The sequence below is a fragment of the Abramis brama genome (genome assembly GCF_963993115.1).
Source record: "Abramis brama genome assembly, chromosome: 19".
NCBI classification, from domain to species: Eukaryota; Metazoa; Chordata; class Actinopteri; order Cypriniformes; family Leuciscidae; genus Abramis; species Abramis brama.
This window is the reverse complement of record NC_139981.1, coordinates 3353790-3602430: the sequence shown is the minus strand read 5'-3', so window position 1 is coordinate 3602430 and position 248641 is coordinate 3353790. Positions and strand designations below refer to the sequence as shown.

The window sequence follows — 248641 nt, the reverse complement described above, 5'->3', positions numbered from 1 at the left end:
AAACAAGTTGATGTTCATTCTCAAAGCACTTTAAATGCATTCTGTCTTGTTTACGTCTGTAGGTTGGGTCCTGTGTCAGAAGAATTTGTATGTTTAAAATAGAACTGGCAAGTGTTTTGTATTCTTTTGGGCTGCCGCTTGAATATAACCATGAGGTTAGACTCTGTTTGCACTTAAAGTCCGACCACTTCCACCTACACCCTGTCTAGTCTAAAACCAGCCGTGGTTTGAGTGAGACAGTCCCTCCATGGATATGAGGTTTAACAAGTAAACATCCAGAGAAAGTGAGAGGAGACAAAAACAAGCACTTCTTGGGTAATAAAACTCAGAAGGACAACTGTTTGATACCATCGGCTTTAAAATGAGTGCAACAAACTTGTCGCATTTAGACTGACGGCTTCACCGCTATACACTGCCTCCATTCAGTCATAACCCGGACAGCAACAACACATGTGTAGGCCCAGATCCGGCCCACATCTGGTGCGTGTGGAATCCACGTGTACCAGGTCAAGTCACACCGATCCAGGAGATGAAGGGTGAATGAAATGACTCAGTGATTGTGCCGTTCACTGGGGTCGTAAGCTCTGTTTGCTCCAGGATGAGTGTTAGGGAAATTCAAATAAAAGTCACTTTGGATGGAAAGAATCTGTTAAAAAAACAAGCATTTGATATGAAAGAAAAAAATAATGTTTTAAGGGTAAATGTGAGTCATCATCTTCATGAAGTAAAATTACTGACACTATTTTTCTAAGGTCAGTTGATCTGGAAAGAGGGGTGCTGGAAAAAGAAAGCTGAATTCAATCAGTAAAAAGTATATATATCATGATAAAGAATCACCCACCTTTAAAATAATCATGTTTTGTTGCTTTGCAGCCTGAAATGAAGATGCAGACGGACACACTTTTTGTTTTATCCAGCTGTATTTACTCAACTTATAACATCCAAGTGAAAGATGTCACCAACATGAAAAAAAACAAAAAAAACAGAATCACTGAGTTAGAAAAAGTCCACAAACGGTCACCATCAAATTTAACTGAACTTGAGCCGTTCTGTGAAGAAGAGAGTCTAGATGTGCAAAGTTAGTAGAGACATATCCCAACAGATTAAAGGCTGTAATTAAAGCAAAAAGTGGTTCAACAAAATACTGACACAATGGGATAATCCTTTTTCCAACTTAATGATTCTGTTTTTATATTTTATTAAAAAATCTGGCATGTTGGTGTTAAATCTTTCACTTTTATGTTATAATTTGCACTGAGTGAATACAGCTAGATAAAAAAAAAAACTGTGTCCGTCTTCATTTCAGGCTTCAAAGCAACACAATTAGATTATTTTAATGGGGGGGGGGTGATTCTTTTCTATACCCACTGTGTGTGTGTATATATATATACAGTACTGTGCAAAAGTCTATAGACATGTTAATACCCCCCCCCCCCCCCCCTAAAAAAATAAAAGTTATTTATATCTTTTGCTGTAGTGTGTCAGTAGGAAATGTCAGTTTACATTTCCAAACATTGTTTTTGCCATTAATTGTAATAATCCAGTGAGATTTGTGTATGCACAAGGAGTCTGACAACAGCCGGTATGATCTGATCTCACCATCATTGAGTCCGTCTGTGATTACATGAAGAAACAGAAAAAACTGAGACAAACTAAATCCAGAAGAACTGCGGGAACGTCTCCGAGACGCTTGAAGAAACCTTCCTGCAAAGCTACAGTACTGTGAAAAGCACTGGCACTTGTGTTAAAATGCTGTAAAGTGAGAATGCTTTCAAAAATAAAATAACAAATTGAATTTATTTCTGATTTAACTTCTATTAACTGATTCAAATCAATATATGGTGTAACGACCCTTTGTGTTTAAAAACGGCTTTTGTCCAGGTACACTTGCGCATAGTTTTTCAGGAAGCTTTGCAGGAAGGTTTCTTCAAGCGTCTCGGAGACGTTCCCGCAGTTCTTCTGGATTTAGTCTGTCTCAGTTTTTTCTGTTTCTTCATGTAATCACAGACGGACTCGATGATGGTGAGATCAGATCATACCGGCTGTTGTCAGACTCCTTGTGCATACACAAATCTCACTGGATTATTACAATTAATGGCAAAAAGAATGTTTGGAAATGTAAACTGATATTTCCTACTGACACACTACAGCAAATTGTGGCAAAAAAGATTTAAAACCTTTTTTTTTGGGGGGGGGGGGGGGGGGGGTATTAACATGCCTAAGACTTTTGCACAGTACATATAGTCATTCACCCCAAAATTGCATCTTTTGAATATCTGTGGCATGCATGGAGCTTTGTTTAGGAGTTGTAAATGAATTTCTGACTTTGGATGTGGAGCTCTTACGTGCCCGAAGGCACATTGAATCGTGACGTACCTGGCAGGACAGAGCAACAGGAGCTGAGCACATGACAGGGCAGCAATCTCTGTGTCATGTGAAATGAAATCAGAGCCGCTCGGTCACCCCTCGCCCTGTGTCTACTTAGAGGACATATTAAAAACCAGAACACACTACGCCTGAATGACAATGCGTTCAAATGCCTTAGCAACTCTAAAAAGATCTTGGCAACACCCCGAACATCTTACAAACTTTAGGAAATGCATATCAACACCTGCCAACCTAACTGACCACAATACCACTCACATTTTCATGAGAAAATGTAAAAAAACATTCATATTGTGGCACTGCTGTTTACCCAGCATGCTTTGTGGATGTGCTCATATAAAAAGGAATTTGAGCTGATTGCTTGCTAGGAATATAAAGGTGTGTAAAACAGGTTTAGGTGGTTAGTTGATTGTATTTGCAGACTATGCTGTAAATTTGCATGTTATAATGTTACCATTTTCAAGATTTATAGTTCAGATATAAATGAAATGACATTGCAGCTCGTCATAAATCCAGCAGGTGCCTAGGAATAAATAAACAAATAATATAGATGAATCCAGCACACTGCTATAGCTTACAAGTTTCAGTCATGAGACATTGTTTTCCTACATTTATAGCCTAAATGTGTAGTGCCTGCTTGCTGACCATGTTATTCCTACTTGTATTATGCTGTTACTTCAGAGTTACTTCATGTTGTAGCACAAAATCATTAATACAATTCTAAATGATCAGATAGAATTTGTGGTGCAATTATTAAATTCTCTATTAAAATTTGCATTCATTTGAATTGAATTGCATTGAAATGTAATTGATTAATAGTTCTGGACAGGTATTTGTAAAATCTGATTAAATCCAGAATGTCAACAGAAATGAACGAACTGGAACGAAAGCATTATCATTGTCAGATAAAGATGTTTACTCAGACAAGATTAGTAAAACTAGCAGATCTCACGGATCTCGCATTAGAAGAAAGCACGCAAGCATGGAGCGGACCGTTCCTACATCTCTGATTGTTATCTCCAAGCATGACCAGGGTCTTCCTGCTGAACCTTCTGAGGGAGGAGTATCCTGACATCCACTCAAAACACACCATGCTCCATTGTCCTCATCCCACTATCACCTGAGGCACAGCAGCCAAAGACAACAAGAGGAAACTTGGTGCAACAACCCACTGACCCATGATGCATGGGACTCTGAGACAGAAAAAAGAGACATCAAATCAGACATCAAATCGTTTAGAAAAGAATCAGCACTCCTCTTTCGCACCATGGGCCCTATCATGCGACCGGTGTAATGCAGCGCCATGCGCGACTCAAGAGTTTTTTGCTAGTTTCAGCCCGACGCAGTTATCATTTTCACGTCCTGCGTCACGTTGTTTAAATAGCAAATGCATTTGCGCCCATTTGTGCGCCCATGGGCTGCTGGTCTGAGAACGAGGTGTGTTCTGGCGCATTGTTGGCGTGTTGCTATTTTGAAACCAACTGAAATCTGTTCTAAAGTCAATGGCGCAGTATTTCTTTTGTTATTTAAAGAGCGCCTATAGGCGGGTCCACAACGTGCGTACACTCGCTTATTACACACACAGGGACGCGCAGCAGCACACAGACTAGCCAAATATTAAAAATAAAAGGATAACAATGAAAAAGATTAATATTGTGTACATCAAGAAATGGTGGAATCCGGCTTATCCCGTAGATGGTCTGCTTGCGCTCTTTAACCTCGCGCATGAGTTTCCTCTCTGGAGACGCATTTACTCTTTCCGCTTGCAAATTCCACCATGTAAATAGCGAATCCCCCATGGCGCGAGCGCAATTGGCTTTTAAAGGGAATGTGAGATGAGACTCTGATTGGTTTATTGCACGTTACGGCCTATTTTTTACAGTCTATGGTTATGGCCCAAAACACACCCATTACTCATTAAGACAATAGGGACAACCCTTTTAAACCATGCGCCGGGAGCACCAACCATTTTTCCCGTCGTTAAACCAGCAAAAGTGGATTCGGACACGGCCTAAGTGCACTTGCGTCGTGAGCTTTAGACCAGAAACACAAACAACTCATGTCCATTCACATTCAGTTCTCTCTACAAAACAAATATTTTCCTCCTCAGTATTTTTATCTTGTTTTCCAATGCAAATATCTAAACATTCTTAAATCAAAACAAAGACTTTAACATGAAAAGCAAAATATTTTGTTTTGTTTCACACGTTTACTTGAAAAGCAAAATAACATAAAATATCAAGGCTGCATCCGAAATCACATATTTCCCTACTATATAGTAGGCAAAAAAAAACTTCCAAATTCACAGTAGGCTACTCATAAAAGAGTATACAAAATTAAGCGTGTTTATGCCTTGAACATTGGTGGGATAAGGTTCTTTTTTTGGGGGTGGATTAAAAGAATAAAAAAGGATTTAAGGGAATAAAGAAGAAGAAACGGATGAGTTATAGGTCTAATAGTATAGGTGTGAACTAATCAATTTAAACTATTTGCAAATAATATTTTATCGTAAAATATGCACACATGCAATCTTATACGTATGTCTAATATGTCAAAAACACAAAACGTTTCTGGTCTCGTTAGATTCAGTCATGTATATGATACCATATTTTCACTTTAAAATGGCAACATTTGATAAAGTTCTATAGTTTTCATCACTGGATATTACTGCGGGTCGTTTAACATTTCTATCGTAAAACGGCTGGCAAATATTAAATGTTATCTTACCATGCACACTTTCACCATTAAAAATAAAGCATCACATCTGACTTCGCATTTATCTACAGTAAAGCCCGCTTTCTTTGATTTGATTGGCCATCTCGATCATTTTGACAGCGACGAGCACTGTTAGATCGGCTGAGACAGAGCAGCCTAAAATATAACTTTTAAAACTTTTTGTCATAAAAAAAATTAAAAAAATTTGCAGCAATACTTCTGCTAACCTCCATTCCTTGATTAGTGTCGATATTAGAAAGACTATAGCTTCATATCTGCTTTCCTCTATGCAGCTTATAAGAAAAGATGATGGGAAAGGAAGATTTGATTTGAGTTCTGACGTAGCACAGACTAGACAAGGCAAAATGGGGAGATAAAGTGGTAGAAATAAGGTCTCAGCAGTAAAATCACATGCAGAACCAAGTTGCAAATTAGGCATGATAAACACACAACATCAATAACTTTAAGTCTAAAGTCAATACATCACATGACTTTTGCCCTTTAGGCCAATTCACCAGAGAAACACAATAGCCTGACTCTTATAAGATTAGTCTTATGACCTTCCATTTAAACCACCCATGTCAGAAATGATTAAACATTCTTCATGCAACATCCGTATTGACATAGTGAAGATGCCTTTAAAGTTGCATCCACTGCAGATTGAGGGGGTGTTGTACAATAATATGAGCCAGTGTCTGGAGTCAGAACCTAACTATGGTTTTCTCTGATTCTCCTCTGAACTCTGGCAACAACAAGGCATTTTCACCCACAAAACTTGATATTTGCCCTTTTTCGGAACATTAAACAGATAGTTGTGTGTGAAAATCCGTAGATCAGCCGTTCCTGAAACACTGATCTCACTGATCACTGATCCGTCTGGCAACAACAACCACACACTCTCATGCTCAGTTTGAACACATTCTGGATTATTATTTTTTTTTATTTGAGCCCCATTGATATTCCTAAAGAAAATCTTGTTACAACCATTAGGGTCCAATGAAACTAAAAATCCAACTTAAGCAAAAAAGCCTTTAAGTGTATTATGAATAAAAGACGCATTAGAGAACAATATGTGATATTTACATTTATGCATTTGACAGAAGCGACTTGCATTGCATTTCAAGGTTATCAGTTCTATATTTAAAGGCATGATACATTTTAGAAAATGTAAAATATTTGGGGGTTTATATTATAGAGCTGGGGAAAAGCACGTATTTTGCAGTTGGTGGTTGAATGCGTTAAAAATAATGCAGCATCCATTTTTCACTTCTTGAGGCTATGATTATATTTTTCCCCACTTTCTGCAGCTAGTGTTATATTTTATTTTATATTATGGGTGTACTGTGTACTTTATACACACACACACAAACACACACACATATATATATATATCTCCCATTCCAGCAGATCCCCCCCAAAAAAGTGGTACGGTACGGTTCGGAATTCAGACTATCATTCACAACGTCTGACAATGGAAACAGCAAAAATTGCGTAATACACTGAACAAAACTACTATACTAACAATACACAGTGCCATACCCTTCGGTGGAAACGAGGCATTAGTAGCTTTTAATGTTTAGCTATGTTAATTTAGAAGAGTTTCTAAATTAACATAGTGTGATGGCCCAAACCACACAGGATGAATAACCGGCAAGGCAGGATAACAGCCAGCAATGGTAATACCGCATACAAGCCTACCAGCACACAAGCCATGTTTTAGGTACACAGGTGAAGTTATTTTTGCAGTTAGCCACACCCCAAACAATTCATCCCATACACAAAAGAAATATATTTGAAATATATTTTCAGAATATATTTTGGAATATATGCAAATATTTGAAATTGGCCCAATAAATGTATTTCACACTTAACATCATATATTTTTGTTATATTTCAGAATATATTTCAATGTATTTTTTTCTGTATGGGTCCCCAAAAGTGTCAAAAATATATGTGGCATATATTCCAAATACATTGAAATATATTCTGAAATATAACAAAAATATATGATGTTAAGTGTGAAATATATTTATTGGGCCAATTTCAAATATTTGCATATATTCCAAAATATATTCTGAAAATATATTTCAAATTATGTCATCAAATTAGCTAGTTTAAGATAGCCAAGTTTCCAGTTCCACTCCTGAAAAATATTTTAGTTGGAATTACATGATAATTTTAGGTTAAATGTACAAATAAGCTTACTCAAATATTTCAAGTTAAGAGCAATTAAAATGTATGAGTACAAAATAAAACTCTTCCGACAGTTCCGCTTACCTAGACTTTGAATTTCTTAAACATTTTGATGTAACCGATTAGTCTTTTTTTTTTTTTTTGAGTTTTGCCAACTTGTTCAGGTTTACATGAGGGAAAATACATTTTAGGTCCCATTTAATCCTATTTCTGCCTTCATCAGTTCATTTTAAATTGTCCTGCGGTGTGACAAATTAACTTTTCCATATAGTCTTTCAATTAATATATAGTCTTTCTTTCAGTTCTTAAAAGATGCATGCATAATAATTAGCAAAATGCTTCTTAAAATAGTTTTGCACGGAGACAGAGCAGCCTAAAATATAACTTTTAAAACTTTTTGTCATAAAAAAAAAATTAAAAAAATTTGCAGCAATACTTCTGCTAACCTCTATTCCTTGATTAGTGTCGATATTAGAAAGACTATAGCTTCATATCTGCTTTCCTCTATGCAGCTTATAAGAAAAGATGATGGGAAAGGAAGATTTGATTTTAGTTCTGACGTAGCACAGACTAGACAAGGCAAAATGGGGAGATAAAGTGGTAGAAATAAGGTCTCAGCAGTAAAATCACATGCAGAACCAAGTTGCAAATTAGGCATGATAAACACACAACATCAGTAACTTTAAGTCTAAAGTCAATACATCACATGACTTTTGCCCTTTAGGCCAATTCACCAGAGAAACACAATAGCCTGACTCTTATAAGATTAGTCTTATGACCTTCCATTTAAACCACCCATGTCAGAAATTATTAAACATTCTTCATGCAACATCCGTATTGACATAGTGAAGATGCCTTTAAAGTTGCATCCACTGCAGATTGAGGGGGTGTTGTACAATAATATGAGCCAGTGTCTGGAGTCAGAACCTAACTATGGTTTTCTCTGATTCTCCTCTGAACTCTGGCAACAACAAGGCATTTTCACCCACAAAACTTGATATTTGCCCTTTTTCGGAACATTAAACAGATAGTTGCGTGTGAAAATCCCAGTAGATCAGCCGTTCCTGAAACACTGATCTCACTGATCACTGATCCGTCTAGCAACAACAACCACACACTCTCATGCTCAGTTTGAACACATTCTGGATGCTCATGAGTTTCTTCAGACGGCTCTCCTGATGCAGCTCACTCTTTCTCACACAGTTAAGCATAAACTATGTTGCTTCGTTGCAAATGAGTTTGAAAGGTGATTAAATACCTAAAACCCTTAGTTTGAATGAAATGCAATGTCTCAAATCATATTTTCATGGATTTTGTCAGTAAGAGGGATCAGCATCAGTCTTGACTGACATTGAGATTATATGAGATTATTAGAAGAAAACAAAACACGCTTTGTAATGAAACATCAGATAAACCTTGTTCGAAAGCACATGCTGGTTTTGTAGTGCAGTTTGCTTGAAACATCCATGTTTAATATTATTATAATTTAAAAAAATTGTACACTAATGAAAATTTGATGCAAATGTGTGTGACTTATATCGTCATCCTCAAACTGCTTTTATTAGTCTGGACTAGTTGCCCTGTCCGCACTGTTGGCAGTCCAGATGACCTAAGAAACAAGGCCTACACAAACTTTGGAAACTTTTACAGACCTTTATTCAGAAGCGTGCTCTTTGCCCCATGACTGGACACAGTGTGCCGGCTGTTCTGAAACTCATTAGAAACGACACTTTGGAAAATCTTGCAGAGATGTACTCAGGTACAACTTAATTAGTTGTGGGATGGTATGAATTACTGACCTAGAAAAGCCCCCACTTTGGGTCAAATTTGAGCCCCATTGATGTTCCTAAAGAAAATCTTGTTACAACCATTAGGGTCCAATGAAACTAAAAATCCAACTTAAGCAAAAAAGCCTTTAAGTGTATTATGAATAAAAGACGCATTAGAGAACAATGGGCCCTATTTTAACGGTCTGAAACGCAAGTAACTTTGAGGGCGGGTCTTGGGCGCTGTTGCTATTATACCAGCGGGATAAATCAGGGGGCAGGGTTTTATATTATTTTGAAGTTTCCCCGGGCGCCGCCATTGGCTAGCGGACCCCCACCTGCTGTTAGCATCCCATTGACTCCCATTCATTTTGGCATCACTTTGAGAGCGAATAACTTTACATCTGAGGCGTTTAAAGACTCCATTTGTCCATTATTTATTTCTAAAGAAACACGAAAATGTATAAAAGGCTCCATTACCTTGTAGCTTACGTTATGGCCCCGTAGAAGCAATTTTTGTAAAAATAGGCTAATGATTGCGTCATAACCACGCGACTCTCTGTCGCACAGTAGAGAGATTACCGTATGGACAGGAGGAGAAGCTCGCGGGAAATCGGGGGGACGTGGAGGCAAAATGACAAAATAATTAATCAGAATACCTAGCAAAAGTTGCTCCTGCTCCTAGCTCATGGACACCTCCTACTCACGATCTCCGTCTCTGCAAGTTTCGGAAGGGAATGATTCAGATTTCTCTTGGCACAGCTACTAGAAGACAGACGGGTTGCTCACGTCACATCCACGTCGTCAAGCTCAGTTTGAGTCTGCGCAGGTCGCTCGACCCCCAGGAAGTGAGAGCTTCTAATTGACTTCACTTGTCTCCGTTAAATCCAATGGGGTCGCTGTGTCCAGTTTATATACTGTCTATGGGATAAATGACTCTTGTGCCCGACGCAAATCTAAAATGGGTTGGTCTGAAGTAGCTTCATTATTTATAGGTGTGGTTTGGGCGTAACGTGAAATAAACCAATCAGAGCGTCATCTCACATTACCTTTAAGAGCAGGCACGCTTGTTCTAAAGCGGATTGCTATTATAATGGCGGATTTGCCAGACGCGCGCCAGGAGCGGTTCACAGCCGAGGAGACCGACGTTCTCGTCAGGGCCGTAAAACACAGAGAAGTGACATTGGGGATGGAGAAACACACCCAAATTAGCTTCGGTTAAACAGGCGTATGATAATTTGGGCAAATGTATAAGCTAGATGTATGCTTTTAAACTGTCTATCTATCTATCTATCTATCTATCTATCTATCTATCTATCTATCTATCTATCGTAATAATGTATGATTTGCAAAAATGAAAACTGCTGCTTCTGTGTAGATGAGAGAATCAAAGTGTATGTGCGTTGTGCACACGCTACATTGATTATGGCCAAGCATGCGCCCTTAAAATAGCATATGAATAACATGACTTTAAACTAGTTTTTTCGGTTAGTGGCGGAATTGTTTTCTAAACCTGCAAAATAGCATGAGGGAACGTTTGCGCCGGAACACGCCTCCTCTTTGCGCTGAACCGCCCCGGGAGCGCAAGTGTATTTCTTAGTTAACCGACATGCATCTGTGGAGGGAAAAGTCCGCTGTGCGCGGGTGCAAAATAGGAATGATACATGCGTCGGTGTACAAAGTCAATTGCGCTGCAGTGCAAGATAGGGCCCAATATGTGATATTTACATTTATGCATTTGGCAGAAGCGACTTACATTGCATTTCAAGGTACACATTTACTTTCTTATCAGTTCTATATTTAAAGGCATGATACATTTTAGAAAATGTAAAATATTTGGGGGTTTATATACAGATGGTGCCCAACCAGAATGCCTATTACCGCCGCGCCAGCCGCCGCGGCGAAATCACCGCGGCGAAAATAAACCAGCCGCATTTCAAAGTCGTTCCCGAAATGACCGCCAGGTGGCGCAAAGGGACATTGTGCAAATCAGCAGCAATTGCCGTATTTTAAAATGTAAGTGGGTTGAATATAAAACCCTAAGCCTAATAGGCATATTTTTCATATATATAAATAGGCCTATAAGGCTACAACAGAATAGAACCAAAGATAGAATCAATTTTAGAACTGAAAAAATAGAATCAAAAGTTAAAAATAGAGACGATATTAGGAGCAATGACGCTGAATATTTTTACTATTCTATTGAGGAATTAGATAAATGAAGAGCTCTCGTGAGCGATACAATCGGATAGTAATTTATAGTGATTTCAAAAGCAGTCCTTAAAAAAAAAAAATACATGGAGTAGTGTGGCATAATACGCGGAACGCGTTTTAGTTAAGATCCTGGTTTCAATGCCCTTAATCTATATTGGCTAGGCTACTGCTTGAGATTGTTTTGAATTAAACATTGAAGTTTAAAATGTAGTGTTTTGGCACACCAGGCCGAGTGGCGTTACACATTGTTCAAAAATCAGGTTTTATTCTGGCATGTTGAATTGGCGTTAGATTTTTTTTTTAGATTTATTAGATTTAGATTTTAGATTTCGTTAGATTTATTTTTCTCATAACAGCTAAAATAACTTAATATATGCCTTGTCTTAATATATGACCTACTTAATATAGGCAATAGGCATATAATAGCCTATATAATAAATTAGCAAAACTTGGCCACTAAATATTTAATTTTCAATTATTTTAATTATCACAATTAAAGTTTTAATTTTATTAAATTGAACAAGCGCAACCATCAGCATTTAATCAAATATTCTAAAAGATGTATTATTAATAATAATGTTATTTCAACATAATATTTCGTTTTTTCGACATAATATGTGTGCGTGCAACAAGCAAGATGTGTATTTGTAAATCCGGTGATGCGTGCATTGATTTTTATCAATAAACTAGTGTTTTCTGACAGTGTCGACTGCAAAGATGAAGTTGACGATCGCCATATTTGTAGTGAACGCACCTAGAGAGAAATGCACATAAAGACATAATCAGAGAGTAGCCTTTTTATTTTCGTTTTGAATTATTTCGTTTGAAGACATTTCAAGCTTTGTGTATTTGATGTATTTCTCATGTCTGTGTGAGGCATAGGCTGAGTTTCGTTAAGTTAGGAGGATGAGATGCGCTCCAGCTGACATGCAATGCAAGTGACCGCGCGGGCGCCTCCATGATTAGTGTCTGTTATATTTGCTTCTCTTACTTATTAAATACAGGCAATTGGTTGATGAAAAATTGATTAAAATTAAGATACAATTTATAGAAAACGAAATTCACTTTAAAGAAAGGTTTTCTACTAAACAAAACTTAATGAAGTGGTCAAAATCATGTCTGACCCACTCCATATCCATCTCTCGATATAATGCATCCTATCTTACTCGTGCTGTTCACTTTTCATATTCAACATAGATGGAACAAAATAACATTATAATATTTTAACAAATATGATACTTAATGAGATTATTTAATGGCTACAACAGTATAGTAGGCCTATAGACTCTATTTGTACAAATTGCTGCACATTAATTTAATTAAATGAAACCTTGTAACGAATTCACACTGTATAGGGTAGACTGTGTACAGTTGAGACACCTTATGTCTCACGCTATGCATTGTTCTAAAGCCAGGTTTTATTCTGGCATGTTGATAGTGTTCGACAAACGCGGCGGCGCGTTCATTTGAATGAAGAGCGCTTCTCGCTCGTGTGAGCGAACACACACTGGAACGTTAGGCCATGTCGCAACGAGTGAATCGTGGCCGAGTGGTTGAACTTACGTTACGATCATTTAGATGACACGGGTTCGAATCCCGAACTAACTTGGACTACTGATATTTTTATATTAGCCTATTAATGCATTTTATAGTCTATTGTTGATGCAGAGAGATTTGTCTAGTTCTAAAACATAGTTTTTTGCTTATAGCCTATTTACAAAATAAAATCACCATGCATTTCCATTTTACACTAAGGAACAAATATTATACAATGACTTTACTTCTGTAGCCTATAAAAATTCCAATCGTAATTTCAAAAGCAGTTCTGTTAAAATATATGTATGACGTTTTGTAACGACAAACAATAATATCAGAACCAGTATTTGCGTTCATGGTTCCAGTGGCAGTAATGCATCTGCGGCTTTTCAAAATGTCACAAAGCGTTTTGAGATTGTTTTGAATGAAATATTGAAGTTTATAATGAAGTGTTTTGGCACACCACGACGAGTGGCAAACTCTTTGTTTTGTTTTGCAAACTCAGCTAGCCTGTGGGGGGTTTGGAGAAGGCAATAGTTGCTTTATCGTGGGGGTGCAGGACAGAGGTGTTAATGTTCCGTCTTTCATATGGAGAGTGTCGGAGCCAGCCTGATGAGCAGGCAAAGGCAAAGTTCTTTTAAGGATTAATCTCAAAATCTCCAAAAGTCCATAGTCTATGTACAGTAGGCCCTATATTTTATTAAATTATATATTGTAGTTTTATTGATTGTATTTAAAGGTTTTCCACACACAATTTCAATTTAGCAGATACAGAGCTCTTTAATTCGCGACCCACCTCGTTTTATTTTAAGGTGAATTCAGCAAGGCATGTTGTATCTTTGAAGGAACAAAAGCTATTTGTTACAGTTTTTTCTTTCGTGATTTGTGTGGATGACACACAGCGACATATACAGTATTATCAGCTGTATGGTGTTTTTTTACGCTGAAATGCTTAATTTCGAGAAAGACCCGCCGCGCCCAGTGAGGGAGACCAAACTTACTAAAAAAATATCCAGCGCGAGAGAGAGAGACAAAGAAAAACGCCTGTTCTTAATTTATGTTGCTTTGAACTTTTTTCGTTTTGTACCGTTTTAATTTTTTAATTTAGCTGCAATTTCTTTGACAATAGAAATTTAAAATGTTGCAAGAATAAGATTGTGTTTCTTATTTTGCATCACAAAGGGAATAAACTCTATCGATGCAACCCTGTTTAAATAAATAAACTGTTCCGACACTTTATTCATACCTTGAAATGTGCGATGGGTTTTCAAACTTAATTAATTTTCTTTTTCTTTTACATTTTCATTGTTTATTTTTTAATTGAAAGCAATACTGTATTGAAAGTATTTTTCTGATTTGTTCGATCTGTTTTGAAAAATGTCTTCCGTTGCTATGGCCGGGTATCACTGTCAGTCATCTCAATCTCGTGAATGATTCACACACACAAAAAAATAATTTAGCAGATTAAAGAGTGCTTCATCATCTTAATTTTCTGGTGCAATCGGCTGACAGTCTTCCTTCATCAGATGTGTCGTCTTTGCAGCGGCTCAACTGGAATGTAGCAAATTTATGTTGTAAATTGATAATTAAACAAGATGATTGACTTTAATAAACAGATGCATATTTAAGCATCAAGAATGGAAAAACATAAACACTGTTGGCTACACTGAGATTCGATCTCAGATCGTTTGAAGCTCTGAGAGGCTATTGTTAATGCATTGACCACAGAGCTATCGTCTGAATAGCCTAGGTCTACTATTTTCTCTGTTTTAAAAGTTTGTTATATTCTTTTTTTATTTGCTTATGTTTTTTAACATTGGCAATTTACTGTCTCGAAATTATGTGTCGAAAAAATTATTAAAAAAAGTGTTTTTACAAGACCTTGTGCTGTTTATTTATTTATTTATTTATTTATTTATTATTATTATGCAGATGTTCATGCACAATTCAGCCATTCTGTTGGATAAAAATTGTCCCTAATGTAAAATGGAAATGAATGGTAATTTTATTTTATAAATATAAAATATTTAATATAGGCTATAGGAGAAAAAAACAATATGGTGTAGCAATATTTTAGAACTATCAAATCTCTCTGCATTAATAATAAAAAAGTAGCCCATGTTTGTTCGGGATTAGAACCCGTGTCATCTGAATTATTGAAACGTAAGTTATAGCCTACCACTCGGCCACGAATTTGTTTTGTTTTAGTTTGTTTGAAATGTATTTTTACATATTTTGCTTTCGTTAATGTTAACCAATTCTGTTGTAGCATAATAGGCCTATATTTTTTCCCTAAAAGTTTGTTTTATTCTCTGCTTTGTTTGTTTATATTTTTACATATTCAATCAGTCTCATTTTTGTTCAAATAATGAAAAACGGTTGTTGTTTTTTTACAAGATCTTGCGTCATGTTTTTTTAATTATTTTTTTTTTAAATAAACATATAGGAAACTTACCTTTTAAAATGCTGCAGTTGCTGCTGTTTTGCCCTGTCACTTGTGCCACCCGGTATAGCCTAGTCATTTCGCGAACGACTTTGAAATTCGACTGGTTTATTTTTGCTGCGGCAGTAATAGGCACTGTGGTTGATTATTTATTAAAGAATTCAATTGATAATCATAACAACATGTAAGCCCATTTAATTCTGAATATAACAAAGAATGCTTAAACCGACTAACATCGGTTAGTAACTGCAAGTCCTGAAAATGTTTTAATTTTACGGTAAATTATTTTAATTTATTTCACTGTTATGTTTCAGTTAATAAATCTACAAACACATTAAAATAACACGAAGTAAATGACAAGTAACCTATTGACATAGCCTTTCTAAATTATAGAAAAACTGGGCACACAATGTTAACGTGTGTCTACTTTGTTTAAATTTAATGAATTTGAATTCGTTTAACCACAATATTTATCTTGAATTTATCTGTGACCTCAGCTCAGATTACTGCCGCGGCAGATTACGTCATAAAGAGAATAAACTGACACTTTTCAAAGTCTGTGATTACAGCGCCACTCAGCGGTAAAAGGCAGCAAATACACATCCCAATTTTACCGCCGCGGGAACGGCGGCGGTAAAAGTCTCATTCTGGTTGGGCACCATCTGTATAGGCCTATATATATCTCCTGTTCCAGCAGATCCCCCAAAAAAAAAGTGGTACGGTACGGTTCGGAATTAGGGTACCCTTCACAACGTCTGACAATGGAAACAGCAAAAATTGTGTAATAATGTTTAGCTATGTTAATTTAGAAGAGTTTCTGTTATGTTGGGTTTTGGGGGGGGGTTATCATCAAATTAGCTAGTATAAGCTAGCCAAGTTTCCAGTTCCACTACTAAAAATATTTTAGTTGGAATTACATGATAATTTTAGGTTAAATGTACAAATAAGCTTACTCAAATATTTCAAGTTAAGAGCAATTAAAATGTGTGAGTACAAAATAAAACTCTTCCGACAGTTCCGCTTACCTAGACTTTGAATTTCTTAAACATTTTGATATAACAGATTACCTCATTTTTTTGGAGTTTTGCCAACTTGTTCAGGTTTACATGAGGGAAAATACATTTTAGGTCCCATTTAATCCTATTTCTGCCTTCATCAGTTCATTTTAAATTGTCCTGTGGTGTGGCAAATTAACTTTTCCATTTAATGAGTTCATAAAAGATGCATGCATAATAATTAGCAAAATGCTTCTTAAAATAGTTTTGCACGGATTTGAATGACACACACACACACACACACCACAGGACATATCAACATTGCAAACATATTTCATGTCAAACAACATTTTTATCCATATCCATATTTGACAGTTGTCCGCCACTGTCTTCTCTAACATTGGTAGTTGCATAAAGTTAAACACTGTGATCGCCACTTTTATTATGTGTACAAGTTACTTTTATTGTGCGTCTTTATCTCATTTAAAAGTGTTTTTTATTTGTGTAGTTGGATGCTGCAGAGACTTTTTTTTTTTTTTTGGCAAGTAATTTTGTATAACACTCTTGCATCTCTGAGTGCTGTCACACATACTTCCCTACTATATAGTAGGCAAAAAAAAACGTCCAAATTCACAGTAGGCTACTCATAAAAGAGTATACAAAATTAAGCGTGTTTATGTCTTGAACATTGGTGGGATAAGGTTCTTTTTTGGGGGTGGATTAAAAGAATAAAAAAGGATTTAAGGGAATAAAGAAGAAGAAATGGATGAGTTATAGGTCTAATAGTATAGGTGTGAACTAATCAATTTAAACTATTTGCAAATAATATTTTATCTTAAAATATGCACACATGCAATCTTATACGTATGTCTAATATGTAAAAAACACAAAACGTTTCTGGTCTCGTTAGATTCAGTCATGTATATGATACCATATTTTGTTTTGTAAATCGTTCTTTCGCAATAGTGGTTTGTAATATTCAGTTCTTGTGAAAAATTGTGAAATGCTGTTCCAAGGTGAAGTTACACAACAATATGCTGATTGAATACATAACAATATTTGGATGTAATATTCAGTTCCAGTGAAAATCTGTTCCAGTTAATGGAGTATACACAGGTGATATTCAATATTCAATACCAGTAAACTCCACCCGCTGGAACAGTTTCTTACAGTAACTGAATATTACACAACATCACCTGTTCAGTTTTGAAAACTGTAGCCTACTCACCGATTTGTGGCCTATAGGCCTACCTTATTTTAGAAATCTGTTTTTCTGTATATTGATTTGTTGTGTATTGTTAAGATGAATACAACTGTCTTAACTGAATTTTTCTATGATTTGGCGATGGGGTGTGTAATGTATAGATGACATGAAACCGAATGTGATTGAACTGAAACCCCCCCCAGGTCTCCCGTATTTTGGTACCCAAATGTTGACAGGTATGGTCTGGAGTCAGAACCTAACTATGGTTTTCTCTGATTCTCCTCTGAACTCTGGCAACAACAAGGCATTTTCACCCACAGAACTTGATATTTGCCCTTTTTCGGAACATTAAACAGATAGTTGCGTGTGAAAATCCCAGTAGATCAGCCGTTCCTGAAACACTGATCTCACTGATCACTGATCCGTCTAGCAACAACAACCATGACACTCTCATGCTCAGTGTGAACACATTCTGGATGCTCATGAGTTTCTTCAGACGGCTCTCCTGATGCAGCTCACTCTTTCTCACACAGTTAAGCATAAACTATGTTGCTTCGTTGCAAATGAGTTTGAAAGGTGATTAAATACCTAAAACCCTTAGTTTGAATGAAATGCAATGTCTCAAATCATATTTTCATGGATTTTGTCAGTAAGAGGGATCAGCATCAGTCTTGACTGACATTGAGATTATATGAGATTATTAGAAGAAAACAAAACACGCTTTGTAATAAAACCTCAGATAAACCTTGTTTGAAAGCACATGCTGGTTTTGTAGTGCAGTTTGCTTGAAACATCAATGTTTAATATTATTATAATTTAAAAAAATTGTACACTAATGAAAATTTGATGCAAATGTGTGTGACTTATATCGTCATCCTCAAACTGCTTTTATTAGTCTGGACTAGTTGCCCTGTCCGCACTGTTGGCAGTCCAGATGACCTAAGAAACAAGGCCTACACAAACTTTGGAAACTTTTACAGACCTTTATTCAGAAGCGTGCTCTTTGCCCCATGACTGGACACAGTGTGCCGGCTGTTCTGAAACTCATTAGAAACGACACTTTGGAAAATCTTGCAGAGATGTACTCAGGTACAACTTAATTAGTTGTGGGATGGTATGAATTACTGACCTAGAAAAGCCCCCACTTTGGGTCAAATTTGAGCCCCATTGATGTTCCTAAAGAAAATCTTGTTACAACCATTAGGGTCCAATGAAACTAAAAATCCAACTTAAGCAAAAAAGCCTTTAAGTATATTATGAATAAAAGACGCATTAGAGAAAATATTTGGGGGTTTATATTATAGAGCTGGGGAAAAGTAGCTTGTATTCTGCAGTTGGTGGTTGAATGCGTTAAAAATAATGCAGCATCCATTTTTCACTTGTGAACATTTTTCACTATGATTATATTTTTCCCCACTTTCTGCAGCTAGTGTTATATTATATTTTATATTATGGGTGTACTGTGTACTTTATACACACACACACATATATATATATATATAGGCCCATTCCTCCCATTCCAGCAGATCCCAAAAAAAAAAGTGGTACGGTACGGATCGGAATTAGGGTACCCTTCACAATGTCTGACAATGGAAACAGCAAAAATTTTGTAATAATGTTTAGCTATGTTAATTTAGAAGAGTTTCTGTTATGTTGGGTTTTTGGGGGGGGTATCATCAATTTAGCTAGTTTAAGATAGCCAAGTTTCCAGTTCCACTACTAAAAATATTTTAGTTGGAATTACATGATAATTTTAGGTTAAATGTACAAATAAGCTTACTCAAATATTTCAAGTTAAGAGCAATTAAAATGTATGAGTACAAAATAAAACTCTTCTGACAGTTCCGCTTACCTAGACTTTAAATTTCTTAAACATTTTGATGTAACCGATTACCTCATTTTTTTGGAGTTTTGACAACTTGTTCAGGTTTACATGAGGGAAAATACATTTTAGGTCCCATTTAATCCTATTTCTGCCTTCATCAGTTCATTTTAAATTGTCCTGCGGTGTGGCAAATTAACTTTTCCATATAGTCTTTCAATTAATGAGTTCTTAAAAGATGCATGCATAATAATTAGCAAAATGCTTCTTAAAATAGTTTTGCACGGATTTGAATGACACACACACACACACACACACCACAGGACATATCAACATTGCAAACATATTTCATGTCAAACAACATTTTTATCCATATCCATATTTGACAGTTGTCCGCCACTGTCTTCTCTAACATTGGAAGTTGCATAAAGTTAAACACTGTGATCGCCACTTTTATTATGTGTTCAAGTTACTTTCATTGTGCATCTTTATCTCATTTAAAAGTGTTTTTTATTCGTGTGGTTGGATGCTGCAGAGACATTTTTTTTTTTTTTTTGGCAAGTCATTTTGTGTAACACTTTTTAACCTCTGGCGGTGTTCTGTATGCTGATCTTTGGCTTGAGAGCTTGACATCATTCTTAGCTAAAGGACATGAATACACATGAAATCTGAGCAGGTATATATATATATCCATCATTCAGTGGAATATATACACGTATCCACCTCGACACGACAGTCAGTGAAGGAGACGCCCTGATAGAGTTTCTTCTTCCAGATGTTACTGTGTTACATGATGTCGTGCGTCTCTGCGCTGGTTTAGTGGCCCAGGGAATATCTGTTGCTGCTTATTTTGGCATTGTCACTGACATTGCTTCACCCTTTTGTCTGTTATTGTGTAGGGATTCATCCCATGATGCATCTCTGAGTGCTGTCACACTGTGGTGTGGCAGAGAGAGAAATATAATGTGTATACTGTATGTGTGCACTACATGCCTTAATTCTCTGTGGGTGGCATAGATTCAACAAGGTGCTGGAAACATTGATAGATTTTGGTCTATATTGACATGAAAGCATCACACAGTTGCTGCAGATTTATCGGCTGCACATCCATGATGTGAATCTCCCGTTCCAGCAAATCCCAAATCTGCTCTACTGGACTGAGATCTGGTGACTGTGGAGACGTTTGAGTTTAGTGACTCGCTGTCATGATCAAGAAACCAGTCTGAGATGAGTTGAGCTTTGTGACGGCATGTTATCCTGCTGGAAGGATCCATCAGAAGATGATACACTGTGGTCATAAAGAGATGGACATGGTCAGCAACAATACTCAGGTAGACTGTGGCGTTTAAATGATGCTCAGTTGCTCATAAGAGTGTGCCAAGAAAATATCCTGCACACTATTACACCTCCAGCAGCCTGAACTGCTGATATAAGGCAGGATGGATCCATGCTTTCATGTTGTTTACGCCAAATTCTGACCCGACCATCTGAATGTTGAAGCAAAAACCGAGACTCATCAAACCAGGCAACGTTTTCCCGATCTTCTATTGTCCAGTTCTGGTGAGTCCGTGTGAATTGTAGCCTCAGTTTACTGTTGTTATCTGATAGAAGTGTCAGTGTGTGTCTTCTTCTGCTGTAGCTCTTCTGCTTCAATGTTGGACATGTTGAGCGTTCAGAGACGCTCTTCTGCAGACCTTGGTTGTATCGAGTGCTTATTTGAGTTACTGTTGCCATCAGCCGAACCAGTCTGGTCATTCTCCTCTGACCTTCGGCATCAACAAGGCATTTTCTCCCACAGAACTGCCGCTCACTGGATATTTCCCTTTTTCAGACCATCCTCTGTAAACAAATAGTTGTGTGTAAATCCCAGTAGATCAGCAGTTTCTGAAACACTCAGAACAGCCCATCTGGCAACAACAACCATGACATGCTCCAAGTCCCTTAAATCATCTTTCTTCCTCATTCTGATGCTCAGTTTCAACTTCAGCACATCGTCTTGACCATGTCTACATGCCTAAATGCATTGATCTGCTGCCATGTGATTTGCTAATAAGATATTTGTATATAAATATATATAATGTATATACACACACACTTGTGAAAATGGGTAAAACACTAACTCTTACTCAAGGGTTAAACATCACAGCTCTACATCATGAGACTCAACATCATGAGTTTCACATAAAGGGCCTCTTTAACCGTTTTCACAAACTATCTATTCTTCAAAATCTATATATTTTTGTTCAATCAAGTGACTCTATAAACAGGTACATGAGTTTCTTCAGGCGGCTCTCCTGATGCAGCTCATTCTTTCTCACACGAGCATGAACTATGTTGCTTTGTTGTCTGATTCTTCTGGTGTTTTGACTGTTTGTGTCCATATGTTTAAAGTGAACTAAAGTGTTTTGTTTATTTAACATTGTCTGGTGATTTCCTGATGCTATGGTTAAAAGGAATGACAATGTTTTTCCATCTGTTCTTCCGTTCCTCTGCTCACGGGTCTCTGCAGCTTTTCAGCGCTTCCTTCACATGCTCGCCTTCCTCGGCCCTGAACTCTCAGTCGCTCTGTAGTTTTCACTCTGTCACGTAATGTTTTCATAACCCCCAGCTTATGTCCCAGTGAAGCGATGGGAATCAAAACAGTAGGTACCGCTCTATGTGAGACGGTTTTCTATAAACACGGATGTTCAGAATACTGTGGAACCCAAACAGGCCATTTTTTATCTTGCGAAGGAAATGTATCTACATAAATGCACTTCATGGGTTTTGACTTATGTTCAGGGTCTAAAATTAACACACTAAGTGCCAAATGTGGATTAAATCAAGCAATGTTGAATGTTTATGAATTAACTGAATTAAATAGCCTAATAATTGCAATTCCAATTTGAATGAAAGGAGGTGTAAATTAAATGAAAAGACATTCAGGATTGATGGATTTGCACATCTCTGCTATGCATTTACATGCAAAAAACAACAGCGATGTTTGCCTTGGTAAAACCAATAACTATTCACTGTTTCTTCTCTGACTGAAACCTGAGCACTGAACTTTCCCACAGCAAACTTTCTGAGATGAAGTTTATTTGAACCTCGTATTCCACAGGCCTCATTTATCTATCAAAACATACCCCTGCTTATTATTCTAGAGAGAGTGAAAAACGAATTGCATAGCCGTCATTCGTCAAATATTTGCAGGCTTTATCCTTGTTTTCACAGCAATGGAAAGGCCCGTTCCTTAAGACGATTAATTCCTCTCATCCCTCCAATACTGAACAGCCAGGCAATGGGGTCTCCTGGCTCGTTCCCAGAGAAAAGACACGGGTCATGTGTGTCTTCTCAACACTTGAAGAACAAAGTGCATTGGGTGGAGTGGGATAACTGAGGTCAGAAGAGGTTAAGAATGTCTAGCTAAATCATTTTAGGCTATGGGCAGTGGAAGGTTATCGCTGCACCATGCATCATTACATTACATGCCTTAACCTCGTGGGCGAAGGCAGGATTTACTGTTTGGGTGGGCTTCCACTAATATTGGTGAGCAAATTTAAAGGTGAAGCGTAAAATCTATACAGCACTTATGCAAACAATAACAAACAGGTCTCTAATCATGAGCCACAGCAAACAATGCCCATGCTTGATTGACAGTTTAAGGTCAATATTAGTGTAACCAAACCCGCAATGAACGTGATTGAGAACAGATGCTTTAAAGTCACCATAGCTGTGTTTAAAATCGCCTCTTTTACCCTCATTCACTATTCCCTACATTACTCCACTAATATCGTTCACTTGAAGGAGTGAATGAAAACGACACTAGTGCCGCTTATGCATAGTTTGAGCTTGCATTTTAATAATCATTTGAAATTTATAGCAAACTGGCAGCTCCAGTAGTAATGAAAAGATTTATCTTTAACTTTGTCAGAAATTAGCATGCAAAACTTAATTAAACAATTAAATAATCAATTAAAAAGGATTTTATACCTGATGATATTACGCTGTAGCCACATTGGACCAGCGGTTTGTGAAAATGAATTCATTCTGCATGACCCTCACAGTGCATTATGGGTATTCTCTAGGCGGTGAGCATACATCGGTTGTACACTCGTTATCGCGATGCATTGTGGGATTGAATGAGTGCACTCGATAACGTCCGGTTTCGTACACCACAACAAATGGCTTTCCCTTCAAATAATCCCCTATTTAAGAGTATAGGGGGCAATTTTGGACACAGCCCGTGATTTTTTTTTATTATGGAATATTGCACTATTTATAATATAAATGATTTATTCATGCATATCATTCTTTTTTAATGCATGTGCTCTCTCTAATCTTCACTTAAAATAACTTCCCCTCCCTCTTGCAGTGACATCTCTTCTCTGTTTACTGGCATGAGGACAGGGCAACCTGTCACTCACATGAGATTGACCAATAGCAAACCACAACCATCCAATCAATTCCTCAAGGACAAAATCAAGTCCCGCCCTTCATTTATTCTTGTTTGAGAAGACAATATGGAAGAATAGACTATCGCAACTTCTGTTGCATGCCGGCTTTAACACTTGAAAAAATGAAAACAGCAAAAGCACCATAAGTATCATAAATGTGTGCAGTATATTCCACATCATCTTCTAACCCAGGCTCTGCTTGTGAATACAGATGGCTGAGTCTGACAGAAGACGTGCTGGTATTTAAGAAGTTGGCTTCATTCAGAACTCTGGTTTTGGCATTGATAGCCTAACCACTGGGACATCTGAGGTCACGTTCTCTGGCACCAGTGAAACACTGCTATTTCGTTTCTTTGCATTTCAATACACTGCATCGAATGAAGCTTCTTAACAACACATTCATGAGAATCTGACAGCCAGATATTTTGGGGATTTTCTCTCGGGATCGCCTGACCTGAATCAGCATGTGTTCTGCGTACAAATCCTCCCACATTCAACTGACAACAAGAGTTCTTATTCGGTCGCTTAATTTATTCAAAATCTGACAAAGCACTACTGCAACTACTTATCGTTAGTCTTTTCTTAATTGTATTTATTATAATTAGCATAAATGTATTTAAATGTATTATTATTTTAATTTAACGCATTATTGTACAAAAAAAAATTCAAATGTACAAAAATGTTTAGTACTATATATATATATATACAGTATGCAGAAATCTAATTAGAAGTATGACAGTGTTCGTTTTCAAACAGTCCATGTCGTGACGCAGACAGTGTTCCTGCGCGTGCACAGCTGGTTTATAGGCCTACTGTCATTGTCATTGACGAGCGTTTTCTACAGTGCTGCAGTGTTATTACTTACATGGTTCTTCGCGTTTTCCTGAAACGTCCTGCATGTCATCGCGCAGAGTTTGCAGAATGTGCTCTGTGATTGTTGTCACAGCTCTGAATGTGATGACTGCGTCAGTGTGAAGTTGCTCCAAATTCCTCTCTGAATGTCAGTGGAGTTCAGCCTGGTTAAGCGCTGCATGCTTTACATCATTATACGTTTGGATTAAAAATAGTCAGAAACACGTCATTACAACTGATACATTTTAGACAAGTAACAAATTACAACGCAACAGTGCAAGAGGTTGCAACAATCTGTGCGAGTGCATGAAAAAATAACATGGATATAGGCCTATATATTTTTTTTAATTAAATTTATATAAATTAACAAGCGTGCTGTGATTGTGAAATAATTCAGTATTTCAATCTGAGCTCATTAAACTGGCTTTGCTATGCAAAATAAAAATGCCTTTCCAGCTCACGTTCTCAGAACTTTCTGACAAGCTTCAGAAAGTTATACGTTCATTCAGTAGGCTAATGCTGGTTTTAGAAATGTTCTTAAAATGTTGGCAGAAAAACATTATTTATACTTTGTTCATTAAACGTTTTCCTGAAAACCCTCTATGTTTCTTTTCTTTTCTCTTTTTAAATGTTACTACTATGTAACATAATGTTCCAAATGTAACATTCCCAAAATTATAGAATAGAATGTTCCCTTAAAGGGACAGTTCACCCAAAAATGAACATTCTGTCATCATTTACTCACCCTCATGTTGTTCCAAACCTGTATGAGTTTCTTAGTTCTGTTGACCCTATTGACTTCCATATACAGTGCTATGCATAAGTTTAGACACCCATGCTAAAGTTGACTAAAAAGAAGTCCATATTTAGTTAGTAAAGTTATTATTTATAGTTATTTTTAAAGGCCAGTTACTGCATGGATCCAGGATACTATGCATCCTGATAAAGTTCCCTTGGCCTTTGGAATTAAAATAGCCCCACATCATCACATAGCCTTCACCATACCTAGAGATTGGCATGGAGTACTTTCCATAAGATCATCTCTCAATGCAAATCAAACTAGCTATTAGGCTAACTGAAATAAAACCATGCCAATCTCTAGGTATGGTGAAGGCTATGTGATGATGTGGGGCTATTTTAATTCCAAAGGCCAAGGGAACTTTATCAGGATGCATAGTATGTCACGATCCACACAAGAACAGAGGAAAAGTAGATCCAAGTGCAGTATGTAAATTTATTAAGGGAAATCCGTTACTCAAATCCAGTCCAGGCAGGGGTCAAAACCAAAATAGCAATCCAACATAAACAGGCACAAGACAAACGGGCAAGAACAGAACTAGGAAGTGGCGTGATAATACAAAACAAGAAGCAAACGTAAACAGAACTCCAAAGTGCAGGGTGAAATTATACAAGGACTCCATGACAATGACTAAACAGACAGGGTATATATACACAAAGATACTAACAAGGTGACGGGAAACAGCTGAGTGCAATGATCAATGAGTGACAGAACAGGATGATGGGAAATGTAGTTATGAGTGAAAGACACCGTGGGGGAAGAGGACCTCTAGTGGTTACCCAGGGAAACACAAACCAGACACTGTGACATAGTATCCTGGATCCATGAAGTAACTGGCCTTTAAAAATAAAAATCTGCCTGCCTCTATGGGAATTTAACATAGGGGTGTCCAGACTTATGCACCCTGTATTTTAAGGAAGAACATTTATTTATTTACGATACATTATTCATTCACAAAGAAAATTGGTGTCCTTAAAGGTTGGATTTTTCCTAATTTTTTTAATTAAGGCATTAAGTTCAATTTCCAAAAGATGATTTTTTATTCCTCTTTTTAGTCAACTTTAGCATGGGTGTCTAAACTTATGCATAGCACCGTAGGAGAAGAAATACTATGGAATCAATGGCTATACCATCAACTTGTTATATTTCTTCAAAATATCTTCTTTTGTGTTCAACAGAAGAAAGAAACTCATACAGGTTTGGAACACCATGAGGGTGAGTAAATTATGACAGAATTTTAATTTATGGGTGAAATATCCCTTTAATGGCCAAAACAAAAATCAAACTTTAAAAAGCTAGACATTTTGAACATTCAGGGAAAATTCAGAAATAAGGTTTTCATAACTTAATGGGAACGTTAGCAAACGTTCTTATTCATTGCTAGCTGGGTTATATTGAAATTTATAAATATTATGCGTGTTATTCTAGCCTAAATAGTGTGGATGCTCTATAACATAATTATTATAGGCTATATTCTGTATAAATTAGAGCGTTCTTGAGAAACTTTTTTGAAAAACAATTAAAATGTGTTTCTCGTCACTTATAAATCTTTGGGGTCTCAGAGGTTGTCTGAAGTTTGAGGGTGTGTGTTATGTGCATACACAAAGGAATTATGAATCTGAACTAATCAGAGAATAATGTAGCCGAAGACAATATGAGTGCTTGTCTATAATGAATGGATATTGTTATTATCCGTTATAGTAATCTTCTTAACATATAAAGACAAACTTCATTGGCGGGGGTTTCCAGCTGCTCAGAGTGTTTTGTTCACTTCTCCTATTCAGGGGCATACAAGGATATTTGTCATCTGCAGACAGATTGGAGTCATAACTACAATAACAAAGAGCTCTTGAATTCTTATAATGCACCACTAAAAGGAAGTATTGATTAGGATGTGAAATTGTGGTTAGAAATGACATATATTCATTGTCCCCCTGCACCCAATCTTTGATCTGTGAAGTTTGATGAATGACCCATTTACGTAGATCAAATCCATGTAATTCCTCTATAATCAGCATGACTTTGCAGAGGATTAAACTTTTTATAACCCTTTTCTCTTTCTCTGGGCCACATAATGTCAAATCTCGGCCCCCAGTGAGAATTACACAATCCACATGGCTCTGTTTTATTAGTCCATGTTCACATACTTTTAAAGAATGCAAAGATTAGATCTAACAGAACATTAATATTAGAGACAACATTTGCAGCCACATGTACTAGCTTGACATTTCTAAACAGCTCTGGAATTTGTGTTGGACTGTTGTTGTAGAATTTCTTCGGGTAAAGCATCAATTTAGACCCGTTTAATGAGGTGCAAAATGTTGTAAAAATGTTTGGAAATATATCTGTGTAAAAAAAATTAAATCTCTGCAATAAATGGCAAATGTGTGTATATGTTCAAACTGAATTTGTGAAAGAATGAATCACTTGAGTGAATATTGTGGTCTAATAAAAAATTATATCAGTCATTATATATTGTCTGACTAAATTATGCATTATACATGTAACATAGTATAGACTAAACTAAACATCAACTAAACAGAAACAAAACGTAAAACAACACAATTGTGCAAATTTAAAATTAAATAAAACTTGATTATCTACATTTATAAATGTTATGTATAAGTAACTTTGCTAATACTGCCATCTATTGGTTATTGGTTATACTGTCGTTGGTTCCTCTAAATTTTGTCTGGATTTTGAACTGTGTGTGTGTGTGTGTGTGTGTGTGTGTGTGTGTGTGTGTGTGTGTGTGTGTGTGTGTGTGTGTGTGTGTGTGTGTGTGTGTGTGCATAATATTATTAATAACCCTGGCAATACTACCATCTCCTGGTTTTATGTGGTACTGTTTTTACACGATTTGGAATTTATTGTAGTATTTCTACATTATCTAATAAATTATTAAGAATAATTATCTTATTTTATTATCTTATTTTATAAATAGTAGATCGTCTTGATTTTAAAATATTATATTAATAAAATGCTTATACAAAACGCGTTAATGTAAAAATAATATAGATTAAATGTAATGTGATGGTTACCTAAAATAAACAACGCTAGCAATGCTGCCTAAATAAAAAGCCTTTATAAACAACATTCATTTTAATTAATAGTTTTTTTAATTAAAAATATATAGACATGTTTCTTATATAATAGTAATTAAAAAATGATTAAAATAAATAAATAATAAATAAATTGTAATGTGCTCTAGATTCCAATAAACACAGATGTTTCGTGTTGACGAACTATCGTGATGAACTTTAATTTTAATTTTAAAAAAATTAAAATGTGAGTACATTTATTTTTACATAATGTTACTAAATATTGTTTAATACATAAATGTCAGAACGTCTTGAATCTATATTTCCAGTAAGTTTGTAATGTTACGGACTTTTATTTTGAAAAATGAAAAATCACCCGGAAAAAGAAGCTTCGTACAGTACATGTGAATGTTGTGGTTCATAGATGTCAACTGAAGGCTGTAATAAAGTTGTGTTTGGAAAACTATTTGAATGGTAAATGCTTTTATCCTCCTTTAAATACGGCACTTGAGTGGAGATGACAGTCGTTTGCCTTAGTAAGAGCCTTCAGCTGCTGAATGTGACACTGTTCAGGAGTGCAGGAGTCATTAGAAGAGCAGTATGCAGATGTCCAGCCATTCACAGGACTGTTAACAGCACAATACCACACACTCAAAGAGCCTTTCATACATCCCAGTCTGTGCTGGTCACTAAGATACAGTCTGTGGATGAGATCTTCAACAAGAAGTCTTTACATGACTATCTGAGGAAGAAGGAAATGGAGTATAACACATGGTTGGACTCCATCAGTACTGAAAACCAACCACTGGATGATGATGATATGAAAATTAAAAGGACTAATCTCTCTGCACTAGGACCTTTGGTACAAAAAATCAAGGAATTGGAGGAAAAACAGAAGGAGTTGAAGGAAACACAGGACTTGCTGAAAGGTAGTGAACTGTGAAAGATGTACTTAAATTGAAGAGCTTTCTAGAGTGCCATTTCATTTGCATCTGCATCTCATTTCAGACAATGACCCAGAATTACATGAGCTTGCAGAGTCTGAGAAGGAAACCTGTCTGGCAGCCATTCAAGATCTCAAACAAAAGGTGAGGTGTGAAATCCTCTCATTAACATGTCAGTCTCCTTTATTAAATAAATTACCCTTATTGATTGTCATACAGTCTTTGCAATCACAGATCTTTTAAATACTAAGGAATGAGATGGAGGACATGTAAACACTTACAGACCTTATAGGTCTCACATATCCAAGTTTTATGATTTATAAAAAAATATATATATATATATATTTAATAAAATAAAACGAAACATCTGTGTTTATTGGAATCTAGAGCACATTACAATTTATTTATTTATTTTTTATTTATTTATTTTAATCATTTTTTAATTACTATTATATAAGAAACATGTCTATATATTTTTAATTAAAAAAATATTAATTAAAATTAATGTTGTTTATAAAGGCTTTATATATATATTCAATAAAAAGATTAACCCTGCTTCATTATGTTATTATTACAATATTATTATAAATTATCAGTAAATGTATATGAACTAGAAATTAATATATATAACTACTTTAATATTTAATTGAAAATATAATATACTGTATGTATGTATATATATATAGACTGTTTATATATATTTTTTTTAATATAAATAATCATTATAAATGTATAAGTAAATGTACAAGTTAATAATTTATGCATTTTCAAACAATACAGTTAATGTATCCAGTAAACGAATTAGAATTAATATATAAATATATACAATTGATTTTATATATATAGGTTTCAAATTAATTAATTTACTTGATACATTCACTGTATTGTTTAAAAATTAATTAATTAATGAATAATATCCAGTTATAATACAGCCAGTGAATATACAATATAAATAACATTAATAGCATGACTTGATAATGATTATTTATTTATATATGTGTTACTCTTATTGAATTATTATTTTAAGGCAGTACAAAAAGTAGTAAAAAAAATTGTAAGTCAAACCAAGTAAAAATGCTGTGAAAACAATGTTTAAACATAATGTAAACAGACACTCAATACTTAATGTTCTGTGTTCCAGATTTTATCTCTGCTGATCCCAGAAGAGGACTCAGACATGAGTGACCTGGTCCTAGAGGTCACTATGGGGGTCGGGGGTCAAGAAGCTATGCTCTTTACAGCAGAGATCTTCGATATGTATCAGTCTTTCGCTGCTTTCCATGGCTGGGACTTTGGAATCCTGGAGGTCATGTCTAGTGAACTAGGTTGACACATTCGTCTACTTCTATCCTGTCATAGGCATAGACTCTATAAACTCTTAATAATTTGTGTTTTTGTTATCATGTGCCCTGAACGCTCATGTCCAGTGGTGTTTTTGGCTTGTTTAGGGGGCATCAGACATGCAGCAGCCAGTATCAGTGGTCCACTCAGCTATAAAAAGTTAAAGTTTGAAGCTGGTGTCCATCGTGTCCAGAGGGTCCCGAAAACAGAAAGTAAAGGTCGCATACACACCAGCACGATGACCGTGGCCATACTTCCTCAACCCACTGAGGTACACACAAAACGTCAACTCTAATGGCAATTCATATGTGTAAATCAGTTGTACAAAGCAACTGTACGAAGCTTCTTTTTCCGGGTGATTTTTCTTTTTTCAAAATAAAAGTCCGTAACGTTACAAATAAATTAACATCTGATTACACATCAGATGTGTTACTTCGTACACATGCACAAAGTAAGTGCTTTTTATTGTTATTATTAAAAATAGAATCTGTATTTAATGAGAAAGCCTTGTTCTTTGAGCAGTACTCAGCTATAAGTGGTTATTCATCTTATTGCATTGTTGACTTTCTCTTTACCCTCACAGATCTCATTTACCATCAACCCCAAAGATCTGAGGATAGAGACGAAGAGAGCCAGTGGAGCAGGAGGACAGCACGTCAACACCACCGACAGCGCTGTGAGGATCGTCCATCTACCCACAGGTCAGCAGGATGGAGATTAGGGTGTAGAGTTTAGTTGGGATGCTAGGGACATGTCCCTACCAATATACAGCCACTACTGAATTGTCCCTAGCAATAAGTTTGATCAAACAATTAAAAAAAAAATTTATATGTAACCACTGTTGTTGTAATTTTGGCCACATCTGAGAAGTCAGAGTAAATACGCTTGAAAACTGTTTTATTTTAGGGACTTATATATTTAGTAAGTATGTGCACAGTTCAGTTGAATGGTAAAGTTTACCCTCTTTAACTTAATGTTGTTAAACTGAATGTGTAAAGCTAAAATTTCCACATTAGTTAAAAACAACAGTAAAATAAGAGCGTGCAGTTAATGAGATGCATGTAGAAGTTGTGTGTTTCTACAGCGACAGTGCACTCTCAGTCGCGTTTTCTTTCAGAATCATTGGTTTAGTTCATTTGTGATATTAAAATAAAGTGATGCACAGTGTCATCAAGAAACAAAAAAGTAAGTGCTCTATATACATTATGCAATATTTACTGATTATGTTAATGTATGAGAGATGTTGACGACTGCATTATGGACAGAGTCAAGTTAAAGTCTCCTTGTCATCATTACCTTTAACTTATAACATTACATACATAATTGAAGTCAATACAGATTAAAAACATTAATGTCAATCCCTAAATAATGTTTTTTGCTGATATTAATGTATGCTTGTTTAAATATTCTATCATAAAGTACGGAAAGCTAAATTGTAATGTTGTTGGTTTACATAATCAAAATTATGTTATGAGTGGGTTGACTACCATATCTATAAATTAAGGCTTTAGATGACATGAAATTGCAGTCAAAAGTGCTTTTATGTCCCCACCAATGTCAAAATCAAACCTACACCATAAATATGTTGTTATTATATATTTACTGTTGTGTGTATATTAACAGTAATATTGTGAAATATTTTTTAAAAATGTCTATTTGAATGTATTTTAAAATGTAATTTATTCCTGTGACACAAAGCTAAATTTTCAGCATCATTACTCCAGTCTTCAGTGTCACATGATAATAATAAATGTCATAATAACCATAATAAATATCATAAATATCAAGAATAGGTATAACGGTTTCCACAAAAGTAATAAGCATCATGTGACACTGAAGACTGGAGTAATGATGCTGAAAATTCAGCTTTGCATCACAGGAATAAATAGCATTTCAACAGTTCTTTTAGATTGTAATACTTTCACAATATACAGTATATGACTTATTCATAATTTGTCCTAATTTCAGGCACAGTGGCTGAGTGCCAGCAGGAGCGCTCCCAGATCAAGAACAAAGAGACGGCGATGACCCTCCTGCGAGCCAAACTCTACAGCGCCCGGCTGGAGGACGAGACCAGCAAGAGATACCAGGCTCGCAAACTCCAGGTACATGAAAACATGACAGTCATTCATCAGTGCATGTTATTCAAAAGAAGAAGAAAAAAATCTTCATAATCTTGCTGTTTTAGCCACATCATTTTGGTATTCTGGCATGTAACTCACACATTTCATGATCCAATAAATTCCCGCCCTACATTTAGTTTCTCTGAATATCCTGTTTTACCTGGAAGTACATTGCATTAACAGTTGCAAACATCAATTCATATTGAATTTAACTTTATTAATGCACAGAATAAGGCTACTGTAGAATTGTCAATGTTGATGTATAAGTGATCTAATATCAGATATGATTGGTTTAGTTGATTTTAAATAAACTACATTTTACTTCTCTTATTACAGATCGGCACCAAAGGCAGATCAGAGAAAATCAGGACGTATAACTTCTCACAGGACCGGATCACTGATCACAGGATCGGAAAAACCATTCATGACGTGCGTGGATTTTTACAAGGAGAGGAACTGCTAGAGGAGATGATTGTGTTTTTGCAACAGTTTTCTGAACAGGAATCCCTCATGGACATTCTCGAGGACAGTGATCAGAATCAGTAGTTATTTGTGGCAATAAAGATAATGTGTAAAAGTTTGGCTTCATGGGTGTCAGATTGAATTGTGAGCAGAGCCGTCTGGTCTAAGGAAAAGAGCACAGTATATCTCACCGTCACTCTGAGGAGCTTCACACACACTCTGTGCTTTCTCTTGAAGTTCACACAGCACTGTGAAATGCTTTGGTGAGCTGACTAATTATAGCCAGTTTGACTTTTACAGTTGTTTGAGATTTTTTAAAATCATTTTGTAGAGATTTAACTCACAAAGAGCCATTTCTAGCACATAAAATAATATGTAGAGCTGAGTATAACATACATTTACACATAATTTCTTTTCTTTTTTTTTACTACCAGGATTTTAAATCACAGCTGTATTTTATATAAAAGCTGTTGTAATATAGTTTAAAAATGTAATTTATTCCTGTGATACAAAGCTGAATTTTCAGCTTCATTACTCCAGTCTTCAGTGTCACATGATCTTTCAGAAATTATTTGGAAATCATAATACACTGCCATTTAAAAGTTTGGGGTAAGTAAGATTTAAAAAAGAAAATGAAATGAGTACTTTTATTAAGCCAAGGCACATTAAAATGATAAAAAGACATTTATGAAATTAATAAATATTACAAAAAAGGTCTATTTTTAATAAATGCTGTTCTATTGAACTTTCTATCCATCAAAGAATCCTTAAAAAAAATCTGTTTCCACTAAAAAAATACTAAGCAGCACAACTGTGTTTAACATGAATAATAATAATAAATGTTTCTTGAGCAGCAAATCATCATATTAGAATGATTTCTGAAGGATCGTTCATGTGACATTTAATGCTGGAGCAATGATGCTGAAAATTCAGCCTTGATCACAGAAACCAGTTAATTTAAATTATAATCATATTTCTCAATATTACTGTTTTTCCTGTATTTTTAATAAAATAAATGCAGCCTTGGTTAGATTAAGAGACTAATTTTAAAAACATTAAAAAACCTTAATGTTTCCAAACGTTTGCCCGGTATAATCTCTGTTAAACCAACAATAATATAAAAAAAAAACTTTTTAAAAGTCCACTTTATTGATTTATTTTTTAAAAAGCGCTTTTTTCCTCAGGCGAGCCTTTGATTGGGTGGCGCTCTTTATGCATGTTGGCGTTCAGGATCTATCTGCGTCATGACATCACTCCAGTCTTATTGTTGTTTCAAGTTATATTTACCAAATGTGAAGATGTGTATAAGATTTGTAACAAAAACTTGATATCAAACTCTGTAATTTTGAAAATGCAATAAAAAAATAAAACAAATAAAACAAATCACTCCAGTCTTCCGCCGAGCTCTTTCATTGGCTGCGGGTCATTTAAAGGTATTCCACTGCGCTCTGATTGGCCAGAAGGTTTTTTCGCCAAATTTCAAATGCATTTGCAAGTGGCGCTTTTTCCTGAAACTCACTAACCATTGTGTTGCCGCTTAAATGCTTGTACTGCCACTGCAATAGCGACCAGGACGTGTTTGTAACGACATATGAGGACTATACAAACGTGATTTTATCTTTTAGAGGTAAGAGACGACTACTTTAATGTTATATTTTTGTAGTTTCGTGAAAATATAAGCCTTTAAATAGGATTTTGAACAAATTGTTGCTAGTTGTCCGGCCATTTTTGCGGTCCCTCAATGTGATGGTCTCAGATTTGAGTTTAGTATTGTATCTTTGTAAAATGCAATTTATCTATTTGTATTATAGAGGCCGTTCAAAGTAACTTTATGAGCATTTTCGCGTAAGAACATCGATTGTTAGTTGTCCTAAAGCTAGTATGTGGCCTCAGTAGTGTGCATCATGAGGAGCCACGTCAGGGATGCATGCACTTAGGCGCGCAAAATTAAAAGTACAAATAAACGCATCCACTGTATAACATCTGAACACATTAAATATCAGGCAACCAAAGTGATGTAACGTTGTTTTAACATGCATTATCAATGTGTTTTAATATTAAGGCTGTAATGTTTAAGACGTGAGAGCAGGCTAACGTTAATGTGCTTCCATTTGAGCCTAAAAAAGGAGGGACCTTGTGTTTTGTGTTTCTATATAAGTTTATGTAACTCTTTATATAAAAGTATTCGACATATAACACATCAAGATGATCTGCATTTAGTTAATGCAGTTTCAGTAAAGGACTACTTTGTAAAAAATGACTTCCATATTAGGTATTTGTACATCTAAGCTTCTTAAGTAAGTGTTAATGTGATACTAAGTCATGTTTTCTGGGAATATTTTTTTAAATGAAGTTAGTTTTTGCCGAAGACAAGTAAAATCTGCCATTGGGGTAAAAAATTATAAATTAATTCAAATGGAAAAATAAGTTTTTTTTATTATTATTTTTACCTCATTGTCAGTTATTCTTTCTTGTTTTTAGCAAAAAGTAGGATAAAAGGCTTCATACCTTAATAAGTCGTTTAGCATCTCAAATAAATGTATCTTGATTTAAGAGTGTTAGAGCGGTCAGAAGTGTTTAAAACTTTATATTGGACAATAAGAGGGGGAATTTTTTTTCCCTGTGTATACTTATTACTTATATTTACTTTTACTGTATGTAAATATCAAACTAGTAGTTTGGCTAATGTGGATTTATAAAACTTTCACATTATTGGGTTAGTAATGACATATAACAATTTGTCCAACATACTTTAACGTGTCTTATTTCTCATTTCCTCTAGTTTGCGGTCTGAATCGGCCTCAGTATGAAGTGTCCAAGCTACAGTGACGATTGTACTGTTGTATGCCACATGGAGAAAGCTAAATCGGACCTCGTTGAGATGAAGCGCCACACCGTTTCTCCACGGAAAACATCTGCCCCAAGCTCACCGGTGAAGGCCATCATCTCCACCCCAATAGAGGCCAGAAGCAAAGGCCCGCACAATAAAGAAAACTACCAGAATAAGCGTCATTCTCTGGAGGTGGCGTCCGACGACGAGGTGATTCTCAGCGGTTGTGGCCTAACTGAGGACAGTGGCTACCTTTCCCTCCAAAACAGCCGGTCGGATCACGGGGACGTGGCTGGCGTGGACTCATTGGAGAGAAGCAAACTGGAAAATGTGTCCTCTCAATCCCTGGACGCTGAGTGTCATTCTGCAACCTGTCTGCCCGTGCTGAATTTCCAGGAGGAGGTGTGCAGAGAACTGGTCAAAAGCTATAAAAAGAGCAGAAGTTACGACTGGACCGTCGTCAATAAGGTTGCTGTGAATTTCGGGCTGCATAATGTGATCGGTGGGAAGATGGGACTTCAGTTTGTGGACATCCTTTGTGACCTGTTGAAGAAAGACATGAGGCACATTCTCGCCAGGATCTTGGGTCTGCTGGGAGATTGTGACTTAGTAAGGTAAAGTCCTGTTTAGTTTAGTTATTTTTCCTGTGGCTTGATCCGACACTGATGTGGATCTGATTGACTGACTGTCTGTTTGGTCTGTTGCAGCTGTAAAAAAGTGAGCCGGACGTGGCGGAAAATCATCTCCCAGGATCATGTGGCCCTTCAGCGCTGCAAAAAAGCTGAAAGAACGCAAAGGGTAAGAGACATTCAGATGATGACTGGACTTAACTTCTATATAATGCTAAGTTCACATTGTAATGGTTTAGTTTAAGCTAAATTAATTGGTTAATTCAGGCGCCAAACAGAATTAAGTTCGTCAAATAACTACCTCAAGACAGCTCAAAGGAAAAACCACCAGTTACAAAAAGTAAAAGCTTTTTTTCTTTCCACATTGCTTTGATTTGAATGTTAGGGTTTTCTTTTACTAAAGAGTCACAACAAGAGTTTAGTTTCAATCTTGTATTCACACACACACACACTAAAACCATCAATACTCAAACCAAATTTCAAGTTTGGAAGTTGTTTTGAGACAAACGGCAGTTTCACTTAAAGTGTGAATTTGTGGTTCGAACATGATTAGAGCTTTCATAATTGTTGTTTTGCTATCTTTCAGTCCTAATTGTTTGTTTTTTGATTCCAGGACTCGGGCCGCCCCATGGGATCATTATCACGAGACTTCACCTTGAGCAGGGTGGTGTTCTCCTGCATGCAGACCGTCGCCTCGACGCCCGTTCACAAGGCTGTTAAGAAGTCGCAGTGTCAGACGGGTGGAGCACAAAACTCTTCCAAATCAAGTCGCTTCCAACAGTTTCAAGAGGTAAAAAGAAATCCCCCATAACACTAAATTATGGATCCTTGTCACACACTGTGATGTGTTTTCACAGTAAACATCGTAAATCTAGCTTTCTTTCTTTTTTAAAGTGTACTTTTATAATACTATAATACTTTGTTTACTTTGGCATGAAACAACAGAACATATCAATACTATTGCGTGATTGGCTGAGGGAGGGATGACCAACACACTGTCTCAAATTTTTCCTCTTATGGTACATTTTCATGGCAAAGATGTACTAAAACAAACATTTTTCCTTGGCGTTTTTCACATGCAGACGACAACGTTGTCAAAACGATCCCGTTCACATTGATTCATGAAATGATTAAAAGCGTTGTATTCTGCTGACAGGCAAGTAGTTGGCGATGTGACTTTGTAAAGAAACACCAATCGCTAATTTACTAACCGCTTGCGCCAGTGCAGACCCTCTTTTGGTGTTAAACTCAGGCTTTCCTAAAGACATGCACTAATAATTTAGCACTGAAAAGGCGTGGACAGAAATTTATTGCATGCGCACTTGTAGGAGTTTCCCTTTCAGATGTAAAATTTATTGGAGAAGAGTATTTAAATTAATCACACAAGGTGATTTACTAAGGTTTGCGCCATTATTTACCGCCCCAAAAAAACACTTCTTGAAACCAAACACTAACTGGTAGATTGTGTTGGTCATTTTGGAAATGATCCGGCTGCGTCTGTTCTTTAATTTGCGTGTCGTCAGTAAATCACATTGGTGCTTTTTTGGAATTTCGCTCTCGCTAATTTGCCCTGTTTAGTAAATCTGGCCCTAAGTCTAATACACCTGCGCATGATGTCACAGTTTTCACTTCTTTTTTTATTTGCAGACTAATGGTATTGGTTTCAAAAACGGCCAAAATGCATGTTTTTTTCTTCGCGTGTCATGTAAACCTATTAAAACACAAATTATTTGTAGTTTCTGTTCACCACTATAGAGGTTTACCCAAATATAATGACTTCAGCTTCTGAGAACCTAGGAAATGAGAAAAGGTTAATTTGTCTCTTCTGATACATGCATGAGTTTAGTTGTGTGTTTGGCAGCTGATGTGAATGTGGTTTTCTTCTTCCAGGCGGCCAGATCCCTCAAGCAGCACGAGTCTCTGCGACCGTGTGTTCTCTGTGGCTCTCCGGCACGCTTCGACTCCGAGATGCAGCAGGCCGTGTGCACGCGCATCAGCTGCGCTTTTAAGTCTTGCACACTGTGCCAGTCGGCGTTCCACAACTCTGACCCGTGCCGAAAATCAGTCCGAGCCTTCACCCCTTCCCAGAAGACGCTCGTCGCCGGCTCCGCTCGAAGCAAAAGAAACGTCCGTCGCCTCTGAGCACCACAAGGGAAAATGTTACAAGAACTTTTAACAAAAAATGCCTTTGGGTTCTTAACTGTTTTGAAAGACTTTTTAAAATGTTTTATCTTCCTAAAATGTGAAGTGAATTGTGCACAAAGAGGAATACCTACAATCATCCCTTGCCAAAAAGATTCAACAAGGAGGTTAAACAGCCTCTTCTGTTTTGTAAATGTTGTTTTATAAGATTTTATAAAAAATTATGAATGTTTTATGATGAAATGAACCATTCTTGTCTGTCTTTTCACAGATTTTCACACACAAATGTACATATTTAAATGGTTAAATAAAAGCCTGTATATTTTTACATTTTGGTGCTTTATTGACTGGCAATTTAATTGAGCTCCCAAATATGTAGGAGTTGTGTTTTAGAGTTTAATTGCTTGACTATTGAGATTCCTTATTGGCTATTAGAACCAAAGTTGCTTATTGCATACTTTTGCAGTGTGCTTCATTTGTCACATGACTTCTCCAATTGCCCCTTGACTTTGTGTATGCTAACTTTATAGGCGTTTATATAACTGTATCTGCTCTCGCTGTACTCTGATGAACCGCTTCAAATCGAGCAAACCCTGGGTATTGGAAATAGTCATACCAGGGTTTCTGAGGGACATTAAAAAGCATTAAATGAATTTTGTGAAAATTAAGGCCTTAAATGGCATTAAAAGCATTAGATTTTAATCCTACAGTCATTAAAAATTTTGATAGTTTTGAAGAATTTATCAATTTATTTGAATATAGCCTTCATAATATTTTAATTTGCTGTCACAAAATATGTACGTTCGTGTGATAAACATGCAGAACCAGTTTTGTAATTGCAATTTTGCAATATAGTTGCATCGTTGTCAAACTGAATGGTTTCAATTCAGAATTTGCGACATGTCTATTTTTTTTTAAAACAATTATATATTTATAATTTCCATGGTTAGTCATGGGTCATGTACAGCATACATTTGTTTTTTAAATGCCTTTAAAAAAAGGCATTAAAAAGCATTAAATTTAATTTGAAGATACCTGCAGAAACCCTGCATACTTGAGATGAGTTAACTTCAGGTTGAGCACATTGCATTATGGGATCCAATTCCCAGTACACGTTTTATGAAATGTCCGCTGCTTCTGAAATCGCACGCTTCTATAGTAGGTGAAAAACAGCATGTAACAAAAGTATGTACTAATTCACAGTACTCATAAAAGAGTAGTCAAACAGTCTCCGGATGAACTACTGCTTCCACTGAGATTCTGAAGTGTGCAGATGATGGACACTTTACTATCCCATGAGGCCACAGGAGAGGATTTATGAATGGCAGCGAATTGATGCTTGTAGGTCATGATAATGACAACATGACAAATGTAGTACGTCCAGATTACATTCATACTACACACACTATATATACCATATAGAACATACTTCTTTTTTTTTTTTTGCAGTTGTGAAGTAATTACTCATTCAAAATAAGTACCTACGCAAGAGAGTATGAGATTTTGGACGCAGCCGAACACCAAGGCTGCATTTATTTGATCAAAAATACAGCAAAAACTATGATATTGTCAAATATTATTACAATTTAAAATAACTGTTTTCAATTTTAATACATTATCAAATGTAATGTATTACTGTGATCAAAGCTGAATTTTCAGCATCATTACTCCAGTCTTCAGTGTCACATGATCCTTCAGAAATCATTCTAATATGATGATTTGCTGCTCAAGAAACATTTTTAATCAGTGTTGAAAAAGTAATATTTTTGTGGAAACCTTGATAATTGTTTCCAAGAATCTTTGATGAATATAAATTTTAAAAGGACAGCATTTATTTGAAATAGAAATCTTTTGTAACATTATAAATGTCTTTACTGTCACTTTTGATCAATTTAATGCATCCTTGCTGAAAAAATATTAATATGAAATCTTTAAAACTGACCCCAAGCTTTAGAATGATAGTCCACACTGAGCACAATAAACATGCTATGGTCTGCTCCGTATAGTATGGCAGTATATTAACCATTTTGACATTATTTTGATTTCTTCATAACATCTATATTGCTCTCATGAACTCATAAAGACATCATGACTCATATCAGCTGTTTGAGCTTGTGTACAACTGGTCAATCAGAAGGTTTCCTGTTAGTAGTGTGGTCTGATGAAGACGCAAAATGGAGACCAGAAACTTCTGAAGCGTTTTTGTTTTTAGCTAGATGGCACCAGAGAGCTTCTATATTGACACCTATTCCTTCTGTGCTGTTTAATCTACAGTTTCACCACCTAAAATTCATGTATTTTATTCTGTGAAAGACTCAGTTATGTGTTTTTTTGTGTGTGCTTTACAGTATCAAGCACAATAGTGTTTCTTAAGGAGCAGCGGATGAAGATCTCAGACGGAAGGGTTTCCACTGAACTACACTGAGGGTCTACCAATCATTCATTGTCTAATGTGATTCACAGACAGAAAACAGAGCTAAACCTGAAATACAATTATCTCACTACTTGCTGGAATCTGAATTAGTGTCTCCCCAGAGAAAATATCTCATTTATAGCAGAACATATAAATTATGTGGCCACTTTTCTCATTTCCATTACGTTTCAACCATGTCTGGACTCAGGTGTGTATTTTCAGAATACAAAACACTGATTGCAATAATAGGCTATGAGTTTCTTTTCCCAAATGTTTTGTACTCCTTAGCAGCTAAGTAATTTTTTTCTTGATAGATGTGAATAACGAAATTATGATTATCTGTGATGCAATAATGCTGCTTCCTCACATGCCATTTAACAAATTTAAACCATATAACATCCATATAAACTGTGATTGATTACTGTGAAGTCTGAATATTGTTTAAGATGCTGTGAGAGGATATTGTAGACAAGTAAAAACCATGTCAATGTTTGATTGAAATATTATAAGTATAGGTTTCACTGCATGCTTGAAGCCAGTTTTAACCTAGAGTTAAAAATATAATTGATTTTTGGATTTCCTTCCACATCTCTGACATAAACCTTTTGTATACGATGATAGACATTTATTTTCTCTTACCCATGAAAATCATAAGCATGACTTTATAAAAAAAGTCACAACTTAAACTTGAAATATATTTGAAATAGTTTTATTACAATTTTTTTCTTGAAACAAAATAAACTTTATCTGGAAAAAAAATTATAAAACATTTAATGTATTTTATTTCAGCTAGTAGCCAAGAAAACATTTCACATTTTCATTGTACTAAAATAACTAAAACTGAAATAAAAATTCATCAAAGCTGTAAAAAAAAAAAAAAAAACTGTTAATGATGAAACACGCAACAAAATTACTAAAACTTTTATCTAAAATGAAAATAAAAACAAAGTATAAAAATTCTACTAAAATAATACCACGGTACAGTGAATGATGTTAGACTATGGTCATTTTGATATACAGTTCTGGTACCATGTCAAAAAACATGGTAATACTTTTGGTTAATGTGACAGATTTAACACACTAAATATACTTTTCAAAACTCACAAAAACTAACAACCGCAAAAGAAAAGCATTAAAGTTTTTGAGCATTTACAATTTTAAATGCTTTAATGTTTTATTGATCCTTTCTCAGCATTCAACTAATTCATAACCATCAAATTTAATTTCCTCTCTTCTGCTGTTTCGTTTAGAAGTTTTCCTGATTTACTCTTGGAATGCACTATGGCTCCATTGCTAATATTTTTAGCTTACGATATAAATTGCTTGCTTTTGCTCATTTGTACGTCGCTGTGGATAAAAGCATGTGCTAAATGAATAAAAGCAAATGTAAATCTTGACAAAGAACCACCAGACAAGACGGGACCTGTCTGTCTGTTCACTCTAAAGGCTGAAACATCAGTGTGATGACGCTGTCACTGTCCCACAGACTCTTGTGACGAGCGGCCGTTCCCCAAGGCTGAATGTGGCTCTTAAACCTCGCTTTCCTCATTACATTTATTCCTTCATCTGTAAACACACACACACTGGGGTTGCAGTCGCTGCATGCACAAAGACAAAAAATAGGAGCATGCATGTGCAATTGTAAAAAGGACAGATCTGGAGTGAATTATTGGGATCGTAAAAGCAAGGTTGTGTCATATAGAGAAATATTCCATAATTAAATGGATAATTCACCCAAAAATGAGAATTCTGTCAATTATTACAAGTTTAGAACAACTTGAAGACATTTTGAAGACTTTTGGCAACCAAACTTTTCCCCATTGCGAATGTATATGGAAGTCAGTGGGGTCCAGCAACTGTTTGGTTGCCAATATTTTTCAAAATATCTTCTTTAGTGTTCAACTGAACAAAGAATCTCATAAGTTTAGAAAAACTTGAGGGTAAGTTAAATGATGACAAAATTTTCATTTTTTGGGGGTGAACTGTCCCTTTAAGGTCTTCCTCTCAGTATAATTAATCTCAGAGCTGACCTTTCTGGACGAGAAAACCTCTGCGCGCGCGTGTATTATTGTATTTCCATTTGATTTATTAAACCACAGCCTGTACAAATGAAGCTCCAAATCATCGGAGGATACGGAGAGCAAAACAGGTGTTTACACTGAAACACACATGCACACACACACAAAACATATTGCTTATTATGAGTCATTCTGTTTGGGAATACAAATCTAATTTTTCTGTTGGAAGCTTTCTGCTGTGATTAACCTTTCAGACTAGATGCAAAGCGCTCTGAGTATGTGGGTGGGTGATGTTTTAACATTATTTTAGTCACATCTGGGTTTAAATTTGAATTAAGGGCATGTGGGTTCGTTGGAAATGTGGACTGTAGATTATTGGCACTAAAGGAATGCATTATTATGAAATCTGTCTTATAAAACAGATAGTTCTGACTCACTGTCAAATGCACGCACACTTGCTTTTTAACCATAAATGTCTTACTTTTAGGCCAAACTCAAAAAATATATATTTAGGCCTAAATTTAAGATTTATGTTTTTGAATTGCCTATAAAAAGTCCATCAATTTGGATTACACAGTTTAAACATAAACACACTTATAAACTTACTCTGTTGTATATTTGTCAGTCAAACTAAAAAAAACAAACAAGGCATATGTTTATCAGTGACTATTTGCATCTATTAGGTTTAAAAATAATGTATAATGCATTCAAATTGCTTAGAATCATAAATCTGTTAGTTCACCCAGAAATGAGAATTCTGTCATTAATTACTCACCCTCATGTCGTTTAGTCCACACTTTCTGAAGAGACTCGATCGCTTTATATGATGAACAGATTGAATTTAGACTTTTATTCACATAAACATTCATCAGCTCACACATCAGTTATGATAAACGGAAGCTCATGCATGTTCGCTTGACGTGTGAAAACCAATGAGGTTCATTCTCGTGTTACGCAGCACGTTTGAGCTTCTGCAAGAACCAATGAGGTTCATTCTCGTGTTACGCATCACGATCGATTTTCAGCAAGAGGTTTGTTCTCATGCGTCAAGCAAGTTTGGTTGAGCTTCTGTTTATGTTCTCTGATCAATGTTTATATGTGAATAAAAGCCTAAATTCAATCTGTTCATCATATAAAGTGATCGAGACTCTTCAGAAAATTTAGAATAAACCGCCTGATTCATATGGATTAGTTTTGAGATCTCTTTATGAACTTTTTGAAGTGTCAAAGTGTCAGTAGCGTAGCTGTCAATGGAGGGACAAAAAACTCTCAGATTTCATCAAAAAAATCTTAATTTGTGTTCCGAAGATGAACGAAAGTCTTCCGGTTTTGGAACAACATGAGGGTGAAATTACAGCATTTTCATTTTTGAGTGAACTAACCCTATTATTCAAATCTTACCTTTCATGCAGTGTGTAATAAAGCTGTTTGTGAATGTAAAAGGTCTGCAAAGTTTTAGAGATCAAAGTGTGTGTGTGTATACTATTACTTAGCCAGTTTCTGGTACTCCTCACAAATTCTATATTAGTCATTTTCGAAACCATTGCAAAACGTTTGATTGAAAATACTGCACTTTCATTTGCAACCTAATGCACATTAATACTTGACAGAAGAATGTTTATTCTGATTATTAAGTTGACCTATTTTTGAATCATTGCTGTCTTGTATTATATCACCCTTTTTCTCTACACTGAAAGAAATAACCTAAAAATGGTAACATCTAACTCTTAGGCTATAGGTTAAATCCGGTAGAAATAGCTATTTATGGTAACAATGGCAGGTTGCCACTTTTTACAGTGTACGTCTATAAGATTTTCTGCCCTTCAGTTTTCTTAAATGTGTCATGTGTCCTATTGGAGCTGTTCCCTGTGAAGTGAGGGGCACGTGTGATGTTTATTATGAATGACTGGCATCTGTCATATGCCTACATCAGGTCTCTAAAGGTCGACTCCTGTCACTGCGGTGGTCTTCAACTCGCACTGCCACCGGCCCCAAGGACAGCAGATCCGCTCTGATGCTCACACTCACTCATCCAGAAGAGTGTGAGACTGAGAGATTCATTCTGCAGAAGAGGTCAGGAGCATGCAGGACAGATGTTGAAGTGGGAAATGAGTCATTTCCATATGAAATGCCGATTGTCCTTCATTGTTGTGATCCACTAGCGTAAATTTCATCACTACAGTCCTTTTCCTCCCGCAATTAGCATAACATGATTTGCGTAACATGTAGGGATTAATAGATTGACGGTCTTGCATGGCTGGATGATTCTGTTGAGATTTATTTTTGTGCATGATAACTAAAAAATTAAACCTCTCATTTTTTTCTAAAGATGCAGCGCTCTGTTCTCATCAAAATGGAGAAACACAAATCATGCTTTTTCCAAAATTTGGTTAGTATTGTTGTTTGGGATCAATAAAATTGTTATATTTGTGAAAGAAAATAATAATTTAATAGATCAAGGGTGCAATTAAATTTATCAGAAAAGATTTTTATTTCAAATAAATGCTGTTTTTTGAACATTTTATCCATCAAAGAATCACGTGTGTGTGTGTGTGTGTATACATACAGTATATATTTATATAGCATGGTTTCCCCAAAAATATGAAGCAGCACAACTGTTTTCAACATTGATAATAATCATAAATGTTTCTTGAGCAGCAAATCAGCATATTATAATGATTTCTGAAGGATCATGTGACACTGAAGACTGGAGTAATGATGCTGAAAATTCAGCTTTGATCATTTTAAAATATATTCAATTAGAAAATCTTTTTTTTTTTTTTTTTACAATATTCAGAGTTTATATTTCAGATCAAATCAATGCAGCCTAGGTGAACATAAGAGACTTCTTTCAAAAACATCACCAACCCCAAACTTTTGAACGGGAATGTAATTCCTTTATGTCCTGAGGAAGCAGATCATCCTTACCTGCTAACAACAAGTATGAGCAAGTACCATGTTTTAGACATGGTAATGTCTTGTGTTTTTGGACATGTCCTAGAACCTTGGAGTAACATAATATCTAAATATTGTAAAAATTCTGTAACACTGTATATGGTATTATCTGAATTCTTAGAGCAACAAAACTGCCTACAAATGTGCACAGGACTAATGTGGCATGTGGGAAAAGTGCAATGCACAAACAGACACGCTCACTAATGCTCAAAACAAGTGGTTCCTGGCCAGCCATTTCTATGTTGAATCATTTTAAGTGGTAATGCACCCATTATCAGAGTGGAGCTGGTCAGTGTAGAGTCTATCCATCTATTTTTACTTGCTGTGGTCAGCAGGCCCATTTAGCCATCCGGTAATGAGAGCTAATGAGCTGGCCCTCTCCACACAGTGCTGGGCAAATCACATAGCATCTGATTTGCACCACAACAATTCAATAGCCAAAGATTAAAGCCTGGTCACCGGAGTCTCAGGGGCCATTTACAATACACCGTTTTCAACTTTTTAATGCGTTTTGGCCGTTCATTTACAAGACAACAATGTTTTGGGGGCCTAAAAACTTTGCAAGCCTTTGAATACAGGTTTCAAAGTAAAAAAAATGTTTTAAATGATACCGTGAAAATCAACAAAAACATGGATTTGTGAAAGCGGTGACGTCATGCGCATGCGTAATCGCGTGTTCAATCTATTGGCATGTATGGTGTTTCTTTACAAAGTAACATCGCCAACTACTGGCCTAGCAGCAGAATACAGTGTTTTTAGTCGTTTTTGCGGGGACCATTTTGCAAACGTTGTCGTCTGTGCGCGAAAAAAACACAAAGGAAAAATGTTTCCGTTTTTTAGTAGGGTACGTTGTTGTCTTGTAAACATGCCCTGAATATTCACATCATACCCGTTGAGCTGTGGAATCAGATCGAGAAATGAATATTTTGCATTTAGGAAAATCTGTAGGCCTATTGGGATTTAGGAAAAGAGCAACAAGTCTGTTCTACTGACCATCGTATTTAGCAGAATTAACCTATATATGGTTAGGGTATACTGTTACACTCTCAGAAAAAGGTACAAAAGCTGACACTGGGGCGTGTCGGAACAAAGGCACTTTGTACCTTAAATGGTTAGTTCACCCAAAAATGAAAAGTCTGTGATTAATTACTCTCCCTCATGTTGTTCCAACCCCGTAAGACTTTCGTTCATCTTCGGAACACAAATTAAGATATTTTTGATGAAATCTGAGAGCTGTCTCACTCCTCCATAGGCTTCTATGAGATCGAAACTTGCCGGCCCAGAAAGTTAGTCAACCTCAAGTTTATCAAGCGGCGAGAATACTTTTTGTGCGCAAAACCCCCCCCAAAATAACGACTTTATTCAACTATTCATTTTCTTCTGTGTGGGCCCCTGACGTGAGTTCACGTAGTGTAACAGTGCAGCGCAACATCAGGACGAAGGCTCACTATTGGCCGACGCTGGTCATGTGTGTGATGCTGGCCAATAGTGAGCCTACATTCTGACATACAACCCAGAAGCGCTGCGCTGTGCTGTAACACTACGTGAACTCACTCAGAGGTTTTTTTGTTTTTTTTGCACACAAAAAGTATTCTCGTCGCTTGATAAACTTATGGTTGAGCCACTATAGTCACTTGGACTATTTTAAACATTGTCTTTACTAACTTTCTGGGCCGGCAAGTTTCAATAACATAGAAGCCTATGGAGGAGTGAGCCAGCTCTCAGATTTAATCAAAAATATCTTAATTTGTGTTCTGAAGATGAACGAAAGTCTTACGGGAGTTGGAACAACATGAGGGAGAGTAATTACTGACAGAATTTTCATTTTTGGGTGAACTAACCTTTTAAGGGTACACATTGGTAACTTAAAGGTACATATTAGTACCTTAAAGGAACAAAAGTGTACTTTTGAAAAGGTACTGCCCCAGTGTCAGCTTTTGTACCTTTTTTGAGTGTGTGTAAAGCCTACTGTTGTCATGGACTTGAGCCTTGATTTGAAAATCCAGAGTCAAGATGCTTGATGCAGATGAGCGGTGAAATCACATTTAACACAAGGAACAATTACGGGAGCCACCAGCACTAAATGTAACACCAGACTCTGAACAGAGGATGACTGATATACACTGAATAACAGGGGGATAATGATAGACAGGTGCAGGTGATTAGTTGACATGGAGATTAACCAGGGTTAATGTCTGCGTCTGAAAACATAGCTGACTTGTTGCCTGAAGGGACTTCATGAAACTGATTTCAGACAGACTTCTGAGGAAGCGTAACGGTTTAATGATCTACAGCAAAATAGAGAAGAGCTTTGTTGAAAACTAAGTGAATATTTAATGACTATAATTGTAATTTCTCATTATATAACATCAGAAGTGGAAAACGTTGGACAAAAACGTACATTTACACACAAACTGACCAGCAACCGCAACTTTCAGACGCCTTCTTTATTTCTGTCACAGAATGGAACGCACAGGATTGTGGGATAGGATTGTGGGATATCAAAGGCAGCGAAGGACACATCCAAGTTGAAGCTAACTTTGGATTCGGACGTGCCTTGATGCCTTCCTACCTCTGAAAGCAGCATTTTTAAGTTTTCAGACGCAGAAAACTAATAAGACAGCAATGGAGACCAAGGAAACAGCAACTAAATACACAGGAACGGAAGATATAGGCACAAGACAAAAGAAATTAGTTGATGAAAACAAGGTAATCTTGACAACTGTATAATATTTGATATGCAAATTTCTAAGGCCTCTAAATGATCAAATCATTGCTGAAAAACCTGTTGTGCACAATCTACATGCCTTCTGTCATCTGATCGAAAGTTGACCTTTTTTTGCAAGTAAAAGGCCTTTTTAGTATTGTAAAATGTCCACCTTCAGGTCTTGGATCACGTGTCTATTTGCTGTGAAATCTTCACTTATTTCTATAAAGAAAACACAAGAATAGCTTTTAGTACTATTTTAAGATGAACACTTACTGGACTGAAGCAAATTATATTTGTATGCATTTTATGTCAGTAGTCACTGATATAAAGATCTCATTGATTAAATTACAAGCTATCAGAAGTCCATACTTTCTGGCCATAAATATCAGCATATTATGCACAAAATTGCAGATATTTGCTCAGTTTGGGCCTCTGAATAAAATTGAGGTATTTTTTCCCCTCCATATTCTCCATACTATATGGAACTTACTGTACTGTAAAAGCCTGATGCCTTCCACATCAAATAATAAGACACACTACAGTACATGTGTCAAACTCCAGTCCTGGAGGGCCACTGTCCTGCAGAGTTTATCTCCAACCAGCTCCAAAAACACCTGCCTGGAAGTTTCTAGTAATCCTGAAGACCTTGATTAGCTGGATCAGGTGTGTTTAATTAGGGTTGAAGCTAAACTCTGCAGGGTTGTGGCCCTCCAGGAACTGAGTTTGACACCCCTGCACAGTATAGACACCACTCAAATGTGTATCAAATATGAAACAAAACATAAAACACATAACATAAACTGTCCCACTTCAAAATAATAATAATAATAATAAAGTGTGTATGTGAAGTTTTAGCTCAAAATACCCCACAGATATTTTTATATAGCATGTTAAAATTGTCAATTTTTGAGGGTGAGCAAAAACGTTTTTGTGTCTGTTCCTTTAAATGTAAATGAGCTGCTGCTCCCGGCACAGTGGGCGGAGCTTCAAGAGCTTGTGTCCTTTTACCTCACACAGACATGCACTGAAAATGTCAAAAACTTTTAGCCTTTTATGTTCAAACCGAAGTCAGAAAGATGGAGAGTTTGAAAGACTCAAGAAGAAGTGATAACATGTAGACAACCTTTCTGAATGGTTAGTTGGTGAATTTATGTAGCTTATGTGTAGTTATCTTCTAGTCATTGATTAGCACATTCTGTCTTGATAATCTATAAATCACGTTCCCGGGGGCGGGGTTTATGTACATTTTAGGGACGGGAGGAATGTCGTGTAGTCTCTACCAGCCGTTTGTTGTCATCCTTAAAAAGCAATTTCTTTAAAAGCAAATATCTCCCTTTGCTTAACTTTGCAGATGTTGTTTATGCTCAAACAGCAACATTACACACTAACTAAAGTTAGAAAAGTGAACTCCTATTCAACCACCCCTTTAATAGAATTAGAAAAATCATAATGTTTCTTAATGGAGTTAACGTGGATAAATGAATATTTATTGTTAGCAATGGGCTATATACAGCCCATTGCTAACAATAAATGTTCATATATAAATAGAGCATATTACGCAAATAAAAGTTTTGGTGCATGAGTAATTTTCAATTAGTCATCTCCATTTTTACATTTCCTCCTACTTAGTGCAGTAATGATATAAATCCAATGTGACAAATTAAGACCAAACACATAATATTTAGTGCATGTTTTTTTTCTGATTGTTTGTTATTGTTCCATTCAGTTTGATTTCTGGCATTTCCAGGAAGATGGGATGTACAACTGCCACAAGGAATACAAATGACAGGCTAAAATGACACATGCATTAAGAGAAGCACGGCCACAGAAGAACACTAACAGCCTCTTCACTTACTTAAGCCAAGTAGAGCACTTCAACAATAACAACCTGGCCGACCAATCAAAAGAATAGGGCACTCATTGACAATAACCTTCTTGACTAAGCTTTAACCACGCTGTTAAGGTTACCTTAACTTTAACCCTGACTTTAACCCTAACTCCATTTGTATTTCCAACAGAAAAACACAAACATAACTATAATAAATATATATATATATATATATATACTGTATATATATACTATTAATCTATTATATACATATCAAACATTCATCTTAGCTATAAATGGCTTGCAATGCATAAAAACACATGCACATGAAAAACAAATGTAATATTTCGTGACAACGCATTGTTGACTAATCTGCTGGCTCAAACACTCTCACACTGGCACTGGACCATCCTTATTTTTGAGCTCTGACCACTTAGCTGTCTCTTTCAGATATTTATATCAGTTATAGTTTAATTGGTACAAACCAAACCATTTTTCCAGGCCAAAGGACAACTCAAAATAAATCTAATTTGACAGACAAGCCTAATTTTGGCAAGCAGAGTCCCATCTTACAGTGCATGTCATCTTATATAACGGCTTCTTGGCATTCCTTATCCTCTGACATTTATGATTCAAATGTCCAGAGCTGCCTTTAATGCGTTGTAGACGCTTAGTCACAGGCCGGCTAATACTAATGACTGTTTCCTTTCGGAAGTTCTCAAAATAAGACTCACAAAATGAGACCTTTCTCTGGAATTACAAGAATGAATGATCGCACACCTTTTGCTGTTTGATTTGGTGGAAGAATGGAGAGCGGACAAACCCTTCTGAATATATCCGTCTTCAGACTGCATCATAATCGCATCATCCTATGACACTCATACATCATTACTCCAGCTGTCTGTTTATTTACCATATTTTTCTAAAAAAGTGAGTGCTATGCAATATTTAACATTTTTGTCTTGCTCTGCACCTGTGCTCCTTAAGTCCAATGTATCTGTATTTTCAGGGATGAAAACATATGGCAGTCATAAGTCACAGAAATATAATTGAGACAGTTTGAACATTCTTCAACGTAATGGCCCATTATTCTGAATGGCTGTCGGTGGATCCAAACATAACCATGAATCAATTGTAGTTCATGGTTAAAGTTTGTTTCACGCTTGTGGCCGGACCAAGAGCAACATTGAAATTGAGCGCACTCAAGAATTGTATGGCTCTTCAACCTTTTATTATACTTTGAATGGCAAAAATAAAGATTTCCAGTGCCTGACCCTCCCAAACCCAAATGATCCTTCTAGAGTTAGAATTCACACAGAAGCAACATCAATATTATTTTACAAAATAATTCAATTTACAAAATGCACGGAGATACATCATCATTCGAGATATTTCACGGGTCCAATCAGCAGTCTTCAGGTCCAAATATGTAGTTCTCTTATTGTACCAGTCCGGGGCTTGTTTCAATGCATTTATTGATCTACAATTTACAGGAAACATGTCAAAGCAAACGTGTCGGTTCCAAGGCCAAAGCACACTATGTACATCTTAAAGCTAACATCTCTCATCAAAGTTTAATTTCTATGTACAGTGCAAACATTTACGTTTTCTTTTTCTTCAACACGTTGTTTTTAGTAGTATGCTGATGTCCTATACTAGACTGTGTAAATGGAAAACCTATGATGGTCAAGGAGAGTTGTTTTCTTGCCTTCAAACCCACCTCAGAGCGGCTAGAAGAGAAAAGATCAGTGTTTAAATGTGCTTGAAAACCAGACTGTTGTTAATACACAAAGCCATGCATGTCTCCATCTAACTTACCAACGGTATATGATTCAGAAGTCGGTCTACAGTGACGTCATCGTAGCTCTCCCGATACGAGGTCTCTCCACCAGCCGATTCCTCCTGCATGCTGGGTGGGTCTTCTTGACTAGAGAAAGGAAAAAACACACCAGTAAAATACCCTTTTCATTGTTTAACACCACAAAACATGTTCTTTGGTTCAGAGTATTAGCATGACCGTCATGAAGCAACAACATGCTGGTGCTTTATACCTTCTCTTCCCTGTTAGAACAGAGTTAAGATATTTCTTCACCGCCATCTGCTTGCGAAAGCGGCTGTAGTTGTCTGTGAATATTGCGTCTGAATGACGCTTCATCGGCGCCTGGTCTTCCATCAAATCATCGCTAAAATTGCACAAAGAAACACGTCAGATATGCATTACATTCCTAACAGTTCATTTGACATTTAACATTTACTTTTATTCATTTGGCAGACCAGTCTTACAGGATTATAAGATTATACGGTACATAATCCTATGGACATTTTGAGATTGATCAGAGTCTGCATATGGATAAACAATCCATTAAAGCAGAAAACAACTTTCTTTGCATCTAAAATCTGTGATTATATTGAAGGATTAGCAAAATATAATTCCCGTTACACCAAGTTCAATTGATCTGTCTCCTAATTAGAGGATCTGATTTCTCCTCTCCCCATTAAAACATCTAAAAACTCTCTCTTCTAAAACCAGTCTGAGACAATTGATGGTTTTTTTTCGCCACCAAGTTGATTTCCACTATTCAGGTCTGGTTTAATGGTTTTAGAAGGTTTTGGGACCACCTGGGTGACCAGTGAAAACCATCAAGGCTGGTTCCAGCATGGCTATGGATCATGTTAAGGATTTCACCTCTGCCAGATTGTGAAATGCCACTAAACCCGGATGCATTGGCATAAAAAAAGGGTTCATGTACCTGACTCGCTTTCCGATCAATGACTCCAGGTACCGTCTGGCAGATAACTGTCCGAGAAGTTTACTGTATCCGCTTGTGAAGAGCCCGTCTGCGTGTCTTGTATCTCTGCACAGACACAGAAACCAATCATTTCACAACTGAAATAACCAACTTTACTCTAGAAACCAGTGAATGACATTCTATTTCAGTTGCTCTTATAGCACTGAGTTGTAATAAAAGATGCTTGTTTTAATTATATGAAAGCTTTCCAGCAATGTCTGTCTCAGTTTCCATCAAAATTCCAGTTAAACTAAAAACGTATTAAAATATTCTAAAAGCTTCTTGAATAACTCGTATTAAGATTCTATAAGAATAAGAACTATTTTCCCGGAAACTATGATTAACATGGTACATTTTGCATGTTTGTGTAAGAGCCACTAACGATTTCGAGCATTTGGAGGTGATTAAAATAACTCAATGACAATTAAATGACCATTTTAATTCGGTAGCCTATGAAATTACACAGAAACGGTGTGTAAACTAAATCGTGATTTTCCCTACTTGATTGGTTCATACAGCGTATCAAAATTGTAATCTACCTACTTATATATCCAATAAAACAACAATAAATAAGTTTCTTCTCTTTCTTTCCCCGTGTTTTTATTTTAAATCGTCTTTCTTGTTTTCTTTTCTGGTGCGATTCAGTCACCTGCGCGCGCACTGCTCTGATGGCGCGGACAGCGCGCGCTCGTATTCCGATATATAAAATGCTTTAAAACCTTACAAAAGAGTTAGGAATTTTGTTTAATTCGTGTGCTTTCAAAGAATAAAGCTCTTACCTCATGGAGGCGAAGGGTAAACTTAAGGTCCGGGCATATAAAACACTGGAGAGAGTTATGAAGAGCAAAATCTGAGAGCCGTTCCTCACGAGCATTGCTTTACACCTGTGCATACATGAATACATACTGTGATTTAACATTGCATTAATTAACAATCAAATGTAAATGCTTTTTAAAGCTTGAATGCAATTTTAAAACCTAACTTAAAATGTGCACTCTTTTCGCAAACATCATAATTAAAAGAGGCTTCTTTATACAAGATTTTTCTATTTGATTAATTATAAGATTTTTTGCGTTGCCTAAAACAATTTAAGATTAGTTTGTATAGAAAATACTACTTAAGAAAATATTACTTAAACTGTTTCAGTGGGCATTAATTAATAATGTATATGTCATGCAATTTCTTGAGTTTGTAAAATAAAACTAGTCTAAATGAATGTAACATGCACAGAAGTAAAAAGTGACTATGGTAAATGTTCAAATATTAAAATCAAAGGAACTTACATGTGCTATGGTGATATGATCCGCGCGCTGATCGGGGTCCTGAAATGCCTCCAGTCAAATCTCCCAAAGTGACCAGGTGGTTTTTAAAGTTCCTTTTCGCGGTCTTGTGTCTCTTTGAATAGTCTCACCCCTCGCCCCGTTTTATATGTCTGAATACTTTCCATCAGAGAGGAAGACAATCAGATTTGATTTGTGTTAATACGTCACGAAGAAAGTCCCATTGGGATGGATGTGTTCGTCATTGGTCGGCAGGCACACTTCACACACACACACACACACACACACACACACACACACACACACACTGGTGAATTCAAGTTTGTGATTGCTCAGAATGTTTTGTGTCATTCCTGGTGATTCATTCTTTGGATATTTGTTTGCATGGATGCATTTTTTGGTCAAAGAAGAGATGCGAGCATGAAACATGAAACAATAAACCTAGCAGGACTTCCAAAGTTAAAAAATAATCCCTGCACAAAATTCCTTTTGTCATTTTTTCCCCTAAATTTGGAACTGATCTAAAAAACATTAAAGGGAATATTATATGGATTTCTATATTCTATATTCTATATCTATATTTTTTATAGATAGATAGATAGATAGATAGATGATAGACAGAACAATGGATAGATAGAACGATAGATAGATAGATAGATAGATGCATAGATAGATAGATAGATAGATAGATAGATAGATAGATAGATAGATAGATAGATAGATAGATAGATAGATAGATAGACAGAATTTTTTTGTTATTTTAAACAAACATAAGTGAATGGATATGATTAAGGATATCTTTGCACAGCTGTAGTCTACCCTCATCTTAACCCCGGTTCAATCCCTTTGCTAACAGGATCATTCTCTGCATTAAATACATCACTGCCAAAATAATGAACAAACATGTCCAGTTGTGGAGAGCCGCTATAGTGACATAAACCAGACTCTTTTAAAGCATCAACACAGGAAATGTTTATATGCATAAGTGTCCACTAAGACCCTAGAGATGGTTGTCCTGATCACTCATTACTTTGAAAAGTCGTCATTTATTCTCAGTAATATTATGTTAGCCGTTGGCCTGGCATTAGGACTGTCCTCATAGTTGGAACGACGAGTCCTGGTTTACACATTTCTCTGCAGTAACAGAGACCACTCGACCTGTGACCTGAACAGCATTCTAATGATTTGATCTGGAAGGCTGTTTTCTGGGACTGGATCCTTGTGGATGAAGTGATTAATGAGGGAAGCAGATTGCAGATGTGATGCCAATAAATCAAGTCGACAAAAACAAATTCAGTCTCTGTTCTGTGTTCACTCCGTAGCATCTAGACAGAATCTAAGCGTGAGACTTCCTTTATCTGGATCAATTAGACGGCGGAGTTTATTATAGTGTTAGGGAGTTGTTCAAATCTGAAACACCAAATATGAGCAATAGAAATAAAGATGCTTGACTTAACAAGCTGCACGTTCAAGTCGTTACTTCTCAATAAACTGTCAAAAAATGAATAAAATGTCTTTAAGGAGTTTTAACAAACTGAAAGAGTTTTAAGACATTTATCAATATGTTGATGTTAGTTTTGTAATATTTAGTTTATTCATTTGTCTTGAAATTCATAGTGGAAGTTCTGATCTGTCAATATCTTTATACTGCGCCCAAAAACCCTGTGATGGATCAGTTAGACAAACCCTTAAGTGCACCCAGATTAATCCAGTAAATACATCTGTATATCTGGCCACACGGAGGACATTAGCTTCAATAATGCTATCAGAGCATCATTAGATCTGTAATCAAAGCTAAAGACAACAGCATCATCCTCCCGAGACGTCACTCCACTCGGCCAATCGCATTAGGGGGTTTATTTAGCGTAGTACATCCATTTCAATCTAAATTATATTTATTTTAGAAATGCATTTAAAAAAGAAGTACATCTATCTATCTATCTATCTATCTATCTATCTATCTATCTATCTATCTAGAATTGAAAAATATTGTACACAAACACATTTATATATATATTAACTCAATAATTAATGCTGATTGCCATTCAAGCCTGTGTGTTGTCCTATGACTAATAGTTTCATCTTTGCACACTGACTGTTTTCCGTACGTCATCTCACACACGAGCATCATGCAGTTTCTTCCCATTCCCCATATATGCTCTTGACTCAGACATGGATGTGACACCTCTCAGTCATTGGCGAAATATTTTCTTTGCACAACTCTGTCATATTGTGAAGTTCTGCATTCGATATTGCCAATTTAACTAAAGTAGCTGAAGTTTAGTTGTGCCTGCAGTGGAAAGACTTGGGTTTAGTAATACACAGAAACAATCTGAGGTGATGCTTCCCATATGTGTGAGAGGGAGGAGTTTTATTGAAAAATAATCGAGTGAGATGACAACACACATTCATTCAGGAACACACTATCTAGTGTACATTAACAATCTCTGCAAGTCTATAGAGGAAGCGTGCAACCTTTATTCCGTCTCTATTGAATTCATATTGATCTCAACACATCCATCTCTATTGTGTCAGAGTTTATGGGAAATAAAATGCCTGAAATTCAATACCACCTCAGAACATCTATTGGTTTCACTCAAACAGAATCGATTTCTCTGTTGATTGCAAAACAAATATACATATCAAAATATGAATATATTTTATACAGCATGCATAAAATACAGTACAATGCTTGCATCAAATGCCAAGCAAGTTTTCTAAAATTGATTTTCCAAGCATACATATCTCATTGTCTCAGGGCTCCGGAGTCACTACCTTGTTCTTCTGTGCCATGATAATTCAAATTCAACTTATTAAGACCTGCAGCCTTGGAGAGCTAATAGAAAAGTGTTATTAATAATCTGTGGCTTTAGGTTTTAGTGTGCTTGTTGCTATGCAGTTATTTTGTTCATGATTAAGAAATCACCAATATTCAGAGAATAAATATGGGTGGTATTCAAAATCATAGCTATACAATAAAATATTTATTTATTATTTTATCAACATTACATACAAAATCTTTTGTCATTATTATTTATATGAAGCTGTAAAGCAGATTTGAACATTTGAACATTATGAACATCAGAAAGAAACATTTACTTTAATTCATTTAGCATGCGCTTTTATCCGAATCAACTTACAATTGAAGAATACAACAACATAGTCGATTAATCCTAAGAGGCAGTAACATGAGAAGTGTAATCATCAGTGCATTAAAAATAAATCAATATCTGTGCTGTCCCGTTTTTACATGAATGTCTTTATACAGGCACTCACACAGACGTAGGCTATTATAGGGTAGTAAACTTCCAATGGGGGTTCAAAATGTCTTACAAATGTAAATAAATAAATATTTTTGATTGTGGTGAATAATAAAATTATTATTCACCACAATGAATAACACCATAATGGCTAAGTCTGCTCTAATATATTAGTAATTTTAACTCTTGCGCTGTGTTGAAAACCCTGTAACACCTGTGATGCTCCCTGCAAAAAATGACCAGCCTTTTAAAAAAATTGCTTGACAAACGCTCGTTATGCCATATTATCACCAATTATTGGATTCAATCTTTTTTGTCAACTTGTTTTCTTTCAATTAGCACAGGTTTTGTATTTCTTTTTGGAACTGATTGATTGTAGGCCTCATTGATCTGAGCTTATGCACCTGCAGTTTTTGGGTGAAAAAAAGCATTATTTGTGGACAGTTTTGTCAATATTCAACAAAATAATTTGCGCTGTTTATCTTATAGCTTTAATGTTTAACCAGGAAGTTTATTTTGTACAAAATGGAACAAAGTCCCACTTGTGGATGTTCCTGGTCAAAAATGACCGGCCTACAACAAAGAAGTGTATAAATCTCTTGTTATTGCTATCATCACCAAATATGGGATTCAATCTTTTTGTCAACTTCAATTACGACAGGTTTTGTATTATTGTTATTTTTGAAAAAGATCTATCATAGGACTCATGTAATGGTCATATGTAATGGAATATAGCTATCGAACTAGCATTTAACATCTATTTAAAAAAAGATAGGGGTACTGGCCACCAGGTCCAGGTTTTCCCCTGCTTTCAGTCCACATGCCATACAAAGGATACAAAATAAAATATATGATTTTCAATGTTGACACCTTTCTTTAAGAAAAATACTGCCAAGATACTGGGGTGTTACTGGGTTTTTTTGGACATGCACCACGGAAATATATATATATTTTTTGGCCATATACGTGATAATACTATGGTATTGTGTAAAGTACCATAGTAATCCACGGCATGTATCGAAAAACCATGCTAAAGCCATGATACAGTGAATGATAGCACCAGCACTTCACTGTGGTCCCGACAGATGCGTGCGATTGTGCTTCCAGAACGCAGCTCTCTGATTGGTCAGAAGTTCGGAAGTGCGTCACGGGATAACAACATGTCCGCGTTCATTTGAAACAGTGTAGTGTGCTCTGCTCGATCGGTTTTCACTGCATACTTTGATGTGTTTGTATGTTGGGCTCAACGAGCAGGCGATTGCAGAGGGAGAGGCATCTGTCAAAGGGAAGGACCGCACTCCAGGACAGGAAGATCGACTATTTGTTATTAGCAGGTGAAGATTCGAGCGGATGTTAGCAGTAGCTCGGCTGCTAATGCTGACAGGATGACAGTCTAACTGAAATATAGAAAGTTTCGTGTTTTTTCCCTAAACACTGTTACACGTTACAAGCAAAAACAAAAGATAAAAGGTCATGTGCAGTGTAATTGAGGAATTTACTAAAGGATTTCCCCGGAATTCATTAAGTATTGCATTAATCGCATGCCATAACAAATGTAACTGTCACTGATACATGACACTGGATAAAAACTGCAGTAAATGTTTTATTTTTGTCTGCAGCTCATAAACTTTTGCTTTGTGTGGTGATTTTAGGTGGACAGTTGACAGTGCTTTAAATATACTGATAGATTGACAGATAGATGTTGTATGGAAATAAATATCATGTGTGTTGATAGATAGACAGAACGATTGATGGATAGACAGGCAGAATGATAGATAGATAGATAAAACAATAGATAGACAAATAGAACATTTGATATGCATATGTCTGCTATATAGATAGATAGATTGATAGGTGGATATATGCACAAATGTTTTGTCATATAAACTGAAAGAAAGACATGTATAGACCAACAAACAGATGGGCAGTTATGCTATAATGCTGGCTTATTATTATATTAAGTATAGTACAATTATAATTCAATTTCAAAGATATATATATTATCTAATGTTACAACATATAAGGTCTTGCACGACCATGTTCATTTGTGTTTTGGATGTTTATGCTGTTTTTCATTAAATATGCACATTCACCTATTTTTTTTATGTGCTTTTTATGAGTCATATTTTGTGAAAAACAGCAGCAATGTCAAAATTAACATATGTTCAAAAAGATGCTTTTGAAAAGATGTTTGAGATATGTTGTATAATATGATACAAAAGGTCATCAATAATGCAGACTTAATTTGCTGCCATACTGAAGGTAACATAAATGTCAACCCATTCTGTATTAATAACACCGTTTTTTTTCTATGTCCTTGTGTTTCACAGAAATAATGCTGATATTGGGAACTCATGTCGCACATCTATGAAGAGAGAGCCACAATGATAGCCGCAGGCGAATTGCAGTCGTTTGTCCCATTCGGTCGTGAGCACTGCAAAAATCACCCGAATGCCGTGAATCTCCAGCTGCGGCAGCTCCAGCCGGCCTCTGAGCTCTGGTCCTCCGACGGGGCGGCTGGGCTCGTGGGATCCCTTCAGGAGGTCACTCTACAGGAGCGAGAGAAGGTAGTTTTTCCCCATATGAGGAGATGTTTAGCAGCATGTTTGCACTGCTCTTTTTCCTTAAAGTGAAAGCAAACTTTTGTTAATTAAAATACTAAATGTTTTATAGGGTTAGTTCACCCAAAAATGAAAATTCTGTCATTAATTACTCACTTTCACGTCTTTCCAAACCTGTAAGACTTTTGTTCATCTTTGGAACACAAATAAACATCGTTTTGATGAAATCGGAGAGATTTTTGTCCCTCCTTTGACAGCTACGCTACTGACACTTTGACGCTTCAGAAAGTTCATAAAGAGATCGTAAAACTAATCCATATGAATTGAGCGGTTTAGTCCAAACTATATGTAAAGACAAGATCGAGTTTGGACTAAACCACTCAATTCATATGGATTAGTTTTACGATCTCTTTATGAACTTTTTGAAGCGACAAAGTGTCAGTTGCGTAGACTGTCAATGAAGGGACAGAAATTGCTCAGATTTAAAGGGGTGATGAACTGAGAAATCAAATTTTCCTTGAGCTTTTGACATACTAGAGGTCATCATACTATAAGAATATCCTGTAAGTTTCAGAACTGAAAACTTCCTTGTTTTATTTAATAAAAGCTTTTATTGACACCAGGCACAGCGAACGACAGGTTTTTCAAAGTGGGGATCTATGACATCAAAGGGTATCAAACCCCGCCTCCGCAGAAGAAGATCAACGCCTACTTCAACACTGCCTGTTTAGCCCCGCCCACCGATTCACGCATTACATGAAACTCATTATAATATGCAAAACTGTAATGCAATCATAGCAGTGGGCGTTTACTTCCAAGTCTTCAATGCGGCACGCCGATAAAAACCGAGCGTTTCAGGAGCTAGGCTCAAAACCAGGGTAGAAAATAGCCTATTACTTATTCATTTTGATGTTTTTGAATGTAAAAACCAAGCGAACGTTATAAGTTGACCTCAGACAACAATATAAAAAATATAAAAAACCCAGTTCATGACCCCTTTAATCAAAAAACATCTTCATTTTTGTTCGAACGAAAGTCTTACAGGTTTGGAACGACATGAGGGTGAGTAATTAATGCCAGAATTATCATTTTTTGGTGAACTATCCCTTTAAGTTTGATTATGGTGTGATTGACAGGAGCGCTGGCGGCTGAGGAAGGGAACTGCTCCTGATGAGGTTGAATATGAGGAGGAGCTGTATGTGGCTGGAAACATGGTCATCTGGAGCCGTGGCAGTAAGAATCAAGCCTCATATGTGTACAAGGCCTTCACGGTGGACAGCCCAGTTCAGCAGGTACTATCTAACTTGTGCTAGACCTTTTCTCAGAATAAACTTCACTTTTCCAAGCCATTTCTGGGTAAAGTGAGAAAATATAATAATTACCGTTTGGTATTTTTTAGGTAATACAATCAATTCTATACACTACCATGTTTGTTTATGTTTTTGACCGAAAGTCTCTTCAGCTCAACAAGACTGCATTTATGTGAACCAAAAACAGCTAAAAAAAACCCCAATAATATTGTGAAACATTTTTACAATTTTAAATAAGTGTTTTCTATTGTAATATGTTTTATTCATGTGATCAAATCATTACTCCAGTCTTCAGTGTCACATGATCCTTCAGAAATCATTCTAATATGCTGATTTGCTGCTCAAGAAACATTTCTGATTATTATCAATGTTGAAAACAGTTGTTGTTGCTTCATATTTTTGAGGAAACTGTGACAGATTTTTTGATAAATATAAACAGCATTTATTTGAAATAGAAATCTTTTGTAACCTTATAACTGTCACTTTTGATCAGTTTAATACATCCTTGCTGAATAAAAGTATTGATTTAGTATTAAACCTACTGACCCCAGTGAACGGTAGTGTATTTTTGAAGTGCTCAAATACTTTTTGGGGCTTCTGTATTAAGAATCACTTTTCATACTTTTCATAATTCAGTATAATATAATTTCACTCATTGTTTTATAGGCTCTATGGTGTCATTTCACCGTCCCTCAGTCTAAAAAAGATGGTAAGAATTTTATACATTTTTGTGTTGTTATATTATTGTTGCCACACAAGTTAAATTTTTTTATTTTTTATTTATATATTACTTTATTGCGTTTTAAATGCTTAATTGCTTCAGGAGCAAGTATATGATGCTGGCTCTTTTTAGTTGTTGAGTGATTATTTTTCCTCATAATCTCCAGTAAAGGATGTTGTGGAGCAGACGGTGTGTATTGTCCAGAGTACCTGTGTGAACGTCCACAGCATGAGTGGCAAAGAGTTCATATCTCCACTCCCCTTCCAGGTCAGAATGCTTAATGTCTGTGTCTGTTGGGTTTCTCCACAGTACATCTATGTCTAAAAACAATTGACAGAGGCCTCGTTCACAAATCCGGTTTAAATGGCTGTATCAGCCTTGTGTGTTTGCAGCAGAGCCTTTGTCACGTGCAGAACGTTTGCTAGTGCCATCAGGGATTTAGTCAGCCTGACTGTCTTTTTTAGCTCAGTGACTGATTATGTGTGGTAGTTGTCCATTTCATGAGGCATAATGGGTTATTTGGCACGCAAGCAGGAAAGGGGGGCGGTTTTGGTTTTGGTAACAGTATTTAGACAGCGCAATTTACAGTTTTGACTAATGCTGGCTTTATTTTACACGAGCATATTCTGGCATGTTGCCTCAGATGCTTTTCCTAAACATTTCAGACTTATGCGTTTAAATGGGCGTAAGGCAAATGGGACTGGAACTGGGAGCCTGAAACTTTGGCATTGCACAATACATTTTTTCCATAATAGAATAAAAGTTTGTCTGTTTGTAAAAATGTCTAGAGTACTCTGCTATTGTAAATATAGTATGTGCATAGTAACAATGTCCCTTTTGCTGTCTATAATCCTTGCATAAATACTATTTTCCATCAGCTGAAAAATTGTAATGTTCTGTCTTTCTCTTGACTGTTACTGGGTTTGTTTGTAGGTCTCCGCTCTCTGGTCAACAAAGTTCGGCCTGCTTTTGGAGCGCAAAAATATTACCGTTGACGGCCCCATGAGCCCCATCAGGTATTTATTTATTTATTTCATTTATTTTTCAACATGCAGAATGTTAGTACTGTAAGTGCTTATATTTGAGCGTTGTAAAAGATGCTTGTGTAAGTATGAATATGGTGTTGAATGATTTGAATCTTGTTATCAGGGAACCTCTCCCGACCCTGTTCAGCATGCTGCATCCCTTAGATGAAATCGCTCCTGTCGTTTGTAAGTCCAGCGGTAAGACTTGATAACTTGTACTTTATTAGTGTTATTTTTGTATTATTTGTGACCTATTATATGATTTATTAATATTTTAAATTAGCTTTTAGTCATTTTAGTACTTCAACTTCAAACTTCAACTTATTTTATTTCAGTTAGTTGCCAAAGACAATTTTTATTTTATTTCATCACTGTACCTCAGGAAGGAATGTTTAAGATTTGGCAATCATTTGCATTTTTGTTATGTTTTAAATGTTGGTGCAATTTTTAATTATTTTCCACTATGACACACAAAGTCTTTTGTTTTTGCACTTGTGTTCTCCGTGGACCTCTGTCTTGGAACTTATCCATTTAAGCCATATTTAAGAAATTTCCGTTCATGTCAACAAAAGCAACAGATATGAGCTGCATTTAATTTATTACTACCTAATTTTAAGATCAAAGACTGCAATAAGAGAGAGCGGCATCAGCACTGGTAAGATAATTTAGTCTCATAATAATTTCTAATTTAGTATTTTTAATGAAGATGATTGCGCTGAGATTCAGGATGCGACGCCGAACATTTTCATTTGTGGCAGTCTGCGCGTCTGCTGAGGCTACTCGTCTGTGGCAGGCCATATCTGTGGGATCATATGCTTGTTGCAGTAGCATTGTCATGTCTGGCTATTTTTTTATTTATTTTTTACAATTTTGGGGGAGTAAAATTTATAGATGTGGCTTCAACAACCAGATGCATTTACACTTGTCCAGTTTCACTTCAGAATGCATCTTAAACCACCTCCTAAAGTGGTTTGAGTGATCGGATTTAAATCCGTCTTGAAAGCGTTTCGGAGGGCATTTACACCTGGTCTTTTCATGATCGGATAGCATACATTTGGCACTTGGAAAGTGTTAGTTTTGGACACACCATTTAATTAACTCTATAATAATGACACTGATGTTTTGTCGATCTCTGACTTCAGAATATGTCATATGTTGATGCTCTTGTTGTTCCCACTCACTGGTTCAGGTCTGTTTGAGGCCCGACTCCAGTATGTTTCAGACAGCGCTCAGAGAGTGGTGTTCACGTGCCTCAAGCCCTCCATTATCATGACGTACGACACGCAGCAGTGCACACACACCGTCTGGACCCTACGCAAAGTCACACCTGAGGTATGGTTGCTTCGTGCAGTCGTAATGAAATATCCTGTTTCCATGTTTTTTTTTGTTAATGCTTAGAGGATTACTAGAACTGGTCAGTGTTCTAACGTTTGAGATAAAAAATGTTAAAAAAGGGACCCTATTATGTTTTTTTTTTTAATCTTACCTTTCATGGAGTGTGTAATATTGCTGCTTGAGCATGTAAATGTTCTGCAAAGTTTTAAAGATCAAAGTGCACAACAAATAAAGTTATTGTCTCCTAAAAGAAAGAATTAATTCTAAAACTGCCGAAACGAGTCGTCAGCAATTTCAGTCTCACTTCCTGTTACAAACCTATGTAGGTTTGGGTAACACTTTATTTTACAGTGTCCTTGTTACATATGTTACATGTACTTATCATAGTAATAACAGTAAATTATGCATAATTACTTGCAACTAACCCTCAACAGAATCCTAATCCTACCCTAACCCTATAGTAAATACATATAGTTGCTTAAAATTACTCAGTACTTAAGTATATATTACACTGTAACAATGACACCTTAAAATAAAGTGTAACCTAGGTTTGTAACAATTTGCATAATGCCAGCCTATGGTCTTCATTGGCCGCCTGAAAACAACGTGTACTTTGCCCCACCCTCAAACACTGTAGTTGTTGCTGAGACTGGAAGAGTTTGGTTCGTGTTGTTCATGTCGAGAAGATGCTTTTTTCTTCACCGAGGATCAACTTTGCATGCACTTCCAAAGCCCATTGTTACTGTTCATATCATTCTGTATCAGGTGCTGAGGAAGATTCGGAGCTGAAATTCAGATATGGTTATAGGCGTTTCGTTTCTAACATGCCCTGTAAGCGGTTGACCAGTCACAACAGACTGGGCCATCTGACCAATCAGAGCAGAGTAGAATGAGAAATGAGGTGCAATGTGTTTTTTGACCTTAGATGTATGCACACCTGTTGTAGGAGACCTCCAAAGCAAAATGAGGAACCTTTAAAATAGCATAATAGGGGCACATTAAAGCAACACTAAAGATTATTTTGTACCTTAAAATAATGTTTCCAAAATGGTTTCAGTGGTTCATCAACTCGTAACAGGGTGAACGGCACTTCTGCATTCGCTTTGCGGCCCTCTATCTGCTATAACCGCACTATGCAAATTTGCCAGATCGGGGAGTGGATCTGTAGTTCGAATGAGACATAAGAAACTACAAAATTTGACTTGCTTTACGGGAAGCGTTACTATAGCCGATAGGTGGAGCCTATATAAAAATGCAATACATCACACTTTCATAAAATCATGCAACATACTCTACCTTGTCTGTGGACATCGTTATTTCCAAAGCCGGTGCTGGATAAACAAATAGCGTGCGTGCGACGGTAGGCTGTGGTAGGCTAAATTATTTACAACAGCGGTAATGGACAATTCCGCTTCCAACCTGTAGGGGGACCGAAGAGGAAAAGTGCTTTGGTGTTGCTTTAACCATGTTAAATGTCTTTAATCCAGTTAAACCATTTACCTAATCTTGTCTAAAGACTGGATTGAATAAGATCACCAGCACTGGTGGCTATTTAGATTTTTTACTAAGGGCTAATATAAAGTAAATTAAAGTGAAGTAATTTGGAATCTTTTTATATCAGAATTTGTCATTGAAGCGAAATATCACTAATTAGCAGCAAATCACACCATAATGTTAATGAGAAAACTACCTGAGCACTACTGTGGTACTAATAAAAATAATCTTTAATAGATATTATTTAAAAAAAAATCCGTAAAAGAGGAATTTTGTGCATGAACTTAATGTGCTACACTTAAAAAAAGTGATCAAACATCTGGACCTGTTCTGCATGTCCGTGTGTTTTTTGCAGGAGCAGACCACAGTATTGAAGTGTCCAGACCAGCCCGGGCCGGTTCAAACTCCCAATGCAGCCCCCAGCTTCCTCAGCACCCACCTGAGAAACGTGAACCGGCTGGACTCGCCCGCCTCGCCCCTGCACTGTCCCGCTCTGCACAACCAGAGCCGAATTCCTGCCTCTCCGGCCCTGCACTCTCGGGTTCACTCGCCTAGCATTTCAAACATGGCTGCTCTCAGGTATGTCTACACACTACTCATGCTCTTTCTGTGCTATGTATATTGTACACAGTATATGAAGAGTTCAGATGCAAAAGCCTCTAAGTGCCATCTGAAATTTTCTTCTAGAATGATCATTTTTATCTAGCTCGTATATTTAAGTTCAGTAATTTTACTTAAATGACAATTAATAGGTAATCTTCATTGCCATTTAAGTGAAATTACTGAACTTAAATATACGAGCTTGATAAAAATGATCATTCTAGAAGAAAATTTCAGATGGCACTTAGAGGCTTTTGCATCTGAACTCTTCATATGTAAATTTTATGTAGGTAGTAGAAGATTTTTGTGCAAAAATTATTCATATACACTACTAGGGCGGCAATAATTTATTATTTTGAATTTTTTTGCAGCAAGCATGCATTAAATTGATCAGAAGTGACAGTAAAGACATTTATAATGTTACAAAAGATTTTAATTAAATTTTGTTCTTTTTAACTGTTTATCAAAGAGAAAATGTATCACATTTTTCAGAAAAAGATTAAGCAGCAAAACTGTTTTCTGCATTGACAATAATAAGAAATGTTTCTTGAGCACCAAATCAGCATATTTGAATTATTTTACATTATTGTAACATTTCACAATATTACTGTTTTTACTTAATTTTTTATCAAATAAATATGAGACTTTTTTCAAAAACAAAAAGTCATACCGACCACACATTTTTAAATGGTAGTGTAAATATTAAATAGAGCTTGAGTGATCGAGTGGAATTCAAGCATAGTTCAGGCAGACCACTGATCGCTGAGCAATATCAGCTGACGCTCAGCTGATTGGTTACTCCACCTCCTCTAATCAACTATAGTATTTAAGCTCATTCAACGAATGCTTAACACCCACCTCCACCCCTTCACCTCCTAGCATCTTCATAATAGAGCAGTGGATTCTGTATAGAAACTCTATGTACATAATCATTGTATCTCCTTCTGTAGACATATGCAGATGCATATGCATATAAAAAAATATGTGAAATGGGTAAATGTGCTCATTTGTGTCTAAATGTGCTCTTTTGGTTTCTCTTTAATTAACATCAGTCGGGCTCACTCTCCTGGCATCGCCGTGCCCTCTTTCTCTGGAACTCAGCGTTTCAACATGTCCTGCCACACCCCATCCCCGCGTGGCCACAGCATCCTGGCCTCTCCCAACAGCACCCTGAACGACACGGCCTTGCTGCCCGAGATGGAGCCCATTCTACCAGACCTCTGCATCGAGCAACTGTGGACAGAAACCAGCGCTATCTCCAGGTCCGCTGAGTTTTGTCGTGCCGTGTTTATGAGCCGAGAGCATGAAGTTACTGTTGATGTTTGTCCTGAAATCAGTGTTGTGTCCATGTTACAGGGAGAAAGGCTGCCAGGCCTCTAAAGTCTTCATCACCTCTGATCTGTGTGAGAACAGGTACCTGTGCTTCCTGGTCGAGTCCCACCAGCAGCTCAGGTGAATGTGTGTCTTATTTATTTATTTTGCTTCTACAATAATAGGAAAGACTGATTTGCTTTCTTATTATTTAACTATTTTAAAGCTCTAGTGCTTCTAATCTTAAGTTAACTTATCTGTCTTGTGTGCTATTTGCAGGTGTGTAAAATTTCTTGAGAGCAATGAAACTTCTCAACTGATATTTGCATCGGTAACTGTTATCACCGCAAAAGATGCCGCCCCTCTTGAGGTGAGTATTTTAATTAGAGGACTGGAGTCAAATAGTTGATCTACGAATGGTGTAACCTTGAGTTTTCCTACGGGAACGAACATGTCACAATATTCCTCATTTAAATAATTCCCACTCAAGGCATACACAACAAAAAGGGACGAGGCTGGGTTCAGTTGTGTTAGTGGTGTGTTGAAAATTACAGTTATGGTAAGGGGCGTGACATTTACCAAACACACTCGAAGTGGTTGACGTATCACAATGCGCCGGTCCAATCAGAGCACAAGGAAGGAGGGGCTTCATAGAGACAGGAACTAAACAGAGCGTTACTGACAGACTGGGAAGAGCGGAGCTGCAACAATGTAGGAGTAGTAGTATTTGAGTTTATTGACACATCAGCTTCACAGGCTATATCATTGCAAATGCAGATTATACATTAGAGAGAAAAAAACAATTTGTTTGTTATAAAACAAAATGTTATATATAAGATACGTACAAAAGTTTAAAAGTTTGTCCTGATAATAATCTTTGTCTCATGACATAAAAAATTTGGCAGACCAAAAGCATGTGTTTTATCTACTAGTTGGTGCTACAATATTCATTTTGGTGTTTCTTCACCCTTCAGTAAATATCCATGGGTTAATCTGGTGTGGCCTATTGGACACCTTGTATGCACAACTTGGTCATGCCTGGATTTAAAGGAGTAAATGCATCTTCTTTCCATCACAGGATTTATTTCAAATAGTTTGTTAGTTTGAAATTAATCCCATTCTGCTCTGATTGGTTAATGCCATTTATCCAATATATATTTGTTAATTAGTGGCTCCAAATCAGAAGCTGGGGCTTGCTAATGTAAAATATGTGAAATAAATAAATATATATTAATAATAACATTCAGGTATTAAAACCTATTCTAGTATACCTCAAAAACAAAATCAAATCTTTGAAAAAGGGCTTAATAGGCCCCATGTAATTGATCATTATCATAAATATACTGGTTTATTGCAGAAATAATGTTACCGTTTACTGGACTTTATTTTTTGAGTTATTTACCATATATTATGGCTAATGAATCAGAAATGTCGCACATTCAAAGAAAATAGCTTACTTCCACATTCTAAAATAAGGTGGAAATATGTAAAGCATTTGTCATCTTGGTGTGTCCTTGAAAGTTGCTAACTATTTTCTCTTTTATCTTCACTGTTCAAGTCGCAATGTAGCAAATTTTTCCATCTGTATTGTGATGTACATCTGTGTGAAATGGATTATCAAAAAACAAAAAATGTATGGATGAGACTCTTCTATCCATCGGTTGGGCATTGGATTTTGAGATGTGGGCATTGCATTCAAAAATGGAGGCAGATCCAAATGCGATGTCTCAGTTGATTTCAAGAAAGTTGCAGAAATTAAAATTATGACATTTTAATTTAAATTACGAGGTCACAAAAAAAGTAACAAAACAAATGCATGGATGTATCATTCACAATAAGATTAATAATAAAGCGAACTTGAAATGAACACCGTAACGAGTTTCGTAATACACTTTTCTGCTATTATTGTGCATAATTCATCTGTGCTATTTTTAAGTTAAGTTATTGAAAGTTAATCGTGTTTCATGTTGGTTAATGTTAACTAATAGCCAAATGCCCACTTTTCGCCATCCAATAAATTGGCAAATCAATGTTAAATGGGTTGCAAATGCCGTTTCTGTGTAGAGTCACATTTCGCCTAATTCATTGTGATCAGATCTTGCTTCTTCTCATGATGAATAATTTACAGTTTAAAAAAAAAAACACTGAATGCCTGTAAATCTTGAATGTCAGTTGTAAGTGTCGTTGTCATTTTGCTGTCGTCATCAGGACCTAAATTTCCTCTTGTTCTTCATTTCTTGAAAGGACATTCATGCTATGCTGGTGCTCGAGGCCAATGGAAGTCTGGTGTTGTACACAGGAGTCACACGGGTGAGGCTTGATTGCATCTGCGGTTTTCACCTCTGAAATGACATTATTAGTGGCCTGAATCATTTTTCCACTTTCAGCTCTTTTGTTCTGAGATGTCTGAGTCTGTAATATGCAGTGTCCCCACCATGCATAGTTCTCTTTTTTTATTAAAAAAGCCAAAGGCATCTGTGCATTACAATTTGCACTCAAAGCCTAGTGTTGAGTCTAATACATCATCTCATTCCATCATGTTCCCCACCAATCACCAGAGATTTGAAAATTGGTTTCAGGTGAGTCACTCATATCTAGATGAGAGATTGTCATTAGTGCCGGAGAGAATGCAGTGATTCTTTGCAGAAACACAGGCATGTCTGTTTATACTGTTAGATTCATACAATTTATTAATGTCATTAAATGATGCTTACAGATGTATGCATGATTGATGTATAAAAAGCCTCTTTCTCTCCAGCACTGATGATAATGTGTGTTTCAGATGTGGATGACTCACCTCTAGCCAATTTTCTGGTTCTACTTCTCTAGTGATTGGCTGAAAATATGATTGATCAAGGTGACCTATCCAACTGAATACAAAGGCTGTATCCCAATGTTATTTTTCTTATAGTTATATAGTATGTGATGGTGATTTGTCCTATAATGCATGCACGCACACACACACATTATTTTTTATTATATAGGACAGATCACCATCACATACTATATATTAAGACCAATAACACTGGATAGTGGGATGCAGCTTTTGTATTCTGTTGAATGTCACCTTGATCAATAAAAATTTCAGCCAATCACTAGAGAGCTAGACTTGGAAAATACTAGGTTTCAGGGTCTTTAGAATCTAGAGACACTTTTATCTTGCAGTAGCATGTCATTATACTTTCCATCACATGTGTCAAACACAAGGCCCGTGGGCCAAAACCGACCCGCCAGCTCATTTCATGCGGCCCGGCAAGTTAATTTCTAAAAAAAACACTTGAACGAAATGTCTCAGTTAGTGCTGCCCAGTCAATCAGTTACCGCTTTTATTGTGAGTAATAACCCTTCAAACATATCACACATGTATTCAGAACGTGCAGTGCACGACGTGACGTGACGAACTGCTGAATTCATGACTGCTCTTGCTGAGTAAAGGCCCGTTCAGACTAAGGACAATAACTATAATGATTGTAGAGTGTACACCACAACTATAACGATAATGGCACAAAGTCATTGGAATCAATTTCAGAATGATTTTTTCCAGCCAATCAGAATCCATCCTGCTTTAAAGAACTTGAGAATTTAAAGAGGCAGACCACAAAACTGCAGTGCGCTAATAATAAAAGATATTGTGCGCTGGTATGGATGTTAGCATAGTTATAGTTATCTTTAATAGTTATCTTTCTTGGTGTGAACGGCCTTAAGAGACAGACTTGCTCAACACTTGTCATAAATCACAACTCTTCGTTATATTGAATGACAAATGTACTAGTAAAAACATTCATAGTTCGTAAAATACACAATAATGTCTTTGGAAGCGACAAAAATCGAAAAAATAACCTTTCAAACACCCAGGTCTTTCATAAAAACAAAAGTCTAAAGGGGGTCGCACACCGGACGCGCAGCTCAGCGCCGCGCCGCGCAGCGCCACGTCTTTTAAATTCGAACACATCATTCTCTATGAGAGTACACACACCGGCGGCGCCTTTCGGCGTCTGTCCGCGGCGCCCAGCAATGGCTCAGGACCGTGTTCAAAATCCTGCCGCGCCACAGAGCGCCATTTACATAGTTTTATATTAAATTTACATTTATGTGTCTCAAATCGTAGTTAATGTATATACGGACTTCACCCTGTGCTGCAATATACATTTAGTTTTATATTTATTTACAGAAATCAGAAAATTGCTGATGTTATCGGATTTTCAGGTGCGAGTTGTCCTAGACGTGGCGCGGCGCGGCGCTGAGCTGCGCGTCCGGTGTGCGACCCGCTTAAGAATTACTGTTAGAAAACCAAGGCATACACATATGGACTTTGTTTAATATCTAAAAAAGTTTATATTGCCAATTTTAGCAAGGCCCTGCAGTAAATAAAATGGTTTGAGCACAAACTTAATGTTTGTTACATAATATGTTTAAAGAAAATTGATAAATTGACAAAAATTAGAAGTATAATGTGAAAATGAAATGAAAATGAAATTTGTCCTTAATTTTCAGTCAGCCCTTTTTAAGGTACACATAAGCTGAGTTTGACACCTCTTCTTTATTTACATAAACAGAATTATTATTCTCATTACCTACAAAGTAATTCAGTTTTAAGCCTTTTGTAATACAAAACCGTGCAGTTTTTAAGCTAATAATCATGACTGTTTTACTTCCAGGTCAGCAAAGTGTTTGTCCCTGGCCTTCTGTCTCCTAGCTTCAGTGTGCAGAACCACCAGCCGCAGTTAATCACTCCTCTGGAGAACATCAGCACCCCCGCCAGGGCCACAGTTCAGCATATGAGCCGACTGGAGGAGGTACTGCAGTGTGCTTATTGAGGGAGTGTGTGTGTGTTATATTGTAGCCAATTAGTGACACACTAATTGAGTCATATATGTAAGACAAGACCACATTCTTAGAGAGGAATCTTGATATTATGTCCTAATGCTTAATGGCCTTCCACTTTGTTCTTACAAATGGATCAATATCAGTATTAAATCACAGTAATATGGCCCGCTCCATTATTTTTTGCTCTTAAACAATAAAAACAACTTGGCCCACAACATGAGGCTAGTTTGATAATCTAATTTCGTGAAACAGAGATCAAGTAGCCTATGTGATTGATAGAATGCTTAGTAAATTATTAATCATACCAAATGTAAGTGTATTTAATTATGACTGTTGTTTTAGACCATTTAACGTGAAGTATTACACCATTGATAAAAGCTTCTGCAAATGTCCCCTAAAGCACAAACAGCATTTTATTTTGTTCACTTCAAATCCTAAGAACTACAGATGTACTCAGGGCAGATGATGTACTTGTGTTGACAAACACATTTCATTCACAGTTTGTTCCTTTTTATGATCATGGTAATTTACTACCAATAACGGTCAAGAAAGCAGCCACAAATACCCTTTTTAGTAATATTTCATTTCGTTTCATTTGATAGGCTTTTTTCCAAGCCTTTTTTGATAGGAAAGTGAATGTTAAAGTGCCCCCATTATGTTATTTTAAAGGTTCCTTATTTTGTTTTTGAGGTTTACATGCAGGTAAAAAAACACTTTAATTTTCTCATGATACACATTGCAGCATCACCGCTTTTCTCTCAGTGTCTAAAACAGTTTGATATAGGGATTCAGTCTCTCTAAATCCCTCCCTTTCGAATTCGCAGTCACGTGTACTCTGTGTATTAGGAGTGGTGGTACTGACTCTACATTTTACAAGATAAGATATTTGTCAATGACTCTCTGGATCTGTTGTGCACCAAATCCTCCACCATCATCCTGTCAATCATCTCTCCTTACTAGCTTCACGTGATAAATGAAATCTGATGTATTGTAATGCATCCGATTACCGCAGCAAGCCTAAACATGTCCCTTTAGGGGCACATCCATATCCATTACCGTATCTGAATTTCAGCTCTTATTCAGCACTTGATACGCAGTGATATGAACAGTAGGCGTTGTTTTACTGTATCAATTGTGCATGTCAAGTGGATTCACAGCACAGAAAAAACAGTGTCTTCTTGACATGTCAACAACACGAACCAAATTATTCCAAGCTTCAGCTACAACTACAGGGTTTGAGGGCGGGTCAAAGTAGATGTCGTACGCGGGCAGCCAATGAAAACCATAGACTGCCATTATGCAAATGTGTTAGGTTCGAGCAGGAAGACTGGAATTACTGTATCACACACTGAATTAAAGGTAATATCTGAAAAAGCAGAACAAGGGCACTTCAAATGGAAACAGGTGGCTATAGAAGGCATGGGCATGAACGTGCAACATCACTGTTTAATGGTGTAATGTTTTTGTTTTATAATCCGACTCCTCATCTCCTGCTCTAAGGTTGGCATGCCGTCCCCTGTGTTGGAGGTCCGCAGCACGACGCAGCACCATGAATCATCATGGCTGGAAGACTCTCCTTTCCAGCAGGCTGCACCTCATATCCACACCCTCCGAGACCCCGTCAGCAACAGAGTCACGCTGGTTAGTGCAGCCCGGCACCTCTAACCCCCTCTCTGCATTTGGTTTATTGATATTCCAGAGTCAAACAGAGTCATGCTCTTTTAGAGAGGGCTGTACAATTAGGGTGCGCTGATACTGATGGCTGAATATTTTAAGAATGGGTAATAATTGATATGATGACTGGTATTATTAAGCTATAATCATTTATCTCTTGTTCATGAAGCAATGATTAAAGAAGTCAGTTTTGATATATTTAATATAAAATTAAACATATGCATGAATGAATTGTTAACAATAAGATCTATAAAATGCATTTACAAAATATATAGAGTGAATTTTAATTTCATGCTGACTTTAACACCTTTTAACAGACTGACACTTCAGTACTTTTAAAAACGTGTATAAAAAGACTTTGAAAATCAGTTCCAATGTGATATTATGTGTTTCCAATATCAGCTGATTCCGTCCAATCCTGATAACTAATTAATTAATATATATTAGCCGACACTGATATAATTACCAATATATCTTGGATCTCTAATAAACAGTGCACAATACATTTGTTTAGACACATTGCCGAATTAAAGGGATAGAATTTACACCCACAATTTTGTAAATTCTGTCATTTACTTGCATTCATTTACCCTCAAGTTGTTCCAAACCTATATGAGTTTTCTTGTGTTGAACACAAAATAAGATATTAAAGAATGTTGGTAATGAAACAATTGACGGTAGCCATTGACTTCCATAGTAGGAAAAAAAAATACTATGGAAGTCAATGGCTACCGTCAACTGTCAGGTTACAAACATTCTTTAAAACATCATGTTTTGTGTTCAACAGAAGAAAGATAATTGTACAGGTTTGGAACGTCATGAGGGTGAGTAAATGACTCATTTTTAATTTTTGGGTGAACTGTCCCTTTAATTACAATTTAGCCTATGCATAATAGTGGACAATATATTTTATTCATTGATAACAAATGAGGTATAAAATGAACACTTATTTATTTACACATTATTTACCCCAGATTCCGTATTTGTTGCCCGTATATTTTGGAAGGAACACTCTTCTGTTCTTCAGCAAAGTGGACACGGCTTTTGTCCGATGGCAGTAATCTCAAAATGCCCACATATGCGGTGAATCGACCTGGCTCACTCCATATATCGCTGTCTGTACCATTGACATAAATGTAGGAGCTGCATTCTAAATGCATTTTCAAAATGTCAGAGAGGGTCAAGATGCTTGTGTTTGTGCTGACCACTGCTGCTAAAGGCAGGAGCTGGTAATTGCTTTTGTCGTTCAGTGCCCGGCTGTAATTGAGGGACAGACATGTGCACCAGGAGCCCGTCACTGTTTTGACAAGACTCAATAAAGTCTGGTCCCCTGCAGTCTGCCCCTCTGCGTTGTCATTTCCCACTGAACGGCATGTCCTACTAGAAGAAATCCCCTCGCAGGCCTGTCAAAGCAATCTCGCCACAACCAACTTATGTGGGATGATATGCTTCAGAGAAAGGGGTTTAAAAATAGCCAGTCTAAGGTTTGTTTTCATCCAAGTCATTGTAGAATGCCTGCTGGAATTTTTATGCATGCAATTGTTCTTTTGTTTTCAATTTATTTTAGCAAACGGATCAATAATAGCCTGCTTGCTTTTGAATAAATTCGACCAGATATAAATAGCAACGTGACGCCTTTAGGTTCGGACTCTATTTGATGTTGTCTGCGGTTCAGTATGTGCTGCTAATATCCGCCTCTCACTTTTCTTTTGTTCAGGAATTGAGCTCCGGTTCCATGTTAAGAATCACCATTCCTGAGTTGGCCACTTCAGAGCTGGGTAAGAGAGTACACTCGGATAAAAACTCGTCCAACAGTGTGATGCACTGCTTCAAATGCAGCACAGAGCTGAGTCACAAGCTGTTTGTGAGCTTGAAAAGGCACAACAAACCATCAAAACACTCATTTCAAAAAATATATTATAGCTATATTTGGAATTAATCATTCTAGAATGGGTGGGTGATTTTGTAGGGGAGTGCAGAATAAAAATAATTAAAAAATAATAATAATTAAAATATTTGTACTGTTGCAGACATTTTTTGGTTTGCAAACCATGCATTTAGGGCAGAACGATTTGGGATTTTTTTAATTTAAGTGTTCACACTTGGGTTTACCCTTTACAAAATGATTTTTACTTAAAAAAATATTTCAGTCAGTATTTGGTAACACTTTACATTAAGTTTTAATTTTTTCACATTAGTTAGCTACATTAGTTAATGAATGAACAGTACTTCTTCAGTATTTATGAATCTATAGCATTTATTAATCTTATTTTACACCAAAATTTGTATCTGGTAAGAAAAACATTATTAATCCCATAAGGGAAATTTTGCCAGACCACAAACATACACATAATTATTTCTATAAACCTAAATAAGTATAAATGTCAAGTCAGTAAATTAAATTAATATTATTTAATGCACTATAAACTAACATGACCGATCCATAAACTATTTTATTTATTTTAAGTAACATTAGCAAAGATATTAATAAATGCTTTAAAAAGATATTTCTCATTGTTAGTTCATGTTAGCTAATGCATTAACTAACATTAACAATGAGACCTTATTGTAAAGTGTTATTTTTGTAAAGAATATTTGGTCATGTCATATTCATTAATTTTAGACTATGATTAGATTATTTGAAATAATTATAATTTTTTTCTAGAAAAACTTTGTTAGTACATTAATGCAATTTTATTTTTTTATTTTCATATTTTTGTTAACAGTATAATTTAGTATTAAATTAAATTACCACCATGGTGCACAAAAATTTTGACGAGATCAACACTGCCGTTTTTCCAGCCACACTCCTATGAGACCTATCAGTGTTTTTTGTGGTTATTTTGTAGAACTCAGATCCTGATTTATATGGCATAAATGATGTGCTCAAGGATCTGTCACTAATGAACGCACTTGTGCTTTACTGCGAAGTTAAACTGTGAGTCATTCCTGCCACTTTCTACATTTAGACATGTGACCTTTTCTAATGTGTTTGCTATAATTATTTCAGGAAGTATACATGATACATGCTTAGGGTCTGTTCATGTCATTAGAGCGGTTTGCTATTACTTTTTCTATTGAATTATTACGTTCACCACCTAGAAACCACCCAAAGCATGCTAGCATGACGGCGATGACTTTTAAATGGACAAATAGCGCTTGCACCCCAACTGCGGGTGCAGGTTTCCCGTGGCGGATTCATTTTTGTTTTTTTTCTTGGCCTTTCGTCTTGGACTGATTGCGTGCGACATCTACCCATCTAGCTTTCTTTACAATCTTCTCAATTAATGCCAGCTTCCTGTTAATAAGTGCTTTAGTTTGAAAGTGGTGGGCTTTGTACCACTAATAAAGTGACATTTTATTCAGGTCCATCCTGACCTTTTGGAGTTTGTTTGCTAATTAAGCTTTAGGCAAAGTCACTGAGAGTTTGGTGGTGTGACGCTGAATGATAACAAATAAAATGAAAGTGGAAAATGCCATTTTAGATATCCCTAATTTATGTTTAGTTGGGAACAAAAAAACTACTTTTACTCGTTTTGCTGGAATTGTATTTTAACCAGTGAAGATTTCACTAGCAGAAGCTTGTGGGACAAATTACAAGCTGAATTTAATACTTTTACTTAATACTACTCAGGGGTTTGTTTAAATTGCTAACCCAAATTATGAGAAGTAGTGATAGTCATGCATGTCTTGGCAAAACATGAAATTCTCTCACTTAAATTACATAAGCTCATTTCCACCATGGAATAAAAAATTAAAAGGTAATTGCGACTTTTTATTTCACAACCCTGACTTTGTTCATCATCTTTACAATTTTGAATGATCATCTCTCATTTCTGACTTTTTTTTCTCAGAATTGTTTATAGCACACAATTCTCTTTATTTCTTGCAGTTTTGAGTTTGTCTCGTGCTTCTGACTATTTTTCTCAGAATTAACAGAATATTAATTGAATTAGTGAATGTTTTTGTCCATCAAAATGAACACAAAATGGAATGTACATATTACCAAAACATTTCTTGAATGAAATATGCATTTCGTGACAGTCATTTCGTCCACATAATTAGGTGCACCTTAACAGAGTTAATAACCTGGAGAAAGAAAGTCAGCTACAAACTGGGAATTGCGTGTCAGAATTCTGAGAAAAAAGTCAGAGTTGCGAGATATATACTAGTAATTGCGAGAAATAGAGTCAGAATTGCGATGTACACTCACTGGCCACTTTATTAGGTACACTCGGCTAGTACCGGTTGAACCCCCTTTTGCCTTCAGAACTGCCTTAATTCTTCAAGGCATCGATTTAACAAGGTGCTGGAAACATTCCTCAAAGATTTTGGTCCATATTGACATGATCGTATCATGCAGTTGCTTCAGATTTGTCGGATCTGAACGATCTGAACTGTTGATGTAAGGCAGGATGGATCCATGCTTTCATGTTACGCCAAATTCTGATCTGACCATCTGAATGTTGAAGCAGAAATCGAGACTCATCAAACCAGGCAACGTTTTCCCAATCTTCTATTGTCCAGTTCTGGTGAGTCCATGTGAATTGTAGCCTCAGTTTGCTGTTGTTATCTGACAGGAGTGTCACCGGTGTGTGTCTTCTTCTGCTGTAGCTCTTCTGCTTCAGTGTTTGACATGTTGAGCGTTCAGAGATGCTCTTCTGCAGAGCTCGGTTGTATCGAGTGCTTATTTGAGTTACTGTTGCCTTTCTAACAGCCGAACCAGTCTGATCATTCTCCTCTGACCTCCGGCATCAACAAGGCATTTTCACTCACTGGATATTTCTCTTTTTCAGACCATTCTCTGTAAACCCTAGAGATGGTTGTGTGTGTAAATCCCAGTAGATCAGCAGTTTCTGAAACACTCAGAACAGCCCGTCTGGCACCAACAACCATGACATGCTCCAAGTCCCTTAAATCATCTTTCTTCCTCATTCTGATGCTCAGTTTCAATTTCAGCAGATCGTCTTGACCATGTCTACATGCCTAAATGCATTGAGCAGTTAAACAAACGTACCTAATAAACTGGCCGGTGAGTGTATAAACTCTAAATTGCATGAAATAAAGTCAGAATTCTGAGATACAAAGTTGCAATTGCCTTTTTTATTCAGTGGAAAATGGAAATGGGCTTTCATAGTTAAATATATGTTGAATATTCAAATCAAAAAAGCTATTTCCCATCATTCCATGCCTTTGTGAATTTAACATTTTTAAAATTTCAGATAGTTTCCCCCAAAAATGTAGTATTAAGTATTGGTACATAAGGCTTTTGCTCAGCAAATTATATCAAGGTTCAAAAAATGTCTTGTCTTTCATTTCATTTCATCTTGCTACAGAAATCCGAACCCCATGCATCCCTCCACCCTCAGATCTCTCTGTATCAGGTCTTGTAGCCCCCGTGTCACGCAGTCGAGCACTCTGGCAAACAGTCATCTATAAACCCCCTCAAGTGTAGTGTCCCTTGCTTCGCTCGGTTCCCCTGTGTTCTCCACCCCCTCGCTCAGATGTGTGTTCCAGCTCCGGCTGTGTCCTTTGAAGCGCCGGCCCCCTCCGTGTGCGCCCTTCAATAGAGCAACATTCATCTCCATTATCGTCACCTACACTTATTTTTGATGTATACACATGGGGGTGGGCGATATGACCTAAAAATGATGTTTTAATGTTATTTTTAATGTTAATCTAATATATATGGTATTAATTCATCAGAAGTCTGTGGTGACAGCTGACTAAAAACATGTATTAGGGGTGTTTGCTAAAGCAAGCATCATTTTAACAATTGGTTATTACACTTCTTCTTCGGTAAAACTTTACAATAAGGTTCATTAGTTAACATTAGTTAACCACCTTAGTAGTTTATTTATTAATCTTAGTTGGTATTAATATCAAAGGTTGTATTTGTTAACATTAGTTAATGCACTGTGAAGTTGAACTAACATGAACAAAGATTGATAAATATTGTAACAAATGTATTGCTCATTGTTAGTTCATGTTAATACATACTTGACTAATGAACATTATCGTAAAGTTTTACCACTTCCACATCCTTAAAAGGTTTGCTGTGTTACTTACCAAGTGATTTTTGCCTGATGAATGATGAAATGAGTGAAACAATCATATTGACTCACAAGGGGGTTTAAAAGACACTTAATATTCAGTAATATTATCGATTTGACTACATCGATATTATCGGATGTAAACCAAACTTGAACTGAATTGAGCTGTATGATGATGACACTATATTGTCTTGTGTAGAGCTGCTTTACAGCTGCATCAAATTAATTTCATAATTTATTAACAGGAGGCACTCAAGCCTTATCTGGAGACTAAAATATTACAGAAAGCTTACTTTTGTTATTAACGGCTGATCTTTCTTTCACTCCCAGTCAAACGTTGCCTGCAGGCCGTCAGGTTTATTTTACCCAAGGACACTGCCATGAAAGTGCTGGTCAAGTGGTACAACAGTTACAACGCCCCTGGAGGTCCCAGCATGCACCTGGAGTGGAACCTGTTTGTTACATGCCTAATGACAATGATGGGTTACAACACAGAGCGACTGACGTGGACACGCAACGTGAGTGTGTCTTTGGTCTGACCTCTGTGTCTGTCTTTGCATTTGAGAACCTTGGGGAATTAGGTACCTGTTTTAGCACAAGAATTTAAATAAATGAAAACTTTACACGAGATTTACAATTTACTTATAAGCACAATTTACTTAAACCCTTTTAAATGTTTTTGTGTTTTAAAATGATCATAGTTAAACACTGTTTTTGAATCTGTCAGGTAAGCACAGAAAACAATTTACTATACATTAAATATTATTTTCTACAAATTAAATGGTCATTATTGATATACCCATATATTGCCCAGTACAATCTGAATCTTTAAATATGATCTTTAAATATTTTTTTTTTTTGCATAAATGTTAGGTAAAGTGTTTTGTAGATCTTATTTGCTTGCATGCAGTTCGTATAATTTTGTTTAAATAAATACATAAATCAAATTATTTATCAAAACAAAATATTTATCAAAACAAAACACTATTTATTAATTTATCAAAACAAAATACAAAAAAATAATATAAAATAAAAACTATTTATACTGATTTATATAACATCATTGTATTATAAGATGGCTGATAGTGAAGTTTCCAATTAGTGAATGAACACTTGTCTGTCTTAAATGCTCATTAACACACTTGTCATCTCCACAGCTTCATTTTGAAGTGCCTCTCTCTCCAGTAATAGCCCCTAAGAAGGCCCGTCCTGCTGACACGGGTTCAGATGAGGTGAGTGACCCTAGACATGCCAGAGGCAAAGGTCATCTGGTCATCTGTTCTTTGAATCGGCTTGAACTGCAGGTTGAATGTTGAAATGTTGATTTAGATGTGTTTTTTACAGAAAGGCTTATAAAAATATATACGTTGTCGTTCAAAAGTCTGGGGTCAGTAAGAGAAAGGAAGCAATACTTTCTTTAAAAAGCAAGGATGCATTAAATTGATCAGAAGCAATTTTTTGTTACAAATTATTTATATTTCAAATAAATAGTTTTGAATGCTTCTTGAGCAGCAAATCATCATATTAGAATGATTTCTGAAGGATCATGTGACACTGAAGACTGGAGTAATGATGCTGAAAATTCAGCTTTGTAGCTCAGGTATAAATTACACTTTAAGACATATTCAAAAAGAAAACAGTTAGTTTAAATTGTAATAATATTTCTGTTTTTACTGTATTTTTGTTTAAATGCGGCCTTGGTGAGCATAAGAGGCTTTCAAAAACACCAAAAAATCTTACTGGCTCCAAACTTTTCAACGTCTGTGTGTATAGTGTGTATAACACGTATCAGCCCTCCACTGAGTTCCTGTAGTGAATGTTTTGAAGGTATTTATTTACTCATGGTTTGTTGATATGTCTACATCTGTTCTGGCATCAACAGGATTGGGCATACCTCCGTTGCTCCGACTACCATTGGCAGATTTCCATGTTACCAGCGGTGGCGGTTCAAGGCCTGGAGTTGGTGTCGCCCCCTGGTGGAGTGAATAACCAAGAGTCCGCTGTGGGTTTGGAGTCGTCCGCCCTCCTCTTCCCACATATCCCGGTGCTCTTCTACGTTCTGCACCTGCTCTATGAAGACCTGAAGCTGGATGAGCTACAGCGGAGCGGGGCGAGAGCTCTGGTTGGTCTGCTGCAACAGCTGGCCAAGTAATGTTTTATTTTATTTTATTTTTGTTTGATAGAAATAATAATTAATGAAGTGGGAGAGACCAGAGTGTTTTTATGATTCATGCACACATGCACTAGGCTCCTAACCAAGGAAACTCACCCAACTCCTCAAACCTCCCATTTCACATTGTCAATGCTGCTTTTCTTTGTGGCGTATCCTAATTATAGCTGTAATGTTTTTCATTGTTTATTAAAATGTCAAGTGCATGCTGTCATGTGGACATACAATTAAAAAAACAGCAGTGAGAGTTTAATTGGTTGCCTTTTGATAAACCCATGTGGGCTTGAAATTTAAAAGCATTGAATTATAATGCACAATAAGACCAGATAAGGCTGTAACCATAATCCTCTATTGAGTATTGAATCTTTGGCTCCTGTACATTTTTTGCGCCTGTTGTTTATAGGTCAGCATTAGGGCTGGGCAATATTTATCTCAATATTTTATAAGTAATAATATTATAATATATAATATAATATTATGTAAGTCTTTTGACAATATTGGGTGCATATCTCTATTAAATGCATAATTTCCATAATTTCCCATTGATTCTTGAAACATGGGGCAAGATATGTCCCACAATTTTACCTCCTATTATTTTTTGCTACATTGTCACTTTGAAATTATCCAGAAATTATCACTAGAAACTGTGACAGAATTTAATGTTTTTACTCTTTATTCTATCAATATTATTATATTTCACTCTTTTCACCCCAAATCACCCTTCCTGATGCTATAACTTGTATATTCTACTACTTAATATAATATCACATCATGTATTTTATATATTCTATATCGTCTATATTTCATATAGATTCAAAAACATGTAAAACCATAGAAAAATACAAGTGTAAATGTACTGAGAGAAGGTAATTTTTAATTTATTAAAAAATACACCTCCTTTTTAACACAATTTGCGAAAACACTTAATATCAGTAACATCAATGTCATCCAGCATCCTTTAAGGTCCTTACTCCATATTTTTCTTGTTATACGTTCAACACAGGCTCTGGCTCTGGCTCACACACACACACACACACACACACACACACACACACACACACACACACACCATAGCCTATATATTTAGGATTTTAACAAATCATGCTTTTTTTTTTGTAGCACTCACTTCAGATTTTGTTTGGTAGATGAAACATGAAACCATCCTGTACTCTCAATTTATTCTTAATCAAAAATAGATTGATCAGCTTATTAATTAATGTTTGGCTTGACAGTGCATGTTTTGTTTTTTTTAATGTTGAGTGTATTGACACATTGACTGAGGTAAAACTGGAAGAAACAGGCGTCCGCTCCCAAAGATAGATCCTGTTTAGAACCTGTTTAGATAAATCCAAACGTTTTAGTATTTACTAATAATTGTGATATTCACAATATTGGTGAATACCACGCTAGTCTTGTACAGCGTACAGCGACCAAACCACAGATCTCATTGTTCAGAGGTTTGTTAAACTTTGCCGTGTGAGTCATGCTCTGGTTTGGCTTTAATACCAGTATTAGTGTATATATTGACTGCCTGACGACTCTGTTACCAACTATTCATTTTTTCTCTCATTTCATTAGGGACCTACAGCAGGAGGATTTCATTGATCTGTACTGGCGCGATTACCCCTCATTCATCAAAACGTTCAAGGAGGCCTGCGTGATTGATCAAGGTACGAGTCCGATCAATGCGGTCGGGACTCCTCATTAGCAGCTAAAGGCATTTCTATTCATTTACCAGACAGTGCTGACTTGTTAGGAGTTCGACTAAATGTGTTTCTAGCCACGTTTAGGGTTTGAGTGACAGGCTTTGTTGAATTGAGGATTCTGTTGGTTGTATATGTGGGTAATCGACACATAAAATAGACGTGAAGATTTATTTCTCAACGTCGAGACTTAAGGTTAAAAGTCCCATTAAAAGGTTTGACACATGCATGTTCTCACCCGTGTTGATGCATTTCCATTTGGAATTGGAAGTTAGGCCTGGGAGTATTTAAAGTCTTGTCTTTTTTGTGCATTTTGTGTATGCCCTTGAACAGGAGAGTATTTCATAATTATTTTAATTAGTGTCATAATTATTTTATTCAGAATAGACAAATATCATAGTGTATATATATTCATAATATAATTTATACTAATTATTATATATGTAAAAAAAAAAAATATATATATTATATATTAAAAATGTATACCAATTGTATACCAATTATAAAAATGTATACCAATTATTATGCTAAAAAAATATATTTTTCGGCTCTTTACAAATGTTTAAGTATATAAACATTATATATATATATAATGTATATATATATATATATATATATATATATATATATATATATATATATATATATGTATATATAATGTATATATATATATATATATATATATATATATATATATATATATATATATATATATATATACTTAAACATTTGTAAAAAGCCGAAAAATATATTTTTTTAGCATAATAATTGGTATACATTTTTATTTGTATATATATATATATATATATATATATATATATATATATATATATATATAAATAAATAAAATTTATACTAATTATTACATATTTGTTTAATTTTATTTGGTCAGCTTTTATAAATGTATAAGGAAAAGTGGTTGTTTTTAGATACATAATTCATAATTTCAGTTATTCATCATTTTAATCACCTTTCTGCTGTTTACTTAAAGGTCCTGCCGTGTATATTCCATGTACACTACCATTCAGAAGTTTGGGGTCAATACGTTATTTTTTATTTTTTGAAAGAAATTAATACTTTTATTCAGCAAGGTTGCATTAAATTAATTAAATGTAATTGTTTATTTTAAATAAATGCTGTTCTTTTGAATCAAATTTAATCATCTATTCATCAAAAGTCTTGAAAAACTGCATCATGGTTTCCACAAAAATATGAACTGTTTTCAACATTGATAATAATCAGAAATGTTGTTTGAGCAGCAAATCAGCATATTACAATAATTTCCTGTGACACTGAAAACTGAAGTAATGGTGCTGATAATTCAGCTCTGCATAACAGGAAATAATTACATTTTACAATATATTCACATAGAAAACAGTTATTTTAAATTGTAATATTGTTTCAGTTTTTACTGTTTGTTTAATTAAGTGCAGCCTTGGTAAACAAGAGACTTCTTTCAAAAACATTTAAAAAAAAATGTACTGACCCATAATCATTTTCAAAGAATTATGAACCGCTCTATAGCTTGTCACGCAGCTTTACATGCGATGTCATCATCTGTGTGCAGCTCAGATGGAGCTGATGACTTGGCCGGTGTTCCTGAACGGAGAGGCCCCGTGTGTGTTCAGCTGGTTCAGTCGCTGTCTGAGAGGGCAAGATGTGGCGCCTTTTCCTTATCTGCCCAGCATCTGCGAGAGAACCAAACTACTGGTGCTGGTAAGGACCAAAATGCTACTGAAAGATCTTGAATATGGTCTTTATGCCTGGATTTATAGGTCCTGTCCAGCCACATTCTAAAACCCAATTCACTTCTGACAAATTCAGGTAGTCGTGTCCTTCTCTAGATGTTCTACAGTGTGACCAGTTTAGTCCGATTCACACGTGACTCCTTTGAGCAGTTTTTATATCGATTCATTCAAAAAAGACTCAAACTCAGGAGTTATTAGCTTGAAGCAGACTGACGAATCTTTCACTGAATAAACTCATTGAGTGCGTTTTACATGCATGTTCTTAACCCGATTATGCTTAATAAGTCCGACAATGCACGAGATCACTTAAACACATTAACCTGTTTTCCTTTATCGGAGCAAGGTCATAAATGGCTTAAACCGCATAAACCGATCGGCACAGCGAGATTTTTGCCCCTTACTCTGATTTTGCCCAGCATGCAAACACATTAACCTGATTTCTGTCGGCTTATTGACGTGCGGATATGTGATATGTGACAGGAACGTGTCCTTACTGTGAATTTAAGTGCGTCCAGACAGAGCGAGTGTTTATATGGAAAATATATCGCAAACTCACTCTTTCTTTACCCAAAAAATGATAAATAATGTAACTGCATGGGAGGATAATATATGAGCCGTAAGTTTCCCGTTGACATGTTGCAATACAATTTTTTTATTTTTTTTATTATTTTTTTTTATTATTATTATTATTTTTTTATTTTTTTTATTAAAATAAAGAATTAAAAAAAAAATTAGCAATATTTTTAATATTGCTAATTTTTTTTTTAATTCTTTATTTTACCATCATAACCGACATAACAAATGAAATACTCAGATACTCAAATGATTAAGTTTTGACATCACTACCAGGAAATAACCTGATTTAATAATAAAGTGATAAATAAACGCGGTTTACTTGCGTTGTCAGGTTATTGGTTTGCGTGTAAACCTGGGCAACATGTTATTTCAATAAGCTGAGTTTTGTGAGTTATCAGGGTACCGGTGTTCATGTGAATTCACTGAATCAGTCAGGAGTGTTTATCTGACTCACTTTCTAAACTGCAAGCTGTCATTACTTTCAGTGAAGTCCACCTCGAAATTAAGTTTTGTGCAGCAGTTTGTGAAACTAAAATGACTATCATTACTGACTGGTGACTGATAACATGTGGTTAGAGATTGATTTGATGGTTATTTAGGGGATAGACTCTTGCATTTAAATGTGGTTGTCAGTCCCAAAACATTTTTTTTTTAAATGTTTTTGGAAAAAAGTCTCTTCGGCTATTTATTTGATAAAAAAAATGGCAAAAACAGTAATATTGTGAAATATTGTTACAAAATAACATTCCAATAGGCTGATTTGCTGCTCAAGAAACATTTCAGATTATTATCAAAGTAAAAAAAAAAAAACAGTTAATGTTTTTGTGTAACTAACATAAAAAAAAATTCTTAGGATTCTTTGATGAATAGAAAGCTCGATATAACAGCATTTATTTGAAATGTGAATTTATTTGTAAATTTGAAATTGACTGTCACTTTTGATTAATTTAATGCATCCTTGCTGGTGATGCCCAACAGGGGGCGTTAACAGTGAGCAGAGGAGCTGTGTGTCATGCCCTTAACTCACACACATGTTCTGTGGAAATGTCAAGCAGTTAGATGGCAAAGTGCTGCAAGCTAATCATAATGACATTTTACGAGCAGCGAGTCGTCCCTGGGCGTCCTCCATGTCCTGTGAGCGGGAGTGATGCCCCACCTTAATTAGTCCATGGAAGTGGTTGGCTGAATCACTCGAGAGGGCGATACGAGGGGTCACGGGCGCCATGGTGTGTGTGTGTGTGTTTGTTTTGTACTTCCTTCCATCAGGCAAAGTGAAGTGACGCACAACCCTACTGAGGTACTGACAAATCGTTACTCAATTATGGGCTGTGTTTACCCCACCGTTCCCGTCCCTTAGGTTAGAGTCCAGATAATTAGAGCATCCATTTAATCCCTCTATACTTAAACTACCACCGTATGACTCTCTCTCTGCCTGTCTTTCTCTTCTCTCTCTTTTTCAACCCCTTTCTTTCTCCCCATTACATTTTGTGGTAATTGCTAAGGAAAGCATCAGCATCACTATGGCTCATGCGTAGAGTTGCAGTCGTGTTGTGCAGGTTTTGAGGAGAGGGGTGCTATTACTTTTCTAAGCTATCAGACTTTTTGGATGTTTAAACAGGAGAAATACTCCTTTAGACACTAAAGAGGAGATTTAAGCTCAACCAAAACCATGTTCTTCCTCAAAATACATGCAGTTTCATTTTTTAACCACTAGGGGGCCAAAAGTTCCATTGTGTACCACAACAGACTTTGGGTGTGATACTTGAACATCTGATGCTGTGACTAAATCCAAAACTGTCTTCCTGTTTAAATCCTCAACTGTATTTTGGTAATTTTGTTACGTCATTTTGATTAGTTTTTGTTTATTTATGATAATTTTGTTTTATTTCAGTTTTAAATTTACTTCAGTAATCACCCTAAACATCTTTCAGCTAGTTGCCAAGAAAGGCAACATTTCAGAGTGTTCATTTAGTTTAAGTTTTTTCAAGTAATTATTTTATTTTACATCAGCTTTATTTCAATTAACAGAAAATCTGTTGTAATAGTTTAAGTGGACAATAACAGCACAGGAATTTTCAACTCAATTGCATTTTAGCTATATGATGTCTTTGTCATTTTTATCAGTTTGCTGTTTAAAAATATTTCTAAATAGTTTTAATTCTGATTCCTCATTTGAAATGAAATTGATTGATTTTGAAATTGATGTTCTGAATGAGCGCTGTATTACCTGCGTGCTGTGGTTGTGACGCGTGTGGTTAATGACTGCGCTCCTGCATTACTTCATGATGAGACATGTTCATTCTCCCCTCACATGACCAGACTGAGTGACTGTCATGACAGTAGCAAACCAAAACCACTCAGGTGCTGTCCCACTGCTAATACTCACTCTCTTCCTCTGTCTGTTTCTCAGAGTTATGCCCTGTACGTGATTGGAGATGAGGACGCCACCTCGACAAACATGTTGAAGTACCTCTCCAGGCTGTCAGCAGGTGGGCTCTGCGTGTGTGTGAGATTAGAGGCTATTGAGGGCGTCTTTACCATCAAGCAAGTACACTAGTGAAAAAGAGGATTCATTTATTTATTTATTATATTACACATATGGTTTGGATGCTAAATTTAGGGCTGATCTATACAGAGGAAAGACCATGCCAACAACCTCCAGCGGCTAATAGAGCGTCACAGGGAATCCAACCAACAAACATGAACTATGCTAGCCACTATATTTCTATATTCTATGGTCACCTGCATTGTCACTCATGACAGAAGCATGCCAAACATGGTTTGGATGCACAAATCTAGAAATTTTGACCAATACTGATACCATAAAATCAAAACTGTCACCTACAGATTGTTCACTAAAAATGAACCAGTCGCTCTAATCTTGAGGCTGGACTAAATTAAAAATTTAGTTCTGCTTTTTCAGTGTAAATACATTATTATAAAATATGTATTTTTCTTGGGTTATTTAAGAATAGTGAAATTATTTTCCACATAATGTGCTCTTTCCATGAAGATAGAATTTGTGTAAATCAATTCTTAAATTAAATGCTGCAAATTATGTTTCTAAGTGCACAGAAGTTGGTTTTGTCTGTGTTTCATGATTAGTGGTGCTGTAGTGGCATATATATGCAGCTAAAAAATAAAGAGATTCCCAGAGACATTCACAAGAATCTGATGTAATGGTACCAAGTTATTTAAATGATTAACAAATAAAATTGACCGTAATCAGTTCAAATATTATATTTGTAGATCAAATCTAGTTTATTTTAGACAGACAGGGTGTGGAACAAAATAAACACTGATTATCTGTTTCCGTATCGGCACCTATGCAGACTAATGTTGATTTAAATAATATTTATGAAATAAATATATACTGTACGTGCATCCCAGCCGTGCTTATAAAATGACCAGCATATTTAGCTTTTTTTTTTCTTGAAATCACACTACCATTTAAAAAGTTGGGGTCAGTAAGACTAAATGTTTTTGAAAGAAGGCTCTTATGCTCACCAAGACTGCATTTATTTGATGAAAAATACAGTCAAAACAATAATATTGTGAAATATTATTACAGCTTAAAATAGCAATTTTTTTTATTTGAATATATTTTCAAAAATAACTTATTCCTGTGATCAAAGCTGAATTTTCATTATCATTACTCCAGTCTTCAGTGTCACATGATCCTTCAGAAATCATTCTGATATGATGAAACATTTGTGCTGCTTTCAAAAGAACAGCATTTATTTGAAATATTAATCTTTTGTTGCATTATAAATTTCCTTGCTTTCACTTTTGATCAATTTAAAGCATCTTTGCTGAATAAAGGTGTATTACTGACTGTAATCTTTTCAATGGTATTATTTTTTTTCATTATCATTTTTCATATTCCAGCTTATTCACTGTTATTTATATCATAAACATTCTACAGTAAATAAAAACATCCAATTAGATTTGATAATACAAAAACCAGGGAAAGTTTGTTTTTGACTATGTATATAAATGACTTAAAGTTTTTGTTGGTTCATGTTTTCACAGGGCAAAAGAAGAATATGAGTGATCCTTTTCTGAGAAGGTACCTGTGGTTCAGGAATACTGTCATGTGCCTTATGTTTGTTTTTTCTAGATAAGTCTCGGCTCATCAGTTCTAGTCAGCTGATTTAGTTCCTCCAGTGTGTTTGATTGTCGGGTGTGTTCCACAGGCAGAGCAGCGTGAAGCCCGCACCTTCATCTGGATGCCTGGCGGAGAAGCTGGTGGTGTGGTTGACCTCTGCAGGTCAGAGCCATTCCAGAAACACGGCACAACCTGTTGATCCAAAAACATACTCATCACAAGTACACACTTGCAAATGCATATCCTTGACTGACACATCGCAAACATGTAGTCCCATACTTAACATGCATTGTTGTTTCTCTGGTGGTAACAAACCTCAGTATTCAAGGGGGTGATAGTTTCCTTCAAATGTCATTAATTCAGATGCGTTATTAAGGTATGCTAGCTAAAAACAAGCAAACGGTTCAATTTTAACTTACTTAGCATGAATCTGTTCTCTGCCATGACAGCAGTTCACCTGAAAGAGAAAAACAGACTGTGGACTTCTCAGATCCTGCAGCATTTGTTTACCTTAGTTCATGTTAGCTTAGTTATATTTGAACTTTAAACCAAGCTTGTGTCACGAGGGGCATGTGACTACACTATTTTACGTGCTTGTTTTTTTACCTCAGGATTTACATTGAAGAATCTGGAGTCTGTTCCATTTGGTGTGGCTCTGCCAATCAGAGACGCCATCTACCAGTGCAGAGAACACCCCTGCTCTGATTGGTCTGAGGATGTCTGCGCTCTGATTGGACGACAGGACCTGACCAAGCAAGCTCACAAAGTCACCCTGGCCAATCGTAAATCTGTAAGAAAGTTAATCAAATGTAAAGAAACAAGATCTTGCTTTGCAGTTTGAATGGCATGTTTGGTCAGAGCTGTACATGTATTGCAGCACATTTAGTTCTGAACTCAACTGTTGACCTGTATTTTATGCATTTATTTTAGCATTATTTATATAATATTTTTTATATTCATATAATATTTTTTATATTCATATAATATTTTTTATATTTATATCATATTTTTTATATTTTCAGTCTATATATATATTTTTTATTACTTTTTTTAAGGTCAGATTTTTCATATAATATTGATATTTTATTTTATTTTATTTTATTTTATCTTTATTTCACTTACCTGAAATGATTTAAAAAAAGAAAAGAGTTTTGGCGAACAATAACAACGCTGTTTGTTACTAGATAAAATGTAAACTCTTCTGTATTAAGACACTATCAATAGTAATATACAAAATACACAAAGCTGCCTAACTATCTTTAACTGTTGAAGTTGCCTTCTTTTTGGTTGTGCTTGAAATAAAAAATGAGACTTATATTATTTCTGTATTCATACTTGCACATTCATTATCATGCAAAGTATCAAATGGAAACCCTAGGACACTTTTCAGGGGTCAAAAAAGATTTTTAAAACTATTATTGGCTTTTCCAAAAACAATTTTGAATAGTTGTCTCCTGGGAAAGTAACTACCGTCCCAGTTAAAACAACTACTGTCTGAATTGGGCTGAAGACTTGAATATGGTATTTAAGACTGGTATTTTCTAAGTTTGGAATGTGTAATTACAGTAATTCTGATGTGAAGTGAATGAATTGAACAAGGCACATTCATTGTATATTCAGTGTGTTTGTGTTTGCCCTAGACTGTCGGTCTGAACGTAATGCTCGAGCCGCCAGTGACCAGCGACGCGGATGAGGAGGAGGACGGTATGACAGACCTGCGCCCGGAGGTGACGGGGCTGATCTGGAGTCAGGATCTCAGGGTGCAGGAGGTCCGGCGTCTGCTCCAGAGCTCCAGACCCGTCCGGGTCAATGTGCCCCACCTGCCTGAAGTCAGTGACCATGAGTACATTGAGGAGAAAGAGAACAAGTGAGCAAGCTCAGTCTGATACTCTTAAAAATAAAGTCCTGTACACTCTTACAAATAAAGGTTCTTTATGGCATCTACTGTTCCATGAAGAACCTTTAACATCCATGGAATCTTTCCCATTCCACAAAAGGTTTTTTATAGTGAAGAAAGTTTTTTAAATGTTCTTCACACTAAGAAAGCCATTCACTGAAAGTTTTTTTGGGGAACCAAAAATGGTTCTTATGTGGCATTGCTGTGAAAACCCTCTTGTGGAACCTTTATTTTAAAGAATGTAGGGTTCTGAAAAGATCTGTACAGAACAACCAAGTAAAGAAAGAAAACACAAATGCCTTTAAATGTGCCCTGGAAGTGTATATCATTACCCTGGAAATCCAGAGTTCTCGCGAGAGCACAAATTGAATTTGCTCAGCGAGTTTACTCTGGCGTCGAGTAATGATGCTCATTAAATATGCCTTTGTATCCGAGCTGCACCAATCACATCGGGTTATCTGATATAGGCGGGCCAGAGGCGAGCTAAACACCATTCAAACAAGCATCATTAGTAAACATTGCAAGATGGCTATGGATGAACACCAGTTGTTTGAAACGGCTTTGGCCGCTACAATGAACGAGTTAGACTTGGCTTTTTATCTAAAAGAGGAACAGAAGACGGCGCTCGAATCCTTCCTTTGCAAGAAGGACGTTTTTGCTGTTTTGCCGACCGGATACGGCAAGAGTCTAATCTCCCAGTTAGCTCCGCTGGTAGCTAAGCGTATGGGGCTTGTTGTGATTGGTCGTAGTGTTATCCAATTGCGTGCAGTGAGATTTTCAAATGCATGCTTGGTGCCGCCCCTCGAGCTGGCCGATCTTCATTAGTCGATGCCAGACCATTAATCTTTCAGATTTAGGTCTGGATTTCCAGGCTAGTATATCATCGCTGTCAGGTGGAACCCTTGTATTTTTGTATAACCGTGTATACACGCTACTTTTCAGGAAATGGAAAAAAAAGACTGTTTTTTTTTTTTTTTTTTTATTAAACACGGTTACATTCAAGGTTTTTAGAGTTAAAATTCAAAGTCAGGCACTTGAATGTGCCAATATATTATTAACATTTTACCGAAATCAAGTTCAGATGAAGGTACAAGGTTATAGACCAGCAAATTTCTGACATGTTTTGTCCGTCGTTAGAATGGCAACCACCACTTGCTACCTTCACACCAATCAGTTCAGGTCACCCTCAATGCCTCAATATATATACTAATAGGTGTCCACCTTTGTATGAAAGTGTCCACTTTCAGTTGGAGTTGGGCAGTCATATGTTCCATTCTATATATAGATATAAGTTTTTCTTTCCATTGACTCATTTTTGGTGGGTGTTGTATTGCAATTTAAAACATATCTCAGAAAGCTACAAAATGAGCTCTAAACAAAACAGGATTTATTTAGTAAAATCATACATATTCATTTATCATTGAACAAAAACTTTCAAAGTTAATTGGATAAGCAAATTAACAGATTATTATAAGGCCTCCTACATCCTTTTATCATTTATGTACACTTTCTGGTTCATCTTTATCCACATTGTTTTTCCTCAACATTCCATAATATATCCACCTGACATATGTAAATATTTTTTAAATTGGAAACATTTTATTTGACTCCCTAGACTCTTCCCAGGCCTACCAACCTTAACTACAGAAAGAAGCATTATTCACAAGTTGTTTTTCACAGCATTTGCAGATTAAAACTTGAAACATGAGAGAGAGACAAAAAAGAGATAAAAGGGACAATATATCTGAGTCTTCTACCAAGAGTGCGATGGAAGGAGGGGTCCTGTGCTCGGTAGTTATCTGAGGCCTTGCATTTGAGTGCCTCATATAACTTACAACATCTCCATACTTAACAGTCAAAACCGAACCCTTACATGTATGCCATAACCTCCTTTTGGCAGCGACCTGCTTGAAACCTTCAGTTCATCCTTACATTCTTAAGTTAAAGTCCCCCTGTAGTCAATAATTTTTACCCCTTAAAACTCATCTTTGATCACCAAAATGTAAACGTTTTTTCCTTTAAAAAATTTCTTTATGCCTTAAAATAGCTTGAATGTAACTCTTGCCTCATTTAGTATATGCGGTTCTATGAATATGCAAATTAGCCCCGCCTCCACTCACTCACTCAGCTCAGAGATCCACTCGTTGACGATCACACGTTGATCTGATTAGTTACAAGGTAGTTTGTAACGTCAGAAACACCAGCGATTTCAAACCGCATTTTTAAAACTTTGGTTCACTGCAGTTTTAAGGAGAAAATACTCAACAATGGTGTCAACTTATAAATTTGTACATTCATCAAGCAGGTTTGTCTAAAGCGTATTAAAAACACCACATAGACACATAAACTCAGGGGGACTTTAACATTCTTTAGAAGGAATTACTTTGTCCTCCTCCTCAAATCCCTCAGTCAAAAGCATCATATATTGAGTAACATTAAAGGTGGAGTATCTATTTTTAGTACATGCAATAAAAAAATGTGATTTACGCACACACATATGTATACATGTCCAAAACAAAATGGATTAAAAGTAACTCATGTAAGATTGTACTCATGTAATTGATTGAATACCCATAGGAAAATAATGTGTATCTTACACCATTTAGAACCGTTCTGGCTTTGACTTCCATGTGCACTACTTTGCTCCTCAAATACATGAAACATCAGCCTTTATATAAACTATATACCGTGTTTATTGAGTAAAGAAAATGCTGTACTTATTCAAAGAAACAGTTCTTCATTTATCCTTGCATTACAAACATGCAGGTTTTACGAGGTTGTACAGACAGTTTGAGGATTCAATGGAGTTACGAGGTTTTGCAAAGCCCACAGACAGACTTAAAAGGGTGACCAATGGTAATGATTTATGGAAAAAAGAAAAATGACAAAATATAGAGATACAGGGTTTCTGCCAAACAGTGACGTTATGGAAATCTTAAAAAATTCATCATTGCTCTTATTTTTGTTGCAGACTGCTACAGCTGTGCCAACGCACCATGTCTCTTCCGGTGGGCCGAGGACTCTTCACACTCTTCTCATACCACCCTGTGCCAACCGAACCACTCCCTGTGCCCAAACTCAACCTGACTGGTACTCTCATAAACCACCACTCATGCTTTGAAGTTTTCTAATGAATACTTTTACAGCTCTAGCAAAACAGTTTTTAAGAGCCCTGTTGAATTTCGTTGTCAGTATCTGTGCCCAGAAGATGCAAACATCCGACCCTTCCCACCACAGCGTTATATCTTTCACTCTATCTTCAACGATTTCATGTCAGTTAAAGAGAAAATGTTTTCTCAGGACCCTTAGTGGTATTCTTCATATGTAGATTTTTGGGTAGACTTTTCCAATTTGCACTACCCAGACCTCCAACGCTCTGTTAACCACTCTCAAAAATATATTTAGGCCTAATTTAAGACATATATTTGAATTGCATATCAATTTTTCATCCATTTGGATTTTAACATTAACAAACTGTAAAACTTGAAATGCATATTGGTCAAATCAAACGGGTAAGATTTTTGCAAAAAACTATTTGCATGTATTAGAATTTTTTGTATATAATCATATTTTCAAAATGCATTTATTCAGTTGTGGAGCAAGCAATATTAATTTAGTTAAAATATATGAGACTGAAACAAATTGGATTAATTGATGATATTGATGAGTGCTATAACAGAAATCTTACCCGTTTCATTTATGTATGACTGACACATATGCATCACATTAAGATTATTAGTTTGATTACGTTAAAACTATGTAAAGCAAATGAATGGAAACTGCTTGAGGGTGTCATTTTATAAGAAACCTCTTCCTCTGCAATTTACTAGCTACTTGCTACTCACTTTCCCCCTGTAAAATGCACCATTTTTGATGTGTTATCTTTGTTAAACCCAGGAAGCCATGCAGTGTCTCAGTAACTAAACTCCCCTCTTGTTTGTCTTCTCCACCAGGCCGTGCTCCTCCCAGGAACACCATGGTGGACTTGAACAGCGGTAACATCGATGTGCCACCCAATATGACCAGCTGGCCCAGCTTTCATAATGGAGTGGCGGCTGGTCTTAAGATCGCCCCTGCTTCCCAGGTGGAATCTGCCTGGATTGCCTACAACAAACCCAAAAGTGCTGACCTGGCTAACGAGTACGCTGGCTTCCTCATGGCCCTGGGCCTCAATGGCCACCTCACCAAACTAGCAACACTTAACATCCATGACTACCTCACCAAGGTCAGTTACAGCCTCAGATGGGATAATGATTATATCGTTAATGAAAACGCAATGAGTTGGCGAATGGCGAACTCAGCGAATGGGCAACAGGACCAATGCCACTCTCTAGGGTCAAGCGTTATTTTAGTATTAAACTATTATTGTTTTTATAAATAATAGCTTTATATATATATATATATATATATATATAAGGGCATTTTTTCATCTAATATATATATATATATATATATTTTTATTATTTAATAAATTTAAGATGTCTTTTTGCAGTTTTTGCCTTTTATTAGGATAGGATATTAGCTAGACCAAAAGTGAGGTGGGAGAGAGAGGGGGGACGCGATCGGGAAAGGTCCACGAGTCGGGACTCGAACTCGGGTCGCCTGAAGCACAACAGCGCTACATGTCGGTGCACTTGCCCACGAGGCTATCGGCGCCGTAATATAAAATATAATTTTATTTATTTCAGCTATATTTCAATTAACAAAAATGTAAGCTTTAGTTTAATTTTTCAGTATTTGTAAGGGGTGGTTTAAACCTTTTCTAATCCGCTTGATAGGGCATGTAAACACTTGATCGGATTGAAAACCAAAACTGGAACTTTTTGTGCTCGTCGTCTCCTAATAAGGACCAGAAATAGATGAATATAAAGTCTCCTTTTTAAAACAAAGAAAAAAGCTGTGGTAGAAGATAGGTTAGTATAACATCGGAAAACTCAGTATTTTCGTGCAGTGTGCGCACGTCATTTAAAATCAATTCCGATTTGAAGTTTGTTACATATAACCCAGTCACTTTATTTAGCGTTCATGTAAGCAGTATGTTCGGATTCATCAATCGGAATGATTTCATTCCTGTTGAAACAAAAGGCGTCCATGTAAACTTAGCTATTATCTCGTAATTAATTTGCATCTTAAATAATTTGCATATTGTCCACCCACACATTTCAGATTGGTCCTAAGTTTTTTTTGTAATAAACAACTGCAAATGTAACACAAAATCTACTGAGACCACCTGTAAGACATCCGCAGATGTTCCCCAAAGATAACCCAGATAATGTATCCCGTACAGCATGTGACGAATCCAAACATTCATGTGTAGCTAACAGTATGATTCACCTTAGATTACATGAGTCACCTGTGCTTATCTATAATGGAGATCTATGTGGGAATCAGGAGTTGCGGGCGAAGTTAACTCTAGTGGTTATTCAGAAGAACAAAACCAGACCAATTTAGCATAATGGCTTTCAATTGAATTGAAGAAGTTATTAAAAAAGTTACCTTTTGCTTAATGAGAATTGGACACTCTGTGATGAAGTAGTCTTGAAGTGGGCTGCACTTTATTGAGCTTCTTTTAAAGGCCAAGATGGCATCTCTCCCGATAATGGACCTAAAGATCGTCAAGGCTCTTCCTGAAAACCAAAGATCTCTTCTTCCTCTTCCTCCTCCCCTAATTCTCTTATCTCGCCATTCTTAGCATTGGAGCTGTCAGGTTTGCATGTTTTCTGGGGTTTTTGCTCTCATCCTGTTGTTTTTCTCACATGAAAGTCAAACGTAGAGCTGAGTTTCATTCTGACAGTTCACAGGGCAGTAACGTGTGCTGCTCTCTCATTTCCAGTCAGGCCAGGCTTTGTTGATACTTTCTGTGGTCGCCGAGCATATCTGTAATCTATAAGCTATATCGAGCCTATAGCTAGTTTGGTGTTTTCACTGCCCGCTCTCACACACAGATCTGCGGCCAGGCTTTCTAGACTCTGATAGTACTCCTGCCTATTTTACAAGAATCTGGCAGAAAAACATCCTGTTTTACTTCATGCACATGTAAAAATGAATGAACGAGAGAGATTTTAATGAATGAATAAAGTGTTAATGTCAGTCCCACGATTGCATAGCTCACTGCAAGTTCATTCTTTACTTGATTGGAGAGAGTTGATGGCTTAAAATGGTGCTCTTTCGGTTTTGGAACAAAGTGTTTCCAGATATACATGCATACATCCATACATTCATTTTATTTTATTATATTTATTATATATTAATAATAAATAAAATATATATTATTATAATTTTGGCTATATTATAACATATGAACATATTATGACATGGTTCTATCTTGTCTCCTCTGACTCAGGGTCACGAAATGACAAGTATCGGGCTGTTGCTGGGTGTTTCTGCTGCTAAACTGGGCACCATGGACATGTCCATCACTCGTCTGCTAAGCATCCACATCCCCGCACTGCTGCCGCCCACCTCCACTGAGCTCGACGTGCCTCACAGTGTGCAAGTGGCCGCTGTGGTTGGCATTGGTCTGGTTTATCAGGGCACCGGTCATCGGCACAATGCAGAGGTGTTGCTGGCAGAGATCGGTTAGTATGCGTGTTCAGGGTTTGGCATGAAATAAAATGAGCTGCTGTTCTCATTTGTGCCCATTCAAGATTGAATATAAAGTTAATTGTTTTATATCTGAGACCGTAACAGCTGTGTGTCATTCCCAAGGACGTCCACCTGGTCCTGAGATGGAGTACTGTACGGATAGGGAGTCGTACTCTTTAGCAGCGGGACTGGCGCTTGGTATGGTCTGCCTTGGGGTGAGTGTGTTTCCAAAGCATTTTCTGAATGTTATCTTGTTCCTTGAATGCTCAGCAACAACAGAAACAAAAAAATCCCTGAATTATCCATTTTCCCCAAATAAAATGAACGCAAAGTATCATTATTGTCTTCGATCATGTGCAGTGTGTACATACCAATGTGTGTTTCTGAAAAGTCAAAGTCAAATTTGTTGTAATTTTAAGCGCATTGCATGGCAGTGGATAAAAACAAAACGCAGTTCCTTCAGGAAACAACAGTGACGCATGTAGTAGACAGTTGGTGCGTCCCAATTCATGTACTTGTGCATTATTCTATGCCGTTTTGTAGTATAAATAGTGCAAGTAGTGTGTTAACACTGAAAATTCCAAAAAGAAAACATGCACTTTAAATACCTGGATGATGCACTTTATTAACCCCCCCAAAAAAAACTAATTGTGGAATGTTGGACACTTCATTCACTCAACCGTTGCTGCTTTAATTACGTTACGGAGAGGGAGGAGTTATCAGACTCTGATGTTGAATGAAAAAACAACCTTGTAAAGTTCATACACTACACATGAGTATTGTGTACATAGTGTACAAGTGTATAGTGCGTCATTTGGGACGGAACTAGTCACAAGGACTAAAAAAAGTCAACAGTAAATATTGACAATAAATACAGACAATAGTACAAAGAGTAAAAACAGAATTGACAGTTAAATAAGCAGGTAATATATACATAGTGTAGCAGCAGTGGGATATGTTTGACTTTGTAAGAACTAAGTAAATAATTATATATGTAAGGAATAACGACAGGCCGTTGAATTATTAGAAAAATAATGCACACCCGAGGTGGTAATGCGGTCACGACGCGAAGCGGAGTGGCCGTTACACCTCGGGTGTGCATTATTTTTCTAATAATTCAACGGCCTGAAGTCAATTATTCCGCTTATACTACAGTTACCACACCTCGAAACATTGTTCAGATTATGTATTTCAAGATGTTTGTAAAGTTTTTGTCATTAAAACGCTCTTGTATGTAGGACTAATTTCTTACGCATCTAATCCCATGCCTCCGTTGCTAATTCCAAAACGTCATTTTAGAGTTAGTAACGGAGGTTTGAGCCACTGATAGCAGACTAATGCTGGGCACACACGACTAGCTGACACATTCTCTGACTGTTTTCATCGCAGCATATTTTAAACACCGACTCTGAACACAGACTGAATGCGCTGAACACGCGTTTGGACATGATCAGTCATAAGAATCAAATAACATTCATAACCGGCCTTAAAGTGTGTCCCCGGCTTTATGCAGTTATTAATGCAGTTATTAGAGAGAGATGTGCAATAATGAGACAGAAAAGCATGTGCGCCGTCAATATTATTATTTATTTATTAATTCAATTCGTTTTAATTAATTCGTTCATTCTTTTGTTTCTATTATTGACAGATGACAGTAGACTAGCCAAATAAATGAAACACAAAGCCCTTTTAACAAGTAGGCCTATCAATAATTATTTATTTGTTAAATTATCTGCAATAAAAATCCGTGCTGCAGGACTATCCATTTATTTAGCCTATATTCAGTTTAATTTTCTATTGATTATATAGGACTATATACTTTATTTATTAAAATTAAACTGCATGTTTCCATTGATTGTGAAGCTAGACATTGAAAATTGCAGATCAAGCGCATGGGGCTAAATGTTTTTTCTTGTTATGAATTGTATCCTATTTTCCGTTATTACAGTTGACTACGCGAAGTGATATGGAACTGTAATGCGGTCGAGACCTGCCTGGAACTACTTTAGCCGTGCGTTTCCCTGAAAATAATGCACACCTTAGAACGTTCGTCAACCAATCAGATTCAAGCATTCAACGGCCCTGTAGTATATATATATATATATATATATATATATATATATATATATATATATATATATATATATATATATATATATATATATATATATATATCTCAAGTTATTACTGTTATTAAGTAAATAGAACATATACTGTGCAGTATTGCACATAACTTATGTATTAGAAAAGATGTTATGTTAGAGTGACGTTATTGATGCGCCTTTGTTTGGTAGAACAGCCTTAAGGCTTGTTCACACCAATAACGATAACTATATTAGCGACCACACAAGTGGACAATATCGTTCTGTTTATTTCCACTTTAAGCAGGATAGATTCTGATTGGCTGATCGCTCATCAGCTGGAAAAAAAAAACAGTTCTGAAAGTGATTCCAATGATGTTGTTTCTCTGTGCCGTTATCATTATAGTTGTGGTGTGGACTTTGCTATTCTGTTATATTTAGAACGAGTTTTAAGAACTATATCTGGGAGATGCACCATACTAAATTTCTCTGCCGATACCATTTGATTTTCTTAAGGAAAAAAAATCCCTCCCAACTAATGCTTTAAACTATGTAGTGAACCCTCTCATTTGGTACAATACTTTAATATTAGAGGTTACAATTAACAACAGAGCCCAAACTATTATATTCAAATGTTTATTTTCAGATATTATAATTACACTCATATAAAAACTGAAATATTTGTATACAACTCAGTTGCACATAAGGTAATTTCATAACTTCATAAACACTAGTCTTCATGACAAATGTATTTAAACATACACTAACAGTAAATAATCTCCTCTCTAGTGTTTTTTTATTGCTAACTAACGAACAACTTTCCTGAGGTAAATGCAATGTTGCATATAGTTCACAAGCTGGTTTTTGACGTCTTTCTGCGGTTAAAACACAGATTGAGTGATTACATGAGTTATGATTCATTTTGGTAAGTTGTACACTATATCTTTCAACATACCTTTTAATATTCATGCATGTTTTTTCATGCTCTAACTTGTATTCAAGTGGAAGAAAAGAAAAGACTGCTGCTTGAACTGAGGCGATCTGTCACGTCACATTTAAGAGCGTCAAAACACCATTTATTGTGTGACTTTCGTAATAAAATGGACAGAATTTGAAAGCTGAGATATTGTTTCTTATCAGAAGTAACAAAGCTCTTTGCGATTATTGGATGGGAAGCACTACAAATAATGTTTGGTGTCGGGAAAATCCACGGAGCTGGCGGCTCTGGCTTGAACTACGGGTGATTCATAGGGTCCAACAAAACCTGCTTTTATGTCGCTATTTTTTTACTGTTAATGCGTTGTTGTCATGTTAACTTCGACAGCCTGAAATTCAACACAAGATATTTTCTTCACACACAGTATTTGAGAGTAATACACAGAGTTTCAGTCTGACACATTTTTCAGCCCCCTTTTGATTATCATGATATAATCGGCCCTGATCATTGGCTGTTTTTAAACAAAGGCTGATGGCCGATGGTCAAAATAATTGCTTTTATCAGGTGATACAGATTATTGGCTGATACATCTGTGTAAACCTAATATCTGGTTATAGTTATTGTCCTTGGTGTGTGGAAGTACACTATTAAAGTGATGATGGAGTTAGTATTTATTAGAAAAAGCTTGCTAGCTCATTCAGCAAAAAAGCATGCAATGTGTGCATCTATGAGAGATGGGAAGCGGAGTTATTCCCACGCTCACCCAGTTGTTTGCTCTCTGCTTCCCTGCAGCACGGCAGTAACCTGATCGGGATGACCGACCTGAACGTGCCCGAGCAGCTCTATCAGTATATGGTAGGAGGCCATCGGCGCACTCATGCAGGCATCAACAGAGAGAAACACAAGTCTCCCAGCTATCAGATCAAGGTGGAGTCATGACATTACCATCAAAGAGCATGTATTCATCTGGAGCTTTATATGTGCTGAGAATGATGCCACACCTCTAATGTGGTCATGCTTAACAGTTTATATTATTGTATGAGAAAGGGAGGGAATGTGCTGTCAATACTATATTTATCTGGTGACGTCAAAGTAAACAATATGAATGCATACTTTATATTCATGCATCGTATTTATATATATTTATGCATAGATTATGCATGAAATTTAATTTAAATTGAGAAAACTGACAAAAAAAGGAAAGTAGACTTAAAATTGAATTAGATTAAAATAAATGTATATAAATTATCAAAGCATAGTATTTCATATTATTGGTGTGAATTACCCATAAGTATGTTTTCATGCTCACAAATTATGGGCTATTTCCAGCAAAAAATATTAATAATGTTTGAAATGCCATCTATTTATATTTTGCATGTTTCATTATATTTAATTAATAAATGTAAATTAATTGTGTTGTAGTATGCAGAACATACACTGCGTTATATAATAATATTCAAAAGGCAACACAGATTAAATGTAACTCTTTTCATTAGGAGGGTGACACTATCAATGTGGACGTGACCTGTCCTGGTGCGACTCTTGCTCTAGCCATGATTTACCTGAAGACAAATAATAGGTGAGTTTTATTTTTTTATTCACTTACTTTTGTTCCATTTGACCAAAGAACCACATCCTAAAATTAAGCATTAAGGTGAAATGTGTCATTTTTGTGCCACAAGCACAGTCTTATTTTAGCATTATTTATATACTATTATGATATTTATTAATATTGGCTTTTATTTTTATATTTTAATTTTAATGTTATTATTTTGTAATATCATAATTTAATGTCGTCATATTTATTAGTTTTTACTTTTAAACATATCTATATAGCTTTTTCAGTTTTGTTTTTTGTCTTTTATTATTTCAACTTAAACTTATTTTATTTGTTAATTAGTAACATTTCAAATTTTTCAGTTTTTTTTTTAAATTTCAGTTTTTCATCTAATATTTAAATTTTATTTCATCTTTATTTCAATTACCAAAAGTAATTTTTAGTAGTTTTAGTTAACTAAAAAACCACTCTAGCAGCAGCAAACATATAATGCAAATATATTATGATTTTACTGGCCCTTCTGCCCTCTTTTGTCTTCCATTGTTGAGCAAACAGATAGTCCCGCAGTATTGGTTGATCTAGAAGTTGTTGGGCCCCTCAAACATATAGAGCTAGAGTCACAGTGTTACTCTCTTCAGAAAGTCAACTTTCAAATTATAGTTGTCTCTGTGCAATAAACCAGGATAAAAAGGGTATTTTAAAATCCCCAAAATCACACACCTTGCCTTTAATTAAGTATAAAATGTAATGCTTTGTGTCTTTGTGTAAAAAAAGGCAGACATCTTCCTCGGTTCTTAAGAGCAGTGCAAGATTGAAGCTGGCTTCTTTTAGCTTGTCTTCTCTCTCACATTCACACCTGTCTCTGGACTCCTCCAGGTCTATAGCTGATTGGCTGAAAGCCCCAGACACCATGTTCCTGCTGGACTTCATCAAGCCTGAGTTTTTGCTGCTGAGGGTGAGAGAGCGTTACAGGGCCAACAGCCTCTGGGCTCACGGGGACTTGCACATTAACACCTCACGTTGGGTTCATTCACACTTTTTACCAAGGGTTCTCATGTTTTATGATGGTTTTTTAGGCCACATATGGGCTCATTTTAGCCCGCTGTGCTTGTTAACCGACAGGAATGTCACTTCCTTTCTGGCATTAACTGCTGCGAAACAGGGGAGTCTCAAGAGACGCCAGGTTATCCCAGTATATTTTTCTGTTGATATGAAAAATCGGGTACATTTAGCAATATAGCGGGTGAATTTTATATATGATGTATATTACGATGTTGTGAACTATAGGCCTTTCTCCACTGGCGTCCAAAGCTGTTTAAAGCGTTTCTAAGGATGCTGATTTTTAGAAGGCAGACTGAGATGGCGAATGGGAACATGGTTTGTGTAACATTAGCAATAGCAACACTTTATTAGCTGTTTGATTACGTAGTCAAGCCAAAGGTTAATCATATTAATTACCGTTATGTGTCCGACATTGTAGAGAGCAATACATAAAACGCATTACCTTTCTGATACATTGACTTGTAGACGAGCCTGTATAATTCGCTCTTCCACTTCTTCTGAATCAGTTCCTGGTTCGAACATATATGGCTGAATTAAACCAGTATTTCCACTGTGCAGCGTTACAGTAAAGTTGACCGAGTGGATCTCTGAGCTGGCGTGAGTGAGTGGAGGCAGGGCTAATTTGCATATTCATGGTTCCTCGTATACTGAATGAAGCCAAGGGCGTAGAGTTACATTCAAGCTATTTTAAGGCATGAAGAATTTTATTATTTTATTTCACAGGAAAAAATATTTAAATATGTAATTTTGGTGATCAAAGATGAGTTTTAAGGGATAAAATTATAGGACTTTAATGCTGCCTTCATAGACTTCCAAAAGGTAGTAATTTATGATGTCCTTCTTACCTTATTTTCTTACCGTACATTCTTTACTGAGAAGTCAATCCTATAATGCATTGTGAAAACAGCATCCCAGATGGTCATTTATACTGTAATGGTGTCAATAAAAATGATCTTATTATAAATGATTTGAGAAATGGTTTATCAACCTTATTTTTAACGTAAGAGCTGCTTAGTTATTTGTAACTTTGTGTCTGGCCTCACCCGCTTTCGGTTATTTTTAGCTGTACAAAACAGCTCATTAATGCTGCTTGATATCACAAACTGTTATTTCTTACCACATTGTTAATTATAAACACACGGATTTAGCACAAATAGTTTGACCATTTACTGCACTTTGTTATTATTGTTAATAATAATATAACTGCTAATGAATCGGAACTCTCGCACATTCACAAACATTTTTAAAGCTTGCCTCCACGTTGTAAAATTAGGTGGATACTCTTATTAAAATTCCTGCAAAACTCGCAAATATTTTTTGTTTTATTTTTGCATTGAAATGTGGAAAATATAAGTGAATTTGATTGAAAATATAAAAAAAATCAAGCCCAAAATCAAGTTTGACTTTTGGCCCCTTCATAATTAAAGGTTTGTGCACCTCTGCGCTAGACGGATGTCTTTGACCTTTGCGGTCGCATCTCGTGTCTAAGTTAAAAAAGGTATTTTTTCTTATTCCATTCTCACATTTTTAAATGCAAAACTGCTTTGTGTGATCAGCCCCTTAGAAGACATCTGGCAAGCTAGCTCACTAGGTTTTGAAACAGAGCCATACAGGATTTAACCAATAAACATGAATGCTTCTAAAGAAAGGGATGTACAAATATTTCCTTTTTGACAATTCAGCATAAAATGTTTATCCATTGCAAGCTCTTTGTGTTTAGTAGCTGTGTCTTTGTTCTCTCTACAGACGCTGGCCAGATGTCTTATCATGTGGGACGAGATCGTTCCCAATGCTGATTGGGTGACCAGTAATGTGCCTCAGGTATGTCAGAGCTCTAACAAATCCAACATTTGCGCTCTGTTTCCAACTAGTTTATCAAAAGAGGAAGCACATTTTTGCCTCAGGTCATGGTTTTACTTCCCCATTCCCTGTAAGTTCACAGGTTTGTCAAATATTTAGCAACGCTTGTGTTGTGAAAAGCGGAACTGTTTGGTCACTTCAGCCGTAATGGTGGTGAGCAGGTCATTGAGCAAGAGAGGAGGGAGGAGAGGAAGGTTATTGAGATGTTTCAAAGTGTGTCTTTTAATAATGAGGTACATTCACAGTGCTGCAGGTGTTCCAGTTTATCCAGTTTGTTTAGAATTGTATTCAATCTGCTTTAGGAAATCGACCAGAAGCCCTGCAGCCTGAACTCTGAGAGTGTTTTGTACAAAACTGGCTGTTTCTGTTAATCTAGTTGCTTTTATTTTCTTATTTTTGCATGTGTATGTGAAAAAGAAAATGCCGATCACAATTCAGTATTCAAATATTGATGACATCATCCCTGACGGTTCGTTTTTGGAATGTTGAATGCTGAACATTCTATTAATGCACGTCAATGGAAAATTGTTAACCTTAAATTCCTTAGTTACGTTTTCTTTCTTGAACATTTACGGAAACCACAAATGCATAAAACTTTAAATAAATACAAAACGTCTTCCATTTTACTGTTGCTGGCTTCTAGCATTGAGCTTACACATTATTTGTCATTGTTAGTGAATGGAGATGACGTGATGAGGCGCGTTTCCATTACAGATTTGCGCAAAACTTTTGCGATTTTTTTTCTTTTTCTAAATGTGGCCAAAAAACATTTGCAAAATGACGGCGTTTCCATTAACCGATGTTATGCTAAAACTACATTTTTTCCTCTCGCGATAAGTAAAATCATTCCAAAAACCATGGCAACGGACGTTGGTAGGATTATGTATATCCCAGCCAGTGCACTGGCCATTATTATTAATTGAAGGAGATGTATGCGTGTTTTCCAAGCATCAGTGGTAAGGAACGACCCTTATTATACTTGAGAGTGGCACATATGAGGTGTTTCTGGGTGTTTCTCCCTCATTTCTGCTTCGAGGTCTTGATTGTGGCATTTATTTGAGGTTTAGAATCCATTATTCCTGTAATTCTTTTGTCTTATATGAATTTAATAAAAAACTCGGTCTCGTATTCTGTCCAAACACACCGCATCATCTACGCCAGGTGACCTGTAAATGCGCAAAAACTGTTTCCATTGTAGTTTTGCGAAATATTCCTTTTTCGAATTGCCTGAAAAACCAACTAATGCGAGCGTAAAAACTTTTTTGCGATAAACAGGAGTTTTTGCGAAATTTACGCGTTTCCATTAAGCGTATTTCCAATTCGCAATTTCAATTTGCGCAATTTGAAGGGTAATGGAAATGCGGCTTCTGTCAGGCCCTTTTAAGGCGAGACACTACAGGTGAATAGGGTAATATTTTAAAATAATAGATATCACCATGAAACTTCCTCAGTTGATTACTTAAACAAGTATATATAAAAAATGTATTACAAGTTTTAGAAATTTGTATGTTTAATTATGCAAATTAGGCATTATCTCATTAAATATGCACGATTTTGCATATATTTTCGGTAGATAGATCTGAACATATGATAAAGCCACGTGCAAAATTCTTTTTTCATTTTGTTTACACACAAGATGAAAAAAAAAATTCAAGAGGGATTTCAGGATATATTCTTTCATTACCTAGGAAATCAAAATATACTGCCCATAGCCTTAAAAAATCGATTTTCGACATATTGTTTTGATTAAAATGTCACATAAATCAGGCCAGGAATGATTTATTAACAAATCCCTCTGAAAATATCTTCAGAATACTGCTAAGTGTATAACTGGAGAGTTTGGTGTACACAGGTGCTACATAGGCTGAGATGTTTGTACTGGAGAATGACAAAAAACTCATTTTAAGAAAAAAACAGTTAAAGATTTAAACAGCTCTAAATGAGAAATCGTCGTTAGCTTTAAATCCCCCTTTGGACATTCACGATTGGTTACTGATAGAAAGGAAATGCCCATATTTGGGTTACATAGCGTTGTGCAGGAGACTCTGAGCTTTACAACGATACCGGTCAGACTTCAGTAAACAGACGGATCTCGGCGTGTCGCGTTGGAATGCTAACTTGGTAAATTCGGGAGAAACTTACTGCCGCAAGTAAACAAAATGTAATAAAATAAACATCTTAATGTATATTTTCAACGTTTTCTTTATAGCAGCTTGAAAGAACACATATTGAAGGAGTAAACTAGCCCAAAATCTCAAAACTGACCACTACATGAAAAATCGATGTTTTTGCCTGCCGTGTCTCGCCTTAATACGATTAAAGCTAAAAATATGCATGTTTTCAGATCATCAAGGAAAACATCGGAAACCAGGAGCAGACGTCCGTCTCTGAGGATCTTAACATGGAGACCTTAGTGTGAGTAGCATCCGATTCTGACTGATTTGTTTTTATCGTCTTGTGTGTTTGTAGGAGATCCTTATGCCCACAGACTGTTTCTCATTCAATGTGGAGGTGTTTTCAATAATGTTCCTCATGTCTGACTTGAATTTCCATTTGACAGTCTGAGGGTTTCTTCCTTTGATGAGTGAAATAAAGTTGTCAATGTTTCCACAGTCAAGCTCATGACTATATAATTGCTGGAGGCTGCCTGGCCGTGGGATTCCGGTTTGCTGGGTCTGCAAATTCAGATGCTTTTGACTGCTTAGTAAGAGGACATTTACTTCCTCCTCACAGATTTGTGATTTTTCTGAAAGTTCTCTGAATATCCTAAGCAGTTTCTTTCTCCTTTAGTACAAATTTGCCCGAAACTTCATGCAGTGTCTGACGACCTCTACGGCTACGGTAGTAAGTATTTATTGGCATCAATGGCGTCCGTCCTGATGCCATCAAAACTCTCAAAGTTCACACAACTTTCGGTGTCCTCCAGACAGGGCAGTATAACCTGCAGACGTGCTTGAGCATGGTCCTCTTGGCGGTTTCTATGGTCATGGCCGGTTCAGGGAACTTGAAAGTGTTGCAGCTGTGCCGCTTCCTCCACAAACGCACATTTGGCGAGATGAACTATGGCTTCCACATGGCCCATCACATGGCCCTGGGCCTGCTCTTCCTGGGCGGAGGGAGGTTGGTTGAGTTTGATATGATTGCTCTACCAACATCATTTATCATAACCCTGATATTTTTCATTAGAGCTTATTTATGAGTAATAATCCAAAAGCCAGTGACTGACAAATGTTTTTATTTGTACACGTTTTGTTCATCAACATAATTTTCACAAATGAACACAACTTTTATGAATTTTGAAGCCTAAATATAGTTACCAGAAGTGAAAAGTTTCGAACTGCACCACGTTCACATGACTTCAACATAATCCTCCAACAACTCTTTCAATCTTCATTTAAAATCTACAGCCTGGTTTCACAGACAGGTTTTAGATTAAGCCAGGATTGGGCTTTAGTTCAATTAGGACATTTAAGGTGAGACACTACAGGTGAATAGGGTAACATTTTTAACTAGCAGATATCACCATGAAACTTTCCCAGTTGATTACCTACATTAAGATGAGAAAAAAATGTATTACAAGTTTTCTGTAATTTAATGTTTAAATATGCAAATTAGGCATTATCTAATTAAATATGCACTAATTTGCATATATATATATATATATATATATATATATATATATATATATATATATATATATATATATATATATATATATATATATATATATAATATATTAAAAAAAAAACGAAATCTGAGTATTGGATAAAGCCAGGTTCAAAATTATTTTTTCATTGTGTTCACATATTAGATGGGAAAAAAATTACAGAGGGATTTATGGATATCTAGTTTTATCCTGTAAATCAGAATATACTGTCAGTAGCCTTAAAATGTTTTTTGGAATAAAATGTTATATAAATCAGGCTAGGAATAATATATTTACAAATCCCTCTGTAAATGTCTTCATAATATAACTAGGTACAAGACTGGAAAGTTTGGTGTATATCGGTGCTACTGAAGTGGAGATTTCGGACTTGGAGTATGAGAGAAAAGTCATTTTGAGAAAACGGCTTTAAAGATTTATATCAGCCAATGAGATTGCGCATTTAGAGTTAAATCCCCGCTTTTACTTTCACGATTGGTTGCTGGAAAAGGAAATGACCATATTTGGATCCGACAGCATTGTACAGGAGAGAGAGAGCTTTCTAACGGTGTGTGTGATGACAGGGAGCCGGCAGAGATCGCGGAGCAGCGGGAGGATTTAGAACGCCAACTTTTGTTGAATTTATGAGAAATCTACAGACGCAAACAGACAAAGTGTAGTAAAATAAAGACCTAAATGTGTATTTCTGACTTTTTTTCACCACAAGTCTGAAAGAAGACATGTTATTGAAGACAAATATCCCCAAATCTCAAAATTGAAAAAGTTTTTGCCTGCCGTGTCTCGCCTTAAGTAGTTTTTTTTAAACGTGCCTTAGAAAAAAAACATTACTGGTGTGCATCTCGAGACAAAACAATGGCGCTGACATATTTGAAGATTGCTTGCAGCTCAAACATGCATTTTAGTCTGGGACTAGGCTTGAGCCTTTATCTGTGAAACCGAGGGTAAAAGTTGCAAAGTTTGAATTTGAATAGTTTTCAAGAGCAAGAGTACAAACACAACGAGGCTGTAAAAGTGGAATATTGAATAGATGAGTTTATCTGTTCAGCATAATGGCGTTTAATGTCCCCGACAACATCTGTAGTCCAATTTAGCCTTTCTCAAGAACCCATTAAAAAAAACCCATTCGCTTGATGGAACCGGAAGCTGAAAAATGCATAATGTGTTTCTGGGTTTAAGGGCTCATTCCTCCAGCACTATATTAAACTTTTGGTTGTTCCTCCTCCCACACAGGCATGAATTATTTCTCAGGACAAAGGTTGTTGGTATTTGGCCAAGCAAAGCATGAGAACATGCTATATTTCATGCTATTTATAACCGCAGATAAAACACTATTGTCTTTTTGTCCTCTGACTGTAAAAGTACGATAATAGCTTTTTATCATAATACTTCCTCTGTCACGAAATGGCTTCTTTATGTCCTTTGACCCCACATTTTATTCTTTGCTAAATAATGCATTAAAGGAAGTTTCCAAAAATGGAATTTTGCCATTTACTCATCCTCATGTCATTCACAATTCTACATATTTAGTTACATTCGGTCACACGATGCATGAGGATCATCATTGACGTCAAATTTGCAATGATGCTTCATGCACCAAGTTTAAATGTGGAAGAAACAACATGAGAATGACACATTTTAATAAAAAAATTAAAAATCCTTAATCCAAAAATGTCAGATGTGTCCTTACATTCATGCTGCTGTAGATATGGAAAAAAATGGCATATAACAAATGCATGGAAACGCGTGTGTGTGATGCAGTGAGCAGCAGGTTGTCTGGTTGGCTGGTACACAGGCTCTTGAGCATTTTTAAAGCAAAATAATTTGACCTCTAACCAGGTCAATGAAATGCACAGTAAGAGCCTCTCGTCCTGTCAGAACCTGTTCAAGTGCACTCTTCAACTCGGCCATTATTTTAAGTGAGGCCTTTGAAAGAGCACAAATAGTACCGGTGAACAATGGATGACCAATTTCCCCCTCGCAACACAATTGCGTGTGTCACATGCACTCTGAAATATTGCCTCCTGGCACAATTGAATATGCAGCATGTGCGTCCATTGTTTGTTTTGCGCTAATTTTCCAATGTCAGTTCACATGCATTGTTCGCTGATTTACGTTTCCCTCACTCAGCTGGTAATGTGCTGTCAGTCAAAAACCTAATCAAGATTGAAATTTTTCTGATATACTTTTTTTTCCCACAGGTACACCCTTAGCACCTCCAACTCGGCCATTGCTGCGCTCCTTTGTGCACTTTATCCTCATTTTCCTGCTCACAGCACAGACAACAGGTAGATGCACATCAGTTGCAAACACACACACACACACACACGCGTCACAGTGAGAAAATATGGCTTTATTGTCTTCACTTCTGAGGAAAACCACTTTCGCTTTTACTGTAAATGAGACGTGTTACCTAGAATCGTGAATGTGTTTGTTTTAATTGCCTGTAGCTACATTGTGTCAACGTGTCATTTTATACACTAGGCCCAGAAAGTATTACACTTAAAAATGTGTGAATGTCTTGCATTAGATGACAAAATATCAAAGCAAGTGCCATTTATTTGAATGAAAGAGCACAAGCACACTTTTCTAGCACACATTTTACTAAAAATAATTTTGAGTTTGAAATAAAACGATACGTCTAAGGTGCGTCCGAAATCACATTCTATTTCACGACCGAAAGTATGTGCTATATAGTATAATGCGTGTAGTATGAATGAATGCACTGTATCTGCCATGTTGTTATGTGACCTACAACATCAGATTCGTCACTTCACTAATGCCATTCACAAATCCTTTCAAATGGCATTATGGGATAGTAAAGACACGCACTTCAGAGTCTCACCGGAAGTAGGTGGTCATTCAGATACTTTTTGTCTACTGTTTTATGAATACTATGAATTCGGACATACTACTCAGCTCACATACTTTTTTTCACCTACTATATAGTGTTGAAAAGTATGCATATTCGGATGCAGCAAAAAATGTACACAGATTTTCTGGTTAGAGACTGTATTTCATTTTTGCCACTACCACAAATAATAGAGATGACCATAATCCTTTGACTTGACAGTGATTGAAACGTGTACTCCAGAGTTGCTAACTACAACTGGCTATGTGTCAGGATACCCTGGATGGGTTTGGGATTTGGTTTTAGGTTGGGACCAGGGCTTAACATGAACTTTTTTGCTCACCAGCCACTCTGGCTAGTGGTTTTCCCAAGTTAATAGCCACTCAGCATTTTCACTGGCCACAATTTTGACATCGATACCATGGAGACAAACATATAGATATTTTTAATATGATCTCATAATTTGGCAGCAGGTTTATTAGACTGCTGTCACTTTAAGACCTGACGCATGGATCCATTATACTGTTACACATGCATGCATGTGTTTTCTTTCTCAACTGTTTACCTTCACTTGAAACATAACTGACTGTTTTGAATATTCACATTTTTATATTATTTGTGTGTATTTGACTGTTTACTGAGATGCATCTTAAAATCTGCGGGAATTAGTTAAATTATGTGCAATCCCACGCCGGAATTCAAGCCCTGTAACACCAACAATCCCAGAGCAAATGAAACGAGTGAGTGAGGAGAGGCGGGTTTGTGTGTAACTCAGAGTGATTTATGAGAGAGCAAGAAACCGCAATATCGTGTATCTATTCTGTGGAAAATGAGTATTGGAAGTCTTTCAGATATTTCCGTATCGAAAAATCTATGTTTTTGAAACTCTACATTGCACTTAGTTTATTATTTCAGATGCCTTTTTTATAAGACTACAAGTGAAAAATGTGTATATTAGCCTATATATAAAATGCAACCTGCCAAAGTGGCTAGTAGGAGTGACTGGTTAGAAGTATTAATCAGCTTTTTTTTGTTTCTCCTAAACATATGTTCCTGTTCTTCTTTGAAGGTATCACCTCCAGGCGTTGCGCCACCTGGCTGTTCTCGCAGCAGAGCCTCGTCTGCTGGTGCCTGTAGACGTGGACACTCTCAAACCCTGCTACGCTCTGCTAGATGTCACCTACAAGGTATTTACTGCGCCACTTTATAGTTTATATTATATCATTAAGGATGAATTTGACCATCAGCCTCCATTTCCAGGTCAAAAAGCCTCCTCAAAAGTGCACTGCAAACACACACTCAGATCTGACACGTTTCATGATCCCAATTCTTTATTCAAATCATTTTTTTCTTCAATAAATAAGCTTGAATGCCATGTGTCGTTGAAGACTGCATGATTAGCTCGTTGCTCAACATCTAGCCGCCACAGCTGTTAGGCCACATCAAAGAGATTCTTGGGTGATAAACATGGCGAAGGACTGTTGAAGGTTGACCGTGGCGTCTGACCGTGTCTCTCCTGCTGCTTTGAGAGGACTCATCTTTTCAATTAAATGACGCCAGTCAAAGGAAGGGAACCAGCTGTTCACAGCAATTACAAAGACGTCTTTGCTCACGCAGGCATTGAGTCACGCATAGCAGACGTATACATCGTGGTGCAAGGCGTTGGGTTTCTAATCTGTTTGTGCATGCATGTGGTATATGTTTAATAGGAGACGCAGTGGTACGAAGAGACAACCGTGGAGTTGATGGCTCCCACCATGTTGCCTGAGCTTCACCTTCTAAAACGGGTAACAAATTAAACGTCCTCAGTATAGCTCATATGAACTCCCTAAATCTGACCTTACATTTTTTTTCTCTTTGCATCCAGATTAAGGTGAAAGGTCCAAGATATTGGGAGCTAAACATCGACATCAGTAAAGGAACCCATCATCTGCAGTAAGTCTACATGTAGATTAACAGAGATTGAGTCAAACTAAACAGCTTTAAACTTTGTTCCATAATCTGAGCTGCCTATCTAGACTGTATTTTGAGGCATCGTAGCCAAAGTCCAGATGCGAAGACTTTTCTAAAAGGTGGGCACTGGGCAGCAACTTTTTCTTTAAAATAAAGCAATCCCAGAATGCACTGCGACAAGCTCAATGAAAAAAAAAAAGTTCATCCAAGATGCTGAAATGTTCATATTTATTTTGCTCAGTATGGAAGTATTAATATAAATAGATGAACCAAATTAAAATGTTTTACCCAGAATTTGTGCATCATATATACACACACTATAATTTTAAAATGTCAGTTTAATAGAAATAAAATGTTATTAGAATTTAATTATTTTATTCAGTACGGATGCATTCAATTGATCAAAAGTGACCGTAAAGACATTTATAATGTTACAAAGGTTTTCTATTTCAAATAAATGCTGTTTTTTCATCAAAGAATCTTGAAAAAAATGTATCACGGTTTGCATAAAAATGTGAAGCAGCACAACTGTTTTCACATTGATAATAATCAGAAATGTTTCTTGAGCAGCAAATCAGCATATTCAAATGATTTCTGAAGGATCATGTGACACTGAAGACTGGAGTAATGATGCTGAAAATTCAGCTTTGATCAAAGGAATAAATTGCATTTTACAAAATATTTAAATAGTAAACAGTTCTTTTAAATTGCAATGATATTTAATAATATTACTGTTTTTACTATGTTTTTGATCAGATAAATGCAGCCTTGGTGAGCATTTTGAAATACACTTCCTTCAAAAACATTACAAAATCCCCAAACTTTTGAACGGTAGTGCAGTTTTATGCTTAATGACATGCTGACATCTCAAACTACTCAATATCAGCTCTATTTATCAGGATATTCTTTAATATAACTCTGATTGTGTGTGGCTGAAAGAAGTCATATACATCTAGGATGGCTTGAAGGTGAGTAAATTATGGGATAATTTTCATTTTTGGGTGAATTAACCCTTTAAGTTCCATTTCAGTTAGTATGCTACTTTAGAAGCCAGCTCCCTATGAAGAGAGCAAGCCAGCTCACTAGGTTTTGGAACGGAACTTAAGGTAATTGTGAACAAAAAACAGGGTAGTTTGAGTACATTCTGTTTTCTAGATCCATCTTATCCCGAGACGGCATTCTCTACGTGAAGCTGCGTGCCGGACAGCTCCCGTACAAGGACGACCCTCAAGGCTGGAAGAGTTTACTGGCCCCAAACCTCAACAATAGAAGCGCTGAAGTGCGCACTTTTAAGGTCGGTCTGTGTGCCCGAACAAACTACTGTCCACAAACTGGTTTGGCCAATGTCTGTCAATATTTACCATGTCATATGTCTGTTTGTAAAGCTGTAAAATAATTCAAGCATTAAACCGTTCATGCAAATACAGAGGATGAAGGTATAAAGATATTTCCGGATGTTTGCCGAGGTCTTGTGTTCCTAATTGGATTAATGCAGCATTATGTGTTCTTTCAAACTCGTGCAAAGAATTTTCTTCATGTCAATGAGCTATTTTTCCCTTCCCTCCCACTCTTTTGTCCATCTCCTACGCAGCCCGAGGCCATCTCAACCTTCACCTCAGATGCTGCTTTGGTCTCCTTCGCCGAGTACTTCTGCAGAGCCTCGGAAAACATGAAGCATGTGAGACCATAAACATGTTGTTTTAAGGGAAACTGTTTGGTTCGTGCAGTCGGAAAAAAGTGTTCATGTCCCTACAGAGCTTTTGCATTCGTAAGGAAAGAGATGTGGATACTAAATAGCTGTCAGAGACTAAATTGAGACGACTTGATCTTTTAAAAACTGTTTAGGTAAAGTGAAAGGCCTCAATTTACACATTGCAGGATGCAATTGTGTAGTAATTAATATTTTCTTTTCATGACAGATGATGAGTTTCCACATCAGCGTTTAGAACAACAGCCTTTGGTTTTTATGTTTATGGATTTTTAGAGGATTATTATGGGTCACTTTCATCTTAAAGGAATGTTCTGGGTTCTGTTATATACGTTTTATCATCAGCATCCTTTTCATGTTGTTGAAAAATGATTTAGGCCTCCCTCGGTTTTCATAAATAAGCAAAAATATGTGAAGAGTTATATGGGATGGAAACTTGGATGGATGTTTTGGATCCAAAATAGGTCATTTGTGTGATTTGCAGTTTCTAGTTTCAGGGCTTGAAATGCAGCATTGCATTCTTTTCCACATGAACAGCTCATGATCTGGTGAGCACTGAGTTTAGGTCGCTTACGCCCCAAACCATCTTCCCAAATTGGAATGACATCCAAAATAATACAACCCAAAATTTCCTTCAAAATAAAAGCTCAATGGTTTAATATTTGAAAGCAAATCAATTAAGACGTCCATAAATATCCATGAATTTATCAACTATATGGAGTCTAGGGTAGGTTTTTCCCCTATATTCCCTTATGATAACTTCAACTAGAAATTTACATTTTAAAGCTGCCACCTTTCTTATCCTTTATGAGTTTGCTTTCCCGAGCAATGCACTTAGAATGAAAGTGGCGAAGCATTACACCAGGAGAAACGTTAAAATATAAAAAAATAAAAATGACTGAATATGAGACCAATGTGATAAAATCACTAGTCATGTCATGACCATGTGAAGTCGGTAAACTGGTAACTTTTACACGATACAGTATGTGCAATGATACTTGAAAGGGATTGTATATATGGAGAAAAAACACAGGAATTATGTTGGTAAGGCATACAGTGACTAGTTTCAACTGATTTAGAAAACTTTACGTTTAATAAAACACATTTTTGAACAGGATTAAAAAATAATTATATCAAACGCATGTGTCAAATGCTCTCCATCTGAACCCATGAACATCTGGACACCATCTAGTATGTTGGCAAATACAACATACAATAATGCAACTCGCCCCTTCATTGTGTATAAACAAACGGGAAATGTGTTTATAGTAAATAATGGAAGCTCAGCAGGTGAGCAGGCGATGCCACAAATAAAAACTCTCAGCTTCAAAAGTATAACCGTAATACATCAACGTACGTTTATTGTCATTTCTTTCCCATTGTATGTGAAATGACTTCTGGAGCCTCAGAAATGAGCCGCTGCATCTTACTTAGACATCTAACTTTTAAGACCGCATCCTAACCATCATGTGACTGATTGGATTCGCTCTGCAGTTACGTTTTATTTAGATAGTCCGCTTTAGACATTCTACTAACCTTAAATACCTTTCTAACTACATGTCAACTAGCAGTCATTAGAGTATTAGTAGACTTAATATCTGCTAACACTTTATTCTGATGCTCCTCAACAGACATTCTACTGACTATAAGTGACATTGCAAGTACAATAGTGTCACCCGCTCAAATTAATAGCACTCCACACCACAGACTTAAGGTATTATCAATAGAGTTTGACATTAACTTGTTGCTAAACTAATGGCATGATATTCTAATAACAAAACAATATTCATATCATACAAATTTGGGGTAAAATAACATTTGTTAAATGAGATACTTCTTAATATTAGATGAATAATACGTTTATAATTTACATTTCTTGGATCATTTTATCCATTTAACTTATTGTAGCTCAATGTGAGTTTGCCTTTGTGAAGGATTCATGTGAGCCACTTTTTTTATATCTTATGATGCTGCCTACAGTGCATGTGTCACAGTAGCTATAAATATTAATGAATACAGTAAACATAAGAGTAAATATAACCCACTTTGATGCTTCGCTTCCCTTATGTGGATTACAAATGAACACATGAACTTTATTTTCTGTAGTCATCAGCTTCATGCCACAGATGCACTTCATAGGCATGAGGTTTGTAAATAAGTGAAAGTTCATGTATGGGTTGTGTTGCTGGTTGCTGTAGTTTACACATGCTGTCTTGTTTTCACAGAAGCAGGAGACAGTGGCCTTATTGTCAGCAATTCTGTATGAATGTGTGACGCAGGAAAACCCAGAAATGCTGCCAACACACATCTCTATTGACCAGGTCAGTTCCAGTAAAGATGGCATTAAAAATACATGAAATGTCGACTTTAAAATACCTGAAGTCATTGTTTTTAACCGCTAAAACACGTTCTGTGTGAACTGGTGTGTGTGTGATCATCTCTGTAGGCCGTGCGGACTCTGGAGCAGGGCGATCTGTGTGAGACGTTCAGTCTGTGGCAGATGAAGCTGGTGTTAGAGCTGTGTGAGAGCAGAGTCCTTCAGCAGCGGCTCAGAGACACACACCGTCAGACCCGTGGCCTTCTGCTCAACTCTGAGTTCCTGCCCGTCATGAAGAGCTCAGCGGATCGAGCCCTGGATCACTGGCTTTGTGGTCAGTATCAGCAGCATCATTAACAGTGACTCAGATGTGCTTTCTCAGATTTCTATTTTAGAGATTCTGTGTCAGCTCTAGTCAGCTCTAGTCACTCACTGCATTTTGTTTTGTGTTTTGGTCAACACCTTAAGCTAGTGTGAAAGGCTATAATCACATATACTCTGCAGGGTTGACAACTTAAAGGCTAATAGGGTGCATGTCATGAAACCTCTAAAGAACATTTCTAGATCACATCAGGTTTCTAGATTAGATCAGTCCAAAATCTAAAGGAAAAAAATATATTACATTTTGTGTAAAGTCTAATTTTAGTACCATTCAGTTTTTATTTACTGTTCTCCCCTATTCTCATTACTGTACTATACTGAATAAAAAAAAGAAATATTTAATATATTTATTTATCATTATCAGTGGTTATTGTTCTGGCTGATTTTAATTGAGCAATGGTATTACTTCATTATATTAATGGGAATTGAAGAGTGACTTGAAGAATTGATTTGCTTAATTGTCAATGTTAAAATGCAATGTTAAATGATCAAAAACCACATTTAATTTTCTTTGTACAAAATAAATAAATTATTATTATTAATGTATTTATTTTATATGTATTTTTCATTAATATAAATGTATTAATTTATAATTATATTTGAATAATTTTGTATTAAAATATTTTAAAAATATATTAATATTTATTTAAATATTTAAAAATTATTAAAAAAATTGGTGGGGGTGGGTGATATCTGAATTATGGCCCAGGAATTTCTTAGTCATTAATTTGGGGAGTATAAAGGTGCAGCCACACCTTTATATATTCAAATGCACATATAATAAATTCATGAAGCTTGATTATTTTAAAACTATTAATCCAACAACACTGTTTCTCGTTGCAAACAGATAACAGTCGCGTGCTACAAGCATACTTAAGAAGACAGCCAATGAACAACGACACTGATGTCAACATGCTGGCCTGCTTCCTGGTCTACCATTCCATCCCTAGCCTCAAGAATATGGTGGCGTCTGACCTGGAAGGTAAGGTCACACTCGAACAGGAGCTAAACCTGGTTCTACTTGTTGAACATAGAAGTCTTATTTTAAAGGAAAAGTTGTCTTTTAAGTCTGGCCGGTTTATACAGTCATTTCGATACGTGCAAGCTTGTCTAAGACAAGTTTCTGTGCAAACACTTGCGCTCACAGAAAGGGCCTATCAGTCAGCGTGTGAATGCCGAATTAAGTTCTCTTTCGCGTCTTATTGTGCTTTAACACTTAAATAAACACAAAGTTGTTAAAATGCCCGTCTCAGTGAGTATTCACGTAAACACAGTCAGTTATGTCTTAAGTGAATGTAAACAGTTGGGAAAAAATCGGATGTGTCAGTATATTGGATCCGTGCATTAGATTAAATTGACAGCAGCCTAAAAATATTTTTGATTAATATATCATGTGTCCTTTTGCTTGTAATAGATGGTTAGAACGTTTACCTGTGTTCTGTAAGCTTACTTTAATTAGGCTAGTATTAGTTTTTGCTGTTTTAATGAAATTATTTTTTTTAAACAATGTGGCAGCTTCTAGTTTCAAAGAAAAAGATTGTTTCTAACATATTTGAAGCAGTAATTTACATAGGTTTAGAATTCAAAAACAGCAATAAAAATCCTTGTTTTTTGAAATCTAATTACTATAGCTTTTACTGTATTAAATAAATATGGAAATATACAGTAATTATATGCAGGTGTGGATCATTTTCATCGACTTGAAAACTTCCAGTAATATAATTTGTTAATCGTAAATGCATAAAAAAATGAAACCGTTTTGAGTTGGCCCTGAGTAGGGATGTAAACGGTTAATCGATTATCGATTAATTGTCGACAAGAATTTACTCGATTAAATTAAATTAATTGTCGGCTAATTGAACATTGCGAACGTGACACGAGATTCTCGCGAGCGGCGAGAGTCCCGACACAAACTTGAGGCGGCAAAAAAGAAACCAAACATGAGGCGGTCAAAACGGAGTGGAGTGTGGGAGCATTTCAAATGAATTAATGATGACAAAGACGCCCAATGTAAACCTTGTGGTACTACGATCAAGTACAACAGCTCTACGAGTTCACTAAGATACCACCTTCATAACTTGCATGCAGCCGTGTTGCAGGGAGGAAGTCTACAATCGCTGCTGTGGTGGGAAGGCGAGTATGTGACCACAGAAAAGCTAATTTTACTGCCACCTTCCTCAGGGATGATTTAAGTTGTGTTCAGTTCTATATTTGAAGTTTCCAGGTCTAGTAATCTTACTGTTACCTTTCTCAGACCAAGGGCTGCTGCTAATGTTTCAAGTTGTTCATAAAAGTAGTTTACCAGATAGATTATTATATGTAGGCTTAATATAGTGTAGGCTAAGCCTACCCATATAGATTTTTATTTAAAGTGTATTTTATGTTGCTTAATGTTTCACATGCAACAGGTGAGCCAGTGCACAAAAATTTACTTTTTATGTATTTTAATTTTCTGTGCATAATTTATTTTGTTAAACTACATAAATGCCATTATCTGTACCGTATCCCAACTGTTACAATAAAACATCAATTGAGCAATATAACATGCATTTTTATTCAGTATATAAGCAATATTTTGCTTTTTATGTTAAAGACACTATTGATACAGTGAGAAATTTACATTCTCAGGAAAATAGCCGCTTATCAGTTAATCGTTAATCGATCGATAAGGTCAGTCAACTAATGATTAATGAATTAATCGATAATTTGCATCCCTAGCCCTGAGTTATGGAAATGACATGCAGGACCTTTATACTGTAAACCCGCGCTCAATCGGCCCAATGGAGGCATCCGATCAGCGGGTGAAGGTCTCTGCGCGTTACTGTCTTTTCTCGTGGCAAAGTAACTTGATTAAATGAAATACATTTTCTCATATGTATTTTCTCGTTATTTCATCCGACTCATAAATGAAAAGGTTTTAATATCTGAGCATCATTAAATGTGAGCGAATGTTTGACTGTTCTTTTTAACTCTTTACTGAAAATAATGTCAGAGTCGATTAGAATAAAATCAAATGTTTACAATTTATTATGTCAGGTAAATGTATCATGCCAATCACATAATCAGTTCAAAGATATAATAAAGCTCTGGAATAAAGAGAAGAGATGCGAACCCGACATTAGGAAATACACGATGTCTCTGCAACTCTCAGCATTCACGTGCTGATCTGAGGTACAGAATCGCCCCGATCCTCTCGTTGCATTTCATTAAAACTGTGCATTTCACAGAAACTTCTTTCACATGGAAACATCTGCTAACAATGGGAATTTACATTCAGAGTTGACACCTTTTGGGAGTAGGAGGCCATTTGCTTGGAGACCCACCCTCCTTTGTGTGCCAGTTATCTCTAAACTCTTAAAAACCTTATAACCTTTTGTTTTACTTCTTTGGGAATGAGACCTTTGTACCAGTCGCACTGAGACATTTCAAGTGATACCAAACATGATGATAATTATTCACATTAAACCATATAGATTCTTGGGTGAATTTTGGTGATCTCAGCATGAGGGAGGAGGGATGTGGGAAGAGGGGAAGAAATGTAGATTAGGATTGCTAGAGGTGCTAGTTTCACAAGAGAGAGTTCAAATGTTAATTTCCAGAAAGGTCCTTTGTCTTCTCGAGGAGTGGTCGTTCCTCAACCAGTTCTTCCAGTTTCTCCAGCTTACAATACACAGTGCATGACATTGTAAAAACTGTAGGTCTGTCTCCTCACAGCCTTACTCTGGTTTGTCCCCTCACAGCCATTTTCCATGAAAAATTATGAAAGATCACTTTTGATGACTGACATCTCAGAATTTACCGGTATTTTGGAGCTGATGTGTGAATGGTCTCTTACCGGTAAAAAGCTAGAATGCCACACATGCATACAACAACATATTTGTGTATTTACCAGTCATTCTGGCAATTTTATGGTAATTTACCGGGATTGCTGTGTGAAAGGGGCTATTGACTTAATGAAATACAGTATTGTTTAGTTGGACTCGGACTTGATTTGGACTCGATTGGACCATAGACGCACGCACCTTCACTCTCTTCCATTAGCCCTATTCGGACTGGACTATTTTAACATGGAGAGGTGGGGTAAAGTAATAATTACCAGAGCTTCTCTGTGATTTTTAGTCCCTTCTGAATGTGCCATCTCAGTGATCATTACGGACAATGTCAGTAAAGATTACGGCTACTTTTACCTTTAGTAAAAAGGTCCGGAAAAACGACCTCAGGTAATACTAATCCTGTGCTAATAGACCCGCTGTAAATATGTACGTAAATATTTCGTCTTTTCGTGTTTAAAAGAAGTTTACGCTTGAAAAGTTGCATTCTAGACGCTGGGACGAGTCTGTGGCAAAACTCAAGTGTTTTCCACATACCATTCAGATCAGAAAGAAGATCTAAAGCACTTGTTAGAGGCACGAAACATCTTTTAGCGTTAGGTAAGTGCCTATTACCAACACAATCCAATCTGAAGTTAATTAATACATCGTTCGACCGGACATAACTGTTTTATATATATAAATAAAATATAGGTTAGATGTGTTTGCGCACGTGATCAGGTTTGGTTTGGACGTAACTCAACTAAGGTGGACTTGAACTCAACACTAATTCTTAGTTTGGTGAAACCCAAATTAAAGCTCCAAAAAAGACAAAAAAAAATCACCATAAAACAATATTCTGCTTACATTTCAGTCTGTTCCTGACACAAAGCTTTCATATGGCTTCAGAAGACTTGAAATATAGAGCTAGAGTTGTATGAACTACTCTTAAGGGTCGATATACTTCAGCCGAAATTGAAGAACAAACTTGTGTGACGTCGTTTTGAACAAAATCAGGCTGAAACTAAGTTCGTTTAGACTTTCTCTCGGAAGATTGAAACAGCTTGCAAAAGCAAACTGTCTGTAAATGTTCACTCCAGCTGATAAACACCTTCAAACTACTAATGTTCCATTGTGATTACGTAATAGATAAGTGTGGCCAGAGCCGCCTTAACCTAATGTTAGGCCCCGGGGCTGAGAGGTTTTGTAGGCCACCCAGCCCCTCGATTTATAGAGTCTCATTTAAAAAAAGTGTAATATCTAGGTAATCTACATCACAAAATGCATTAGTTTCTTTCGAGACCTACAACAGTGAGTTTTCCCTCTTTGAGCCAGAAAACACCATAATATTGTTATTAACATATCACTGAGCCCACTTGAGCATAAACACAAGACACTTTATTTAACAACCACACACAGCAACTAAATTTCAACTTTATGCAAATGAGAAGCGATTTTCACGAGCGACAACCAATAGGAAAGAAGCCTTTCAGTGGAGCTCAGCTCTGTCACCGTCTCGAGTGCAGCGCAGGCAAGACAGAAGAGTTCGAGGCCGATTTGACTGTTTTAAATGATTTGACTGTAACTAACCACAAACATGGATATAATAAAATGATGCATGGAAAAGAAACTGTCGACAGTCTCAGTGAGTTTCATACATTTATAGTTCGAGTGTTGTAGTTTTATGTTGCAAGTTTAGCACTGCTGCAGTTCATTTTACAGTTTCCCCTGCATTATGTTCACTATTAGGGACAAGAAAATTGATTATTTGTCAAATTCGGATGACGTTTTAGTAATTTATGACAGTATGAGTGAGTTTAATTTGTAGATTGATCGATTGTTAATCTAGTAAATTATTTAATCCACTGAACACTGCTGTGTGGTAATATAAAAACACTCTCCCAACAGCATACTGTTTCTTTTGAGCCTATTTCCTAGTCAAATTAAAATAATATAGTTGTATCACTTGTGATGGTGTTTTGTATAGATGTGGCAGTCTACCAATAACATTAGAGCGACAGCACTACCAACGCCCACAAGCGACTTCACAGTATAGAGACTAGCGACATACAGCGACAAAATCTGACAAGTTACAAAACAATATGACCTTTTCAGCTCATCATGAACCTGAACATGGGAGGCCTCTGAACTTGGGAGGCCCCTGGGATTCAGCCCAGGTAAGCCCGTGCATTAATGCGGCCTTGAGTGTGGCTCTGGGGCTCCAACTTATTTGACATGGAAATCTTCTCTGGTTCATTTCTACTGTTTATTTTGTTTGAAATGACATCACGCCAGTTTGTTCTTCAATTTCGGCTGAAGTATATCAGAGTCTTTACAGTATACTGCCGCTCTCACATTTTTCAAACTTCTTCTTTTTACCCCTAAGAGTGAAAAAGAACTTTGCCGTATGTATATTGGGGCATTTATGGTGCTTTGTGTGCACTATGACCTCTGGTCACGGCTGCTTCCACATAAGAAATAAAGTCGGAGTGACGAGAGCAACAATAAATGAGACAAAGCGAGTCAGTTTTTCTTTGAAGTACTGGATATCTGATTAATTTGTTCTGAAATGTTTCACTTATGTGCAGCCAGCCTTTCTTAAACTGTTTCTTAACTTTATCGTTGTGGTCTCTCTGTACAGGATGTTCCTGTTTTCCAGAGTTCCTGCTCAAGAGCAGTCAGTTGGGTGTTCCTGTACGTGCCCTGCTGCGTTTGAGTCCTCTGTTTCTTCAGAATCGTGATTCTGGAGTTTAACTGCACTCCTTCAGACCAATTCCTGGAGGTCGACCAACGTTCTCCTGAACCAGGTACAGTGGCAGTGTCTTCACAAGCCAACCAACGACTCACAGGAACTTGCTGCAATACCTTGCGTCAACTTTTAAGGTTTATTGCGTGGACGTTTTTATGACATGATGTCCTTTAAGAGCCAAAGTGATGCACAGAAGCTCTGAAGAAACACTTATTTTGATGTAAATAATTTGTAACTATATTTGTACTTATGATAATTCAGCCAGTAAATATGACTTGAGGACATGCTTTTGATAAAGTATGCCTGCCTTGTATGAAATAAAATAAGTTTTGTTTGTCAGAAACAAAAGAAGCTCTGTTTAGTCAGTTTTGCGGGGGATTTTAGGGGTGTTTGCCCAGGTGAGCATCACTATTAAGGGGTTTTCACACATGCAACATCTACTAAATCGCTGGAGGCTGCCATACAACTCAACTGCATAACTCCCATTGATAGAGTTCATATCATGTCACTGTTCATTTGCATAGAATTTTACTCTGCCAACTGTCTGGAAATCAGTAATTCTTGTTATAAAAAAGAATGACTTCCAGTCACTTTGTTGCTGCAAGTAATTGTATGTGTGAACACCCCTTCACTATTGCTTATACTTAAGGTTAGAGGTTTGTTTAAATCAATAAACCGAAGTATTAAACGTTTCTGCAATAACTTCACCAGGACATCATGTCTTGTTGAGGAGAGGTGTGCTGTCATTTTCAGTGTTCTTATTAACTAAACCTATTAAAAATATTTTTTATTTTAAAAAATTTAATATAAATATTAGATGAAAAACTAAAAATGAAATGTTGCCTTGGCAACTAACTAAAGTTGAAGTACTAAAATTACTGAAGCTAGAACAAAAAAAAGTCTATATAGAAATATATATAAATATATATATAAAGACAAATTGACGAAAGCACACAACAAAATGAAAAATTTTTTTTAACTAAAATGGAAACTGAAAAAAAAAATATTTTAGGGCTGACAAAATTAACGTGTTAATTTTTTTCAGTTTAAAACAAAATTGTCAAAATCCCTGTTTTGTCGAGTATCCTCTGAACGGCAGTGTATATATATATACACATGTGGTTGACAGGTTTTGCATGGGCATCCACTGCTCACATTTCCATCAGGAAATGTAAAAATCTAGTTTGTATACTTCTGCTGGTCTTCCACATTGCTCTGCTATCTTTGCCTTTATTTACTGTGGCTCAGCAAAACAAGTATCGCACAAGCATTCCTGTATAAATGAAAACCACCCCACTGCCAGCAACACATCGCCACACACCCTCTCACATTCCACAGTATTTGAATAGCCACGTTGCTGTTTAAAATAGCTCTGGCTCGACTACTCTTTGAATACTGCTTTCAGTTACTGTGTAACTATTTTACTAAACTAAACCGCACTGAAGTGAAAGTTCTGCTGAAACTCTTGCTGTTTAAAAAACGTGAAGTGATATAAACTTCATGTGAAGTCAGAAGACTTGTGTAGAAGCCACTAGAATATCATTTCATTTTCTCTTTACCCAAAACACTTTTTATCTGATTGTCAAACGGCTTAAGTTATCATGCATCTCGTACTTGAATTTTACACAGCAAGCTGTATATGAAGATTTGAGTTTTTATGAGCATTTATATGAATGTAAAAGGAAAAGTCAAGATGCTGTACCTGTTCACTTTTGGTCTTTTTTTGGTCACCATTTATTTAAATATGACATGAATTTTTCATGGATGAATGTTTCATATACGTAGTCTCTCATTAAGTAAGTCTGCATGCATAATGCTAAAAGAATCAGTTCATAATAAGTTTAGATGGAAAATATAAATACATGTCAACGCTGCATTTCTAAAATTTTGATGCCAGGTCACCAAACCAATGTGGTCATTGTGCCTAATGCGTCATGGAATTATTTAGAAGCACGTTTGATCCAGAAAACTGAAGTCACTTGTTAAAATGTTGACTGAGACTCTCATACTTGAATGTGATGTCAAGTTGGAGTATGCAGAAGTGTGAATGAGATTTGAAAGCTACAACAGAGAGGAAGTTTTTTCTGTGCCACTATCAAGCATAATTGTGAGAATAAAGACTTCTCCTGTCTGCCAATCCCATGCCATTGGCGATTGGAGATTCATTTTGAAACAGCTTTCAATTTGCATTAAATTTCCATTAGTTAGTGTGGAGTGCACCACTTGGACAAAAAGCGTATTCAGAGTTTCGTACACACTCTTTACTTCTCTGTAGCACTTCCTGTGTGGCTGGGCATTGGTATGGCAGTGCCTTGTTCAGGAAACCCATGCTATGTGATTCCACCAATGCTCTTTGATCAGATATACTCGTGTGTATGTGTGTGGTGAGTGTTTAAACGCTTCATTTCTGCTTGATTCCCTCTGGAATGAGTTAAATGATCACTTCCGCCCTGAAGGCTGTGCAACCTTTGCGAGGCCACGTATAAAGTCTGGATGAAGAAATAACCGCCGCTCACGTGTCTGGAAATTCCTGAACAGTGACGTCTGTGATTACTGAACCTTTAATCATGAGATCTGTGCTGAAATCTGAGGGGAAAACGCACTTTTGAAGCTTATTTGCGAGGTTTGGAAGATTCGGTTTATTTGAAAGCATGCATAGCTTTTATTTAACTTGTTTAATTTTGTTATGAGCCAGTTTTTGTCTGTCATTCTGTTCATGTGCATTTCAGGAAGGCAGGCAAACTGTGATACCAGACGTGGGATGTTTGGAATGTGAACAATGATGTTGTGCAATCTTGTGGTTGAAGGGCAGTCCGCCTTTTTGGGATGTTATTGATATTTTTCATGCTTCGAAAACAGTTTCACATTTTAAATATTTGTCTTTGCATGCAGCTTTTTTTGTGGAAAGTCCTCACTGACACAATGAAGCATGCTGTCTGTGCTTAAGCGTGATCGGATACCCCCTGGTCTGCTGCCCCGAGTCTATATTTGGCATGATTAGTCATGTCAGAATGAAGGACTTCCCTTTCTTCTGCTGTGACATCACAATATGTTCAAAGTTACAATGTGGGGAAGTATTGTTTTATATGTAGTGAGTGCATTTGAATGTAGGTGAGCAAGGCCCGGTTTCACAGAGAGTTTTTAGATTAAGCCAGGATTAGGCCTTAGTTCAATTAGGACATTTAAATAGCTTTTATAAACATGAATTAGAAAAAAAACATTACTGGTGTGCATCTTGAGACAAAACAATGGCACTGATATATTTTTAAGATGTGTTGCTTTCGGTTTAAACAGCTCAAACATGCATTTTAGTCTGGGACTAGACTTAAGCCTTGCCTGTGAAACCGGAGGAATGTGTTTTATATTCATTATTGATTATGTCAAGTCAAGTGCCTTGAATTTGACAAGCATTTAAAACATGCATGAGCAGATTTTCAGGCAGTATCGCAGTTTAAATTCCCATACACACCCAAATTCTTTCACATCCCCCCCCCACCCTTTACAATGCTGCCAATGAAAAACTGGGTCTGGTGAGTTGACTAACATGAATTTTGAGTTTATGAATGTTTAAAGAAAAATTTATGTTTTTAGATATTGGGTTTTTATTCATTTTTAATCACCTTTTTTGCAGTTTATCCAAAAAGTCTTGCTGTGTGACTTTTATATATATATATATATATATATATATATATAAAAGTACAAATGTTCCATTAAAAACTGCATGAATAATATGGTAAAATAATCAGTTTAGAATCATTTCAGATGGAATATATTATCATGTCATGGCAGCCACCCACCTGTAGTTAACCAATGCTGTGTGCATTTCCTCTAAAAATGCAAGTCTAAAAGTTGTGCCAGGTCACCAAACCTCACCCATATACACTTTTTTTTTTAAATTTTTGGCACGCATCACAATGAGCTCATTGTGCCCAATGCATCATGGAGTAATAAACTGATTGTTTTACCCTGGAAAATGAAGTCACTGTTGTCAAGGCGTTAACTGAGACTCTATTCATTCACAACCTACAGACAGATTTTGAATCGTTGCGGCAAACTGTGTCGGGTGAAGTGGGCGTCACCAAGAGCGCTCAAGAGAAAGTGTGTGTGTGTGTGTGTGTGTGTGTGTGTATGGACCTGTGACTCTACATGAATGACTCAAGTGAAGAACACGCGTGAAACCACTATTTCAAAGGAAAAAGAAGAGGAAGAGGGGACATCTTGAGCATTCGCAGTGGAACTAGAGTGCGCATCTGCGCAAAGTCTCTCCAAAGTCACTTGGTAACTTTTGCGCAGAAGTGCAGCTCCATTCTCAAGCAGTTTTGTGGTAAGTGTACATTAAACTCACTAACGCACTGACTTAAGTAGGCTATTGATTAATTAGGGGGGAAATAATCATGTTAATGCGTTTTTGTTCTTATTTATTTTGCGTTTTATATGATTCTCTAAACTTTTACTGTTAGATGCACCCCTCTACCCGTATAGTCTAGTCTAGTATAAAAATGAGTCAGAATTTGAGCGTGCACTGGTGTGTTCCTCCCATCACCACGACTGTAGACACTACCAGAACAATATCATAGTTTTTTTTAAACATATATGTGCATAACGTTACTTAGTATGCACTATATTATACTGTCACTTGCAAAGAACGGTTGCAGGCTTTCTTACATAAGACGCAGTGAGTTTTTCGGGTCATTTTATTCTCATTGGGCGCTCGGTGAAGATAAGAGGAAGCCTGCGGTGCAAGCATGAGATAGTGTTTCTAACTTCCTGTTCCTCTTTAGAAAAAGATACTTAATTGGAATATGCATGTCTCCCTATGGCAAGCGCACATATACTGCTGTTTTCGTGTGGAATAACGTAACATGGGTAGTGTATACGTCTCGTAATGACACCTGTAACTGAGCTCCCAATGAAAAAACAATTTCTTGTTAACTTTACGAAGCGTTTGACCCGTTACGCGAAGCCCGTTCTGTGGTTAGTTACTGTGTCGAGTCACGTACTAAGTAGTTCCAGCCACGTCACAGCGAGGGGGCGTGGCCTCGGCTTGTCAATGCGTTTGTATCTGGGTAGAAAAGCGCGCGCGTATTGGTAGTGTCAAACCGTGTCAGTGTGCTCTCTCTGGCTTCCTAGAATCTAGATAACAAAACTAGGGTCCTCATGGCCGATGCCTGATAGTGGACTTCTAAAGAAATGAGTCCCTTTATGAAAATATGTGTGGCTTTATCTTTATCAATCGATAGCTGACATCAACTTATGTGTGTTATTACAGGCATTTTTATAACCGCATCAAAATGTCCTGTAACTTAATTTGTTTTTCTTGATTTGACTGTAATATATCCGTATATGGAAATAAAAACTAGTATTTTTACTTTTAGTCTTTTGTATTTATATTTACACGTCACCGATGACGTCGAATAAACACGACGCGATGTGACTCATGAAAGACGCGGACGGAACGCGCCGCGAAACGTTTATTAAACAAATTGAAATCAACTTTTGATCCCTTTACTGTGAGACAGTCATATAATCCCGCTCTTTTGAGTCTGTTTTCCCTCTTATTCGTATGATGTTTACCAGTCTTCTGGAACTTCCTCTCGTCGCCCATTCATGTGGTTTAGTAGCCACCGCGCGCGCCTGTACTATATACACAATCTGTGATCACAGAGGTGATTTCCAGTGCCCGACATCTTTTAACAAACGTGATGAATATTACAGAATTTACTCAAGATCTAGATCATGAGTGGAACATGCAAATTCAGTACCCTGCTCAACTAATATCTTAAAATATATTTAAAATGGCCCCACAGCCTTGTCTGCCTGACTAGCTTAAACCAGCACACCTTCTTAGGCTAGTTTAAAATATATAACTCAGAAAGCACTATGGTAGATGATCCTAGTCTTCAGACCACTGTAATACCATGCTTTTGGGGAGTACCTTGTAAATACCATGGTATAATATGATAGTCATACCATATGATACAATCACTGTAATGTGATACCGCCTCAGTACTTTTATGTTTTAAATATATGATATGACTGTGCAATACCAATTTACAGTACAATTTTATGATAATTTACATATCTGAAGTGACAGAAGGCCCAGCTATTGAACTGAAAGTAAGCACTCTAAGAAGTCGATTTTGTATTTTTAAGGTCACATTCGTACCCTGTCATTTTACAATGCCTCCTCCACGTCTACTTTTAGTTAGGCAACTTTGGTTTCCAGTAAAACCCGCTTACTGGTGGCCGTAGAGAGGCGGAAGTGGTGGCAATGAAACTTACATTCATAAAAAAAAAAAGTGTCTATTGTTCTGTTTCAGATGTGTTTAGAATGACTGTACGCAGTCTTATACTGTTCAGCAGTAGTTTTAGTGGTTCAGGGGATATAGATCACCTCATATTTCAGAGTCTGATGCAATTCATCTTTGGCTCTGAGGTTGAGTATGCGAGAGGGAAATCTCTGAATCACTGGGCCTGAGTTTAGTCTGATCAGTCAGAATAGAAAAGCAAGTAAAACGGCTTTGATGAATGTGTGTATATCTGCAAAATGCATGTCTGATGATAGATAAAGGGTGATTAGAAAACAAGCCATGTGCTGTTGCTGTGGTGTGAGTGATGGAATTTGAGGGCCTCGTGTTTTCCTAGGTTTCTCTGCCATCTAGTGGACATTTCTCTAAGCTAACTTAAGTAAAAGCATCTAGGCCTGGTTTCACAGACAGGGCTTAGATTAAGTTCAATTAGGGAATTTAAGTAGCTTTTCTAAACATAATTTAGGAAAAAAAAAAAACTTACTGGTGTGCATCTTCAGACAAAACAATGGCACTGATATATTTTAAGATATGTTAGTGTAAGTTGCTTTAAAACAGCTCAAGCATGCATTTTAGTCTGGGACTAGACGTAAGCCTCGTCTGCGAAACCGTGGGTACGAGTACTTAGGGTTAGGTTTGCCTTAGGGTTAGTTGAATGTAATTATGCATAGTTTAAAGTAATTACAATAGAAACTACATGTGTAACAAGGACACTAAAATAAAGTGTTACCAAATAAAAATATTTTATATAAAGATATATATATATATATATATATATATATATATATATATATATATATATATATATTATTTAAAGATTTTCACTTGTGATTTTTAATTATAATAAAAAGCAACTTAAGTATTTTTTTTTTTTAAGTTTATACATAAAAACTGTACAGTAATGGTTTATATCAGCAGTGAAACATGAAGACCTGCGAGTCCACTTCTTCTGTCCACTAGATGGCAGTATTTACAACATTTCTGACACATGACCTTTGGTGCAGATCCTGATTTCACCAAGTACCACAAAGATGTTGATCCTGGAACAACATTCCAATCAACCAATCAGATTTGAGGGACAAGTTTATAGTTCATGCCAAGTTTCAGCGCTTCTACATCAGTGTTATTCACCTATTATTTCCCTCTGATTTTAGGGATAAGTTATGGGTAGGGATTGGGTCAGGGTACATTTTCGGACAGGAATGTTGTTCCTGGATCAACAAAATATGTTTACCCAGGTAAGCGTCTAACTCTGCAAAATCAGGATGTAAAAAACTTTCCATACAGTTAATAATCACTGCAGGGAGTTCAGTGTTAATGTTGTGTTAATCATAAACGAATATAGATTAAGTGGTTTCTGCACGTCCTGCATAGTCATAAATTCTTTGTTAATATGTACAGTACCATGGTATTTTCATAAGTGCACTGGAGTACTGTGCAAACAAAATTATGTGAATGTATCATAGTTTATATCAGTGTATCATTATATTAGTATATCATGCCCTTAACCCTAACAAAAAAGTACTGTGGTATTACACACACACACACACATTTATAGATGATCATATACCACAAAATTATACATGGTACTCCAAGGCACATAAAGGAATGAAAGAATATATATATTTTACATACTTTTAGTATTTTTTTTATGGTATATTAATATTAATTATAATATATATTAATATTGTTATCTATCTATCTATCTATCTACTAACAATAATAATTTATAATATAATTAATATTCATATACCACAAAAAATACTAAAAGTATGTAAAATATATATATTCTTTCATTCCTTTATGTGCCTTGGAGTACCATGTATAATTTTGTGGTATATGATCATCTATATGTGTGTGTGTGTTTGTGTGTAATAATTTTATTATATATTATTATTATTGTTAGTAGATAGATAGATAACAATAATAATATATATTATAATTAATATTCATATACCACAAAAATTATACATGGTATGCCAAGGCACATAAAGGAATGAATGAATATATATATATATATATATATATATATATATATATATAATAAAAAAATTCTTATGTAAATTTTACTTTGTGAATATTAATTATATTACATATGTTATTATTATTAGTTTATATATAAATATAGTGTATATATAGTGTTTATATATACACATATACATATATATATATATATATATATATGTATGTATATATATATATATATATATATATATATATATACACACCAGAATTTAGACTGATGAAGATAAGCAGCCATAATGTGTTCACTCATGCTGTGCGACAGTCATCTGTACACTAGTAAACCTGCTCTGTCATGCCCTCCTCCTCAGCAACAGCGAGTGTCAGTCGTCCTCTACAGGATTAAACGAGCTCAGTCAAACGATTATTGATCGTCTTTAGAGGTCCTCTGTAGCGGAGAGGGCTATTGTGTGTGACGGGCCGCTCTCAGGGTCTGATGGCCGTGTCCCAGGAGGAGTGTGTAATAGGAGAGTATTGATCGGAGGGTTTGTGCAGGTTGCGGTGAGAATGAATCCAGAGTTTGTTCTCACAGGGTCAGTGGATGAGAGACCCAGCTGCACACGGGACAGGGGACACGTCTTTACTGACACTTATTGACTGTGCATTTATTTTCAGTTTGTTTATAGACATTCCAGCATGCAGAACGCAGTGGCATTAGTGTGTAGAAGCTTTCAGCGCTCGCGAACAGCGAAATCCTCTTCAACCTGTTTTGTGATGCAAATGACATGCATTTTCTGTTGACATTTTACATTTAAAGGTATTTACAGTTAATCTCCATATTATCAGAAAATCCAGAAAAACAGTTACACCATATTTTTTGTATATAATGTTATATGTTCATAGGTGTATACACACACACACACACATATATATATATATATGTGTGTGTGTGTGTGTGTGTGTAAACTTTCAGAATATGGATAGGAAAGTTTAATGTGTGTAAGTGATTTCTGGCTCAAAGGATGTATTGTAATTTAAATCTACAGATGCAAATAGATCAAAATGTAATAAGATAAACACTTATAAGTGTATTTTGGATGTTTTCTTTCCACTAGTCTACAAAATAAAACCAAGTGCATGGGGAAAAATCCCAATGGATTTGTCTGGATAGTGTCTTGGACTGTAGAGAAAACTAAGTAAACCAATGCATTAGCAGATTACAAAGTCTTTTAATTGATTTGACATTTTTTTGCACTAGATAAGAATATAAAAATGTGTAGTTATATATGTTTGGCCTTCGTGGGGCAGCACTGTGACTCTTCTGATGGAGTTGGGATGTGTCTTAAAGGGATAGTTCACCCAAAAATAAAAAATTCTGTCATTAATTTGAAGGTCTTACAGGTTTGGAACGACATGAGGTTCAACCCAGTTCGCATCACCCTGATTCCCTCAACAAAAACCCAATTGGCTTTTGAATAATTGCAGAAAATAAGCTCTGTGACCAAAAAAAGTTAATGATTCTTGATCAATCTTCACAAATTAACTCAACTTTTATTAATTTCGAAGCCTAAATACAGTCACCAGAAGTAAAAAAGCTTAAGTTAGGCTATAAATGAACTACACCACAATATCACCACCACTAAGCGTCTGACAACTCGTTCACTCTTTATTTCAAATCTACAGTCAGAAAGTTTGAGTTAGAATAGTTTGCAAATGTGATTATAAACACAACGAGGCTGTGATAGCAAACTAGTGAGTAGATTTTTTTCTTTTTTAAACCTTTTTTCAAGACACGTGAAAGCTTAAAAAAATCATGAGTGTGGTATTACTGATGTATTTCTGTGTCATAGAACAAAATGTGAAAATATCTTGAGCTTTCAGGCATTTAACCAAACTTTGACTTTGTGCCGTCAGTGACCATTGCAGACTTTCTTCTTCTCACCCTTTAGTTTTCTTCTAATGATTTGATTTAAGAGGACTTTCAATATCTTGACACTTCCGAGTTCATGCTGTGAACAGAAGCTGTAAAGATCATGTGAAATCTGAGAGAAAACTACTATCTTATGACTCACAGATTCTGCTTTTCCTCCCAGCTGCCGGATCTGGACCGATGGATCTTAATCATTTCTATTCTTCCGTCTCCTCCCCCGGTTTGTTTGTTTTCAGACTCGTCACGGGAAGTTCAGGAGCGACGGATCTGAGAACATCATGGGAAAGCATTAAATGATTATGACTCAGTTCCTGACTAGCCAAATCTTTTCCTGCGTGTCGTCATACAATGGATATATTGTTTGGTTACACTTTAATCCGATGGAGACATTCTACTCACTACAAATACCTTTGCAACTACATGTCAACTAGCAGTCATTAATGTATTAGTAGACTGTCAGCTTACCGTTTTTAAAGTCTGTGCAGAGAGAACTTAAGGGTTTTCTGTTAGAACGGTGTCGTGTTAGTTAATAACTAATGATCGTTGCGACAGAAGTGAATCAATCTAAAACTAATTTTAGCTGGACAATAACTTTATTCTAGAGCTGCTGTAAAGCCAAAACAATCTCTGTTACTTTAATTTCCTATTATCACTGTAAAGCTGCTTTGAAACAGTCTATGTTGTTAAAAGCGCTGTATAAATGAAGGTGACTTGACTTAGTATCTGCTAACGCTTTATTCTGATGCTCCCCAACAGACATTCTACTATTTACTATAAGTAACTATTCTGCTAACCCAAACCTTATAGTCTACAAATACTCTAATGAGAGTTAGTTGACATGTACAGGAGTTGCAAAGTTACTTATAGTTAGTAGCGTGTCTAAAGTGGACCATTAAAATGAAATGTTTAACCGATTGCCACTCTGTGATGATCTCTGAACATTTTGCAAATCCTGCGATTATTTCTTGCCTCATAAGTGACCTATAAGTTTCTTGGAAAACTGATTAAAAAAAACAAACTTTGTGCCTTTACTCATGCCACAAAGCCAGCCAATCAGATTAGAGCTTGCCAGATCAAGAAAGTGCTTATTTTTTCCATTTAATGTTCAGTGGGTGGTCTGAGCATGACTGGATTCATAACTTTGATCGATTTTAACATCATTAATTCTAAATGAATGATTCCAGATGCAGCAATTCGGCATGAGGTGATGTGTGATGTGTGTGTAGTGTAAAAGTTCACCTTAAGTGACTCTGGTGTGTCATGGCACTGTGAAAGTAAAACAGAGAAGGACTGATCATTGAGGGTGTGAAGAAGCCGCATCATGAGTCATTAGTACAGTACTCACTTTACTACACACATGTGTCTTTATCAGTATGACGACGCTAACAGTCTCTCTGTTGATCCTTTCAGTCTCATACCTTTTCATTTAAGGAATATATATATATATATATATATATATATATATATATATATATATATATATATATATATATATAGTTAGAATTCGAAATGTGACATTTGCCAAAAAATCCAACATGGTCAAAAAAGCTAGCAGTTGTACAGTAAATCAAATTTATTTCAGCAAGTATTGTTACCAAATCTGCATTTTGGAAGTACATATGGTGCAAACATACAGTAGTGAATTAACCTCTTTGTTATGATTATTTTAGTTTATTTTTTGCATGTAGGGCATTTTGGCAGTTCTTTCATTTCTTTTGTACTCAACATTAACGTGATATTTTTGTCAAAAAGGTGAGATGTCACAACAGTTTTTGAGATATCTATCAAGTCTGCAAAAATGAAACTAGTGGTCACACAGAAACAAAGATGTAGCTTACCTTTAATTTCACCAAGCTGAATGCTCATTAAAAAAAAAACCCACAGTCATCATGTTTTCAGGCCATTTCAAGTTTGATTTTGACGTGACAAAGTGGTGAAATGGCTGAGATGTTTAATAAGTTTTTAAGGGGGTGGTATAATGCTCTTTCACAAGATGTAAAATAAGTCTTTGATGTCCCCAGAGTGTGTGTGTGAAGTTTTAGCTCAAAATACCCCACAGATATTTTTATATAGCATGTTAAAATTGTCACTTTTTAAGGGTGAGCAAAAATGCACCGTTTTTGTGTCTGTCCCTTTAAATGCAAATGAGCTGCTGCTCCCAGCACGGAAAAAACTTTTTTGTTTGTTTAAATTTATGTAGCTAATGTGGAGTTAACTATCTTCTAATCATTGATTAGCATATTCTGTCTTGATAATCTATAAATCGTATTCCCGGGGGCGGGGTTTATGTAAATTTTAGGGTTGGTGATGTCACTAACCCGGGAGGAATGTTGTGTAGTCTCTACCAGCCGTTTGTTGTAGTCCTTAAAAAGTCATTTCTTTAAAAGAAAATATCTCCCTTTGCTTTGAACTTTGAGCGTTGTAACTTTGCAGATGTTGTTTATGCTCAAACAGCAACATTACACACTAACTAAAGTTAGAAAAGTGAAATCATAATCAACCACCCCTTTAATTCATTTTTCCATTATGTAAGATTGTGGCCAAAACTGGTACTGCAATCACTTTCAAATTACTGTAGAGCCAAATCCCGCTGACTCGAGGTTGCCAGATAGGCTGCAGGATCCAGCATGAACGTTTGTAGCTGCAGCTGCGGTAACTAGAGCTGAGCTGGCAACCCGGATGCCGAAACACTACTGACTTCGTGATTGGTAGATAGGTGGAGGGTGGCGCTTCAGGCCAAAACACAACATGACAACATCAACATCAGTTGAGGGCTGCAACTTCACTTTTAAATGACAATATCCAGGCCGTACTACTGTTGTCAGTGATATAAGTATTTGAAATGAACATGATTTCTTAATGTCTAGTGACATATGATATCTGTCATATGATATCTGACATATCAGGGCCATTTTATGATTAATTGAAATACATTTCTTACATACAGCTCCTTTAACATTGTCTTTATTCAGTCCGATTCCAGAACGTGCATGAAAACCAGAGGTGGGATTCATCGCACAAACCAATCATACCGTGATCGAGGCCTCCTCTCACGTGACTTTCCCCCATTCATTCACAATTGTTGCTACATCCGACAAGCCGTGGCATTCTCACGCAGTGAAAAATACATTGCGGAGCAAAGAGGACACTGACAACGTGCCGGCAAACAAGACAGGGCAGGTTACTTTCGATATGAAACAGTCTCAGCTTTCAAATTTAGTCATTTTTAAAGAAATGTAAACGATGAATACCGTTTTGTGGCTCTTTATTGTGTGGTGACAGATCGCTGTAGCGCCTCAGTTCAAGCAGCACGTGAATCGATCATCACTTCCCACGAGCTACAACACGAAATAAACATGAATGAACATCAGAAATTATGTTGTTTCAACCAAGGAAAGATGTAAATACACACCAAGTATAAGTCCAGCAACGTTAATCTACTAACTGTCCTGTGTGGTTTGTTTTTTGGACAAAATGGCGGATTCTGCGTTATGATTGGTCAGATCGCCTGTCAATCAAACTCGAAGCAAATTGTGCCGCTGTTTAACACTGTTGCTTTCGAAAAAGAGTGATTTTTAATGTCACATTTTGTAATGTAACTCCCCTGATATAAACCAAGTATTCTCTGCATAACTCATGCCACACTGTTTTTGCTACAGACATGACACTTCAGAAACCTCATATTTGTTGATTGATGCGTGTTTACTATTTCTAAGTGGTAAGACTTTGACCAGATTTTCACCTAGTGCACAACAAACACATAAACACATTCGACTTGCATTAAAGTAGGGATCCAAGCCACAGACAGAGATCAGAAGATCAGATACTTGAGGGTGGACTCTTTAGCCAGTAAACAACCACCGGGAACACCCTAGCAACCACATAACAGTGCAATCAAAACACTTCTCAGAACCGCATAGCAACGCCCTAACTACCGCCTACAACAACACCCTAGCATCTTGCCAGCGAGTCATACACAACCCATGCTTTCTTCAGAAAACGAAAAACCTTGTTGTTTCATATGATAGTCACTAATCTATTTCTCAGACAGAAACCAATTAGTGTAAAGTGCTTATTTGAAATGGCTTGAATAATCTGACTCAAAAAGGTCAAAATCACAGCCTCTTTTTTTTCTTTTTCACAGTCACATTTTGCATCATGTTTGGAGAGTCTGTCTGATCTGTTTGTACACTGCAAAAAAAGATTTTCTTCCTCAGTATTTTCATCTTGGTTTCCAGAAAAAACGATTTAAACGTTCTTAAATCAAGATACAATTGCTTGAGAGTCTTGTTTTCTGAAAAAAATATATCAAAATTAATTGAGTTTGTGCTTAAAACATGGAAATTTATATTTATATATATATATATATACACATATAAATATTAGTGCTGTCAAATCGATTAATCACATCTAACATAAAAGTTTGTGTATATATATATATACACACACACAATATATATTTACAATCTTTGTTAGATGCGATTAGTCAATTTGACAGCACTAATATATATATATATATATATATATATATATATATATATATATATATATATATATATAATTATACACATATTATATATTTACAAACTTTATATTAGGTGTGTGTGAAATGGCTGATGAATATGGTACATCTGGAATATATAGGATATATATACATATATACATGCATACATGCATATACACACACACACACACATATGTGTGTATATATATATATATATATATATATATATATATATATAGTACAGTCAATTTCCATCCCAAGTAAATGTATCTTGATTGAACTATGCTTAGATATTTGTAATAAAAAAACACTAATTTAGGAAATAATTTTTTGTAGTGTACTTGATCATCCAGTGCATGTGCTGTGTGAAGTTGGAGATCATTGAACTGATGGTGCATTCCTGTCATGGGTTGGTTTCTCTCCCACACACACACACACACACACATGCTCTGATCTTCCTCAGGGGTCAGTGTGTGTCTGGCCCCTCACATGCACTTCTGTGGGAACTTGACCAGTCATATGAGCAGTTATGAGAGGCATGCGGTGGAGAGGAAGCAGTGGTTTAGTGAGTCAGCGCTCATGAATCGTTCCGTTCCATTGGCCTTTGGCTCTCTTTAGCTCTTTGAGTCATCTAGATCCCTGTGGTCCTGTGAGATGGGTGTGTGTGAGGGGGAGGAAAGCTTGCGTTCCTCTGTTTCTGGTCCATTTGTTCTGCCGTTGTATTGTTCATTGCTGTAAGTGCGACTGTCAAGAGAAGGAGTGAATGGTAAGTCAATATCTAATCAATATTTAGAGATGGATGGGCAGTAACTCACGACACACAGATGCGGAGGAATGTTTATGGGATGTATTTGGATGTGTCTTTACTCTGATTTGTTGTGTTTATAAGAAATAAGATAACTGTGCAATACATTATATCACGCACCCATAGTTGTGAAATCGAAATCGAGATAGTAGTATTGGGTTGGCACTTTCCCAAACCGTAAAAACATTTGCAAACCGTTTGTTGTAAATTGTGCCTTAAGGTCTGTGGCGCGCTGACAAATTACAACACGTGACATCAATAACGCTTTGATATTGGCCCTGTGCGCCAGTTTGCTAGTTTAAGTGGCTATGAATCTGTTTGTTGTATGATTGTGGTGATTCATTACCTACAGTCTGAACGGTGCAGACGTGCTGGAGTCGCTTGTGGAAGCTTTTGATATTGTTCCACTCAAATGGCAGAAAGCCATCCAGACCTTTTGTTTGTTTTCCTTGAATAAGTCAAAGATTTGTTTTATGATCTTGGTGCGCAGATCTTGTAAATGTACTGTTATGCGCATGTACAAGTGTATTTTAATTTATAAACAATATATCTTCTGGTATACGTCATGTTTTTATGACTGTATATCTATGCATTTTTTTATTTATGTTGTTATCTATCTATAACTGGTGTAAATGTGTGATCTTACCAGCTTAACTAGAGTCTAACTGTTATACATTATGCTGTCCCTCTGATAGAAAAGGAACTATATGTGACCTTCTTCATTTCCCAGAGACCCTTTGGATTTTTCCCAGCACAGTGTGGGAAAACAGTCCCTCCTCCGGTCTATCTTTAGCTGCTGGAGTCGGTTATGTCTCACAGTTATGTATTCACTGTAGTCCGTTGAGACGAACACTGGCTAAGTCCCAATTGGTATGCTAGCCATACTACAAAGATTTCAAATAGTGCATTCCTAATCATAGTATTTAGATAGTATGCACAGACCATGCATCTTCAAAAGAGTGCATTCAAGCTTGGCTTATATTACCCACAATCCCTTGTGCCACAGAAGTGGAGCAGGTTGTGATGGTTTTTCATTGACAAATTGCCAAGAAATGCAAAGCCAAAGTGAAAAAATATGAACTTAAACATATTTAGGTTAAGTAAGGGTTAATGCCCGACGAGGTGTCCATTATCAGGTTTTAATGGACGACGGCGAGGCGTGAACCGTCCGACGCGCAGCGGAGCTTTACCATTAAAACCTGATAATGGACACCTCGAAGGGCATTAACCCGCTTATACCATGGTTACTTACGAAAGAAAAAAAATTTAATCAATTAATAATACTTTAATGTGTTTTAGAGTAAAAATCGTGAGGGTTTTTATTTATTAAGTCGAGCGCACTATTTAATATCTCCCGTATACAGGCGTTGCCAAGCAACGTGGCCACAGCGACCCGACCGCAGCAGTTGATCAGTGAGTTTGAGCCAGCGCAATCATTTAGAACTGTCATCAGGCAAATTGACGGGACGCCTTTCCTAGGTGTCCATTATCACTTTTTAACGGACACCCTGCAGCCAATCAGAATCGAGTATTCACCCAGACCATGGTATAATACACCTTAATTTAATAATGCTCTAATAGGCCTACTTATAATATGATACTATAATAATACTTATATGGTGGGTTCAAGTCGGAATTTACGAGGTGTTTAAGTCATGTTTATGCTGTCAGGTGTGTTCAAGTCACTTTCATCAGTAAGATGGCGGTGTACATAACACACACACACACACACACACACACACACACACACACACACACACACACACACACACACACACACACACACACACACAACAAAACCAGCATGGTTTTTAACTTTACTTTTAGAAAATGCCATCATATTTTGTGCTGGAAATTAGCTTACTTTGTTGTAGATAGAAAAGCCTGACAATGCCATTGCTAGCTGTCAAACATCTGATCTAACATAAAAGTTTGTGTTTATATAATATGTGTGTACTTATATAATATAATATAATATATATGTACAAGGGTGTGTGTGTGTCTGTGTGTATGTGTAGTGTACATGCATACATAAATATATACAGTGTATATATACATATACACATGCATATATATATAAACACAGACATTTATGCTAGATGCGATTAATCGCGATTAATTGATTTGACAGCACTAATTCCGCCATGTTTTTCACTGACGAAAATCCAGAGCTTCTCATGTGCGTTTCACTCATGAATACGATCGTTCCAACATGACTTGAACGCACCAATACTATGCACTATGTACCATCTAGTGTATGAATGTTATGTTATTTAGTCATTCATCATCGGAGTCTGTTAGCCCCTCCCCTTCCACAATGTATTGAACCCTGCGACAGTCGAGTGCATAAAGTGTCTAACATTACACACTAGTGCACATTAGTGCATAAGTACGCGAATTGGGAGGCACCTAAACAGTACTCAACAAATGCATATTTTACGCATTCCAATACTGGCATATTATTTTACAGTAGGCAAACTCATTACATGCAAGTATGCCTATGTGAAATTAGAGAGTTCAAAGCACATGCAGATCGATGCAAAGCAGTTTTTGCAGAAGTATGAGAGGTCTTGTTTTGATATTGCCATGATGCAAAGTAAGTCCTTCATGGAGGCATGTACCCCACACTAGTGTACCATTTACAGTAAGTGGAGAGCGTCAGAACTGATAGCGTAAACCGCTGGCTCCAGGGAGCATGATGCACTAGCACTGCGTGGGGTGCATGACAGAGATGAGTCAGCAGTCTTACCAAGCAAAAAAAAAAAAAAAAAAAAAAAACCAAATTAGTCTTAAACGTTAATCTTCATCTAGAGCGTAACATTCTCATAGACCGATGACACTCGGAGAGGTTTCAACTATAGCATCTCAAGTGAGAACATTTAATTGCAGGTTTGTTTTGCGATTTATTTTTCTTTAATAGACGGTTAAGACTTCTATATGTGTATATAAGATAGTCTAAATGTATATGCATCCTATTTTACATGGAGATGGCATTGCATCGCATTGTTGCATGTGTTAATCGTATTATTTGTGTATTTATTGATGCATTTTGCTTCTGCATGAATTGCTTATTTTTTAAAGACTTTGCAGCACTTATTGCAGAACCTACTTTACAGGACAGTAAAGATTTAGATTTAGATTTAGATTTACTTTTACGTTGCGTTTAGCATTTTGCATAATATATATATTCATTTTGCATAGTTAATATAATGCATATTTTCGAATTAAATCTGTCAAATGAATGAAATGATGCTTTCACTTGATAGCTTACTGGGCCACGTCATTTATTGACCGCTACACTTTACACACGTCATACATTGACCGCTGTTGCCCTTTGATATTATATAGTGAATATTGATATTTTATGCAACACAAATTACAAGTCCTATATGGGCATTGATATAAGAGATTAATTAATTTAACCTCACCAGCAAGAAAGAAAGTAAACATGATCTGTCAGTCATTAAAATTTCTGTTTTGAATTGCAAATGTTATATATTCTCGGTAACGTTTTACAATAAGCTAACATTAGTTAACAAACTAACAATGAACAATATTTCTACAGCATTTATTAATCTCAGTTAATGTTAATTTCAACATTTACTAATAAGTTATTAAAATCATTGGTAACACTTTACAATAAGGTTCATTAGTTAACATTAGTTATTGTATTAACTAACAATGTGCAAAACATTTGTTACAGTATTTATTAATCTTTGCTAACGTTAGTTGATACAAATCCAGCTGTTCATGTTCACAGTGCATTAACTAATGTTAACAAATACTTAAACTTTGTTTGGAAATTAACATGCATGTTGAACAATTGCATGTTGAAATTAATATTAACTAAGATTAATAAATTCTGTAGAAGTATTGTTCATTAGTTCTTGTTAACTAAGGTTGTTAACTAATAAACCTTATTGTAAAGTGTCACCAAATAATTTAACATTACTTCATGCACTGTGAACTAACAAACAAACAATGCATGACTGTATTTTTATTAACTAACATTGACAAAGAAGTTTAATAAATACTGTAACAAATGCATTGCTCATTGTTTGTTAGTTAATGGTAGTTAATACATTAACAAACGAGACCTTATTGTAAAGTGTCACCATTTCCTCTAGTTATTTTCTCAGTCTTTGATCGTACAGTGTTTATGTCTGCTACAGAATGTGCTGAGATTTTTGGGTAATGACGTGATGAAAAGTTTATATGAGTTGTTATGACTTCTGGTAAAGATTGACGTTGAGCTGGCAAAATGTCACTTTAATGTCACAGGAAAAGGACTTGTATCAATCAGGTGTCAGATGACTCTAAAATTGCCTATTTGATCATCCAAGCTTGGTTTCAGTTCGTTTTCCCGTCATACCGAACTAAACGAATTACAAATCTTGAAATGTTTGTGAAATGGTTAGTCATTTCGTTTTGGTGTCTTTTTTTAGTAGTAAGATTCAGCACATTTGCTTTTTTCTTTTGAAGGGTGCAGAGAATAGGTTTGCTGATGCATGATGTCAGATGCTCAGTAGGGCACGGCACGGTCCCGGCCCTCCGGTTACTCCAGCTTTTAGTCAGCACTGCAGATTCTCAGGGTTGCAGATTATAAATGCATTAACTCTTTGCATTTCGCTAGTCCATTTCACAGTCTAAAAATAATCACGATTTTACATCACATAGTGTGACCCCACACAGAATCAAAAGTGTTTATCACAAAAAAGTAACAAATATGTGGTGATGCTATACAATAAGGTCTCATTTGTTAACATTAGTTAATTCATTAGCTGATAGCAATGAGCAATATAGATTTTTAAGCATATTTTAAAGATCTAATTGTTCATGCTAGTTCACACAGTGCATTAACTTATGTTAACAAGTACAACTTTTGATTTTAATAATGCATTAGTAAATGTTAAAAATTAACATTAAGATTAATAAATGGTGTGCAAGTATTGTTCATTGTTAACATGAACTAACAATGAGCAATATATATTTTTAAAGCATCTCATTGTTCATGTTAGTTCACACAGTGCATTAACTTATGCTAACAAGTACAACTTTTGATTTTAATAATGCATTAGTAAATGTTAAAATTAACATTAAGATTAATAAATGGTGTGCAAGTATTGTTCATTGTTAACATGAACTAACAATGAGCAATATATATTTTTAAAGCATCTCATTGTTCATGTTAGTTCACACAGTGCATTAACTTATGCTAACAAGTACAACTTTTAATTTTAATAATGCATTAGTAAATGTTAAAAATTAACATTAAGATTAATAAATGGTGTACAAGTATTGTTCATTGTTAGACTAATGTAGTGAACTAATATTTACAACTGAAACCTTATTGTAAAGTGTTACCATAAATGTATTTAAAATCCACTGTTTACACTTATGAATATTATCATGAACTATAAAGGCCCAACAATGTGCACACAAAAAACAGACTCTACAGGAAAATCGACAATTTTGTAAGTGCATAAACAAAGTTATTGACAAACACATATGGGAAGTGTTTTCTCCCCACATTTAAAACTTGATGCATATTTTTATTTTGCTATCTGATTATATAGTTAGTTACATTTTAGCATTGTTTATTCTCTGCTGTTTGTGACTTATCAGAATAGACCTAACTTAATTTCTTATAATTTTTAGCTCTTTTTTTTTAGCCGGTGTTTTTGTATTTAAATGACTGATATAATGAGGAACAGTAGATGTAAGCTTGGGTGGTTCAGATAAGAGAGCTGTGTGATGGGAATAATAATGACGCACTATTAGTGCAATATTGTTAGTATAGTTTGGGCTCAGATAACATGCTTAAAATATTGTCTTTTCAACCAGAAATTGTCTTCAAATAATTTCTCTCTTCAGATATCTTGATGTGCACAGTTAAAGTAATTTTCTTAAAAATTAAGTGTCATCATTTACTCACCCTCAAGGTTTTTGAAACTTTATTTAATTTTTTTACAGAATTATTCTATACATTGAAAGTGAATACCGAATACAGCTGTCAATAGCCAGACTTTTTTGTCCTTTGTGGAGATTAACAGCCCCTGATTCACTATCACTGTATAAAAATGTGCAGCTTATAAATTCTACTAAATGTCTAATTTTGTATCCTATGGAAGAATTAAATTAATTTATTTCCTACTTTAGCCTGTATACTGTTGTTTTGAAGTTTGGGGTCAGCAATTAAAAAAAAATGTTATTTAAATAAGTCTCTTATACTCAAAAGACTGTTATTGTAATATATTTTAAAATCTAATTTATTCCTGAATTTTCAGCATCATTACTCCAGTCTTCAGTGTCACATGATCCTTCAGAAATCATTCTAATATGATGATTTGCTGCTCAAGAAACATTTATGATTATTATCAATGCTGAAAACAGTTGTGCTGCTTCATATTTTTTTTAAACTGTGGTATATTTTTTAATTTCAGGATTATTTGATGAATAGCAAGCTAAAAAGAACAGCATTTATTAGAAATATTTTTTTTTTAAAACATTATTAAAGTCTACTTTTGATTAATTTAATTCATCCTTGCTGCATAAAAGCATTAATTTCTTTTTCTTTTTTTATCTTACTGACCCCAAAGCATTTGAAAGGTATTTTGAGAATGAAAATCATTGTAAACTGTCCACTTAATTCTGCTCAGTTCTCAAAAATAGCAACAGTATAATTGGCTGATCAATCTGACAAATTTGAAATAAGTGATTTTTTTACTCAAACAGTGACCGCTACGCACGTGTACGACTCGTGTGGTGTTATCAGTCATTCTCCCCCCTTACAAGTCTTAAAATCACTAGACCCGGTCTGTATGACTAACCTCAAGAAGGCTATTTAAAAAAAAGAAAAATGACATCTCACTCATCCAGTAATTATTTTGGGCACATAGACACACTATCTTATTTATTAAATATGTATTGTTGATTTACAGTGTCACATGATGATGATGTGGTGCAGTGAGAGGCCTGACCACTCTCCTTGTTTGATTGCTGTAGTCTCCGCCCACTCCTCCTCCTCCTCCACCAATGAGAACACAGCACTGCTCATTGTTGACAGCTGATCTGGTGCACAGGAGCTTTTAAAGCTAAAGCTAGTAGAACAAAGATGTGTCTGGCTATCCATGCTTTTTCAAATATTTATTTTTCCTCCTTGCTGTTAGTTAATATAATGTTTCCTTTTTTTGATCTTACACAACTTCTGTGGTTAAATTAAAAACATTTTTAATCTGGGGCTCTATGTTGGGCTCAATAGAGCAAACAAAACAAAAATTAACGAGATTTTAAGGCCATTTTCTCTACTTAATCCTCTCTTGATCAAATAAACTTGAGTGAAAAAGTTTCAAAAACCTTATTTTGAAACTTTATTGCAAATAAAAAAAGGTTTGTTCCACTTCCAAGCACTTAAGGTCATCATGAACAGAGTTATGTAAAGTTCGAGCAGTGTCAATTGGCGAATACCGCGTCCGACCAGTTGGTGTCGCCAAACACCTGTTGCTGAAACTGCAGCTCTGTTTTCCTCTATTGTGAAGTAGTTTCGGCGCAGGTAGGCTAACGTTATATCTCTCTCCCCATATGACACAGATGAGTCATTAGCGTCATTTTGAAACAAAGGGAACTCTCTTTAATATCGGAGTTTCATTTACAAACCTACAACCTTTAATACTTCTAAAAAAAAATCACGTTTTTGTTAATGAAAACACACACACTTCACACAGCACTGTTCTCACAGACTGTGATGACGCGGTTTAACGGCATCAGCATCGTAAATCCTGCAACGTTTTTTTATATTTAATTATTTTTAATTTTTTTATGTATGTACATTTATAGCTCTATACCTTTTGTATTATATTACCTTTACATCAAATGACAAAAAACAACAACAACAAACTAGTTAAAGCTGCTGTTTCTAAAAACAGTGGCTGAGGGAGTGACATTTTTTCTTTTCTGAGTGACGGCCGTTATCAGTCTCTCTCTATTTTTTTTTTTTTTCCTCTTTTTGAAAGTTGTGAAAACACTATTTTGGGGGTTTCTTTTGGTATTTGAGCAAATGGGAACACCAAAAAATATATTTTTGTATTATCTCATGTTTACCCAAATATGACGACTTCCGCTTCGGAAATGTGAAAAGGGTCACAATTCAAATTTCTCGTTTTTAATGAGAGCTCATTACTTTCGTAATAAATTATTTATAAACGGTCAATGTTATAAAATAAATATTCTACTGGCTTCTGCGGGATTCTGTCCTGCTTTGCTCCGGTTAACACAGCAATTCTGTGTAAACTGAGTTTAGAAGAGCAGCACCTGAAATCATTTCCAGTCAGTCCGATGAAATTAAAGCTATTTTGACATTAGTCTTATTCATGGTAAATCAGCATCTATTAAAATGGCACTATATCTAATTTATTTTGATAATAGGCCTGCTTTGTCTTTAAAAAATGGTCTCAGGTGTTGTTATTTTGGTTTCAGTGCCTCAGTGTTTGTCTCGTTTGCCAACCGCATTCTGAAATATGATAAAATATCCAGATTAACATTAATCCTTAGGTTGGTTTTCATGAATTGCAACACACCAGCAGCTTTTTGTTTGCTTGTTCATTTACATGCATTTTTAGTGCTTGACAAGTTGTCATTATCTCATGAATATACACTGAAGACATAATATATAATATGTTTTATAAAGCATTTGTAAAAATACAATAATATATATATATACACACACAACTGTTCATTATAAAACAGTGCTCTGACTCATTGACTTTCATAAGTGTTATCTGTAATCTTCTGATTTATTCAGTCATTTATACAGATTTTTATGATGAATTAGACTAGTTAATTTTGGTGTTATCACATAAAGCACTAACAAAACGTTTTTATGTGTAGGATAGGTTTGACTACTGGAATGGAGGTTTTCATTTCAAATGCCTTTTCCCTCTTTATCTTTGTTTAGCCTGTGTCATTGTATATTAACCGAGGGTAATTTGCATTTCGAGTCTGATCCTCCGAGGGCGTTTATTTCCTGAGCTACACCTCTTATCTAAAACCTCTCAAATTCTCTGTCATGTGTCAGCTTTTTTTTTTTTTTTTTAGCTTAAACGTGTTAACACCAAAATAGATTTATAAGCCAATATGCTGGGAAGAAAAAGTAGTAACTGGCTTTAAATCTACATCACAAACATTAATTTATTTATATTTAAAATTAAAGTACATGATTATGACTGACATACTAATTAAATTTTAGGTTACATTTTAAGGTGTCATTGTTACAGTGTAATTATATACGGTAACACTTTATTTTACAGTGTCCTTGTTACATATGTTACATGTACTTAGTAATAACAGTAAACTATGCATAATTACATGCAACTAACCCTAAACCAAATCCTAACCCTATAGTAAATACATGTAGTTGCTTAATATTACTCAGTACTTAAATATATAATTACACTGTAACAAAGACACCTTAAAATAAAGTGTAACCTATATATTTATATACTAAGTAATATTAATTAACAGCATGTACTTACTATAGGGTTAGGATTAGGATTTGGTTGAGGAATAGTTAAATTATGCATAATTACTATGGTAAGCACATGTAACTGCAAAATAAAGTGTTAACTAATTTTATTAAACATATATTTATATATATATATGCTCTGCTGTTGAAAAAAATATATATAAATTGCATGTCAACAAAATAGGCTGAGAGATAGGCTTTAGAAAGTTTCTTATTATCAAAAAGTGCATGTGCTTAATACAAAAAGCCACAAAATCAATACGACTTTTAAAGAAACAATCGATGAGAGAAACGCCGCCCGTGCTCAGGTTTCCTCGCACAATTACCTCACTGACATTTTGAGTTTCACACACATTGGGCGTTAGAAACGGGGGTTCAAGAGTCTCGATCTTTACAGCCAACACAAACACACTTTTAGCATCAACATTTACAACTCCGAATGAATGATTTAGAAATGAATCACATTAGTATTTATATAATTCTCTAGTCTGTACAGGTGCATGATTTATTATTTGCCTCTGGAAAATAATTTTCTTGAACATATGTAAGATTTTTGATAGGCTACTTAATTTGGACCTGCATTAGAGTTGTTTCTCACGCAGACACGGTGTGCCGTTTCCTGGTTGCTGTTACAACATCATGCTTTTTGCTTTGTTTTTCCTAATGTATCGTATCTTCCGCTGTAAACTAATAGCTGTGGTTTATAGGAATATCAATAGCATGCCGCTGGTTGCCGTGTGTATGTAGGCTGCAGCCTTCAATTATGACATTCGCACACCGTGGGAGGATGAAGAAAATGTTGAATTTCATATGTAAGTGTGTAGTCCTCCGACTATAATTCGATATGGGTTTTCCTGTGAGATTTCGAGTGGACCAACAGCTATAGTTCGATAAGAGATAATATCACATATGACTATTTCAGTATTACTCAGTGGAAAGGGCGGCATTAAAAGGATCAGCTTCAGATAGAAGATTATCAAATGTTTGTTGTCTGCAATTTAATAGCTTTTGGAGGGTGAGTTGCTTGGTTTTGAGTTTTTGTAGTTGCTATTTTAAGATATGTGAGACTGATTTGCTCAGGCTGAATTTAGGGATGTTTGAGATGACTGGTGTCCTTTGAGAAGGCGTCGATGCAATGAATGTGACTATATTGTTTACACGTGGTGTTTTTGTTTCGGGGACGTTGATTATGCCTGAATATATATGTGTGCGCGTGACCGACTGTTCGTGGTGTGCTTTGAGTGTAAAGGAAGCACTTTGACAGATGTTCTCTTTGTTCTGAAACATCAATTTGACTGCAATGGCTGATAAAGACTGTAGATCAGTGCTTCTGTTTCATGTCTCTGATTTTTTTACTCCGTTTTGAAATTGTTTGTCATGCATCAGTTAGTAAATGTCCTTAAAATACAGTATTGGAGTTTATAAACATTGCTATAATCATGCAACATTATGGAAATGCCAATCAAGACAATTTTGCCATCCAAAATTCATTTGAATTTCATGCTCTCAGCAGCCAGTGCAAAATTATTGCCACAAACTGTGTTTATAGTCACTGCAAATGTTATATTTAATGCTGGTTGTGTTTTCTTTCACTTTGCATAGTTTTGAGGTTGGTATCTAGTTTAAACTGAGCATCAGATGAATTTGCACCGACATAATCTGTTCTCATCTCCCCGATAAGCATGTCTGTTTTCCTAACTATGCTTGATTTAATGTGTTTAGTTGCATTTTATTATTTGCATTCGGTTTTTTCCCAGCTCTCTGTGATCAAAACAGACCTGTGACCCATTTTCGACTCACGACCCATCGGTTACAGCACCAACTCACAAGATGTTTTTTCTTTTTTCTTTCTTTTTTTTTTTTTTAAACAGGAAATGGCCACATGACCAGTTTATCACAGCCATTGTCCTTCTCATTGCACCTTTTTTCAAAGTTTTTATGTCACAGTAAAATGTTCGTGTTTGATAAATTGGAGATTTATCAGGGAAATTAAGTACAATATCATCATATTCACCACAGTAGTTGATTTTCATCACAGAAAGGACTGGGGGAATCTAGATTATGCTATTATTACACATATAACAGCCACATATTGCAACATATTGAATATTGTTGAGTATAAACACAAGAATCTGTATTAGCTGCTGAAAGCATGAAATTCAGGATCTTGAGTGGCGTTGTCATAATTGTGCATGTTTATACATTCCAGTACTTCATTTTAAGGACATTTACTGTATTTACAGAGAACACAGAAGTACAGACAAGTGCCTTGAGCGCTTGTTTTAAGACGAGTGCATTTACTCTCGTCCTGCATGCCGCCCCATCATAAGGGAAACTGTGGTATCAAGTTTAGCTCTGTTGATGTGATGTTAGGCCGTTTGGCTTTGTCAGCTTTGTGAAACCGATGCAAGATTTCAGAGCAGCTGTATTTTGGGCTTTTTACTGCATAGACATGACAATCTCCTCCCGTGATGGACTGAAAACTGCCGAGGGCTCCAATGAAAATATGAAAACAAGATGATGACATAACAGAAGATAAGAGCAGATTGTAGCTCCTGAAAGCAGAGATGCTGTCAAATAAGTGTTGTAAATTGCACACGGCCGAGATGACGTGAAACTGGAGTTGACTTCCACTTTGTAGTTATTTGAAAGCGGTCCGATGGCACAGTTGTTCTGCTTTAAGTGAGGAAATTGAGCAAGGCCGCTTATTTAAGCAGTGACAAGGAAATAGGCTACGTTACGTGCTCATGCAATTATGTCCTGAGAACTGCACTGTCTATGAATTTTGTTGGCAAATTATTACATGATGAGCTTTTTTTTTATTTTTACACTTACAAATGCATCACTGGATAACTAGATTTAAACTATAATTTAAACTAGATTTTTTATTAATTGCTATTAATCGATAATTGCTATTATTTATTTAAGTCACTAATTCACTTAAGCATCTGCTAAATGCATAAATGTAAATGATAAATAAATGCATGCCTATATGTGATTCTATCTGGTCCAAGGCATGCGACATTTAACATCAATGCGTATTGCTAGTACATAACAGTACACAAAAGCATACGACATGAATTGGCTGGCCTGTGGGGTGTTTAAGAACGTGAATTCTTCAGTTCAATAGCCATCTGTCTGCTTAAGTCCGAGTCAGTCTGTTTGCTATTCATGTTTTTTTTAATTCCCTCACTGGAAACTGTCGGGAAGCGCAGCCTATTTCACTGTGACCTTTAACCTTTTATTTGTCTCTTTGAAGAACAGCTGCACTAGTCTTACTGCACGCAACACGGGACTATTTCTGCAGCTTTGGAAAAGCAAAAACTGTTGCCTTTTGTGCATAATGGAATAGACAGTTCTTTGTGTTCGGATATACGAGGTGCAATATTGGCATTTGTTTATGTACACCGTGTGGGTTGCATGCATTGTGGGATATATTATCATAGGTATCATTATTCTACATAACATGCATTTTCTGATGCACATTTAATATTAAAAGAGTTTGCTGAGGAAGTAGCGAGAGATAATGGGGAGAGAGATGTGTTTGTGTGCGCGTGGGTTGGTTTTGAATGCACAGATGGCACCAGCCAAATGTTTAAATGTCAGGTTAAAATACCATATCCTCCACAAAATATAATACGATCTTGGCCTTTCTTTCTTTCTTTCTTTCTTTCTTTCTTTCTCTCTCTTTTTTGTGAAAACCACAAGACTTTTCAGTTTTGTTTTTCGGGCGTAATTTGGTTTATCTTTAAGTTCATCATCTTTGTGTTAAGACAAACATTCCAGGAACCTCCACTGAACATCGCCGGCATTATTCAGAAAGCCTCTCGCTCTGGGCTTTATGTTGGGTTTCGTAGCACGCGTCAAACGTCTCTTCATAGCTATCGATTTACGGACCGTTCTCCTCTGGTATTACTTGTTTTGTTGTAATGCGCACACATTTAGCTGCAGTACAGCTCAGATTACACTAATGAAGCTATGCGTATCCCACGATTAATAGGATTAATTGATCATTCAGATGCATCGGGATTGCTTTTTGTGTATGGGGTTGTTTTAATTAATCATATTTAGATTGTTTCAATGGTCCACTTTAGACATTCGATTTACTATAAGTAACTTTGCAACTACATGTCAACTAGCAGTCATTAGAGTATTAGTAGTTAATATCTGCTAACACTTTATTCTGATGCTCCTAAACAGACATTTTACTGACTATAAGTGACATTGCAAGTACACTTCAATTTATTGTACCAACCCTAACCTAACAGTCCACTAATACACTAATGACTGCTAGTTGACATGTAGTTGCAAAGTTACTAGAATGTCTAAAGTGGACCATCGAAATAAAGTGATGATGATGATATTCTGGAGTTTATATTGGAGTAAGTGATGATCCAGATTCAGAAATGTTGCTTTGTATTCTTAAATTGTATAATTTAAGTATCTCTATAACATTTTTCAATTGGTGCTGACATAGAAAAAACATAATATTAGGATTATTTCCTTTAGTTTTTGTCCAACCTTTATGTCGGCAGAAGGAGCATTTGAAGATTTAATGCTAGATTGAAGATCTAGCATTAAAAAAACTAATTCAATGCTACAAAATAAACAGGTCAATGCCACAAAACTTCATGTAGACAGTGACACATTTAAATCTGCTCACATCAAGATCTGTCATTTAATGTTACATTTCTAAATTCACCTTAGTGGTTTTGTGTAAGTACATAATGTTCAGTGTGATTGTGCATGGCTGTGTATTGTTGTTGTGTGTGTGTGTGTGTGTGCTCCCACCTGTGGTTGTGTGTGCTGCTTTGCTCAGACAGTAGGAGGGCTTGCAGACGTTTTAACGGCAGTCTCATAAACGCTCCCGCGTAGAGCAAAAAGTACAAAAAACACCCAGCTGCACAAGATGGACACTTTACTACTTTCTTAAATGTTGCTAAAATTGTTGCCTTTTGTTTTCACTGCTCATTTTTGAGACTTCAACCTGCATTTGCCAAAGGAAATGAGCAGATATACCATGCCATCAAAGTTTCCACGTTTACATAAAAAGCCTTGCTTTCACCTAATGACCTTTATGCTGATAAATAAATCACTTATAAATGCAGAAAAGAATCTTTATGGATCTTTTCCACCGAGTACGGTCATATTATCTACTCATTCCTGTCCAGTTTCTTTGACTCTTTTGTCATGCAGTTTCTAGTTGTCCTTTTAGAGAAGTCAGTGCTGACTAATATAAGAATAATAAGGAATTTAATTATATACTTTGAAAAAGCTTGTGGGTAAGAGTGGATGAGCTGTGCCGAGGGCAGATCTGTGTAGACTCTGTAAGTTTCAGTATTAATTGTCAGCGTGTGTAGGTGTAACTTGTTATCAGCAGTCAAAAACAACGTATGATTTTACTCAAACTATTTGTTTTAGAGTTGTCATCGTCTGCGTTGCTCATAACACTCGGGCCACGGCAAATTTTTTCGACGAGTTTTCAGTTAAAACTGTACCAGGTTTTGCCATATGTTATAATGCGAGCATGTGTGCAGAAAGAACAGAAGAGTTGGCATGAGAAAATGCAAATGTGAAAAGTGTTATATTATGACACTATAATGCATTAAATTGTGTGATGCACACCACAACAAAATAGAGCTGCTATAAAAGAGAAAAGTGCACATTTGTTTTGATCATCTTCAGGAAGATCATCTACACAAGCACTGCCTTCATGTGTGCAGCACTTCACTTAAAATGGTGTAAAATGACCAGTTTGTCTCTCTCTGGCTCTCACATATTTTTGTAATCTTTTTCTTTATTTTCTGCGTCGTAGGACAGGAAAGACCGGAGATGATTCGACAGTCTGCCCACGACACCACGGAGGCTCATCAAACACACTTCAGCTCTCCTCTTTGCCTCAAATGACTAATTCTGATCAAGTAGAAATGCAGCGTAAACCGTGTGTGTTTTTGTGTCATCTTTAGAGTGCTGTCACATTTTATTTCGAAACGTGGAAATTGAGATTTTCTATTTTAGGATGACAGCTTTTGGATCGAGGCTTCGGGCTGTTTTGCTTCCTGAAAACCTTGATATATGTACGTGGTTAATTTGTTCCTAAATTGTACATTGTTTAAAATACATGTGTGAGCATGTTTTAGTGAGGGATATTGTTTAACATTTAAGTCCTTCTAAATATCGAAAGAAATGCAGTTCTTTGAAAAGTTGTTTACACTCATTTTTTTCCCTCTAAAATCAGTACTTTAGAATTATTGTGCACGGCTAAATTTCAAGATACATTTGTCTTGTAGTTGTTTTTATATAAATAAATCCTGAAGTCATTTTGAAACTGATGGTTTAGGTGATATTATAGAGAGACACACAGGGGAAATTTGCCTCTTGCGCATGTTCTCTCACAACCCACTCAGTTTCGATAGGAAAAATCTTTAACCTTTTCAGCAACAACAAATGTCCTTCAAAAAAGTCAGAGAGAAAGAGAGAGAGAGAGAGAGATAGATAGATAGATAGATAGAGAGAGAAGTCTGTTTTTCAAGCCACCAGTGTTTAGACACAGACACCTTAAGGACAAATTTTGTGATATTCATTTCGGTTATGACTCAGTTTTCTCTCATTTGAAACTACAGATTTTACGACGATCCGCGGACTGATTGAATATTTCTTTCGTGAAAATTCAGTGCGAGGTGTCAAAATTTGAGCTGACGTATTTAGGACATATTTTAGAGATTACAAAAAAAAATTTGTGCAGCTATATTTAGACTCACAAGTATAATTTATTTGCCTGTGATCTGCTGGATTTTAAAATGCTTATTTTGGACTTTTTATTAATTAATTAATTTGCTACAATCCAACTAAACCAATAATCACATAATAATATATTTCTCCTTTATCCCATTTTAACATCACATTCGATTTCACAACATTTTTATATTTACTAGAGGCCATGTGTGCTTCTTTTTATATGTGACCCATTAAAATCAATTAATATAATTTTAGTTCTAAATCTTGACCTTAATTTCCACACACATTCATTTTAGACAAGTAGAGTAAAAACACTAAACACTAAACTCTAAATCCATGAATACATTTTCTTTTAAAGTGCTAGTTTAGATTCAGTCTACAGTAGGCCTCATGCTGTGACCTTTTTGTCTCCTTGAGGTCACATTAATATGAGCAGCAATAGACTTTAAGAGTAAATTGAATCAGTGAATTGTGTTTTCTCATAAAGAGTCTCCTCACGAGCACACAGATATTAGCCTCTCACTTCCTGTTCAAACTGTTTTGTTTACCATATGAAGGTGCTATTTTTAATCCTCTCAGCAAGCAGTCATTTAGACACTTTCTTACGTTCTGTTTCTCTCCTTGTTTAATTATTATTATTTATTTTTTTTGCATTGAATAAAACAAATGTAAATTCTAAATCCGGCTTTGACAAATAATCCTTGACCTCAATTTAGAGAAAAACACACCGCCTCTGAAGTCTGTCAGCTCCCACACGACCTCTAAAACTGACTGTAGACAGTCTGAATAATAGTTCCTATAACTTTATCAGAACTATGATGAGCTGATATATGAATTTGAAGAAAATAGATTGCAATCTGCTCCGTGTTCCTTACAATACAGCACGGCAGACTCGTTCGGTGAATTAGGTGATGGGAAACCGCGTATTGTCTCTCACACTGGCTGACTAACTCCAGTAGTGCTTTGTGGTGAGTTAATTCAGATACTGCACAAATTTGACTCTTAAGATTTAGTGTAAACAAGGCTTTGTGTCCTTCGTGAAAAAGTGTCTGTCGTAACCTCTCCCTCTCTGTCTCATCCAGATGAGTAAGGCACATTTTGATCAATATCTGGCAGGAACCTTTGTGCATGAAGAAATCACTTGCCTACCCTACACCTACGAGACTGGTGCTTTTCACTCATCAGCTCGCCTTTTTGCTCTGCTCACGCTGGAGACGGTTACTAATCACCATTTTCTAAATTGCAACTCATTTATTAGCCGCCCCAGAGTAATAGATGTCGTCCCGCGGATGAGATAAAGCCCTGTGTGCTTGTGTCAGCACGTTATTCCCGCCGGTGACACGAATCACATTGTGAGAAAGACGCCTGTATTCCCCTTGAGTATCCACACATTCCCGGACACAAAGCGGGATATTTCCTTTTTTTAAAACAAGCCAAACATAAATAGGACGGCATTTATTAATGGACTAGCGCACTTTCAGAACAAAAGATTACTGGAGCCAAATTTTTAGGATATTTTCTAAATCCTGGATCACTTCCTGTTCAGAGTATTTGCAGTGTGTATTATGCATTCTTACTGTCCATATGCACAATTATTTTATATGTTGAAACAGGATTTTTTGAATTGTAAATGTGAATGCACATTTATAAAATTGCTTTATTTTATACATTCATGCAAGATTGGAGATTCAGAATGTACAAGTATTGTTCAAAAGTTTTGGGGTCAGTAAGATTTTTTTATTTAGTTATTCAGCAAGAATGCATTCAATTGATCAAAAGTGACAGTAAAGACGTTTTGAATGTTACAAAAGATTCAGAAAAATGTCTTTCTTTTCATCCAAAAATAACGACATTTGATAATAATCAGAAATGTTTCTTGAGCAACAAATCATCATATTAGAATGATTTCTGAAGGATCATGTGACTCTGAAGACTGGAGTAATAATGCTGAAAATACAGCTTTGATCACGGGAATAAATTACATTTTACTATATATTCCAATAGAAAAAAGTTATTTAAAATTGTAATAATATTTCACAATTTTACTGTATTTTTGATGAAATAGATGCAGACTTGTTGAGCATAAGAGATTTTTTTCAAAAACATAAAATCTTACCAACCCTAAACTTTTGAACGGTACTATATATCGACTTAATATAGTGCGTTGTGTGTCTAACAATGGCTGTGATTAACTTCTGACTGATTTAGCTATTGGCTCACCTGATTTAAAACAATAATGCATATGGTTTTGCATTCACTTATCTTACTTCTACACGGCCTCTCCTCTGCTATATTAGGCCATCCAAGGCACATCCACGTGGACCGAATTAATGATTAATGATTGAAAAGCACCAGAAAATGTATAAACTCATTTTAAAATACGGCATTAATCAGTGCAGGCCGACGCCGAGAGTCTTGTTTGCACTGGGATCTTTAAAGAATAACCACAACGAGAAATAGAGACATTAATCTCACTCACTAACAATTAACAAGTCAACGACTCGCTCGCCAGTAACCGGCAGTTTCATGAATATTTAATGGCGTGGGACGGTTTGTTGTTGAAGGGTGTGAGTGCTGGCAGCAGGAGTTTCTCGTAACCTCACGGTGTTTTTAATGGGATGTATGTACATTTTGGTCGTATTGTTGTTGAAATTCCTGTAAAAAAACATCTGAACCTGAATGCTGAGTGGTCAAAATAGGCGTTTTAGTAAAAGTTTGACGTGCAACAGGTGTCATACCCAACTATACTGTGCATCTGCATCCAGGATCTGTTTTATGATTCTTTGATAATGCTTAAAATCGCACCCACAATTTGACCACATGGAGTTGTGTATATTGTGTTTTTGGTCTGGTTGCATGTGTGGGCCAGCGACTCTCTCAGTGTGTGTGTGTGAAACTATCTAGGCGCACTCGACTGGAGTGTCGGGTTTCACATCAGGCCCTGAGAGAGCTTTTCTGGCTGTTATCTCTTTAGTCACGAGCAGCGCCGTCCCCTCCAGCTCTGACAGAGAGAGACCTCTCCTTCACTCCTACACACACGCTTCCTTACACCAGACTCATTCTGCACTCTTACTTCACTCATTGTTCTTAACACAACACCCGAGGTCAACGTTACAGCTCAGGCAACGCTCTTTCATAGCTCAGCAGACTGAATATAGTTTGCCGTGCATGTTTTATTGATGTAAAACATGTTTTTGAATATGTATAGCAGCTCAGATCATTTGGTCTCAGGTTTTTTAAATTGAAATATTTAGTATCTTTGCAAATCTGACCACTGTTGATTTCTTCTGAAACTACTTTATTCTGAGATTACTTTTTGTTTTTTCTCAAGGCAAACAACAGAAGCTCAAGAAAAAGTCTATACATTTGTCCTACCGTTTTGTCTCAGTTACGGAGGCCCTAAAGGGACATGGTGGTGGTAGAGAAAAAGTAAAGTGAAGGGAAAAAATATGAGAGGGAGGAAAGATTATAGGTCAATGCTTTTGCGTTCCCCCGAGAAACTTTGTGTTCGCTCGCAAAGAGCTCAAAAGGTTTTGCGAATAAACGCAAAGTTTCTCTGGGGAACGCAAAACATTTGCAATAGAACGCAAAAGCATTCATATCACTGTAGTAATATGTATAAATTATATACATATATTATATACAACAATAAATCAGTTGACATAACTTAAAAAAGTGAGTAAATCCAACTTAATTTTTTAATTTCGCATGAAGTTTGTTTACTTAATAATTTTAAGGCAACGGATTTCCTCACTTTTTTTAAGTTAAATTTGATTTTCTCCCATCTCATATTTATTTTCCACCTTCATGTCCCTTTGGGAACTCCGTATTGTGATGTAAATATAAATATATACAGTACTGTGTAAAAGTCTTAGGCATGTTAATACCCCCCCCCCCCCCCCCCCCCCCCCCAAAAATGTTTTTAAGTCAGTTATTTATATATTTTGCTGTAGTGTGTCAGTAGGAAATATCAGTTTACATTTCCAAACATTCTTTTTGCCATTAATTGTAATAATCCAGTGAGATTTGTGTATGCACAAGGAGTCTGATAACAGCCGGTATGATCTGATCTCACCATCATCGAGTCCGTCTGTGATTACATGAAGAAACAGAAAAAACGGAGACAAACTAAATCCAGAAGAACTGCGGGAACGTCTCCGAGACGCTTGAAGAAACCTTCCTGCAAAGCTTCCTGAAAAACTATGCGCAAGTGTACCTGGACAAAAGCCGTTTTTAAACGCAAAGGGTCGTTACACCATATATTGATTTGAATTAGTTAATAGAAGTTAAATCAGAAATAAATTCAATTTGTGATTTTATTTTTGAAAGCATTCTCACTTTACAGCATTTTAACACAAGTGCCAGTACTTTCACAGTACTGTAGCTTTGCAGGAAGGTTTCTTCAAGCGTCTCGGAGACGTTCCCGCAGTTCTTACCCTACAGCAAAAGATATTAACATGCCTAAGACTTTTGCACAGTACTGTATATATATATATAGGTTATTTATATATAGGTATTTAAATTGATTTATTTTACTAATTTTATATTTTTATTTATTTAAATGTTATTAAATTTAAATATTTTAATTACTTTTTATGATTTATATAATCATATATAATTAATTCATCTGTTTTAATTATTTACATATTTTTAATTTATTTATTTGAAGTTATATTTATTTTGATAATGTGTTATACTCTTTCCTTTCGTGTCGTCACGTATCATGCACTTTTCAAGGATGTGGGCTTTTATACGTTTCTCAGCTATTAACCTACAAAGTTGCTCGGTATCAATGACTTTTCAGGGGGACTAACAGAAGACCATGTGGTTTAAGTTGAGAAGGAGACAGCCGCTGTGTAGCCATGCACAATGCAAATTAAACAGCGTGTGGGTTAATTTGTATTTGTTTTTGACATCATTTACTAGCATAGGTTGCACCTTAGCGATTGCCACAAACCTTTTCTTTTTGCCACCTTTGATGCGATTCGCGAAAAACAGTTTGATGCAAATGTGTTCAGACCATAGTTTTTATTATGCAAAAAAAAAAAAAAGAAGCGCACAGGAAAAAGCATACATTTACTACGACATTTTAATATTTTGTTGTTTTTGCATGTGTTCATAATGTCTTTGGCCAAATATCATGTCCACAAAACGTGCGTTATCACCACAAATAAAACAAATTGACTCCAAGCACAACTATCCATAACATGCTTACACAATCTTTAACACATTTTAATAATATTTGAATAAAGGGACATTATCACTTTTGGCCACTACTGAATGTCAACAAGTAAACGTAGGAGAAACATCTGACGTAACCCTAAGCAATTTTCTCAAGGCAATTCTCTTTTTTTTTGTGTGTGTGTGAGTTGAGGTTAACTAGATTATCATCTCAAAGCCCTAATCATTTTTTATGTAAATCCTAGTCATAAAACATGTCAGGTGGCATTATTTCTATACGTGCTGACGTGACACATTAGACTACTTGTAACATGAGGTTCAAGTATTGTGTTCCTCAAAACCGAACATGTGCACATGCAGGGCTAAATGTGCAAAATGATCGCATTGGTCAAATAACGTGGGTTCTTTAGGCCTTTAAAAGCAAACAAGATCAACTAGGCTATATATTCTAAAACTCTGATCAGTGTCGGTCATCATCTTGTGTCTGTGTGTAATGAAGTCCACCCGCTTGCTCTGGGAACAAAGAGACTTCTCTCACTCATGACCCGCTCTGGATCAGGAAGGAGGGGGTGGAAAAGAAAACACACACACACACACACACACACACACAGCAGAAACGGGGGCTGTTGAGGGCACGGCCTCAGGCCCTGAAACCTCAGCCCTGCTATTACTGCACGTCTGCAGAGAAACACTCACAGACAGGTGCTCTCTCCTGACGTTCACTTTAATAGCTGTGATTCTGGAAGCTTGCTGAGCTCTGTTCACTGAAGTGTGTGTGTGTGTGTATTTCTGTGCAGGTCACGCCGAGGAGACGCTGAACAGTGACCGTCCTCCTGCAGATTTGGCGTCAGACGTGGGCAGAAGCTCTTGAGGTCAGCCGTTCACTGAGCGCACACTGTTTATGCTGCCGGGACGGTCCCGCTTAAGAGCTCGGAAGTCGTAATTATGAAGTGATGTGCGCAAACTGATATATTGCCTATTACTTGCTCACAAAGCATTTTTAGTCGCACTTCAACAAAATGTGATTTATGCTGTATTTTATGTGTTTTTTTTTCATTTTTGTGCAACTACAAAGAATTTTTTCTTAATCAGAAAATGTTAGTTTTACATTAAATCAACATTGACTATTATAATTGACACTATATGATCAATAGAGCATAACAATGACCACACTTGGTTCCAAAAGTATTTTTCTCATTCATTTTCTCTTTTTTTTAAAATATTTATCAACAAAATTCTTTAAAACATTTGCATTTTAAACCATGAACCAAAACAAACAGCTCAGAGATGAATCACAAACATGACCAACATGCCTTGCAGCCAAACATGTATGACAATCAGGCAAAGATGTTGTACTTTCAATTTCAATTTATGAGGAAATGATCTATTCACAAAATAGTCATTCATTACATATCTTATAATGGTAATTTACTTAGCTGTGTATCATTTATATTAAGTATAGCGACATTTGGTAACACTTTACTTAGTCTTTATTTATAATGTATTATAAAAGTATTTTAATGCATTAATTATGCCTCATGGATAATAGTAACCACAGTTATAATACACACCTTTCACATGTTTTTTAATGCATTATACTTTCTAAACAACCAATTTCAGATGTAACAAGGAATCTGCAAATATTATAATGTATTTTAACTTTGGTTACTATTATTTATGAAAAGATGTAATGCTTTATAACGTACATTATGAAATGCCTTAAATACATACATCAAGGCTTTAAGTTTCTTGTATATATATATATATATATATATATATATATATATATATATATATATATATATATACATATATACATACATACATACATACATACATACATACATACATACATACAGCAGTGGCCAAAAGTGATGTCCAGCCTAGGAAAATTGACATCTTCAGCTTTTATTTAAACATCATCAATTTTGGTAACACTTTAGTTTAGGGTCCAATTCTCACTATTAACTTGTTCTACATGTTCTACATTATCATATTCTACATCCCATAATCCTACCCAATACCTAACCTTAGCAACTATCTTACTAACTATTAATGAGCAGTAATTAGGAGTTTATTGAGGGAAAAGTTGTAGTTAATAGTGAGAATTGGACCCTAAACTAAAGTGTGACCCAAATTTGTAGCTGTGCTTAGAGTCAACTGTTTTATTTGTGATAACGCAATGAAACATGCTAAATTGTGGGGATATCGGAGAGCCAACACAATATTAATAACTGATAATTGAATATCGAACTGAATATTAAATATTTAGAATATTAAAAAAATATTTGCCTCATATTTTATCATACTTGTAGGGTCATTAAAAACAAATATCCCCTCTAGACATCACTTTCGGCCACTATATATATATATATACAGTACTGTGCAAAAGTCTTAGGCATGTTAAGACCCCCCCCCCCCCCCAAAAAAAATGGGGGGGGGGGGGGGGGGGGGTGTACACAGTTTACATTTCCAAACATTCTTTTTGCCATTAATTGTAATAATCCAGTGAGATTTGTGTATGCACAAGGAGTCTGACAACAGCCGGTATGATCTGATCTCACCATCATCGAGTCCGTCTGTGATTACATGAAGAAACAGAAAAAACGGAGACAGACTAAATCCAGAAGAACTGCGGGAACGTCTCCGAGACGCTTGAAGAAACCTTCCTGCAAAGCTACAGTACTGTGAAAGTACTGGCACTTGTGTTAAAATGCTGTAAAGTGAGAATGCTTTCAAAAATAAAATCACAAATTGAATTTATTTCTGATTTAACTTCAATTAACTAATTCAAATCAATATATGGTGTAACAACCCTTTGCGTTTAAAACGGCTTTTGTCCAGGTACACTTGCGCATAGTTTTTCAGGAAGCTTTGCAGGAAGGTTTCTTCAAGCGTCTCGGAGACGTTCCCGCAGTTCTTCTGGATTTAGTTTGTCTCCGTTTTTTCTGTTTCTTCATGTAATCACAGACGGACTCGATGATGGTGAGATCAGATCATACCGGCTGTTGTCAGACTCCTTGTGCATACACAAATCTCACTGGATTATTACAATTAATGGCAAAAAGAATGTTTGGAAATGTAAACTGATATTTCCTACTGACACTACAGCAAAATATATAAATAACTGACTTAAAACCTTTATTTATTTATTTTTTTGGGGGGATATTAACATGCCTAAGACTTTTGTGTACTGTATATATGTGTATAGTTTGAGAGTGTTCGATTAATTGCGTAATTTTGCAATACTTTGTGAGAGTGGATGGTCACTTTCTCCCAAAAATAGCATTGAAATCATTGATTTGTGACTTCTACACAAGACGTGTCTTTTCAGAGAAAAGGTTTATACATTATGGCTAAAAATCTATTTGATTGTTTATGCATTATCGCTACAACTCTATGGAGAAAATGAATGGGATTGTACTTGCGGAGGTCGTTTCGGCTTGTGTCTTTTTTTGTTTTTATCGACACAAACCAAACAGGAAAAATCCCAAGTTTCTCATTTACTGATGACAAAATCATGGCGAATTCTGACGTGACTTGAAGGCAGCCCGGTTGATTTATTTTCATGCTAAACTCCCGTGGACTTGTAAAGACAAACAACAGAGCAGCACTGCCAGACTAGCTGAAGCATTGTTGATGCAGAGTAATGTAACACGAACACTTATCACTCAATAAATGTTTCCCTGAAAAACAAGATCAGTTTGACATTTGTCTTTTTCTGTGGTCAGACTTGTGACTGTTTATTTTAACGGTGTGTTTACGTTGAGCTGTCCTCCTACGATCTGTCTGCCAGTCTCGAACAGAGTGGTTGAGTTGTGGTTTAGATGTGCGCAGTGCATTCCCAGAGTCTGTGTGTGTGAGGACACGTGTAAAGCTCTCAAATGTCACACACATGAGATGCGTGCTTAGTGTTGTTGACATACAAAAACTGCCTGTTTGAAACATTTCTACAGTTTCTGCCATTGCATTGATTCTAGGAGGATGCATTTCCCGCGTACGAGTGCTTTCTATTAATAGATTTGTTTTTGTTCATTTTTTTCCACCAGCATGAAGAATATGTTGGATTAATTAGTAAATGATGGTGCAACTAATTGTGCAGTGATATTTAAGGTGTGCAAATTATTTATAATGTACTTGTGCGTGCACAAATGCAAAACGTCTTACATTTGATTGCAAAAACGTGTGTGTAGTGCATGAGTTTGGAGCATGCAGATGTCAAATTTTGTCCTCCCACTAATAACACTAATGGGTGTTGGTTAAATCAGGCGGTTGAATCATGAGTTTTGCATAAATGTTAAAAGTCAGATTCTGACTGATAAGTCAGTGATGGATTCAGAGTGAGTCATTGTTTTTTAAAATAAGAACGGTGTCATTGGTTCCTAATCAGCGGTTGGTAACACGCTAGAAAATATTACATGTGTAGGTGAAGGGAAAGAGTTAATGTGTTGAGCTTGAGAAGGCTATTTATGTGATTTGTAATTTCAACAATGCATTGAATGTTTTAGATGTTGTCTTGACTCCTTTATTAGTTTTATTAAATTTTCTCAGCTTATTTTTAAAAATAATTATTCTTTTTAAATGTATTATGTTACATTTATTAAGTATTATTTAGGGCACATTTTATAATTGAGTTTTGATTGCATCATATCCTATAACTGATGTTGACATTTCCCATAAATGTCAAAACATATCATAAACCGATGTTGCTTGATGATAAGCAGTGTTTGACGGCTGAGGGGTTCAGTTTGGGTCATGAAGGTCATGGGCCGTTGCCAGGATCATGAGCTACTAACGGGATGGAGATTGAGACTGTCCCGGCTGATCACACACTTACTGTATGTAGATCTCCAGCTGCTCATCAGCAACCCTGAAACTGATCCAAAACAAAGCACTTTTAGTCATGATATTATGATATGAGTTACAACACTTTTAAAGCAGCAGTTGCTGATGTTAACATTCATAAGCACTCTTAAAATAAGTGTTTTAGCATCAGTTTCACAGAAGAACCATTATCAGCTCTCCAAACAAACCTTACAGTTCTTAAAATAACCTTTTTTTTCTTAGTGTGACGAACATTCTTAAAATCTTAAGAACTTTTTCCCTTTTGTGGAATGGAAAGGTTCTTCATGGAACCATTAGTGCCTTTAATAAAGAACCTTTATTTTTAAGTGTGCCTGTCAGAAATTGTCTCTCGATTTGTTCTCTTTGCTTTCCTTGAAAAACTAACCCTGAACTTTTGTCTTGGCTCGGTTGGGGACAATTAAGATTCAGTAAAATTATAGTTATTTTATTATCATTAAGATATACTATTATAGTTTTTATTCATATTTTGAATTGGTTTGCATTTTTTAAGTTTAACATAAGTTTAACTAAACATTTTAAGTTTAGTTTAAGTTTTAGTCATTTTGATGTGTGATTTATTTATTTATTTATTTATTAAAAATATATCTATATATTTTTTTTAAATATTTTATTAATGTTTATTTCAGCTTTAGTGCATCAAATCAAACTAAATGAAAATGAGAAATGTTGCCTTGGCTTGCTGAAATGAAATATGTTTAAGAATTTATTTCAGTTAAAGTTTGTTTTTAACATATTAATAATAATAATAACACTATTGTCTTTTGTAGTGCAGCTTACAGCTGAATTAAATTCACTTCATAATCGATGAACTTTACAACATTAACACTGTTATTGAACTCAACATAGAGGGCTGCTTTACAGAACTGAATTACCTGAACTAAAACTGTATAGTATAAAGCACTATATATAAATAATTGTGACTTGACTGGAACACGCGCACGCAGTGGAAGTTTATTCGTTTAATTGAGGGAGTAATTACTCGAATCATATGAGGAAATGGGCAAAGCTTGTAATCATGCATGCTTACCCTCAAGACAAAAACATCCTGTAACAGGCCTGCTCATGCTACAGCAAATGTGGGCAGATCGATCTGATACTTTGGCTGAAATTGTTCTTAATATCTCCAGAAGCACCAGGTGCACAACACATTTTGCATGGAGAAGGTGAAAGAGCAGTGCAGCTGCTGTGATCCTAAAGGTCAGATGTATTTGAAGATTAAAACTTTGAGGTTAAAGGCAAATGACCTCTGGAGCTTCATTTGACATTTACATTGTCTGCCTATTTTAAATTAGAGGAAAAGCACACCTTCATAGCATTGCATTAGACATAAAGTGCCTTATTTCACTGATAAGAAGCATGTGAAATGGCATATTTCTATCGCAGGTGTATTATCCAAAGTCCTTGGTCAGTAATTTGCAACACAATGAAACTTGAAATAAAATCAGGAACTAGCTCTATTTTAGAGGTATGGGTGAAACATCTCTCGCAGTGGGCAAAATTAGACATGTATGGGAAAATACTGACGAAAACCCCCTGAAAATACTGTCAGTATCACCAATAGCTTATCTTTGATATGCTTTAATAGTTTTTGCATAAATATGTTTGTGTATACGTGCCACTGACTATCTACAAAAGAAAACTAGATCACTAAACAAAACATTTCAATATTTATATAGACTAAATTCACAATAATGTAAGTGCATTTTTTAATTAAATACTTTTTTTTTTCCCATTGCAAATTATATTATCAGCATAACAGTTTGAGTGAACATTAATGACTTATTAAAATTAATGAATTTCTTCATATTTTTCTTGTCTTATTCGGCCCTGGAAATATTGTCAGTATCACCCACCCAGAGACTATATTTTATGTTTTAATATCTTTCTCATAAATATTTTTATGCATATATGCACACTGAGTCGGTAAACAAAGCATTTCAATATATTTATAGACTAGTTAAATTCACAATAATGTACGTGTATAAGTGCATCTTTCTAATTAAATACTCTATCAAAAAATTATATGATCAGCATAACAATTTGAGTGAATTAAATGGCTGGAATTAGCATGACTGTAATCTATTAGTAATTTTTTTTTTTTTTATCTGCTTCATTAGACAAAGAAAACCTGAGCCTTTTCACAAAGAACTTTTATGCAACTTATCAAATGAACGTATGGACTGAAAAAGAAAGCAGATGGATCATACGCTCCTGGTTCACAAGAGATTTCTGCTCACACTGTCTTCCTGACCAACACCCTCTGTAATGAGTCAGCGAAAAAATACAGGAAGTTGTCGCATTACACGTTGTCGCCTGCAAGTGTTCCCAGTTTTTTTTTTTGTTTTTTTTTTTCACATGCTACTACTGTAAATCTTTTTGGCAAAACTTTTTTCTTATGTTTTGGGCACATTTTAGCACCGTCACGTAAATGTAAGACAGCATTATCTTATCTAGCAAGAGGCGAGAAGTCAAGGTCAGCCGAACCATGAGAAGACGAGAGGCATAAAAGAGCTTGACAGACGTGTTGGAGCCGGAGCATGTGTGACACAGATATGATGAATATCTGTTTACAGGCCACCGGGAGTCACTTCACAAAGGCTGTGGTGACTCACGGTCGTCCGGATACCATCCTGTAAGTCTAGCGTCGGCGCCTGGAGCTGACAGACCATCAAATGCCCCGTATTTAACCACCTCACTGCCTCCAGGTCACGTATTTCAACAGCGGGGGACTAAATCAAGCAGGGCTAGATGCAGAAATGACAAAATTGACACAGATATTTCAAATACAGGGACAAAAAGTTCCTTTGTTGTGAGTTTATCAGTTTTTATGTTCACATATGAGATATAACATTGTTATATTTTATCATGTTTATAATTCTAGGTACATATACACTATCGTTCAAAAGTTTGGGGTCGGTAAGATTTTTTAATGTGTTTGAAAGACGATTCTTCTGCTCACCAAGGCGGCATTTATTTGATCAAAAATACTGTAAAAACTGAGAAATTGTGAAATATTATTACAATTTAAAATAACTTGTTTTCTATTTGGATATGTCTTAAAATGTAATTTATTTCTGTGATGCAAAGCTGAATTTTCAGCATCATTACTCCAGTCTTTAGTCACATAAAGAAGTTATCAGTTGAAAACAGCTTCATATTTTTGTGGAAACCGTGATAAAACATTTTCAGGATTATTTAATCAACAGAAAGTTCAAAAGAACAGCATTTATTTGAAACAGAAATCTTTTTGTAACATGTCTTTTACAGTCACTTTTGATCAATTTAATGCATCCATGCTAAATAAAAGTATTAATTTCTTTTAAAAATAAATCGTACTGAACCCAAACTTTTGAACAGTAGTTATGTTTTTTTGCAGACACGAAATCTGTGTTAACTTGCTGTAACATGAGTGTTTTTAATGAGCTCTAAAAACCAATAAATCTACAGTTTCAGTATTGATCTGACTGTATACGCAACAGCCAATATTGATCAGATTAGAGAATAAAGTGAATTTCTGCCACAGCTCTACTTCAAGGTTCCCGTTTACATAAAGGAAAGCGGTTTGAATGCATTGTCATAATGAAAACGCTAAGTCACAGAGTGGTATTCACACGTTTTGTTGGTGCAAACTCTATTTGTGTTTCATGCTTGCACGAGGGACCGTTTGTTTGTGTTTCTGCTTGATGAAACGGTTTGTGCATGGGACTGTACAGTACCTGACTAACTGATATCAGCGGTTGCACATAAGGTTATAATCACCCCCATTTGCCCCTGTGCAGTTCTGGGCTTTTATTAGTCTGAGGTGTGGTCATTATCATGAGACGGTAGTCTGCCTTTTGTTTATTCTCATGTAGTTCTGACACAAACGCAGTTTGTTGTCTGGGCCCTGTGTGTGCGCCGCGGGCCACAGGCTCCTCGGTGTTTCAGACGAGGGACTCGCCCTGACACGTCTCTTCACCGTAACTCTCACAGCTCCATGTCTTTGTCCAGAGCTGTGTAAACAAGAGCCGTGGAATCAGGTGCTGCTTCGCTGAGATTAGACCAGCACGCATAAAACGTGTCGCCTTTGGCAGTGTAGAAGCGTCGAGCACGTTTAACTTCTGTCAAAACATCACCCTGCTACGAGATCTCTTTAACGTCTCAAGTGTTTCTCCTATAGGCGTTCAATTCAGAGCGAATGGACATTCTGCCACTTTCCTGAGGAAGAAAAAAGCCCAGTTATCTCACATGATGTGTCTCCTCTAGTTTCAGAAGAGATCTCAATCAAAAGGTCGACACTTCGATGGGATGAGAAGTGTAAGCAGATGCTATTTAATTTATGATTTTAGCTTTATTATTACACTCTAAAAAATGCTGGGTTGTTTCAACCCATTTTTGGGTCAAATATGGACAAAACAACCATTGGTTTACATTTTTTAATTACATTTTTTTAAACCCAACTGTTGATTTACATTTTTTAGTTACATTTTTAATCCCAACTGTTAGGTTTGTCCATATTTTACCTAAATATGGGTTGAAACCCAGCATTTTTAAGAGTGTAGTTTTATTCATATTTTTAATTCACTTTTACTTTCACACCTCGTTCTTCCCCAATCTTCATTGGCACGCAGCGGCTAGAGTTTTTTTTTATTTTATCATCCCACTCAAATTTTAACTTCTCTTCATTGGTTTCCTGCCTTTTTCTAGTATTCAATTCAAGATTTTGCTGACTGTTTTTAAAGCTCTAAATAGATGATCCCCATCTTCTATTTCTGAACTTGTTTATTTGAATTCAGTTCCTTAGGACCTGTTTTGAAGTATTACAAAGATGCGTTTTGGTCGTAATGAAAAGTCAGACATTTCTCATGATTAACATCCGGCCAAACATCACCCTGCTGTCTGACAGGACAGAAAAATCACACATGAGATCTCTTTGACATCTCAAGTGTTTCGCCTGAGCATTAAACAGAGAGCACACATTTGCCCTTTTTTTCTCATGCAAAAAAAAAAAAAAATCACGTGTCTCCGAGATCTCAATCAAAAGGTCGACGCTTCAATATGAAGTCAAATATCAAGCCACATGAAAGGAAAATTACAAAGGAGACCATGTTAATATCACAGATGATTCTCCTAAATAGCATTGAGAAATTGCTTCTTTTCTGTGTTTCAGGAGACATCTTATAAACATCTCAAACTGTACTTAGATTTGCCAAGCTTTTAATGCCTCATTTCTCCTTGGAATTCACCCAAGACTAAATGATTCACATTTAAACCACTTAATTTCATAACGGTTGACATTTTTATTGCAGGTGAAGTTACTTCACCTCGTCGTAAGTCAGCCGGTCACGTCGTACGCCACTGATCGCGCTTCTTCCAAGCAGGACGTGTTCTTGGATCAACATCTTTTTGTTGGTCCTAGAACAACATTTGTGTCAAACAAAAAGTCTTAACCCTGTGGATTTAACATCACAGAAATCTGATTTTTATACTAGTCTGATCGAAAGTCATTGTTAAACCTGTTTTATTCAAATAACGCTCCCCATACACTTTTGATTAAATTCAGTTGAATTTTAGTTACAGTTTTAGTAAATGTTGTTTTTGTTTAGTCTAAATGTCTGACTCTATAGTTTTTAATAATTTCACTTTTAGTTTATTTTTAGTACATCAAGTTAAACTAAACTAAAATGAAAAAAGTTGCTCTTGCAACTATAGCTGAAATAAAACAAGTTTTATTTTATTTTATTGTGTTTATTTTATTTACCACATATTGGCTGCAGAAATTATTGCGGGTTTTATTCATTTTTCCAATGTTTTGTTTTGTTAGTACTGTACATAGCAGAAAATATGATGCATTGTTACATCCACCTGGTGGTTGTAGAGAACTTCAAAAGGCCATGATGTTAATTGTGAATATGCATTTTTAAAATATGCATGTTATATTTTAAAAATGCACATTCACAATTAACATCATGGCCTTTTGAAGTTGTCTTCATTTATAGAAGACTAAATTAAATAAACATTGACTCTTAAAATCTTAAAATGAAAATTCTACAATAGCTAATTTAGCTTTTGTTTATGGTGAAAGTAAGTTGTAAAAAGGAAAATAATATTACATTGACCTACATTAAGTAACATTTTGGCTTGTGAATATAGAAAATATATTGAGTAAGTCTGTGTTTATAATAAATAATCGTTCTTCTGGCTTATGAATCTCTATGCTGTTATTTGATTTTTTCATATTAGTGCTCACGGTCTGATTGCACAGGTGACGTTTTGCTGTACTTTAGCTGTGTCTCACAGGCCCACAGGTTGTGTTGAGACTCAAAGGCCTGCAGGAACGCTCGGGTTGTGACGATGCAGGCTCAGTCGAGGAAGCAAAGGGTTTCTGATGCTGGTTTGGACAAACAGTGCATGACGTGCAGACAGTTTCTGTTTTGTTCCTGACTGGTTGCGATGGGTCTAAAGGAGTTTTTGCTGCCATTATCAGATACATCAGACCATTGCTTTCATAAGACCTGGCGGGTCGCGAAACAACAACACAATCTCAGATCAGCACCAGACTGGAACAGCTGCACTCTCACTTCAGCTATCAGCTTGGTATCACTTGCATCACTGATTTATTTCCAGAAAGTTAGAACTTTTTTTTTTTTTTACAGTAACAAGCTGGGTTGCTGGGTTGTTTTAACCCAAATTTGGGTCAAATATGGACAACCCAACGGCTAGGTTTGTCCAGTTTTAGGCTTTTAGCTTCAGGTTTTTTAATATTTCATAAGCATGTGACTACACATTTACATATTACCAGAATCAACACAATATGACGAGTTCACGCAGCTTTTTGTATCCTTCACACTTTATTTATGTGTTGCATTATATTTATAATTTGTTTTCTCATAAACATAGCTTACGATTGCAGTATTTTTTTTAAAGGAGAAGCGAAATGTCACAGTGTTGATCCGTGACGGAACCTGTGAAATGAACCTGCCAACAGAATATGAGGATTCATGCTCAGGACGCTCGGACAGCATAATGTAGCCTATATGTTAACATGCATTCACCTTGTGCAGTAATGAATTCCTCAAACCAGAGTTGATGATCTTAACGTTGAAAATGTTGTGGTGAATTCAAGATAAAATAACTTCAGTACGGCACTTAATGTAATTGCATTTTTTTGGTCTTCATTTTAAAGGGGTGGTTGATTATGATTTCACTTTTCTAACTTTAGTTAGTGTGTAATGTTGCTGTTTGAGCATAAACAACATCTGCAAAGTTACAACGCTCAAAGTTCAAAGCAAAGGAAGATATTTGCTTTTAAAGAAATTGCTTTTTAAGGACGACGACAAACGGCTGGTAGAGACTACACGACATTCCTCCCGGGTTAGTGACATCACCAACCCTAAAATTTACATAAACCCCGCCCCCAGAACACGATTTATAGATTATCAAGACAGAATATGCTAATCAAAGACTAGAAGATAACTACACATAAGCTACATAAATTCATCAACTAACCATTCAGAAATGTCCTGTTGCTTCTACATGTTGTCACTTCTTCTAGAGTCTCTCATCATTGTCTGACTCCGGTTTGAACATAAAAGGCTAAAAGTTTGTGAAATGTTCAGTGCATGTGTGAGTGTAAGCTCTTGAAGCTCCGCCCCCTGTGCCGGGAGCAGCAGCTCATTTGCATTTAAAGGAACAGACACAAAAACAATGCGTTTTTGCTCACCCTCAAAAATTGACAACTTTAACATGCTAAATAAAAATATCTGTGGGGTATTTTGAGCTAAAACTTCACATACACACTCTGGGGACATCAGAGACTTATTTTACATCTTGTGAAAAGGGCATTATACCACCCCTTTAAACTGTGTCTCAATTATTATTTTTTAGAACTTAGAATAAGAAACCCATTTAAGTGTGACATAAGTGTCCTAATACTTTTTGGGGTCACTGTATAGGCCTTCATGATAAACAGTGAGAAATGAAATGAAAAGCCGTGTTTGTTTATACCAGGCAGTGTCGTGTGCAGGAAAGAGGAAGATTTGAGTTGTAATGTGAGTGAAGGCAGGTCAGTAAAGGGACACGGTTCTCTCTCTCTATCAGTAAGAGAGACGTACGGAATATTCCGTAGAGATTTGATGGAGTTTCTTTCTCTCTGAGAGTGAGTTTCACCTGAGCTCTCTTTATACCTGCTTAAAATAACTCGGTCCAGCTCAGCCACACCTCATGACTCACCAGCGTGTGAGCCGCTCAATCCCTGTATTTACATGCGCTGCAGTTTTTTAGGTTTGTTCTGATGGTTTATTCAGAGCATTTTTACATTTAAATATTCTGCAGTATGTCTACAAAACATCTAGTACAGAAAAAGACAATAAAATAAATAAGTGAAGTAAAATAGATGCAGTGAAACAAAGGAATAGTGTTAAAATTAATTTGAAATGAATTAAATAAATAAAAAATAGCACATTGAAATTTGGGAATTCATTTTAATGCTTGCATTTTTATACATATTTGCTAGATAAATGCCTACTAAAAGCAATTTCAAGTTATATGTTACATTTTCTCCTGAGATAATTAAAGGTAGGGTAGGCAAAAAAAATGTTTATACACTTTTTATTAAAAAAAATTTATAAACACTTTATTTTTTGTGTGTTTATATTTGTATTGTGTTTTTAAAAAATGTTTGTATTTTTAACACTTTTTGTTATACTGGTTGAAACTCGTCACATTCTGCTAGCAATCAATAATAGAAGTGGTGTAAATATATAAATGTACATATATGTGACCCTGGACCACAAAACCAGTCACATGGGTCAATTTTTTGAAATTGAGATTTATACATCACATGAAAGCTAAATAAATAAGCTGTTTATGTTTATAAATAAATGTTTTATATATTTACGGATGGAAATCACAAAACCAGTCACATGTCACACAGATTTATTTGTGGCAATAGCCAACAATACATTGTATGGGTCAAAATTACAGATTTTTCTTTTATGCCAAAAATCATTAGGAAATTAAGTAACGATCATGTTGCATGAAGATATTTTGTAAATTTCCTACCGTAAATATATAAAACATTTATTTTTGTTAGTGAATGCAGCATAATCATGAACATAAATGCACAACTTTAAAGGAGATTTTCTCAATGTTTCGATTTTTTTTTTGCACCCTCAGATTCCAGATTTTCAATAGTTGTATCTCTGCCAAATATTGTCATATCCTACCAAACAATACATCAATGGAAAGCTTATTTATTCAGTTGATGATGATGTATACATCTCAATTTCAAAAAATTGACCCATGTGACTGGTTTTGTGGTCCAGGGTCACATATATAAATTTTTTATATGTTTTGATGCGTTTTCTGCAGCAATTCTGTTAAGCAGAACAATGAAAGCGATTTCAGGTTACCCGTTACGATTTCTCTTGACAAAATTCAATTGAATTTGCATTTCCGTGTAACTTAAAAACAGTTGACGTTTATTAGCCGTATCAAGCGTAAACAACACCTTTAAGATGCTAGGGAGAAACCCTGAGAAGAATCCTTCTAAATGTTGGCAGTAAATGGTAAAGAAGATAGTGTTGTGTAAATGCCCTCGGGCCCGCTGTAGTGTTGCTGCTTCCTGAAGGGGATTTTTCAGGAGGGGTTGAGCTCGCACGGGTGAAAGAGCCTATAGGATGACTAACTCGCCCTGGAAAGTACACAGATCTCCTGGAGGTTGAGGGGCCGGACCGCAGGTGTGGCAGGAGGTAAACGTGCATGGCTGAGGAATGGGTTAGGATGGTGTTTACCCATGGAGGATACAGCTGGAAAACTTGGGATCGTATTTGCACAAAAAAAAAGAAAAAAAGTGGATTCCTTTGGACAACTTCCTGAACTTTTATGAGGTTACACAGTTAGTGTTTGGTCAGCACGTGTTATTTAAAGGGTTAGTTCGGCCAAAAATGAAAATGATGTCATCAGTTACTCGCCCTTTTGTGTCATTGCAAACTTGTATGATTTACTTTATTCTCAAGGCAAGATACTATAGACAAAAAAAAATCTTTTTTTTCATGCAAGTCTTGTGGCTATACTTTTAAAGTGTGCATTTTAAGATTTATGTTGCCCAATTTACTTCCATTGCAAGTGCTTTTTTTTTTTTTTGCTTATATTTTAAATATATATGCAAAAGGTAATTATAACATTATAGCAAACGTTGGTCACATTTAAAATCTCTGAATGCCTTCGACAACAAAATACCAAAAATACACTTTGGGCCATTTGGCTTTTCATTTTGAATGTTTTCATTTCAGAAAACATTCATAATGCCCTGTTAAGCGTTTATTATATTGCACGTTATCTATTTGCATCTGTAGGGTTTCAATTACAATACATATCTTTAAAGGCTGTTTTGCTAAATGAGTCAGATATCTCAACTTCAATAAACACCACACGTTACAGTTTTACTCCTATCTGTATTCTGAAGGTTTTTAACACCATTTTAATCCTGAAAACAGGATTTATTTATTTTTCCCTGGCTGATGATTATTTTTTGATTAATGAAGTGATAAAAAGAGATATTCAAAATCCCCTAATATATCAACATTTTTAAATCTGGCTTTATCCAATGATCAGTTTTCTGTTCATCAAACGTATGCAAATGAGAGCATATTAAATTGATAATGCCTCATTTGCATGTTTAAACAAATGAGAAAACGTATAATACAACGTTTAAAAAAATACCGTTTACCTGGGAAAGAAAAATTGAATGTTCACACTGTTTTTTTGTATTTTTTTTGCCATGCAATGTGGAAAAACTAGGGGGTTTCAAGCTGAAAAAATCTAAAGTCATGCAATTTTGGATGAACTAATCCTCGGTTAAACTCGCAGCAGAAGCTCCTACAGGTGGCATCTTGCAAACCAAGATTTTCAGAGTAAAGCCGTCCAATAATGGTGATCAAAAGCTGGGTGTTTACTCTTGCTTGACACACATTTTCCATGACTCTGGTGGCCAGCTCATGTGTTTGTCCTCCTTGCCCTGTATAGAGACACACTCAGCTCAGAAAGAGTCACTGCTGCCCCAAACCCCCCTTCCTGGAAACAGCTGCATGCTGAGAGAGAGAGAAGAAAAAAAAAAGGAAGGCAATAAAGTAGAGGGCTGGATGTATTTATTTGCTTTTGGTCTGGATTACCAGCAGCACTCAGTTTCTCTTCCCACTAACACTTTACCATGAGAAGTCCCCAGTCAGAGTTAAAGTCCAGCGCTACGGTAAACGCAACCACACTGATGCACGTATTGTGCGAGTCTTTATTTGTCCCATCTGTCTCTACACAAGGAAGTAAAACTGCACAATATACTGCAGTGCTTCTGTTTGACTTTTTCAACGGCAGATACTTTTGAGATATGGGGTCCTATTTTAACGATCTGAAACGCAAGTGTCAAGCGCAAAGCGCAAGTAACTTTGTGGGCGGGTCTTGGGCGCTGTTGCTATTATACCGGCGGGATAAATGACTCTTGCGCCAGGCGCAAATCTAAAATGGGTTGGTCTGAAGTAGCTTCATTATTCATAGGTGTGGTTTGGGCGTAACGTGAAATAAACCAATCAGAGCGTCATCTCACATTCCCTTTAAGAGCAGGCGCGCTTGGTCTAAAGCGGATTCCTATTGTAACGGCGGATTTGCCAGGCGCACGCCGGCAGCGGTTCACAGCCGAGGAGAGCAACGCTCTCGTCACGGCCGTAAAAGAGAGAAGTTACATTGAAATGGAGAAACCCACCCAAATTAACTTCGGTTAAACAGGCGTATGATAATTTGGGTAAATGTGTAAGCTAGATGTATGCTTTTATAATAAATTGTCTATCTATCTATCTATCTATCTATCTATCTATCGTAATAATGTATGATTTGTAAAAATGAAAACTGCTGCTTCTGTGTAGATGAGAGAATCAAAGTGTATGCGCGTTATGCACACGCTACATTGATTATGGCCAAGCATGCGCCCTTAAAATAGCATATGAATAACATGTGCAACGCGCCACTGACTTTAAACTATTTTTTCCTGGTTAGTGGCGCAATTGTTTTCTAAACCTGCAAAATAGCATGAAGGAACGTTTGCGCCGGAACACGCCTCCTTTTTTGCGCTGAACCGCCCAGGGAGCGCAAGTTCATTCCCTAGTTTAGCGACGTGCTTCTGTGGAGGGAAAAGCGCGCTTTGCGCGGGTGCAAAATAGGAATATTACATGCGTCTGTGTACAAAGTCAATTGCGCTGGGTGCAAGATAGGGCCCATGGTGTGTTTATTCCATCACACAACTAAATGAATCCCAGAGCAGACCTGCGAGTGCAGCTGCTTCGTGACTTAAAGGGTTTTTTTTTTTTTTTTTTTTTTTAAGATGCAAGCGTGTGAGGAAAGATAGATCAGAAGGAAAGAGAGAGAGAGAAAAAAATAGCTTTGCAATGCATGGTGCCTGATATTTTGGGGACTTTTGACATTTCGTATTCAAATGAAAAGATCAAAAAGACCCACAGTGGCCCCAAAAGTATTAGATGCATCTGTTCTATTTACTTCAGCTGGTGTTTTGGTGATTTTTAGTGTATGTAATGTATTTTTAGAGAGAATATATATATATATATATACTCTCTTTAAAACTGAATGAATGCTTTTGTGTATGTAAAGTATAAAAATACCACTTGCTCTTGTATTTTGTTGTCTAATACAAAGGCATTCAGAGATTATAAATGTGACCAATGCTTGCTATAATGTTTTAATTACCTCAAAAATAATTTTGATTCACCCCTATGTTTTAAAATATAAGCAGAAAAAAACCCCCACTTACAATGGAAGTAAATCGGGCAACATAAATGTTAAAAGCAAACAAGACTTGAACACCACACCTACACTGTATTTTTTATAAAGTTGTCAGGTTTTATGGTGCAATGATTTCTCGATTTTATATGAAATGAAGACTGTTGAAATGATCTTCGACGCCAGATCTGTGGGGGATCATAGCCCTAATAATTCATGGTAATGTTATTGAACAGGTTTCTTCATATGAATATTTGGGTGGTTATATAGACTATTTGTTATGTCGGTCTTCTCACATCAACAGTGTTCTAGATTGCAGCAGAGGCTACAATTTTTTTGAAGGTTAAAAGTATTTGGGGTAAATCAGAAGATTTTTTTTTTTTTTGAGAGCTTGTTAAGATATGCATGGTATGGAAACCTGACCGTCCAATCAAAATCGAAACGTACACGACTAGTACATACTGCTATAAACATTACAGGGCAGGAAGAGATACGACCTATACATGAGTTGTACGAGGTATCTGTTTTAAAAAAGCTAAAATTGCTATATATATTTTGGTGTTGTTTATTTCTTAACTTTGTCTTTTGGTGTCTATTGTGTTATGCAAGTCCAATGTTGTGTTCAGGCCATGTCAAATCCCCCAGAAATGGGACAATTATTAAACTAGAGTGATAGAATCTTTGTGAAGTTATGGCTAATATTTCCTCCAAATATTTCAGACCCTGTCATGACCACTTACAGCTGGTAAACCACAGTCACTTTCACATGATATGCACAAGGAAACAAGACAAGAACATTTTCATGGAGTAAAGTCTGCCCACAGGAATGGCATCTGCGATGCATGACTAACAGCTTGTGTAGCTAACAGCGGTCCAAGCACTAAAAGGACTATTTAAGACACATTACAGCTCAAATAACATTTCTTTCAGGAAGACGCATATATTTCTGCTTTTTAAACCTGAATTGCAAGACCATTTAATCTCATTGTAGGCAATTACTCACTGTCACATCGTTCCAAACCCATGAGACTTTTGTTCATCTTTGGAACACAAATGAAGATATTTTTAATGAAACCTGAGAGATTTCTGTCTCTTCAGTGAAAGTTTACTCACCCAAAATGTTGACGCTTCAAAACGGTCATAAAGAGATGGTTAAACTAATCCATATGAATTGAGCGGTTTAATCCAAGTCTTCTGAAGAGACACGATTGCTTTATATGATGAACAGACTGAATTTAGGCCTTTATTCATATAGAAACATTGATCAGCGAACAATGTGTACAGCATTAACATTTTGGTAAACGGAAGCTCAAGCATGTTTGTTTGTTTGTCAAGCGTGTCTCAGTTTATGTTTGCTTATAAATGTTTGTATGTGAATATAAGCCTATTAATTTTTGAGTGAACTGTCCCTTTAAGCTGTCCCTTTAAAAAAACAACTGCCTGAGTCAAAATGATTGTGTGTGGTGTAGACATTTATGCTTCAAATGCTGTCAGTAGCTTAATATGTATTAAAGGGGTGGTATAATGCCCTTTTCACAAGATGTAAAATAAGTCTCTGATGTCCCCAGAGTGTGTACGTGAAGTTTTAGCTCAAAATACCCCACAGATATTTTTATATAGTATGTTAAATTTGTCACATTTTGTGGGTGAGCAAAAACGCACCGTTTTTGTGTCTGTTCCTTTAAATGTAAATGAGCTGCTGCTCCCGGCACAGGGGGCGGAGCTTCAAGAGCTCATGTCCTTTTACCTCACACACACATGCACTGAAAATTTCTACAACTTTTAGTCTTTTATGTTCAAACTGAAGTCAGACAATGATGGAGAGACTCTAGAAGAAGTGACAACATGTAGAAGCAACAGGACGTTTATGAATGGTTAGATGATGAATTTATGAGGCTTATGTGTAGTTATCTTCTAGTCATTGATTAGCATATTCTGTCTTGATAATCTATAAATCGTGTTCTGGGGGCGGGGTTTATGTAAATTTAGGGTTGGTGATGTCACTAACCCGGGAGGAATGTCGTGTAGTCTCTACCAGCCGTTTGTTGTAGTCCTTAAAAAGCGATTTCTGTAAAAGCAAATATATCCCTTTGCTTTGAACTTTGAGCGTTGTAACTTTGCAGATGTTGTTTATGCTCAAACAGCAACATTACACACTAACTAAAGTTAGAAAAGTGAAATCATATTCAACCACCCCTTTAATTCAGCAACGTTCCTCTACGCAGGGACTAGATCAGCCTTGTAGATGAGCATGACGGAGCAATAGTGGATATCAGTTTGCTTTTACAGTTAGTCCATCACCACCCTGACTAATGAATATTGTACAGCTAGTAGAACTAGTACAACTGCATATTTATCTGATGAGCTGCCACTTTTTCTTTCAGTCACACTTTCCTTGTGAAGACAATGACTCTCCATGGCGTCTGCACTAAAACCGCTCACTTATCCCTGTTTTAGGACCAGGTCTTGGTTTCTTTTTCTTGAAAGGTCACTGCAGTTCATGCCATCATGTCTACGTGACAGGGCAACTCATTCACATTCGGAAGGTTTCTCAGAGGTTGCACTTGTGCAACACTTTCTGTAAGTGACCTGTGACCTACTTCACTTCTCATAAAGCATAAAGATACAAACATGATGAACAACATGCATGGAATGTCCTCACACAAAACTGAATTTCCCCAACATACCTCACATTTCCTCGTGATTCATTTGGATTTGTTTATTGTTTTAGATAATCTATTACAATGATCTGTGCATGTCATGTCTTAATATTTTAAAGATGGAAATCACATTTGTTTTCCTTTCTCACAATAGCACAAGTGAATGCATGGGTGAATTTTAAATAATTTCACAACTTTCATTTCTGATGAAGAGTGCTGCACTTCTAACATGAAAATGTTTGTTTTTTAATTAAATATTACAGGTGTTTCTCCCTTTTTTTTTCAAATCAATTTGTTTCAAACAAAACTTATTTCTTGGGGAATATTGTTTAAATTGGTAACCGGTTTATACTTGTTGTTTCCTCTGTGTCTTAATATAACTACATCTTGTTTTGTAAAAATGTCCTTTAACAAAAGCCACTTCCTTAATGACATCGTCCTCCAGGAAGTGACATTATTTTAGAAGGAAAACAACAACATCACAAACATTAAATATAGCAATGGATTTTATGAATTCTGAGATTTATATGGTATTGTCAATCATTTAAAATATACTATTTAAAATAATTTTCATTAAAAAAAAAAAGAGTCAGATTCTTTTTTTAAAGGTGGCTAATTCAAGTTTTCTTGGAATCCATTTTGTTTTTGTTTTAATTGTGTGAATAAAACATGTAATATCTCAAAGTAAATAAAGAATGAAATAAAGCTCAAGTGCCTGTCTGACATTCCTTAAATATTTCCTTTATACTGTAACTCACAAGCATATTAATATTTTAAAAAAGATACAGAAGAACAGCAATGAATTTCTACTGTCAGTTTTTGGTTCATCTTCTGCCATCCATTAACAGAGCCACGAATGAATCACTACGCATCATGTCAACTATTTAAATGTGAACTGGCTGCTGTAAACCTGATGCAACTCACACAGATCTCGAGGTGATTCAACCGCTGGCAACAAGTCAACATAAACTCTTTATAATAAGCTCATAATGTCTCAGTGTTTAACAGCACAGCATGCTCTGATTATTTACCAGCTGAACAATAGTGCTCAAGTACACAGTATGATCATCAGAGGTCAGTAACGTAAGCTGGAGAAGATGCACGACTGAATAGACTGTTTTTAAGGTGTTCCTGTTCAACAAACACTTGCACATACCCATTAAGATTAATATTAGAAACAACTTCTGGGACTCAGAGTGCATTGCTATTCGATGTGCATCTCACAACTCTGGTTTTCACATTAGAAACCTGAGAGATGCTGGACTGGTACGAGGTTCTGACATTCATTCATTCATTTTTGTATTTTCTTTTAATTTAACGGACAATGTAGAATAGATCAACCAAATTGGTCAACTAAAGGGTCAAATTAAATGGGGGCATACTTAAATAATTGTTCGTTGTTGTGTTTAGGGTTATTGTATTCATTTTTTTAAAGAAAATTTGAGATAAAATACATGAACACTGAGGAAGCTAAAAGGATAAACACTCTGATTTTAAATTTGTAAACCGACCAATCAGATTCAATATGCAAATGATGCAATGACATTTCGGTAACACTTCAGTTTAGGGTCCAATTCTCACAATGAACTAGTTGCTTATTATCATGCATATTACTAGGATATTGTCTGTTTATTAGTTCTTATAAATCACATAATTATTGCCTTATTCTGCATGACTTTATTCTACATCCACCCAATACCTAAACTTAACTAACTATTAATAAGCAGCAAATGGGAGTTTACTGAAGCAAAAGTCATAGTTAATAGTTAATGTGAGAATTGGACCCTAAACAAGTGTGACCGCCATTTCTAACTGCAGGTGCAGAAAAATTAAGCTCCTTCTGTATAAATGACATTAAAATACAAGTAAGCCTACATTTATCAAACCTGAATTGTTCATTATGTTTTACTATATAAACAAGTATGGGCTGCTGATTGGAAAGATTAGAACATGTTGTTAAATATGTTTTAAAGCTTAAGGGTATCATTTACAAGCACTGTGCCATCGACAGTAAGGAATACAGACGGAACAAAACAATATGCCGTTTAAATCTTAATCCGCTTTTTTGCTCTGATGATGAATTTATTTCCACATCCTGACTGTGCTCTGATACTGGAGCATGTGCTTTTCCACCCGCATGCAAGCCTGATGCAAACTCCTCCAGTGCATATGGAAACTGCGACACGGGCTGCCACTTCAAACGCACGCAAAGATAAAAGCCCCGAAAGAAGAGCATTTTGGTTCAATGTGTGTTTATATCTCATTCAGAACTATTGCAAAAATCTCTCTCTCTCACACCAGATCCTCCTCAACCCTCACCACAATCCTCATGTAGATCACAGTTGCTTGATCAAACTTCAAAGTCAACAACTGAAACAACATCTCATTTCAGCTGACATCATCATGACGGCATGGGCGGGGAAAGTAACCACTTCCCTCCGGACACCTGTGTGCTGCGAGCGGTGACCGCCACATGAAACATGGTCATGTTTTTCCTCCCAAAACCCCATATTCCCAAATTAACCTGGTTGGGACTCACCCCAACTGAGTAATCTTACAGTGATTTTATATGGTTCCTAAAAAAAATTTAAAAAAATATATATATATACTTTATTTTTGGAATATTGCTATACATACAACCGGCGTAGCGTCATAGAACGTCTCTGAAAAGGTTCACGCCCACTTTTACTAAAAGTGCACTCAGTAGCTACTCTAAATATAAAGACATAATATTATACATTTAAAGATGTTTACTTCTTAAAACCGAAGTAAAATCATTCACTGGCTACCTGGTGACTCGATGAGGTACGAGTAAATGTCCGGGTAAGACACTTCTGGCCAGTGGGTGGGGTTGTTAGACCAATTTGAACGGAGTACGGACGTTGTTTTGTGCCGCTATTTTGTATTGAAGTCTATGGGAAGTCTGGCTTGTTTTCCCCTAAAAAGGGGCGGTTACGAAATTGACAGTTAAGTTCCCGGATGTGCCAGTTGTATGTATATTTATTCTAAATGATTTATCCGTGCACATCATTATTTTTGTTAAATTCATGTGCCTCATAATCTTGAATTAAAATAACTTCCCCTTCCTCTTGCAGCATCTCTTCTCTGATGACGAGGGCGGGGCAACCTGTCACTCACACGAGATCCACCAATAGCAAACCACAACCATCCAATCAATTCCCCATGGACAAAATCAAGTCCTGCCCCTACATTTCTTCTTGTTCGAGAAGCCGTTTCACTCTGATATACATCACAATAGGGTGGAAAAGACATATTGTGTGGTATGGTATGTCTCTGAATTATAAGGTTGCAAGCTATTATCTAGCGCACAGACAATAACTGACATAAGCATGCTACGTATTAAATGCTGTTTCAGTAAGGCAGTATTAAATAGGTCTTTACATACCAGTCCTCAAACTAAGCAACAATGGTAACACAGAGAAATTGAAACCAACATAACTGACCATTAAACTAGTTTAAACATTAAACTTTTCTCATCTACATAAAACATCTCATCTCATCTTTGTTTTTGTTTTTTATAAAAGTAATACTTAACGGGGAGAGTAAAAACATTGAAATTAAGTCACTTGCAAGGCATGCTGAGTTTCAGTAACATCAGCAGCAAACATCATTTTCAAGTACTTTTTTGGTTCACATTTACTCTGATCTAGCAGATTGCACATTTTAGAGAATTACCGAAACCAAAGAAATCAAGTTTGGAAGAGAAACAGTTATGGAAGCTTGTTTCTGTCATGGAATAATAAAAAGGTAATTGTAAATAAAAATAGAATTGTGATACATAATCTGCAATTCTGACTTTTTTTTTCAAGATTATAACTCGCAAATCTGACTTTTTTAAAATCAGAATTGTCAGAGTTTATATGTGAATAAAAGCCTAAATTAAATCTGTTCATATTAAGTGATTGTGTGTCTCTTGAGTCTTTATAAAGTTTGGACGCTTGACGATCTTTTTATGAACTTTCTGAAGTGGTAGTTGCATAGGCTGTCAATGGAGGGTCAGTAAACTCAGATTTCATCAAAAAGTTCTTCATTTGTGTTCCGATGGGTTTGGAAGGACATCAGGCTGAATAATTAATGACAATTTTTTTTAATTTTTGAATTAACTAACCCTTTGATATTGCATTCTAAAATGCTTCTGAAATTTGATGCAACACAAAGCTGTCAACATGAAGTTAAAATGAACAAAAATGAGCTCCTGGACTTATTTTGCTATTTTCAGTGAATGGTTTTCAAAAAAAACAACATTCTGGGGTCTTAGAACAATTTTCTTTTTCTAATGACATCACAAATCCATCATACTTTTCTTGCTTTTTACTTATTGCTGACATTATACCATGATACTAATGAAGTCGTACATAAAATGCTGCTGTTCGATATCTGATGCTGTTAGAGCATCTGCTAAATAAAGTCTATATTTATATTAAATACACCATTTCTTTAAATATTATTGTGGTTGTTTACTGCCATGGTCTCCATCAGATCAGGCTATATTGTAGACACACCCGACAGAAAAAAAAAAATCGACACAATGTACTGAAGACGAAGGTTTCGCCTATCTGAGCTGATAAACATGTGATGGTGATTGCATGATGGAAATTCTCTATGCGAATGGAGTTAATAGAGGAAGACATTTGTCTGGGGTCTAAAACCACAATATCCTGAATGTACAGCCCTGCAAAAGGTTTAGCTGCATACAGTCAAAAACCAATAACACACAGCACCTGTGAGTGTGTGTGTGTGTGTCCTTCCAATGAAGTCTGTATTTCCTGAACGATGTGGTTTTTACAGTGAGGGGAAACCAACAATGAACAGCGGCTGGAACACAGCGTGCCGCTTGAGAACCGTGCAATGATGATGAATTGAGTTTAAAACAGGGATACATGTCAAAGCAAACAGATTTTGCATGTGTTTGCATTGAGCTACATCACTCTTGACAGATCAGACGCCTGCTAACAGTGCAGATTAATTCTCTGACAATCAAATGAAATGAAGTGTGACATAATGTGAGTTTTAAAAGAATTTATTCTCTAAGTACTTCCTCATCCCAAGAGCATACTTTTTTTTTTTTGTTACAAGACATTAATTCTGATGCTTTGAGTTGGGAAAAGAAGAAACGTTATTCAAAACGTTTCAGGTTATACTGGTCAGCGTCTTTCAGATTTTGTGTCACAGTTTGATCCTGCAGTCATGATAGAGAAATGACTGAGCATAATGTGAAAAATTTGCAGTGTGCAATAGTATAACAATCAAACATTTAAATTAATTTAAGTCCATCTATTTATTTAGTCATGAGGAGGATTATTTATGTATGCTACTTATACATAGTTCCCACAGGCCAATTAATGTCACGTGACCTCCCCGGAGACGCCATCTTTGAGGGCATAAGCTGCTGTGTTTACAAGGTTTTACAAGCAAATTTCGAAGATTTCTTCCTATTTATAATGTTACGAAAATCATGAAGAGACAAAGTGACAGAGATTATAAAGACACTCTATTAACACAAGACAGAGAGAGGTACAATGCGAAAATTTCAGTCATAAATGGTGTTGATCCGTATGCGCTAAACTGAGCACTGATTTTGCAGCTTTGGCTCAGATACTGTATTATCCATGTGTACCATTATCTGGTATTGGCTAGGAGTTTTAACACATGTAAGCAATTCCGAGCCTGGAAATATGTGCATGAATATGAATATACACGGTATGAAAATAAATAAAACTCGCGTGAAAATTAATGAAACAGTTAATGCGGAACTACTTTATACGCGGGTTCTTTAGGGACATAATCTGAGATTGCAAGGCTGTAATGTGTGTGTGTGTGTGAGTGAGAGAGAGAGTCGCGGGCGCGATCGAACAGTGGAAACAATGTTGTTTTTGTATGTTTTTAATACCTCGTCATTTTGTACATACAGGACATCATTCAAACTGCAAAGTGTTAACTTATATTTGTGTACACTCGCAATAAAAAACAACAAATTCTTGCGTGTTTTGAGGGAGTTTCTTTCCTGTTTATCCTCGCCAGCCATAACCTCCATCGTTGTTCTGACAAAAGCTTCGTCTTGTCACATTCATGAAGTCTAATGACGGGTATACTGTAAAATCCAAATTTAACTGAACCTCCGGCACGATTTGAACATCCATTGACCCAGCAGGAGATGACCATTTTCACTTTATATCACGAAATTAACTCGTTTCAGCTTCTTCGTATAATGTTCTGCCCACAGCATGCCCACAGAAATGGCGCCGGGTCGGCAAATGCCCGTATGTTGTGACGTCATGTGGGAACTATGTATATATTAAATAGTTCACCCAAAAATGAGAAGTTGCTGTTAATTTACTCACCCTCAGGCAATCCAAGATGTAGGCCTAGGTGACTTTTTTCTTCAGTAGAACAGCATCTCAGATTTAGCTGAAACCGTGGTCATAAAATCATATCAATTTGAAAGTCAAAAAACATACAAGGCAAAACAAAATTAATGCCCGTGGCTCCTGTCGATTCATTGAGGTCTTATGAAGCCAAACGATCTATGCAAGAAACTGAACATTATTTACAACATTCCCAGCAAACGTCTGTGCAACGTCTGTTGCACAAACGTCCCAGCAACGTCTGTGGCACGTTGCATTATTTCTATGGCAACGTCGCTGTCTACGTGCTCGCAAACAACGTAGAATTGTAAGACGCGACAGGACTGTAGCAACGTTGTTGCGCGACATTCAGCAACTGAGAGACGACGTTCTGACAATTTTTTGTTTTTATGCTAGATAGGCCTATAGATATCCCCCATTTAGCATTTTATGTTTTGAGGTTAATTTTTGATTAGTCATATGTTAGATAATTATATAGTTTTATTAAATATTGTTTATCCTTATTATTATTTAATGTGGCTATAAGTAAATTAGCCTAATTATAATCAACACCTGCAAGTGTACACTTTGAAGTGTAAAAATTACAGAAGGTTACGTTAATTCAACTTTATTAAACTTTATTAACTGCATATATGGTAATCAAATTGCACTTCCAAAAGTCATACATTTGTGAAAAAAGAAAAAAACTAAATAAATTAATATACAAATTTCTTTTTAAGTATAATAAATAAAACATAAAAAGCAAAGATCAGAATATTTAATGAACAAAACCGGTTCTGTACATGGCAGACAGTAGTCGAAAGCCGGACGATAAAATTCGGTAACGTTAAACGGAAACAGTCCAGGAAACATACACAAATCCAGAGGAGCAAAGAAACGAATGAGACTAAAATAAATAAATAGCAGACAAATTAAATGAAAAAGTGCAAGCGAGGCTACATTAGTCACATTAGAAAATAAAGTTGTAGATTGTGTTTGAATAATTACGTATCTTATTTAGCTGAAGTAAATAAAACGCAATACTCACGTATCCTTGCTCGATGAAGAACGAGACAACACAATGAGCCCAAGGGGCGGTTGAAATTTAAAAGTCTGATTTTCGCGCTTCAGGGCAGTGACGAGTACATAATGTAGTCCAGTGGTTGGTTGTCAAGACACCGTTGGCACAACCTTAAGCAATGGCCCTGAACGGTGGTTTAATGTCAACATTGTGACAACGATGTAACAACCTTCACCAACGTATTTATAGCAACCTTTTGGCCATGTTAATAAAACGTTGTTAGAAGGTTGGGTACGTTGTGCCAACGTTCTGTGTTTGCTGGGTTATATACTGTCTATGGTTATTACCTGTAATGCAGAGAATGGGCAATCGGTCCTGAGCGCGTTCACGACAGTCTGTACTACTCTCGAGCGCGAGCTTCCTGTCGCTTTATGACGCAAGCGCGTGAGAAAGAGATGTTTGTTGTATATTTCGTTTGTAACGCTAAAGGAAAACACTAATAGTGTAAACTGCTGTAGTTGTGAATGTGAGATAAAAGCAACACAGACGTCCTCCCTCTCTGTTGTAAACAAACACAGTGTCAGCTCAAAAGCGACAGAAAGCTTGCGCTCCAGACTGTCGTGGACGCGCCCTGTACCGTTTGCAAAGGCTGTGGATTACAGGTAACAATGTTGTAATTAATGTTCAGTTTCTTGTACAGACCTTTCGTTTCGCTTCATAAGACAGTGTGTCGTCAATAGTCACGGGTATTAATTTTGTTTTGCCTGTATATGTTTTTTGACTCCTAAAGTGACGGCAGTCGTTGGCTTGCATTAAACGAATCACCAAAAATCACGGTTTCATCTAAAAATCTTCTTCTTGTGAGATAAAAGTCACCTATACATATCAGATGGCCCGAGGGTGAGTAAATAAACGTTACATATTTTGTTTGTGCGTACCCTTTAAGGAGTAACGTTAACGTTAATGTAACACAATAGCTCTTTTGTAGGCCTATTATTATTATTACTTAAAATTTTAGTTAAATGTTTACATTATAATGTTTACAGTATACTTCTGACAATCAGCTGTATTGAAAGTCATTCTTTAATCTCATTTGCTTGAGAATTTCCCCTCAAATCAAAGATCAATAAAGTGCAACCTTTTATCAGTCTGTGCTGCAGGTGTTTTAAACTTGCACACTTTGATTGATTGGAAGTAACAAATACAACGGCTGTCTCTCTCTTTATAAATGTATGACAAAATGTATCCTAATTTGTGACATTATTGAGCAGTTTTATTCCCCCAGACTTCACACATCAACAGGTCATGTCACTGCATGGCTAACTGAGTCATGCTAAAGTTAGACAACTAAAATACTCAATAAATCCTTCCTCCTTAGGGCAAGTGCAGTCATGTGACCACACTGAGAGGTGATTGGCTGAAGGCAAACTATGAAATTATGTCACAGTTTGTGCCAAGTGGAAGGTACCGTACTTTCCATGTTCTGCTGAAGAGCATTGATAGGCTACTCATTGGGGGGTGGGGGGGGGGGGGGGGAGAGTTTCCAGATCTCACGCAAACAAAAAAAGTCTTTGTAAAATGTGTTGCAACATTGACCATGAGTTTTTCATGCAGGTTGTACCTAATCTGGCCCGTAAATGACTTTAAACTATCTAACCCAATAAATGTTGTCAGGTTTGAAATTATCATCAATCTGACCAGTCATAACCAGTTCCTTTGGGAAAACATTTTTACAGTGCGCAGTTAGAACAATGAAGCATGCACATATTTTAAAATGGTAAGCTTACTGTAGCATATGAAAAATGCAGTTTGTGTTGTTTTAAATAACAAATCATCTTTTATTTTCTTAATTTTTATACTAAAGTTACATACTATTTTTTACTAGATCTGCTTATGTTTATTCATGCACATACTGATTCATTTATCACAGCATTGCTAACTTAATCTTCCATTTCATTTAAAGTGTATTTCTACTTATTTTGCTCTGCAATCCTTTACAGTGTATGGAAAATTTCAGTTTCACAATTTTATAATGGATTAATTTTAGTTGATACTAAAATTACCTAATTTTCTCTCCCCGAGATTTGCGTTTTATGTTGATCCAACTTTGTTTTCTTGCAGAGAATCAATGAAATACTTAGTCCATCCATTTTTATTAATACTTATTAAAAGAGACTGAGAAAGTTGAAAAAAGCGGCTTTTATTTACAGCTGTATTGCACAAATTAGCACAGAAAATTTCAGTGCAAAATACAAAAAGATACATTTAACAAACAAACAAACAAACAAACAAAAAAATTATCATTGTGCTACAAATGTACTGGGTCCTGGGTGGCGTCAGATCGGGCAATGCGGGTGTTCAGTGCAACAGGACTGAAGAGACTCAGTCAGAGGTCCAGTGAGAAATACACAGGTTGGCCTGAAATCCATGGATTTCCCTCAGAAAAAGAAAAAAAAGGTTTGTTCTTAAAGGGCTAAAGAACGGGAATGCTGCTAAAATTCTTCAGCAAAGGCAGAGAACGAAAACGTGGAACATGACACAACGCACAATAGCATTGAAAAACGAGGTCTTTGGTTTGAGTGGTAAACCTGGAACGGTAGACAAGCTAAACATTATCATTTTGGCAAAGAGAAACAATCTAACTGATATACAAACAAATTCATATGATAACAGGGCCAAGTGGAATATCTAACCGACGGATTTTTACACACACCTTATATATTTATTTCTTAAACTTTCAGCAATACCTTTCATGGTAGGTAGCCAACACATCAATTCATATTTACTTAATTCTTTGCATCTAAAAATACATCATTACACCAACATACTTGACGACTCATCCTGAGCCTTGTGCATTGATTACTGGAATACTGGGACAATGGTAAAAAAAAAAGTAAAGCCAGGAGAAGAACCAGTAAGCTGAAGTAAAGATGGAAGACCGGTTTGTTCAAGAAATCTACACAGGTGTATTTCCCTTAGTCCCTGAGGCTGGTTAAAGGCCAATTAGACAAGCCAGTTTGTAAGACGCGGGGTAAGGCGGGTGTTGAACAGTGGTTGTAATGTGTGCACTACTAGTGGATATGGGCAATTAACTAGAACACCGTGTCCTAACCAGCCGCGACGGCGACACGCGACGATTGTATTTTAGAAACAGTTTCTATTTTTCTGCGACGTCGTGCTGGAACAACAAACACAAAGTGTGGCAATGATGATCTCAGGTACTGTTTATGTGCTTTATTTAATGTTAAAAGCATGCAATGTGACTTTGAATATCATTTAGTGCTCCAGCTTTGTAGCTTTAAAAGCATCAATGGATAATTTACCTCAGATCTTGAAATTAAACAAACGGAAACAAGAACGTTCAAACTGTGAACAAACAGTGTATTCTTTGACAAAGATTGTTTTAGTAACTCAGTAGCCTATGTATTTTTAATGTTTAAATGGTGTAATATTTGTCAATTTGATTATGTAGAACTTATCCATTTTCTTGCGAGTGCCGTTAAGATTACTCTCTGAGACTCCGCCCACGCGCTGTTCTGATTGGCTGTGGGTTTTGATTGATTTTAACGCAGTCGCGTCGCGTGTGGACAGACAAATTATTTGTCGCTGGAATCTTATCGTATCGCGTCTGGTTAGGACACGGTGTAAGGGTTGCACATTCATTCCCAAGTTTGGTGTAATAAAAAAATCCTGCTCTTGAACAAGGCACTTCAACGTGCATGATCACTTTGGGAGAACATCAAATAACTAAATGATAAAATCCACATAACCCCTTGACCTAAACTAGATTCACAAGGCATAAGCACAATCTGTTGGAACATTAATGGAATCATTAAAATTTCACTTTTGCTCTTGTTTCCCATTTCTAATTGAGAGACAAACAAGGTATCTAACAAATCGAAATACCAAATGTGGAATGTTTCCAACGTTAAAATAACAAAAACGTCCATGTTAGTTACACATACTCACTACCTTTGCCTGTCAAATGAGATATATTTTTTTACTGGTATTCACTTACATAAAATAATTAATATACTGGTCTAGTACCTGAAGATGTTTGTCAGACCTTTTCACATGACTCCTCTCTAAACACTATTGTAATGCGACACTTTGACCTTTGCATGAAAAGCATTGCAGACAGAGTACTGGCAAAGCGGAAAATAGTGAAAGTAAACAAAAGGCTTAATGCACATTTGAGCCTATAACTGGAAAATTACATGCAAAACGTATATTCACAAAACGTTACTGCTCAGGATGCAAAGGTCAGCTGCAAAAAGGGTTAGAGTTGAAATTGTTTGAAATTTGAATATTACATTATAGGCAAGGATGTATCAATGGGTATAACTATAGGTGCGGTTACGTTAGCAAAATGTCTATTGTTAATAGTGTTGCTTACAGAGAAGTCACTTTCGAACCAAGCAGCTTTCTGTCAGTCAAAGAAGTGAATTTGTATGACTAACTTGAACATGAACGAAATCTGTGAGGAGAAATATTTCATCCTCGCACGAAACTCCCGTACATGTGGTTTCCTATTGAAATGACTGGGCAACGGTAAATGCAACCGCACTTTAAGGTTGCGCCCTCTTGGAAAATAATATTTTTGTCATTTTTGTCATTTTTTTCTTTGCTCCAGTGCAAAATTATAGCAGAAGTTTCTTCCAAATGGTTGCGTCAGCAGCAATGCACTTAGATGGGAAGTAGCAGCTAAACTATAACTTTTAGTAGTGCTTACTTGCCATTGTCTGCCTTTAAGCAAAACAGTATGGACTACTGAGTGAATGTCATATCACATAATTAATATTCATGAGCCAAATGTGTCCCTCCCCCTTGTGCTAACTTACAATGCTAAATCTGCATGGAAAGCAGCAAGAGATAATGAAGTAAATTGGTGCTTCATAGACTTCAGTTTTTTGGTAAATGTTGACACGAGTCATGTGAAAAGGCCTTTCATTATTTGGCTTCAAAGTAAAGATGTACTCTTAACTTGGAAGCCAATGTCAAATCCACAAAAGACTGGCTAAAGTTAATTCATCGTGCAAGTGGTTTTTGACAAAATAGGTAAAATCTCTATATATTGTTGATTTTTTCGGTCATGTTTTCTCAAATCTCAAATTTCATTTTCTGTTATGGGATTATTATATAATATTTAATCTGATTTGTATAGACTACGCAGACCAAACGCAAGTGCAAACTTGGAGCCAATGAACACGTTACGGAACCAATAATGTCCACGCTTGACCGACTAACATCCACGTTCATGAAATTAAAAACAAGATGTACAAATTAAATACAGTGAAAAATAAATATAAAAGCCATGAAGAAAAAAGACAAGGTAAAGACAATAAAGGAGAGACAAGTCAAGGGCAAACAGGCAATGAAGGCACGGTTTCCACTACGTATGAGGTTTATGCATTGCAACAAAAACCTCCACGTTTAAGTCTTGTCAACACAGCATCTAATGGCTCAGCTTTCCATGTGAACGCAGGAAACTGCTGTGAGTCAGTCTATGGATGGCCGAGGGTTCCCAATTAATATATCCGTCCAGATCTGCACACATCCCGACAGGTCCAAAGCTGTACGCCGTAACCCGGAGAGGTTGTGGAAGAGCAGCACTGCTGTTATCCCTTATTATGTACATATATATACAGTCAGGAGAGGGAGGGGGGGTTGTACGTTGCTACACGTTTGCTGCTGGGCATTCAATGTGTCAATCATCTTCTTCGCAGGAAAAACTGTACTAGACGTCCGATCAGGTCGTTCATCCACATGACGATGATATGTTCGTTGGGAGGGTGCAGCTGGGCCACATTGTTCCCGCCCGGACCACGCTGTTAGGATGAAAGAGAAACAAGGTATTTAAATGAGAATCAGAGGAATAGTACATATCTTCAAATAGACAAATTGCAAATCAGAATAGAGACAAACGCTGGAAACTAGCATTTTAGCATTTCCGGTTCCATCGTCCTGAAGTCAGTGTTGTTTTTTTATAATGGGTTTTTGGTTATATGTCTAAAATAAGGCCTGTGGTCAACACAAGATCAAGATATTTTTACGTTTTATTCTATGACATAAAATACATCAGTAATACCCCCACCCCCCTCCTCCCCCTTTGAGATTTTTTAAAGCTTTTACGTGTCTTGAAAAAGGCAGGTAAACTCATCTACTCGCTAGTTCGCTTTCACAGCCTCGTTGTGTTTATAATTGTGCTCTTGCAAACTATTCTAACTCAAACTTTCAGGTTTGTGTAGTTCGTTTATAGCCTACGTTTAGCTTTTCACTTCTGGCGATTGTATCATTTGTGAAGACTATCATGATGAACGAAACGATAATCCAAAAGCCAATGGAAAAATCCTATTGGGTTTGTGTCGAGGGAAACTGGGTGATGCGAACCAGGTTGGAAACTGCAGCGCTCTATTGCATTTGTTGCCATTTTTATAAAAGTGGTGTTTTAATAGCTGTGATGTTGCTAAATTGGCATGCTGGAAGTATAGTACACTACCTCTTGATGTTACATCTATCCTGTAAATTCAACACATTTGGTAAATGCTAAAATCATTTTTAGCAAAGGGGCTGATTTTAAATCGCAATGCTAAATGCTCCAAGTTTACCTGACTAACTGACCCGTGCCTAATGTAGATACAGGCACATGCATATTAGTGCACGTACGCACATTGAAATAATTCTGACTCATATCTGCTAATCTTTACGGTTAAGAGCCGCCCAGGTAAGTCCTTCAGCTTATATCGAGACACTGTGCACCATGTTGACACATAAAATACCATGTTGAGACCTTGATGCTTTGAAGGATTTACAGTCTCTTTACGGCGATGAGATCTACAACAAATGCAATACAGGAACTAGCAGCTGACAGGTTATCCGGTAAGCTCCGAGTCGAGTTAGATTTGGCAGCGGTTGACCTGAACCAGGTGGCCTCTTTTTGGCCTGTATCTCAGCACTCGCGTTCACCCGGCGTGCTGAATGACTGCGATAAGCAGCGGGGGCATTTCCCCCAGGAGACTGGCAGGAACTCGTGAGGAAACACACTCTACAAGTCTGAAAAACTGAGGAGAAAAAAAGCCTTTCCTGTAGAGAATGAAAGGAGGATGAAAAACACCAGGCCTGGGCGTCTCCCCTCACCTCCAGGATAATAATCTGCAGACCCAACAATCAACAGACTGGGAGAATCTCATAAAAAACATCTCTGTCATATTTCACCCCACTATCCAAAGAAAAATATTTCAATGTTTTAGATGAAAAAATGTATGGGAGGAGAGCATTTAAATGAATTATTCAAGGTGATTTACTAAGGTTTGCGCTTGTCAATTTACTGGCATTTGCCCCATTATTTACCGACCCACAAAAAAAGCATGCCTTAAACCAGTCTTTTTTATACATTAACATATTAAATTATATAAATAATATATATATATAATGAATTTAATATTAATATAAACTAAAATATATAAATGTTATCTTAATATTATTTTTGATATTTATTTTCTGTTATATTTATACCAAAAAAAAGTACAGTACTGACAAGTTGGGGTGGGGTGGGGGTGGGGTTAAGTGCTTAACTATTATGCTAATAATGTTAATATTTATGCATGCATAATATAATTTCTTCTGGTTTTGGGGTCAAATATGGCCCATTTTTAACCCATTTTAGATTCACTTTGCTATCGCACACACGTACATTAATTAAATCGCTAAATCAAGGCAGGTGTGTGTCTATGAATACAATGGGCCTGCAGCATGTGGTCTAAATCAGCCCCTGTCATAAAACACTTTCTTTACAAACAAATGCAGAGAGTGGAAAAAAACCATTTAATTCAGTAAAAGCCCTGCCAAAAATCACAACGTGCCCAAGGAGGGATTGTGTATTCAGCCAGAGGAAACAGGTGAGGAGGAAGTGGACTGAAATGGAGGAAGATTTCACTGTGTGTGTGTGTGTGTGTGTGCGCGTGTGCATGTGCATGTCTGTGTGTGTGGTTATACGAGAGAATCATGAGTCAGTACAGTGACTGCAGCTCTCAAACTGAATGTACTTCAAAGAGAAAGACTTGTTTCAAATGCTGAATATTTTCACATGACTTTCAACTTGAACGTGAGTCAATGCTAAACCATGCAATTCAACGACTTCCACAACAAAACAACTCCTGAGGTCATTGAGTTTAGTTGAACCAAATTCAAAGGGCATTTCAGAGAGGAAGCTGTACCGTATTTTAAACCTGAAGGAAATTTTATCTGAAATACTACGCTTACTGTAATGGGTTTTTTAATGGCCATTAGTGATAACGAGAGTAGGACTGTCATTGCACAATATAAGTTGTGCATATCAAGCGCACAATGCATAGGCCAGCTGTAGCGCGATTAACATGCATACTTGCTAAAAGAAGCTGAGCTACTATTACATTATAGGTCTGTTAGGCTGTGTCTACATTAATCTGGATACATTGGCGTTTTCATTTCAAAAGCTCTCTGTTCACACTAGCGTTTCAAGTGCTTTCCAAAAGTTTCTCTACACACTGATACATTGGAAAACGCTTAAATCATCTAACTGCGCATGCATAAATCGTAATAAAAACTCACTGAGATGATACTTAAGAGACCAGACATAAAATTCTCACATTGTTTATCTGGCACAATCATTTTATAAGCAAAATATCTTACCGCTCACTCTTTGTATTTTCTAATACCTCCCTTTTCACAGTCCACACAACAACACAGAAATGTCGCTTTCAAATGTATCCACTTGGTTGAGGGGGGAAAAGCTAAATTTTCACAGGACGTAAACACTGGACGAAAGGCCAAAATGTGGAGAAAGAGATGTATTTAAAATGTATCTGGATTAGTGTAGACGTAGCCTTAGTCCACATTTGCAAAAAACACTGGCACAATTTCTATCAAAATTAAAAGCATGCACTTGACATATAAAAAGGACATATTATTGAATCAACCATTTCGAATTCAGAGTTTGAACTTTCCATTTTAAAATTTGGAGGGAGATTTAATGCTTCTATTAACCCTTTGACACATACAATCACACCAGTGTGATCAGAATGTTCAGTGCGTCATGTGATCAACTGCTAAATTTAAATTCAAATCTGCTTTTGCACTTTGGCTAGCGCCGAGCCATCTAGATCTAGATTGTGTCTAGATTGTTCAGTGTTTTCAACCACACAAAGTTTATTTTTCAGACATTTAATTTCACACAAGTACTTGTAATATACTCACTAATGTCGATGGAAGTGGCAATAATGATCCTTTCAATGGTAACTATAAAGTTTACTCTATTCTTCTCCTATTTCACCGGCCATTTACTTTTATATCTTTCAGAAGAAGTGGATGAATTTTCATTGCCTATTGCCAATTATAAATCCCACCAACATGATCAAGATGTTTAAATGGCAAAATACATTTACTTAACACATATTTGAAAATCAGAATATCAGAAATTTCACAATACAGTTAAGTTAGTGAATACTTTGAATAAAGAGGAAAAAATTCAATAAAACCAACGTATTAGTCATACAGCAGTGTGTCATGTGACAAGCTTGACGTCAATATGAACATCCTCAAACAGCCAAATGCCATCATATTTATTGGTCTATCACTAGTTTACCGTTGCTGAATATTTTCACTTGACTTTCAACTTGAACGTGAGTCAATGCTAAACCATGCAATTCAACGACTTCCACAACAAAACAACTCCTGAGGTCATTGAGTTTAGTTGAACCAAATTCAAAGGGCATTTCAGAGAGGAAGCTGTACCGCATTTTAAACCTGAAGGAAATTTAATCTGAAATACTACGCTTACTGTAATGGGTTTTTTAATGGCCATTAGTGATAACGAGAGTAGGACTGTCATTGCACAATATAAGTTGTGCATATCAAGCGCACAATGCATAGGCCAGCTGTAGTGCGATTAACATGCGTACTTGGAAAAAAAACTCACGCCAAGGGCTCAGCTAGAATATTATATCTTGCCTCATGTGTGAAAGGGTTAACTGCACACAGATATCAGCCAATCTGAACACCCTCAAACAGCCAAATGCCATCATATTTATTGGTCTATCACTAGTTTACATAACCATTCGTATGTTGTTACGAAAGAGCAGTTGTGTTTTGCATGCATAACACAAGCGGGTCAAGAAAAGGCTCTTGTTTGTGATGTGGTAAGCGCATCTTCAAAACCAGCGTGACACTGCAGATCGAGTGAAATGACAGGGGCGCATCCCTCTAATCAAGCACAATTAGCTTATGCGCCGCAGCGGAAAAACACAGACTTATTTACTATTTCAGCCTGGTTTGAGTCGACACAGATCTGCGCTCGTCTCCTCCATCTGGGATCAATTCGTCACTGTTAGCTTTAAAAACAATCTTGACACAAAAGATGGTGTTTATCTAGTTTGCTATCTGTAGTGGGACGGGGGGCAAACAGGGAGACCGTACGAGAGTAAAAGAGTGGCATCCCTGACTCATCTCGCATGGACAAAGGAGTCTGGCGTGGCAATAAACCCGGTGACCACATGCAAGAAAAACAGAGCTGCCACAACTCAACAAAGCCAGAGCACAGCAAAACAATCCTCACAGACTAGCGAGCTGCTAATGCATTCACAGATGGCTGCTCCGCTATTGCCAGAGCTGGTAAAAACCAATGTAATACAACACAAGCGCATGTGCTTTCAGTTTACGTGGAGGAATAGCATGTGACAAACTCACGGAATAGAAAAACATAGAGAACAAAGAAACTACACCTAATTAGCTGCATGTCAGCCTGCAGTTGCACTGTCAAGTTGTAAGATGGGATATATATTTATAGAATCAGTGTATGCAATAAAAACAATAGGGAAAAGTGCAAACAGATGCAGAGGAAGGAGAATTATGGGACGTCACAAATCAAAACTTTACAATAAGGTTCCATTTGTTAACAACAACATGAACAGCAGCATTTATTTGATCTTAGTTCATGTTAATTTCAACATTTACTATCTTAAAATCCAAAGTTGTATGTTAATATTATGTAACGGACCTGAGCTAACATGGACTAACAATGCATTTTTATACACTAATGTTAATAAAGATGAATAAATACTGCAACAAATGTATTGCCAACTAAATGTAATGTTAACAAGTGGGACCTTATTGCAAAATGTACATTAAAAATCATTTAATAATCCTTATAATAATACTAATAATAATAATGCATGTTACTGGTCTTGATTCCTTGGGGCACAATAACTCGAAGCAGTTTTACATCATCTGACTTTCTAAAAATTGCATCTAATTCACATCCTAAAACGTTTTCCAGAGTTTTAATTTTTAATTTACCACCCAAGTACACAACATATTAAATGCACTGTACTTGCACGATCATTTTCATCCACATCATATTAAATATGACGTCTACCCTGACTAAAGGCCCGGTCACACCAAGAACGATAACTATAAAGATAACTATAACGATAACTAGATTAGCGTCCACACCAGCAGACAATAACATTCTGTTTATTAGAAATGTGCTCTGCAGTTTTATCATCTGCTGCTTCAAATGCTCGAGCTCTTTAAAATCAGGTGGATTATGATTGGCTGTGTTTTTATTGTTCATCATCTAGGGAAAAAAGGGCGGGTCAACCTGTCACTCACATGAGACCGACCAATAGCAAACCACAACTATCTAATCAACTCCCCATGGACAAAACCAAGTCCCGTCCTACATTTTTTCCTGTTCTTGTAGAGAAGAAACGACTATCGCACCTTCCGTTTCATGCCGACTTGGTGTGAGCAGGCCTTAAGGTCAATTGAAGCTTTTTCTACTTCTACAATGACTCGTTTCAGGAGGGACAGTCGAGTTACTTCTGACTTACTGGTAGTCACTCACACAGCACAAACCCTCAGGGAGACAGTAAGTTTGCAGCATGCTCGGACATAAACGCATGCAATCATCTCCTGAGAGGTATCCGCATGACTCAATAGAAACTTTATCAGCTACAATGCACTAGACTGTTCCATTTCTCCAGGGAAGAGTCTTGCAACAAAAGAGCATTGATGCAAAGAGCTGACAAAGGTCCGTCATGTGCGATTTTGCAGGGCGAGATGCAGACATTAGCGGGGCTGGAACAACAAGCGCGCTCTGTGGCCAGACATCTGCTCTGCATTAGAGCGCTGCTTACTAACAGAGTGCTAGCATGTCACACTAGCACTCCTCAATCGGTGCTGGTGTACCGAGAGCCAACCCTGGAGAAGTGCTGAGGAGAGGGAACGATCTGGAAACAGACTTTATAACACTGCACATCGAGGACAATTATAGGGTCTCCAACAAATCCCAGCTGAAGTTTTTGATTATGTTTCTATTTATGAGAGGAACTCGAACTGAAAGCTCACACGGGTTTCTTGCGTCGCTGCATTTAATAAACAAGACTGCCAAAAGAGATTTGATTGCTCATGCTTTCTTAATTTAGTTTTTATTAGTGGCATGCATTATTATTAATATTCCTCTTACTTAGTGTTAGATATTTGAATAAAGCCCTAACAGTAAGTATTAGATGTTATTAAACATAACTCGTACTGACTGAATTGCTTTTTGAATAGAAGAGGTGTGATATTACTTTTCAAAGTGATTGACAAGACCTGTCAAATTTAATCAATACAACTATAACTCCATGGGCAGTTTATAGTGAATACCAATTTTTCTAGTTATTCTAGATTTTAAGTTCTAAAATCTTTTAGAAATCGTGAGTAAAAATTATTTTTAGAGTGTTCACACTTGTAGTTCAGTTCTCTAGTTTCATTTGGTCCGGACCAAGAAATCTAAATAAAACATTTAGTCCTGGTTCGCTTAGCATTCACACTGTCATTTTTGACACTTAATCTAAAAGATCTAAAAAATGGCTTTTATAGCATGCGTAGTGTAGCATAGCATGAGTAGCATAGCATGCGTAGCCTACATATGATGGTATTCTGACCAGGAGTCAAAACATCAGCAGGAATCCCTCCATCACACACACATACAAAGATCTGCTGCGGTGAGACGCGGTTCTGATGCCGGTACCGAACTGTGATGGACAACATCACGATGATGAGAAAAAACAGGCGTGCGTTAGCATTCTGTCCGGTTTAGGGTCACATCTTGTGACATCATGTCCTGTTTTTGGTTCATTTACATGTCCGTGTTGCATTCATATTTCATTTGAGCCACACCAGAGTTTGTTTGTAAGTGGACCGAGACACATCTTTTCAGCGTCTCGGTCCACTTGTTTGGTGCACACCAGGGTTCAGATGGCAGCGTTCACACTTATTCAAATAAACCGCATTAACAGAGCAATCGCACCAGAGTTTGTTTTAATCAAAACAAACATGGCAAGTGTGAACACACCCTTAAAAACCATTATCAGGAAATCATGAAAAAAAACTGGGGCCTTTATTGTTGCTGGAGTCAAAGAGTTTGAGAACCACTGATCTACATCAGTTTATTTGTTACACTCTATCAACCATTTAGCAACACCCAAGCAACTATAGCAGTCCTCAGAGTTTCACACAGGCACGAACCATTCATATTTTATTCAGTTTATCATCAACCCAAATGCATCAAGTCAAGATTGCATGGAATTTTGTTAAATCTGAAGTTTCAGGATATGGAAATACTGCAGTTCATTGATAGTTTCTCCAATCAGCCATTCCAAAATGTGCTTTATAGATGTCAAACAAACATGGTCTAAATAAATAAACAAACACACAGGAGCGTCAAAACAAACTCCTGAAGTGACATCACAGACACATGAGAAGAGAAATAAACAAAAGTGTGGAGTCCAACCCCTCCATTTAGATGCTGGCAGGCCGGTTCCTCTCTGACCCTGACTGTGAGCGACTCTCGCTAGGCCCGAGTGCGTCTCTGTGGCGCTGAGGAGACTGACCCGCTGCATAATTAGAGCCCAGAGCTTAACCGCAGGGTAAACATAATGAAGCTGAGCTGTCCCAGACACATACAGCTCTCTGCCATGCAACCCTCCCTCTGTCCCTCTTTTTTCTTCTCTCTTTTCAGATGACCCCTCGGCCTATTAGAAACTCCACCAGGGCTATTAGTCTGAGTCTTGAACAGAAGTGGGCGGTTTAGGGGGGTTGGGATGAATTCTGCTCCTCCCGAGATTCTTCTGAAACACTATTGTCACGCGCACAGTCCTGTAATGTAAGGACTGCTTGTTGTGATTCATTAAATGCGTCTCATATTCGAATGAACGTCTTATACTTTGCTTCAAGATTACTTTTAAGTTTTGCGTGCTTTTAACATACAAAATAGCCAAAATCATACACCTGCTGCTGAACTTCCAAAGGCGCCTCAAGATGACTTTAAAATAAGACAAACAGATATTAAGGGCCAGATTTAGGCTACTAAACAGCACAATTCCCAAAAAAACGCAGATGAGAGTAGACATTTCTGATTCAAATTGAAGAACACAGCCGGATCATTTCCATACTGACCAACACAATCTACCAAGAGCAGCGCAAATTAGCGTCTGGTTTAAGACATGGGGCGGTAAATAATGGCGGTATTAGTCCATTGACGGGCGCAAACCTTAGTAAATCACCTAGCATGATTCATTTAAATACTCTCCTGCTAACTGTTAGTAAATCTGGCCCCAAATGTGGTAAAAACAACTAAAAATCAAGACATTTCAACTTTTTCTTCTTTCAAGAACCTGAATTCATACAGTCATTACAATAAGAACTATTTTGGCCAAACTTAATTTAAAAATTTGAAAATGTTGATGCAAAATATTTTTTTTCCAGCATAGATCCTCCTTTTTTGCTAAAGGGCCTTCTAAGGTCCGACAACCCAGGGATCTCCTATGATAAGGCTACATACAGGGTGTGTCTGGACAAACAGAAAAATCCAGCAACAATGAATCACTCCCGCACTGATGAATCAAGAGCACTTGTTTACAGTAAATGTGTCACTCAACATTCTATAAGAATATCTCTCTCTGACGTCATGCGATTGCTCTGGAAGGATATTACTTTAAGTGAAGAAATAACAACAACAAAAGATTGCCACCGGCAGAATGAAGCATTGAACATAGTTTAACAATCAGATGAATAACAAATCATATTCACGCTAGCAGGAAAGAAATTAATATTTCATTCAGCAAGGATGCTGAAAATTTAGCTTTTTCATCACAGTAATAAATTATATTTTGAAATATATTACAAAAGAAAACAGTTGACTTAAATTGCAATAAAATGTCACAATATTACTTTTTACTGTATTTTTTGATCAAATAAATGCATAACAGACTTTTCAAAAGAATCATACCGACCCCAAACTTTTGAATAGTGGTGCATTCAGAAAATAAATAAAGGTAACATGAAGTAGATGTTGTTGCATAAAAACATCTAAAACTTATTGTTAGACTTTAGTTCAAATACAATCCAAAGTATGAGCAATAAATAGTGACTGTTGCCTTAACAAACACCACTAATAAATGTGGCGTTGAGCGGTTTATGAGCACGTCTGGACTCTTGCCTACAGATAAATCTTTCAAGAGGTTTGCAGGTCTTGCTCACTTAAACAATGACTAAGGTAATTTTACGCAGCAATAATCAAACAATGATAGCCAGGGTAGATAAGTTTCTATTTGCATAGTGAGCTCACAGAGACAGCCTCAATCAAAACTCCTACAGAGAGCGACTACAAGAAACTGTTCTTCCAGAGTCATACCAACTTAATATCCTCAAAGAAGTTTGTAATTCTACATCTAGCCAAGAAGCGATCATAAGTTAAGGCCTGACACAACATAATAAACACAAATACTGCCAGACAGAACCTTGTCCAACTGGACGGCTGCCCAAACAGGAAGCATGATACTGTATTGGAGTCAAAGAGGTGAAAGACTATAACTCTTCAACGGAGGTATCAATTATCTCAGATTTAACCCCTACAAAAACAGAATCTTATCAGAACCAGTAACGTCACAGAAAAAAAATGTGTTTGCATGTTCATATAGATAATCAAAGGTGGACATTCTGTACTTGCACGGCGATATTTGCATAAGGAATACATTACACAACTTATAACATCGTAACACGAGTCAGCACTTCAACTGTATAAACATTAATTTCTTATCTGACAAGGCCATATCTATATTACATCAGAAAATGTATTAATTGCTCATCAATGCGTAGTAAATAAATTGCGAATAATAAAGTGCAATCACATTTACTGTTGGTCTGCGATTGAAATTTCAATATGAATCTGTGCTTTTGAGAGTTTCACGTGATGGTAAAACTCGTGTTCATGTTGTTCACGCGAAATCGCCATGATTACCAACAAAAAAGCTATTGGTTTGAAGGTGACTTTTGTGTGAGCTGTGCTTCACACATCGCTACGCTACTGGCAACTGACAAAGGACATTTTTCACACACAAAAGTGTACTTAAGTATTGCTAATGCTAATTTCATATCCCTTTTATGGGCATCCTCCTCCTCACACACACACACACAAAAAAAGTTTAATAAAATATAATTTTAATAAAATATCCAAAAGAAAAAGTGGGACTCCATAGAAGGACCATAAATCCCTTAATTAATAACAGTTACTACTGTTTGTATAGCAGGGTTTCTGCAGGTTTTATGAAGGTAAATGTAAGACGTTTTTAAGACCTTTTTGAGACCAAGTAAAGAAAATTTAAGGAATAAACTGAAGGGAATACAATACGCAATATGTTTTCTAAATGTAAATGTCTAGGGAGAAACACAATGATTTGTATTAGAAACCTTTAAGAGTTTGAAAATACAACTTCCAACAGATATCTATTACTATCTATTACTAACTTGAAAACCTTTGCTCTCAACCACTAGAATATGTAAATATCTTTTACGGTACCTTCTGATCACAGTGCTGTTCTTTCTAAGTATTGTTTTCTTGCTTTCCAGTGCAATTGTCTATAGATGCATTTACTGGAGATGCAAAATGACATAAGATGTGAAGTCTTGTTTTCTGTGAAATTGATCAAAATGAAGCGAGTTTATGATTAAAACAAGAACAAATATGCCAATGGGCTCACAAAAATCAACTTAATTCAAAATAAAGTTCTCGTAACTCGTTGACATATTTGTTTTTGTTTTAAGCATAAATAATTCAGTTTGTTAAAATTTTCAAGACTTCATTTTACATGAGCATCTAAGTCAATGGACCCTATCTTGCACCCAGCGCAATTGACTTTGTACAACGATGCATGTATCATTCCTATTTTGCACCCGCGCACAGTTGACTTTTCCCTCCACAGACGCACGTCGGTAAACTTGGGAATGAACTTGCTCTCCCTGGGCGGTTCAGCGAAAAGAGGAGGCGTGTTCCGGCGCAAACGTTCCCTGGTGCTATTTTGCAGGTTTAGAAAACAATTCCGCCACTGACCAGGAAAAACCTAGTCTAAAGTCGGTGGCGCGTTGCGCATGTTATTCATATGCTATTTTAAGGGCGCATGCTTGGCCGTAATGTAGCGTGTGCACAACGTGCATAAACTTTGATTCTCTCATCTACATAGAAGCAGCAGTTTTAATTTTTGCAAATCATACATTATTACAAGGAAAAATATTAACACACGAGGGAACACATTGTTGTGTCCATGAAGATGTGAAAAATAGGCATAAATCTAGCTTACACATTTACCCAAATTATTATACGCCTGTTTAACCGAAGCTAATCTGGGTGGGTTTCTCCATCCCCAATGTCACTTCTCTGTGTTTTACGGCCCTGACGAGAACGTCGGTCTCCTCGGCTGTGAACCGCTCCTGTCCTGCGTCTGGCAAATCCGCCGTTATAATAGCAACCCGCCATTGAACAAGCGTGCCTGCTCTTAAAGGGAATGTGAGACGTCGCTCTGATTGGTTTATTTCACGTTACGCCCAAACCACACCTATGAATAATGAAGCTACTTCAGACCAACCCATTTTAGATTTGCGTCGGGTGCAAGAGTCATTTATCCCGCCGGTATAATAGCAACAGCGCCCGAGACCCGCCCACAAAGTTACTTGCGTTTTGCGCTTGATATTTGCGTTTCAAATCGTTAAAATAGGGCCCATCGTATCAAAGAAGTATAGATATTTGTATTGAAAAAAAAATACAAAAATACTGAGGAAGGAATGCCATGACTATGAATTTAAGACTTTCTGCTCTGATTTAAGTCCTTAATTTGTGTTAGGGCAAATTAAGACCCGCAGAAACCCTGTATCGTCTAGTAATGGGCAATGGCATCAATAAAGACAAAGGGTTCAAAAAACAAAGTGTGAACACCATATGAGCCTTGATCCACTATGAAGAACCTTGATTTCTTGACTGGTGCTGGAGTGATGCAACATTAAGAAATACAAGTTATGAAAATAAAGCTCCCTTCACAGCGGTGGAGTAAACATTTCCCTCATTAAGGCCCTGATCTGCAGAGACTTGTGACACTGCTTTCGTATGTGCGCTCCCCTCAGCAACACCTGATTGAAACTGATATGAGACGGGGCGGCTTCCAAAACACAAACGCAAACTGGCTTCTCTGGACAGACAAAGCGAGTGAAATCGATACTCTCTAGTGAATGAAAATATTTCATTTTTAAATCTAGACTAAGAACACATCTCTTTAACCTGTCATACATGCAACACACTATCAATTTATATTGTTTAAATCAGTTAAATGATTGCTAGGCTGCATAAATTAGGTCAACCGAAACTTGGAACACTTCCTAAAACACCCGATGTACTTGTTACATCATAAGAAGAATGGCATCTAGGCTGTCTTGTTTATTCCAAGGTAACCGTAATCAGCCGGAACCGGGAACACTTCCTACGACACCCGATGTACTTGTTACATCGTAAGAAGAATGGTATCTACGCTAATATTAGTCTGTCCGTCTCATCCTTATCCTGAGGTTACCGTAGTCAGCCGGATCCGGATCAGATGTGGACCTGCACCTAGACACGACCTCAACGTAGCCCTGAACGTCAGCCGAGATCCTGTCAACTAGACAATCCCCTCGTCACAGATCCTCAGCAGAGACCACAAGAACCAGACCGGTCCTCCACACAGACCCTATGGCCAGCTTCGGCTCCATACCGGCGTGATGAATCTGATCTTCAAGCAAAAGGAACTGGATGAATATCTGAATGCTACCGATCCTGTTCTGAATTCTGACTTGTGATGCAGTCTGAATCATAATCGCACCGTGTTCGTTCGTTGGCCAGAGGAAAACTGAAGCTTGGTTTCTCCCAAATTTCTCCATTCTGTCACCTGATGGAGTTTGGGTTCCTCTGGCTTGCTTAGTCGGGGACACTTAATATTCCACAATATTATTGATCTGACTGTATGAGAACTGAACTGAACTGGACGATGACATAATTTTTTTGCAGAACTGCTTTATAGATGAAATGAACTAGTTTAATAATTGATGATTGTTACAACGGAACTGAATCAACACTGAACTGACTTCGGCTGAACAACAGCCGAAATGCATCATTTTCCTGTTTTCACTGTAAAGCTGCTTTGAAACGATCTCTATTGTGTGAAGGGCAGTATAAATAAAGGTGTCTTGACTTGACATCATCGTCGATCTCCTGCGCTTGATCCTACAGTGTCACACTAGGACCTTAATATTACCCACCCCTTGACAGTACAGGCTGTTGAACTCGTCTCCGATGCGCCGCAGCTCCTGAGCGACCGCCGTCTCTGGCCGCATGGCTCCAACAGGTGCTGCCATCTGCGCGTGCTGAGGGCTATGTTCGGGGAACCATACCTCTGAGAAACACAACGAAAGGCAAGTTTAAGACACTCTACAGGCCTGTACACACCAAGAATGATAACTATATTAGCTTAACTATATTAGCATCCACACCAGTACACAATATCGTTCTGTTTATTCTAAGCGCGCACTTCTCTGTCACTTTAAATGCTTGAGCTCGTTACAGCAGGATGGATTCTGATTGGCTGTCAATGTTTTTATCGTTCATCAGCTGGATAAAATCGTTCTGAAAGTGATATTGTTCCAACAATATTGTTCCTCTGTGCCGTTATCCTTATAGCTGTGTTGTTAACTCTGCTATTCTTTAATATTGAGAATGATTTTTAGAACTATCAATTTTTGTTATCTTTTTAGTTATCGTCGTTGGTGTGAACGGGCATATATATATATATACGAACAAAAATTTACATCACAAAATTCTAATTTTTTATATGCATTGATATGCACGAAATACTCTTTTTTTTTTTTTTTTCATTTAAAGGGATTTAAAAAATAAATATTATAATGAAAGTTCCCTTTTGTCTTAAAACAATGTCCAAAATAAAGCTAGGTCTAACACAAATTAAATTTGGATTAAAGATTACAAAAGCAAAAAAAAAAAAAAAAATGCACAGAAGGCCAGGGGTAAACAAGCTTAATTTCATGAAAACAATTACTCAATTCTACTTTTTTCTAACAAACACCTCTCGTGTATTGCATGGCATCCTCTGATGCAAACAACCACCTCTGCAACCTCTGGTTTAGTTTTTCCACGGCCAGTAGCATGATTTAATATTTGCCGACAGCTTCTGTCAGTGGTAAGACAGTAGCTGAACGACTGAGGTTATTATGAGGCTAAACACTAATATCACCCAAATTCTGTCTGAACTCAAATTGATCTCCAGCTATGACTCAAGCGAGAAGCCGTTTGACTGTTATTTCTCATGCTCAATCATATTAGGACCATTGGATACTCATTTCCTTTCACAACTCCGCTAGACCTGTTCGAGTTGAACCAGACAATATCTAAATATCACTTTAAGTTTTAGTCAAGACTTTCACCTCATTCTCTTGTGCCTTTAAATTACTACCCAGAGCCAGCAACAACATCTCAAACGAGGACAAAATCAGTATCGCAGTAGTCAAATTGAATGCATGCTCCATTCTGGTTTCGTTAATCACGGCATCTTCATTTATTTTTGGACCGAACATAACACGTCTGACCCACAAGAGGTCCACAAAAAAGGGCACAAAGTTCATGCGTGTAAATTCAAGACCTTGTGCCAAAACAATGCAGCAGCTAAAGGTATAAACAAGAGCCACTGGTAGAGGAACTCTCCTGTCGAGCGAGCAACAGATGAGAGTCTTGATAAGTTATTGTTGTTTCTCTTTGCCATTAAGAGTGGCTACAGGAAGACAATTATCGCCATCTCATATCTCCTGGCTCTCAATAGGGAAAACAGAGATGGTTGGATCTCATGTCTAGCCTTCACAAAAGACTGGCTAGTCTATTTTGACTGCGTGCACTAAGGCTGATTCTCTGACTGCCTTATTGAGGCCTCGTTGACAGTGAAGGTAAACAAGAAGACAACAGGCAAATCAGCTTACTCCATCAGAGGCATTATGAGAAGATGTGTCTCAGGTGTATTGGGTTTGCAAGATGTTGTGAATTGACCAAGCAGGCCTTTCACAAACACACACACACACACACACACACACACACACACACACACACAAAAAAAATAGTCCAAGCCCAAAATGGCTAAACACTAAGCTTTTAATGGTCTTAACTACAATGCATTACTTAAAAAGCCATTGCTGTCTCAGAAAAAATCAAAAAGCCAGAATGAAGTTTTTGGCAGAATATGGAAAGTTGTGTGTGGATTGATGAATCACAATGAATCATGAGTTGCATGGTGATTCTCCAGAGCCGTGTTTTTGAAAATCTGCTGAGAAATATAATAATAAATGCATCTCTACCACAGTGAAGCATAGAGGAAAATGTGTCATTGGGCCTTTTTAGCTTTTCGATTCACTGTGAAAAGTAACTGAATGCTTTGAAGTAGAATATTGCAGAATGGTTTGCTTCCCACATATGAAAAGTTGTTATCTAATGAGGAATGATCAACAAGACAATATTCCTGCCCAAACTGTAAAGACAACCAAGAAGTGGCTTGAGAACAAGTCCATCAGGCTCACGGTTTGGCCCGGTCAGAGTCCAGATTTGAACCCTACAAGTGAATATTTGGTTTCATATTAAACTCAAACGAACTGGGAGACATTTTTCATGAACTGTTTGAAGCCATTAACATTGAGTGGAACAATACTGACTCCTGTAAAAAGCTATCTGAGAGTTTATCTACAGTATTTGTGCAATTCTTGCTGATTTCCTAACCAGTGATTTGGAATGAATAGTTAAGAACATTAAAAGACCACTAAATATTTTGGTTTAGCCCTTTTCTTTGTTTTTGCCCAGGAGTGTATAGACTTCAGAATGCATCTGCACTTATTTGCCCTAACACACCCTCCTAATGCAGTGAACATTTTGATCTTAACAGAAAGGAAATTCAGATTATTTCTTTTAGAGAAGCTGTCACAAAGATAAATGAGCCGACTTGGCTTTGGGCAGATATGTCCTGCTTCAAAATGAGAAGAACATGCTTTCTGGAAGAGATTCTCAAGACAAGTGCACTGCCAAGCATTGAAACACTATGCTTATCACTGTGCTAATGTAGAAAACTGAGAGCCAAGTTAAACATCCAAAGCTTTTAAATGGATTACATTAATAAACAGTGAGTTGTGACAATATTAATATTTTGATGCACCTTTACTTGTACTATCTTTCACTGTTTATTGTGAGGGTTTTTCTTAAATGGATAGTTCACTCAAAAATAAAAAATTCTGTCATCATTTACTCATCCCTTATGTTGTTCCAAACCTGTATGAATTTCTTTCTTCTGCTGAACACAAAAGAAGATATTTTAAAGAATGTCGGTAATCAAACAGTTGATGGTAGTCATTGACTTCCATAGTATTTTTTTTTTCCTACTATGGAAGTCAATGGCTACTGTCAACTGTCTGGTTACCAACATTCTTCGAAATATCTTCTTTTTAGTTCCAACAGAAGAAAGAAACCCATACAGGTTTGGGACAACATAAGGGTGAGTAAATGATGACAGAATTTTCATTTTTGGGTGAACTAATCTTTACAGATCCAGGGATATTTGAACTAATTTAAATATTTTTAAAGAAAATCTGTTTTATATACCTGTCCACGGACCCCCATGGCCAAAACCAAATTGTCCCTTGTCCTAGGGAATAAAGTCAGAAATGGTAATAGATAATAATAAAAAATATATATTATAATGGGCTTTTTTTACTTGAAGCCCCATAAATGATCAATAATCATTCATAATTAATAATTTTGTAAAAATTTTAGAACGCGCGTGTAGAATGATAAGTCACACCAGGGCGGGAAAATGCACTCGTCTGCTTTGATATTTAGATCTGCAATAATCAAATTCTTAACGGACTAATCCACTGAAAAAAATGCCTCGCTATCCGTCGCGTCAGGCGTCAGTATTGCGTTTACATACCACAAAATGTTGCTTTTTTTTTTTCGCCAGGGGGCTCTTACCATCATTTTGGTCATCTTGCGCTTCGGAAATATTAGGCATTAGAGGGGAACCTGGCACAGAATCGCTGTCGACGGAAAAATAGCCACTAGAGGACCTGGAGAAGGTTCTGTACATCTGTGACCTCGATTGGTGACTATTCGACATGGAAATCCCTCCCCTTAACGGGTCCCCATCGCTCGGCTGAGGGAAGTCAAAGTGCTCGCCGCCGGTGCTCTCTCCGATTCCCCGCGAGGCCGGGTCATTGGGCAGCGTTTGCTCTCTGCAGAACAAACAAAACACTCGTTACTGTCTTTTGCAAGCGTTTCGAAGAGGAATTGTGTGGGTTGTTGTCAAGGGGCTTAGAATTTCCCGTCTATTTCGTGGGGATTAACATGCGTTTGAAAACTTAGCTTGCAGCGAACTCTATAAAGTGGTAACCCGGTGAAGTGCGTCACAAACGAGCTCCACTTCAACTTCCTATTTCTTCCTTACAGCAAAACAGTCTACATTTTTGGGATAAAACTCTATAACGCGCGAAGCGATCGTGTGAAACTGTAACTTCACTTCGAAATTGTACCTCCGAGCTCGCGCTGTAGCGGAATGTACACGCATTCTTTGTTTCCAACTTATCTAGAGAGGTTTATTATGTCTGGCTTTTTAAAATGAAAACACATCCCTGTAGAGTTCTCACTGTAAACCAAGTAAACATTGTCAGTCACGCCGGCTTGGACAAACGTCGAAGCAGCAACAATGACAAAACAGCGACACATGTATAAAAGAGGCTACAAAACAAAGAAGCCAAAATAGAACAAACTCCCTGTAATGCTGTTGTTGTGTCACTTACCGCTATATTTGTTGCTCTTGCAATTGCCAGTCACTACTTGATACCGATACGAAGCCTAGCATACTTTACTGTCTGCTCAGTAGACGCGCGAGTTCTATCTAAACACGCGCGACTAGATCGCGATTTTTTTTCTTCGGTTTTCTTTATTTCTTGCTTTGATGTCATTTGTCAGCGAACTGCAAAGTCAGCATTTCACTGACAGTAATGAATGTTGTACTGTACGAGGGGGAGTTTGACGCAACTAGATTGCGATACCTTTATTTTTTATTTAGTTTCACTTGTCAGCGATCCGTAATGCTCAGTATTTTACTGCTAGTATATACTATTGTACGAGCGAGCGTGGAGTTTTTTCGCGATTTATTTTCACCGAAATAGAGCGGCGGTGAAACAATATCGTGCGCACCAAAACAAAAGTTTCCTATTAATAGGAGCGCGTCGACGCCTCCAAGTGTTCAGGCAAGCAGACAATAGCGCAAACTTATGCGAGTATCAATCTAAACAGACCGACAGACTGAGACGATCGTAAAAGAAACACGATCGTAAATAAAAACGCGCATCGCACAGCACATTCCAAATTACCATATTTTCCTTCCAGGAACATTTCGAGTCTTATTTCGAAAGTAAAACGCGAATAAATACAGCTTTTACTTTAGTAGGTAGGGTATAACTATAGAGCTTTAACAACAACCGCGGGTTTTATCGTTTTTACACGTTTATTTTGAGTGGATATAACGGCAAAGAAAACAAAGCAAACAGGTGCCTATCGTTATCCATTGCAAAACACAGTTGAATTATTCAGTCTGGTTAAATGTCAACACGGAATGGCCACTGAGGGGAGTGGACTCGTCTACTACATCTCAACTTTTGTTGTCTTTGCGACATTGTTTAGCTGGACACTACAGGCGACCAGACAGCGCGCATCTGAAGTTTCGCTTTTTTTCATTTGCCGCCGCGCGCAACTTAAGTGTTTTGTGCGCTATGCTTCGCCAGAATAAAACCTCATCGCGGATAATAAAGCAATGCGGACTTGATAAATAAACAAAGCAATACCCCAATTTCACCCATTTTGGGAGGTTTTAAATCACGGCGATCAAATGTTAAGACGCGTATATTAAAAGCGTATAGTCCTTTTTGAAAGACGATCTTACTGTTGAATTATGCAGGAAAAAGCGCAATAAAGTTGCCTTAAAGCCGGCATTCAGAACGATATCCCAGTATGAACTCACCTGGACGTGTCTGACATATCCGCGTAGGCATAAACGCGTTAGCGCATTGTGTTAACGATGAACAAGACAACAAAACGAAGGGTCAGTTTACAAATATCCAGAGATTAAAAAAAAAAAAAAAAAGTTATTAAAGAAAAAAAAGTACAATTCCAATCTCAGACAATCGATGCCTCTAAAACTCTCGATGATTTTGCTTCCTTTGGAGCAGTTGTCATATAAGATCCTGTTTGTAAATTGTCCACAGGATTGTTTTGGAGTGTGTCTTTTGTCTCGGTCGTTTTTAAGTGCACTTCCTCGCCAAGGCTCAGTCTCGTGCGTCTGCTGTGCGCTCGCTGCAAGTTGTTCTGAACTCTATTTACTGAAGTGAATACACAGAAGAAGCCGAGTAACCACGCCCACTGGGGGATGGGCTTCTAATGGTCAAGCCCAGATTCATCACATCACAAGTTCCAGCCTCCAAATGTACACAAACACTTTAGATTAAACTAGAACAAAAGCACTATAGTTCTTCTTTCGCAAGGGCTATAGTCTCCCCTGTGGTATATTTCATGTACAATCTGATTGAATAATATTTGATCACAAGTGTCATGCAAAAGCACTAGTTCTTCTTTTGCATGGGGCTAGACTCCTCTGTGGTGTATTTCATGTAGACTACAGTCTGGTTGAATAATGTTTGATCACAAGTGTCAGAAGTCACAATGCTATGGGTAATTTTCAAACAATGTAAAGCTGCATGCAATACAAGCTAGGCTTACAATTGCAATGCTAAGCCTTTGGTATGCATTTCATTCTGTTATTAATTAAATAATGGTTCACTGTTTGTGACAATATTACAACATGCACCATTTACATAAAACACAAACAAATAGGAAAATAGCTCAAGTGTTCCATCAGATTACATTGACAAGGTTACAACAGTCACCAAAAACCTGGAAGAATCAGGGAATGTAACAATTTATTTGCAAAACATTAAGGAACCTCCATGTTGCTGTAAACAAACTGATGTTTTTTTGTGCATTAACAGAAAACCTAAACTTGAATAAGATAATAGGTCATTTGGTCTAAACTAAATGTACAACAGTATCATAAACGGACATCCCTTTAAAGACCCTGACTGAGCAGCTTATACCTAAACTAGAACCTTTTTATGACTCAAATGGTCAATAAAGGTAAAATTGTGGCAGTTTATAGTGGCATTAAAAAACATAGCAGCAGTTATATATCATTGTCTTTCTAATTAAACAAACATTTTATGTGTACAACATTGTTACTAAATAATATGTGTACAATTTTGGCATAAATATTCAATAACTGTGCCATGTGATGACTAATTACATTCAGGCTCTTCTTAAGAAAGTGTGTAAACCGCCTCTTGGCACTGCTCACCTGTAAAACTAAACCAACATAGTTTATTACGCAGTTAGAGCTCAGATCAAGGCTATCGGAGCTCCTCTTTAAGTGCAAGATGTTCGGCATTTGGATCGTTTTGACTCAGGTTTGGCTGGTGTTTATCCCTACTTCCTATTGTAAATCGATTAGGCTAAAATCACTGAAGCATTAAAAAACTGTAAGACAATGTGCAACTCGTACAACTAAAATTCCCTTTTTCATACGCACACGTTATTAAAAGAACAAGAATAAGTAGTGTCGTTGAGGCCTTGGCCATTAGCAGAAAGTTCTGTTTTGGCACAAAACATGATGCTTAATCTCAAAACTTCCTGTGCATTTACCAACTCCAATTAGTCCTTTCCTCTCTCACCCAAACATGCAAAGCTGTTCCAAACCGATCAGGCCAGCTATCTGAAATCACTCAATCGTCTTCCATATCCTCATAAAGCCAGGATCACGCGCTCAGAGCTTAGACAGATACTGTGGCTGTGAGTAGAAGGCCCATTCGGCCTTGGGGTTTGGGACCCCAGCGATGGGAGCCTGGATGCAGCAGGACGGGATGTTGAAGTCATCGACCACCTTCAGCGCATCATCCTTCACTGATCTGCACAGCTCCAAAAGCTTCAAAACAAGCAGACCACAACCACATGAGTGTTAATGCAGACATTACACAATGATATCATTATACAAATATATGCTCTGACCAAAGCCGGTGATGCTTTCCCAATGAGAAACCGCCGACATAATACACAATAAATTGCACAATTTTTTATTCATGTCTGCAACACAAATGGTGAGTGGCATGTGGGATGTTGCAAAAGTTTAATACTTTGGGTTGGGGATTTGAACAAACCCCTTTTACCCGAAGTATGATCAATAGCAAACACAGCTAATGACACTTGACACTAGTGTAAACAAATAGAGAAAACTCTGAAGGTACCAGCAGAAAGTTTTCAAAAACTGTAAGACACTGCAAATTTAGCACGGAACATTTAACCCTCACATTACCCTCTATATCAGCGCCCTCTGGTGGATATTAGCAGCATTATAAACACTTTTTAAAACTTCCATTTGTACACAGCTACATCAGATGAGCTTTGTGTGTGGTGTAGAATGAGTCATTCATGTGTGAGAACACATTCAGACTGTCATGTCAGGGTCAAGAGCCTCAGCTGAGACCATTAAAGATCATCCCAGTGTGAAAAAACTGCAGAACCACAGCATGCTGGATCAGATGACATTCTGACAGTACAAAACCCACGTATTGCTGTATTTACTGTAATACTGAGCCTTAGTTTTGACGTATTGCTGTATTTACTGTAATATTGAGCCTTGGTTTTGACATATTGCTGTATTTACTGTAATATTGAGCCTTGGTTTTGTGCTGTATCTCTTGTGGTGCCATATAATAGACTTGTATATTATATAATAGACTTATACTATGGAATAATTCTTCAAATCATACTGCATATTGAGGAGAGGTGTGCTAGTAGTTCAATCAGGGGAAAATTACACGGATTTACACTACCGATTAAAAATTTGGGATTGGTAAATGTTTTGAAAGAAGTCTTTTATGCTCAACAAGGCTGAATTTATTTGATCAAAAATACAGTAAAATTGTGAAATATTATTACACTTTAAAATGTGAATATATTTTATAATGTAATTTATTCCTGTGATCAAAGCTGAATTTTCAGCATCATTATTCCAGTCTTCAGCGTCACATGATCCTTGCGCAAGTTTTAAATAGTGTGCTAAATGAAAGAAATTATACAAAAAGTTACAATATCTAAAAAAAAAACAATAAAAAACTTCCCTTAAAGATAAATAAACATATGCACATTTCAACCTAGAATTTTGATGTATGATAAACAATACAAAAAAATGTATATGTTATTTGTAAAATGTTTATATACATATAATAGGAAAGTACTTGCTTAGAAATAAGACTTAAAACATTAAAAGTAATTAAATGATAAGATTTAAAGAGGGTCACACACGATCACACTATTCTGAATAGAAGAATGATTAAATTGCTATCAGTGCGTCCTTGATGAGGTGTTGTGGCCTCAGACATCCTGCGTGAGTCACAGAACCTGCAGTTTTCTCCCACGTCGCCTGACAAAGAGTTAATTTATCGCCCTGACACTTTGGCTCCTGCTCAAGTGCTCCAGAGCTCAGATGAAAGACAAATGATCACAGCCTGTCAAAGCTCTGCTTGTGGATTTTGACTTTTACAACCCTGTACTGTGAAACCCCCTCATTGTTCTGTTTGAGAAACACTCGCTTATCTGTGCCACATTAACGGTTGAAATATGTTTGGACACGTCTTGCTCAATAGCCGTCTGTCCAATGAGGAGTCTGAAACATGTCTGACCTCTCTCTTTCTCTTTCTGCCTCTCTTTCCAGCTCAGATGAAAGGAAAGTAGCTCTATATAGAGGTTACTCCCCGACCGAAACAGACAGATAAGGAAAGTGTGTAAACGGAGAGAGAGAGAGAGAGAGAGAGAGAGAGAGAGAGAGAGAGAGAGAGAGAGAGAGAGAGAGAGAGAGAGAGATGGCATGAAAGAAGAGAAAGGGAGACAAAATGAATTGGTTATTCATACACTTTGTAAAATGTAGAGAAGCTGGTTTCTCAGCACAGTAGGATGAACAAGTAATTTTTTAATAGTAGGACAGCTTTAAGTAATGGACTATAAAACCTCAATAAAATGTATTTTTGTAGTGAGATACATTACCGTTCAAACATTTGGGGTCAGTAAGGTTTTTAAATGCTTTAGTAAGAAGTCTCTTAGGTTCACCAAGGTCACATTATTAACTTTTCTTTTGTAATATATTTGAAAATGTAATTTATTCCTGTGATCAAAGCTGATTTAAAAATTAGCGTATTTATTCCCTTTTTTTACAGTGTTTTGATGATTAAAACAATAAAGAAGTCTCTTCTGCTCACCAAGGCTTCAATTATTTGATAAAATACTGTAAAAACAGCAGTATTGCAACTTAATTGTTTAATTTATTCCTGTGATCAATGAGTTTTCAGCATCATTACTCCAGTTTTCAGTGTCACATGATCCTTCAGAAATCATTATTATTGATAATAATAATAATTATAAGCTGATTTGCTGCTCAAGAAACATTTCTGATTATTATCAGTTGAAAAAAGTTGTGCTGCTTCATATTTTTGTGGGAAACATTTTTTTTCAGGATTCTAGAAAGTTCAACAAAGAACAGCATTTATTTGAAATAAATCTTTTGAAACATTATAAACGTCTTTACTGTCACTTTTGATCAATTTAATGCATCCTTGCAGACTAAAATGATTAATTTCTATATATAAAAAAATCTCACTGATCCCAAACCTTTGAAAGGTAGTGTGTGTGTTAAACAAAACGTATTACTTCATCATCTATCAGGAGAAAAAAATTAGGAGGTCATTCAAATCTCTAAACCCAAGTCACCTTGGAAAACACCACTAAATATATAGTTCGACACACATATGAAGCGTAAAAGACACCAACAAATGTTTTTATGACCGTAAAACTTGATTAAACCTTTTCCTGATCTCCAACAAGAGATGAAGCTTCAGCACTGGAATGAAACGGCTGCTGATATGATCTTTCACAGAAAATGAAGATGTTCGGCCACTTTTCAAAGACAATGAGGGACATGAGGATATAGACAGAGGACAATAAACTCAGACGTATTCCTGGGGGAAAACTGTGTCAACACAACAGAAGCAACGTCACTGTTATTGATGAAGAGCATGTGTCGAGATCAAGCTGAGTGAATCAGTGCAGAGCGGGGAAATCTCATGTGTTCATTTCAATTACAGTATGTGGGAAAGATGCAAAATCACAAATGAATGTCATAGCTGTTTCTCCTAGACAGCAATGGGATTAAATGAAGAGCAAATTGAGGTTTCTGCTTTTCTCCAGAGAACCAGACCACAGTAATCTCACATGCGTCTCGTCTGGAGTTTTGGAAGCAAAATTTGACAAGATGCGGAACTCTGTAAAAGTCAGAGATCTCAGATATGAACTCAAACATTTATTTCTTCTGCACACCAAGGCTGCATTTAATTGATTAAAACACAGTAAAAACAGTAATATTGTGAAATATGATTACAATTTAAAAGCTCAGCATCATTACTCCAGTCTTCAGTGTCACATGATCCTTCAGAAATCATTCTAATATGCTGATTTGCTGCTCAAGAAGCATTTCTGATTATTATCAATGTTGAAAACCGTTCTGTTCATTTTTTTGATTATTTTAATGTGGTGAATAAAAAAAGAATTTCAGGAGAAACATCTAAGACAAGTTGATACTTAAATAAAACATAATTTATAACTTTATGGAAGAGCAGCTTCAAAGCAATGACATTTACTAACCGGCCTTCACTTACTTTTTGCACGTCCACAAAAATCCCCTTCAAACAGTTATTCATCACTCATAACACATTACATAAAGCTCACAATTAAAAATAAAACAGTCTCCAACACTAACCCTCTGTGTTGGGGTGAGTGTGTGTGTGTGTTTGTCTGTGTTCAGTGAAGCATGCGAGTTTGGCTCTAATGTTGACACGTGTAATGATAGGAGAGTGTGTACAATAGGAGTCATTCTAAAGAGCTGGAGCCACACACAGAGAAATCACACGTACATGTGAGGATCTCAGCACAGATACTGTCCTCACACACTCAGACCTCACACACAGACTTACTCACTCAAAAACATGCTCACGGACATTTCTTCAGCCTCACTCATACCACACACACTCACTCACTAATTAGTGTCAAGTCAAGCACTATCACTGCTGCTCATTCTTAGGTTAGTGAACCTATTACTGAGTATTAAACTTCAGCCCCATTTTCTGGACATTAATAACACCTCAGATCATCAGCTCTCACAGAGATGGACTGTAAATTGGACTTAAGTTGCAAAAAATGCATTCAAATTTGATCATAAGCAATTGACTGGGACTCCAAAGTAAAGAGTCGTGAACATCTTCAGGTCTGCAAGAAGCAATATTTTCTCTAAATATCGTGACAGATAAAAAGGAGTCTCTCATGAACTCTCTTTTATGAAAATAAAGACACATTTTGGTAACTCTTTAGTTTAGGGTCCAATTCTCACTATTAAGTTGTTTATTAGCATGCATATTACTAGGATATTGTCTGTTTATTAGTACTTATAAAGCACATATTAATGCCTTATTCTGCATGATCATATTCTACATCCCTTAATCTGAACCAATACCTAAACTTAACAATTACCTTATAAACTGTTAATACGCAGTAATCAGGAGTTTATTGAGGCAAAAGTCATAATATTTAGTTAATAGTGAGAACTGGACCCTAATATAAAGTGTGACCCAAATTTCATAAGGAAAAAAACTTGCCTTAAAGTTGTTCAGATTTTTTTTAAATAAATGATTTATTCAGCAAGGATGCATTAAATTGATCAAAAGTGACAGTAAAGACATTTATAATGTTTCAAAAGATTTGCATTTATATATTTATTGCTGTTCTTTTGAACTTTCTAAGAATTTCTAAGAATCATGAGAAAAAAATGTATCATGGTTCCCACAAAAATATGAAGCAGCACAACTGTTTTTAGCATTAATCATAATCAGAAATGTTTCTTGAGCAGCAAATCATCATATTAGAATGATTTCTGAAGGATCATGTGACACTGAAGACTGGAGTAATGATGCTGAAAATACAGCTTTGATCACAGGAATAAATTACACTTTATTATGTGTACATAATAAATACATGTACACATAATAATATTATAATGCAATAATATTTGGTGAACAGAAGACATTTTTTCAAAAAATCTAATGTTAGTGTATAATGATTAAACCATTCATTTTAAGTAAATGAATGATAAATTATCTTTTGATTCAAGTACAACCTCATGCATTGTACTTTCTTTTATAGAAGAATAACATAATGAACAAGGAAATCCCCTTAAAACAACACATTCTTCAAATGTATTGAAGTGAACGGCGTTGAAATGAACCCGCAGCATATTAAAAAATGCAACGAAAGGGATTTGACACTCAGTCCTGTTTCTACCACTCAGAGATGTTCTGGTTTAACTTCAGCAGCCATCAACTCTCACATCAATAACAAAACGTAATGTCAATCAAGGCTCGCTGAGCCTGCATGCCATTATTTGCATGGCTTATTCTACGGCATGGAAAAAGAGACGATAGGCAAAGATGCTCAGTCTTATCTGTCCAAAACATGTTTTCATCTTGTCTGAGGATAGATCCTTTCTTCAGCAACTCTCACTTCACTAAAAACAATACAAATTTACTGACTCCCAACATAAACATGAGAGTCACAAAGGAATATGTTAATGCTCTTACAGCTCAGAAGACATAACACAGTTCTCAATCACGAGTCTATAATAATAAGACATAAATAAGTCAGCAGTTAACATACAGCAAGAGCATAAAGCTATACAATCAATTTGATAGCAGTGAATTTGGCCTGAGAAATGACTGAGGTCATATTGAAACACTAATTTGTGAACATTAGTTAATGCATTAGTAAACAAGAACTGTGTGCAAAATATTTTTTACAGCATGTACTAACCTTTGTTAATGTTAGTTTATAAAAAATACTATTGTTTATTGTTGGGTCATGTTAGTTCGCAGTGCATTAACTATGTTAACAGACACAAAATTTGATGATTGAAATGTAGAAATTAACATTAACTAAGATTAATAAATGCTGTAGACGTATCGTCCATTATTAGTAACTGACAAAGTTAACTAATGAAACCCTATTGTAAAGTGTTACCATATTTTTTGAGCACAACGTGAGACATTGAAGCTTCGAGACACGTGAGATCACTGCGGCCAGATGTGAAAAGAGACTTGTGCAAAGTCTAAATTGGCTCTCCATTGCTTTCTAGGGAGGAACAGTCGAGATATTAAAGAGACCTCATTCGTGATTCCTATGTGCGTCCTTAAGAAAGCCAGCAAACAGCAGCTAATTATAAACAAGCAATCGGGTTATTTTCGTCACGTTATGCAGCCTGTCACATGATAAATGATCTTCAATAAGCCATTGAAAACATATAACAATAGTTGATATGAGCACGCTGAAAGGAAGCGTAAGCACGTGCCTTCAGTCACGTGTGGCGCTCTGGGAGAACAGAGGGGGTTGTTTGCGCAGAGAGAGCGGCTGTGTTGGGTTTGTCGGAGTGGTAAACATGCAGTAAAGCACCTGCTGACCGCATACTGACAGACCGGTGTCAACCCTCTCGGCTCCGGCGTGGAGAACCCCGATGAGGACGCCTGGATGTTTAATCACAGCTAATTGTGAACAACTGGCCACTTTATGTGCGTGTGCTCGATCAATACCCCCTTTGCTAATGTTCACATTCTGCCATTCTCCGTAAACACTGGCTGATGAGCAAAGGTTTAATGAGGAGATCTAATCCCAAACAGAAGGCTTTGCACCTCTTGAACTGCCTAAAGTCTGACTGACAGCGTGCTGAGACTCTCCTGATGGGCTGTTTTCAACACAAATGTTTCTTGAGCAGCAAATCAGGTCATCTGATCAAATCATGTGACAGTGAAGACTGAAAAGTCCTGATGTGACAGATGTGACTGATGGTTAAATGGGTTTAGTACCTGGCTGCGGATCTGTCGGCTGGTGCCAGCGGTCAGGTAGTTGTGCTCAAGATACCACGCTCTCTCCTGGTACACCAGACTAGTGCCGTGAAGAAGGCAGAACTGGAAGAGAAACCGGAAAATACGTAATAGTGCAACAAAAAAGACATAACTTAACCCATAGGGCTGATTTGCACAGCTTGCATCTGCATATAAGTGATGCATATTTGGGTAACTCTTTACTTGAATTATAAAATTATTCAAGATGCATGTTATAATTGTTTCATAAATAAGTTAAAATGCATTACAATATTTGCAGATTCCTTGTTACATCTGTTTGTCACGTGTTAAATGCATTATAATGTACTTTCTAAAAGTGTAACAATGAATAGATAAGTATTATATCTGTGGTTACAATTATTCTTACAATGCATTATTATTTTTGTCAGGACCACTATCGTCAAAGACAATTGACAATTAGCATACTGTACAGTTTGGATTGGCGGTATGGTTCTGTTCTGGGCAAGAACTCCCTTCGCATCCATGCAGCCGATAGCATGGATAAGAGCAGGAGAGCAGCAATAAGGGTAAACACAACAGAACCAACATGAATGTATTGCAAATATCATTAATGCCAATATTTTAATGTGCAACATAAATAGAGAAATTTAGTCTGATTCAAAGGGGAATCAGAACGCCAAATCCTGACTGACGAGAGGTGGAGCTGGGGAGGGAGGAGGGTAATCAACTCCTGAGAAACGCGATAAAGCTGCTGATAATACTGGAGGATCTTATATACATATACAGTGATAGGCATCATATTCCTATAGGTAGACGTGTATCAGCTGAGGGTCACTGATGCGAGCTTGACTAACGTGAACCTGCCAGAACTGACGCTACACTTGATGTGCATTACAAGGAATGCTTTTATATAACATGAGTAACACTTTATTTGAAGCATTATATATATTGCAGTAGTCACACTGCAAATCACATTGAATATTTCCTTTGAAATTCTAAAAAGCATTGCAAGTACACTTTTGTTGTCTATTTAGTTGCATAGGTTAGGGTTAGACTACGAAGAAACTATGGCTGGGAATCCACTCCAAAGAGAATTCACTATATATGTGGTCCATTATACTGTGGACTTCACTAATTCTCACAGAATGAGAACAAGTATTGAAACTTTATAGTTACTGTAATTGTTACTTCCTGATTGTATGCATTTTCTTTGAAGCTGCTGTGAAACAATATGTACTGTGAAGAGCGATATACAAATGAATTGACTTGTTATAGTCATCGTCTTTGATGTGAACGGCCCAACTGGACTTTCAACTAAAACCATATTGGACCAGATCTGGACAATACTGCAATTATTCCGGCCAAGAAACACCAGAAGTGACAGGAAGAGCACATCTGAATGACATGAAAAGTGACCAACTACTGTCTGATTTATTTGCTCAAACAGCAGAACAAGGCGCTTGGTTTGATTCCCAGGGAAAGCAAGAACTGATCAAATGTGTACATTGCATGCAATGCAACTGGCTTTGGATAAAAGCATCTGCCAAAATGCATAAATGTAATGTAAACATTTTATTATCTCTTAAAGGGATACATTCTAGCATTCTACTCCTACTATTCCCGAGAGATATGGTAGAAATAGTAAGAGTAGTATGCTGGTGTGCGGTTCCCAATTCAGCATGTGTAAACTAGCCAATCACGATTTCAGCACGCTCTTATCATTATTGTATGCAAAATGCATCAGACAGTCCACGAATGCTCTGTAGCCGTGCCGCCGTCTGAGAGCGTTCAGAATTAGCACAATGCAAGGTCGAAAAATGCGAGTGGAAAGATACTTGCTGACCCCTGTATGTTATGCTATGTTATTTTCCATAACTAAAGGACCCTATACGAGCTGTAGGCCCCTTCACATGCGAGCAGCTTGAGTGAGTACAGGATGTCATACACAAGATGAAGGGGATGGAAAAACAGTAGCGGTACAAGCTAATATCTCTTCTCCACAGAGGTGAGGTAGCAACCAAACCACCCAGCTACATCAAAGAGCTGGACAGGAAAAAACAGAGCATGCAGAGCAATCAGTTGTAAAGCATGGACACTAAGAGGAATAATATAACCTTTGACCTCAAAGCAAACAGCGGTCAGCGTGTTCACTACAGCTTTTTTATGCACCGTATCAACTTGTTTTTTAATTAACGCTGCATCAAAGCAACTGTAACGGCGTGCAATCTCTCTCGCTCTCGTTCTTTGTGTTCTGCTCTCTTCCTCATATGCAAACCAGAGAATCGATGGCTTATCGCAGCGCTATTAAGTTTCTTATCAGTCCATGCTGAACAAGTGTTGGACTGAGATGGAAGTCACCTTGTTAGCGTGTCAGCTTTGGGAACTGAAACCATGCGCATCACGCACAATCATGAGAACGACTGAATAGTAATTATTAAAAGCATAAAGACCCCAAGAATTGACTTTGTATAGTTTCCTTTCCTGTTCTGAAATAAAGGAAGTTGGGAACAATTAATAGCATTTTAGTTACGTCATAGCCATTGATCGATCATAATTTGCTTCTTAGTAGTCAGAAACAGTTAAACTTAAATAATAGTACTTTTTATTAGTGTATAATATATATATATATATATATATATGAGATATGAGGTGAATCATAACATTGCAAACTTTTGAAGCAAAAATGTATTTGAAAAATGGATGAAAAGTTGTGAACTTTAATAACTTCCCATGAAGCATCGCAAATTACAATAATTGTATTAAAAACGATAGAGAAATGTTGATTTAAAGTTGTTGGTTGTGTATATAGAAAGCGCATATTTGAGCGGTCACTGCAAGCTGTTTTGGCAAGATTTGTTTCTCTCGATTCTCTGATTGGTGGAAATTTCTTCCATCATGGATAATGAGGTTTTTCACCAGGAATTCAGTTGTTAAATATTCCTTAAAATATAAGTAAGGAATAATTGATGACAGGCCGTTTAACTATTAGAAAATAATTCACACTGATGTGGTAATACGGCCACGACGCAAAGCAGATGTGCATTATTTTCTAATAATTCAACGGACTGGATTAAATTATACCACGTTACCGCACCACAAAACATTGTTCAGATGATGTATTTCAAGACATTTGTCAAGTTTTTGTCCTTAAAACACTAATTTCTTACGCATCTTATCCCACACCTCCATTTCTAATTCCAAAACATAAATTTAACTGAGGCTTAAGACATTGATAGCAGACTAACACAGTTATGAGAGAGAGAGAGAGAGAGAGAGAGAGAGAGAGAGAGAGAGAGAGAGAGAGAAGCCGCATTTCCATTACCCTTCAAATTGCGCAAATTGAAATAGAAAATTGAGATTACGCCCAATGGAAACACGTCAATTTAGCAAAAACTCCCATTTATCGCAAAAAAGTTTTTACGCTCACATGAGGTGGTTTTTCAGGCAATTTCGAAAAATAAATATTTAGCAAAACTACAATGGAAACAGTTTTTTGCGCATTTACAGGTCACCTGACATAGATGACGCGGTGTGTTTGGACAGAATACGAGACAGAGTTCTTTATTAAATTCATAAAAGACAGAAGAATTACAGGAATAATGGATTCTAAACCTCAAATAAATGCCACAATCAAGACCTCGAAGCAGAAATGAGGGAGAAACACCCAGAAACAGCTCATATGTGCCGCTCTCAAATATAGGCTAAGGGTCTTTCCTTGCCATTAATGATTGGATAACACACATACGTCTCCTTTGATTAATAATAATGGCTAGTGCAGTGGCTGAGATACATAAACCTACCAATGTCCGTTGCTATGATTTTTGGAATGACTTATCGCGAGAGGAAAAATGAAATTTTAGTCGCATAACATCGGTTAATGGAAACGCAATAATTAAATTATCAAATTATATATAATTATAAATTATTCTCTCATTTCGCAATATTAATTTTTCCGACATTTAGAAAAAATCACAAGAGTTTTGCGCAAATCTGTAATGGAAACGCACCTAGAGAGAGAGAGAGAGAGAGAGAGAGAGAGAGAGTGACCTCAATGACCTGAATGACCTCAGTCTGTGTTTCTCTCAACTGTGTTTGGCAGCAGCGTCTCCACTAATAGCGAAACTGTAAGTTTATCTGCTTCAAGAACAACGCCGTTATTATATCGCTAGTAAGAAATGTCTTGTAGCTTTTAAGTTGCTAAACTATTTAACTGATAAAATCATCAGAGCAGTGCTGGCAACAAATTTGTGTGCAAGTGTGTGTCTGTACTGTATGTGTGTGTGTTTGAGTGGTAGAAAGAGATTATGTGCTTTCCATACATAACAAAATGTAATTTTGTGGCAAAAACATGGAAATAATTTGTTGTTTTTATCCTATTGTTGACTATATTTATTTTCGTGGTCAGTTTCGTTGTGGGTTTTTGTTCTTCTGCTGTTGTAGTCTGTAAAAACCTTTGAAATAACTGAGATCATTAGGCGTAGTGATATGAAACAATAATGCGGTCAAGACCTGCCTGGAACTACTTTAGCAGTGCGTTTCCCTGAAAAAAAATGTAACACCTTATAATGTTTGTCAACCAATCAGATTCAAGCATTCAGCAGCCCCGTAGTATAAGCTGAATTAATGTACTGATGGCTTAAACAAAAGAGCAGAGCAGAAGAAACAACCTCACAGCAGGTCTGTCTTTCACAGTTATAGTTATAAAGTTATAGTTAAGATGGAGAAAATGAGTGGGATTTTACTGTTGCACTCTATAAACATTAAAAACTAAAAACAATTATTGTATATCATACAATATTCTGTAGGTAGTAAGTTAGTATTCACTCCAAAAACATTCAAATTAGTTCTTTTATGAGTCAGGAGAACTAATTTTAAAGCAGAGTTAGGACAAATGCAATCTAGAAACATGGATGTGAAATGTCAAAGTGAGGTAGGATCACAGGTCCCATGACTGTGCAGAATCGTAAGCATGCTCTTCAGCGCAACAGAAGTTTGAAGAAACAGGTGGAAGTGAGGTTTTCCTGTTCCTCACTGGTGCGCTTTGTCTCTCGATCACAGGACTAGTGTGACAGCACACCTCATGACCTGCCAGGAACGAGGTCATTATCTGAGATTTATTCATGTTATCTGCTCTCCAGAGGGCCTGACAGCTGCTGTCAGCAGGTCTCAGATCAGTGCGGTCGGTTCTGCTCCGGCGCTCAGAGAGCTAACCTGAGACTCATATGACTGCAGCACACATCCTGATACGTGTTTTAGCTGTGTCATATCAGTGCCAATTAAAGATAGAGTGTAAGTGTGACTCTGACTGATGCAACCTTTTAGTATAATGCTGTGCCACAAAAACCTGAGATGAATAGTTCTACCAAAAAATGACATTTCAGTCATCATTTATTCACCCTCATATCATTGAAAACCTGCATGACTTTCTTTCTTCTGTGGAAGACATACAGAGATCTGAGGCTGAATGTTTACTCTGCTCTTTTTATATAAAGAGAGAGAGATTCGGGGTCCTTACAGGGCAAAAAACACCATAAAAGTATTTTTTTTTTTTTTTTAAGTATTTCTTTTTCTGAAGCCACATTATAGGTTTTTGTGAGGAACACATCAAATTTAAAGGACAAATCCAGTGAAAAATGAACTTAGGGGTAATTAACAATGGTTACCGAGTCGATCGTTCCCTGCGATGCGTTTTCATGAAAATCGAATGTATAGAGTTTTATCTTTAAAAACAGTATAGCTCATAGCAGTAGTATATGGGGCACAGAGTAAGTAAAAGTAAATCGCTAGTTAATACCACTAACAAGACTCAAATAGCCTCACACTAACACGGTAGCATAATGAGGGTCCCTACATGCAAACCGAAGCATTGAGAACTTTGTAAGTGTACAGACAGTTTAATAAGAAGATACTTTATAAAGACAGTACATTACGCGTTTACAGACAGGCGTTATCTTGGAAAACAGTCTCGACTAATCGAGTCACGAACGCCGTGCTACGTGAGCTGGTCGATAGGAATTACGCATAGTGAAATCTAACGTAGCACGGCGTTCGTGACTCGATTAGTCGAGACTGTTTTCCAAGATGACGCCTGTCTGTAAAGGCTATTTTGAGCCTTGTTAGTGGTATTAACTAGCGATTTACTTTTACTTACTCTGTGCCCCATATACTACTGTTATGAGCTAATCTGTTTTTAAAGGTAAAACTCTATACATTCGATTTACATGAAAACGCATCGCAGGGAACGATCGACTCGGTAACCATTGTTAATTACCCCTAGGTTCATTTTTCACTGGATTTGTCCTTTAAGACATTATTAACTGTAACTCATGCAAGTTTCCAATTATGACATTATTTTCATTTTCGATTAAATTAATGTCAGCATGAGACTTATTTGTAACACATTTCACTTACATAATGTGACATTTTCAGGATATTCAATAAGAAAAGAGCTGTGCATTTTTTTTCCTTTCATTGTGCACCTGAAAAAAAAAGAAGAAAAAAAACGTTTCACAAGCAAAACCACCAATTGTCTTTTTCTTTTTTTTTGTCAGTGTTTTGGAAAACATTGCTAGCAGATCTTTTTTTTTTTTTTTTTTTTCAAAGTGCATCAAAGAACCCTTTTGCTTTGTTTTTCACTTGCATCAAACAGTTTGCTTGCATTTTTTTTTCTCATATATTTCCATCCAAGCAGAGGTCTGGACAATACCTTTTTGGAATTGCTATACATATTTTGATGAGAATATTGGGTCCGGAGAGCCAAAGCTGTGGCATCTATATATTAAAAATAAAATTCAATATTTCATCAGATGAGCCCAATTGGGATGTAAATATTAAAAGGTAAAATCAGATGTTTCATCAGGCTATTATTATCTATGCATATGTATGGCAAAAGATACTGTATTGGGGTTCAGGATTTTCCTTTTGCAGTCTGAACCATTTTATATTTTGCTTAAAATAAAACAACATACATAATATTTAAAATGCTCTCATTCTGAGCAGAAAACAAAGTCAACTCAAAGTCTTTCCCTGCCATTTACCAATAATTTTCCCAATTATAACATTGTTTATCATCAAATTTCCTTAACATGCTGATTAGGCCTAATACTAAATGTAGATTAAAAAAAAAAAGAAGTCTTGTCACGAAACCTGGTTAGAACGGTCACAGTCATATACTGTATGTATGACCCATAAAAATAACTAGGCTATATTTAATGCATTCTCGTTTTCTGAAGTGTTTTAGCAAGTATATATTTTTTGCTGCTCACGTGTTTCTGCTACTGTTAAAATAACCGCATCATCTGCAGCTCTTGTAGCGCTTTACGTCTCTGGTGGAAGAGAGAAGCAACGTGCACAGACCGGAAAGGGCTTGAATGAGGTGTTTGGCTATAGATAAAACATTTTAGAGGATATAGCACGAATGATCATTACCATAAAACAGCCCTGAGTGCTAATGGTGTAAACAGCTCAGTTGTTTTGCTGCTCACTTTATACTGCAGAAATAGTAAAATGGTGCTTCAGTTGTCATTTTGTCTTGTGGTCCGGTTGGAACAAAGTCGGGGTCCGGAACCGGATTGCGGACCGCTATTTGAGGATGCCTGTTCTAGGTGAATGCTAGGGCGTTACCATGTGGTTCCTAAGGTGTTCAAGATGGTTGCTCACTGGCCCAAGTCAAAAGATGACACTCACACGTCTGAGGGTTTACGGGTGGGCTGTTTTGACTGCAAGCAACCACCCAGAACACCAAAGGACTGTGGTAATGAGTTTTGCATGGGAAGCACTGCACATTTTCTTGTAAAATGTAAAAGTGTGTTATTATTCTGGTCCTTTACACTAATTTAGCCCCCCAAGAAGCCTCAGAACCACAAAACTGATGTAAGGGATGCAGTTTTTTTTTTCTGCAGTCTGCATTTTCCAAACACGTGGTCAAGAGTGGAATCCTCTGAAATCTCCCTGCGACGATGAAAAGCGCAGCTTATTGTTTTTTGAGTGGGCACGAGGCTGTTGTTGTTTCTGAGAACTTTCCATTGGAACCGGCTGATGAGTCAAAAGACAAAAAGAGTGTCATGTGGCGCGGCAGACAGAGCAGAGCAGAGCTTCACACGTACCTTGGTGAGCAAGGCATGGTCCTCTTTGATATGGCACTCTTGAATGGCAAGAGCAAACTGCTCCAAGGTCACTGCAGAAACATTCAAAAATACAATATTATTAATAAGATGGTTTAAAACCCCCTATTTGCATTAAAGGTTTACATATTAAGATACGAGGGAGACACATTCCCATTTACACCTGGTGTTTTAATTCGTCTCTTTTGTCCACTTTAACCACTTCTGTCCTGATTTCTTTGAGGGGAGGGTTTTTTTCAGATCTTTTGATCTACTGGACAAAATAAGCTGTAGATCATGCAATTTACATATGAACGCGACCAGAGACGGCGGAAAAAACACGGAGAGCATCAGCTTTAGTTTCTGCTCTGACAGACAAAAGACCAGCCGAACGCTGTGTGTGTGTGTTAGAAATCAGGAATGGTGAGAAAACATTGTGTTTGGTATGTTTTTCGTCTTCAAACCAAACTTGTGTCTTCAGCCGACAGTTTAAATCCTGTCTGGCTAGACCCTTCCCATAATGTTTACACTTTAGGTCAGTAGACGGATGTTTGAACACATTTTTTTTCCAACACATTTTTTGTGGCTGTTCAAACACATTCAACCACATGAGCGTTTACACTGTGAAAGCAATCCGGTCGAATGCGTTTTCGAGTACCTCTGGAAGTGGCTGAAAGTGGACAAGCTCAAAACATGTAGACTCCATTTACACCTGTATTTAGCGTCGTCCACTTGTGATCCGATCGACCAAAACGCATCTTAATCAGTTTCAACTATTTTTCAGCTTCTCCCTGACCCTTAAAATGAAATGTGCCTGTGCCTTTAAGAAAAGAATGTGAAATGAGAAGCAGCGCTTTGATGCACCAAAGTCTGCTGCACCACCGAGCAAATTTTTTTTTTTATCTACTTGAAAGAGGAAAGAACAAAACAATATAAAACAAAACATAATTCAAATCATAATATTTTAAATTCAGCTAATGTGAATTTGCATTCTAGGAAAAAAAAAAAAAAAAAAAAAAAACTGTACCAAAAAAGGTGTTGAAGCTCTTTTAACTGAAATCCTACAACCACATTATTGAGAATAAATGATTATTCGTTTCTTTGATCAATTCAATAACTGTGCTTGCACTGGGGAGGAAGTCTTTCCTTTACAAGTTTTGAAAGTAACAGTACATTGTCATAGTGCATCAAGCTCTTTTATCTCTAAAGATGAAGTAAATTTTGATTGCTCATGAAATGAGCCCTTTAAAGCAGCTTTGATTGTTTAACAACTTATTTGCATTAATATTTTCCAATGTATAGACATTGTTGCGTCTGTGCAGATTTTATCCCATAGTTTGAATTGACAACTTTGCTTGAATTTAAATTCAGAGTTTCCTTACAGTGCATATGTCTTTTTTTTTCTTTTCTTTTTCAGGCAATGAACAATGTAAATATAGCAATACATATTCTGTGATCTTTGGCTACTACTATGTGTTACAATCATATATAAGTCAGTATTAATATCATAAATGAAAGAACAGACTGGAACACTCGTATAAGGTGTGAATAAAAACCCCTCATCTCAATGTTATCAGCCCCATCTCAGAGAAAATTAGCGCATGATCTCTCTGTGTGTGTATAAGTGTGTGGGAGGAGGGTGAGAGAATGGAAATTTGCTATCAGGGGAGGAAAATATATCTTGACACACAAACCCATGTACACACACACACACACACACACAGCATGTGGAAATACTCTAGAACATCAGAGGCTCAGAATGCACAAGACATCTCTGTTGCTAACTGAGTGTAAGAGTGAATCAGAAAGTCAAAGGGAAGTGTAACAGTTTCTTTAATGATCAAAGACGTGTGGTGAGTTTATAATCTGCACAGGCACATGAATCACCTACTCTAAATCTTACAATGTTTTAAAATGCATATGCACTACACTGTGCTTGTGTTTGGGACACATTTAAGTGTAAAATAATGAAAAGTAGCATTTAGGGACCAGTTGCAACAACATCCTCGCTGCAAAAAAAAAAGAAAAAGAAAAAGAAAAAGGGGGGGGGGGGGGGGGGATGGGGTTCTAAATGAGTTTTAAATGAGAAATTATTTTCCAGGACAAATATATCAAAATACTTAAATTTACTTCAACACTGCTTGAGATATTAAGGATTATATTTTACATTATAATAATAATAAAGTATTCTTAAATATTGTTTTAATTATTTTATAAATTAATTTTGTTAAAATAGATAAATGGTAACTCAAACTGTCAATTTACATTTTTCTAATCTCAAGGATTTTTAGACATTTTCACTGGATAATATAAGACAAAAAAAATCATTAAGAATAGGCTTTTTTTTTTTTTGCAATGCTGGCATCCTAAGTGTATTAATGTATTAAAGTCCCCCTGGAGTCAATCATTTTATCCCTTTAAACTCATCTTTGATCACCAAAATTACATATTTAAATGTTTTTTCCTTAAAAAAAAAAAAAAGATTCTTCATGCCTTAAAATAGCTTGAATGTAACTCTTGCCTCATTTAGTATACATGGTTCTATGAATATGCAAATGAGCCCTGCCTCCACTCACTCACTCACTCAGCTCAGAGATCCACTGGTTGACGATCACACGTTGATCTGATTGGTTACAAGGTAGTTTGTGACGTCAGAAACATCAGCGATTTCAAAGCGTGTTTTTGAGACTGTCTTTGGTTCACTGCAGTTTTAAGGAGAAAATACTCAGCAATGGTGTCGACTTATGAATTTACACATGGTTTGTCTTAAAGCATATTTAAAACACCACATATAAACAACATTAAAAGCTGGATTTTCACCACAGGGGGACTTTAATGTAGAAATGTCATTTAAGTTGAAGGTAAAACCATCTGGTATATAAGTTTTCTGAATATTTTTAATGCTAAGAACAAATTCACAGTGGCCAAAATGTACAAAAAAAGGTATTTGGACACTTGAGTCACACTTAAAAACGTCTAAATATCAAATATCAAGTGTCATCTGCAAACCAATTTTCTCAGAACTAACTTTCCATTTCAAAGCCATTTCTGCAATGACTTCACCAGCTGGTCTTTAAGGCTGTGTTCACACTTGGCATGTTTGGTTAGATTAAAAACCAAAGATCTATATATATATATCTATATCTATATCTATATCTACATTGCTCTGTTAGTGCGATTCATTTAAATAAGTGTGAACGTTGCAATCTGAACCCTGGTGTGCACCAAACAAGTGGACCGAGACGCTGAATAAATGGGTCTAGATCCGCTTTCAAACCAACTTTGGAGCGGTTCGTCTGAAATATGAACGCAGCACGGACCAAAGACATGTAAACTGTAAATGTTCACGCCTGTTTTTTCTCTTCGTCGTGATGTTGCCCATCACAGTTCAGTACAGGCATCAGAACCGTGTCTCACCGCAGCAGATCTTGGTTTGTGTGTGTGATGGAGGGATTCCTGATGCTGTTTTGACTCCTTTACACACTTTATAAGCTCTTCACGAGTTCTCAGCTGGTCAGAACACCATCATATGTAGGGACGCACATACAACGAGCGCATTTAGCCCAGAACACAGCATTGTTTTGGATGTCACAAAATATATGTCATAAAAGCCGACCAATTATGTTGTGAACGAATCCCTATGCCTTTAGGTTCAGTGTTAAAATGCCAATGTGAACCCTAATCGGACCAGGACTAAATGGGTTTTTTTTTGGTCCGGACCAAACAAACCAAGCGAACCGAACTACAAGTGTGAACACACACCCTAATGTAGATAAAAAGTGCAACTAATGCAATGACATTCAGGCATTTATTTAAGCGTCCAAATTCTTATTGGGATCATGTGCATATGACATCCGGGCATCATTCAAAGTTTTCTATGAGAATATGCATGAGGAAACAAGTACATTTGCAGAAATATATTCAAGCAAACAGATGAACTATATATAAATAAACTTCCCCTTTCGCTCACCTTTGTGTATGTGTGCCATTGCCAAAGTGATCACGTGATGTAAACAAGCGTTCCAGGCCATAAAAAACTCATCTTTGTTTTTCTCTATCTGTTCAAGGGAATAAATAGCATTGAATTTACAATTTACAGTTTCAGGAAAACGGAGCAAATATATAGATGACTCATGTTGCTTTTTTGTTCAATTAAATACTCTCTGGTCTACATGTAGTAAATCATTGCTGTGACATATCAGCGGTGTATTGGCCACCTAAAAAAAGGGAAACTCTCGCTCGTATTCAAGGTAAATCATCACCACTGTAATCCCCCGTACGTGTTTTGTTGAACTAATCACATTTACACGAATCACGCCACAGTTCTAACAAACAAAATAAGCTCATGCAATTTACATGTGAACGCGAGCGGAGATGACAGAAAAACATACGAGAACAGCAGCTTTTAGCTTCTCTAAAAAATCTGAACAAATTAATTATAAATAAAATGAAATTATCTTTCTATTGGCACTTAAAAGATTGGTATTTTAAGGCAATAAATGTTCAATTAAAGCACTTCACAGCAACTCACACTTGCTATAGATCTTGTCACACACTCTGCCTTAAAATAAGCAGTGTTAAAACACAGGGGAAACAGAGCGACTGACCTTCGTGTAAAGTCGACTTGCTAGACTGCGCTGTAACACCCTTTCCCTGTAGCTCACCGCTTTCAGCAGGAACATTAGGTCTCCTACTTTGTCCACACTGAAGCCAAGAAAGCTAGATAAACAAGGAAATAGCCAAAAGAAATACAGATTAACTCAGTCAAACAAAGAGATACTGTATACAATCACTATCAGAATTGCCTCTAGACACACACACACAAAAAAAGCTGATTTTACTCAGCCTATGACGGACGACTGAAAATCTCCACTTGGGTTAATATGTTATGAATAGCAGGCCAGAAAACAATTTAACACCTATCAAATTTTCCTCTTAGGCTAAATTGCTAAATTGTTGAGCTAACTGTGTGTGTAAACACACCGAGGGCAGACAGGTTCCTTAGGGGCGAACCGTGTGTGTGTGGCTTTCAAGGGTGGAGTGTTTGATTGCTGGGTGACAGAAGCTGATCTTACAGGAACAGATGGTGAGCATTACAGAGTAACTTTGCAGATTTTCAACCTGCTCTGTATTGTAAATGTAAATGAACAGTGTTTACTCGTTCTCTGTGTTACCTGGACTGAGAAATTCATGTTTATTTTTAGACTTCTGACAGATCCAGGCCTTTCATGAAAACGACAGATTATACTTCTACATGTTTGTATCCCTGCCCACGGATAGTCAGATCGACAGGGTTATTAACATCTATCTATCTATCTATCTATCTATCTATCTATCTATCTATCTATCTATCTATCTATCTATCTATATCATTATGTTGTTCTATCTATCTATCCATTGTTGTCTTTTATCTATCTGTCTATTTCTGTCTATCATTCTGTCGTTCTATCTATCTATCTATCTATCTATCTATCTATCTGTCTTTCTGTCTACCATTCTGTTGATCTATCTATCTATCGCTCTGTTTATTGTTCTGTCTATACATCTATCTGTCTGTCTGTCTGTCTGTCTCTCTATCTATCATTCTGTCTGTCTATCTATCTATCTATCTATCTATCTATCTATCTATCTACAGTATCTATCTATCTATCTGTCTGTCTGTCTCTCCATCTATCATTCTGACGTTCTATCTATTGATCCATCGTTCTATCTATCTATCTATCTATCTATCTATCTATCTATCTATCTATCTATCTATCTATCTATCTATCTATCTATCTCTCTGTCTTTCTGTCTATCATTCTGTTGATCTGTCTATCTATCGTTCTGTTTATTGTTCTGTCTATACATCTATCTGTCTGTCTGTCTATCTCTCTATCTATCATTCTATCTATCTATCTATCTATCTATCTATCTATCTATCTATCTATCTATCTATCTATCTATCTGTCTGTCTGACTGTCTGTCTGTCTGTCTGTCTCACCTCTTACCTGGTTCTAAGGCTGTCTGACACTGAGCTGGTCCAGTTTCTAATCAGTCCCATCACCAGGTTGTTCCCCATCTGTTTGGTGTGCTGGGCTAGCAGCTCTCGTACCACCACCTACACATGCACAACAACAGAAGACTGCTTAAAGACAAGCTGAAGGGTAAAAGAACTGCTTACGCACATATTACTGTGAAGTTAAAAATGTGTCCTTGAGAAGTACATTTTATTGGGCTTTTAACAGATTCATTAATGTCATTTCTTTGCAATTGTGAAAAAATGTAAGTTCAACTAATTGTATTTGATATAAAATTTAACTATAATACATTTTAATTTGATTGCAATTAAAATGCAATTAAGTGTACAAACACATGGCGTTAAGTATATTCTTTTAAAGTATACTATTTTCGTAATATATACTCTTTTTAAAAGTATGCTAAAGTGTACACTATTCAAAAAACGTTCAGTGGGGTTCCAGTATATAGAACTCTAGGGTTCTTGACTCAATTGTAAAGAACAGTCTTAAATAATTGCATAAAACATTCATGTTTAATGGGTTATTTCAAAATTTTCTATTGATTTTCCGAGCTGCCCAAATTCATAAAACTTAATTAAAATGAAAAGGGAATTAAAACAAAGTTATTTAATTAAAACTAAATCCATAAAATTACCTCACGATGGAAACCCATAAAAGGTTCTATATATGAAATTTCTGACAGAAACCTTTAAAGTTCTATTAAATGCACTTTTATTTCACAAGGGAAATGACTTATTAGTAATTTATAAAATACTAAAGACCAATGTAAATGTCTGTTTTACACTGAGAATCGGTTTACAGTAGAAACTATTGACTGTAGAAGTCTTTGTACTTTGAGTCCTAGTAAGTCTCCGGTCTGTATTAGCAGCCAGTATCCTACATACACTACGCTACTCCACCCTGTCTTTAGCATAAAGGACTCTCCTAATGGTCAAAACTTCCCTTTAGTCATTAGTGTTCCTCGAGGGATCCCACAATCACACAACATCGCTCTCTAAACAGCACAAACTAAACACACGACTCCTGAGAGTCAATGACTCATTGTGTCCTAATCATTGTGTATGTTTCTGCCCTACATACGCAAAAACCTAAAATAACCTCATCTACTTCTTTTTTCACATCTGCCAGTAAGTACAACTGCATACTGTAAAACAATCTTCTCAAAGTAACCGATTGGACACACTCTTTCAGGGCGCAGCCAAAACGTAACAGTGTGCTAGTCATGTGTATGAAATTTGGAGCTAAATGCTAATTTCCTTCATGACAGGTGACACTAAAATCTTTTAATAACTTCATTAGACTGATGTCCAATGGAAAAGTCCCCACAACCAATCTGAGAGCGGGACTGAGAAATAAAAAGAGGGTCTTGGTTTAAGTGGCTGGCAGAGCCTCTCACGGTTCTTGTGACTTTAGTTTAATCACTCCCAGCACCCTCTATTTTCACATGTCCCAATATGACCTTCGGCATTGGTTAATCATTTGTTGTTAGCTTAATCAAATCAGAGTCCTTACAAATTTAGCCAAAAACCTTTTGAATTTTTCTTTAAAACAGCAAACCTGTTTTGTTATTTTGTTATAAATCCATGTTTTCCAGGATTCAAAATGATCATATCATGAGACATTTATTTCATTTGCGACATAAAAAGAGTTTGATGCACTACGAATGAATGCTGTGACTTTCAGACCTCAAAACATGCACTTTTTTAAATGATCTCAATGTTAGAAAAGAGTGGTTCAAACAAAAACAACAGTCATCATTTACTTTCATGTCGTTCCATTTTCTCCAGAATGTCACAAGACTCGTATGAAACAATAACGTTTGACGTCACTGACATCAAACCTAGTCATATGGACTAGTTTATAGTACTTTTTTGTCCTTTGCAGCACATGAGGTTGAGTAAATGAAAATATGAAAATAATTATAGACATGTATAATGGTACAAAAGATTTCAAGACAGCAAATAAATGCTGTTCTTTTGAACTTCCTAATCCTGAAAATCACGGTTTCCACAAAATTATGAAGCAGCACAACTGTTTTTAACACGGATAATAATAATCAGAAATGTTTCTTGAGCATCAAATCATCATATTAGAATAATTTCTGAAGGATCATGTGACACTGAAGACTGGAGTAATGATGCTGAAAATTCAGCTTTGATCACAGGAATAAATTACACTTTACAATATATTCGAATAGAAAACAGTTATTCGTAATTGTAATAATATTTCACAATATTACTGTTTTTACTGTATATTTGATCCAATAAATTCAGCCTTGGTGCATTTTTAAACATCTTTCAAGAACATTTTAAAAAAACTTTTTTTTTTTAAATGACTAACAAGTTTTGGAAGAAGAAGTTTATGCAAAAATGAGCATTTCTTGAAAATTTCCAATTCTGATCCTGCTATTAAATGTAACAATACAGAATTTAGATAAAAAGCTAATATTTTGTAACTGTAACATTTCATAATATTCAAAACTCCAAGGATGTTATGAAGTATTCAATTAGGGTGACAAATGTACGTTTAAGAAATTGTAATAAAACTTTATAGTTACTGGTAACTGTGGTTTTGAAATGACAACACCATCAGCCTGTTGCCAAGGTTTCACTTGCATTACTTTATTTTGGTACTGAAGGGGATAATCTAAATTCATCAGAAAATACATGTCTTTAGGCCTCGGCAAGCTGTGAATGCAGACGTTGTGTGCGAGTCTCTATGCGTGCGAGTCTCTATGCATGTTATGTGTGAATGTGTGTCATCTTATGTGTCTATAATCGATGTGGTGCTAATCAGAACCGGCCTAAAATGAATCACAAAGCTGATCTAATTACCCCAACAGTTTTCTTATAACCAGCCCCCATACTAGAGACACATTATTATTGCGGATTCGGATATCGTGTGCAATCGCATCAAAATGACCCCCTTTATTCTAATGCCTTCATAATCCACTTAGTTCAATTTAGTTTGTGAGACACAGTTTATATTTTAAAAGAATTGGCGCTTGTCTAGTTTTCCCTCCAAGCGGTCATCGTGTTGTTTACACTGTCTTGTTTGTCTGAATATGGGTATTTAAATGTGATATTGCACTATATTAAGGGATATCTCCAAAATAAGTAGGAAAACAAATAACAACCTTAAGGAAAAAGATGGTGATAAACATGACCCTTGTGACCAAGTGTTTTGTCCCCAGTTTATGAGTGCATTTGTTGTGTGGTGTCATCTAGTTGGGTAGTGTTTATGAATACCTGAAGCATGACCATGTTGTCACCCTCAAATGTGACAAAGACGTCGGAATCGCACTTCAGAGACGGAATACGGTTTTCCATCATGAAGCCCTGGGGGAAAATCAACCACGGTTCATGTTTAAATGTGGCTACAGGAAATAAAGGCAATCAAAATATGCACAGAAGTTATGACATCCACTTATGGACATTGTTTAAATATAATATCATCCACTTTAAGGTTTATATAATCATTGAAACAAAGTTTAGAGTGCTAAACACTGCACTTTATTTGACCACTTTCAATGTGTTTACTCAAACTCATATAATTACCATAAAAGTGAATAGAAATAACTTTTTTTTTTGCAGTTGCTTTTTTGAAATGACTGAGACTAATTAAGTTTTCCATTTTCAGGGTTTGGTTTTCAATGGTGAAATGAAGGAAAAACAAACAAGATTGTGTCTAAAATGTAAGTAATTTAATATTAATACTTATTGCTTATAAAACTGTTGTATAAAATCAATATCACATTTGCAATATCGTGCTGACATTCAGGAAAAACAGAACTCCTGCTCGCATGATATTGCTTTGCTTAACTACTGAATGTCATGGGCCCTATCTTACACCCGGCGCAATGCAGCGCCAAGCGCAACGCAAGTGTTTTTTGCTAGTTTCAGCCCGACGCGGTTATCATTTTCACGTCCTGCGCCACGTTGTTTAAATAGCAAATGCATTTGCGCCCATTTGTGCGCCCACTGGCATTTAAAGGGAATGGGAGATGAGACTCTGATTGGTTTAACTCTTGTAAATCCCAAAACACACCCATTACTCATTAAGAGAATAAGGACAACCCTTTTAGACCATGCGCCGACCATTTTTCCCAACGTTTTAACTAGCAAAAGTGGATTCAGACACGGCCTAAGTGCACTTGCGCCCTGCGCTTTAGACCATGCGCTTAGATCGTTAAAATAGGGCCCTATATGTTAAAGGGGACCTATTTACAAGAGGTAATATAAGTCTCAGGTGTCCCCAGAATGTGTCTGTGAAGTTTCAGCTCAAAATACCCCACAGATCATTTATTATACCATGTTGTAAATGCCCATTTTTGAGTGGAAGGTAAAACATGCTGTTATCGTGCATGTGTCTTTAAATGCAAATGAGATGCAGCAGCCTTTACAGCTTGTGCCTCGGATACTTTGCCAAAAGCTAAAACATCTGTTTGGTTTTGATTATCATCTCTATCACGGTCACGCTCATTTGACAGATATCAGTCTAAACTTCAGGCTATCAGACGATGAGTCCCGTGAGTATTAAACTGAGTTTTCTTTCACGTCTTATTGCGCTTAAACTGTCAAATACACACAAGGTTGTCTAAAACACACAAAGTTCACATAAACACAGCTGGTTATGTCTGTGAACGTAAACAGCAGGGAACGAAATCGCATGTGTATATTAGATCTGTGTGTTAAAGTGAAAGCAGCGTAATATACAGTACCTACTGCTGTATTTGCTGTTAATATGAACCAAACAACAAAAGAACAACAGAAAATCACTCACTGCTCTTGACTGAATAACTTTAGTAGCTTTAATAAGAATACATTTCTTACTTGAATGCTGCTGTTAAAGGAGATAAACACGACGGACTGTGTACAGCTCACTGAGGGGCGGAGTCTATGCTAATAGGTCAGCAGTCGTGGGCGGGGCCTACACATTACATAGAAACTGCAAACGGCTTATTCTGAGACACTGCTTATGATTTATGGGGATTAAAAAAAGGAGTGGATTTTTACCATTATAGGGGGGTTGTATACAAACACTTCATTTATGTTCAAACACCATGTAAAAGTGAATTTTACATAATAGGTCCCATATACATTTACATAATACCCATATATTGAGTTTTTGCTGGTATTTAATAATTCATTTTGGTAGTATTTTTGCCCTAGGCCCCCACTAATTAAGTGGATGCTGAAGAAAATGTGATTCAAGGATGCTAAAATGTTGTAAATGATTGCCAGGATGTTGATATATGGTTGCTAAAGTGTTCAGAGTGTTTTTTAGCACACTAATATGCAGTTGCTAGAGTGTTTTGGTGAGTTCTTGAGCGTTTCTAAGTGGTCACTTACTGGTCCAAATGGTCAATAACCCCCTGCAAGACTTGAGTTATAGTAATAATGATGTTTATCTTAGTAAACACAAATAATACTGATGGAGGAACCATTTGTTTACAGTTTATAGTGCCTGTTTGTTTGACAATACATTAGACACTTTTGTACAAAAAAGAAGAAAAAAAAGAAACATCTCAAAGTTAACACGATTGCTGTTTTCTTTCTTACTGTGAGATATGCGTTACAAGAGAACAATCATTTTTAATGTTAGATGTGTGAAAACAAACAGATAACCTGTGATCTCGGTTTACTTTTTATGGAATATATCAGCCCTCTGGTCTCACACATTTTAAATATATATATATATATATATATATATACACACACACACTGTCATGCCACCAGCAACAAAAGCCAACAAACAGCGCAGGGAGATCAATGAGATCTAAGTGTGTTGCTTACATCACCGATATTTAAATTAATAAATCATAAAACAATACTTTATATAAAATCTACATATTAAAAAAGAGAGTTAAAAAGAATGGGCCATTTTTGTCTTTACCAGATCATTTTAAATTGTCCTGTAAAGGTCCTAGATTTATAATATGATACAAACTGCATGTATAGTAATAATTATAAAAGCAAAATGCATTTTTTTATTAGAGTAGAGCATATGAAACATGTCAATGTCTACTGCTCACATATGCTAACACTGTCCACAAAACTTCAATGCAAGTTATTCTTTGACAGTTCAGGATGTTTGTATTTCACACCACAGGACATTAGTATCTTAGGTGTAAAGAGACACACACACACACTCACTCACCATGCCGCCAGTACACTCACGGCAGTCTTGCAGACACGCGAGGTTCTCCCACGTGCTGTAGGCTTTGAGTCCTGCGACAAGGGCTTGCAGAGCGCGATTGCTTTGAAGGTCCTGACCCTGACACAACGCATCATCCATCAAGCCGGCTGCGTATCTGAGAACAAACATAGGAACACACGTACAATGCACATACATTACAAATACAATGTACATATTTTTGAAAGAAATTGTGTTCATCAAGGATGCATTAAATTGATCAAAAGTGACAGTAAAGACACTTATAATGTTCTAAAACTTTTCTATTTCAAATAAATGTTCTTTCTACTCGTCAACAAATCCTGACAAACTGTTTTCAACATTGATAATAATCAAAAATGTTTCAAATCAGCATATTAGAATGATTTCTGAAGGATCATGTGACACTGAAGACTGGAGTAATGATGCTGAAAACTCAGCTTTGATCACAGGAATAAATTACACTTTACAATATCTTAAAATAGAAAATTAAGTAATTGCAATACTGCTGTTTTTACTGTATTTTATCAAATAATTGAAGCCTTGGTGAGCAGAAGAGACTTCTTTATTATTTTTTTAATCATCAAAACACTGTAAAAAAGGGAATAAACACACTCATTTTAAAATATCTCTCTCAGACTTTCACTGAACAGATTTTTTTGACCATCACGTTTAGTTCTCTTTTATTTTCCAATAGAGTGCCGACGCATCAGATAAATAGTAATGAAATCTACAGTGGTTTCTCAGAAGGAGGCATCTGAGTTCTTCTTTTCCTTTAATTCTTCTCCTGTGGTATTTCTCAGAATGTGCAACTGACCTGAATTACACAAAGACAGAGACCTCCAGTGGAGGTCCAGTGAAACTGCTCATTGTGCTGCCACTTTACCTTTATGTTTATAACATATATGAACTGATATTATATGTGCCTTCAGTGCAATGTAAGTCACATTGGATAAAAGCATGCCAAATTTTTTGTTTTGTTATTCAACAGCAAAAGTTAATCTAAGTTTATCCATTAATCATGAGTTGCATATAGTCCTCAGTTTCTTTAGTTCTTTGTCGGTTGTTGTCTTTGTAATGATGTTTGTCCTATACTCCAAAGTTTTGTTTTTTATTAATTGATGATTTGAATTTGCATTTAGATCCTCACCTTAACTTCTTTCTTGACTCAACGTTACAACTATAAAGATAAAATGCTGTTCGTATTCCTCACAGCCGGTTTTTTTAGCATGAACCTTTAACACAACTTCATTGGTAATATTATTGGCTTCTTTACATTTACGCATTTGGCTTTTATCCTAAGCGAGTTACATTGCATTTAAGGTACACAATTACATTTGATCAGTTCTTGCTTTCCCTGGGAATTGAACCCATGACCTTGGTGTTGCTCTATTGTTTAAGCTACAGAAAAGCTTCTTTAAAGGGCTCCTATTATGCTTTTTTGCATGTTCATCTTTCTTTAGAGCATGAAAAATTACAAAGTTACAAAGTCCCTTAGTGTGTGTTCTTCTCCATATCAGTGTCACTGTTTCTGAACTCCCTGAAACGCCTTCATTGTAGTCTTAATTTCTTCTGGGAACGAACACGTCACAATATTCCTCATTTAAATAATTCACTTGCAAAATAAAGGGGCGGGGCCTGGTTGAGTTAGATAGCAGTGTATTGAAACTCGCAGTTATGGTAAGGGGCGGGACCAATCACAACACACTGATCCAGCCGACCAATCAGAGCACAGCGTGCTTTTTAGAAGGAGGGGCTTCATAGAGACCGGAACTAAACAGAGCGTTACTGACAGACTGGGAAGTGAGGAGCCGCAACAATGTACAATATGTGAAAAATAATGTGTTTTGAACATTCAAGCATTAAAACCTATCCTAGAAGAGCCCAAAAACAAAATCAAGACTTTTAAAAGGGCCTCTTTAAAGTAAATTAAACACCTTGTGTCTTTCCTCACCGTTTGAACAAAATCATCTGCTAAATAAATACTTATAAATGACATAATAGATCAAATACAGAGTGGGAGGTAGATTAACCTTGTGGTGAAGGTGAGAGCGAGGGCGGCAGCGAGATGTGGCATCAGTCTCAGAGACTGCGTCTGGTGCTCGATGATCTTTACCTCTTCTTGGTCTTTCGGACCGAACTGTCTGCGACTGTGAAAGAGACATTACGCACATGTGATGATGGTGAAGAAGAGTTTCATTCTGCACACGTACACACAGTCAGAAACCTCTATCTCTGTGAAACACAATCACATACAAACCAAACCAGGCACAGAAAGGGGTCGCAGCAAAGGGTCAGACATCCCACAACACACCTGGATGTGTGACGAAACACCGGAGGACATGAACCGATAACCTTACACGTAACCACACTCCTCTAACCGCACGCTAATACTGAGTGCATGCATTTGTGGGTGCGTGTAAGTGTGTTGATGAAGGCATACTGTGGTGGACGTCTTGGTCTTGTGTCTGCATGTGTTTGTGTCTTT

General features: G+C 36.4%; 6 protein-coding genes and 1 long non-coding RNA gene across 10 annotated transcripts in view; 3 read left to right on the top strand and 4 right to left on the bottom strand.

The window, feature by feature from the left end:
* Positions 1-17863: 17863 nt before the first annotated feature.
* Positions 17864-34626, top strand: mtrf1l (mitochondrial translational release factor 1-like). 2 transcript variants are annotated; one of them, XM_084093859.1, is made up of 8 exons: positions 17864-17983; positions 29256-29330; positions 29410-29489; positions 30487-30670; positions 30794-30957; positions 31270-31387; positions 32655-32791; positions 33146-34626. In XM_084093859.1, the coding sequence occupies exons 4-8, from the start codon at positions 30523-30525 to the stop codon at positions 33353-33355; spliced, it is 777 nt and encodes a 258-aa protein (XP_083949985.1). In that variant the 5' UTR covers positions 17864-17983; positions 29256-29330; positions 29410-29489; positions 30487-30522; the 3' UTR covers positions 33356-34626. The 2 variants fall into 2 exon arrangements, with proteins under 2 accessions (XP_083949985.1, XP_083949984.1); XM_084093858.1 differs by lacking the exon at positions 17864-17983 and having other exon boundaries at positions 28776-29330.
* Positions 34627-34728: 102 nt separating this feature from the next.
* Positions 34729-39199, top strand: fbxo5 (F-box protein 5). The gene is made up of 5 exons (XM_084093857.1): positions 34729-34898; positions 36054-36715; positions 36809-36899; positions 37344-37520; positions 38621-39199. Exons 2-5 carry the CDS (start codon positions 36078-36080, stop codon positions 38870-38872), a joined length of 1158 nt encoding a protein of 385 aa, XP_083949983.1. The 5' UTR covers positions 34729-34898; positions 36054-36077; the 3' UTR covers positions 38873-39199.
* A 13025-nt stretch (positions 39200-52224) lies between these two features.
* On the bottom strand, positions 52225-55015 carry vip (vasoactive intestinal peptide). Its single transcript, XM_084094062.1, has 6 exons — positions 54869-55015; positions 54365-54469; positions 53547-53651; positions 52848-52979; positions 52615-52723; positions 52225-52526 (listed from the first exon to the last, which is right to left on the bottom strand). Coding segments are annotated over exons 1-6 (462 nt in total). The 5' UTR covers positions 54871-55015; the 3' UTR covers positions 52225-52517.
* Positions 55016-59269: 4254 nt separating this feature from the next.
* anapc1 (anaphase promoting complex subunit 1) lies at positions 59270-127469 on the top strand. 2 transcript variants are annotated; one of them, XM_084092934.1, is made up of 48 exons: positions 59270-59459; positions 60456-60692; positions 61823-61978; positions 62663-62705; positions 62884-62984; positions 63651-63733; positions 63867-63940; positions 64932-65074; positions 66927-67150; positions 68224-68433; positions 68528-68623; positions 68762-68852; positions 70727-70792; positions 73141-73278; positions 74810-74950; positions 76701-76761; positions 81367-81554; positions 82194-82268; positions 82919-83184; positions 84785-84876; positions 86477-86625; positions 89644-89722; positions 91266-91302; positions 91430-91503; positions 91953-92131; positions 92982-93208; positions 96210-96328; positions 97192-97463; positions 99582-99816; positions 99947-100038; positions 103634-103768; positions 104338-104420; positions 105276-105354; positions 107208-107282; positions 109666-109736; positions 109935-110025; positions 110112-110165; positions 110248-110441; positions 113184-113270; positions 114903-115020; positions 115543-115620; positions 115701-115768; positions 116942-117080; positions 117378-117464; positions 119720-119815; positions 119941-120145; positions 121040-121174; positions 126643-127467. In XM_084092934.1, exons 2-48 carry the CDS (start codon positions 60480-60482, stop codon positions 126753-126755), a joined length of 5832 nt encoding a protein of 1943 aa, XP_083949060.1. In that variant the 5' UTR covers positions 59270-59459; positions 60456-60479; the 3' UTR covers positions 126756-127467. The 2 variants fall into 2 exon arrangements, with proteins under 2 accessions (XP_083949060.1, XP_083949061.1); XM_084092935.1 differs by having other exon boundaries at positions 59280-59459; positions 110112-110162; positions 126643-127469.
* On the bottom strand, positions 89755-141096 carry LOC311069640. 2 transcript variants are annotated; one of them, XR_014603542.1, is made up of 8 exons: positions 140363-141096; positions 140202-140288; positions 138190-138216; positions 137093-137217; positions 93057-93165; positions 91948-92129; positions 91761-91798; positions 89755-91533 (listed from the first exon to the last, which is right to left on the bottom strand). It is a non-coding gene; the product is annotated as an uncharacterized lncRNA (long non-coding RNA). The 2 variants fall into 2 exon arrangements; XR_014603543.1 differs by lacking the exons at positions 137093-137217; positions 138190-138216; positions 140202-140288; positions 140363-141096 and adding an exon at positions 98735-99024 and having other exon boundaries at positions 89758-91533.
* A 52457-nt stretch (positions 141097-193553) lies between these two features.
* Positions 193554-217172, bottom strand: bcl2l11 (BCL2 like 11). Its single transcript, XM_084093466.1, has 4 exons — positions 216821-217172; positions 214771-215030; positions 211017-211150; positions 193554-197203 (listed from the first exon to the last, which is right to left on the bottom strand). The coding sequence occupies exons 1-4, from the start codon at positions 216835-216837 to the stop codon at positions 197087-197089; spliced, it is 528 nt and encodes a 175-aa protein (XP_083949592.1). The 5' UTR covers positions 216838-217172; the 3' UTR covers positions 193554-197086.
* Positions 217173-217758: 586 nt separating this feature from the next.
* The window catches only part of acoxl (acyl-CoA oxidase-like), a 39184-nt gene continuing 8301 nt past the window's right edge, over positions 217759-248641 (bottom strand). Inside the window, exons 11-19 of the mRNA XM_084093766.1 lie at positions 248187-248303; positions 246139-246292; positions 243228-243317; positions 239950-240059; positions 238567-238678; positions 237930-238017; positions 233963-234033; positions 225858-225959; positions 217759-218830 (exon numbers count right to left, since the gene is read on the bottom strand). Of these exons, the coding sequence (XP_083949892.1) occupies positions 218672-218830; positions 225858-225959; positions 233963-234033; positions 237930-238017; positions 238567-238678; positions 239950-240059; positions 243228-243317; positions 246139-246292; positions 248187-248303 (1003 nt within the window). The 3' untranslated portion in view covers positions 217759-218671. The remainder of the gene's footprint in view (positions 218831-225857; positions 225960-233962; positions 234034-237929; positions 238018-238566; positions 238679-239949; positions 240060-243227; positions 243318-246138; positions 246293-248186; positions 248304-248641) is intronic.

Excerpts from the sequence above, each read along its gene's own strand:
- anapc1 (XM_084092934.1), top strand. The coding sequence starts at position 60,480 with ATGTCGCACATCTATGAAGAGAGAGCCACAATGATAGCCGCAGGCGAA. Across the intron at positions 81,555-82,193 it reads GACTGACGTGGACACGCAAC|CTTCATTTTGAAGTGCCTCT; the intron begins GTGAGTGTGTCT and ends TCATCTCCACAG. Across the intron at positions 100,039-103,633 it reads TTGGTATGGTCTGCCTTGGG|CACGGCAGTAACCTGATCGG; the intron begins GTGAGTGTGTTT and ends GCTTCCCTGCAG.
- mtrf1l (XM_084093858.1), top strand. The coding sequence starts at position 28,919 with ATGACAGTCGTTTGCCTTAGTAAGAGCCTTCAGCTGCTGAATGTGACA. Across the intron at positions 30,958-31,269 it reads TACTTCCTCAACCCACTGAG|ATCTCATTTACCATCAACCC; the intron begins GTACACACAAAA and ends TTACCCTCACAG. Across the intron at positions 31,388-32,654 it reads GATCGTCCATCTACCCACAG|GCACAGTGGCTGAGTGCCAG; the intron begins GTCAGCAGGATG and ends TCCTAATTTCAG.
- fbxo5 (XM_084093857.1), top strand. The coding sequence starts at position 36,078 with ATGAAGTGTCCAAGCTACAGTGACGATTGTACTGTTGTATGCCACATG. Across the intron at positions 36,900-37,343 it reads AAGCTGAAAGAACGCAAAGG|GACTCGGGCCGCCCCATGGG; the intron begins GTAAGAGACATT and ends TTTTGATTCCAG. Across the intron at positions 37,521-38,620 it reads GCTTCCAACAGTTTCAAGAG|GCGGCCAGATCCCTCAAGCA; the intron begins GTAAAAAGAAAT and ends TTCTTCTTCCAG.
- bcl2l11 (XM_084093466.1), bottom strand. Across the intron at positions 211,151-214,770 it reads GCAAGATGACCAAAATGATG|AGGTATGGTTCCCCGAACAT; the intron begins GTAAGAGCCCCC and ends TGTGTTTCTCAG. Across the intron at positions 197,204-211,016 it reads ACAGCCTGTACTGTCAAGGG|CGTGGTCCGGGCGGGAACAA; the intron begins GTGGGTAATATT and ends TCATCCTAACAG.
- vip (XM_084094062.1), bottom strand. Across the intron at positions 53,652-54,364 it reads TTACCCTTCGCCTCCATGAG|AGATACAAGACACGCAGACG; the intron begins GTAAGAGCTTTA and ends GTGTCTGTGCAG. Across the intron at positions 52,724-52,847 it reads GTTCTAACAGGGAAGAGAAG|TCAAGAAGACCCACCCAGCA; the intron begins GTATAAAGCACC and ends TCCTTTCTCTAG.